Below are 272,052 nucleotides of genomic sequence, written 5' to 3' on the forward strand. Positions count from 1 at the left end.
ACCCCCCCCGTGCATCTCTCACCCCCCCCCGTGCATCTCTCACCCCCCCCCGTGCATCTCTCACCCCCCCATGTGCATCTCTCATCCCCCCCATGTGCATCTCTCATCCCCCCCATGTGCATCTCTCATCCCCCCCATGTGCATCTCTCATCCCCCTCCCATGTGCATCTCTCATCCCCCTCCCATGTGCATCTCTCATCCCCCTCCCATGTGCATCTCTCATCCCCCTCCCATGTGCATCTCTCATCCCCCCCATGTGCATCTCTCATCCCCCCCCATGTGCATCTCTCATCCCCCCCCATGTGCATCTCTCATCCCCCCATGTGCATCTCTCATCCCCCCCCATGTGCATCTCTCATCCCCCCCATGTGCATCTCTCATCCCCCCCCATGTGCATCTCTCATCCCCCCCCATGTGCATCTCTCATCCCCCCCATGTGCATCTCTCATCCCCCCCATGTGCATCTCTCATCCCCCCCATTTGCATCTCTCATCCATCCCATGTGCATCTCTCATCCCCCCATGTGCATCTCTCACCCCCTCATGTGCATCTCTCACCCCCCCATGTGCATCTCTCACCCCCCCATGTGCATCTCTCACCCCCCCCCCATGTGCATCTCTCATCCCCCCCACATGTGCATCTCTCATCCCCCCCACATGTGCATCTCTCATCCCCCCATGTGCATCTCTCACCCCCCCCCCATGTGCATCTCTCACCCCCCCCCCCCATGTGCATCTCTCACCCCCCCCCCCCCATGTGCATCTCTGATTCCCCCCACTCCTGGTTAATTAATTGTATTTAAAAAAATAAAACTTGTTATACTTACCCCCATGCGATCCCTGCAGAATCCTGGCGCTCGTCCACGTCGCTGCCACCACGTTCTCCTGACGTTCGGCCATGTGACGGCGCCACATACATAGCCATCAGCTTTTGTTTTGGCCAAAAGATTTTTAAAGCCGCCACCACGATAAGGTAGACTCTTCTGGCCGGGCCCTACTCTAACCTATTAAAATTTTCTTAAAATATGCAATACTCTTTTTAGATATATGTTTATTTAGTTTTCTTTAAGGGAATGTGTCATATACATTTTTTTTTAAAATGACCAATAATACCACATACAGGGAATACCGCCACACCATGACCAGACCACATATTACCACAACATAGTGACCGAATAATACCACACAGAAGGGAGAAAAACTGCCACACCATGACCAGACCACATATTACCACCACATTACTAATATTACCACCACATTACTAATATTACCATAAGTGTCATTATACACGGGAGCTCTATACATGGTATGTATAATGTAAGTGTCCAGGTAATCTAGTGATCACCAGTGACATTATACACAGGAGCTCTGTATATAGTGTCAGTGTACAGGTAATACAGTGATCACCAGTGACATTATACACAGGAGCTCTGTATATAGTGTACAGGTAATACAGTGATCACCAGTGACATTATACACAGGAGCCCGGTACATAGTATATAGTGTAAGTGTACATGTAATACACTGACTCACTGGTGACGTCTCTAGGTGAAGTCCTTCAGCTACGCTTTTCTCCTTCATCCAGCACAGACCGCCATCACGTCTTCCAGCCAGGACTCATCTCTGCATAAAATAACACAGTTATCTAGAGCACATTCCCCAACTTCTACATTACGCAGCTGAATACAGACGTGCATCCACCATCAATATATGGTTAGTTATTATGCCACCTACCATTCCAAATATAAATTGTAATCCACCACGGTGCCCCCATTAACTGTAAATAGGCACTCAATATATAATTTAATTAGAACCTCTACTCTTTCCGCCAATTTGTTACCAGTTACACTCCTGCATCCGCAACGCCCCCTACTCTATGCTTCCTGCTCCCCGCATTCATTATTTACATGCACCCCCTGCCCCAATTCATTATATCATGTCCGTGCTCTCCCCACCCCATCATCATTTACTCTCCCCCACCCCACATTCATTATGTGCAGCTCATTATCCCCCTACTCCCAATTCCCCCATGTGCAGCTCATTTTCTCCCAATTCCCCCATGTGCAGCTCTCATCCCCCCCATGTGCAGCTCTCACCCCTCCATGTGCAGCTCTCAAACCCCCCCATGTGCACATCTTTCACCACCCCCCATGTGCACATCTCTCACCACCCCCCATGTGCACATCTCTCATCCCCCTCCCCCACATGTGCATCTCTCATCCCCCCACGAGCACCTCTCTCACCCCCACATGTGCACCTCTCTCATTCCCCTCCCCCACATGTGCACCTCTCTCATCCCCCTCCCCCACATGTGCATCTCCCATTCCCCCCCCACACACGTGCATCTCCCATCCCCCCCCCCACACACATGTGCATCTCCCATTTCCCCCCCACACATGTGCATCTCCCATTTCCCCCCCACACACATGTGCATCTCCCATTTCCCCCCCACACACGTGCATCTCCCATTCCCCCCCACACACATGTGCATCTCCCATTCCCCCCCACACACATGTGCATCTCCCATTCCCCCCCACACACATGTGCATCTCCCATTCCCCCCCACACACATGTGCATCTCCCATTCCCCCCCACACACATGTGCATCTCCCAATTCCCCCCCCCACACATGTGCATCTCCCAATTCCCCCCCCCACACATGTGCATCTCCCAATCCCCCCCCCACACATGTGCATCTCCCAATCCCCCCCCCACACATGTGCATCTCCCAATCCCCCCCCCACACATGTGCATCTCCCAATTCCCCCCCCCCACACACACATGTGCATCTCCCAATTCCCCCCACTTCTAGTTAATTGTATTTTTAAAAAAATAAAACTTGTTATACTTACCCCCATGCGATCCCTGCAGAATCCTGGCGCTCGTCCAAATCGCTGACACCAGGTTCTCCTGACTTCCGGCCATGTGACGGCACCGTCACATGACCGGAAGTCAGGGGAATCTTGAAGGCGCTGCCACGGCAGCGCAGCACAGCGCTGAGATGTCCCGGACCCGGCGCTTAGCATGGGGCCAGGGGCCCCATGAGGCGAGAGATGCATAAGAGGGGGGCCCCCAACGGGGCTCCGAGGGGGCCCCTACCGGCCGGGCCCCATACTGGAGTCAGGGCAGTCATGCCCTGATGGCGGCCCTGCTGAGGCTGGAGGGGCCCCCTCTCCCTCGGGGCCCCCGTTCAATGAACCGGCTGCACGGGCGGTAGTTCCGCCCCTGGTGTGTACATAACTTTAAAGGGAACCTGTCATGTAAAAAAAAGCTATTAACCTGCAGATATGGAGTTAATCTGCAGGTTAATAGCGTTCTGAAGCTGACTGGTGCCGCAGTGAGAGCCCCGCTCCCGGGAGGAAATTAACTTTATTCCGCCTTGGGCTTTTAGTTATAGGGGTGCGGCCGGCACGGCTTCAGTCGCCGCTCAATGCAAGAGTGACAGCATTAGAGGGGGGAACGTGTGAAGGGATAGTATGGAGGGAAAGTGCAAGGAGACAAAATGGAAGGAATGTGAGGGGACAGTACAGGGAAAATAGTGTGAAGGGACAGTATCGGGAGAAAGTATATTCACAAGTGTGGGGTAAATAGTATGAGGGGGCAATATGGAAGAAAAAAATTGTTTGAGGCGACAGTATGGTGGGGAAGTGTGAGGGAACAGTATGGGGCAATATAGTATGAGGAGATGGTATGGAGGACAAAAGTGTGAAGAGATAGTAATGGGGAAGTGTGAAGGGACAGTATGGGGGGACAGAGTGAGGGTACAGTATGGGGGAAAATAGTGTGAGGGGACTGTATGGGAGAGAAAAGTGTGAGGAGACAGAAGTGTAAAGGAATAGTATGGGGGGAAAAGTGATGGGTCAGTATGCGGAAAAAGAGTGAGGGTACATTATAAGGGAAAGTGTGAGGATACAATATGTGGGAAAAGTATGGGGGAAAGAGTGATAGGACAGTATAGGGGGAAGTGTGAAGAGACAATATGGGGGGAACAGGACAGTATGAGTAGACGTGTGAGGGGATAATATGGAGGAGAAAAGTGTGTGGAGGTGAGAGTATGAGGGAGAATAGTGTGAGGTAACAGTATGAGGGAGAAGAAAGTCAGGGCACTTTATAGGGTAGAAAAGAGTGAGGGGAGAATATGGGGGAGAAACGTTTGAGGGGACAGTATGGTGAGGGTAAAAAGCATGAGGGGACAGTATGGTGAGGGTGAAAAGCATGAGAGGACAGTATGGGTGAGAAAAGTGTGAGGGGACTGTATGGGTGGAAAGTGAGAGGGGACAATTTGAGGAGACAGTATGGGGGGAAGTGTGAGGGGGCACAGTATAGAGACTGTGTAATGTGGGGAGGCAGTATAGAGATTGGTCAGCGTGAAAGGACAGTGAGGGCACAGGAAGGAGGGGATCATATGCAGAGGGAAGTAATGTGAGAGGGCACAGTATAGAGTGGACAGGCTGAAGAAGGGGCCCATTTTGGATAAGGGGAAGCATTGTGGGGACAGTTAAGATAGGACTGTGTAGTGGTTATAGCTAATACAGGAGAAAAGTGTGGCGGTTATACAGTAGCTAATAAGGGAGGCCAGTGGTGGTAAGAGTTCAAAAGGGCATCCAGGGTGGAAGCAATATTTTATCCCAGAGGATAGTGGTGAGGCCATGTACCATAAAAGGGACAGTTTGGGCATTATATTTTGTGCAGGGAGCACAGTGAGGTGTAATTAGGGACACAGCATAGGACAAATATTTTAAATTGGCAGCATTGGATTATAAGGGCATTATTATTTTTAAGGGCACTAAGTTGGGATATGCTGCTGAAGACCAGAGAAGATGGAAGTCTGCAGAAATGACCTGTGGATATGAAAAGTCATCATGGCGTCTGGACAAGATGGAGAATAAAAGAGAACTACTCCAATCAGATAAGAAATAATTTATAAACACTGACATAACTAGAGCCCGTCGGGCCCCGGTGCAAAATTTGGACCCCCCCCCCTTCCTGCATGTTGGTCAGATGTATGGGCCCTTGTAACGTTCTAAATTCTATAAGAATATACGTGTTGCACCTCTTACGTAGTGATGTCCCTATCCTGTACTAATGTTCCCCATCCTGGGCCCCTTCTGAGTATTTATTTCTCCTAATCCCTTAAAGGTAGATATCCTAGTGTATATGTCCCCCATCTTGGTATATATGCTGTCAATCGCAGGATGTGATTTTCTTATCATGCCAACTCAGCATGAGAAAATAAATGCTAGTCGGAACTGCCCATACTATAACACTGGAGCGAGTGCTATTCGATGAAACATTGGATAGGGTACAAACTTTGGAGATAGAAGTGGATGTAAACCTGCGTTGCCGAGGATCCAATATACGATAAGAGACCAGATGCAGTATGGATGCGGTTTTATTTGTCAATGCGTTTTGAGGTATTCATACCTCTTCATCAGGACAAATCAGAATGATGCATTGTGGTGGGCTTATCTGACTGTATCATAAATTCCTCATGAATAGTGTATAAAAAAATCAGCAAAATTAAGTTTGGATAGAAATTAACTTCAAGGAATAGTAGAAAGTATAGAAAAATGTCCAGTGAGAAGATGGGGTTTGGAATCCAAATTAATTTCCACTGAATTGACCGTAACTGAAAAATTGGTACTGGGAGATACAGAAGTTGGGATATTCAGATTAATGAGAAGTGATTCCCAAGGCAAAAGAGGATCTTCATCAATATTTGAAAGTGGATCAGAACTTAAAGTATGTATAACATTTGAAAGAGCAATGGTATTTACAGGAGTAATAACAATACCAGTATCAGCTGAAAAATTTGTTGGGGGCTTATTTGTTAGGAGGAAATCATTTATTCTCAATTCTAGATGACTGTGTAGGCTAATTAGAAATTGTAATGCTCCTGTTGGCTTTTTTGTGATCATGAAAACTAGTTGTTTTTTTATTGTTAGCATTGGAGTTGGGCAAATCGATTTGTGGCCCGGTCAGTGTTCTGTGACTGTTGGATGGGAGCTCTGCCAAGCTCTTACCTTCCGGGGTCCCAATGTAGCTTTTGATTATCCGAGCTGGCGTGACATCCTTTTGTGGCATGATATAGAAATGACGCAGTGCCACGCAGGCTAATAAAAAGGCATGCTGGGGTTTCCAGAACGTGAGAAATTCACAAGAGCACCTGTTCAGTGGTCAAAGCACTGACCTGGCTGATCAATTGGAGTCCCGCAAATTGATCTGCCCAACTCTAGTTAGTATGATATCTATGAGTGCTGTAATGTATCTATAGCCTCAGGTGTTTTATTTGCAACTTTGTGCTGGAACTGATGCAGTGTGGGCTTATTAGTAACAGTATGCTTCCAACTCATATAAATTCATGTCTGAAAGTGTTGGCACTAGTATTGAGCGATACCTTCCGATATAGGGAAATATTGGATCAGACCGATACCCAAAAAATATCGGATATCGCCGATTCCGATACCGGAAACCAATGCAAGTCAATGGGACACAAATATCAGAATGAAAATAAACCCTTTCTTTCCTTGTAGGTTAATTATACATGAAGGAAAACAACTAAGAATAATGTAGAATGTATTACATGAAAAGCCGGCAATTCAGCAGCGGCATACACCGGAACCCGACAATTTAGAACAGAAAGAATAAAGCATCACACATAGATTAGATAGATAGAAACATGTCAGTCACATATATAAGAAGTACAGTGACAGTGTTGCTTACTGTACTTGTCATTTAGTGTTAAAGGATTTATTTAAAAAAATAATAGTGTTTTCATGCACCGTCTCTTTAAAAAAGCCGGCCGGCAATTCAGCATCGGTACCCGACAATTTATAACAGAAAGAATAGAGCATCTCTCATAGATTAGATAGATAGAAACATGTCAGTCACATATATAAGAAGTACAGTGATAGTGTTGATTACTGTACTTGTCATTTAGTGTAAAGGATTTATTTAAAAAAAAATTGGCGTGGGGTTCCCCGTAATTTTAGTCTCTAGTGGAGGTTAAGCAGATGGCTGGGGCAGATGTTTGAAGCCTGGGAAGGGGGTAATACCCACGGAGCTTCCCAGGCTACTAATATCAGCCCCCATCTGAATACCTAGCCTTTACTAGCTATTAAAATGGGGGACCCAAAAAAATGACGTGGGGTCCCCTTATTTTAATAGCTAGCAAAGGCTAGGCAGACAGCTGGGGGCTCATATTAATAGCCCAGGAAGGGTGCCATGAATTTTGGCCCCCTCCCAGGCTAGAAACAGCAGCCCTCAGCCGCCCCAGATTTGGCACATCCTATTTGTGCGCCAAATCTGGCGCTTAGCCTTGCTCTTCCACACTGCCCTGGTGTGGTGGCAGGGGGTAATAGTGGTGGGGTTCATGTCAGCGCCAGCTGCCATGAAGCCCAGGTTAGTAATGATGGGCGTCTATAAGACACCCCCATTACTAACCTACAAAGTGTTAAAAAGAAAAAACACATACTATTCCCAGAAAAAAATAATTTATTTGAAATAAAACACACAATTTTATTTAATTCTTAGTTTACTAAAAAAAAAATTAGTTACCTGTCCACGTTTCTGCGCTGATCTTCCATGCACAGCTGTCACATCTGGAGATGTGACAGCTGTCATTGCTGCTGTAAGCTCACACTGCCGGGAACACGTCCGCTCCTGGCAGCGTGAGCCCCTGACTGAGGTCACCGGAGTGCATTCAGTCAGCGCAGCTCCGGTGACCTCCTTTACGGCCCTGCTGTACCGTGGGAATTTCTCACGGTCAGCGGGGCCGTAAAGGAGCTGACCGGAGCAGCGCTGCCTGAACTCCGGTGAACCCGCTTATGCAATGATGGGGCTGCTTTACGGCCCCGTCATTGTGGCGGCGGCAGCTGTTTAGAGCGGTCACATTTGATGTGGCTGCTCTAAACTGGAGATCATCGTGGGACACTCAATTTGGACTACTACAGAGGGGTAAGGATAAAATTGTGGTTTATTATTTTATATTTTATTACAGGAGATCGATGGCTTCGGGGAATTAGGTGTCTAGGTGAGTATAGGTGTATTTTTTTATTTTTTACTTTATTTTAGGTGGCGATCGGCGGGGACTTTTAGAATATCGGATACCGGAATTGGAAGTTCCCATAATGCCTGCACTCTGCAGTGTCTCTGAAGGATGATAAGCTGGATGGCAGTGCTCAGCTGCGATCTAGCCTGTCATCAGAATGCCATGTCCCGGTCATGATTGGTGTGTGCGAGGTGTCTGCGGGTGTTTGCGGGTGTCTGCGGGTGTCTGTGGGTGTTTGCGGGTGTCTGTGGGTATTTGCGTGTGTCTGCGGGTGTCTGAGTGCAGGCAGACATAGGCCGATGTGACACTACTACTCCCATCGGCCTATGTCTGTCCCCCGTCCACTCGTGCCAGCAGGATCAGCTCGATGGGAGCAGTAGTTCCCATCAGCCTGATCCTGCTATTTAAATTGCCCTACTGTGTCCTTTAAACTGCCCCATATGTTATTTTGGCCCCCATAGGTTTATATTTTTGCCCCTATACATGTTTTATTTTTTAGGCCCCCATATTTTTTTTGTTTTGTTTTGTTTTTGGTCCCCAATAAATTTTAAATACATTTCATTGGTGGCCAGTGGTTACCTAAAATAAATTAGTTTATACATTACCTGTCCCCGCCGATCGCCACCTAAAATAAAGTAAAAAATAAAAAAATACACCTATACTCACCTAGACACCTAATTCCCCGAAGCCATCAATCTCCTGTAATAAAATATAAAATAATAAACCACAACCTTATCCTTACCCCTCCGTAGTAGTCCACGAGTGTCCCACGAAGATCTCCAGATTAGAGCAGCCACATCAAATGTGACCGCTCAAAACCGCTGCCGCCGCTAGAATGACGGGGCCGTAAAGCAGCCCCGTCATTGCATAAGCGGGTTCGCCGGAGTTCAGGCAGCGCTGCTCCGGTTAGCTCCTTTACGGCCCTGCTGTACCGTGAGAAATTCCCACGGAACAGCAGGGCCGTAAAGGAGGTCACCGGAGCAGCGCTGACTGAATGCACTCCGGTGACCTCAGTCAGGGGCTCGCGCTGCTGGGAGTGGACGTGTTCCCGGCAGTGTGAGCGTACAGCAGCCATGCACAGCTGTCACCATCTCCAGATGTGACAGCTGTGCATGGGAGATCAGTGCAGGAACGTGGACAGGTAACTATTTTTTTTTAGTAAACTAAGAATTAAATAAAATGGTGTGTTTTATTTCAAATAAATTATTTTTTTTCTGGGTGTAGTGTGTGTTTTTTCTTTTTAACACTTTGTAGGTTAGTAATGGGGGTGTCTTATAGATGCCCATCATTACTAACCTGGGCTTCATGGCAGCTGGCGCTGACATGAACCCCACCACTATTACCCCTTGCCACCGCACCAGGGCAGCGTGGAAGAGCAAGGCTAAGTGCCAGAATTGGCGCATCCTATGAATGCGCCAAATCTGGGGCGGCTGAGGTCTGCTGTTTCTAGCCTGGGAGGGGGACAATATTCATGGCACCCTTCCTGGGCTATTAATATCAGCCCCCAGCTGTCTGCCTAGCCTTTGCTGGCTATTAAAATAAGGGGACCGCACGTCATTCTTTTGGGGGATCCCCCATTTTAATAGCTAGTAAAGGCTAGGTATTCAACTGGGGGCTGATATTAGTAGCCTGGGAAGCTCCGTGGGTATTACCCCCTTCCCAGGCTTCAAACATCTGCCCCAGCTGTCTGCTTAACCTCCGCTAGAGGCTAAAATTATGGGGGATCCCACGCCAATTTTTTTTTTAATAAATCCTTTATTTTAACACTAAATGACACTTGAGGGGTTAATAAAGATGCAGTCCCTAAATTATTATTTATTTTTTAATTAATTTTTCCCAAAAATTTTGAGGTGGGCTTCGCCATATTTTTGTATGCCAACCAGTTACAGCATCCAGGAACGGGCTGCCCCCAACTCCCAGCTGCCTAGCTGGGAGGTGTGGCTGACCTGTGCGGCCGTGGGAAAGTTCATGTGAGTTCATGCAGTCAAGCATGAACTCACATGAACCCTCTGAGGGCACCGCGGCTATTTCAAATGAACAGCTGATCAGCATCAGCTGATACCTCAGCTATTCATTTGAAATAACCGGCGGGAGAGCGCAGAACAGAACGGGAAAGCCCGCGGTGAAGCCTTTTCACTGCCGGCTTCCCCGCCCGGGTCCTTCGCTCCCCACCCGGTCCTAACTTACGATCGGGATGGGAGGTGGCGGGGGGAGCGGCGGATCGGGATGGGAGGCTGCGGGGAAGCAGTATGGGGCTGTGTGATTGTTTAAAAGCCGGCGGCTTTTTACCGCCCGCCGGCTTTTTACCGTCCGCCGGCTTTTAAACAATCAAGAGAATTCTCTCAGGCTGGGATTTCATTCCGATATTCGTGTCCCATTGACTTGCATTGGTTTCCGGTATCGGAATCGGCGATATCCGATATTTTTTGGGTATCGGTCCGATCCAATCCGATCCGATATTTCCCGATATCGGAAGGTATCGCTCAACACTAGACACGACTGATATGTTGAGGAGGATTGACGGGATTTTTGGGGAGCCAGATGTTCTACTTGTAACTGCAGATATAGAGTCCCTTTATACCTGCATCGGACACGAGGATGGACTTGAGGCGGTCCGCTTCTTCCTGGGGGGCAGTAGCTGGGACAGCACGACCTGTGATCTGATACTTGAGCTGCTCCATTTCATCCTTACTCATAACTTTTTTGTTTTCAAAAATATATTTTATTTACAGATGCGCAGCACTGCGATGGGAGCAGCATTTGTGCCTTCGTACGCTAAGCTCTTCCTTGGTCTTTGGGAGAAGACTCTTTTTGGCGGCGAGGGCGCACATGCCATGGAACCCATCCAGTGCTGGTACAGATATATAGATTTATTTTTTCTTTGGAATAGGACGGTGGAACAGCTTGAGCATGGGTCGTTTAAATAAAAATTAATTTAATATCAAACTTACATACAGTGCGGATAAGAAGAGGTTGGACTTCCTGGACATTAAGTTGGAAGTAGATGATGATGCATTTATGCAGACAGATGTGTTCCGGAAGTCCACCTCTGTTAACGCCTTGTTACATGCGTCATCCGCACATAGTGCGGCAACTATTCGTGCTGTCCCAGTTGGTCAGTTCCTTAGGATGAGACGGATTTGTTCATCTGAGGCCAAGTTCGATATGCAGGCGAGGGACTTGAGATCTCGCTTTGGGGCCTTGGGCTACAGTCAGAGATGCAACAAGGCGGGCTATAGACGGGCTAAGAATACCTCACGGAATTCACTTCTTTATACTCCTTCTAAATGACAGAGGTGTGATGGAAGAATTCGATTCATCTCTACTTACAATCATGAATAGCATAATATGAGAACTATTTTAGAGACACGCTTGCCTATGCTTAAGACAAAATCGTCTTTGCAATCGAGTCTGCAATCAAGTTTACCAATCACCCCTCTAATGACATCTAGATGTAGAAATTTAAAAGATTTGTTAGTTAAAAGCCACTATACACCACCCGTGGCAAAATTGTTTGGAAATAGGGGTCCTAATTTGGGATTTTTTCCGTGCGGCTGCTGTCTCGCCTGCAGCAATGTCCTTCGCAGCTCTTCCTTCACGTCGGCTGATGGACTCCGCCAATTCACAATTAAACATCATATCACTTGTACTAGTACAAATGTAGTTTACTATGCTACCAGCAGATGTTCAAAGATATACATTGGACTTACAACCCGAGAATTACGGGTACGCGTGCGGAAACATGTGAGGGACATTGCTGCGGTCAGGACAGTGGCTGATATTACCCAATTAAAAACTATCCCCCGGAATTTTAAGATGCATCATGGCTGTAGCCCCAAGTCCATCAAGGTGAGGGGGATTGACCTTATCCATGCTGGCATACGGGGAGGAGATATAGGGAAATGTTTGGCACAGTGTGAGACCAAATGGATTGTCACCCTGGGGACCCTAGTTCCATGTGGTCTTTATGAAGCACTCAGCTTCTTGTCATTTTTATAATTTATGACTTTATTGACACTTGCCACCACTGTCACTAAGCAGTTTGTGTCTTGTTTTTAATTTTCCTTTTATTTTTAATTTTATGCTAATATAATTTTCTTTTGTAAATCCATCTGCAGTTTCTGGTTCTCTTTACCTGAGACTGATTCTGTGCACATTCCTCCGGCAATCTGAGGCAGCGGATAATATCTACAGATGCTTTCCGTGCTTTCTGCATACCTTCATACAGCTCTAGGAATGATCAGCTTGAGTGAAGGATCAACACAAAATAATTTTCTTGTACTTTTGTCCAGTCAACGTGTAATTTTATTAATTATATAATGATGATGATTTTTGTGTGTTTACTGCATTTATGGCATATTTATTGTATTTATTGCATACATAATGTAAGCACACAATGCATTTAGTCTTTTTTCTTTTTCTTTTTTTTCTATTTCCTTCCACTCTTCTGCATCCTTCTTATGATGGTGGCCCTTTGGAGATTAGTCTCATTTTATTTTAATCTCTACCTATACTCCCCACTGGATCGTGGGCGCGTGCCCTCTTCTCTGCTTCATGGGTGTGCCGTGCACCACGTCTTTATGCTGGTCCGGGTATGCTGGGAGTCTTTGTGCCTCCTGGTATGCTGGGATTCAGCTTGACAGCTGGGGCCGGGCATTCTGTGAGTGCAGTGATCTGTGCATGCGCCGCCCACCCGCTCTCGTTGGTGAGATAGGACCATTTGACCAAATCACAAGGTATAAAGGTCCTACAGATGGGATTCCTGTACTTACCCTTGAGAAAGCGTGTGTTTAACATGTGAAATGCGCGTAGGGGCCCTACACTTTTTGCTTACGCATTCCCTGGGGGGAGGCTTCACCTGCCACATGGGTAAGGTTTCTTTTATTGAAATATTCAATGTTTTTTTTTACATACTTGACACATGCGTGACATAGGATTGATTGTATACGTGTTAAGGTTCCACCTATCAGTCATAATATAATACATTCTATACTTGAATGTTGCATGTGTTTTCCCTCCCCCTGGGTTTTGCTTGTTGCTATTTTGCCTGTCCTGGTTATTTGTAAGATTGAATCTTTTTAACTAGCATTTAATAAAAATTTATATTTCATACACACTCCCTTTGCTCCTCCTCTTTTCAACTATTATGCTTATCCAGCCTGCAGTGTGGGCTGTTGACCCGGCAAGGGGCCGCAGGCGTGTGCTGTGTCCATTAATGAAGTAAAGGTCCTTGGACTGTTAGACTAGGTGAGTCTGGTGACATTAATCAGAGCTACCCTTCCTCACCAGTTGCTCCCTTCCAAAACTGTGGGCGTTCAGTGCATCCATGGGGACGCCAAGGACTACCCCGTGGCCACAGTGACAGTGGTGGGAAAAGACTGTGGTGACCAGTCCCACGAGGTCGGGGTGGTTAAGGACCTGATACATCCCATCATACTGGGCTGTGATTTTTCTTCATTTTGGGACTTGTGGAGGAAGGGAACCGGAATAAGTAGCGTGGGCAAAAGCCAGGTCCCTGGAGAAGAACCCCCGACGAAGTCTCAAGTGGATGAGTTTCCACTGTGTGTCCTTGCCGGTGATGATAGCTAGACGATGACCAAGGAGGCCAACCTCCCTGAGTTAGAAGTGTCCGGAGAGAACTTTGGTACTGCTTAAGTTCGGGACCTGACCTTAAAGGGGGCATTTGACCAGGTTACTGTATGTAATGGGGTTGCCAGGGGCCGACACCAGCTTCCCCCACTTTGCAGTTCAGGGGGAGTTGTTATATCGGGTGCCCAAAGTAAAGGGCGGTGAGATAGTGGAACAGCTGCTAGTCCCGGAGCCATACAGACGGAGGGTGCTAGATATGACCCATTCACATATTCCGGGGGTACACCTAGGGGTCGACAAAACTCAGGAGAGAATATTAAGGTTTTATTGGCCAGGGTGGTACCGAGAAATTCTGAACTACACTATGTTCCAAATTATTATGCAAATAATATTTTCTCAGATTTTCCCAAATTACCTATATGAATTGCAGTCATTGTAATTGTCCAGTCAAATAACTATTAGAGTACAATTGAAAGGTTTTTGTACAAACTGCCTATGATAATAGTATATTTTTAAAAAAAATAAAAAACTCAAAATGCATGTTTTAAAATTATTATGCACAGCAGAGTTTTCAAAGTTTTCATTTTAATAAAGAACATAAAAATGGTCATTTTTGAAATTATAAGCATTAGCAGGTTATTACAAACTGATATCAAACAGTTTGACACTCCTTTTGATGATGCTCCAGAGGTTCTCAATGGGGATGAGGTCAGGGGAGCATGGGTGCCACACCATGAGTTTGTCCCCTTTTTATGCCCATAGCAGCCAGAGATGCAGATGTGTTATGTGCAGCATGAGACGGGGCATTATCATGCATGAAATTATCTCGATGGTCCAGATGGATGGAGTGGAGGATGGCTGGTTGATGGACACCCCATGCAAACACGGCTACGGCGCTAACAAGGAGGAGGTGGAGTAATGTTTTGGGCTGGAATCATGGGGAGAGAGATTGTCAGCCCTTTTAGGATCCCTGAAGGGGTAAAGATGAACTCCATAATGTATGTTGAGTTTCTCAAACAGCACTTTCTTCCATGGTTCAAGAAGAAGAACCGTGCATTCCGCATCAAGATCATTTTCATGCATGATAATGCCCCGTCTCATGCTGCACATAACACATCTGCATCTCTGGCTGCTATGGGCATAAAAGGGGACAAACTGATGGTGTGGCACCCATGCTCCCCTGACCTCACCCCCATTGAGAACCTCTGGAGCATCATCAAAAGGAGTGTCTATGATGGCGAGAGGCAGTTCACATCTAAGCAACAGCTCTGGGAGGGTATTCTGTCCTCATGCAAAACAATTAAAGCAGAAACCATCCAAAACCTGACAAATTCAATGGCCGAGAGAGTTCAGAAGCTCCTTTCGAACAAGGGGTCCTATGTGCAAATGTAACATCACCTAGAATAAAGTTTTGAGTTGAAAACTGTTTGATTTCAGTTTGTAATAACCTGCTAATGCTTATAATTTAAAAAATTACCATTTTTTTTGTTCTTTATTAAAATGAAAAGGTTGAAAACTCTGCTGTGCATAATAATTTGGAACATGCATTTTGAGTGCAGTGTGAGTTTTTTATTTTTTAAAAAATATACTGTTATCATAGGCAGTTTGTACAAAAACCTTTCAATTGTACTCTAATAGTTATTTGACTGGAAAATTACAATGACTGCAATTCATATAGGTAATTTGGGAAAATCTGAGAAAATATTATTTGCATAATAATTTGGAACACAGTGTATTGTATGTCCTGCCCCACCTGCCAAATAACGGCTCCCTCTTCCCACTTCCGTAGTCCATTAGTTCCACTACCAGTGATAGAGATCCCCTTTGAGAGGATTGCTATGGACCTAGTAGGGCCCTTAGTCAAATCAGCCCGAGGCCACCAATACATTCTGGTGATCATGAACTATGCGACACGGTATCCAGAAGCGGTACCGCTAAGGAACTCTTCGAGCAAATGCATAGCCAGGGAACTAGTTAATATATTTGCCAGGAACGGTCTGCCGAAGAAAATCCTAACGGATCAAGGGACCCCGTTCATGAGCAAGGTAATGAAGGAACTGTGCAAGGTTCTCCAGATTACACAGATGCGAACCTCCGTTTACCATCCACAGACAGACTGCTTAGTAGAGCGCTTTAACAAAACCCTGAAATAGATGCTCAAGAAAGTCATGGAGAAGGATGGACGTGACTGGGATTACCTGCTGCCCTTACTTCTCTTCTTGGTAAGGGAGGTTCCACAAGCCTCTACCGGGTTTTCTCCGTTTGAGCTCCTGTATGGACGACATCCAAGAGGGCTCCTGGGCATCGCTAAGGAAACCTGGGAAGCGGAGGTTACGCCACACCGGAGCATGATTAAACATGTCGCCCATGTTCAATGCAGAAACATGCAGGAAAGAATAGCAAAAGTAATGCCGATCGTGAAAGCGCATCTCATCCAGGCACAGGAAGCCCAGGCAAGGGTCTATAACCGATCGGTGAGGCTGAGGCAGCTCCAGCCCTGTTTTGGTACTGATCCCTACAGTCAAGAGCAAGTTCCTGGCCAAATGGCAAGGTCCGTACGAGGTGGTGGAGAAAGTCAGCGAGGTTAATTATAAAGTCCAACAGCCTGGCCGAAGAAAGCCGAACCAAATATACCATGTGAACTTGCCCAAGCCGTGGCGGGACCGGGAATTTGTGGAAACTCCTTGCCTGGGAGCCACTCCCAAAAGCTAGGTGGAGGAGGTCACTATAGCAGAGACTCTATCACCAGCCCAGAAGCAACAGTGACGAGAACTACTACAACTCCAAAACATCAGCAATCCACCTCCGTGCTTTACTGTAGGAATGGTGTTCTTTTCATCATAGGCCTTGTTGACCTCTCTCCAAATGTAACGTTTATGGTTGTGGCCAAAAAGTTCAATTTTGGTCTCATCACTCCAAATTACCTTGTTCCAGAAGTTTTGAGGCTTGTCTCTGTGCCGTTTGGCGTATTGTAGGAGAGATACTTTGTGGCATTTGCGCAGTAATGTCTGTCTTCTGGCGACTCGACCATGCAGCCCATTTTTCTTCAAGTGCGTCCTTATTGTGCATCTTGAAACAGCCACACCGCTAGTTTTCAGAGAGTCCTGAATTTCATCTGATGTTATTTGTGGGTTTTTCTTTGCATCCCGAACAATTTTCCTGGCAGTTGTGGCTGAAATTTTTGTTGGTCTACCTGACCGTGGTTTGGTTTTTACAGAGCCCCTGATTTTGCATTTGTTATTCATAGTTTGAACGCTGCTGACTGACATTATCAATTCCTTGAACATTTTTGTGTATCCCTTTCCTGTGTTATACAGTTCAACTACCTTTTCCCGTAGATCCATTGACAATTCTTTTGCTTTTCCCATGACTCACAATCCCGAAACGTCAGTGGCTGGATGAAAGATACAAGAGTCTGTCTGAATCCCAGAACCTCACTCAGCTTTTATGCACACACACTGATTAAAACATCACAGAAAAAAACAGCCTTACCAACACCAGGTCAGATTACCAAAGCAGAAGCAGGACGTGGCAGACCCCATGATAAAGGCAGGAGCCACACAGGTGCGAAATACTGACAGTCACCCCCTCCATGAATTGGCAGATATGTGAGTGGCTGTGTAGTATTAACACTGCACACAAATGCAGCTTATATAGGACGCCAGTCACACAGATAGGTGTGGTGCACTGTGTCTGGCTTACAGCCTATTAATGACTGCCATAATTTAAATCGAGCGGGCTGCCCGGCACTATATATGTGCACCACACAGGACAGACGCCCCAATACACCCACCCAAAAATGAAGGGTCCGGCCGCATCCTGCAAAAAATGGAAAATGTGCAAAAAGATTAAAAATAATGTATAAGATAAATACATTACATTTTTGGGTGAGTGTATTGGGGCGTCTGTCCTGTGTGGTGCATGTATATAGTGCTGGCCAGCCCACTCGATTTAAAATTATGGGTGTTTAATTCTCGGAGTCTGTTTGCCCCATATTAATTTTCTAAACTCCTGACTGACTTTAAAGAAAAATCTCAGATTTATCCATATTGGGGAGTTGTGTAGAACATACAGCAGTTGTGGCATCCAGATCATTTTGACCAGGTTAGCACGGCCCACAACCGACAACGGTAACTTAGACCAAATTACCTCTAAATTTGATTAAGACTGAATCAAGATTCAACTTTTCATAATCATTTATTTTTGCCGATATATTGATGCCTAAATATTTAAACTCTGATACCACTTGTAAACCCAAATTCATGTAGTGGGAAGCATTCTCATCTGTATTATCCAATTGAAGTTTAACTGATTTGCTCCAGTTTACCTTCAGACCAGAGTATTTTCCAAATGTTTCTATCGTTTCCATTGCTGTAGGAAGGGACTCAGAAGCTTTAGCCAGAAATAATAAAGTGTCATCAGTAGTGTTGAGCATTCCGATACTGAAATAACGAGTATCGGCCGATATTCGCCGTATCGGAATTCCGATACTTAATTCCGATACTTTTACAATATCGAATACCGGAATCGGAAGTTCCCATAATGCCTGCACTCTGCAGTGTCTCTGAAGGATGACAAGCTGGATGGCAGTGCTCAGCTGCGATCCAGCCTGTCATCAGAATGCCATCCCAGCTTGAAAGAATTCTCCTGATTGTTTAAAAGCCGGCGGGCGGTAAAAAGCCGCCGGCTTTTAAACAATCACACAGCCCCATACTGCTTCCCCGCAGCCTCCCACCCCGATCCTCCGCTCCCCCCATCCTGATCGTAAGTTAGGACCGGGCGGGGAGCACAGCACCAAGGAGCGGGGAGCAAGCTTTGTGGGCCCCCCTTGCTGCGAACTGCAGTCCGTAGCCACCCCAGAAAATGGCGCGTTCATAGAAGCGCCATCTTCTGGCGCTGTATCCAACTCATCCAGAGCCCTGGTGCGGTGGCTCACTGGGTAATAAAGGGGTTAGGGCCAGCTTTGTATTATCCGCTGGCCCTAAGCCCGAAATTCATGGGGTCACGCCAATATTAGACATGACCGCCATGAATTTCTAGTAAAGTATTTAAAAAAAACACAACACCCAGAATAAAGTCCTTTAATTGAAATAAACACACAATTCTTTAATGTTCTAAATTAAACCATACTTACCGTCACGCCCATTCCAGCTGAAGCCAACGATCTCCTGCAATAAAAGTAAAATAATAAAGCAACATCATCCTTACCTTCCCATGGTTCCCAGGACAGCTTCAGCTCTGCTACATCGAGATGACAGGCTGGACCGTAGCAGAACGCTTCCATCCAGCCTGTCATCCCGCGGACACTGAGAAGCGCAGGCATGCTTGCGCTCCTCAGTGCCTGGCTGTGACGGCATCCACCTCCTCCTTGTTAGCGCCGTAGCCGTGTTTGCATGGGGTGTCCATCAACCAGCCATCCTCCACTCCATCCATCTGGACCATCGAGATCATTTCATGCATGATAATGCCCCGTCTCATGCTGCACATAACACATCTGCATCTCGGGCTGCTATGGGCATAAAAGGGGACAAACTTATGGTGTGGCACCCATGCTCCCCTGACCTCAACCCCATTGAGAACCTCTGGAGCATCATCAAAAGGAGTGTCTATGATGGCGGGAGGCAGTTCACATCTAAGCAACAGCTCTGGGAGGGTATTCTGTCCTCATGCAAAACAATTAAAGCAGAAACCATCCAAAACCTGACAAATTCAATGGACGAGAGAGTTCAGAAGCTCCTTTCGAACAAGGGGTCCTATGTGCAAATGTAACATCACCTAGAATAAAGTTTTGAGTTGAAAACTGTTTGATTTCAGTTTGTAATAACCTGCTAATGCTTATTATTTCAAAAATGACCATTTTTTTGTTCTTTATGAAAATGAATAGGTTGAAAACTCTGCTGTGAATAATAATTTGGAACATGCATTTTGAGTGCAGTTTGAGTTTTTTATTTTTTTAAAAATATACTGTTATCATAGGCAGTTTGTACAAAAAACTTTCAATTGTACTCTAATAGTTATTTGACTGGAAAATTACAATGACTGCAATTCATATAGGTAATTTGGGAAAATCTGAGAAAATATTATTTGCATAATAATTTGGAACACAGTGTAGTGAGTATTTTTTAATTTTTAAATTTATACTATTGGGCAATGACGAAAACATAATTATATTTTTACCACAAAAAAATGTTGTCCCCTCAGATTTTACATTTTCACACGGGGCAATGGGTAAAAATGGTGCCGAAATGTGTCACACAATTTCTTCTAAAAGTGGCAATACCCCATATGTGGCTGTATCGTACCGCTTAGCCATACGGCGAGATCTGGGAGGGACCGAGTGCTATTTGACAATTGGAGAACAAATTATTGTAGAATAGGCATTCGGATTTGGGAGCACAAAATTTTCTGAATTTCTTTTGGGGGGCAGGGCCATTTCGCTTTTCCAGAGCCTTTCTGCTACCAGTAACTTGGAAGTCCCTTATATTTTTAACAGATAACGGACCTGAGTGGGGACTAGCTTTTATTGAGGACTGAGTTGAAGCTTTCATTGGGAACATTTTACATATTGTTTATCCGGCGCTCTATGCTGAACACTTACATCGGGGTTTCCATCTAAATTTCCAAGTAATGTAATTCAGATGAAACCCCTGTGGGATCCATTCACTGTAATGAGGCAGCAGAGTTACTCTGGACTCCGTCTGGCCTCTGTTTAGCGGTGTCCTTTTTTTCAGAAGTGCACAAAACTGTGGCCAACCGCACTTTTATGCTGCACACCTAAAAAAACTGACACCGTGGGATCACAGGCCAGACGGCATCCACAGTGGCCTATATCTGCCTCATTACAGGGAATCTTCCATCATGGTTTCCGTCTGAATCAGGTATTTCAGAGATTTACACGGAAACTCTGGTGTAAGTGCTCAGCGCAGAGCGCAGGATAAATGTGAGCAGAGCCTTGCTGCAATCTTTGGGAGACATAATAAACAAATCAGTAGCAGGTGAAGAATTGGTTTTATTTATTTTTTACGCCGTTCCTCGTGCGGTATAAGTGATGAGATTACTTTATTCTTCGGGTCGGTGCGATTACAGAGATACCAGATTTATATCGGGTTTTTATGACTGACAGCTGTCACACACTAAAAGACGCTTTTTTTGCAAAATCTAGTTTTTGCATCGCCATATTTTGAGAGCTATAATTTTTCCATATTACGGCCGACAGAGTAATGTGATGGCTTGTTTTTTGCGGGACAAGTTGACATTTTTATTAGTACCATTTTTGGGTACGTGATATTTTTTGATCGCTTTCTATTCCATTTTTTGGAAGGTAAAATTAACAAAAACCAACAATTCAGGAATTGTTTTTTGAGTTTTTTTTTTTTTATGCCGTTCTGCCTGTGGTAAAAGTGATAAGGCAGCATTATTCTTCGGGTCAGTACGTTTACAGCGATACTACACTTACTGCATATTTTTTTATGTTTTGGCGCTTTTACACAATAAAACTATTTTATAGAAAAAATATTTTCTTTGCATCGCTTTATTCTCAGAGCTATAACTTTTTTATTTTTCGGCTGATGGCGGCTTTTTTTTTGCGGAACAAGATGATGTTTTCAGCGGTACCATTTTTATTTCCATTTTGCTTTTTGATCGCATTTTTTTCCACTTTTTGTTTGGTGATATGATGAAAAAGTATAGTTTTTTGCTCCATTTTTTATTTATTTTTATTACGGTGTGCACAGAAGGAGTTAATTAGTGTGACAGTTTTATAGATCGGGTTGTTTCAGATGCGGCGATACCAAATATGTGTACTTTTTTTGTTTTTGCATAAATATACGGATTTATTGGTTTAATATTTTATTTATTTATTTTTATTTATTTTGTGATTTTTTTAAACAGTTTGAAAACATTTTTTATACTTTTTTTTACATTTCTACTTAGTCCCTGTATGGGACATTAATTTTTATTTTTCTAATCACTGTTCTCATGCAATGCAATAAACATGTATTGCATAGCATGAGAGCTCAGCTGACAGTGTAAAACTGTCATTATCTCCTGCTAGACTCAGCTGCTAGACACCGTACATGGCAGACCCGGAGGCGGTCATGTGACCTCTGGCTGCCATGACAACGGCAGGTCCTCTCAGAATCAGGGGGCCGTCGGAGAGGTAAGTGGACGACCTCCTCTCCTCTCACTATCTTCTAAATGCCGCAATCGCTATAGATCGCGGCATAAAGAAGATAGCAAAGGGTTAACATCATTGGGACCTGATCCAATCAGGTCCCGATGATGTCCCCTGTCAGAGCTGTCGCTCTGCACCGCACTCGCAGCACTTGCAGGACCCTGGGGGTCCTGAGCGCTGTGGGACCACCGACCGTTTATAAACGTCGGCGCTGCACAGAGCCCACGCAGCGCGGATGTTTATATACAGTGGGTTGTCGGGAAGCGGTTAAGAAACAATCTCCGGATATTAACAGCTGTGGATCTAGCAGGCATGAAGCCTGACTGGTCAGTATGGATAACTGTAGAAATTGCTGTATTCAATCTAGACGCCAGAACCTTCGCAATAATTTTAACATCAGTTGACAATAAAGATATGGGCCTGTATGAGATAGGGATTAAAGGGTCTTTACCTGGCTTAGGTATGACTACTATCAATGCCTCTTGAATTGAATGGGGTAGGGTTCCCTCCCTCACCGCTTCCTCGAATGTAGCCAGTAAGTGGTGAAGTAGAATATTTCCAAATTTCTTATATTTTTCTGTGGGAAGCCAGTCTAGTCCTGGCGATTTGTTATTAGCGAGATAGATACTGTTTTTTTAAGTATTAAATAAATAATTAAATAAATTAAATAATAATATAATAATAATAATAATAATAATAATAATTAAATAAATAAATAAAGTAAAAAAAAACAGCGTGGGGCTCCCCTATTTTTTAAAACCATTGTAGATAAGCAGACAGCTGTGGACTTCTATTATCAGGCTGGCCCATCCCAGCCAAAAAAATACAATCTTGCAGTTGCCCCAGAATAGGCACATTAGATTCGCCAATTCTGACGCTTTACCCGGCTCATCCCGATCACCTGGTGTGGTGACAATTGGGGTAATATATGGGGTTGATGACAGCTGTGATTTGTCAAAATCACATCTGCCATGAAGCCCTGGGGTTAGTAATGGAGAGGTGTCAGTCAGACACCCGCATTACTAACCCGGTAAGTAAAAATCATTAAACACAAACACAGAAAAGTGCTTTATTTTAAAGTAAAAACACAGAAACCCTCTTTCACCTATTTATTTCCCCAAAAAACACCCCCGCAGATCCGTCGTCCACATCGATGTCCCACAACGATCCCCGACTCTGCTACATCCGGAAGCTGTTATCTGCGGATCACACAGAGGTTACAGTGAGAACCACCAGCTGTGACCTGCGGTAAGTTTACTGACGTCACCACTTGTCACTGCAGCTGGTTCTCACGCTACTCTCAGTGTGTTCTGGTGGCCGTGGTGAGTGGTAGCGTTACTAATGTGAACGGTCATCACAGTCTCTGGATGTAGGAGAGTCGGGGATCATCATGGGACATCGACTAACCCCAGGGCTTGATGGCAGCTGTCATCAAACCCATATACTGTATTACCCCGATTGTCATCTGCGTGTAATCAGTGCACATGTGTGCGGCAAGCATTTCCTCCGTGCTGCCAGAAAAAAAGGACAAGTCTGCGGGTTTTTCACATGGACACACGGTCCTTGTGAAAAAACTGACATGTGCACACAACCATAGAAACAATGCGTGTTCGTGTGTCCGTATTTGGGGTACTTAAAAAAACTAACCACACATGAACCAAAAAAAACGAACGTGTCATTAATTGATAGATAGAACGGGCCATTAATTGATAGATAGATGATAGATAGCTAGATGATAGCTAGATGATAGATACAGTAGATCAGGGTTCTCAAACACGCGGCCCTCGTGCCACATGCGGCCCCTCCGGCTGCTTCTTGCGACCTGCAGGCACAGACCCAGTAACGATCGCAGCTCTCTCCAGCAGCCGCCGACATCAGCGCTGTAATGCAGTGTATTGCCGCGCAGAGACCGGCTCTCTGCACAGCAATACCATTGTCAGCCGCCGGCCTATCAGAGGCCAGCAGCTGACATCTGCATCCCAGCGCAGCGGCGTATGACGTCACTGCCATGCGCAGAGGTCAGCTGCTGGCCTCCGATAGGCCGGCGGCTGACACTGGTATTGCTGTGCAGAGAGCCGGTCTCTGCGCGGCAATACACTGCATTACAGCGCTGATGTCGGCGGCTGCTGGAGAGAGCCACGATCGTTACGGGGTCTGTGCCTGCGGGCCACAGGTGCAGAAAGGACGCCGAGGGAACGGAGGACAGGTGAGAATCTTTTTTTTTTCTCTGTCATGTAAAATACACCACAGGGGACCTGTGCTCAGTATGGGGGGGGCACTGTGCGCAGTATGGGGGAGGGGGACTCTGAGTGCTGTATGGGGGGACGGGGAGCCCGTGCGCAGTATGGGGGGGGTGGGGACCCTGTGCGCAGTATGGGGGGGGACGGGGACCCTATGCGCTGTATGGGGGGGGCACTGTGCGCAGTATGGGGGACGGGGACCCTGAGCGCTGTATGGGGGGACGGGGACCCCGTGCGCAGTATGGGGGGGATGGGGACCCTGTGCTCAGTATGGGGGGGGGCACTGTGCGCAGTATGGGGGACGGGGACCCTGAGCGCTGTATGGGGGGACGGGGACCCCGTGCGCAGTATGGGGGGGATGGGGACCCTGTGCGCAGTATGGGGGGGACGGGGACCCTGTGCGCTGTATGGGGGGGATGGGGACCCTGTGCGCAGTATGGGGGGGACGGGGACCCCGTGCGCAGTATTGGGGGGACAGGGACCCCGTGTGCAGTATTGGGGGGACGGGGACCCCGTGTGCAGTATTGGGGGGACGGGGACCCTGTGCACAGTATTGGGGGACGAAGGACCCTGTGCGCAGTATGGGGGGGACCTGGATGGGGGACATGTCTGCAACATGGGGACCTGGAAGGGGGACATGTCTGCAAGATAAGGACCAGGATGGGGGACCATGTCTGCAATATGGGGGACCTGGATGGGAGACCATGTCTGCAATATGGGGGACCATGTCTGCAATATGGGGGACCATGTCTGCAATATGGGGGACCTGGATGGGGGACCATGTCTGCAATATGGGGGACCTGGATGGGAGACCATGTCTGCAATATGGGGGACCTAGATGGGAGACCATGTCTGCAATATGGGGGACCTGGAGGGGAGACCATGTCCGCAAGATGAGGACCAGTTCAAAAGGTGTATATAAAATAAAATGGTATCACTAAAAATGTCACTTTGTCATGCAAATAATGCGGCCCCCCAAATTAAATGTTTTTCCATGTGCGGCCCATATGCCTAGCTGAGTTTGAGACCCCTGCAGTAGATGATGAATATATAAATAGCTTTTAGTGCTTTCTATTAAGCCAAATAAACAAACAATTAAATGAAAAAAAACATGTGAGGTCCCCCCTATTTTTGATAACCAGCAAAGGTAAAGCAGACAGCTGCGGGCTTACATTATCAGGCTGGGAAGGCCTAATAATACCAGCCCACAGAAAAATGGAGGTTGATCCAGCACTTCAAGAAAATGCAAACTTTATTCCATTAATAATCCATCCATAAAAACATGTTTCAAAGGAAATTCCACATCATAGGAATAGATTAATATATAATCCAAGGAGAAAGTCCCAAAAGAGATATATTAGGGTCCTGGTTGATACGTTTCGAAGTGATACTTCTTATTCATAACCTCATACCAGCCCACAGCCGCCCCAGAAGTGGCGCATCATATCAGATGCTCCAAATCTAGCGCAATGCCTGGCTCCTCCTGATTGCCCTGGTGAGTTAGCAATCGAGGTAATGTTTTTTGTGGTTGATGTCAGCTGGCATCAAGCCCTGGTGTAATGGAGAAGTGTCAATCAGACAACCCAACTAGTAACCCAGACCCAGAGTGGTGACGGCCGTAACATTACATTCACCATGCGACCAGTGGGCCTGTGTACTTTCAAATGCCAGGGCTGAATTTTAGTCCCAGTCCAACCCTGGGCATCTTGTACAGTGGTATTATTAGTAGATTAGTCTTGGTATAGTCGGTTCTGTTTAGTTACAGGATGGTGGTTATATTCAGGCACTTGTATAGTGGTATTATTAGTACATTAGTCTTGGTATAGTCGGTTCTGTTTAGTTACAGGATGGTGGTTATATTCAGGCACTTGTACAGTGCTATTATTAGTATATTAGCCTTGGTATAGTCGGTTCTGTTTAGTTACAGGATGGTGGTTATATTCAGACACTTGTACAGTGGTATTATTAGTACATTAGTCTTGGTATAGTCGGTTCTGTTTAGTTACAGGATGGTGGTTATATTCAGGCACTTGTACAGTTTTATTATTAGTATATTAGCCTTGGTATAGTCGGTTCTGTTTAGATACATGATGGCGGTTATGTTCAGACACTTGTACAGTGGTATTATTAGTAGATTAGTCTTGGTATAGTCGGTTCTGTTTAGTTACAGGATGGCGGTTATATTCAGGCACTTGTACAGTGGTATTATTAGTACATTAGTCTTGGTATAGTCAGTTCTGTTTAGTTACAGGATGGCGGTTATATTCAGGCACTTTTACAGTGGTATTATTAGTAGATTAGTCTTGGTATAGTCCAGGGTTCTCAAACACGCGGCCCTCGGGCTGCTTCTTGCGGCCCGCAGGCACAGAGCCAGTAACGATTGCGGCTCTCTCCAGCAGCCGCCGACATCAGCTCTGTAATGCAGTGTATTGCCGCGCAGAGACCGGCTCTCTGCACAGCAATACCAGTGTCAGCTGCCGGCCTATCAGAGGCCAGCAGCTGACATCTGCGTCCCAGTGCAGCGGCGTATGACGTCACTGCCATGCGCAGATGTCAGCTGCTGGCCTCTGATAGGCCGGCGGCTGACACTGGTATTGCTGTGCAGAGAGCCGGTCTCTGCGCTGCAATACACTGCATTATAGCACTGATGTCGGCGGCTGCTGGAGAGAGCCACGATCGTTACGGGGTCTGTGCCTGCGGGCCACAGGTGCAGAAAGGACGCCAAGGGAACGGAGGACAGGTGAGAATCTTTTTTTTTTCCTCTGTCATGTGAAATACACCACAGGGGACCTGTGCTCAGTATGGGGGGGGCACTGTGCGCAGTATGGGGGAGGGGGACTCTGAGTGCTGTATGGGGGGACGGAGACCCCGTGCGCAGTATCAGGGGGATGGGGACCCTGTGTGCAGTATGGGGAGGGACGGGGACCCTGTGCGCAGTATGGGGGGGACGGGGACCCATGCGCAGTATTGGGGGGATGGGGACCCCGTGCGCAGTATTGGGGGGACGAGGACCTCGTGCACAGTATTGGGGGGACGGGGACCCTGTGCGCAGTATTGGGGGGACGGGGACCCTGTGCGCAGTATGGGGGGGACCTGGATGGGGGACATGTCTGAACATGGGGACCTGGATGGGGGACATGTCTGCAAGATAAGGACCAGGATGGGGGACCATGTCTGCAATATGGGGGACCATGTCTGCAATAAGGGGGACCTGGATGGGATACCATGTCTGCAATATGGGGACCATGTCTGCAATATGGGGGACCTGGATGGGAGACCATGTCTGCAATATGGGGGACCTGGATGTGAGACCATGTCTGCAATATGGGGGACCATGTCTGCGATATGGGGGACAATGTCTGCAGTATGGGGGACCTGGATGGGGGACCATGTCTGCAATATGGGGGACCTGGATGGGAGACCATGTCTGCAATATGGGGGACCTGGATGGGAGACCATGTCTGCAATATGGGGGACCATGTCTGTAATATGGGGGACCTGGATGAGGGACCATGTCTGCAATATGGGGGACATGGATGGGAGATCATGTCTGCAATATGGGGGACCTGGATGGGAGACCATGTCTGCAATATGGGGGACCTGGAGGGGAGACCATGTCTGCAAGATGAGGACCAGTTCAAAAGGTGTATAGAAAATAAAATGGTATCACTAAAAATGTTCAGGATGGCGTTTATATTTAGGCACTTGTACAGTGGTATTATTAGTAGATTAGTCTTGGTATAGTCGGTTCTGTTTAGTTACAGGATGGCGGTTATATTTAGGCACTTGTACAGTGGTATTATTAGTACATAAGTCTTGGCATAGTCGGCTCTGTTTAGTTACAGGATGGCGGTTATATTCAGGCACTTGTACAGTTTTAATATTAGTATATTAGTCTTGGTATAGTCGGTTCTGTTTAGCTACAGGATGGCGGTTATATTCAGGCACATGTACAGTGGTATTATTAGTACATTAGTCTTGGTATAGTCGATTCTGTTTAGTTACAGGATGGCGGTTATATTCAGGCACATGTACAGTGGTATTATTAGTACATTAGTCTTGGTATTGTCGATTCTGTTTAGTTACAGCATGGCGGTTATATTCAGGCACATGTACAGTGGTATTATTAGTACATTAGTCTTGGTATAGTCGGTTCTGTTTAGTTACAGGATGGCGGTTATATTCAGGCACTTGTACAGTGGTATTATTAGTACATTAGCCTTGGTATACTCGGTTCGGTTTAGTTTCAGGATGGCGGTTATATTCAGGCAATTGTACAATGTTATTATTAGTAGATTAGTCTTGGTATAGTCGGTTCTGTTTAGTTACAGGATGGCGGTTATATTCAGGCACTTGTACAGTGGTATTATTAGTATATTAGTCTTGGTATAATCGGTTCTGTTTAGTTACAGGATGGCGGTTATATTCAGGCACTTGTATAGTGGTATTATTAGTATATTAGTCTTGGTATAGTCGGTTGTTTAGTTACAGGATGGCGGTTATATTCAGGCACTTGTATAGTGGTATTATTAGTATATTAGTCTTGGTATAGTCGGTTCTGTTTAGTTACAGGATGGCGTTTATATTCAGGCACTTGTATAGTGGTATTATTAGTACATTAGTTTTAGTATAGTTGGTTCTGTTTAGTTACAGGATGGCGGTTATATTCAGGCACTTGTACAGTGGTATTATTAGTAGATTAGTCTTGGTATAGTCGGTTCTGTTTAGTTACAGGATGGCGGTTATATTCAGGCACTTGTACAGTTTTAATATTAGTATATTAGTCTTGGTATAGTCGGTTCTGTTTAGCTACAGGATGGCGGTTATATTCAGGCACATGTACAGTGGTATTATTAGTACATTAGTCTTGGTATTGTCGATTCTGTTTAGTTACAGCATGGCGGTTATATTCAGGCACATGTACAGTGGTATTATTAGTACATTAGTCTTGGTATAGTCGATTCTGTTTAGTTACAGGATGGCGGTTATATTCAGGCACTTGTATAGTGGTATTATTAGTACATTAGTTTTAGTATAGTTGGTTCTGTTTAGTTACAGGATGGCGGTTATATTCAGGCACTTGTACAGTTTTAATATTAGTATATTAGTCTTGGTATAGTCGGTTCTGTTTAGCTACAGGATGGCGGTTATATTCAGGCACATGTACAGTGGTATTATTAGTACATTAGTCTTGGTATTGTCGATTCTGTTTAGTTACAGCATGGCGGTTATATTCAGGCACTTGTACAGTGGTATTATTAGTAGATTAGTCTTGGTATAGTGGGTTCTGTTTAGTTACAGGATGGCGGTTATATTCAGGCACTTGTATAGTGGTATTATTAGTAGATTAGTCTTGGTATAGTCAGTTCTGTTTAGTTACAGGATGGCGGTTATATTCAGGCACTTGTATAGTGGTATTATTAGTAGATTAGTCTTGGTATAGTCAGTTCTGTTTAGTTACAGGATGGCGGTTATATTCAGGCACTTGTATAGTGGTATTATTAGTAGATTAGTCTTGGTATAGTCAGTTCTGTTTAGTTACAGGATGGCGGTTATATTCAGGCACTTGTACAGTGGTATTATTAGTAGATTAGTCTTGGTATAGTCGGATCTGTTTAGTTACAGGATGGCGGATATAATCAGGCACTTGTACAGTGGTATTATTAGTATATTAGTCTTGGTGTAATCGGTTCTGTTTAGTTACAGGATGGCGGTTATATTCAGGCACTTGTATAGTGGTATTATTAGTATATTAGTCTTGGTATAGTCGGTTGTTTAGTTACAGGATGGCGGTTATATTCAGGCACTTGTATAGTGGTATTATTAGTATATTAGTCTTGGTATAGTCGGTTCTGTTTAGTTACAGGATGGCGTTTATATTCAGGCACTTGTATAGTGGTATTATTAGTACATTAGTTTTAGTATAGTTGGTTCTGTTTAGTTACAGGATGGCGGTTATATTCAGCCACTTGTACAGTGGTATTATTAGTAGATTAGTCTTGGTATAGTCGGTTCTGTTTAGTTACAGGATGGCGGTTATATTCAGGCACTTGTATAGTGGTATTATTAGTAGATTAGTCTTGGTATAGTCAGTTCTGTTTAGTTACAGGATGGCGGTTATATTCAGGCACTTGTACAGTGGTATTATTAGTAGATTAGTCTTGGTATAGTCGGTTCTGTTTAGTTACAGGATGGCGGTTATATTCAGGCACTTGTATAGTGGTATTATTAGTAGATTAGTCTTGGTATAGTCGGTTCTGTTTAGTTTCAGGATGGCGGTTATATTCAGGCACTTGTACAGTGGTATTATTAGTACATTAGTTTTAGTATAGTTGGTTCTGTTTAGTTACAGGATGGCGGTTATATTCAGGCACTTGTACAGTGGTATTATTAGTACATTAGTTTTAGTATAGTTGGTTCTGTTTAGTTACAGGATGGCGGTTATATTCAGGCACTTGTACAGTGGTATTATTAGTACATTAGTTTTAGTATAGTTGGTTCTGTTTAGTTACAGGATGGCGGTTATATTCAGGCACTTGTACAGTGGTATTATTAGTACATTAGTCTTGGTATAGTCGATTCTGTTTAGTTACAGGATGGCGGTTATATTCAGGCACTTGTATAGTGGTATTATTAGTACATTAGTTTTAGTATAGTTGGTTCTGTTTAGTTACAGGATGGCGGTTATATTCAGGCACTTGTACAGTTTTAATATTAGTATATTAGTCTTGGTATAGTCGGTTCTGTTTAGCTACAGGATGGCGGTTATATTCAGGCACATGTACAGTGGTATTATTAGTACATTAGTCTTGGTATTGTCGATTCTGTTTAGTTACAGCATGGCGGTTATATTCAGGCACTTGTACAGTGGTATTATTAGTAGATTAGTCTTGGTATAGTGGGTTCTGTTTAGTTACAGGATGGCGGTTATATTCAGGCACTTGTATAGTGGTATTATTAGTAGATTAGTCTTGGTATAGTCAGTTCTGTTTAGTTACAGGATGGCGGTTATATTCAGGCACTTGTATAGTGGTATTATTAGTAGATTAGTCTTGGTATAGTCAGTTCTGTTTAGTTACAGGATGGCGGTTATATTCAGGCACTTGTATAGTGGTATTATTAGTAGATTAGTCTTGGTATAGTCAGTTCTGTTTAGTTACAGGATGGCGGTTATATTCAGGCACTTGTACAGTGGTATTATTAGTAGATTAGTCTTGGTATAGTCGGATCTGTTTAGTTACAGGATGGCGGATATAATCAGGCACTTGTACAGTGGTATTATTAGTATATTAGTCTTGGTGTAATCGGTTCTGTTTAGTTACAGGATGGCGGTTATATTCAGGCACTTGTATAGTGGTATTATTAGTATATTAGTCTTGGTATAGTCGGTTGTTTAGTTACAGGATGGCGGTTATATTCAGGCACTTGTATAGTGGTATTATTAGTATATTAGTCTTGGTATAGTCGGTTCTGTTTAGTTACAGGATGGCGTTTATATTCAGGCACTTGTATAGTGGTATTATTAGTACATTAGTTTTAGTATAGTTGGTTCTGTTTAGTTACAGGATGGCGGTTATATTCAGCCACTTGTACAGTGGTATTATTAGTAGATTAGTCTTGGTATAGTCGGTTCTGTTTAGTTACAGGATGGCGGTTATATTCAGGCACTTGTATAGTGGTATTATTAGTAGATTAGTCTTGGTATAGTCAGTTCTGTTTAGTTACAGGATGGCGGTTATATTCAGGCACTTGTACAGTGGTATTATTAGTAGATTAGTCTTGGTATAGTCGGTTCTGTTTAGTTACAGGATGGCGGTTATATTCAGGCACTTGTATAGTGGTATTATTAGTAGATTAGTCTTGGTATAGTCGGTTCTGTTTAGTTTCAGGATGGCGGTTATATTCAGGCACTTGTACAGTGGTATTATTAGTACATTAGTTTTAGTATAGTTGGTTCTGTTTAGTTACAGGATGGCGGTTATATTCAGGCACTTGTACAGTGGTATTATTAGTACATTAGTTTTAGTATAGTTGGTTCTGTTTAGTTACAGGATGGCGGTTATATTCAGGCACTTGTACAGTGGTATTATTAGTACATTAGTTTTAGTATAGTTGGTTCTGTTTAGTTACAGGATGGCGGTTATATTCAGGCACTTGTACAGTGGTATTATTAGTAGACTAGTCTTGGTATAGTCGGTTCTGTTTAGTTTCAGGATGGCGGTTATATTTAGGCACTTGTACAGTATTATTAGTAGATTAGTCTTGGTATAGAGGACTATGCTCAGTAACATAGTGATGTTAATATTTGGTAACTGTATGACTTATTTAGCCGTATTTCTTAGAAAATGATCTAATTGCAGCATTTTATATGAGATTTCTATTTTATCTTTCTTTTTACTTCCTGACTACTCAGGAATACGTCTTTATAGGGTGGTGTGGCATACACATCATACTGTATATCTGTGTATATGGCAGTAACCAGCTGGAGTAACAGCCAGCTCCTAGCCAATCACTGTGCGTCTACCCCTCAGTCTCCTAATTGTTCTACCCTAGGAAGCAGCTCCCCTCCGTCAGCACGCACACAGCTGGATTTTTAGCCAATCAACTCTCTCCTCTCATGCCGTTTTCGGCGCTCTCCGTAACTGCCTCTCTGATTGGTCGTTGGCGCGCACTTTCCCAACAATCTGCCAGTGCTGTGGTGGGCGGGACAGCGGCAGCAGGGAAGTGATAGCAGCTCGCTCATCTCAGTACTTCCGGTACACCGTTCGCTACATTTACAGTTAGTGGCTGGAGCGAGCGCTGTTCCGGCTCTCGCGGTGAAGACTGGAGGGAGGGATGAATGAGCGCGGGGCGAAGCTGGACGTGTCCGAGACTCAGGAATGACTGGGGTGGAGAGTGACAGTCTGTCACCAGTAAAAGAGGACGCGGGGACGTCGCTAGAGTCGGTGGAGCCAGCTGCCCAGGTTGCCGCATATGAAGCGATTTCTGCTGAAGATGAACCCGCCGGTACCCTGCAGACTGATACCACAGGTGGGGATGGGATGGGGAACCTGCCCCGGGCAGCGTCACCTGGCAGCAGTGCTGCGCCCACCATGTCCTTACTGAGAATGGAGGAGAAGTTTTCCTCTGGTCAGTACCGCGCTATTGGGGATTTTGTGTCAGACTTCAGGACTATGCTGGAGGGATGCTACCAGCTCCATGGCGCCGACCACTGGCTGTCCAAGCAAGCGCAGAAACTGGAGCTGATGCTGGAGCAGAAGCTGTCCGTGCTGTCCAGGTGAGCGCAGGCCTCCAGGTAGTACCCCCCCGGTGTGGGGTCGCGGCGGCTCCTTGGTGTGGGGTGGTTTTCTCTCTTTAGAAATACACCCTAAATTGTGTGTCATGTTCCCCCATCCTGTGGCTGCACTAAACTGTGGCCTGTGTCAACTTAAAGGGACTCTGCACAGAATGACTGTGCAGGCGCTTGGTGCTCCACGGCAGGGCCAATCATTTAAAACGATGGTTACTTATTAGTTTGTCATAAGATTTATTACAAAGTACTATTGATTTATCGGTGAAATCTGCTTCTTTCTCTACCAGAATTGATCAGTCATTATCAAAACTCTCATTTCTGAGCTAAAATGTGTATTCAGTGAAGACAGACTTTTCCCATTACTGAGATGAATTGTATCCATAGAAACTCTAATGGGAAAGTCTGCCAACATTGCATGTAGGCCCCCATACACATTAGACTAAAGTCAGTCAAACCCGCATATATCAACTGCTTCAGCTGCAAGCCTGTATGTGTGTCTCCCTACTCGTCCCCAACAGATGATGTTGGTTGGGGTAGAGAAATATCCAGGCTGTCTTATTTCCATTGGCTCATCCCGTTGTTCTACAGATGAGCCCCATCCAGAGGAGTCTGACAGCGACCCTCTCCTAGATCATACAGGAGTGCTCAGCCTAGCGTTTCTATGTATTGGGGAGAGATCTGTTGTCCGAACAGTCATTTAGTCAACAGCTAATTAAGCTTTAAAACTTAGATTTATGCCATGTTCAATATTTGTAAGCCAAAATCAGGAGTGGAACAATCAGAGGATAAGTATAATAGAAATGTCACCACTTCTGTGTTTTCCACCCACTCACAGTTTTGGCTTACAAATACTGGGGTAAAATGCTGACTAAATACTGAACATGTAAATGTTGCCTTAAAGAGAACCTGTCATGTCCTAGCTACTATGTAAACTGCCCCCATTGCGTTGTTAGTGATGCAATTTGCATCACTAACACGCTTTTTTCATTAAAATGGGTGCAAATATAATAAGTATATAACATTTTTTATACTTATCATACCTTCTCGTTCAGTCATAGGGGTGTTGACCCTCACATTCAGTCATGGGTGGCGCCACATCAATCAGGGCTGGTGCCGCCCATGTTTTTGAATTTTGCTCTCGGCGGGCTCTGAAATTATGGGACGCTTGCGCAGTATGATGTGGCCGGCAGTAAAGCTTGGCAGTTCTGGGAGCCGTGCATGCGCTGTGGGCTCTCCGCGCGTGCGCAGTGAGGCTGCGTAGTTACCAGCTTCACTGCACGTGCACTATGACGAGCTGCTCCCCACACAGTGTAGTTCCTAGCTTCACTGTGTGCGGCCGGAGCCACTCGTCACAGCGCAGTGAAGCTGGAAAGTACCTCATTGCGCGCACACGTGGAGCCCACAGCACATGCACGGCTCCCAGCGCTGCAAAGCTTTACTGTTGGCCGTATCATACTGCGCAAGCGTCCCATAACTTCAGCGTCCGCCAAGAGCAAAATTCAAATACGTGGGTGGCGCCACCCATGACTGAACGAGCAAGTATGATTTTAAGTACACTGCTCAAAAAAATAAAGGGAACACTCAAATAACACATCCTAGATCTGAATGAATGAAATATTCTCATTGAATACTTTGTTCTGTACAAAGTTGAATGTGCTGACAACAAAATCACACACATCATCAATGGAAATGAAATGTATTAACCTATGGAGGCCTGGATTTGGAGTCACACCCAAAATTAAAGTGGAAAAACACACTACAGGCTGATCCAACTTTGATGTAATGTCCTTAAAACAAGTCAAAATGAGGCTCAGTATTGTGTGTGGCCTCCACGTGCCTGTGTGACCTCCCTACAACGCCTGGGTATGCTCCTGATGAGGTTGCGGATGGTCTCCTGTGGGATCTCCTCCCCGACCTGGACTAAAGCATCCGCCAACTCCTGGACAGTCTATGGTGCAACGTGACGTTGGTGGATGGAGCGAGACATTATGTCCCAGATGTGCTCAATCGGATTCAGGTAAGGGGAACGGGTGGGCCAGTCCATAGCTTCAATGCCTTCATCTTGCAGGAACTGCTGACACACTCCAGCCACATGAGGTCTGGCATTCTCCTGCATTAGGAGGAACCCAGGGCCAACCGTACCAGCATATGGTCTCACAAGGGGTCTGAGGATCTCATCTCGGTACCTTAATGGCAGTCAGGCTACCTCTGGCGAGCACATGGAGGGCTGTGCGGCCCTCCAAAGAAATGCCACCACACGCCATTACTGACCCACTGCCAAACCGGTCATGCTGAAGGATGTTGCAGGCAGCAGATCGCTCTCCACGGCGTCTCCAGACTCTGTCACGTCTGTCACATGTGCTCAGTGTGAACCTGCTTTCATCTGTGAAGAGCACAGGGCGCCAGTGGCGACTTTGCCAATCCTGGTGTTCTGTGGCAAATGCCAAGCGTCCTGCACGGTGTTGGGGTGTGAGCACAACTCCCCCCATCTGTGGACGTCGGGCCCTCATACCACCCTCATGGAGTCGGTTTCTAACCGTTTGTGCAGACACATGCACATTTGTGGCCTGCTGGAGGTCATTTTGCAGGGCTCTGGCAGTGCTCCTCCTGTTCCTCCTTGCACAAAGGCGGAGGTAGTGGTCCTGCCGCTGGATTGTTGCCCTCCTACGGCCCCCTCCACGTCTCCTGGTGTAAGCTGACAGACACAGCAAACCTTCTTGCCACAGCTCGCATTGATGTGCCATCCTGGATGAGGTGCACTACCTGAACAACGTCTGTGGGTTGTAGAGTCCATCTCATGCTACCACGAGTGTGAAAGCACAACCAACATTCAAAAGTGACCAAAACATCAGCCAGAAAGCATTGGTACTGAGATGTGGTCTGTGGTCCCCACCTGCAGAGCCACTCCTATATTTTATTGAGGGTGTCTTGATGATTGCCAATAATTTCCATCTATTGTCTATTCCATTTGCAAAACAGAATGTGAAATTGATTGTCAATCAGTGTTGCTTCCTAAGTGGACAGTTTGATTTCACAGAAGTTTGATTTACTTGGAGTTATATTCTGTTTGTGTTCCCTTTATTTTTTTGAGCAGTGTATATAAAATGTTATATACTTGTTATATTTGCACCAATTTTAACGAAAAAATGCACATTGCATCACTAAATCACTAACAACGCAATGGGGGCCGTTTACATAGTAGCTAGGACATGACAGGTTCCCTTTTAACTCCTTTTTGACGTGAGGCGTAATAATACGTCTCTGTGACCTGGGCCTTAATGACCAGGTACATATTATTACGCCTGACTGATCAGAGGCAGAGGCTGTGCGGGCACGATTGCCGCTGGGTGTCAGCTGATTCTGACAGATGACACCCGGTACTCTGTGCCCCGCACATTAACCCTGGAAATTCTGCAATCATTGTCGATCGCAGCATTTTCACAGCAGGCAGAGGTAAGAGAGCCCCTCTTACCCTGGATCAGAGACCCCGCTCCAGATCGCATTCGTTGCCATGGTGACCTGATGACATCCGGGTCACCAGGCATCAGGATGTTAGTTAGATCATGTGCAGTGCACGATCTAACTTGTGCCAGTGCAGAGCTGACAGCCTGCATAGCACAGGGATGCTGCTTCATGCGATCTGCCTGCAAAAAATGAAAGTCCCATAGTGGGCCAAAGTGTAAAGGTGTCAGTAAGTGAAACTTTTTTTTTTTTTTAAAAGATAAAATGGATAAAATAATCCAAAAAAATAACCTACTGTACCCATAAATATTATTATGGAAAAAAATAAATGTACACATTTGGTATCGCTGCGTCTGGAATGACCTGACCTATAAATCTGTCCCACTAGTTAACCCCTTTAGTGAACACGGTAAAAAAAAAAAAACTACCGTATATTCCGGCGTATAAGACGACTTTTGAAGACTGAAAAATCTTCTGTCTAGTCTGGGGTCGTCTTATACGCCGGTAATGCTTTTGAACTTTCAGAAATTGACATGCGGGGATACTCTGGGGGTGTTAATAAGCTGCCGTGGCCGTATCCCTGCCATGTCGGAGTTAATATAAGGTGGAGGGAGTTAAAATACGGCGGCGGTAGGTCCAGACAGTCAGCGCTTCTGTGCTGAAACTGACACATCGCTGCGTATTCCCAGCTCCGGACACAGCGCAGGGCTTCTGTGCCGACAGCTTTCACTTGTCACAGAAGCGCTGCGCTGTGTCCGGAGCAGGGAAGTTCGCATCGCTTCTGTGACAATATATAAAAAGCCGGCAATTCAGCAGCGGCATAAGCCGGCACCCGACAATTTAGAATAGAAAGAATAGAGCTTCACACATAGATTAGATAGATAGAAACATGTCAGTCACATATATAAGAAGTACAGTGACAGTGTTGGTTACTGTACTTGTCATTTAGTGTAAAGGATTTATTAAAACAAATATTAGTGTTTTCGTGCACCGTCTCTTTAAAAAAGCCGGCCGGCAATTCAGCAGCGGTACCCGACAATTTATAACAGACAGAATAGAGCTTCACACATAGATTAGATAGATAGAAACATGTCAGTCACATATATATGAAGTACAGGGACAGTGCTGGTTACTGTACTTGTCATCTAGTGTTAAAATAACGGATTTATTAAAAAAAAAATTGGCGTGGGGTTCCCCTTAATTTTAGTCTCTAGCGGAGGTTAAGCAGACGGCTGGGGCAGATGTTTGAAGCCTGGGAAGGGGGTAATACCCATGGAGCTTCCCAGGCTACTAATATCAGCCCCCAGCTGAATACCTAGCCTTTACTAGCTATTAAAATGGGGGATCCCAAAAAAATGACGTGGGGTCCCCCCTATTTTAATAGCTAGCAAAGGCTAGGCAGACAGCTGGAGGCTGATATTAATAGCCCAGGAAGGGAGCCATGAATATTGGCCCCCTCCCAGGCTAGAAACACCAGCCGTCAGCCGCCCCAGAAATGGCGCATTCATAGGATGCGCCAATTCTGGCACTTAGCCTCGCTCTTCCACGCTGCCCTGGTGCGGTGGCAGGGGGTAATAGGGCTGGGGTTGATGTCAGCTTATAATGCCAGCTGACATCAAGCCCAGGTTAGTAATGGAGAGGCGTCTATAAGACACCCCCATTACTAACCCCATAGTCAAAGTTAAAAAAAAACACAAACACCCAGAATAAAGTCCTTTAATTGAAATAAAGACACAAATCTTTATTGTTCTAAATTAAACCATACTTACCATCACGCCCATTCCAGCTGAAGCCAACGATCTCCTGTAATAACAATAAAATAATAAAGCAACCTCATCCTTACCTTTCCATGGTTCCCAGGACGGGTCCAGCTCTGCTACATCGAGATGACAGGCTGGACCGCAGCAGAACGCTGCCATCCAGCCTGTCATCCCGCAGACACTGAGAAGCGCAGGCATGCTTGTGCTCCTCAGTGTCTCGCTGTGACGGCATCCAGATGAGCCGACAATGAACTCAGCTCATCTCCTGGACGTCCGTCACTGACAGCGTGGGAAACTTCTACTGCGCATGCGGGGAGCAGGAGAATTTTCCCACGCTGTCAGTGACGTGCATGAGGTGAGCCGAGTTCATTGGACATGATCTCGGCTCATCTGGATGCCGTCACAGTCAGACACTGAGGAGCACAAGCATGCCTGCGCTTCTCAGTGTCTGCCGCATGGCAAGCTGAACGGCAGCGTTCTGCTGCGGTGCAGCCTGTCATGTGAATGTAGCAGAGCTGGACCGGTCCTGGGAACCATGGAGAGGTAAGGATGAGGTTGCTTTATTATTTTACTTTTATTGCAGGAGATCGTTGGCTTCAGCTGGAATGGGCGTGATGGCAAGTATGGTTTAATTTAGAACAATAAAGAATTGTGTGTTTATTTCAATTAAAGGACTTTATTCTGGGTGTTGTGTTTTTTTTAATTACTTTACTAGAAATTCATGGTGGTCATGTCTAATATTGGCGTGACCCCATGAATTTCGGGCTTAGGGCCAGCTGATAATGCCAAGCTGGCCCTAACCCCTTTATTACCCAGTGAGCCACCGCACCAGGGCCCTGGATGAGTTGGGTACAGCACCAGAAGATGGCGCTTCTATGAACGCGCCATTTTCCGGGGTGGCTGCGGACTGCAATTTGCAGCGGGGGGGGCCCAGAAAGCTTGGGCCTCCCTGGGCTGCGGATTCCAGCCCCCAGCTGCCTAGTTGTACCTGGCCGGACACAAAAATAGGGCGAAGCCCCACGTATTTTTTTTTTAAATTATTTCATGAAATAATTTAAAAAAAAAAAAGGCCTTCCCTATATTGTTGTGTCCGGCCAGGTACAAATAGGCAGCTGGTGGTTGGGTGCAGCCCGTTCGTACCTGGCTGGACACAAAAATATGGCGAAGCCCCACGTCAACATTTTTGGGAAAAATTAATTACAAAATTAATAATTTAGGGACTGCATCTTTATTAACCCCTCAATTGTCATTTAGTGTTAAAATAAAGGATTTTTTAAAAAGAAAATTGGCGTGGGATCCACCATCATTATAGTCTCTAGCGGAGGTTAAGCAGACGGCTGGGGCAGATGTTTGAAGTCTGGGAAGAGGGTAATACCCACGGAGCTTCCCAGGCTACTAATATCAGCCCCCAGCTGAATACCTAGCCTTTACTAGCTATTAGAATGGGGGACCCCCCCAAAAAATTACGTGGGGTCCCCCCTATTTTAATATGTTTGAGTGACAGTTTTCCTGCTATATACCTGCATGTCATAAGAATTTAAATTAAAAAAAGGACCATGTTAAATTCAAATCTGTTTTTTTTTTAAATTTTTACCGGTGTTTGGTATGCGTTGGAAAAGGGGTAGTCTTATACGGTGAATATATCCTAAACTCGATATTTTAACAGGAAAGTAGGGGGGTCGTCTTATACACCAGGTCGTCTTATACGCCGGAATATACGGTAAATGCTTTATTATCATACCGGCAAACAAAAAATGGAATAAAATTCGATCAATAAGACCAATGTAAATAAAAATAGTACCTTTTTTTCTATTAAATAGTTTGTGTAAAAGCGCCAAAACATAAGATATAAAAGTAGTATCGCTGTAAACGTATTGACCCAAAGAAAAAAACTGCCTTATCAATTTTGCCACACGCGGAACGTCATAAAAAAACAATTCCTGAATTATTGGTTTTAGTTTATTCTGCCTCCCAAGAATTGGAATAGAAAGCGATCAAAAAATGTCACATGCCCGAAAATGGTACCGATATAAAAACGTCAACTTGTCCTGCAAAGAACAAGCCCTTATGACTATCGGTCGAAATATGGAAAAATGATGGCAAAAACTAGTCTTTGCAGCAAAAAAAGAGAGCGTATTTTAGTGTGTGACTGCTGCCAAATATATAAACCCGATATGAATCTGGTATCGCTGTAATAGTACCGACCCGAAGAATTACGTTGTCTAATCACACCACATGAGGAACGGCGTAAAAAATAAATTCTAGGATTAGGGTTTAGGGTTGTGTTGTGGCCGGGATTTTTTTCAAAAGTAAAGCAAAAAAAAAAATGATGACAATATGGTGACGTGTTGAGCGCAAGTGCTCGCTACTTGAGTTTTCATCGGGTGCTCGATGACATGCTCGAGTCTCCGCCCCATATGTTTCGCGGCTGTTGTACAGCCAAAAAAACACACGGGGATTGCCTGCCATGCATGGGCAATCCACTCATGTTTTTTTCGGATGTCTAACAACTGTGAAACGGGCGGGGACTCCAGCATGTCACTCGAGCACCCGCAATACTTGGTGCATACCCGAGTATCTGATGCAGACTCAAGTAGCGAGCACTTGCGCTCAAGACTAATGTCAACATATTCAATATGACAACCTAATGTTATCAAATTCTGTGTCGTATCTCTGGGTTCAAAATGTTCATTTTACCCCTTGATAAAACTCTTGAGGCGTTTTGTTTCAAAAATGGGGTCACTTGTGGGGGGTTTCCGCTGTTTAAGCACATCAGGGGCTCTACAAACGCGACATGGCGTCCGCTCTCGATTCCAGGCAATTTTGCGTTCATAAAGTCAAACAGTGCTCCTTCCCTTCTGAGCCCTGCTTTGCGCCCAAACAGTGTTTTTCCCTCACATATGGGGTATTGGCGTACTCAGGATAAATTGCACAACAAATTTTGTGGTCCATTTTTTTTCCCTGTTACCCCTGCAAAAATAAAAGAATTTGGGTCTGAAGTAACATTTTTGTGCAAAAGTTCAATGTTCATTGTTTTCTTCCACATTCCTGTGAAGCACCTGAAGGGTTAATAAAGTTCTTGAATGTGGTTTTGAGCACCCTGAGGGGTGCATTTTTTAGAATGGTGTCACTTTTGAGTATTTTCTGTCATAAAGGCCCCTCAAAGTCATTTCAGATGTGATGTGGTTCCAAAAGAAAAAATGGTTTTGTAAATTTTGTTGGAAAAATGAGAAATCGCTGGTCAACTTTTAACTCTTATAACTTCCTAACGAAAAAAAATTTGGCTGCAAAATTGTTGATGAAAAGTAGACATGTGGGAAATGTTGTTAACTATTTTGTGTGACATAACTCTCTGTGAAAAAATCGGAACTTTAGCGAAAATTTTGAAGATTTTGCAATTTACAAACTTTTCATTTTCATGCCCTTAAATCAAAGTAACTCAAGTCATATCAAAGAAATCTTACCACTATCATGAAGTACAATATGTCACGAAAAAAACATTCTCAGAATCAGTGGGATCCGTTGGAAGTATTCGAGTTATTACCTCATATAGTGACAGTGGTCAGAATTGTAAAAAATTGACCTGGTCATTAACATGCAAACCACCTTCGGGGGTTATTACAAAGAAAATTTGTCATGATGTATCCCCTGAGCCACTTTGAAAATTGTCTCTTCAGAGAGGAAGAGGAACTAGAACTCTAGTGCCATGTACTGGAAGTAGCAATCCTTAGGCTGCGTGCCCACGATGCGGATTTAATGCGTTTCTGCAGCGCCATTTCCGCTGCGAAAACGCATTAAAATTGCGTAAGTTGTCTGCCTTGTTTCCCAATGATAATCCGCATGTGCTGTGGATTATCATTGCGGAAAAATCCGCAGCATTACCAATTATTTTGCGGAAGTGCGGCGTTTTCGCCGCCATTGACTTGCATTGGATCACATAACGTCCGCATGACTACAAGTACACATGCGGATATTATGCAATTCAATGCGCGGATGGTACCCGGGTCTGGAGAAGTGGAGACTCTCCTCCAGACCCGGGTACCATATTACCTGTAGTTAAAAAAGAATAAATAAATAAAAACATATACTTACCTTCTGATGGCCCCCTGTCAGCTCCCGACGGCGCTGCTGGCTCTTTGGCTGCTCGCGGTGGTGTGAAAGGACCTTCCATGATGTCATTTAGTCATGTGACAGGTCACTCGACTGCTGACGTCGGCGGTCGTGTGACCGGTCACACGACTAAATGACGTTATGGAAGGTCCATTTTAGAGCACCGCGAGCCGCCGAAGACACCGGACGCACCGTACAGGAGATCGGGGGACCATCGGAAGGCGAGTAGAATTTTTTTTTTTTTTTTTAAACTATTGATGCTGCATTTGCAGCGTCTTAACTTTGTCACACAACATGAATCCATGCCGGTTGCGTGGATTTATATAGTGTGACCAAGTTGTCAAGAACTTTTCCAAGTGATGCTAAAATCGCTTGGGAAAGCGCTTGACAACCCGCATGCAAAATCGAATGTTAAAAACGCTTCTACCTGGCAAAAAAAAAAAAAACGCTCAGGAAAAATCCACAGCATTTCTGCATCGTGGGCACTAGGCCTAAAAGTCAATAGTGACCCTTTAACTAGCATTATTATATGACTTGGTATAAAAGCCTGAAACAGTGTCTGCAAATTGAGTTTCTGGTTTGACTTTTATCCCAACTCATGTAATAAGGCTCGTTAAAGGGTCATTATTGACTTTTAGGATTGCTACTTCCTATAGGTGGCACTAAAGTTCTAGTCCTCTACCTCTCTGAAGAGACAATTTGCATATTTCCCAGAGGAGCATTGTGGCTTTAAAAGTCTCCTCACCTGATGTGCTTAACACGTCGTCACTCTCCGCAAGGAGAAATATTACCCCTAGATACTGAGCCACTTTAACACGGCCAATTTTTTCAGTTCTGACCAGTGTCACTTTATTTTGTAATAACTCTGGAACGCTTCAACGGATCCCACTGGTTCTGAGATTGTTTATTCGTGACATATTGTACTTCATGATGGGGGTAAATTTAGGATGATATTTTTTGTTTATTTGTGAAAATATTGGAAACTTGTGGAAAATGTTGAAAATTACGCGATTTTCAATCTTTCTTTTAATTTTTGTGCTCTTAAACCAGAGTTATGTCACACAAAATTATTAATAAATACAATTTCTCATATGTCTACTTTACATCAGCATCATTTTTGAAACATAATTATTTTTTTTTTTTTGGAATAGGGCTGTGGAGTCGGTAAGCCTCAATTACTCCGACTCCACAGCACTGCCTCACTACTGAGCATGTACATAAAGTGCAGCACAGATTCATCTCAACTAAAAGCCGAGATCCTTATATCAGGAACAGAACAGACATTTATAGGACGTTTCATAACTTTCCCAAATTCTTATGAAAAAATTTACAACATATCCTGCATTGTACTGTTGAACCCAATTTATTATATATTTTAGGAGTCGGTCCATTTTATACTGATTCCAACTCCACCAAAATGGACACAGACTCCACTACTCCAACTCCACAGCCCTGGTTAGGAAGTTTAAAAGTTAAAAAGGGTTAAAAGTTGACCAGCGATTTCTCATTTTTCCTACAAAATTTACAAAACCATTTTTTTTAGGGACCATATTTGAAGTTGCTTTGAGGTGCCTATATGACAGAAAATACCCAAAAGTGACACAATTTTAACAACTGCACCCCTCAAGGTGCTCAAAACCACATTCAGGAAGTTTATTAATCCTTCAGGTGCTTCACAAGAATTAAAGCAATGTGGAAGCAAAAAATGAAAATGTAACTTTTTCCCACAAAAATGTTACTTTAGCCCCAGATCTTGCATTTTCACCAAGGTAAGGCTGTGTGCCCACTATGCATTTCTAAGCGTTTCCGTAGCGGCAATTCCGCCGCAGAAACGCTTAAATGCTTGGTAGAAGGTCTGCTATGTTCTCCAATGATAATCCGCATGTGCTGTGCACATGCTGCGGAAATTTCCGCTGCGGATTATCAATGCGGAAAAATCCGCAGCACTATCAATTATTTTGCGTAAGCGCAGCGTTTTTGCCGCCATTGACTTGCATTGAATCGCTTAATATCCGAATGACTACATGTGCACATGCGGATATTAAGCGATGCAATGTGCCTGGGTCTGGAGAAGGAGACTCTCATCCAGACCCAGGTACCATAGTACCTGTAAAATAAAAAAAAAAAAAACATTATACTCACCTTCTGATGGCCCCCGGTCTCCTTAGTGATGCGTCCTGGCTCCCCGGTGGCTCGCGATGGTCTAAAAGGACCTTCCATGACGTCATTTAGTCATGTGACTGGTCACGCGACCGCTGACGTTACGGTCGCGTGACCTGTCACATGACTAAATTAAGTTATGGAAGGTCCTTTCACACCACCGCGGGCCATTGGAAGGTGAGTATAATTTTTTTTATTTTTTTTACTTTCTAACATTGTTGTTCGTCTTTTTTTTTTTTTCTGTTTGTTGGTTTTTTTTTTTTTATAACTAACTTGGTCACACTATATAAAATTCATGCCGGTTGCATGGATTTATATAGTGTGACCAAGTTGTCAAGCACTTTCCAAGTGATGCTAAAATTGCTTGGAAAGATCTTGACAACCCGCATGCGGAAATGCATGTGCAAAACGCGTGACAAACGCTTGTCCTTGGCTGAAAAAAAACGCATGTAAAATCCGCATCCGTTTTTTTTGCCAGGTAGATGCAGGAACGCTCAGGAAAAATCCGGAGCATTTCTGCATCGTGGGCACATAGCCTATCAGGAGAAAATGTGCAATTTCTCCTGAGCACGCCGATACCCCACATGTGGTGCAAAACTACTGTTTGGGCACACCACAGGGCTCGGAAGGGAAGGAGCACGGTTTGACTTTTGGAACACAAAATTTGCTGGAATCGAGAGCAAACGCCATGTCATGTTTGGAGAACCTGAACAGTGGAAACCTCCATGCTTTTCGTATGGCACTGTATGGTTTGAGGGCCTGATCTGAGAGATCTACACCCCCTCATGAATTTATTATAATCCAGCTGGGAGCTATTGCCACGGTGTATTGTGGTCAAGATAAGGACATCCCTCTTGTCCTTATACTTGACCACCAAAATGTTGTTTCTGCATTGGACTCTGTTTCACCCTTTCTCAGCAGTTGCCCAATTAGCGGCTTAGGGAGGCCTCTCTGTTTTCATCACATGGTGCTGCATGCAACTGTACCTCTGACAGAGAGGGTCTTGAAGAGCGGGATGCTGGTGTAAAAGTTATCTACATAGAGGTGATAACTCTTATCCGGCAGTGGGTGCAGCAATACTCAACGTTTTCTCACTAACCCCAGGACAGGGGGGCATTCATGGTAGTCAATCTGGGTGTCCCTCCCTTCGTACACCCTAAATCTGTGTGTGTACCCTGAGAAACAGCTTGGTTCCGTTTAATTCTGTACCTGGCTGTCTTACTGGGCCGGAATTGTTGGAATTTTAGCCTTTTTTTTAAATGAACCAGAGATTAATCTATAGCGATGTCCCTTTGGGAGTTGTACGCTGCAGCAAATTTTCTGCTGATGTTCAACTGCTGGTGTTCAACTACTGGCCGAATTTTATGTAGACGCTCAAAGTTAGGATTGTCTCGGGGAGAATACTGTGCATTATCACTATAATGCAAAAATATTTGGATTGCTTCAAATCGTGTCCTTGTCATGGCCATACGGAATACCAGTGTGCTGTATAGTTTATCGATATACCAGTATTGCCGAAGCTCTGGTTTTCTGACTATGCCCATATGCAGCACAGTGCCCCAAAATGTCATAATTTACAGGGGTCTATCTGGGGTATGATGACGTGGGATTTTGGGTGAAAAATTGTTGGGCATACAAACTTTTCTGGGCCACCATAATATTTATTACATTCTTGCTGGAAAAAACTTGAAAAAGTCAATTTCAGTGAGGCCTATAACATCAAATTGGATTCCTGAGCTGCCCATAAAATCCGTAATTACAGGCTGATTTTCGGGGGGTGCACTCCATATGGGATCGATTGTTGAAGGACTTGTCTGGGTCCTAGGAGGCCTTGCTGGGGCTCCTTTCTCACTAGATGAGGAGGAGGAGAAGAAATAGAAGAATGTGGAATCTTCCTCACTGCCTGAATCCGTGTCGGAGGCAAGGTAAGCGTATGCCTCCTCTGGTGAATAACGTTGTGTTGACGAATGGGCCATTTTTATTTTAGTCTTCTAATCAGTGGGGATATGTGTGTGTGTTACTTTTACACGTGGATTGTGTGGGGCATGTGTAAAGGGTACTATTTATTATAAAAAGTAGAGGCAAAACAAGTAGACTTAGAAGGAAAAAAAACTACAGAGACGTTCACTACACTAATGCCCAACCTATACAGCTGCTCTATACTAAACTTTTTTTTTTTTTTTTTTCTACAAGAAAGTTGGACGTCACTAACACACTGTCTGCTACTCTGCCTATAGCAAAAAAAAAAAAGAAAGTCCCTTGGCACAGACTCTGATCAGCAGCGATTCTGATCAGAGCTCTGTGGCTTCGGGAAGCGCACGTTAGTGTCGCAAAAAAAGTGCGGCACGAATGTTCAGTGCAAAATACAATTGGGGTGTGCACGCAGGAGACGCACAGACAGAACAGCACTGGATCGGAGGAGGATCGCACTGGCTTCCAATGATTTTTCTTTCTCAGGTACACAGAATTTCTACACTACTGCTTTTGAAAGCCAGATCTGAGGAAAATATGGCTTGCAGAGCAGCGATCTTTATTTTACACTAACCCTTTTGGCAATGATTGGCCGAACAATAGTTACTGACCAATCGGTGCCAAAAGGGTTAATCAACAGAGGTGACTTTGATCACCATTCATATTTTGCTGCTGTTTGGTGCTCTCTGACACCACAAATCACAGCGTGTCGTATTGAATTTTTTTTTTTTTTTAACTTTGTCGAATCACTGTGATTGGCTGGTCAGAATTGACAGCGATCGTGGACACTGTGAGTGGGGTTGGGGGGGGGCGTTAGAGCGACAGCAGCCATCTGAACTCGTAAAGCTCTGTATTGCACAGTGACCATGTACGGCGGATGTCATGAAGGGGTTAATGAATGAAGAGGCACATGTCTCCAGCAATGTTAATTTTCATCTGTGAACTTACTTTTACTCCGTCCTTAGCAGTAAGCCAGCAAACTGTCCACATTGCATTTTAATACAGTCCAGACCCTAAGTTCAAAGAAATATTAGGGGCTCCTAAATTCCTCATGACCAGATTACAGTTTGCAGGTTTAAGCTAGGTTCACATCTGTACTCTGCATTTCCCTGGAGGTATACACCTGAAATGCAAAGCTCTGCATACAGACATGGCAGAATACATAGACTAAAATGGGCAGGTTCCAATCATTTTTATCCTATAATAGAAGAGGATACAGCCAGATTAGTGGTGAAATGGTTATATTTAAAATGGCACTCCAGTGTTTGTTTTTTATTTTAGCGCTGGAGTGGTGCCACTAATCTTGGTCTCATACTTACCAGCCGCCGTCTTCTTCTGTTCTCTGTGCCACTCTGGTTGGTTTCCAACAGTTTGTGACCTGCTGGAATGCTCCAGTGTTTGCTGGGTGATCAGGAAGTCACAACACAGTGCAAGGCCCCCTTCACACGTCCTTGTTTCCAATACATGTAGTGACAGTTTTCACATTTTCTGGAAACGCTTACACATGAACACATTATAATCTATGGGGCGGCGCACATGTCCCTGTGTTACACAGACCGTGTGTACATGTGACCCACACGTGGACATGTACTTTTTTTTTTTTTTTTTTCTCCTTGGAGCACGGACATCAATATACACACGGATAACAAAGTGGGACATCCGTGTGACACTTTCAGAATAGAAATTACATGCTTAGGTGTTAGTTGTGCAAAGATGGAGATGGATATTTTTGAGAGATATAATTAGGGTCTTGCATGCGTAGTCTACTGTACTTTAGCTAATAAAAAAAATTAAAAAATGACGTGTGGTCCTCCCTATTTTTGCTAATCATCCAAGGTAAAACAGAAAGATGCGGGCTTATTTTATCAGGCTGGGGAAGGTCCCTTGTTATTGGGCCCTTCCCAGCCTAAAAATACAAGCCTTCAGCCGCCCCAAAATTGGCGCATCACATGAGATGTGCCAATTCTGGAGCTTTGCCTCACTCTTCCCGATTGCCCTGGTGTGTTGGCAATTGGGGTAATGGTAGTTGGGGTTGATGTCAGCTATGCTTTGTCAAAAATCACAGTTGCTCTGGGGTTAGTTAATGGAGGGGTGTTTATCAGACAGCCCCTTTACGAACTCTATCATAAAAATTTAAAAGCACAGAAAAAACATTTTATTTGAATAAAGACTCCGCCCCCACCCACTCCCACTATCACTCGTTCACCACTTTATTGAAAAAACAAACAAAGCAGGCAAGTCTGCAGTAATCCACCCAATCCAAAGTAGCCCAGAAATGGATATCTGAAAGACCTAAACAGGGCTGCGGCTGCTCTCACTTCATGGTACAAGGTGGAGACAGTGACACCAGCACTGATAGGCAACCTAACAGCCCCCGGACTGTGAGTGCCAGCACCACTGGAACAGCGCCAGCATGGGAGGGGAGTCTAAGCTTTTTTTTATATTATCGGGGCCAAACATTTAGATCAAGAAGGGGTTGTCCACTTTTAATCTGTTGAATAGTCAAGCACAAGAGCTTGTCACAGCCAAAACCATTGATGGTGTTTAAATAAAAACTTTGGATGCTTTTTTTTTTAAATTTTATACAAGTAAAGTTCCTTATGAATTTGTGGTTCAGTTGATCAACAATAGGTATCAGGAGAGAAATATTAGCTCTTTTGGGGCAGACTGGATCGTGCGCTGTGCATGTGCCCCTTTCCTCATTCTTTTCCCATCCCTCGATTAAAGTTGATGGACATTGTTATTTTTTCAACTGTATTTACTATGTAACTGAGTCTTATCCTTATTTACTCTCCTTTTTTGCTTAAAACATATTAACCTACAGAATTTCTAAGGCTTACCTCTGATTATACTGCTCTTAAAAGGCAGCAAAAATCAACTGAGAGGTTAACTTTACATGCAGAATTTCAGTGCAGGTAACAACTACAGGGTAGAGCAAAAACAAAGTCTTATGGCTGAAAGTGAAGTGGAGCTAAACTGCCAGTTTCCATTGGCCGCAAGGAAAACATTGTTTTCCAGGACATCCCTCCTGACAACACCATCAGGAGGTCGTCCTTCATATCCTTGATAGGGACAGGAAACACACGAGGTTAAAAGGCCCCTCCCTCCACCCCAACTCCAGTGTTTTTCCTGTCCCTATCAGGGACGGGCACAAAAGAGGAATACGTTACCAGGAGCAGGAGTTCCTGAAGCCGGTCACAGGAGGATCGGACCGGGGTCCTCGCACTCGTCCCCTCCCTCCTGCCAGGGTCCGGAGGCCAACAACCTGCTGAAACCAGGGGTCCCTCAGCCTTTGTCTGGTAGGAGTGGAGACTCCCAAGGAAGAACCGCACCCCCCCCCCCCCCCCCAAAAGGGGCTCTGGGTTCTGGCGGCTGCAGCCCTGCGCACAGCTACAGCGTGCGCCGCAAGATGGCAGAGACAGAACTTCCGGTTACAGAGGGAGCGATATTCAAACCTCTAGTAACCGGCGTGCGTTCCACAGTGGAATGCACTTCTGGGATTTTTGAAAAAAATGGCGCCAAACTGAAAATTAAAAAGGAAATGCCGTTTTTTCTGACGATGCAGATGAAAGACAGGTGAGAATCGCTATTTAAGGAAGGGGATGGGACTAAGGTTATCAGTCAACCTGCTCACCAGTAATGGCAGATCAAACCACTGGTCGTTCTGATACTCCGACTGAACCTCCAGTACAAGTAAGTTTACTGAATAGTTCCCCTCTTCTCACCCGTTCCCATTTGTCTGCGGTAGTAAAGAGTCTTGTGCTCCTTGTCATTTTAGGACAAGGAGACACCTAAAGACACGATGACCTCAGCTCCTAAGAAAAGGAGATGCGCCATCTGTAACAAGAAACTACCGGACACATACGGGAAACAGTTATGCTCTACATGTATTGCAAAAGTTGTCAAAGAAGAACATTCCTCCTTCATGTCAGATTTAAGAGCCATAGTGGGAGAGGAAGTGCAGAGTACTGTCATAGACTTAGTCACTCCGCAAGCTCCTCAGGGTGGGCCCCATCACAAGAGGCCACGTCAGGAGCTGGAGTCCAGTTCTGGGGAAGAAGAGTTGTCTGACTTTTCTGCCCTCCGATCAGGACAGGGAAGATTCTATTACTAGCCCCCCAGAAGAGAAGGAAAAATATCTCTTCTTCTGGGAAGATACTGATACACTGTTGCCTGCAGTGAGAAACACTATGCAGATAGAAGACACTTGCCAACCATCATCAGTGCAGGATGAGATGTTTGGGGGGTTGAGAACCCGCAGGTATAAGGTTTTTCCCGTGAATAATCACATTAAGGCAATGATCCTGGAAGAGTGAGAGGACGCAGAGAAGAAGCTAGTAATTCCCAGAAGCTTCAAAACTCACCTACCATTTGAATCAGAAGATATAAAATTATGGGACGAAACCCCAAAAATTGATATCCCGATTGCCAGGGTAGCAAAAAAAACAACATCCATCCCTTTTGAGGACTCATCATCTTTAAAGGATGCAATGGATAGGAAGGCAGACAGTCTCCTTAAAAAGACCTGGGAAACATCTGCAGCAATAATAAAAGCCAATATCGCATCCACTTCAGTGGTAAGATCCATGAGCATATGGCTGGAACAACTGGCAGACCACCTGAGGAGGAAGACATCCAGAGAGGAGATCCTCGACTCAATTCCGCTACTTAAAATGGCAACAGGATTTGTCGCTGACGCTTTGGCAGAATCAATAAGATTTGCTGCTCAGAATGGAGCCCTTTCTACTGCATCCAGAAGAGCAATATGGCTAAAAACCTGGTCAGGAGACAGTCATTCTAAGGCTGAGTTCACACGATGCGTTTTTCGTGCGTTTCCGCGGCGTTTTTGCAGTTGCGGAAAAGCATGAAAAACGCATGGTAGAAGGGAAGCAATGTTCCCCAATTGAAATCCGCATGTACTGTGCCCATGATGCGGATTTTTCCGCAGCGTAAACGCTGCGGTCAAAAATCCGCACCATGTCAATTAATTTTGCGGAAACGCTGCTCTTTTGCCGCCATTGACTTGCATTAGACCGCATGGAATCCGCATCACTGTATATGTTGATGCGCTTTTCATGCGGTCTAATGTGCGGATGGTACCCGGGTGTGGATGAGAGGACTCTCATCCAGACACGGGTACCATTAAAAAAAAAAAAGAATAAAATAAAAAATACATATATTCTCACCTTCTGACGGCCCGCGCTGCGTCCTGCCGGCTTCCCGGGCACTTCGCGGTTGAATGAAGGACCTTCGCTGACGTCAGAGTCATGTGACGGGTCACGTGACGCTGACGTCGGAAGGTCCTACAGTCTTCACTGCCGGCAGCCGGGACCGATGAAGCAGGACACCGGGGGCCATCAGAGGGTAACGTATAGATTTTTTTTTTATTTTTTGACATCACACACTATATAAATCCATGCCGGTTGCATGGATTTATATAGTGTGAAGTTGACAAGCACTTTCCAAGTGATGCTAAAATCGCTTGGAAAGCGCTTGTCAACCAGCATGCGGAAGTGAAAGTGAAGACCGCTTCATTTCCGCATGTCCCTGGCAGGAAACCGCATGTACAATCCGCATGCGTTTTTTCCTGCCAGAGAGATGCAGAAACGCTCAGGAAAAAATCCTGAGCATTTCTGCATCGTGTGCACATACCCTAAGAGTAAATTGTGTGCCATTCCCTTTTCAGGCCTCCGGGTGTTTGGTCCAGTATTGGTATGTAATAAAACCTGGCACTCGAAGACTTAGATTAATTTTCTTGATTTTAATAAAGTGGATAATAATACAGTGTACAAACGTTTCGGTCGCTTAGGACCTTCATCATTGTACTAAAACAAAATAAATGACAGTCAATATATGGTCACAAAGGTCGAGTGAAATATACGTCATTATATAATGTATAACATTATAGCTATGATGGTTGTGAACTACCTGGAATGGGAAGAGGAAGGGACAGGGAAGGAGGCATGAGGTAGATGTCCCAGAAATAGAGAAATGGAAGAACATACCAGTATATTAAGATGAAGTTGCCTGGAGTGAGCTGAGACCACAAAGGAGGCTGTAGAGAGAGAAAAGGTATTAATTGTTGAAAGTAGCTTGTGGACCCAGAGAGGGGCAAGGGATAGGCACATGCCTTATATTGACAAGATGTATGGGAACGCGGTATCCACCTCTTGTTCCAATGGTGTAAGGTACAGACTGTGGGTGGCAGGCCTTAAATAGGCGGTGGGTGGCTCCAGTGTGGATAGAATAGCATTGGTGGCAGTGAGACGCCGAGAATGCGCACGGTGTTGAAAGGACCTGCCGGACCGGAAGTGATGTAGCGGCCGCGTCACTAGGTCCTAAAGCTAAGCGGTGGTCATGTGGGCGGAAGTGACGTGCCGCTTGCGTTCCACAGCGAGGGTTGTGCATTCCACTGTGCGGCTTGTGGGCATGGATGGCTAGAACAAGGGGTTTTGTGAAGATAGGAGACAGGGGATCCAAGGAGGGGACATCAGGAGGGACCAGGGAAGGAGCAGGGATCTAGGGATGATTCTAGAAGACAAGAAAAAGAACGTTAGATTGCACAATAATTGACAAAAGTACATACAATAATTTAGCAAAAATAAATACTGTCTGTAGATGACACTGTACAGACCAAATGTTTGGACACACCTCATTTAAAGATTTTTCTGTATTTTCATGACTTTGAAAATTGTACATTCACACTGAAGGCATCAAAACTATGAATTAACACATGTGGAATTATATACTTAACAAAAAAGTGTGAAACAACTGAAAATATGTCTTATATTCTAGGTTCTTCAAAGTAGCCACCTTTTTGCTTTGATGACTGCTTTGTACACTCTTGGCATTCTCTTGATGAGCTTCAAGAGGTAGTCACCGGAAATGGTTTTTACTTCACAGGTGTGCCCTGTCAGGTTTAATAAGTGGGATTTCTTGCCTTATAAATGGGGTTGGGACCATCTGTTGTGTTTTGCAGAGCTGATAGTCCTACTGAATAGACTGTTAGCTGCTTTTTTCTTGCCATAATACAAATTCTAAGTAAAGAAATATGAGTGGCCATCATTACTTTAAGAAATGCAGGTCAGTCAGTCTGAAAAATTGGGCAAACTTTGAAAGTGTCCCCAAGTGCAGTTGCAAAAACCATCAAACGCTACAAAGAAACTGGCTCACATGAGGACCGCCCCAGGAAAGGAAGACCAAGAGTCACCTCTGCTTCTGAGGATAAGTTTATCCGAGTCACCAGCCTCAGAAATCGCAGGTTAACAGCAGCTCAGATTAGAGACCAGGTGAATGCCGCACAGAGTTCTAGCAGCAGACACATCTCTTCAACAACTGTTAAGAGGAGACTTTGTGCAGCAGGCCTTCATGGTAAAATAGCTGCTAGGAAACCACTGCTAATGACAGGCAACAAGCAGAAGAGACTTGTTTGGGCTAAAGAACACAAGGAATGGACATTAGACCAGTGGAAATCTGTGCTTTGGTCTGATGAGTCTAAATTTGAGATCTTTGGTTCCAACCACCATGTCTTTGTGCGACGCAGAAAAGGTGAACGGATGGACTCTACATGCCTGGTTCCCACCGTGAAGCATGGAGGAGGAGGTGTGATGGTGTGGGGGCGCTTTGCTGGTGACACTGTTGGGGATTTCAAAATTGAAGGCATACTGAACCAGCATGGCTACCACAGCATCTTGCAGCGGCATGCTATTCCTTCCGGTTTGTGTTTAGTTGGACCATCATTTATTTTTTCAACAGGACAATGACCCCAAACACACCTCCAGGCTGTGTAAGGGCCATTTGACCAAGAAGGAGAGTGATGGGGTGCTACGCCAGATGACCTGGCCTCCAGTCACCAGACCTGAACCCAATCGAGATGGTTTGGGGTGAGCTGGACCGCAGAGTGTAGGCAAAAGGGCCAACAAGTGCTAAGCATATCTGGGAACTCCTTCAAGATTGTTGAATGACCATTTTTTTTTTAATGACAAATCTTTAAATGAGGTGTGTCCAAACTTTTGGTCTGTACTGTATTTATATGTGATAGTATTTATGCATAGTAATACTCAGTAATGTGGCACGTATTATACGTAGAACAACAATAAAATTGAACCAGTAGATCCCATCTCTTATTAGGATATGTCACTGGCTGGAGAGCCTTCTGTGTAAAAGACCGAATTAGCATGGGTTCAACGCGAGGGTTGTAGAGAAATAAAAATTGTCTAAATGGCTATTTAGGTGAAGGAGAGAAGATCATATTCTCGATTGAGTCCCCTAGGTGTAAGAGATTGTAAATCATGAATCCAGTAAGCCTCCCGGTGCTTAAGCATGCGTATACGGTCACCCCCTCAGCGTGGTAGTGGTACATGATCAATAACCTGGAATTTAAGTTGTGAAGTTGTATGGCCTGCTGTCGCGAAATGGTATGGTAATGGTAATAGTAAGTTCTTGCAGCATATGGTAGATTTGTGTTTAGATATGCGGTCCTTGACGGATTGTGTTGTCTCTTCAACATAAATAAGCCCTCATGGACATTTGATCAAGTAGATTACCAAAGATGAATTGCAAGTATAATAGTCCTTGATTTGGTATTGTTTACCTGTGTGTGGGTGGTAGAATGTATTACCTCTGGTGACGTTATTACACTGGTAGCATTGTAAACACGGGGATGTGCCGGTTTTCGGGTTTGAAAGAAATATTTGTCGGGGTAAGGTTTTAGTGCTACCAAAGTCAGCTTGGATAAGTCGGTCTCTGATGTTGGGGTCTCTTTTAGATTCCTTCAGTAAATCGGGGGGGGGGGGGGATATCCTCTCTCTTCAAATTTACTTTGCATTTCTTTAAGTCTTAAGGTCACAAATAGCCGGATCACTCCCTATCCGTTTTACACAATGGAATTGTGACTTGGGAATCAAAGAAGCGGTGGATTTGGGGTGTAAGCTGTCAAAACGAAGTAGCCCGTTACGGTCCGTGGGTTTAATATAGAGGTCAGTAGAAAGTGTCCCCTCTTGGTTCTTGATGACCCTGATGTCTAGAAAGTTAATAGTCAGGGTGTGAGGAAATCATGAGTTTAAGTCCCTCCCATGCTGAATTGATGGTATTAAAGTCTGTGAGTGACTCAACCGAACCCGAACCCCCCCCCCTCCCATATGCAGAATATATCGTCTATGTATCTTTTCCATAGAATGGCATAAGTTTTATATAGTATGTTTGGGTAAACTATATTATCTTCACATGTAGCAATTGCCATAAGGAGGGGTTACATTAGAGCCCATAGCGGTCCCCTGTCTTTGGATGTAATAGGCATCTTGGAACAGAAAAAAACTTTTTGGTCAAGACTAAGGTGAGGAGATCTATGCAAAGATCTCGTATCTCTGGAGATATATCAGATTTGTCCAATAGGTTCCCAACACATTGGATGCCTTTTTCATGTGGAATAGAGGTATAGAGATTATTGACATCTAGAGTCACTAAGAGGGCGTCTGGTTGGATTTGGTAAATTGTTCGAATCATACTGAGGAAGGCTGTGTCAAGTATGAACAATGGACTTTCTTTTATCAATGGGGTAAGTATTTTTTCTAAAAAGATTGACTACGGGGACAGTATGGAGTCAGTTGAGGCGACTATTGGGCGTCCTGGTGGTTTTTCTAATTTATGAATTTTAGGAAGTGTGTAGAACACTGGGGTTATAGGAAGTTTTTTTTATGAGAAAATCTCGTGTTTTGAGATCAATTGTGCCCTTCCTCAAGTGTTGATCAATGATCCCTGTGACTAGTGTACTAATGTTGTATGAGGGATCGTGATCATTTCAAGTACACTGTGGTATCAAGTTGACGCTGAATCTCCGTTAAATATGTAGTCTTGTCCATTACGACTATAGCCCCGCCTTTGTCGGCAGGTTTAATTATGATCGATTGATCAGCCTGCAGGGATTTAAGGGCTTGTTTGTCCAAGCTGGACATATTGTGGTGATAGTGTATACATCCCCTATCCATGTCAGATCGTAGTTTTTGAAAAGAGTGATCTATAAATTCAATAAGTCTCCACTGCATGTTGGTTGCGTGGCGGTCGACAGGTGCTTTTTAAGTTTTTTAAACCTAGACTGGCTGCAGTAATATGGGGTGAACCCATGGGGGTAGTGGATAGTGAAGTGGTTGTGTTCAGGGTGGACTCCTGTGAAAATTGTGCTTTGAGTCTGATAGAGCGAAAGAATCTTTGCAATTCCATATCCAATGTAAAAGTATTACAGCTGTTGGAAGGACAAAAATTGAGACCTTTCTGAAGTACAGCAAATTCAGCAATGCTCAAGGAACGTGAGGAAATGTTCACTACAAGCGGGGTTATACCTGAGAGCGGGTCACCTGAACGAAGTCCATGTTACCTCTTGTGGGTCCCTCCTCTCATGGTCCTCTTCTTCTGAAGTTCTTCTTGTGGTTGCCTAAAAAAATGAGTAGATGTAGTGAGGTCACATCTGTCTGTCTCTGATCCAGAAGTAGATTGATCTGTAGAGGAGTGTCCGAAGCGTGTGTAGTTTCTTCTGGGAGCTTGTTTGTCTCGCCATCTGTAGACACGGTTCAGTTGGTAATCTTCTGAATCTCTGAACTTGGTACGTTTCCTATTTTCAATGTCTCGTCTATGTTTGGTGGCCTGGATTTTATTCTTCAGGGTTTCAGGGTTATATTGACTGTCATTTATTTTGTTTTAGTACACTGATGAAGGTCCTAAGCGACCGAAACATTTGTACACTGTATTATTATCCACTTTATTAAAATCAAGAAAATTAATCTAAGTCTTCGAGTGCCGGGTTTTAACCTATACCAGGAGTGCGATAGTTTTTCCATAATCTATTGGTCCAGTATTGGATGAAATACTGGAAAAAGCCTCAGATGGGGGGGGGTGTTTCTGGAGGAGAAACCGAAGGTGTCCTCCTTTCGGAAGCCTCGTTACCAGCAGAAGTCAGAATATTCCCGTAAAGGGAAGTCTGGTAGATGGAGCTACCCGAAGGGAGGTAAATCGAGGAATCCCCTTCCCACTACAAGTGTTAACACACGTATAAGATGACGATGCCAGGAAAGCCGCAGGAAGACTCCAACATTTCCACGGAGCATGGATGAAGGTTACCAACAGCCCATGGATTCTCCAATCTATTGCATGAGGCTACAAGATAGAATTCAAACCGATCCCACAGGGAAAGTTACACCTGACAACAGCCCAAGCCTCCCAGGTCTCCAAAAGACTAACAGACGTGGGAAAATTTATAAACTCCGGAGCAATGATACCAGAAGCAGAACAGTTTCTGAGCTTCTACTCAGGTCTTTTTTCAATAAAGAAACCCGGGGGTGATTATCGCACCATAATAAATCTAAAGTCTCTAAATAAATCAAAATTCAAAATGGAATCAATCAGGTCGACAATTCCCCTAATCAGACACAACATGGTGATGTGTACAATAGATCTCAGAGGCCTATTATCATATACCAATTCACCGTCCGTCAAAAGTTTCTACGGTTTGCACTAAAAGGAGACACCATTCTACATTACCAGTTCACTTGTCTTCCTATTTGCCCTTTCTTCAGCCCCACGTATCTTTACCAAACTGATGGCCGAAGTTATGGCGTTCCTCAGGGAACAAGGAATATTAATCATTCAATATTTAGACTACTTCCTGGTATTGGCAGACTCTCCACAGGAGCTGAAAACCAACCTAACATCAACCATCCTGACCCTAAGAAATTTAGGATGGATTATAAACTGGGGAAAAAATCACATCTTGTTCCAGAAATAAGAAAGACCTTTTTGGGAATCCTTCTAGACTCCGAACAAAAAATGTCGTTTCTGCCAGAAAAGAAACGGACAGAGCTCAGGGCCAAGATCAAGAAATTCAGGAGGAGGACGAAAGTTTCCATCCGGGAATGTATGAAAATCCTGGGTCTTATGACAGCTTGCATACCGGGAGTCAGGGGGAGCCAATTCCATTCGAGACAACTGCAGCAACAAATTCTATCAACCTGGAATCGAAAAATTGGTCGATCTGGATAAAAGGGTTTCCTTATTGAAGGGAACCAAAAGATCATTAACTTGGTGGACCTCCAAGGCCAACCTACGGGAAGGAGTCATGTGGAAATTAGCCCCATTTGTGACTCACTACTGATGCGAGCAGCAGAGGCTGGGGGGCTCGTGTAAATTGTCAATACCTACAAGGTACCTAGCGGACGCAGGATCATCCCAAATAATCAAATCTGAGAGAGCTTCAGGCCATCTGGGAGGCATTGAAAAGGTGTCGAAAACCTCTAAAAAGTCAACATGTCAGAGTATTAATGGACAACATGACATCAGTGGCTTTCCTCAAACATCAGAGGTCCATGTCACCACCTTCTACAATCCTTGGCGGGAAAAATCTTCCAGTGGGCAGAAAGATCAGTCTTTTCAATATCTGCAGTGCATCTAAAAGGTTCCCACAATACAGTAGCAGACTTCTTCAGTCGAGAAACTGTTCTACAGTCAGAATGGGAGTTGAAACACCTCCCAGTTCGTCACATAACACATCGCTGGGGCATTCTCCAATGGGATCTCTTCGCCACACGAAGAAACGCAAAGGCAGAAAAATTCTTCTCCCTCAATCCAGAAAACAGACCGGCAGGGATAGATGCTTTATCTCAAAGATGGAACGTGAATTTAGCATATGCATTCCCTCCTTTACCCATGATACCGTGACTACTAAAGAAGATTCAGGAAGACCGAGCTAGGGTGATAATAATCCTACCTTTCTGGCCCAAGAGAAGTTGGTTCCCCTTACTGAAGAAAATGTCCCTGGAGGATCCAATAATCCTTCCGGAGAGGCAGGACTTGCTGTTTCAGGGTCCGATATTGCATCCCGATGTGAAAGGTCTCCAGCTTTCCGCCTGGACCCTGAAAGGCAGATCCTGAGATCTAGGGGCCTGTCAGACGCTGTAATCTCAACCATGCAAAATAGTAGGAAACCTGTAACGTCGGCCATCTATACAAAAATCTGGAAGAGATTCTGTTTGCAGTATCAACCAGCATCTGAGAGTTCCGTTCCAGACTTTCCTAAAATACTAGAATTCTTGCAGACCGGGTTTGAAAAAGGCCTAAGACCCAGCACATTAAAAGTACAGATTGCTGCATTCAGCGCTTTCATGGATTATCCCCTAGCTCACCATCCATGGGTAGAGAGATTCATTAAGGCTACAACAAGGTTAAGACCAACAATTAAATCCCACATCCCACCATGGGACTTAAACATGGTCCTAAAGTGCCTATGCAACAAGCCCTTCGAGCCTCTCATAGAATCAAACATAAAATTCCTCAGTGTTCCTAGTCACAATAACCACAGCGAGAAGGATAGGGGGAGATTCAAGCATTCTCAATCAGAGACCCATACCTGAAATGCCTAGATGATTGCATTATTCTCAGGTTAGACCCAGCCTTTTTACCAAAAGTAGTTACCCCTTTCCATATAAATCAGGAGGTGGTCCTACCCTCTTTTTGTCAGGACTATAAAAATGATCAAGAATTAACCTTCCTCTCGATGTCAGGAGAGTAGTTCTACAATACTTAGGTCAAGAAGGACTGGTGTATAGATTCCAACCTATTCATACAGTTTGGGGGGAAAAAAACAAGGGTAAGAAATCAACAAAATCTACATTAGCAAGATGGGTCAGATCAGTAATTAGTCTAGCCTATTTAGCTGAGGGGAAGTCCCCTCCAGAAAATATTACAGCCCATTCTACCAGGGCTATGTCCGCATCATGGGCAGAAAGAGCAGGGGCATCTGTAGACCAAATCTGCAAAGCGGCAACTTGGACAAATCTGAACACCCTCTGCAAACATTATAAATTGGACATTCTATCAGGCCAAAAGATGGCCTTCAGAAGGAAGGTCCTCCAGGCAGTGGACTCACCCTAAAATGTATTCTCCTGATGGTGCTGTCACGAGGGACATCCTGGAAAGTAGGCATTAGACCTACCGGTAATGGGGTTTCCAGGAGTCCCTCATGACTGCACCCATTATATTATATTCCCTCCCTAAATATTCCTGAAACAGCTATGTGAAATAACATAGATTGTTGAAAGGCAAATAAATGCATCCATCCTGGTGTGGTACTTGAAAAATCATTGGAGTTGAGGTGGAGGGAGGGGCCTTTTAACCTCGTGTGTTTCCTGTCCCTATCAAGGATATGAAGGACGACCTCCTGATGGTGCTGTCATGAGGGACTCTTGGAAACAGTATTACCGGTAGGTCTAATGCCTACTTTTTTTCTTTTTACGAAAGGGGATCGTGGGGAGCACTGAATATTCATGCTCCTTTAATAGCGGCACACAGTGTAGCCGCAGTGCGGCTCCTGCTTTTGCCAGCTATGAAGGAGTATGAAGTCACTGCTCCCCGCGCACACAGTCCCGGCGTGGGGAGCAGTGACTTCCGGCAGCTGACCTCTGTCCTTGTGAGTGACTCACATGGAGAGATCAGTGCGGACAGGATGCAGCGCTGGAGGAGAGAGAAGAAAGGTGAGTAGGAGTTTTTTATTTATTTTTTATGTGCAGCATGATGGGGATGAGGGAGGGGGGGGGCATGCATACCAGGGTAAGGATGGGGGGGTACCATGCATACCAGGGTAAGGATGGGGGGGGGGGGGGTTACCATGCATACCAGGGTAAGGATGGGGGGGGGGGGGGTTACCATGCATACCAGGGTAAGGATGGGGGGGGGGTACCATGCATACCAGGGTAAGGATGGGGGGGGGGGTACCATGCATACCAGGGTAAGGATGGGGGGGGGGGGTACCATGCATACCAGGGTAAGGATGGGGACCACGTATAAAAGGAGGGGGGGCATATATACCAGGATGGGGGATATTGTCAGAATTGGGGGACATTACCCCTATACCAGTGTCAACAGAAGACCCCCTCCCCCTTAAAAGTGCATCATGAACACATTTTTTTTGCTTAAATTTTTTTTTTATTATTATTTTCCTTCTCTAAAACCTAGGTGCGTCTTATAGTCCAAAAAATACGGTATATTCTCTTTTAACGTGAATCTATCATCCGATTTAAGAGGAACATTGATTGGGGATAAGTCTGCTCCTCCTTCTATAAGCCAAAATGTCAGAAAAATATTGTGGCAGTAAGCTAAATAGAATACACCTGATTCATTTAAGTCCGATATATTCATGAGGGGAGCCCTCTCCCTGCCACCTACACTGTGACTGACTTGCAGCTATGTATGCAGATACACAGCAGCCAGCCTTTAGTACATTTTGGTTTAATGGAAACCTCTGGGTTTAGGACAAGGGTGTCAAACTCATTTTCACTGAGGGCAACATCAGCATTATGGTTGACTTTAAAGGGCCAATTGTATTTGTAAGGGCTCATGCAGATATCTGTGCAACATGGTTCGAGCACAGACTGGCCAGGGGCTATAGAAGAACTGTCCCTGGGTAGTGGGGCTATAGGAGAGAACAAGTGGTGGCTGACTGCGTTCTTTGTGCTCACCTCTTTTTTTTGCAGGCTGGTGGCGCCTTCACTGTTCCCTCACAAAGATGTGTACTGGCATCGCCCCCTCTCTTGGCTAAATCTACTCAGATTCGAAGATTGCATCAACTCCTTGTGCTGCCTCCGCCCCCCTCTGCTAAGCACTGACTGTGTGTAGAACGCAGCCACTACTTAGTAGAGGGGATGGCGCCAACAAAGGGGGGCGGCTGTCATCTTAGATTTTGAGCTCTGGCTCACACTTCAACACTGGAAGAGCTGGTTGAGCATAGAATATCATGGTGGGCTGAATTCGGCCTGCGGGCCTTGACACCTATGCTTTAGGATGTCTCAATATTTCTTACTGGGGTCTAAGGGTCTGTTTACACTGACTGACTTGCAGCACTAAATGACTGCCAATCAGTAACCCTTTACTGATTGGTCGTTTTATAGCCTGTTTCCCCAGGCAAACTGCATTAAACAATGTTCACTGAATGATTTGTATTAAATCGCTCAGTGTGCGTAGGCCGCCATAGTTCTCTGCAATGCAAGTCCTATTTACACAGGTTAGTGCACCAATGCAATCAAGAATGATTATCTTTTACGCTGTGCTGACTGGCAACCTGTTTACAGTGAAACATTGTTGTGTAACACGCGTTCTTAAGAAGTAGTTTACGGTTGCATTTACAATGAAAGATCATCGTGAATGAGCTTTCTTAGGAACGCTCGTTTTATGAACAGGTTGCTGATATACGAGCAAAATCTTGTTCATCGGGGGAATGCACTTTTGCACAGCATAAAATATCAAAGTTCTCGGCAGTGCACCATCTTGTGTAAATCAGACTCGCACTGCTATGAACCATGGCAGCCTATATGCACTTCAGATCGCCTAGTGCACATTGTTTACATCAGCCTTTCCTGAGTAAACTGGCTATTAAACGAACGTCAATCGGCAAAAGGTTTAGTGCCGCCGGTGAATTTTAGTAACCTCTAGCAGATCAGGTTGCACAAAGCAATTTATGGCAATAATTGTATGGCTGTAGTTTGTTTCAAACTTTCATTTTAAATAAGCATGACATTATCTTCCAATATATCATTTTTATAGTGGTTTTATTTATTTATATAGCACCATTGATTCCATGGTACTGTACATGAGAAGGGGTTACATATCTGTATTTGGAATCACTTACAGTAAACAAACTAACAATAATAGACTGGTACAGGGGGAAGAGGACCCTGCCCATGCGGGCTTACAGTCTACTGGAATGGGGAAGAAGACAGTAGGTTGGGGGGGGGGGGTGATTATGATGTTTGTGTTTCAGGAAATATTGTACAAATATAATGCATGCAGTTGGGTGAGTTTCATATCATCTAATGTCATTTTAGTGTTGTTGCAGACCATATCCCACAGCCCAGAAAACAGGGCATCTATAGATTTGAATTCCATTCATTCAATACTGAGATAATTCAGCGGTCCTAGAAATAATACATATTAAATAACATTAATTTTGGAAATTTGATGTTTAAGCAGCTACCTAATATTTTATATACATTACAATTCTTTTAATATAAAAATGTTTTTGTCTATTTGAGGAATTTGAGAGAGAAAACCTCTGCAGCGGTAACCCCCATAAGTTGTGGAAGACCAGAGGAAGATATAGGATGCACTTCAACAAGACGGAGATCATCAGCAAGACAATTGGCTAGTGTAAACAGTGGGGCAATGGAATCTGTGATGGTGCAAATCCTAAAACAAGCTGAGTTTTTAAGAGCAAAGGAAGAAAAAAGGTAAAGAGGTTGCATTAGCTTGTTTCTGACATTCCTGTAAATCAACATAGAGTTTTATGGGAGGTGATGGTAGTAGGACCCACACCAATCAGATACTTGAGGCCCATGTTAAAAATACTACAGTCCCAGAATTTCCTTTTCAAAGCACATTTCCATTAAAAAAAAAAAAATGAAAAGTAGCATAATTATCTGTAATAAAAGGTTATGGTTTGGTTGTGTTTTTTTTTACATAAAATATGCTATTAAATTGTTCAATAATAATTCAAACTCTTATTTATACCAGTAATCATCTATTTGTTTTGCTTATAAAATGTTTGATTATGACTAGTAGAAAAATGTTATAGCAATAATTCATCAGACTTGCTATAAAAATTTGTTTTTAACTATTATTGATACTATAGCATATTGCAGCTTAAAAGGAACCGGTCAGCTTCCCCAGGCCCACCAAACTGAGAGCATGTAACTCCACAATAACAAAAGGAACTAGCTGCCACCGTCAATAGGACATCCATTAATTTGTACAACCCCTGGCAAAAATTATGGAATCACCGGGCTCGGAGGATGTTCATTCAGTTATTTAATGTTGTTGAAAAAAAGCCGATCACAGACATGGCACAAAACTAAAGTCATTTCAAATGGCAACTTTATGACTTTAAGAAACACTAAAAGAAATCAAGAAAAAAAAAATGTCACTTATGTCACTCAGGATGTGATAAAGTAGTGGGACTATATTAGTCTGTGGAAAGCAATGCCCCAATGACTAGAATAAAGGGATCAGTACATGGGGGTAGTTTGGGGGACTGGGGAAGCTGACATGTTCCCTATAAAGCATACCTTTCGTTTTAAGTGACTTGAGTTTGGCATTTTTCACTCTTTTTCCACTTGCAGGTCTATTTACTATTTAATTTTACTTGACTAATAATAGTACTTTAGGTTTGCATATTTACTTGGCTGAAAGGTAGTGTCACTTCACTTCTGGGTACAATCAAAACTTTAATTGGAGTCCGAATTTTCTAATAACCCCCCCCCCCCCCCCCCCCACGACAGCACACAGGAGGAGGGACAGGAAATACTAAAGGTTTAAATAGCCCCTCCCACATCCTCCCTCCAGTGTTATTTCCTGTCCCTATTAGGGATGAAGAGGTCATCCCCGATGTGCTGGGCTGGCGACAGGCACTGGGGGAAGCTACTAAGCTGGGCAGCGGAGGATCGAGCGGTCTTTACCTCTCTTCCTCAGGGCGCTGCTCCTGTCTCCTCCGGATTTGGGACCCCCTCCTGCAGTCCCAGCTTTCGGGCAAGGTCTGCAGGATCTTCTGACCGGAGGCCTCTCTGAGCTCTCCGGTCCATCTCCTCCTCCTCTCCCCTGCTGGATGCGCGGGCGATGTCAGTTCCAGGATGTGGAGCGCACGCCACGGCGCCGGAAGTGACGCCGGGCGGTGGATGATGACGTCACTTCTGGCAGTTTGCGTTCCACTGTGGACGGCATCAAAAAGCTATGGGGGAAGAAGAGCGGAATGCCGCAGGTGATTAGAAATCTTCACCTGGACACCGAGGGAGGAGCTGGTCCGGTCGCCCATAAAAGGAGCCCTGGACAGGAAGACATCTACAGGTAGGACAAAACCATGTCTGTTGAAGCTTCTCGCTCTGCATCTGTAGAGCCTAGCGCCGGTCTGGTCCCAGTAAGTATGGCACTGGTAGTCCATCTCCCAGATGCAGGAAATAGTGATTATAGCTCTCCTCCCCTTCTCCCCTCTCTTGTAGGGGGACAAGGAACCTGCATCTGGAGAAAAAAAAACTCGTCCTCCCATAGAAAGCCCCTATGCAAGGACTGTATGGAGAAGATTATCAGGCAGGAACAACCTTCCTTAATGAATGAGATAAAGGGGATTGTATGTCAGGGAAGACTCTCAAGAGGAGATGTATATCTCGGAAGATCTTCCAGAGGAAGGTGAACTAAGTCCAACCCCTGATAACTCCCATCGAGAGAGAGATTACTTTCCATCAGATAGCTTGGAGGAACTCCTCATGGCAGTAAGGAGAACTATGGAGGTCGAGGAAGAAAAAGTGCCCCAAACAGTACAGGATCAGATGTTTTGGTGGCTACGTTCCAGGAAAAAATTGGTGTTCCCTATACACCAGAGTATTAGGGACTTAGTCTTAGAGGAGTGGGAATCTCCAGAAAAGAGATTAAATACCCCTACAGAGTTAAGGGATAGATTTCCTGCAGACAATGAGACGGCAGAATGCTGGTCTGAAGTCCCAAGAGTGGATATCCAAATTGCACGAGTAGCAAAGAAAACCACACTGCCCTTTGAAGATTCCTCTCAATTAAAAGACCCCTTGGAACGCAAAATGGAGGGACTACTCAGAAAATCCTGGGAGACCTCGGCAACACTATTAAGCACCAACGCAGTCTCTACGGGCATTATTCCAGACTCTTCCTAATAAAAAAGCCAAATGGCTCTCACAGAGTTATAATCAATCTAAGGCCACTGAATCAGTATATCCACTACCAACGATTCAAGATGGAATCAATCAGGTCGACGGTCCCCCCTGATAGGACAGGACCATGTCATGGTCACAATCAACCTCCAGGATCCATATTACCACATCCCCATACATCCACTTCACAGGAGGTTCCTAAGATTCACAGTGGCTCAGGGGGGTCAAATAGTCCACTATCAATTCAGTGTTCTCCCATTTGGAATGAATTTCATCAGCCCTGTGAATATTTACAGAAGTCATGGCTTATATCAGGGGTCAGAACATTTCAGTAGTACCATACCTCGACGACCTGTTATTAATCGGGCCCTCAGTACCAGTACTCTGAGAACATCTACAGTTGACCACTCAGATCCTATCGTCACTGGGCTGGTTAGTGAACCAGAAAAAATCAGATATGCTTCCCTCCATGACAAAAACATTTCTAGGAGTACTATTGGATTTCCACAGCCAGATGTCATTCCTGCCCAAACAAACGGGTCATGATTAAAAGCAAAAATCAATGTCCTAAGGAGCAGAAGATCAGTATCATTAAGAGATGCCATGTCGGTCCTTGGGTCTATGACATCCTGTATTCAGATGGTGGCATGGGCTCAGGCGCATACCCGAACATTACAGACCCACATCCTTATGAATTGGGACGGATCCCCACGTTCTCTGAACAGGAGAATCCCTATACCACCATGAGTAAGGACATCTCTATTCTGGTGGCTGAACGGAAAAAATCTGAAGAGAGGAGTACCATGGATCCAGAATCCGCTGGTAACCATAAAGGTGGATGCCAGCGAAAAGGGATGGGGAGCCATGGTCTCTCAATAGCTATTCCAGGGTATATGGACCAAAGAGGTGAGCCAACGCTCATCAAATTTCAGAGAACTAAAAGCCGTAGAGGAAGTCCTCAGAGCAGCAGAGCCTCTAGTCCAGAAATCTCATTCAGATATTTTCAGACAATATCACCACGGTAGCCCACCTTCGTCATCAAGGGGGCACAAGATACGAAAGCTTAAAAGCAATCTCGGCAAGAATATTCTCCTGGGCCGAAGAACATCTTCTATCCTTGTTGGCTCTTCATATCAAAGGTTGTCAATATCCAGGCCAACTTCTTAAGCAGAACAAAGATTCATCCAGGAGAGTGGAGCCTAAAGCCAGACGTCTTCCAGATGTTAGTCGAGAGATGGGGCTATCCAGAGGTAGATCTCTTCGCCGGACACCAGAACGTGAAAGTACCTCAATATTTCTCCCTGGATCCAAATGGCCCTTGCCTGGGTGTGGACGCATTCGCTTACAAATGGAAATTCAAACTAGCGTATGCCTTTCCCCCACTAGCTATCCTTTCAAAAACCTTACAGAAGATAAGGACCGAAGGGACCAGAGTAATCCTAGTGGCCCCTCGCTGGCCAAAAATAAGTTGGTTCGGAACGTTAACCAGTCTGAGTGTGGAGAGCCCTCTAATCCTTCCTCCCATCAAGGATCTCCTTCTCCAGGGACCAATTCACCATCCGGATCCTGAGAGACTACACCTAACTGCCTGGCTTCTGAATTCCTGATATTAAAAACAAGAGGCCTCTTAGAGAAAGTCATCAAAACTCTCCAGAAGAACAGGAAACCTGTAACGAACACCATTTACGATAAGATTGGAAAACCTTCTTAAGGTGGTGTGCACCCACTCGCCCAGACCCTCATAGGGCTGATGTGGCTCAGATTCTAGACTTTTTACAAGAAGGTCTGGACAAAGGTCTCAGACCTAGTACTCTTAAGGTCCAGGTAGCGGCGTTAAGTTCATACTTCGATGAAAGACTAGCGGAACATCAGTGGGTGAGAAGATTTATGATAGCAGCCACCCGCATCCACCCTAGAGTAACAGACCTGGTTCCCCCCTGGGACCTTAACATTGTTCTGAAAGGGTTAACCCTTCCACCCTTTGAGCCCTTATCAACCATAAGACAGGACAGTCTGACCTGGAAAACGGCAGTAACTACAGCCAGAAGAGTGTGTGAACTACAGGCCCTTTTGGTCAATGAACCCTACCTAAGAATCCTGGAAGATCGTCTAATTTTCCAACTTGAACCTTCATTTCTACCTAAGGTGGTCTCAAATTTCCACAGATCTCAGGAGATAATCCTTCCATCTTTTTGTGACAAACCAAAAGACAAAAAAGAGATGAAATTCCACACTCTGGACATTCGGAGAATAGTACTGCACGATCTTCAGGAAACTGAAGAAGGAAGGAAAGACAAGAACCTCTTTGTCCATACACAAGGTCCAAACAGAAGAAAGAGAGCCGCAAAATCCACAATAGCCAGCTGGATTAAGAGGGCGATTACAGAGGCTTACCAGATCCAGGATCTACCTCCCCCGGAAAGGCTCAAGGCCCATTCTACAAAGGCGATATCTGTCTCCTGGGCTGAGGAAAGCCAGCTCATCCATCGAACAGATTTGCAGAGCTGCCACATGGTCCTCAATTCATACTTTCTCCAAACACTACAGACTAAACCTAATGTCTGTTGGAGATTTAGCCTTCGGAAGGAAGGTCCTTCAGGCTATTGTTCCTCCCTAGTACAGTACAGACCAAAAGTTTGGACACCTTCTCATTTAAAGATTTTTTTCTGTATTTTCATGACTATGAAAATTGTACATTCACACTGAAGGCATCAAAACTATGAATTAACACATGTGGAATTATATAGTTAAAGTGTGAAACAACTGAAAATATGTCTTATATTCTAGGTTCTTCAAAGTAGCCACCTTTTTGCTTTGATGACTGCTTTGCACACTCTTAGCATTCTCTTGATGAGCTTCAAGATGTAGTCACTGGAAATGGTTTTCACTTCACAGGTGTGCCCTGTCAGGTTTAATAAGTGGGATTTCTTGCCTTATAAATGGGGTTGGGACCATCATTTGTGTTGTGCAGAAGTCTGGTGGATACACAGCGGATAGTCCTACTGAATACTGTTAGCTGCTTTTTTTCTTGCCATAATACAAATTCTAAGTAAAGAAAAATGAGTGGCCATCATTTAAGAAATGAAAGTCAGTCAGTGCGAAAAATTGGGCAAACGTTGAATCCATAAGATGCCCTGAATCTGGCTCTTAGCCTCCGCTTTTTCCACTTGCCCTGGTGTATTGGCAGCTGCAATACGCCCCCATTACTAACCACGTAGTAATGTTTTTGAAATAAAAACACAGCCAGAATAAAGTATTTTATTTTTAAATAAAAGTCCACATGGTTTTAATTATTTATTTAAAAATAAAAAAACACTTAGGTGAGTGTAACGCCCATTCCGCTGAAGCCATTGTCACCTGTAAGAAACAAAAAATAAAAAAACAACCATATCCCTCACCTGTCTGCTGTGATGACATAATCCAGTGTCCCACAACGATCTGGGTCACTTTTAGAGCAGTCACATCAGCAATCACTGGTGTGACAGTTCTAGAGGACAGCATTCTATACACTGACAGGAGCGTAATCACTCCTGTCAGTGTATAGCGCTGAGCTGACGGGAGTGAGGTCACTGGAGTTCAATCAGCTGATAAGCTTTGGGGACATCACTTACGGCACCGAAGCGGTGTTAGAATTTTCTCACGCAGCACGGGTGCAGTAAGTGAGGTTACCAGAGCTCTCAGCTGATTGATTGAACTCCAATGACCACAATGCCGGGAACTATCGCGTTCCTGTCAGTGTATAGCATGCTGCCGGGTGAGCGGGTCGCCGTGGGACATTGGGATTACAGCGGTAGGTGAGTATAAAGTTTTTTATTTTAATAGCAATTGATTTCACCTTTTTTTTTTTTTTTTTTGCTCAAGCGCCAGCTTAGGAGACTATTTCTCCCCTCAGCGGCGCCTGCTCCCGCTGTTACCTCCCGCGGGCAATTCTTTGTGCGTTTTTGACTCATTGACTTGAATTAAGTCAGTCAAATACGCAGCAAGAATCCACACCAAATCCACAAATATTTTTATACCTGCGTTTTTGCTGCAGATTTGACTGACTCAATTGAAGTCAATGGGTCAAAAACGCTGCAAAAAACACCCAAAGAATTGACCTGCTGCTGATATTAAATGCAATGACAATCCTTCAGGAAAATTCCTGATCACGTGCACAGCACTTCAGGATTGATAATGTATGGAAAAAGACACTAAATAGCGATGAGCACACCTCCAATTGAGGAAATAGAAAAAAAGTTTATTGAACAACACATAAAATCATTTAAAAGAGGCCATAGAATTTTATCATTGATGCCGATAGATGCTACTGCGCATGTTCCGTGGCCATTTTGCTGTCGCCATTTTTTAATTTTTTTTTGCTCCAAAAAATTAGCGGCGGCGCTTAGATGCTACTGTGTATCAGCAAGCGATAGATGCTACTGCACATGCGATGCTGCCGGCGCCATTTTGCTGTAGTTTTAAAAAAAATAAAAATAATTAAAAAGACCGCAAAATGAACTGCGCAAGCGCAGTATTTAAAATGGGAGACAGATCACTGGAGGATTGGTGACCAGTCATTTAAGCCCATAAGCTTGAATATAAGAACAGAGCACCAACTAAAGCCCTGCCCCGGAGCATGAAAATCTATTTAACTAAAATCTACAAACACAGATTAAACAGCCACAGGACGGATTTCTTCACCTCATGTATCATTTTAATCAGTGTAATGGCACCAATCTGACACTGCCTGTAGTTTACTTGGCAAAATCCTGATGACAGGTTCGCTTTAATGCTGAGCAGCCCAGCCAGCCGATATCATGTCCACAGAGGCATGGTTATAGTCTCAGTAGTGGTCTACATTCTCCTTGCTTCCTAAATCGCACAAATGCCCAGTGGCTGCCATGACCCTAGACATGCATAATGACCTGCCTACGTACCACTGCCCTAGTATCATACTGCTGATCCAAAGTCTGGCCAGCCAAGCTTTTCCTCCTACGATCTGACTGTAGATGTTCTGCGCTGCTGTGCTGATTCGGGGAGTATTGTCATGTACAATGAACCTCTGCCTATGTGTTCCTGCATGATGGCTCGGCACTATACAAAGCAGTGCAGCTCGTCTGTTAGGTCGCAGTGGCAAGCCCTTTGCCAGTCAGACTTCAGGTCTACACAGTGTGACGCGAGGGCAGTGGCACATGGGCAGATCACTATGCATGCCCAAAGTCATGACAGCTGCCTGGCATTTGTGTGATTTAGGAAGCAGAAAGAAGGCAGAGGGGCACTAAAGAGACACTATAACCACGCCTGTGTGGGCATGGTATCTGCTGGCTGGGCTGTTCAGTAGTGTTGAGCACTAAAATGCTCGGGCCGAGCTCGCCGTGATACTCGGGTGCTCGACCCGAGCAACGAGCCCAATGTTAGTCTATGGGAGACCCGAGCATTTTTGCGGTGGCACACCTGGCAGTCTTTTATAAACCTAACAAGTGCCCAAAATGACATGGGGACAGCATGGGGATCGCCCCAGGAAGCATTTCTGACCCCCAGGTCACTGCTGTCAACAACGTGGTCAGAGGTATTAAGCCACTTTTACGGGCTCACAATAAAACGTTCAAAAACGAAACTGAAACGGTTTTCCTGTGAAATATGTTAAGGAACTTCCTTTCCAGGGTAAAGACTTGTGTATAAGGTGAAATAAATAACCAAAAACAAAAATACTCCTCCACACCTTGGGCTATGTTCACAAGTAGCATTTTTTTATGCGTTTTATCACTTTTGTATTGCTTTCAACTGTGACAAATGCATTCACCGGGAAATATCATTTTAACATTTTACAACCTTATCTGGCCATGTGCTGTGTGACACATGCATACAGTGCTGAAAAGACATGGGAACAGCATGGGGAAGACCCCTGGAAGCATCTGACTCCCAGGTCACTGCCTAAAAGTGTGCCCATCATAAGTGATCCTTGCCGCATCAGAAGATGCAGACTTGCAACTATCCCCGTGCAAGTTCTAGTCCCAGGGCAGTGTTCAATTGTACCTCCCCCATTCCTTGCAATACAAGCGCAAGTATGCAGCCTGCCACCCACACACCCCCAGGCTGCAATACTATACTGCTTGCTTGCACTTGAAATTGGGCCTTTTAGGCATGTGGAGGCGGAATCTGGCCTCCACGTCATGGCTGCGTTGGCGGCCTGGAATCCATACTCAGTCCCCAGGCGGCCGGGTGTCCATGCTCTGTCCCCAGCCGCCCCGCGGCCGGGTGTCCACACACGGTTCCCAGCCGCCTGGGGGCAGCCGGGTGTCCATAAACTGTCCCCAGCCGCCCCTATTTCTCCTTGGAACATCCCCCCCCACACACACACACACACACACACACACACACACACACACACACACACACACACACACACACACACACTTTTCTTAGCCCGGCCTGCTTTAGGGCAGCATTGGACGAGCCCACCAGAGAACCAGACTCCTCCGGTGGGCCCTGGCTTCTCCATCAGGGGAGTTGAGAGTGCCAAGGTGAGGAGCATGATGATGATGATGATAGAAGTTAGCATCTGCTTTGTTTTCTTTTAGTGTAAGTGTGCAGCCTACCACCCACCCACCCCCAGACTGCAATGCCATACTGCTAGCTTGCACTTGAAATGGGGCCTTTTAGTTTGGAGGAGGCCGAAGCTGGCCACTACCTCATGGCTGCTTCGGCAGCGAGGTATCCATACTCAGTCCCCAGCCGCCCCTATTTGTCCTGGTGTGCCTTATACATAAGATTAAGCGCGTATACCAAAACATTACCTGTGCCCTCCCCAGTGCATTTAGTGGGAAGGAGAGCCTATTCCGCTGTAGTGTGTGCATGCCAAACCCCTGTTCATGGTACATGCGAAGATGCCTCCCACCCTGCAACTGTCATTGCAGACTTGCAACTATCCCCTGTGCAAGTCCTTGTCCCAGGGCAGTGTTCAATTGTACCTCTCCCATTCCTTGCAATGCAAGCGCAAGTATGCAGCCTGCCACCCACCCACCCCCAGGCTGCAATACCATACTGCTTGCTTGCACTTTAAATTGGGCATTTTAGGCATGTGGAGGCGGAATCTGGCCACCACGCCATGGCTGCGTCGGTGGCCTGGTATCCATACTCAGTCCCCAGCCCCCAGGGGGCGGCCTGGTGTCCATACTCGGTCCCCAGCCACCCCTATTTGTCCCGGTAACCTTTCCCACACTTTTCTTAGCCTGGCCTGCTTTAGGGCAGCATTGGCCGAGCCCACCAGACAACCAGACTCCTCCGGTGGGCCCTGGCTTCTCCATCAGGGGAGTTGAGAGTGCAAAGGTGAGGAGCATGATGAGAATGATAGAAGTTAGCATCTGCTTTGTTTTGTTGGAATGCAAGCGCATGTATGTAGTAGCGGCTAGGCCTGAGGTGGTCAGCGTTTTGGCGCATATCCTACCTCCTCCGAGGATTGCTGGATGTTTTCCTGCTACTATCCAAGTTCTATGACTCCCGTTAAAACAAAGCTTCAGGTGATAAATGATGGATGAGGTGGTGGCAAAGGAGAAAGAGCAGGAGGAACAGGGACCATTCACATCAATATCAGGCCAGTCAACCAGATATGTCTTGTAGGATATGTTTCTGTAACAAAAGGAGCGGTTCGGCTACACAGTTATAGGGCATACAGTGAGTGCAATGCCTACCAAAAATTTCGAGCCACTCCAATGCCCCTTGGAAATGACATGGAGGTCAGAGGGCCTTAACTAAACCTTTTTTTCCATTTATAGCAACTGGGTCTCCTGTGCACTGTTGGCCTAAGCACTGAATGGAAGGCTTTCCAAAAATTGAGGAACTGCAATGCCCCTTACAAGAGCCATGCAGTACAGCATATTACAAACATAAGTCCCATTATTGGGGAGTGGGTCGCCCATAGGATTTGCTTATGCCTTCCAAGCAAAAGTTGCCAAAAATAAGGACGGAGAAACTTGCAATGCTGGCACCCTGGTGGTATAGTGGTGGTGGAGGCTGAGGATAAGGAGAAGAACATAAAACAGCCGAAATGAGGAAGCGTATACCCATGTGTGGGTGTGAAGCGGTGCATGGGAATACACCTCCCGAAATAACGCAGTGGATTTGACTTTGTTACTCTGCTGTCATTTGGTGGTGATGAGAAGTCTGGCCCAATCCAGCTCGTTCATTTTGATAAGGGTCAGCTTGTCAGCATTGTCAGTTGACAGGCGAGTGCGCTTATCAGTTAGAATTCCCCCAGCGGCACTAAAAACACGCTCCGATAACACGCTAGCGGCAGGGCAGGCCAGGACCTCCAAGGCGTACAGAGCGAGTTTTTCAAGTGTCCAGCTTGGATACCCAATAATTAAAAGGCACAGAGGAATCACGGAGGATGCTGGTACGGTCGGCAAGGTACTCCCTCACCAACCTAAAGGTTAACAAGATGGGTATTTGTACAGTGTGAAGGAGGGAAAAAAAAAGAGGATTTTTCCTGAGACCTGGAGCTAAGTCCAGCAATTTAAGCAACAGGAGCAGCACACAGGACTGTAATGCAGCGTTTGCTGGTATAACCACTGCGTCTCCTTTACAGCCTGCCTGTCTGATGTCTGGGATGGATATTAGTCCTGAGAAGAACTGTTTGTTTGATCTGGCAGCCTTTACAGACCCTTCACTAACTATTAGGGAGAGATATAAACTGCGAAAATCAGCAGCGCTGTCCCTACATGGTCTGATCCGGAGCGACTGTGTCCAAGATGGCGGCGCCCGGTTTTAAATACTCGAGGTGACGCTGTGTGGCCAGCCAATCTCTAATGCCCATAACCAACATGGCTGCAGCATTACAGTGACTGGCTGGCAATCCCTGCATGTTCATTGGCTCTGTAAAGAGCGCCAAACATGCAGGGCGGAGACCCGAGCTCCCGCCCGAGTAACCCGGAAATGCTCGGTGCTCGCCGAACATCCCGAGTAGCGTGATGCTCGGGCGAGTACCGAGCAGTGTCGAGCATGTTCGCTCAACACTACTGTTCAGCACTAAATGCACACCTGTCTGACTAAATTGAATATACTGTAAGACACCATTAAAGGGGTTGTCCGATACCTATAATGCCCTCTATAAATATCTACGTTTAAGCCCTAACCACTTTTGTAATGTCATTATAAAATTCCCTACCATTCTCACTATCCCGCTATTCCCCATATGTACTTTTTTTTTTTTTTTCTGTGATTGTTTTGTTTGGGGGTGGGGGGTTCAAAAGAGACATCACAGGAGGATGGCCTTGCAGTCCGCAGCTTATATCATCGGTGGCCATCAGCGGGGGTCACTGAAGATGTTGGCAGCAGCGACTGAAGTTGCTGTCCCTTCTCCATCACCCCCCTGAAACAGTGTCATCTGGGGATGATGGTGACAGAAGCTGTGATACGTTTCAGGGGGTCTGATAAAAGCTGCAGAGAAGTGAAGAGAATAAGCACGTATAGGGAGACTGGTAAGGAGTAGTGTTGAGCGAGTATGTTCTGTCCGAGTACGGTCGGGCCGAGCTCCGAGTAGTTACAGCTGCTCGATGATATGGTTGAATCGCTCCCGTGTGCATGATTTGCAACGGTTTGACAGCTTTATTACATCTGAGGAATGTGTTAGAAATAGACATTCCTCACATGTAATAAAGCTGTCAAACAGTCGCAAATCATGCACACGGGAGCGATTCAACCATATCACCGAGCAGCTATAAATACTCGGAGCTCGGCCCGAGCATACTCGGCGAAAGGTTTAATAGCACATACTCGCTCAACACTAGTAAGGAGTTTTATAATAAAGCTAATTACAAAAGTGGTTTTGGCTTAAAGATCACTACCTATGATGCCCTTATAAAAACATTGATAATGCAATTATGCTGGCAACTTCTCCTTAGCATTGGGATTGCTAGAAATCAGGCGTGACATGACTAATGCAGTGCTGTAATAAAGATAAATCCTGCAGTCAGGTTCCCTTTTAACCCCTTCATGCCATGGCCATTTTCTTTTGTTTTTTTCCTCACCCTTCTTCCAAGAGCCATAATTTTTTTTTTTTTTTTTTTTTTTTTTTTTTATATTTCATCCATCTAGCCATATGAGGGCTTGTTTTTTGCGGGACAAGTTGTACTTTTGAATGACACCATTGATTTTTACCATATAGTGTACTGAAAAACAGGAAAAAAATTCCAAGTGCTGTGAAATTGCAAAAAAAGTGCAATTCCACAATTGTTTTTTTATTTACCATGTGCGCTATATGGTAAAACTGACCTGACAATATGATTCCCCAGGTCGGTACAAGTACGCAGATACCAAACATGTATACAACCCCTGGCAAAAATTATGGAATCACCGGGCTCGGAGGATGTTCATTCAGTTATTTAATGTTGTTGAAAAAAAAGCCGATCACAGATATGGCACAAAACTAAAGTCATTTCAAATGGCAACTTTAGGGCTTTAAGAAATACAAAGAAATCAAGATAAAAAATGTGGTACTCTGTAAGGGTAATTTTTTTTCAGACCAAGCAGAGGGAAAAAAATTATGGAATCGCTCAATTCTGAGGAATAAATTATGGAATCATAAACACACAAAAGGGATTGTAGGTTTTTTTTTTTTTTTTTTTATATTTGTTTTTAAGTAGCGAAAAAAAAAAAATTCTGAATCTGTATGAAAAAGTGTTTGCGTTTGTCGCCATTTTCCGGGAACTGGGGCTTATGAGATTGTATGTATGTATGTATGTATGTATGTATGTATGTATGTATATATATATTATGTGTGTGTATATATATATATATATATATATATATATAATGTGTATGTGTGTGTGTGTGTGTGTATGTATGTATGTGTGTATATATGTATATATATATATATATATATATATATATATATATATATATATATATAATATTGTGTGTGTGTGTGTATATATATATACACACACACACACACTATATATATATATATATAATATTGTGTGTGTGTGTATATATATATATACACACACACACACACTATATATATATATATATATATATATATATATATATATATATATATATATATATATATGTATGTGTATATATATATATATATAATATATATATATATTATTTTGGCGTAGGAATGATTTTGATTACTTCTTATTGCAATGTTGCGGCGGCCAAGAAAACGTATTTCTGGTGGCTGTTTTTTTTTTTTGTTTGTTTTTCTCTTATTACGCTGTTCACCTTTCTGATTTGTATTTTGAGTAGATGTTTCTGCAGCGATACAAAATACTTGTGGTTTTTTTTTCTTCATTTATTTATTTTTAATTGTTTGTTTTATTTTAAATAGAAAAAAAGGGGATAATGTTAAACTTTTTTTTTTTTTTTTTTTTTTTCAATTTTTACTGACTTTAAGGTTGTGTGCCCACGATCCGGAACCGCTGCGGGTTTGGCGCTGCAGACTTATGCAGCGTCAAACCCGCAGCGGCCAGATGTTACAGCATAGTGGATTTGTAGAAATCCCATGTCCACTATGCGTCTGCGGCGCTTCTTTCCAGACCACAGCATGTCAATTTCTATGGCGGGTCCTCATGCGAGCTTTCCCCATAGACCTAACCTCTATGAGGAAAGTCTGTATGTGGAAAAAAAAAAAAAAAAAAAAATGGCGCCGCTCATTTGCATAGATGAGCGGAAGCCGCCGGTTGCTCATCCGCAGCGTCTGGGCCACAGGCCTGGACGCATCGTGGACACATACCCCAATAGTCCTCTTAGGCTGCATGCCCAAACGCTTGGTAATCCGTCCCCCATGGTCCCCAATGACAATCTGCAATTTCAATGCCCATGCTGCGGAATTTTTGATGTGCGAAAAAATCCGCAGCATGTCCATTATTTGTGCGTTTACGCATGAGGAATTGCCTTCTCAATGCATTAAAAAACGCAAAGCAAATTTTCTGCTTCATTTCTGCATTATGGGCACATAGCTTAAGGAGACAAACGTTGCGATCAGGTGATCCGCCTGTGCTACACACGTGGTCACGATTGTTGGTATCCCTCGTTTAATGAAAGAAAAAACCCACAATGGTCACAGAAATAACTTGAATCTGACAAAAGTAATAATAAATTAAAAATCTTTGAAAATGAACAAATGAAAGTCAGTCATTGCTTTTCAACCCTGCTTCCACAGAATTTAAAAAAAAATTAAACTCATAAAATAGGCCTGGACAGAAATGATGGTACTCTTAACTTAATATTTTGTTGAACAACCTTTTGAGGCAATCACTGCAATCAAACAATTCCTGTAACTGTCAATGAGACTTCTGCACCTCTCGACAGGTATTTTGGCCCGCACCTCATGAACCAACTTCTTCAGTTGTCTCGTGTTTGAAGGTTGCCTTTTCCAGACGACATGTTACTGCTCTTTCCAAAGATGCTCAATAGGATTTAGGTCAGGGACCATAGAAGGCCACTTCAGAATAGTCCAATGTTTTCCTCTTAGCCATTCTTGGGTGTTTTTAGCTGTATGTTTTGGGTCATTATCCTGTTGCAAGACCCATGACCTGCGACTGAAACCAAGCTTTCTGACACTGGGCAGCACATTTCTTTCTAGAATACCTTGATAGTCTTGAGATTTAATTGTACCCTGCACAGATTCAAGACACCCTGTGCCAGATGCAGCAAATCAGCCCCAGATGCAGCAAATCAGCCCCAGAACATAACAGAGCCTCCTCCATGTTTCACAGTAGGGACAGTGTTCTTTTCTTGATATGCTTCATTTTTCCATCTGTGAACATAGAGCTGATGTGCCTTGCCAAAAACTTCCATTTTTGTCTCATCTGTCCATAGGACATTCTCCCAGAAGCTTTGTGGCTTGTCAACATGTAGTTTGGCAAATTCCAGTCTGGCTTTTTTATGATTTTTTTTTCAACAATGGTGTTCTCCTTGGTCGTTTCCCATGAAGTCCACTTTGGATCAAACAACGACAGATGGTGCAATCTGACACTGATGTTCCTTGAGTTGAAGTTCACCTTTAATCTCTTTAGAAGTTCTCCTGTGCTCTTTTGTTACCATTCGTATTATCCGTCTTTGATTTGTCATAAATTTTCCTGCTGCAGCCACGTCCAGGGAAGTTGGCTACAGTCCCATGGATCTTAAATTTCTGAATAATATGTGCACCTGTAGTCACAGGAGCATCAAGCTGCTTAGAGATGGTTTTATAACCTTTAACATGCTTGTCTATAAGTTTCTTTTTAATCTCCTGAGAACTCTTTCCTTTGCTTCCTCTAGTCCATGTTGAGTGTGGTACACACCATGTCACCAAACAGCACAGTGAGTATCTGTAGCCCTATATACAGGCCCACTGACTGATTACAAGATTGTAGACACCTGTGATGCTAATTAGTGGACACAACTTGATTAAACATGTCCCTTTTGTCACATTTTCAGGGGTACCATCATTTCTGTCCAGGCCTATTTCATGAGTTTAATTTTTTTTTAATTTCTGTGGAAGCAGGGTTGAAAAGCAATGACTGACTTTAATTTGTTCATTTTCATATATTTTTAATATATTACTTTTGTCAGATTCAAGTTATTTCTGTGACCATTGTGGGTTTTTCTTTCATTAAATGAGGGGTACCAACAATTTTGTGTGTATTTATAGCAGTAATCCCCGATCTTCTATGAACGCTGGCCACAAATCGGCGTTCACAGGAGTATTGTAATAATAGATACAGAGGTCTTCTACAGAGGTCTTCTGCAGACCCCCGGCTGTCATGACAATCCATCGGCACCCCGCAATCACGTGACTGAGGCACTGATGGGCGGGATGTATGATGCGATTCCTGCAGTGTTAAATTCTGCTTTCAGAGATTGACAGCGGGATTTAACTGGTTAATCGGGGACATATGACGTAAATATACATCATGTCGTGAAAGGGTATAAAATATAACTTTAAAAACCCCTTCACGATGAGTTAAATCCCGCTGTCAATCTGACAGTGGGATTTAACGCACTTGCGCACACTTTCATATCATTATCACACATTTGGGCACCAAGGCCAATTTTTTATTTTTTTTTCCCAGTTTTGATTAATGATGCCTATCGCCTTTTTAAATAGGATTGGTAAAAGTGCAAAAGATGACCTATATTATGTAGCAACTAAGTTGCTTCGTTTAGAAGTGAGAAAATTAAAACTGATCATGCTTTCCGTATAGTCAAAGTGTAGGACCTATGCATGTTGTGTTTTTTTTGTAATTTTTGTTCTTTATCATTTTAGAATTAAGGAACAAGAGAAGAAAGAAGCAGAGGAAGCCAACCTGAAGGAAATGGATGAGTGGGATAGAGGTCTCCTAGCTCTTACAGCACCTTCATCAATGGAGACAATGTGGGAAATACCAGCCATAGGTCATTTTCTTTGCTTAGCACAGCAAATCTTAAACCTGCCTGAAATAGTGTTTTATGAACTGGAGCGGTGCTTATTGATGCCTCAGTGTAATGTATTTTTGGCAAAGATAATGACTTCACTATTAAGCCCTCCACATAGCAGACTAACTTTACATCGACGCCCCAACCTCCCATACAGAGCCTGGGAAACTGCACTTAGGCAAAAGGTTCAGCAGTGGTATACTGTTATAGGTCAAGCTGAGAAGCCTGACCGTTGCGCTGAGAAGCTTGGGCTTTGCCCTCAGTTTTTTAAAGCTCTAGGTGAAGTTAATCCACTTGAACATAAAACATTTCACGAGTTAACTTTTTACCAGAAAGTATGGTTACTAAAAGGTCTTTGTGATTTTGTCTATGAAACACAAAGCGAAGTACAAGATGCTGTGCTTGGGCAACCAATTCATGAATGCAGAGAGGTAATTCTAGGTTATGATACCCAGGAAAATGCTTACATTCACTTTCCCCAGTTTTGTGGTGCAGATGTGCGAGTCTACAAACAGAGACCCTTTAAAGCACCTGAATTTCCTGTCCCATCGGTTAAAATTAAAAGAACTCCCCGTATAAAATTGAGCAGGTCAAAATGCAAATACTCTAAAAAAAGGAATGGAATTTTAAAAAATGTTAAGAAGGTGGTATCTTCAACCTGTTCAACTAATTCAGAGAAGTACAGTGACTTTAAGGAAGAAAGTTCTGCAAACTGTCACGGGAGCAACTGCAATAACCTCTCTGACAGTGACATGAAGCCAGACTGTGGGCATGAAGACAACCACTGCCACTCCTGCAGTATGACAGTTTCTTGCAAAGAAAATGTAGAAAAGCCTGTTGGTCCTGGGGAGCTTCTGGGATATGGAGAACCTCTCAGTCCAGGAGAGGTTAGAATCCTTGAAAATGTAGATAAATATTCTGAAACTACCTTACTGAAGGCTGACACTAGCCCATTGAAAGAAAATGCACTTAAAACGTATCAAGTCCATATGAATGGCTACCACACTGACAATACTGAGGTTATTTGCCACAGGGTAGCAATGGACATTATCTTAGACCATCCTCTAGTAAACCATAAAAAACTAAGTCTGAATAAGATGCGAGCAAAGAAGAAGAAAAATAAAAAAATAAAGGATCTACTAAATAAAAGCATACAGGGTAAATGTGAAAATTTCCAAACACATTCAATCAAATCTCTTAAGTCTGAAATGTTTAGTAAATTGTATCTAAACAAAAAACAAGCCAAGCAGAAGAAGCACAAGTCTGGTGAGTACCATATGAATTATATACTTCACTTACAATAGATTTCCATCAGTCCAGAGATCTTTGGTCTAGGAATCCTAAGGAATACAACAAAGAGGCGCCTATGCAGAAATGGTAGCAATTTGCTTCACTCAGTGTCCACGGCATCTGCAGCTGTTCATGTATGCCAGGGGGATGCAGCATCGGCACATGGGTGTCTAAGCTTTTGTGACAGCATGTCTGCTTTAACGCCAATATGCTTGCCACCTAATGCTGGGAGCAAGAGAATATATTGTGTGAACATCCAGGAGTTTAGCATTGCTGATAATATTCTACCTTGGCGTCTCCTAATATTCTACCTTGGCGTCTCCCAGACAGTCCATGCTGTATCATTAAAGGGGATATCCAGGACTTTAAAAAAAATTAAAAAAAAGAGCATGGAGTTGCTAACAGAGGCAACTACCTGTCTGTTGTACCCGGCGCCGGTCATTGATCGCTCCTGCCGGAGATTCAGCTGCTTCCTGTCAGGGCAGTGATTTCTCTTCCTGCTGACAGGGCAGGACTACTGGTGTCCTGCTGATTGACAGCTGGCTCTCCCCTGCCTAATTGGAGGCAGCCAGCTGTCAATCAGCATTATGCCAGTAGTCCCGCCCTGTCAACAGGAAGAGAAACTGCTGTTCTGTTGACAGGGATCAGCTGAATCTTTCATAAGTGGTCAATGGCTGGCATCTGTTACAACAGGCAGGTAGTTGCCTCTGTCAGCAACTACTTAATTTTTTTTTTTTTTTTAAATCTTGGATATCCCCTATAATATAAAAGTCATTCAAGATGTATAAATATTCATTAGTATATAATTCAAGTATTAGTATAGTAACATGGTGCAGATGCTCCCAGACAGAACCTGCACTAAGACAAGCTAATAATGTAAATTAGCCATTGGCAATTGCACTTTACTCATTTATTAACACAATTAAAAGGTTTACTGGTTAATTTGAATTATTTTTAACACCTGCTCAAAAAGGATCTCTTTACTGTACAATAAGCAATGTAAGGAGTTTGTATCCGTTACAAACCTGAGTTCCAGATTTTCTATTGATCTGGACCTGTCATTCATCAAATCTGTCTACGGTTTCTTACAAAGATATTCTTGATTTTTTGGAAGGAAAGAAAATGGTGATTATGAAGAGGAAAGTGTCTGCAGCTTCACCCTCTTCTCCTGAATTCCAGGTAACTGATTTTCTTCAGTTTACAAAGGACTGAACCCTTTTCAACTACAATCGGGTCATAATGTAATGGCAAGTAGCCAGAGCCTTTATTCATTGCACTATTATCTTCAATAGATATTTTAGTTTTCTGGGTATATCAAAATAAATAAATAAAAAAAATAAAAAAATACTTCATATGGGTACGTCTTTGTAGGCACTGTAAGGATCCACTTACCTGGTGTGAATCACAATAAAGAGGACCTGTCTGGGGTCGAATATCCTGCTAACTAAAGATATGACTGTAAAGCCCCTGTAATACTTTTATACCTTTCTAGTAGAATTTTATTGGAGTATTATATGAGAAATCTATTTTTGAAGTTTTATTCTCGGGTGCATTGGTGCAGACGCTTCATTCCTCAGCTCTGCGGCACTTTGCCACCCACCACCAATCTCCAGTTGTTGATTGGCAGGTCACTCTTTCCTCTTTTATCGGTCTCCCTGCACAGTCATCACCCGAGTTCCTTTCATCAGAAGGGGCAGTGCTTGTGCAGTGAGCTCCTGATGATCATGCAAGATCAATATAGTGGCTCCCGCAAAATCATAACTATCTCACTGCGCAGGCACCACCCCTTCTGATAAATGACAGTGCCTGCACAGCAGAGACAGGTCACTGAGGGGCGAGTGACCTCTCAATCAATGACCGTAGGCTGGTGGTGGAAGGTGGAGTATAGCACAGCTGGTGAGTGAAGGGCCTGACCTGATGCACTTAAGAATAAAAACTTCAAAAACAAAAGTGCAAGTGCATCAAACGTGACAACGGTGTTTTATTGTTTCAAAGGGGTCACAAGACCCTCTTTGTAACAATCGGACCCCCACGATGAGAATCGCGGGTGCCGATGGTTACCAAGGTACCCCCAAGGTCATGTGGTGATCCTAGAGAATACGGTGGCCTGTGAGACACAGCTATACGCTGGGTCTCACAGGCTGTGTCAGCGATTCACTGATTGCTGTCATGCACTGTAGTACACGTTTACAGTTCACGTTTCAATCTGCGTTCTAAAAGCCAAGTAGCGCTCCTTCCCATCTTATTCCTGCCGTGTGCTCAAACAGTAGTGTAAAACCACATATGCCACATTCAGGAGAAATTGCATAACAAATTGTAGGCCAAAAAGCAAGGAAAGTCAGCTTCACTCGCCATAAGAAGTAGAAAATGCACGAATCCAGTAGTTCACCAGCAAAAAGATAAAGGACAAAAAAAATCCAGCGTGATGAACTTCTAAAAACAAATATTTCATGAAAATCTTAAAAATGGACTCATGTCCAGAGACCCAGAGAATGTGGTTCAATAACAGACGCGTTTTGGAAAACCTTCCTTAATCCTTGTCCATTTGTAGGGTCCAATTTCTCCCATTACCCCTCGTGTAAATTATAAATTTGGTGCTAAAAACAGTATTATAGTGGGAGTGGGGGGGGGGGGATAAATTAAAAAAATTTTTGTTCTCACACCTAACTGTAGGTTAAATTCTCAGTACTCGTTTCCAAAATGTAGTCGCTTGTGGGGGATTTCTGCTGTTTTTCGCATGTCAGGGGCTCTGCAAATGCGACATGGCATTTACAATCTATTCCAAATAGATTACAAATTAGATTTACAAATGGCGCTCTTTAGTTTCCTAATCCTGCCTTGTGCCCAAACAGGAGTTTTTGATCACATATGGGCTATCATCGCGTTTGGGAGAAATTGCGTAACAAATTACGGGGTCCGTTTTCTCCCATTATCCATTGTGAAAATTTACAAATTTGGGGCTAAAACTAAATCTTTGTGAAAAAAAAAAAAGAAAATTTTTAATATGACAACCTAATGTTATCAAATTCTGCGTAGTACCTGTGGGTTCAAAATGCTCACTATGCCCCTGGATAAAATCCTTGAGTGGTGTAGTGTCCAAAATGGGGTCACTTGTGGGGGTTTCCACTGTTTAGGCACATCAGGGGCTCTATAAACACGACATGGCGTCCGCTGTTAATTCCAGCCATTTTTTGCGTTCAAAACTTCAAATTGTGCTACTTCCATTCCGAGCCCTGGCATGCGCCAAAACAGTAGTTTTGACCACATATGCGGTATCTGCGTACTCGGGATAAAATGGACCCCAAAATTTGTTGTGTGAATTTCTCCTGTTAGGCTATGTGCCCACGATGCAGAAATGCTCAGGATTTTTTCCTGAGCGTTTCTGCATCTCCCTGGCAGAAAAAAACACATGAGGATTGTACATGAGGATTGTACATGCGTTTTCCTGCCAAGGACATGCGGATGTGAGGCGTTCTTCACATGCATTTCCACATGCAGGTTGACAAGCGCTTTCCAAGCGATTTTAGCATCACTTGGAAAGTGCTTGACAACTTGGTCACACTATATAAATCCATGCAAACAGCATGGATTTATATAGTGTGACCTGAGAGAATGTCAAAAAATAAATATATACTTACTCTCCGATGGCCCCTGCAGTCTTGCTTCGCTCGGTCCCGGCTGCCGGCAGCGGTACACTGAAGGACCTGCCGACGTCAGCGTCGCGTGACCCGTCACATGACTCTGACGTCAGCGCAGGTCCTTCATTCCATTGCGAAGTGCCTGGAAGCAAGGAGGAGCGCACCGCGGGCCGCCGGAAGGTAAGTATACATTTATTTTTTATTTTATTCTCTTTTTTAATGGTACCTGGGTGTGGATGAGACTCTCCTCTCCTTTACACCCGGGTACCATCCGCACATTAGAACGTGCCAATTACGCAAGTACAGATGCAGTCTTGCGGAATTGGAGCGTTCTAATGCAAGTCAATGGCGGCGAAAATGCAGCACTTCCGCAAAATAATTGGTAGTGCTGCGTTTTTTTTTCCGCAATGATAATCCGCAGCGGAAATTTCCGCAGCATGTGCACAGCACATGCGGATTATCATTGGGGAACATGGCAGGCCTTCTACCATGTGTTTTTTAAGCGTTTCTGCAGCGGTTTTGCCGCTGCGGAAACGCTTAAAAAACGCATCGTGGGCACACAGCCTTACCCTTGTAAAAATAAAAAATTTGGGGCTAAAGTAAAATTTTACTGGGAAAAAAAAGTAAAGTGTTCATTTTTTTTTCCTTCCACATTGCTTTAGTTCCTGTGAAGCACCTGAAGGGTTAATAAAGTTCTTGAATGTGGTTTTGAGGACCTTGAGGGGTGCAGTTTTTAGAATGTTGTCACTTTTGGGTATTTTCTGTCATAAAGGCACCTCAAAGTCACTTCAAATGTGATGTGGTCCCTAAAAAAAATGGCATTGTAAATTTTGTTGGAAAAATTAGAAATTGCTGATCAACTTTTAACCTTACTTATGTTTAAAAAATGATGCAGATAAAAAGACATGTAAATGTTATTTATTAACTATTTTGTGTGACGTAATTTTGGTTTAAGGACATAAGAATTTAAAAGTTTGAAAACTGAGATTTTCTAAATTTTTGCCAAAGTTCCGATATTTTTTACAAATAAACGCAAGTGATATTGAACAACTTTTACCACTATCATGAAGTACAATATGTCACGAATAAACAGTCTCAGAATCACTGGGATCCGTTGAAGCGTTCCAGAGTAATTACTTCATAAAGTGTCACTGGTCAGGTTTCAAAAATTTGGCCTGGTCATTAAGGTCGAAATTGGCTCGGTCACTAAGGGGTTAATGTTGGCAATAATATATCAGATCACAAGTCTGCATAGCTTCTAAAGCTAAAGTTTAGAAATGGTGAAAAAAAAATACATTGTGATATTAGAAACGATACAGTAAAGTTTAAACTTGGTAATTGTGTGCCTGTAGCATATAGCTAGCTGATAGAGATAATTATACGTCCAGCCAAACAGAAGTGTGGCAGCTCCAACATTGCCATAGTTGTATGATAGAAGATGGGGGCTGAAGTGGAGGTAGCAGCAAAACAAAGGTCCGATTCCAAATCAAATGAAACTAGTTCAAATGCCTTACAAAGCAGGCTCCTCTACAAATATATATCTGACGTCATTCGAGCATGCTGGGTGCTACAGAAACCTGAGGCGGCTAGGAATTGGGAAGTTGTGGCCGCCAGCAGTTGATCACCGTTGGATCATGGAGAGGTAAGTAACACTCAATATGTTTGAAAGTAATTTTTCACTCGTAATGCCTATATGAAATGAGATTTCGTAGTTTTGGTACTTGTCACTAATGTCAGCACAACACATAATCTCTTGACCGGTAAGGCATGCTTGCTATTAATGTATTTTATGCTCCCTGGTTATATGGGGTTGACGCTGCCTGCAGCATCGTAGTGAGGATGTATTCATGCAGGTTACTGGAGGAACTCTGGGAAAGTGTAATGGAAAGCAAAGCTAATTACGATAAGAGTTTTTGTACAGTTAGTATGCAAATTGCCTCTTCAGAAAAAAAGAGGACTTGTACTCTATAGCGCCACCTATTGGAAGTAGCAATCCTACAAGTCACAATCAACCCTTTAACGAGTCATGCAATATGACTTAGGATAAAAGCCAAATCAGAATCTCAATTTGCAGACACGGTGTTTCGGGCTGTTGGCCCTCGTCAGTGCAAAGTGTGAGAACGGATTTGGCTCCGTGAGAGGCTCTGGACTGAGGTCTAAGGGGTAACTCTTCTCCTTATGGAGAGTGACACACCAGCTCTGGCACGTCAAGGTGTAGTTAGTGAAATGTCTGTACGCCAAGTAAATGTGTGCAAGCAGGAAAATCATAATTAGCAGTTTATTGGCAATGCTTGATTATGTTTTCGTTTTTATTTTCAGCTTGTCTGCACAAATCTTAATGAACTCAGGGAACTGATTAAGAAAATAGAGGGAGAGCTGAAGTGTATGGAAAACAACAAAAAGAAGTCGGTAAGATTATCCATTACTATTTCAACTTGGGAGCTTTCAGTTCTAACCTATCCACAATAGTCATGGCAGAAATTGTTTGTACCCTTGAAATTGTTTCAGAAAATGAAGAAGTACTTCTCCCAGAAAATGATTGCAATTACACGTTTTTGTTATACACCTGTTTATTTCCTTTGTGTGTATTGGAACAACACAAACAAACAGAGAAAAAAAGGCAAATTGGACATAATTTCACACACAACCCCAAAAATGTGCTGGAAATATTTGTTGGCACCCTCCATTTCATATTTGGTTGCACACCCTTTGGAATAAATAACTGCAATCAATCGCTTCCTATAACCATAAACAAGCTTCATACATCTTTCAACTGGAATTTTTGACCACTCTTCTTTTGCAAACTGCTCCAGGTCTCTCATATTTGAAGGGTGCCTTCTCCCAACAGCAATTTTAAGATCTCTCCACAGGTGTTCAATGGGATTTAGACGCGGACTCATTGCTGGCCACTTCAGAACTCTCCAGTGCTTTGTTTCCATCCATTTCTGGCTGCTTCTTGAAGTATGTTTATTGAAAACGAAAAAAAGGTATCTGCGCTGGTGTAGGTGAATAAAGATGAGCTGTGACCAAAATAATTTAAAATATAAATATTTATTGGTTAATAGTTAAAAAGGTATGAAACATTAAAACTGATATTTTTTCAGGTATGATCAATGGGGGTAGCTGGCCTCCTAAGAGCAATATAAGAGCACAGTAGAGGATAAAAATTGATTGGTGATAATCTTGCTTGGAGTAGGCTCCAGGGAATGACAGAGATAATGGCTTGAATTAAATGATGGGAACCTAGGAGGGAAGGAGAGGGAAAGGGTTAAAGTAGGCCTGTAATTCTGGGAGTAAAGTAGCCTAATTAAAATGAGGAGAGAAAAAAAATATATATATATATATATATATATATATATATATATATATATATATATATATATATATATATATATATATATATATATATATATATATATCCTAGTTGGGGTATAGATGTGGACGTGGCGTTTAGTAAAACTCCGAAGAGGCGGTCTGGATTACAGATCTGTCGGGACACAATGGTGTTTAGGGAAAAGGACCCAAAAAGTAGCAGACAGACTCCCAGTGTTGGGAAAGATACCTTAGTTGAAAGGTGTAGGAGGTAGCTGGAAAGTATGGGTTCTGCGTAGGTAACGTAGCTGTTTGATGTCCTACCTAGTAGGACCAGATATAAATAATAATGATTAGGTATAGGTATAAATATATCTCAGGAGATATAGATAAATGAGTGCCTGAGGATAATCAGGTTATATGAGACCAACCTGTGTTAAGGCTGGTAAGATATGAAGTGATTCCAATTTATGTTTTAAGAACAAAGTCCATCATAACAGGCATCGATGAATAAAAGAAAAGCTTTACTGTGGCGGGCACAGTTTGTGCTGGTGTACCTGGTGTAGCGGAGGAGGCTGCTGTTGTTGCAGGCACGTTGATTCTTGAGTCTCCCCTTGTTGGAGGTGCTGATAGGTCGTTCGGTACTGACCTGATGATGAAAACTGTGAAGCTGGATTCTGTAGCACTGCACTCGGAGTCCCGGCCGGAGGCTCCGGTAGCAGCGAAAGTACAGAGGTGCCTACTTCCTGCTTGCGGAGGGTGGCGGGGTGTCCGGTCACGTGGTAGGTGACGTCAGATCCCGCGATCTCTCGCGATAGAGCGGGTATGGATAGCACTGAGGACCTTTCCTACGCGTTTCGGATTTGCACGGAATCCTTCGTCAGGGATGGTCCTCCAGTGCTGAGAGGTTCCTTAAATAGGTGGGTACTCGGTCCTCATGTGTTATTCAATTACAGGTGAAGGCAATCATTCGGTTCCTGTGATCACCATGGTTCGTATCTCAGACACCTTTGTAACTCCACGTTGCTGTAGATTTTGTTGTAGTTTTAATAATTGATGTTTGAGAATAGGTTAACGGCGTGATACATATTAAAGTTCTGGTATTCATTAAAAAGCAAAAAGTTCAATCTCACTGTTGAGACCTTTTGGTCTTAGTGAATTAAGTTTAAAGATCCAGCCACTTTCAATGCGGGACATCTGGTTAATGTAGTGGCCCTGTCGCCAATGTTTTTGTACGATCTGAATGCCAGTAATTTGGATACCTTTAATCGAGCCTCCGTGTTTATCAGCAAAATGTTTGGAGAGGGGGTGTTTAGCAAATTTGGTGCGTATATTACGTATGTGTTCCCCCACTCTCCTGGTTAGGGGACGTATTGTGCGGCCCACATATATCTTGTCACAGGGGCACTTAAGTCCGTAAATGACTCCCTTAGTGGTACACGTGATGAAGTCCTTGATTGGAAACTCTATATCTCCATGGGATATTTTGTTTTGTTTTTTAGTGTGTAGATGTTTGCATACTGTGCACTTCCCACATGGAAAGAAGCCGACTGGGTTTGTAGATGGGCTATTAGGCAAGGGAGTAAATGAAGGATTTTTGATAGATGGGGCTACTAGATTGCCCAAATTTCTGGCTCTCCTAAATATGAATCTAGGTTTAGGGGGGGATCATTTCCCCTACTATCTTGTCATCCTTGAGGATATTCCAATGTCGCTGGACAATTTTTCTAATGAGGTGGGTATTGGAATTGTAAGTGGTGATTATAGGGATATCAATGTTGAAGTCATTAAGTTGTTTATTGTTGGCACTTCTGGTAGCCATTAGTTCTGTTCGGGGAGTTTTATATATCTCTTTTCTGGCCTTGGTCAAGAGTAATGGGTCATATCCTTTATCAAGGAATTTGGCCGTTAAAAGATTGGCTTCATTTTCAAAGTCATTTGGTTTTGAGCAATTTCTATAGAGTCTTTTAAACTGGCTGTTCGGTACATTTAGGAGCCAGCTGGGGAGATGACAACTGCTAGTATGGATAAAATTATTGGTGTCGGTAGGTTTGAAGAAAGTGCGAGTGCATATTTGATTATCTTTGATGTATATGTCTAAGTCTAAAAAGTTCACCTGTTTGGTGCTTATTGATGAGGTGAATTGGAGAAAAAATTCATTATTATTAAGCTCTGTGAGGAATTGTTGGAGAGAATCCTGGTTCCCTGACCAAATAAACAAGATGTCGTCGATGAAACGGCGCCACAGGATTAGATCCGGATGTAGTTTACCATTGGTGAAGATGTGGTGATGCTCCCACATCCCTACATATAAATTTGCGTAACTTGGCGCAAATCGTGTGCCCATTGCGGTGCCCCATCTCTGCCTGTAGTGTTTATCCTCATATTTAAATGAGTTATGGTTTAAAATAAAAAGCATGCACTTCTCGATAAAATTGATTTGTTTTTCTAGCATGGTAGTATGTGTCTTTAGAAAGAATTTTGCAGCTTGGCATCCTTTTTGATGTTGGATAACCGTGTAGAGGGATGTAACATCCAAGGTTCCTAATATGTAGTGGTTTTGCCATTAAATTTTATCCAACAGTTGTAGAGTATGGTTTGTGTCTTTGAGGTGAGCTGGCAGAAGGGGAGCTAGATTTTGTAAATGATTATCAATGTACCTGGATAAGTTGGAAGTCAAGCTTTGGATGCCAGATATAATAGGTCTGCCAGGTGGATTTGTCATAGACTTGTGGATCTTTGGAAGATAGTAAAATATAGCAATTCTTGGATAGGGTGGGAGTATGAATTCATATTCGTTTTTGCTTAGAAGGCTTTCATTAAGGCCTTCATCCAGTAGTTTTTTTAATTCCACCGTATATAGAGGAGTAGGGTCAGAGGGCATACGTTCGTAGGTGTGTTTGTCCCCGAGGAGTCGGAGGCATTCTTTGTGGTATTGTATGTGGTCCAAGATAACAATCCCTCCGCCTTTATCCGCTGGACGTATGACTAAATCCTGGTTCTGTGCTAATGTTTTAATCGCTATGCGTTCACCTCGTGTGAGGTTATATTTAACTTTAGAGCAGTTTTTGTCCCTAATACGGTATATGTCATCAATGACATTTTTTTGAAATGCTTCCATTGATTCCGAATACTCGTTCAGGGGATGGAAATTAGATTTTTTTCTAAGAGTGGTATAATGGATACTCTGATTGGAGGTCTGGGGGGAGTGGTTGATGTTGGTGGTGTTTTTTAGAAAATGTTTTTTTATGGATAGCTGTCGCATAAATTTCTTGTCAAAGCGGCATGCTGGTGCGAACTTTAGGCCCTTATTTAATAGTTGACATTCATCCGGTTTCAAAGTATAATGACTCAGGTTGAAGATGGAAGAAAGGTCTTTATTTATTTCCTGAGGGTATAACTTCTTCTTTTTGGTGAGTCCCCCCCCCCCCCCCCCCCTGCGGCCCCTCTGACATTTTTTTGTGGGACCCTGTGAAAAAAATTTGAGTTGGCCGGACGTTTACGAACTTGCGGATGTTGGGAGTTGGTATCCTGTGATGTGTGGGTGTAAGGATTATTAACATGAAGACTATTGGTGTTTGATTCCGGAGCCAGGGGTTCTGGTACTGGTCTCGTTGGAGATATTGGTGTGCTGGGAGAGCTGGGTAAAATACTGAACCTATTGTGTAGGTCTAGTGGTTCATCAGTGGTGGGGTTTAGAGCAGGTTGGATAATGGGGGTGGAGGGTCTAGAGTTAGATGGTATAGGGGGGGGGGCTAGGGATGGAATCTAGGTGGGAAGTGGGGTGAACGGAAAAAACGTCTTCTGATTGGTCCAGGCTGCCTTCTATTTCGTCTATGACTTCGAAAATTTCCGGGTTTGAAGTTTGGTCAGTGTGGTGGTCTGGTATTGCATCTCGACCAAATTTCTTCCGTTTTTTAAGGAGAATCTCTTTTTCTTTTGTATGGATTCTATTCCTAATATTATTGGATAGGTTGATAATATCTGGATGATTCTGGTGAGGTTTTATCTCTTTAAATAATGTGGATATAACGTGCTTATTTGCAGTAAGATTACGTTTTCTTTTTTCTATTATAAAGGTAACTGCTTGTTTTGAAAAATTTTTGAACATAGTTTCCCATTCAGCTAGTGTGGTGGGATCTGCACACCCTTTGGAATAAATAACTGCAATCAATCGCTTCCTATAACCATAAACAAGCTTCATACATCTTTCAACTGGAATTTTTGACCACTCTTCTTTTGCAAACTGCTCCAGGTCTCTCATATTTGAAGGGTGCCTTCTCCCAACAGCAATTTTAAGATCTCTCCACAGGTGTTCAATGGGATTTAGACGCGGACTCATTGCTGGCCACTTCAGAGCTCTCCAGTGCTTTGTTTCCATCCATTTCTGGCTGCTTCTTGAAGTATGTTTAGGGTCATTGTCCTGCTGGAAGACCCATAACTTAGGACGCAAACCCAGCTTTCTGACACTGGGCACTACATTGCAACCCAAAATCCTTTGGTTATCTTCAGATTTCATGATGCCTTGCACACAGTAAAGGCACCCAGTGCCAGCGGCGGCAAAACGACCCTAAAACATATTTGACTGTAGGTACTATGTTCTTTTTCTTTTGTACGCCTCATTCTGTTTTCTGTAAACAGAATGATGTGCTTTACCAAAAAGCTCTATCTAGGTCTCATCTGTCTACAAGACACCTTCCCAGAAGGATTTTGGCTTACTCGCGTACATTTTGGCAAACTGCAGTCTAGCTTTTTTATGTCTCTGTCAGCAGTGGGATCCTCCTGGGTGTACTGCCATAGCATTTCATTTCATTCAAGTGTTGATGGCTAGTTGACACTACTGCACCCTGAGCCTGCAGGACTGCTTGAATTTCTTTGGAACTTGATTGTGGCTCCTTATCCACCATCCAGACTGTCCTGTGTTGCAACCTTTCATTAATTTTTCTGACATCCATGTCGAGGGAGATTAGCTACAGTGCCATGGGTTGTAAACTTCTTAATTATGTTGCGCACCGTGGACAAAGGAACATCAAGGTCTCTGGAGACTTTTGATATTCATTCAACAATTTTGGTTCTCAATTACTCAGAGTTCTCTTCTCCTCTTTCTGTTCTCCATGCTTAGTGTAGCACACACAGACACACAATGCAAACAATGAGTCAACTTCTCCCCTTTTTATCTGGTTTCAGGTGTGATTCATGTTGCCCACACCTGTTACTTGCCACAGGTGAGTTTGAAAAAGCATCACAGGCTTGAAATAAAGTTGTGTGCCAACAATTTTGTCCAGCCCATTTTTGGAGTTCAGCGTCAAATGATGTCCCATTTGCCGTTTTTTTTTTTTATTATTTTGTGTTGTTCCAATACACACAGGAAATAGACATGTGTATAACAAAACATGTGTAATTGCAACAATTTTCTGGGAGAAATACTTCATTTTCTGGAACAATTTCAAGGGTGCCAACACTTTCGGCCATGACTGTATGTGTTCAGCTATAGATGGATAGATATCCACTGTGATACGTGAGATGGGTAGCTATATGTAGATTTATGAGAGCTTGAAAATTAGACAAACCCACTGTTAGAACAAATGTCTCATATTAATGTTTTAGGGAAAGTGGCACTTCAGGAGACAAGGTGTGAAAGAGCTACATAGCACCTTGACGCGTCTGTTAAAAGAGCTGTTGCCATGGGAACCAAAGCTGCAAAAAGCTTTTCAGAAAAACCGGTAATAATGTGTTTCTCTCATTGCGTTTCATGTCTAGAGACCTATTCTTTTTCTTTTTTTATCATAAAAAATTAAATAAATTCTTGTTTCCTAAAAATAATTTATAGCATTCACTTCGTCCGTCAAGCAGAGTAACCATGTCTAATATAGACTACTTACTAATTTCTAAATGCTCATATAGTTATTTAGCACTACAGGCCTCAAGAACTGCACCATATACTTTCCCAGAAGTACTTAATACATAAAGTTTAGGAGGAGCACCAGTACATGCTCCATATGGCACCAAAGAGTTATTGCGCTTCTGTACATCACATTGGGTCTCTATAAAGATATATGCTTTTATATGATCCCTTGTAAATGAAAACCGAATATTTTGTTTGTTTGTTTTTTTCACAAAAAGATCCAATATGTGCATGTTAATCCTAAAAAGGGGTTGTCCAGGCTGAAAAGAAAAGCCTGCAGTCATTCTATAGACTGCCAATTTCACGGTCACGATTTCAGCGTAAGTGGGTGACATGCTGACTAGATTCTCAGCCACCTTTCCCAGCTCAGAAAACCTTGTTTTTAAGTTCTTTATTGATTATAATTATTGTATTGTGTATGTGTTTGGACTGTGTGATTGAAGAACTCATTGTACTGAAATATAATTAAGGGTTAATTATACTTCTTCATTGTCCTATCTGTTTTTCTGCAGGGCACGACTCAGAAGAGATTACGATGATTTCCTAAAACTGACAAATTCAGAAAATCTTACCAGGGAAGCCTGTAATGAAGAATGTGACACTAACAAATCTCCAAAGTCTCTCTCAAAAACAATGGTTTCCTGTCAAAAGGAAATGCCGGAAAAAGGCTCTCCTGGTATGAATTCAGAGTTTTCTTTATATGAAGAGTTAGTAAAAGGTGTACAATTTTTTTATTTTTTTTTCTTTTCTTTTAAATCCTGAAACAAATCCTAGCAATAAAGTAAATCCTGTTCAAAAGTTAACATGCCCCTTACACCCTTCACGACATTTGATGTACCTATACATTGGATGAGGGTCCCCGACCGATGACCTATAGGTACGTCATGGCGATTGTGCGTGACACAGGAACTGCACCACGGCAATTGCAACCGGAAGCTTGGCTTACTTGATGGCTGATCCCCCAACTGTCACACCTGACTGTTTATGCCCCTAAATGTCTATTATTTATTTGTGTGTGTGTGTCTGGTAAACTAGCCAAACATAAAAAAAACAAAATAAATCTGGTATCGCTGTAATCACACCGGCCCGAAGACTAAAGTAGTCTAATCAATTATACTACACGAGGAACTGCGTAAAAAAAAATATTTCTTCATTCTGCCTCACAAAGGTCACAGTAATTCTTGGCATAGATTTATCTTGCGTTTGAGTTCTTGCATCAGGGTTTCCATGTAAATCTCTAAAATACATGATTCAGACGGAACCCTCACCGGGAAGATTCCCTATAATGAAGCAGATGGAGACACTCTGGACACAGTCTGGCCTATGATCTGGCAGTGTCCATCTTTCTAAGTGTGCATAAAAACGCGGTCCGCCACAGTTTTGTGGACATCTGAAAAGGAGACCGCGAAGGCCAGACTGAGTTCAGAGTAACTCTGCTGCCTCATTATAGTGATTGGATCCCTCAGAGTTTAATTTGAATCCACATTATTCAAAGATTTAGATGGAAAACTCTATGTAAGGGCTCAGCGTAGAGCACAAGATATATGTGATCCAAAATGTTTTATGTCAAATGTTCCCAATAAAAGCTTTTACTCAATCCACAAAAAATCAAGTCCACTCTCTCAGGTTTGTCATCTGTCAATGGAAATTAAAGGGGGCTTCAACATTACTGGTTACACACAGGTTCTGGAAAAGTGCCATCGATCCTCACCTCCCAAAAGTTTCAGTGAATTTTGTGCTCCCAAATGCCCACCTCCCCTTCCCCTTTCTGAGCCCCACAGTGTGCGTAAACCACATTTAGCATTCACATGTTTGGCATTTCTGTAGTGATGAGATCCCGCTTAATTTGCAGGTGCGTGTCTCCAGAAGCACAAGCTGGGCATAATGTGCTGGGCACTGCAATGGATGGTCACCTCAATAGCAGATTTGTAATTTTCACTTCACAGCAACCATTTCTGCTTGTTGCAGGAAAAAAACACATGGAGTCAGAATCATCACCACAACTGTAGATAAATTCCCAGAGGGGTGTAATTTCCAAAATGGAGTCACTTGAGGGGGGATTCTGTTCTTCTAGCACTTAGGGGCTCTGTATTTGGAGTCCGCCAACTATTCTAGGAAAATCTATGCTCCAGGAGGCAAATAGCGCTCCGTCCCTTCCGAGTCTCCCTGTGTGGCTAAGCAGTACTGTACAGCCACATATGGGATATGGCAACGTTTAGCAGAAATTGTGTGACAAATTTTGGTACCCTTTTTCCCTTGTGAAAAATGTAAAATCTGGGGCTAAAACAAATTTTTTGTGATAAAAATGTAATTATTTTTTCTTCACTGCCCGATGGTATAAAATTCTGTATCAATATGATCACTGCATTTTTAGATTAATTCATTGAGAGGTGTAGTTTGGGGTCACTTATAGGGGGGGGGGGGGGTTCTGCTGTTCTGGCACCTCAGGGGCTCTTCCAGTGGGTCATGGCTCCCACAAACCATAACCGCAAAATGTGCGCTATAATATGGCACTCCTTCTTTCCGGAGCTTTCCACTGTTCCTGAAAAGTTGCGTCAATACCCTAAATGTAATTGGGAACTCTCAGAAGAAATTGCATAACAAACTGAGAGGTCCATTTTTTTCCTACTAGCCATTTATAAAAATTAAAAATTTGGGGGCTAAAACAACATTTTAGTGGTAAAAATGTAATTATTCATTCTTCACTGTCCAGTGGTATAAAATTCTGAGGCACATGTTTCAACATGCTCACTGCACCCCTAAATGAATTCAATAGGGGTGTAGTTTGTAAAATGGGATAATTTATGGGGGGGTTCCGCTGTTTTGGCACCTCAGGGGCTTTATCAATGTGACATGGCACCCTCAAACCATTCTATCAGAATCTGAACTCCAGAATTCAATTGGTGATCCTTTACTGTCGTGCGCCCAGAAAGTAGTTTTCTGCCATATATGGGGTATCTGCGAACTCAGGAAAAATTGAACAGCAAATTGTATCGTCCATTTTCTCCTATTATCCTTGTGAAAATGCAAACTTTGGGGCTAAAGCAACATTTTTGCAGGAAACATGTTTTTGTTTTCATTTTCATGGCTCAATGTTATAAAAAAATTCTCTGAACTACCTGTGGGTTCAAAGTGCACACCACACCTCTAGATAAGTTCCTTGAGGGGTGTAGTTTCCAAAATAAGGTCACTTGTAGGGGGATTTCCACTGTTTAGGTACATCAGGGGCTCTGCAAACTTGACATAACGTCCTCTATCGATTCCCACCAATTTTTGCGTTCTAAAAGTCAAATGGTCCTTCCCTTCTGAGCCCTGCTGTGTGCTGAAACAGTAGTTTTCCCCCACATATAGAGTATTGGCATACTTGGGAGAAACTGCACAACAAATTGTACCCTCCATTTTCTCCTATTACATTTTTACAAAGGTAACATTTGAGGTTAAAGTATTTTGGAAAAAGTACAATTTTTCATTTTTTTTCTTCCACATTGCTTTAATTCCTGTGAAGCATCTGAAGGGTTAAATAACTTTATTGAATGTAGTTTTGAGCACTTTGAGAGGTGCAGTTTTTAAAATGATATCACTTTTTGGTATTTTCTGACATATAGGCCCCCCAAACTCACTTCACATGTGATGTGGTCCCTAAATCAATTGGTTTTGTAAATTTTGTTGGAAAAATTAGAAATTGCTGAAACTTTTAACCCTTCTAACTTCGTAATAGAATAAAAAATGTTCAAAAATGATGCTGATGTAAAGTAGATGTGGTAAATATTACTTATTAATTTTTCTTTGTGATATACAGGTGCATCTCACTAAATTAGAATATCATCAAAAAGTTAATTTCAGTTCTTCAATACAAAAAGTGAAACTCGTATAGAGTCATTACAAACGGTGATCTATTTCAAGTGTTTATTTCTGTTAATGATTATGGCTTACAGTCAATGAAAACACAAAAGTCATTATTTCAGTAAATGAAAATAATTAACAGAAAACCTGCAAAGGCTTCCTAAGCGTTTAAAAAGGTCGATTTAGTCTGTTTCAGTAGGCTCCACAATCATGGGGAAGACTGCTGACTTGACAGATGTCCAGAAGGCAGTCATTGACACACTCCACAAGGTCCCAGAGTCTGGAGGAAGAGTGGAGAGGCCACAATCCAAGCTGCTCGAGGTCTAGTGTGAAGTTTCCACAATCAGTGATGGTTTGGGGAGCCATGTCATGTGCTGGTGTAGGTCCACTGTGTTTTATCAAGACCAAAGTCAGCAAAGCCGTCTACCAGGAAATGTTAGAGCACTTCATGCTTCCCTCTGCCGACAAGCTTTTTGGAGATGGAAATTTCATTCTCCAGCAGGACTTGGCACCTGTCCACACTGCCAAAAGTACCAATACCTGGTTTAAAAACAACAGTATCACTGTGCTTGATTGGCCAGCAAACTCGCCTGACCTTAACCCCATTGAGAATCTATGGAGTATTGTCAAGAGGAAGATGAGACACCAGACCCAACAATTCAGATGAGCTGAAGGCTGCTATCAAAGCAACCTGGGCTTCCATAACACCTCAGCAGTGCCACAGGCTGATCGACTACATGCCACCCTGCATTGATGCAGTAATTGATGCAAAAGGAGCCCTGACCAAGTATTGAGTGCATTTACTGAACAAACATTTCAGTAGGCCAACATTTTGGATTTTAAAATCATTTTTCAAGCTGTTATAAAGTATTCTAATTTACTGAGATAATGACTTTTGTGTTTTCATTGGCTGTAATCCATAATCAACATTAACAGAAATAAACACTCTGTAATGACTATATAATATGTGTTTCACTTTTTGTATTGAAGAACTGAAATAAATTAACTTTTTGATGATATTCTAAATTAGTGAGATGCATCTGTAACTATCTGGTTTAAGAACATAAAAATGAAAAGTTTAGAAATTGCGAAACGTTCAAATTTTTTGCCAAAATTCCGATATTTTCACAAATAAATGCAAAAAAATATGAACCTAAATTTACCACTAATATAAACTACAATATGTCACAGAAAAATAATCTCCATCACTGGGATACATTGAAGCGTTCCAGAGTTATTACCTCATAAAGTGACACTGGTGAGAATTGTGAAAATTGGCCTGGTCAGGTAGGTGAAAATAGGCTCGGGGGTGAAGGGGTTAATATAATTTCTTGCTTCCTGTTGCCCCAAGTACAGTGTTAAGACTTTTGTGACAGTTGTAACTGTAGCCCTTCTTTACTTATGCGGTAAAGGTGCCCAATACTCCTTTCGAAAAAATTTTTTTAAAGGGGTTCGCTCGTTATAGGTCATCAGGAGTGCACTGCCTCCCAGCTTACTGCTTGCTCGGGGGCGTTGTTCTCCTAATTGATTGCACCTCTAACCTGAACTGTGGACTCTGATCCTGCAAGCACATTCCTTAGTTGATGCAGAATGACATAAATCCATGCAACACATTCATTCCTGCACTGAAAGTGTTTAAAGGTCATCATCAGTTTATATTCTGAGATTCTTCTTTCTCTTTGAAATTTGAATTTACCTTTTTAATACCAGTAATTTCATGTCTTTTATGCTGTGATCAGGGGAACAAAAATGCTTGGCTACAGGTAGATCTATTCTTTTTTCTTTAATTGTGTGGCGATGATGATTCATCCTTGTCCTAAGTTTTTGCCCTGTCTCCCCTACATAAAGACCCCCAGCTGGACATTTGGTACATATAATTAAGTACACTACATTAGATGTGATACAGCTGAAAGTACCTGGGATCTTATAGTCCTGATGTGAATTGGGGATCTTTATCTTGTCTGTGGTCATTATAAACAGACAGGTGTTACATTTTTTCTGGTTGCCAGCAAAGGTACCTGTAGCTGGTGGAGATGACAGGGAGCTTCTGACAATGATGCTTCTTTGATTTGGGGGCTGCCTGAAACACAGAAGTGGGGGGTCTGGAAATATGGATTGTAATCGGGCATCTTCTTGTAGTAAGGGTTGTAGTTTCCGTGCAGCTCTCCTTAGCGCCTCCAGATTTGGATTGTAGGTGACTACTAGAGGCACCCATTTGGTTTTGTAATGTAGGAGATGATTCCTTGATATTCTGGTGGCTCTTGACATGAAATTACTCGTATTAAAAGGTAACTTCAAATTTCAAAGAGAAAGCAGAATCTCAGAACTGATGATGACCTTTAACACTTCCAGAACAGGAATGAATGTGTCGCATGGATTTATGTCATTCTTCATCAACTAAGGAATGTGCCCCTCAGACTTATGAGGCCATCATAACACTGGACCTAGTCACAGGACAATAAAACCTTTACACTCCTTAACTGCTAAAATATTTATAGGCAGAACTGTTTATCTCTTTGATAATTACTCTGCTTTCCATCACCTGTCTTATCTATGGCATCATTTTTGTGTCTTATTGTGTATAAATATGTGACTCTTCAGATTTTCTGGTATACTATGCCTGATGAAGAGACCTGAGTAGTCTCGAAAGCTTGCAATTTACCATCTTTTCAGTTGGCCATTAAAAGGTAACAACCACTGAGGACTCTCAAATCTAAATATTATACAAACTTCACTAATGGTCTAGGTTACACCTTTCTTGGGTGTTCTTGGTAGAGAGGTTATATTTTTGTGCAGTATTTTCAAATCTAAAATGAAAGGGGTTTTCCAACAACTTTAGTTTGTAACTATATGATCACTGGGCACCCTCAATTACTAGAACAGTCTAAAGATTGCATGGAGCCAAGGTCATGCATAACCGCTCAATTCGCTGTCTGTGGGAGTGATGATAATGGCAAAATACAAGGAACAGAGGCTCAAAATCCCTTGTTCTGATCATTAAATGGAATCTGTCAGTATGATCAACCCTCCTCGGCCAACTATATGCGCATGTAGGTCCTATAAAGTTGAATAAAAGTATATCTTGATATATATGATCTGATTTATGCTAGAGAAATCCCCATTTTCCTAATGTGTAAATGAGCTGTTAAGATCTATAGGCCAGACATAGATTTCCCAGAGTCTGCCTCTAGAGCAGGGGTCTCAAACACGCGGGCCGCATGCGGCCCCTCTGGCTGCTTCTTGCGGCCCGCAGGCACAGACCCCGTAACGATCGCGGCAGTGTATTGCCGCGCAGAGACCGGCTCTCTGCACAGCAATACCATTGTCAGCCGCCGGCTTATCAGAGGCCAGCAGCTGACATCTGCATCCCAGCGCAGCAGCGTATGACGTCACTGACACGCGCAGATGTCAGCTGCTGGCCTCTGATAGGCTGGTGGGTGACACTGGTATTGCTGTACAGAGAGCCGGTCTCTGCATTACAGCGCTGATGGCGGCTGCTGGAGAGAGCTGCGACCGTTACGGGGTCTGTGCCTGCGGGCCACAGGTGCAGAAAAGACGCCGAGGGAACGGAGGACAGGTGAATCCTTTTTTTTTTTTTTTGTCATGTGAAATACACCACAGGGGACCTGAGCGCTGTATTGGGGGGGATGGGGACCCTGTGCGCTGTATTGGGGGGGGGGGGGGGGGACCTGGATGGGGGACCATGTCTGCAATATGGGGGACCTGGATGGGAGACCATGTCTGCAAGATGAGGACCAGTTCAAAAGGTGTATAGAAAATAAAATGGTATCACTAAAAATGTCACTTTGTCATGCAAATAATGCGGCCCCCCAAATTAAATGTTTTTCCGTGTTCGGCCCATATGCCCAGCTGAGTTTGAGACCCCTGCTCTAGAGCTTATTTTAAATGAAAAGCGGCTGTTACCAGTGTGAGACTTGTAGATCAGGAGAGCAGGCTGTCAGTCATTACATGTCTCTCACACGGCTGAAGCCAGCTTTCATTTAAATACACTCTGGCGGCAGATTCTCATGCAGATCAGTGACCTGCCCTTAGTCCCAACACCAAACCAAACACCTGGATTTCTCTGGAATCAGATCACAGATATCAAGGTATCAATTCATCCAACTTTCTATGACCTACATGCCCATAGAGACTGCTTAGGAGGGTTGATCCTACTGATAGATTCCCTTTAATATGAGACGGATATAATCTTTCTGTAGAAAACTACCAAAATCTAGTTAAATTTAAGCTTACATTTTCACACAGGCCACTGAGCAGTCAAGATAGACTGACAGTTTCAGGTTTGTACAGATCATTCTTCAGTTTTTGCTCTGTACGTTTGGGTCAGGGAATGCAGTCTTCTTAAAATTATAATATATCCAGAGGCTGAATTGATAATCATGTAAAGAGCATGGAACACAAAATATTTAATCAGAAAATAAACAGATTTAAAAAAAAAAAAAAAAAAAAAACAGCCTATACTTTTATTTTACATAAATTTGCTTATAACTAACTTTTGCCTATGAGATATTGTACCCTTTTCTTGTTACTTGCCACATGTTAAAACATTGTAATACCTACATGATTTACTGCAAACAGGTATTCCCCTGAGCTTTGAAGAGTTGTCTTAAAGTAAGAGCGTAAACTGTAAGTGTATGTGTGATGTTTTACGTAATGTAACTGGTTGCTCCTTTCTTGATGAGTGTATTGTGAGGTGTAGCAATTGGAGGACGGTTAGAACCTTACATTATTACAAATTCCTCCAATCAGCCGGTACATTTACACCTAAGGGTATGTGCCCACGATGCAGAAAATTTCTGCAGCATTTCTGCATCTCCCTGGCAGAAAAAACGCATGCAGATTGTGCATGCGTTTTTCCTGCAGAATACATGCGGATTCACATGCGTTTCCGCATGCAGATTGACAAGCGCTTTCCAGGCGATGTCAAGCACTTTCCAAGTGATGCTAACTACGTCACACTGTATAAATCCATGCAACTGGCATGGATTTATACAGTGTGAACCGTAAAAATTAAAACAAAGTTATACTCACCCCCGAGGCCCCGGCGAGTGCTGCAGCGCTCGTTCCTGTCTGGTTGCCGGCATATCGTGAGACAGAGCGGTGAAGGGCCTGCGGTCACATGACTGTGACGTCACCGCAGGTCCTCAAGCGATGCCGGCATTCAGAGAGAAGAAGCCGGACAGGTGAATATAACTTTATTTGTTATTTTATTCTTTTTTTACAGGTACAATGGTACCCAGGTCTGGATGAGCGTCTCCTCTCCTCCAGAACTGGGTACCATCCGCACATAGAGACGCATAGAAGCCGCTTGTACAAATGTACAGTCGCGGTTTCTATGCGTTTCAATGCAAGTCAATGGCGGGAGTTCCGCTGCGCTTCCGCAAAATTAAATGACATGCTGCGGATTTTTGAACGCAGCATAAACGCTGCGGAAAAATCCACAGCATGTGCATAGAACATGCGGAATCCCCTTGGGGACCATGGGGTGCGGATTACCTAGCGTTTAACAAGCGTTTCCGCTGTGGAAATTCCGCAGCATAAACGCTTGAAAAACGCTACGTGGGCACCCAGCCTAACAGTTGAAGGGGTTGTCCACTACTAGAAAACCCCTTCTTGATCTAAATGTTTGCCCCCGATAAAATAACAAAGCCTATACTCACCTTTCCTGTCGGAGCCGTTCCAGCAGTGTCGACACTCGCACTCCCGGGGGCTCTTGTGCGGTGTTGTGACACGTGAGCCAGGCGCCCAATCAGCGCTTGTCACTGTCTCCGCCTTCTGTTGACTTGAACATGAAGAGGAAGTCCGGGCTGCAGCTGATTTGACTTCATGTTCAATTTGTCCTAAGGCGGGGACAGTGACGCCAGCACTGATTGGGCGCCTGGCTCACGTGTCACAACACCGCACGCGTGCCATGGGACCGTGGGTGCAGACACCACTGGGGCAGCAACGGCATGGGAGGGGAGAAGAAGCTTTTTATTTTATTGGGGCCAATCATGGGTTATGACAAGGAGTTGTCTAAGTGGACAACTTCTTTAAGGTCCAGTTTGCAATTGCATTTTGATTTAAATTCATGTGAAATTACTTTTCATAAAACATGCCCTAATACAGATATTTTTCTTTGGCTTGTAAAGGGTTATTCATGTCAAATTCATATCTTTGAATATCTGTAACATAGTAAATGTGCCTTAAATGCAATTCAGAAGTATTCAAAGATTCAGTGATTTGTATATATCTTGACTCCAGCAACGTTTTTTACAATATTTTATAACTTTTGAGACCCTGTCTGTGGAAAATGGGGCTCCATTGTTTTGCTATACACGTCATTTTGGTGTCTAAGGTGATGAAATGCTGTGAGGCCAAGCAAGTCCTTTCTGAGAGTCACTGAAATAGTGAAGAAACTTTACTTGCCTGTTTCTATGTCTCCAATAATGCATATTGAATAGAGCTGTGAAAACATGAAGCAAGCTCCTCCTCATCTTAGTGATGGTTGCTGACAAACTTGTGTTGCAAAATGATGAATGGTTATGTGCCTACAATCAGGATATAGCCGCGTTTTGGAAGCTGTGTATTTTCGCTGCATTCTAATCACGCAGGTAAATCCCATCCCCTGTGCTTCTAATGTAGAACGCAGCGCAGGTGAGCTGCTTCCAAAACGCTGCTATTCCGGATCGTGGGCACGTTGGAGATGACAGAGGTGGAGCCATAGAACTAAAATGTTTTTTTTACATCAATACCTCTTTAAGATTTGGCAGTTACTTTTACATATACACTATGTATTCCGGATAATCATATAAAATAGAGTAATATTTATTGATTTTGTTTTTTTATATTTGTTTTACAGAGAAGCTAGTGGATTCAGAGATTGGAACATGTGGAAAAACCAAGATGGTTAGGCAAGATTCTTCTTTAAAAGAATTGCCAGAAAGAAGCTGTAAACGTCTGAACAGACAGTATATTTACCCATATAATGAAGAGAAAGTCACTTGCCAACAAAAAAGAATAAAATTAAGCACTCCTGAAATCTCCGGTTCCTCCTTGGATGGCAGGGACAGAATAACATGCTTAGAAAGCCAGTGGAAAAATCAACTGGATGCTGCAGAAATAAGAGCGGATATCATGTGTGCTTCACCCCTAGATGCGGTCAGAGGAAGCAAGCCAATACAGGCTTTGCTAGCCAAAAATCTTGGGAACAAAGTGACCTTAACAAGCCAACTTGCACAGTCTGTTAAACCCATTTCTCAAAATGCTCAAAATTTATTCCCATTGCAGTCTGCATTGCCTTGTCCGAATTCTTTAAAACCTCCATTGCAGATGATATATAAGCTCCCAGATGGACACTGTGTCCCTGTTCTACAGAACTCCCCTGTAAAGATTCAGGTGCAACCTGTAGTAGATACTAAAACGGGAGAGAAACTAATGCAACAGGTTCTACTTCTGCCTAAAAACCTGATTATCCAGCAAAAAGATGAAAAGCTATCCAGACATGATAACCACCATGCTCAGCCAGATGTATCTGGCAAAATTATGAAGTCTGCTGTTTCATCATCAATTTCTTCTTCTGTAGGTTATATAAATGCAGAGAAAACTGCACAACTTGTCACAGCGTTAAACAAAAGTACAGTACATTCCACAACGTGTTCAACTGCTGTTGTTTCCCAACCAACCATACCATTTGCTTGTAGTTCCACAGCATCACCCTGTGAAACAAGTAAAAGCAATACTTCCATTTTGACAGCTAATTTGCCTATATCCATGCCACCATCAGTAAGGTCAGCACCAGTGCATTCTGACCCTGGAGGTGTCCCACCAAATACAGGCAGAGCGGTTATAGCTAACCACATAGTAAATGTATCCAGTGCACCACAGACAGATACATCGGAAGCAAAACAAGAATTAAAAACTGAATGCATAAGAGATTCACAGTCAATTCTTGTAAGGACAAGGGGTGGCAATACTGGGCTTGTGAAAGTGCAGCCAAGCCAAGAACAAGTTACTCCAGTATCAAACTCCTTATTTACTTTAACCCCACAGCTTCAGTCATTCTTAGTCTCAAGATCTAAAACCTCTGCTTCTTCCAATGTTATGCCAGTACCCCAATCTTCTATCCTGCAGTCTTCATCAGCTTTTGGTGACAGAAGTCATCTGACAGAAATAAACACTAAGTCAACACCAGTCACGTATCCTATTTCAAGGATATGTAAAACTACAGAAAAGTCTGTGCGTTCTTCTAATCTAGTCAACAGTGTTCATCCAGTTCATTGGCCTACAGTTTCCCAAGCTACGACAAATATTGCTGTAAATATTCCTACTTGTATCAGTGGTGAACAGTGTGGTAGTGCTATAAACAAGAACACAGACCTAAAACAAGCAGAAAGTAGTCTTTCTGTGGTCCAGCCTGACACTACTACTTCAAAGGGTGATTTACGTAGCGGATCCTCCCTCCATAAAGTTCTGCTGATTACTCCCCCTCCTATTCTCGCATCTCCCAGTGCTCCAACAATAAGCATGCTGACAACATCTGCAGTAACACCGCAAAAATTTGTTTTTATTAACACTCAAGTTCCAACTAGTTCATCAAGCACAAATGTTGCACTACAAAGCTCAAAACTGGCTAATCCCACTATTATTTGCAAAACCTATGTCAAGCCGGCTGAGTCTCCACAAATTATTTTAATACCTTCCACCATGACGTCACCAATAAAGACAAGTTCTGCACCAATTGTGTCTCAAGTGAAGGATGTAAAGATTGGATTAACCATAGGACAGACTATTGTCAATTCCACTAGTGGTATGAAAGATGTTCTACCTATTAATATTTTACAAAAAACATTGGGCAAGGTAGTTGACAATTCTAATAAAGACTTTGCCATTTCCTCTGTAGATAATTTTAATTTAAAAGGGCAAAATGGCCAAGTTGCAAGTTCAAACCTTGTCCATACTGTGCCTGTAACAAAGACTTCTGCAACAAGTACTGTGATGGCCACAGCAAAGCAGGGCACAACTCTCTCTAGTGGAATAGACCTTTCAAAGTCATTACCACCTTTTTTCAAGAGTTTGTGCCCCTCAAATGGAGGGAGTACTGTAGCATTATCAACTGTGAAAACTGGGCATCTTTCATCATCAGTCTTACTGTCAACACAAATGACTGGACAGGTAAAAAATGCATTATCTTCTTTACAAATACCTGTAACATCCCCTAGTCTAGGGGAGAGTTCACACCTAAAAACTCCAATGACTGCCGCTTTTCTGCCAGTAACTAAGGAACGAATGGAGAAAACTCAATATATCTCAGAAATGTGTCCTAAAATTCTCTCAACAAATGCCACCAAGCCACAGGTGATATTGAATTCTCCTTTAACACCTACTTTATGTAAATCTAGCTCTGTTGACTCTCCTTATCAAGCTCTACCGCCATTTTCATCCACTACAGTCACCCAGTTAAAGTCACAGTTGAATGACTGTACTCATCAGAAACTGGTTATTAATACGAGCACGCCATTGGTACCTGGAACTCGGATTACTATTAATGGTACACGCTTAATCGTTCCTCCTCAAGGTCTTGGGGCAGGAAGTCATGTTCTACTTTTATCCACAAATGCTAAACAAGGACTTCCTTTAGTTGGCAGTAGTGTGCAAACATGTTCTAATTCTCTCCTGAATAACACCACAGTGAGACAGTCTCTAAAGCAAAATGTGGCACCAGTGCCGACTTCAGAACAACCCTTAAATATGTATTCTGTGGCCGCTCCGAAATTGCTACCTTCTGTACAGAATACTACTCAGTATGGAAATATGACATCTAGAGTTGTCTCTCCATGTCCTGTATCTTCAGTCGACAGGATTTCCACATGTCCTGCATTAACCACTGTACCTCAACCTCGCATCGTTCCATGCATACCACAGGGCAGCTATCCACAACCAAGTAATGTAATGCAATTGCCTAAAAGTATATCTGTCAAGGAGCAAATTATTTTAAGTGTAGGCGAATCTTCTGCCAATCTAGTACCTGCTTCAGAGAACATGACAAGTTCTGCCTCTTTTGTCAATCCGTCTTCTTCACCAGAAAAGCAGCACACTGTAGCATCTTAAATGAGATTATATGATGAAAAGGTAGATTTTGTGGCACTTATTGAAATGATAAACTGACAAAGCTTTGTTAGATGTTTCACATGCACTTCATTAAGTACGGTTTAAGCAGTTATCTTACTGGTTGTAGTTTATTTTTTTTGGTTTTTTATTCCTTTTTTTTTTTTCTAGGTTCATAAGTAGAGCAGAGAGTGGCATCTGCTTTAAGTGAATGATGATTCACTTTGATCAGCCAGTATAGTTTGCCATTGATAGTCTAGCTATTTGCACTTCTATTTGAATATTTTTGTAGTTTATCTAGAGCAGTATTTGTCTTTCTACATTTGTAAAAAAACAATAAAATCATTTTTGTTTGAGGGGGGTAAATATTTGTGTTCAAAGGGTTTTAGCAAAATTGTAAACTTGTACATATTCTTTACCCTTAACATTCTTTACTAAATATTCTGTATAAAGAACATTGTCTTATTTATGTTTTGTTTACATAATGTATAGTTTTTTAAGTATTTTAGTATTTTTCAGAAGTGTACTGTTTAGCATTAATGCAGACTAGTCTGCATGTAGAAAATAAAAGTCTTGCAATGATTCTTACTGTATTATTTCTTAAAAGTAAGAATTTTCAATGAGATTATAATGCAGAACTACCGGAAGCCAGATTACATACTGTACGTTGAAAACTTGTGTGCTGAGAAGTGAAGGAAGTTACAGTCTGGAAGACCAAGCCTTGGGGCTACACTATTTTTCATTCAACAGCAATTTTTAGAATGGTCGCTCCACAAACTGTGCAACTTTTCTGCGACTTTTAGAGTTCTTATCAGGCTATATATTTATTTCGCTCAGCAGCAACATGACTTGTTTCTTGTAACCTGCATTGAAGTCTAAGACTATGTTCACACTTTGCGTTTTTTTTTTTTTTTTAATGAAAATTTTAAGCTGCTTTTTACAGTACCAGCAAAAGCTGAGATTTCAGAAATCTCATGCACACACTTGTTTTTGTTTTATTTTTCCTGACTGATTTAGAAAACTGCTGTGTCTTTGCAAACTGCATCATGTCCCATATTTCAGAGTAACAAAAAAACGCAGGTGTCAGGTTTTGCTGCGTTTTTGTTCCCTTGTGCATGCTGATAAAGTTTAGTGCCCCCCCCCCCCCCAAAAAAAAAAAAAATGCAACTTTTTTTGTAAGCAGCTTCTTTACTTCCAAGAGAGCAGGTTTTGCCTGCAGAAAAAAACGCCGCAAAAACGCAGCGTGTGAACGTAGACTCAGACAAATGAGCCACTTATGGCTTGCAACATAAAATCCAACTCATTTGGAAACATTTGTGACTGTCGCATTTGCATTAAGTCGCAAGCCGCAATGCAACACCATAGGAAATGATCTGATATTGCAATGCAATACTGTAATAAATGTCATTGTACAGCACCAGCCTTAATTTTTATTTAATAAATCAATAGTACACATGAAAATAAGCAGCTTTGTAATATATCTTATCAGAGATAAGATTATCTCTGCCAAAATTGATCAGTCATTATCAAAATTCTCATATTCAGGGAAGACAAACTTTCCCATTACTGATATAGGAGATGGCAGTTGCTACAGATACAATTCTATGTGGACGGTAGGAGAAACCAGAGGCCGAGCTCCTCCCTCCGATCTACAAAGGAGATGGCAGTTGCTACTGATAACTCTATCTCAGTAATTGGAAAGTATTCTGACACTGATGTACGTAGGTAAGATGTGTCTGAGGGAAGTGAGCATGAATCTCTGTACAAGCAATGGCAGGTTGTGTTACTCGCTAACCTCCCCTCTTATGCCTGACCGACTGCGCGTAGTAGATCCGGGAAGGACGATGCAGTGATGAATTTTAAGATGTTTTATTCACAGTACCTTGATGAGATGAGGTAAGATGTCGGAGGATGATGGAGAGATGAAGATGAGGTAGAATGTGGAGGGCGGAGGATAGAAGTAACAGGAGAATCCTCTCTTCAGTCTTGATGAATGTGCTGCAAGATGGCACTGACCAGCAGAAAGGATGTGAGGAAACAAGATGGGAGGAGTTGCAGAGAGAGGCATTATGGGAAATCGGTCATAATACATGAACAATATATAACAACGGTCAGTAGATGGCAGCAAAGTACAACAATGTAACAATAATATATACTGTGTGTGTGTGTGTGTGTGTATATATATGTGTATATATATATATATATATATATGTATATATATATATATGTATATATATATATATGTATATATATATGTATGTGTGTAATGAAGTAAGCCATACAACATTAGGTAAATGTCCCTGAAATGGCTGAAATCCTTTTTGTAGATTAGCTGAACAGTACAGAAATACAGATTTTACCTCAGAATTGAGAATTTAAGGAATGACTAATCAATTTTGGCAGAGAAAGAAGCTAATTTTTCTGATGAGATATGAAAATAAGCAACTTTTTAATGTGTACTATAGATTTATAAAATAAAAATTAAAACGACTGTTAGGCTTACTGCTGACAGTTTGCACAACAGCACCTTACCTAAGAGATCAAAAGGGAACATGTTACAAGACGCTCAATGAAAGTTTCAGACTTTAGGAAAATGGAATTAGATTTACCGGTAATTCCTTTTTCTAAGAACCCTCCACAACTGCATAACAGGGAGGTACCTTCTCACCCTAATATTGACAGAAAACAGAGGTTAAATAGCCCTTCCTCACCTCTTATCCTCAGTGTTTTTCTAAAGGGCCACAGTATGAATGCTCAAAATATTTAACAGCAAGTAATAAAGGAATACATAATTAACAGAGGGTGGGAATTGCCTGTGCTGTCGTGGAGGGTTAGTAGAAAAGGAATTACCGGTAAGTCTAATTCAATTTTCTCCCCTCACCCTCCACGACGGCACAACAGGAAGAATGGCAAAGAAACATTTTCAGGGAGGGACCATTCCCTGGCCATTTCCTCCCGAATTCTAAATCCTTATACATTAAATCTAATCTATAATGCTTAGAGAAGGTATGGACTGAGGACCAGGTGACTGCTATGCAAATCTGCTCGATAGAGTCGCAGGCCCAGGAGCCTGACATGGCTCTTGTGGAGTGAGCGCTCAACTTCTCCTGAGGTAATAGACTCTGACTTCTATATGCTTCACAAATAGCTTTCTTAATCCAGTTGGCTATGGTATTCCTCAAAATCCTTTTTTTTTCCCCTTGTTTTATCCAGCATACTGGATAAAAAGATTCTGGTCTTTCTTCCAGGACAGTGTAGGTTGGAGATAATGAAGAATGGTTCTCCATATGCCTAACAAATGATTTTTTTTTTGGTCATTTGTAGGATCCTGACAGGCTGGAGAATTATCTCCTGAGACATGTGAAATTCTGATGTCACTTTTGGTTAAAAAAAAAAAAAAAAAAGATGCATCTAGACAGAACACAATTCTATCTTCTAGAATCCTCATAGATGGTTCTCTTATAGAGCCTTTAGTTCACGAACTCTTCTTGCCGTTATGGCCACAAATCTGCCTTCCAGGACCGTTTATTTAAAGCCACTGAGCCTATTTGCTGAAAAGAAGGTAGAGTTAGACCCTTTAGGACAATACTTAGGTTCCAAAGTGGGATTATGTTGGTCTTTCTTGGGAGTACATGGGATGCTGTGGTCATGGACCTTCTTATCCACCCATAATTTGCTAAATCCTGGTCAAAAAAAACAACTTAAGGCTGACACCTGGACTTTGAGTGTACTAGGTTTTAAGCCTCTTCCCAGATTGTCTTGTAGGAAATCCAAAATTCTGTCTCTATGAAACCGACCTGGATCCATACCACTAGATAAAGGTTTTTCATATTTTCTGGATCTAATTCACATTTGCTTGTCTCTTTGTAGATGGATGCCTATTTTTGAGAATCTAGACATAACCCCAGGAAAACTGGAAAACTTTTCTGATTCATGAATTTAAGTCCGACTTCTGCAGATTCACCAACATCCCAAAGATGTTAGGATTTGAAGCGTTGTTTGTACATGTTCACTGAGAAGTGGTACAGAAAGAGCCATGATTAAAAAGTCATTGAGATAAGGAATGATAATTACATAGTTTCCTAACGAATGGTACTACTTATTATTTGGGCCGAGGAAATCTGCCACTGGGGGAAAAAAACGTGCGATTCCGCCCCCTACATGCCTGGCGTCATTGTCGATCTTGGCGCTGGTCGTGAAAATTTTTCCTACCTCTTCTTCCTTTGGGGTTGCTCCAGCGTCCCGTCTGCCCCTTCCCTCTGTACTGTGGAGGTTGAGTCTATGGTGGACGAAACCACTTTCGGCTCAAGGTGTGTGTGTGTGTGTGTGTGTGTGTGTGTGTGTGTGTGTGTGTGTGTGTGTGTGTTTTCCCCGGATGCCTTTTCTAATAGTTCGTCTAGAGCGGGCCCGAACACCAATTTCCCCTGAAAAGGAATGTGGCAAAGCTTGCCTTTTAGAAAGAACATCCCCGTTCCACATTTTCAGCCAATGTGCCGGTCTTCTGTTTGATATACAGTGCTGCTCACCATTATTGGCACCCCTTCATTTTTTTCAGACTGTACAATATCTTCAGAAATAAATGGAAATATACCAAAGTTATATCCTCAGGATTTATTAATTAGTGGTCCAAAGTAATACAACAATAAAACATTGTTTTTCAACTTCCATGTTGCAATTTCAAAGAAAAAAAAAAGATTAAATAGCATGAGCAGGAGTAAAGGAACCCATGATTAATAATTGGTTGCACATCCTTTGGCATTGCTGACAGCCTCCAAATGTTTCTTGTAGCCATCTATAAGCTTCTTGCACTTCTCAGCTGGAATTCTCTTCCTTTGCAGTTTGTTCAAGTTCTTGAATGTTTGCAGGGTTCTTTTTCCCAATGGCAGATTTCAGCTCACCCCAAAGATTTTCAATGGGATGTAGGTCAGAACTCATTGCTGGCCATTTTAAAACAGTGGAAATTGTAGAAAGCCTGCACCTCCTAATCGGCAGAAAGGAGAAACACCCTGTTTTTAAAGCACATGTTCCAACGGTTGCGGTATTTTTGGTGCCAAGCCACAAACAACAAAGTTCTATAAAATAAAGAGAAGTAAACGGAAGGCAGCACTCGCCATACCAGTAAAATCACATATTCTTTATTCCATAATTCGGACATACAGAAGCGCTCGTGTCAGCGGAAAATGGCTGTCGTCAGTCGCTCCTCCCCGCACTCCCTGCTTGGCACCGTTTTTATCCACGTTATGGAATGATGATGATGATGATTGATTGATGAAGAAGAATGTTATTTTACTGGTACGGTGAGTGCTGCCTTCCGTTTACTTCTCTGTATTACATTTTAAAATAGTCCCATTTTTATTTTTCAACTATTCCTGTGTACTTTTGGTTATGTGCTTTTGGTCATTGGCTGGAGGAACCATTATCTTCGACTCAAACCATGTTTTCTTACACTGGGTAAGACATTTCACTCTAAATTCAATAATTCTCTGATTTCATTATTCCTGTGGTACGGTCAAGGCCTCCAGTACCAAACACAGCAAAGCAACCCCACAGCATTATGGATCCTCCACCATGCTTAACTGTTGTTAAGGTGTTCTTTTCCTTATAAGCTTTATTGCGCCATCTGTAAACAAACTTGCTTAGCATTGCCAAAAAGCTCTATTTTTGTTTAATCTCTCCACAGAATATTTTCCCAGGAGGATTGTGATTTGTCAAGGTACTCTTTGGCAAATATGTCATTCCTTCTTATGTCTTTTCTTCAGCAATGGTTTCTTACTTGGCCTTCGTCCATAAAGCTCTGCTTGTTTTAGTGTGTGGTGTATGGTACTTGTTGAAACCTTGACCCCAGATTGTTCCAGGTTGGCCTTCAGGTCTTTGAATGTTTTGAAGTGGTGTTTTTTTCACCATTTGCACCAACCTTCGAAGAAATCTGTCAATTTTCCTCTTTCCCCCACGTCCAGGGAGGTTCTTGACTGTTCCATGCTTGGCAAACTTCTTAATAACATTGCGTACTGTTGAAACTGGGATACCAAGCTCTTTAGAGATGGCCTTATAACCTTTGGAAGGCTTGTATTTGCTAATCGCAGTTTTGATGTCCTCAGACAGCTCCTTTTTGTTTTCACCATTGTCACAAAAGAACAGGGCCTACTATGTGGCTTTTTAAAACACTGAAGTCCTCATTCATTGGTTAATTCATGTCGCAAGGGCACCGACAATTAATCACAGGTGAATCTCTTTTGTGATTTACCACAGTCGAGTCAAAATGTGTTTCCATACTAAATTAATGTAAAGGGTGCCAATACCAGTGACACAGCAAACTTTAGGTTTAGGATATCAATCTTGGGACTCTCGTTTTTGGTGTAGGATCCTTGCCCCCCTGAAAGAAAAGGAAGACGGCGGTGCTAACCATATCCTACTCCCAAAATGAGGCACCCATCCCAAAATTACTTACTGCACCTGTGTTCGGACTGGGCTCAGCAGATGCAGAGCGAAGAGAAAATGCACCCTCCATGGAAATAAGAGATCAGTCATACCTTTAGGGTGTCTTCTTGTTGGGGTCACATAAGGCAAAGTTACCCTGACCCAGTGCAGTAGGCATCCCTCAGATGCAACTCCTCCCCTTTCTGAAGAATCCTCCTGTGATTCCAATCTGGAGGAGGACTCCCTGAAGGCCATTGGCGTTCTCCAATCGATTCATTGTCTCGGCCTCCCCAGCCCCAGAGGGCCGAAAAACGACAGCGGAAGTGATGTCGACTGAAGGGGACCGGCGTCCCACGTCACTTCTGGCTCACTGCATGCTGGCATGGAAGGGAGGGTGAAGAGAGACTTGGGAGCTAAAGGATGACCTCAGCCCACCTCTGATCACCATTGCCCAGAGGCGCAGGAGAACAGAGGGGTCCTGATCCTCGGGACACAGGAGAGGAGGAAGACGGCGTGCTCTACCTCACTCATCGGCAGGTGTTCTTTCAGTCCCAGCATCTGCTGACCGCAGAACACCTGGATGACCTTCATGCCCCCAGGGACAGGAAAAACACTGAGGATAGGCGGTGGGGAGGGACTATTTCACCTCTTTGTGTTTCCTGTCCCTATTAGGGCAGGGAGACAACCTCCTGTTGTGCTGTCTTGGAGGGTGAAATAGAACTTTATAGTAATGATTCAGGCACAGGTACTGAAAGTCTTATAATTGTAAACTTCCTGTAATTGCCTGGATTGGAGACCACTCTGATCTCTGCTTATAACAGGTTAGACAGCGGAAGGATTCACATTGTCATTCTATCTCGTCCTTTCAAACAGTTAAAGGGAGTCGGTCAGCCCAAACTGACAGTATAAAATAAACACACAGCCTTGTATGGGATATAGTTACTATAAAAATTGCACCTTTTAGGGTATATTCACACCTCTTTTTTTTTAGGCAGATTCTGCCTGAAAGCTCTCAGAAAATGCTTAAAAAGCAAATATATATAATGGTGTGAACATACACATTTCTATGTAAAAATGGATTATTATGCACATGCTCAGACTTTTGAGCATCTTTTAACAGCTTCAGTTTTTCAAAAACGCCAAGTAGTGAAAGGAAGTGACCTGACTATATTTCGTGCAGAAACTGAAATTTAATCAAATGTGCGAAGTATAGCACTCCGTGTACACTTGTGGCCAACACACTCCGTGAACTGTTCTGCCAACTGGTGCCCTCGCTCCCCTCACTGGCAATTAACAGCGCTGGCTTTATCTGGGGTGAGCATGATCTACAAAACCACCAATACTTCACCAAGAAGCTTATATAACAGGAAGTTTGGATACGTCAAGGCACTATACATGGAAGCAAATGGTTTGTAATGTTTTTTTTGTGTTTTTGTACTGCAATGAATGCTGCTTGGAGCTAAATAAAGATATTTGAAAAAAGAAACTTGGGATATCGCTTTAACCCTTGTATTACCTTCAGATCTGGGGTGAGTATATTAGGTTAATTTAAATGATTGATTAAAGAATGTCTATTTGAAATAAAAGTGTTTTATTCTCAGTGTGTGTTTTAAAGGTTATTGATTTAGTGATGAGGGTGGCTGGCTGACACCTCTTCATTACTAAACGTAGGGCTTGGTGTCAGCGACAGCTGCTGATACAAACCCCTAATCCCATTACCCCTAATCCCATTCAAATATGAAGTGAGTGACATTTCTGGAGCAACTGAGGGCTTGTATTTTCATCTTAAGAAGGGGCCATTAGGCCAACATGTTCCTTGGCTATTAATAACAGCTCACAACTGTTTGCTTAACCTTTACTGGCTAGATTACATGGGTATCCCAGAAAAAAAATTGATGTAGGGTCTCCCTATAAAATCTAACCAGCAAAAGCTAGGCAGACACCTGCAGGCTGGTATTAATAGCCAGGGAAGGGACCATGGATACTGGCCCCCTCAAAGGCAAATAACATCACCCCTCAGCTGCCCTAGAAATGGCGCATCAATGAGATGCACCAAATCTGGTGCTTCGCCTCGGTTCTTCCCACTTGCCCTGGTGCGGTGGCAAGTGGGGTAATAGGGCTGAGGTTCATGTCTACCTTGTATTGGCAGCTGACATGAACCCCAGAGGTTTATCTGCTCATGTGACTGTTATACAAGTGAGATTGTCGTGGGACATTATGGGTTACGTGGATTATGGCAGATAGGTGAGTATATGGTGGTTTTATTTTTCTCTTTTACGGGTGACAATGGCTTCAGGGATTAGGTGTAGCTGAATATAATGTTTTTTTTTTTTATTTCAATATTTATTATTTAACTGGTGACAGAGTTGCTATTATCAGCGACAGCAGGAGTAGGCTGTTGGAAATAGTAATCTCTCTTCAGCCGACACCTGTGACACGCGGTCAATCCTTTTGTGCGTTTTTACCGCGTTTTTGACCCATTGACTTGAATTGAGTCAATCAAATATGCAACAAAATTCCACGGCAAATCCGCAATCCTTTTTATACCTGCGTTTTTGCTGTGTATTTGACTGACTCAATGGAAGACAAAGGGTCAAAAACGCACAAGGAATTGACATGCTGCAGATTTAAACACACAGAAAATCCTGAAGGGAAAATTACTGATCATGTGCACAGCACTGCAGTATTCTCATTGATGGGCATAAAAATTCGCTAGCGTTTTTAGGCCAATTTTGTGTGGAAAAAAGGCACAGTAGTAGAAAAAATAGTTCAAGCACCAGGATAAAATAAAAATGCAAAGTTTTATGGTGGAAAAATATTTAAAACACTACCATAGGTCACAACCAAACCAGTATGTAGTTTGGCATTTTATATCATACATGGTCTGTCCACATGATCACATTGATCTAATCCTATGCGATTAATACATAAAACACTTAAAATATAAATGACACGGCAAAAACACAAAAAAAAGTTACAAAATATAACAAAGTAGCCTAATACTCTAAGAGGGTCTCAAAACTATTCATAACGATAAATTGTATCATGTCTGATGTTCACGCCGGAAGGTGTCCTCTAGTGTTGAGTGAGCATGCTCGACACTGCTCGGTACTCGCCCGAGCATCTCACTTCTCGGGATGTTCGGCGAGCACCGAGCATTTCCGGGTTACTCGGGCGGGAGCTTGGGTCTCCGCCCTGCATTTTAAGAGCTCTTTACAGAGCCAATGAACATGCAGGGATTGCTAGCCAGTCACTGTAATGCCACAGCCATGTTGGTTGTGGGCATTACAGTGATTGGTTGGCCGCACAGCGTCACCTCAAGTATTTAAAACCGGGTGCCGCCATCTTGGACACAGTCGCTCCGGATCAGACGGTGTAGGGAGAGTGCTGCTGAGTTAGGGAGAGATTATACTGCGAAATAGGTAGTGTAGGGTCTCTAAAGCCTGCAAAATCAAACAGTCCTTCTCAGGACTAATATCCATCCCAGATATCAGGCAGGCAGGCTGTATAGGAGACTCAGTGGCTATACCAGCAAACGCTGTATTACAGTCCTGGGTGCTGCTTTTCAAATTGCTAAACTTATCCCCAGATCTCAGGGGCCAGGAAGAATCCTTTTTTTTTTTTTTTTTTTTTCTTCCCCTCAGTCAGACTGTACAAATACCTGTCTTATTAACCTTTTGGTATTCCCCCCCCCTTTCCCCCCCAAAAAAAAATTGAGTGTGTCTGTGAGTGTTCTGACACAAATATATCTGTTTAAAAGAGTCTGGTGTAGGCCAGATAACTAGAACTGTTTTCCTCTTCCACGGTTCATATCTCCTTTTTATTACCCTTTTGCCATTGATAGTGCGAGTGTAAGCAATTTTAATTAATTTACAATGGGCAAGGCGCGTGGCAAGGGACGTGGAACTGGACTTTCTGGTGATGGTGCGTGCAGAGGACGGGGCCATGGCCAACCAACAGCCACATCTTCTCGCTCCCAGTTCTTGACCGAATTACTAGGGAAGCACACAACAGCACCACTATTGTGAACTGATCAGTGTGAATAGGTTATTAATTGGATAGCAGATAATACTTCCAGTCACCTGGGCACAACCACCTCCAGTCTGTCTTCCACACGGTCAAGTGGTAGTAGCCGTGAGTCTCGACTGCATACTCCTCCTCACCCTGATGCTCCTTCCTCCCACCATGCCGAGTGTCGTCAGACAGCAACTGATCCCACAGTTGGACAATCTGAAGAGCTGTTCGCTGGTCCATTTCCATATTTGGGCCCCTCGCCTGCTCCGCTTGAAGTGGTGGAAGAGGAGATTCCATGTAGCGATGGCCAAATATTTGAACAGCCACGGCCACAGGAAGGCGCCGCTGGCAATTTGTCACAAGAGGTGGACGATGACGAGACACAATTGCCACGAAGTGAGGAGGAGGACCGTGGTGCGGAAGAGGAGGTGGTGGATAATCTAGTAACTGACCCAACGTGGCAGGAGGACACGCAGAGCGAGGCCAGCAGCACACAGGGGGAGGGAGGCAGAGTACCCCAACAGGCAGGAAGAAGGCGGGCAACCATTCCCCGTAACACCAACACGAGGGACGTTGCCAGTACAACCGGTAGGTCTTCCAGAGTCTGGAAATTTTTTAAAGACTCTGCTTATAACCCCAAAAAGGCCATTTGTACCACCTGCCAGGCCAGCATCAGCAGGGGTGATAAAACTACCAGCTTTACCATCGCCAGCATGATCAGGCACATGTCAGCAAAGCACCCGACTTTGTAGGGGGAACCCCAGGGTCCACGACTGGTGTCAGCGGGTGTCACCACTGCTTCTTCCGCTGTTGTGCATGTAAGAGAACCCCCTGTTGTGCGTGCAAGGCAATTCCCTGTCCATACTGCATACAAAGATGCCCCCTCCTCTCAGTCTTCACTTGTTATGGCAGTCTCTCAAGAAACGGCATCCACGTCCCACCGCAGCGTTCAATTGTCCATATCCCAGAGCTTTGAAGGAAAGCGCAAATTCGCAGCCAACGCCCCACAGGCCACAGTCCTAAATTCGCACATTTCACGACTGCTTGCGTTGGAAATGCTTCCTTTTAGGCTGGTGGAGACGGAATCCTTCCGCAACCTTATGGCGGTGGCCGTCCCTCAGTACTCGGTCCCCAGCCGACACTATTTTGCCCGTTGTGCCATCCCTGCACTACACAAGCATGTGTCCCAAAACATCTGCCATGCCCTCAACAACGCAGTTACTGGGAGAGTCCACCTGACAACGGACACGTGAACAAGTGCTTGTGGCCAGGGACGGTACATCTCCCTGACGGCACACTGGGTAAACATAGTGGAAGCCGGGACCCAGTCGGACCTTGGGACGGAACACCTCATCCCCACACCGGGGATTGCGGGCCCTATGTCAGTCAGAGTTGCCCCCACAGTGTACAGCTCCTGCGCATCATCCTCTTCCTCCTCATGTTCAGCCTCCATCTCAGATATCACCACATCAGTTGCAAGCTGGAAGCACTGCAGTACTGCCTCAGCCAAGCGGCAACAGGCTGTGCTGAAACTCATAAGCTTAGGTGATAAACCTCACACTGCTTGTGAGTTGTGGACAGCTGTGAAAGAGCAGGCAGATCTGTGGCTGACACCGCTGAACCTACATCCAGGCATGGTCGTGTGTGACATTGGCCGTAACCTGGTGGTGGCTCTGAGGCGAGGTGAGATCACACACATACCATGCCTGGCCAATGTGCTTAACCTCGTGGTTCAGCGGTTTCTTAAATCGTACCCCGAGTTTCCAGATCTGCTCGTCAAAGTACGCCGCCTGTCAGCTCATTTTCGGAAGTCGGCTACAGCTTCTGCCACCCTTGCTGTGTTGCAGCAGCGTTTGCAGCTTCCGGCACACCGACTGGTGTGTGATGTCCCCACACGTTGGAACTCTACCCTCCACATGTTGTAAAGGATTTGTGAGCAAAAGAGAGCAGTTGTGGAGTACCAGCTGCAACAAGGCCGTCGAGTGGACCTGGATGTCTGACATATGTACCATCCTGACAAACCTTGAGGAGTCCACCAAGATGGTGAGTGGCCATGACACCATCATTAGCGTCAACATCCCACTTGTCTGTCTTTTGCAACGCTCTCTGCAGAGAATTAAAGAGGAGGCATTGCAGCCAGAGTATGATGAGATGGATCAAGAAGCTGTAATGGGCGATTACACACAGCCCAGCCTCATCTCCTCCCAACGTGCATTGGGGGACAATGAGGGAGAGGAGGAGGAGCAGGAGGAAGAAGAACAGGAGCTGGTATCATGCACTGTAGACGGTAGTACCTGTACAACCGTCATACAGTCGGTTCAGCGTGGGGAGCCTGAGGACAGGGGGGAGGAGGAGGAGGAGAGCATGGTCAGTCGTTATCTTGGTGAGGACACGGAAGTCTTGCCCGTTACCAGTCTGGCACGCATGGTTGACTTTATGTTACGCTGCCTTAACCGTGACCCTTGCGTTGTCAAAATGTTGGGTGACAGTCATTACTGGTTGGTGACACTTTTAGACCCCCGCTACAAGGAGAACTTTCACTCTCTTATTCCTGAGGTGGAGAGGTCTACAAAAATGGGGCAGTACCAGAAGGCCCTTGCTGCAGAACTGTTAAAAAAAAAATCCCATCTGAACACGCTAGCGGCAGAGGTCACAGTTCGTTGACCAACCAAGGCGTACAGGCGAGAGAAACGCAACTCCAATCCAGCAGAGGCAGGGGAACACTGTCAACATTCTGGGACAGTTTTCTGAGACCCGCCCAGCTTACAGGCCCTGAGGCGCAGGGTACTCTCACAAGGAGTGGAAAGTGTCAAAAGATGGTGAGGGAGGACCTTGCTGACCGTACCAGCATCCTCCGTGATTCCTCTGTGCCTTTTAATTATTGGGTATCCAAGCTGGACACTTGGAATGAACTCGCTCTGTACGCCTTGGAGGTCCTGGCCTGCCCTGCCGCTAGCGTGTTATCGGAGCGTGTTTTTAGTGCCGCTGGGGGAATTCTAACTGATAAGCGCACTCGCCTGTCAACTGACAATGCTGACAAGCTGACCCTTATCAAAATGAACAAGGGCTGGATTGGGCCAGACTTCTCATCACCACCAAATGACAGCAGAGTAACATAAAGTCAAATCCACTGTGTTATTTCGGGAGGTGTATTCCCATGCACCGCTTCACACCCACACATGGGTACGCTTCCTCATTTCGGCTGTTTTTTGCTCTTCTCCTTATCCTCAGCCTCCACCACCACTATACCACCAGGGTGACCGTGGTCCGTGTTGCCAGCATTGCAAGTTCCTCCATCCTAATTTTTGGCAGCTTTTGCTTGGAAGGCATAGGTAAAGACTATGGGAGACCACTCCCCAATAATGGGAATAATGTTTTTAATATGCTGTACTGCAAGGCTTTTGTAAGGGGCATTAAAACCGTCTTGTTAAGCTACTGTGACCTCCACGTCTCTTCCAAGCGGCATTAAACCGTCTTGTTAATCCACTCTGACCTCCACGTGTTAGAACTCTCCTGTTAGTTTTTTTTCTATTTTGGTCACGTGACCTGCTGCCTATTTATTCCAGCTCCGCCCTTCTGGCTTTGCTGGACTTCAGTGTTATTTGACTCTCTATCTAGCCAGGTGCTTTTGTACCTATCGCTCTAGTTCTTTTGGTCCTTTGGACCTCTAAGTACCTTTTGTCTGTTTGTCTTTTTGCTCTGCTACAACATCTGCTAGGAGGTGTCCAATTTTGTCCCAGTCCTTAGTTCTTTTAGGGACTCCTCCCTTTATTCTATTTGTCTGCATTCAGAGTAGCTGAGGACGAAGGCGGGTCTGTTCACAAGGAACAGGTCGCCCGCTGCAACGTAGGGAATCGGCTCAGTCTTATTATAGGGACAGATTCCCTTTCTTTCCTTAGTTCTTGTAGCAGATCATAACACCACGTCTCTTCCAAGGGGCATTAAAACCGTCTTGTTAAGCTACTGTGACTTCCACGTCTCTTCCAAGGGGCATTGATATTGTCTTTTTATTCCACTGGGACCTCCACCACTCTTCCAAGGGGCATTAAAACCGTCTTGTTAAACCACTCTGACCTCCACGTCTCTTCCAAGCGGCATTAAAACCGTCTTGTTAAGCTACTGTGACCTCCACGTCTCTTCCAAGGGGCATTAAAACCGTCTTGTTAAGCTACTGTGACCTCCACGTCTCTTCCAAGGGGCATTAAAACCGTCTTGTTAAGCTACTGTGACCTCCACGTCTCTTCCAAGGGGCACTGATATTGTCTTTTTATTCCACTGGGACCTCCACCACTCTTCCAAGGGCCATTGATATTGTCTTTTTATTCCACTGGGACCTCCATGTCTCTTCCACGGGGCACTGATATTGTCTTTTTATTCCACTGTAACCTCCACCACTCTTCCAAGGGGCATTAAAACCGTCTTGTTAAACCACTCTGAACTCCACAGCTCTTCCAAGGGGCATTGAAATGTTGTTTTTAATTACCTCTAACCTCCACGACTCTTCCAACGGGCATTGCATTTCCTCCTATTTTTAGTCCGCTTTTGCTTTTCAATGCATAGGCGAACACTAAGGGAGTACTCACTCCACAATAATGGGTAGAAGGTTTTTAGTATGCTGTAATCCACTTCTGTTTCAAGGGACATTGCAGTGCCTCATAATTTTTGGAAAGCCTTCCATTCACTGCCGACAGTGTACAGGAGACCCAGTTGCTATAAATGGAAAAAAACGGTTTAGTGAAGGCCCTCTGACCTCCATGTCACTTCCAAGGGGCATTGGAGTGCCTCGATATTTTTGGTAGGCATTGCACTCACTGTATGCCCTATAACTGTGTAGCCGAACCGCACCTTTTGGTACAGAAACATATCCTACAAGACATGTGTGGTTGACTTGGCTGATATTGATGTGAATGGTCCCTGTTCCTCCTGCTCTTTCTCCTTTGCCACCACCTCATATATCATTCATCACCTGAAGCTTTGTTTTAACGGGAGTCATAGACCTGGGATAGTAGCAGGAAAACATCCAGCAATCCTCTGAGGAGGTAGGATATGCGCCAAAACGCTGACCACCACATGCCTAGCCGCTACTACATACATGCTCTTGCATTCCAAGGAACAGAAAGCTAAGGCGATGGATGGCCTCATGATCATGGATAATTTACTCGTTGTGTAGGAGGCCGACCACTGCTGATGTCTACCTTCTGAACTTTGTGTTGAAGCCTGATTGACCCAGGACCCGCAATCCTCCATGTCTGGAAGATGTGTTGCATCCCAGTGTCCAACTGTGTCCCGGCTTCCACAATATTAACCCAGTGTGAAGGTGTCAGTCAGATGGACCATCCCTGGCCACATTCACTTGTTCACGTGTTTGTGGTTAGGCTGTTCTTCCCACTAAATGCACTGGGGAGGGCACAGGTAATGTTTTGGTATGCGCGCTTGTGTATAAGGCACATCGGGACAAATAGGGGCAGCTGGGGACCGTTTATGGACACCCGGCCGCCCCAAGGCGGCTGGGGACAGTGTGTGGGCACCCGGCCGCGGGGCGGCTCGGGACCGAGTATGGATACCAGGCTGCCGACGCAGCCATGATGTGGTGGCTAGATTCCGCCTCCACATGCCTAAAAAGCCCAATTTCAAGTGCAAGCAAGCAGTATGGTATTGCAGCCTGGGGGTGGGTGAGTGGCAGGCTGCATACTTGCGCTTGTATTGCAAGGAATGGGGGAGGTACAATTGAACACTGCCCTGGGATATGGACTTGCATGGGGTTAGTTGCAAGTCTTCTAATGGGCACACTTTTAGGCAGTGACCTGGCTGTCAGAGATGCTTCCAGGGGTCTTCCCCATGTTGTTCCCATGTCTTTTCAGCACTGTATGCATGTGTCACACAGCACATGGCCAGATAAGGTTGTAAAATGTTAAAATGACATTTCCCGGTGAATGCATTTGTCACGGTTGAAAGCAATACAAAAGTGCAAAAACACATAAAAAATGCTACTTGTGAACATAGCCCAAGGTGTGGCGGAGTATTTTTGTTTTTGATTATTTATTTTACCTTATACACAAGTTTTTACCCTGGAAAGGATGTTCCTTAACATATTTCACAGGAAAGCAGTTTCAGTTTCGTTTTTGAACGTTTTATTGTGAGCCCGTAAAAGTGGCTTAATACCTCTGACCACGTTGTTGACAGCAGTGACCTGGGGGTCAGAAATGCTTCCTGGGGCGGGCCCCATGCTGTCCCCATGTCATTTTAGCACTGTCACTATCGTTTTGGGCACTTTTTAGGCTTTCTACAGACTGCCGGGGGTGCCGCCGCAAAAATGCTCGGGTCTCCCATAGACTAACATTGGGCTCATTGCTTGGGTCGAGCACCCGAGTATCACGGTGAGCTCGGCCCGAGCTTCGAGCACCCAAGCGTTTTAGTGCTCGCTTAACACTAGTGTCCTCGTATTGAGAACATAATCCACCAAGATTCTCTGTTTAGGAATTTCCTGCAGAGATCACCGCCTCTAAAGGGTTTATTAACCTTCTCGATACCAATAACTGAGAAGGACATGGTATCTCCTCCATGTCTCTCTGTAAACTGTCTAGAGGCTGCTGAACTATAAAGAACTTTATTGGCTGCATCTGATAAATGACGTCTCACTCGTACTTTGAGCGGTCCAGATGTACATTCCACATACTGAATCTGGCAAGTATTATAAGTAATTAAATATACCACGTAAGATTAATTGCAATTGATGAAATTGCATATATAATAAGTTTTATTCGTGGCCAAGGATATAAAGTGTTACGCTCGCGCCCGGACTGACTGGCGTGAGCATGATTAGTGATCCCACTGTACCATGAACCGAGGAGTGCCTGGAGGGGCGTAACTAAGTATCAACCCGATCCGACCAAGGTCGCACGGCGGCTCAGTCGACTTCGTGAACCAAGGAGGAACTGAGCAGAGGGACCAGGTGCTACTCCAGGTCAAACCCGGGTCACAGCTGTTGACCCACACCGGGGAATGCAGGAACAGGCAAGTTAGACTGGCCTACAGACAGGTGGGTATTGGCAAGCACGGCTGGTATGCAGACAGGTGGGTACTGGCAAGCACGGCTGGTATGCAGACAGGTGGGCACTGGCAAGCACGGCTGGTATGCAGACAGGTGGGCACTGACAAGCACGGCTGGTATGCAGACAGGTGGGCACTGGCAAGCACGGCTGGAGTGCAGACAGGGAGGTACTAGCAGGTTGGAGCGCAGGATGGATAGGGTCCAGTACAGACTGGGAGACAAGAACAGAGCCGCAGATGCGGTAGACAAGCAGAGTAAAGCGTAACCGCCAGAGCGGAGGACAAGGCAGAGCAGAGAGGAACCGCCGGTGCGGTGAGCAAGCAGGGCGGAGCGAAAACCACAGGTGCGGTGGGCAAGGCAGAGCAGAGCGGAACTGCCGGAGCGGTGGACAAGGCAGAGCAGAGAGGAACCGCCGGAGCGGTGGACAAGGCAGAGCAGAGAGGAACCGCCGGAGCGGTGCACAAGGCAGAGCAGAGAGGAACCGCCGGAGCGGTGGACAAGGCAGAGCAGAGCGAAACCGCAGGTGCGGTGGACAAGGCAGAGCAGAGCGAAGCCGCAGGAGCGGTGGGCAAGGCAGAGCAGAGCGAAGCCGCAGGAGCGGTGGGCAAGGCAGAGCAGAGCGTAACCGCAGGAGCGGTGGTCAAGGCAGAGCAGAGAGAAACCACTGGAGCAGTGGTCAAGGCAGAGCAGAGAGGAACTGCCGGAGCGGTGGACAAGGCAGACCAGAGGGAAACCGCTGGCGCGGTGAGCACGCAGAGCCGAACAGGGCTGAAGGTGCAGGCAGAGAGGACAGGGCTCTGTTCACATGGAACAGACTGGAAAATACAGGAAGATGGCTAGAACACAAGAGGTAGATACGGAGGAAGGGAAAAGGGACAAGCAGAACCAGATACACACAAGGTACTTACAAAGAAGTAGCGAGTGGACACAAAACTCACAAACAGTAGTACAGAGACAATGAGTTGGAGTTAGGTGCAGTTTCAGATACTGCAGGAAAAGGGAAGGTACGGACATAGAGACAAACAGGTAACAGGCTAGGCTACAGTTCAGACAGGAACTGCTACTGCAACGAGACACAAAAACGAGCCTGGATATACAGCCCCCAGAGTGGCGGAAACAGACTAGAAGTCAGAGATAACAGGCCTGGGTATACAGCCCCCAGGGTGGCAGAAACAGACAAGATACAGGACAGGACCTGGCAATTCAGATGCAAAGACAAACTGAGAGAAGGTGTTGCTCAGGCCCCTCCTTCTGGGTGGAGGGGGTTTAAATATCCAGTGACTCACAGCAATAGGCTGGGGACGCATTAGGAGCGCGCCCACAGCAGCTATAAGAATCAGGAAGTAACCGGGCCACCGCCCAAAGCAATCAGACAAGAGACATGCACACAGCATGAACTGGAGCAAGGTTTGCAGGCTGGACTGATGGGTAAGATTGCGGTCTTGCATAGTGGGAGGTGGTGCACTATGCAAGCTCGCCGCCAGGGATGTTACATAAAGTTGGAAGTATTAGATACATGTCTACAACATGTACAGACAGAATGGCCACATTTATAAAAGCCTGTTGTAGTGTTGGAATCCTCTTAGAGTATTAAGCCACTTAGTTATAATGTATATAATTTTGTAACTTTTTTTGTGCTTTTTCCATGTCATTTATATTTTAAGTGTTTGATCCAATCCTATGCAATAATACATAAATGTGATCATATGGACAGACCGGATATGATAAAAAAAAAAGAAAAAAAAAATGCCTCCCTAGTCGTTGATAAAGATATGCAATGATTAAAGATGCAAGTCTGAAACACGTTTGCTACTAACTGCATATTGGTTTGATTGTGATCTATGGTAATGTTTTAAATATTTTTCACCAATAAACTTCAAGTCTTTATTTTAGCTTGATAATGGAACAATTTTTTTGTACTATTGGACCTCTGCAGCACTGCTGGTTCCAAGCATCGGATTTCCATGAGGTTGATCTGACTTTGTTTCTATTATCGCTTCATTCCATTCAGTGCTGTCATGCTTCCCACATGAATTAAGTAGTGACCATTGCATTCACAGGCATTTGTTTATATACCTATCTATATAAATAATATAAATGTTCGCTTGTTCAAAATCTTAAATCTCTGAAAGTTCTTCACTGATTGCTTTGAAATTTTGACACAACGTTGCATTCGAATACACACGTTTTTATATACTGTATGGTGAAGTAATAAGGGATATGTGTCTGTGTTGATTTTACTACTGGGTGGCAGACTTTTGTTTGGGTGGGATTTTGAAATTGGAGCCCTTTCGGGTACATAGCTGGATAACCAATGTGGAGGATATGTCCATAAATTGATTGACTGCTCTTGCTGCTATTTGATTGATTTGGCTATGGCAAGATAAACATTGTACTACTTAATTCTAGAGCACTGATATATACCCTACTATATGAATTTGGCCATCTATAACTATTGATTAATAATTATCGGCTTCTTTAATTATACGTTCACTTTTTTTTCTACCCTTTCTCACCATTGTGGTTTTGTTAAAATTAAGATAAGGGTCTTTGTAGGGACATTAGGGACACCGACGTGGAGCGGGGGCGCCACGAAGTACAAATTAGGGTGTCAACCTCCGCTGTCTGGAAGGGAGAGGTTTTAGGGACAGGATTAATCTGTATTCCCTCCCGGTCGGTGTATTACCTAATTCTTGATGTCCTATCATTAGGAGTATTATTGTTGTTTGTCTATGGAATTTTTGAGTCCTTTTTAGAGTAAATTAAGGTATTTTTTAGGGGGGGGGGTTTTGTCTGCTGGTTGTCTCTGTCTATTAGGCCCCTCATGTGATATTCGGTTTGGGTGTTTAAGTGTGTCAGCAGTTCCTGCAAGATGAAGGCATTGATGCTATGGACTGGCCCGCCCGTTACCCAGACCTGAATCCGATTGAGCACATCTGGGACATCATGTCTCTCTCTGTCCACCAACGTCATGTTGCACCACAGACTGTCCAGGAGTTGCTTTAGTCCAGGTCTGGGAGGAGATCCCACAGGAGACCATCCACAACCTCATCAGGAGCATGCCCAGGCGTTGTAGGGAGGTCATACAGGCACGTGGAGGCCACACACAATACTGAGCCTCATTTTGACTTGTTTTAAGGACATTACATCAAAGTTAGATCAGCCTGTAGTGTGTTTTTCCACTTTAATTTTGGGGGTGACTTCAAATCCAGGCCTCCATTGGTTAATAAATTTGATTTCCATTGATGATTTTTGTGTGATTTTGTTGTCAGCACATTCAACTTTGTACAGAACAAAGTATTCAATGAGAATATTTCATTCATTCAGATCTAGGATGTGTTATTTGAGTGCTCCCTTTATTTTTTTGAGCAGTGTATATATCCAGCAGCTTTTGTTTTGGCCAAAAGATTTTTTAAGCCGCCACCATAACAAGGAGACTCTTATGGCCGGGCCCTACTCTACTCTAACCTATTTAACATTCCTTATAATACCCAATATTCTTTTTTGGTATATTTTTATTTAACCCTGCTGTTCTGTTCTGGTCTACTATACACTTATAATGTTCCGGTCATTTTTGACCAGACCTATTAAAGTCTTGATTTGTAGCTAATTTAAGTGTTTTATTTGAATACCGGTTGCATTATTATACTGTATGTGAACATGGTTGTTCATAAACAAATGAAATGAAAAACTTAATTTTTAATTATTTTTTTTGTATCAAAAAATGTTACATGGCCTTATTGCAATATTCATGCATATTGCACATTTGCACATAAAAAAAATATTCTTTATATAACTGTAAACTATAACTAATAACATCAAACTGTTAAATAAGGTTCACGGTGTGAAATTTACTGTTTGCATTCATCACAATTATAATTTACATGTCTTTTGCATAAGTACTTTGCACAACTGCAGCATATCCCATTTGTTTTGTGATTGCTTGATGTTGGACAGAATGCGCATCGTTTCCGTTTTAGGCTGGTTGCGTTGCTGGCGGAGGCCGTGGGTATCGTAGCAGTGCCGGTAGAAGCAATTGATTCACTTTCTTTAGCATGCTGTTGGATCCTGTGGACAATGGCTGCCGCTCCATCATCTCTGGGTGTTACTTTTCTTTCTTTGATATATGAGCTAACCAGTGATTTTCCCAACTCCTCTATAAAAATTCTTCTTTTATATAGTTTATTTTTGTTCCAATTTGGGTGTATTTCACGCCATAACACGAATGCATTGTATGCCGACACATCCAGAATGTTGTAAAAAACAACCATTGGCCATCGATTTGTTTTGCATTTACAGGTGTAAGTGCCTATGAGTTGATCTAGAGTATCAACTGCCCCTTTTGTGGCATTGTAATGTAAAATCATCTCCGGCTTTCTGTCGTCTCGATTACTGATTGCACTATCATGGTGCATTGTGCTCATCAGAATGACATGTTTGTGCTTTTTGGGAACATAAGAAACTACTGTTGTATCCTTAGTAAAATAAAACAGAAGTATAAACGTCTCTCTTAATGAGGATACCTTGTGGCAGTCCTACCTTATTTTTTCTAACAGTACCCAGCATGGTCATTTTACTTTTCAGCAACATCTGCCCCAGTTGGTATGATGTGAAAAATTGTTGCATGTAACATTTTGTCCTTTGAGTCCGTGTGTCGAATCCAGAACTACTCGCATACATTGATTTTTTTCAGCTCTTTCTCCAGTGTTTTTCCCTATGTATACCTGAGCGTTTACAGCATATGAATTTTTGCTGTCGCACAGAGTCCATATTTTGATGTTGTACTTTGCAGGCTTACTTGGAATATACTGTCTGAACGGGCACCTACCTCTGAATGACACCAGTTGTTCATCTATAAATATACTGGAAGCGAATCCATCTGCTGTATCGTAATTTGAAAATGTATGTATGTCTAAATCAGCACGGACCAAAAGGACCTAGATAAATTGATAAATAGTAGATGCAATATATAGTCCAAAATGAGATTATAACTCCTTTATTTTACTAAAAAAATGGCTGGAGATTAGTATAAAAGGCTATCGGTCATTTTTGACCGAACAGTACAAGTGTAAAAAAAAAACATGGAGCAAAAAGTAAGCCAAACAACAAAAAAAAAATACCCATAGTAAGAATACCTCAAATGAGGAAAAGTCAATTAAACACAAGTTTCAGAACCGCATAATGAATATTTAAAAAAATCTTCATCCTGCCCCCATTGCCTCCATCCTGCCCCCATTGTCTCCATCCTGCCCCCATTGTCTCCATCTTCCTCTCATTCTGCCTCCATTCTTCCTCCAATGTCTCCATCCTGCCCCCAAGTCTCTATTTGTCTCCATTCTGTCCCCATTGTTTCCATTCTGACACTAATGTCTCTATCCTGTCTCCAATATCTCCATCCTGCCCCCAATGTCTCCATTCTGCCTCCATGTTTCCATTCTGCCCCCAATGTCTCCCATTCTGCCTCCATGTTTCCATTCTGTGTCACGCAAGGTGTGGGAAAGACTAAGTGCAAGGGAAAAAAGGAAGGGAGCCCAGACACTAAGGAAAGTGGGAGTGGAGACCTCCTAGGCTGATCTGATATCACCCTGCCTCCCCTATCATCCCTATATTGGTTCCTCACCAATCACCGCACAGGAACCTAAACCCTGTATTTCCCTAGTGCTTGGCCCTGGATAAGGAAGTGGGGGATGAGCACTAGTCAGTCCTCACTAACAACTAAAGACAACAAAGGAGACAAACACAGGGAAAAGTAACTTAGCTTGAGCTGACTTCAGAGAGTTTACTCCTAAAGTCCTCCAAGCACCAAAGAGGAAGTAAGCAGATTGCAACAGCTCCAAGCCTTCACAGGAGACCAAATGAATATCACCGACGCCTCCCTGTAGCAAACCGCAACTATTTAAACACCCAGGTTTGGGTGTCAATTAGCTGGAGGGAGGTAGCTGCTGGGTCCTAGAGTAAGACAGCTAATAAGGTGTCTGTCATGCCAAACAAAGATCTTCTGCAACCAACTGCAGGGCGACTGTCACTTCTGACACACTCGTGACATTCTGCCCCCCGTGTCTCCATTCTGCCCCCATGTCTCTCCATCCTGCCCCCTGTCTCCATTCTGCTCCCTGTGTCTCTCTATTCTGCCCCCATGTTTCTATTCTGCCCCCCGTGTCCCTCCATCCTGCCCCATGTCTATATTCTGCCCCCCGTGTCTCTCCATCCTGCCCCCATGTCTCTCTATCCTGCCCCAAATGTCTCCCATTCTGCCCCCCATGTCTCCATTCTGCCCCCCATGTCTCCAACCTGCCCCCATGTTTCTATTCTGCCACAATGTCTCCCATTCTGTCCCCATGTTTCTATTCTTCCCCCAATATCTCCCATTCTGCCCCAATGTCTTCCATTCTGCCCCATGTTTCCATTCTGCCCCCAATGTCTGACATTCTGCCCCCAGTGTCTCACATTCTGTCCCCATGTTTCCATTTTGCCCCCATGTCTTCACATCCTGCCCCTACGGTGCGGCTTTAAAAAAAAAAAAAAAAAAAAAAATGTCTCCTTATCTTGCAGTGTTCCAGTGGCGCCCAGCTCTCCCATCACCGGAAGCACGATCGCTGGCACATGACAGTGACGTCATACGCCAGTGACATCAGCGCTGACGTCAGCTGTCTGTGATTGGCCGGCGGCTGTTAACTATTGCTGTGCGGGAAGCTTCCCGCACGGCAATAGATTTCAAGTGAATCTGCATCCGAGGACGCACGTTCACAGTAAGTGAACTGGCAGAATCCTGCAGCTGGAACCTGGTAAGCAGAAGAACGGGGGCCCGACAGGGCCTCTGCTCACCAGGCTCCATACGCCAGTAAGGGCAGTAATGCCCTGATGGCGGCCCTGGCAGTGGCCTACTTAAACCACCAAGGGGGATCAGGTCAGATCCATTAATGACAGAGGTAGTAAAAAATTTCCGTATAACAGAGAAAAAGCTTTTATCCCTGTCAGGACGACATTTAAGGGGATCAGAAAACGTCTTTGCCAACTACCTAAGTCATCATTCACTCAGTCAAGGGGAGTGGACTTTAAATCTGAGAATTTTCATTCAAATTTGTATGTCATGGGGTGTTCTAGAGATAGACCTATTCGTTACCAAAGAAAAATCATCAGGTAGAATTTTTTCTTCCCCTGAGCCCAAGGGAGTTCCCGAGTGGGGTGGACGCACTTCTACAAAAATGGGATTTTCATATAGCCTACACTTTCCCACCTTTCCCTCTGATACCAATAGTATTGAAGAAAATAAACTGCTCAAAAAAATAAAGGGAACACTCAAATAACACATCCTAGATCTGAATGAATGAAATATTCTCATTGAATACTTTGTACAAAGTTGAATGTGCTGAAAACAAAATCACACAAAAATCATCAATGGAAATCAAATTTATTAACCAATGGAGGCCTGGATTTGGACTCACCCCCAAAATTAAAGTGGAAAAACACACTACAGGCTGATCCATCTCTTTGATGTAATGTCCTTAAAACAAGTCAAAATGAGGCTCAGTATTGTGTGTGGCCTCCACGAGCCTGTATGACCTCCCTCCAATGCCTGGGCATGCTCATGATGAGGTTGCGGATGGTCTCCTGTGGGATCTCCTCCCAGATCTGGACTAAAACATCCGCCAACTCCTGGACATTTTGTGGTGCAATGAGACGTTGGTGGATGGAGCGAGACATGATGTCCCAGATGTGCTCAATCGGATTCAGGTCTGGGGAACGGGCGGGCCAGTCCATAGCTTCAATGCATTCATCTTACAGGAATTGCTGACACACTCCAGCCACATGAGGTCTGGCATTGTCCTGCATTAGGAGGAACTCAGGGCCAACCGCACCAGCATATGGTCTCACAAGGGGTCTGAGGATCTCATCTCGGTACCTAATGGCAGTCAGGCTACCTCTGGCGAGCACATGGAGGGATATGCGGCCCTCCAAAGAAATGCCACCCCACACCATTACTGACCCACTGCCAAACCGGTCATGCTGAAGGATGTTGCAGGCAGCAGATCACTCTCCACGGCGTCTCCAGACTCTGTCACGTCTGTCACATGTGCTCAGTGTGAACCTGCTTTCATCTGTGAAGAGCACAGGGCGCCAGTGGTGACTTTGCCAATCCTGGTGTTCTGTGGCAAATGCCAAGCGTCCTGCACGGTATTGGGCTGTGAGCACAACCCCCATCTGTGGACGTAGCACAGACTGTTGCCGCTTGTCTGAGGCAGTGCTGCAGTGCTTCCAGCTTCTGACTAATGTGGTCATTTCGGAGATGGAGGCTGAAGAGGAGGAGGAAGAGGTGCAGGAGCTGTAGAATGTAGGGGCAACCCTGATTGACCCAAGGCCCGCAATCCTTGGCGTCGGGAGGACGTGTTCCGTCCCAAGGTCCGACTGGGTCCCGGCTTCCACTATATTAACCCAGTGTGCCGTCAGTGAGATGTACCGTCCTTGCCCACAAGCACTTGTCCACGTGTCCCTGGTTAGGTGGACTTTCCCAGTAACTGCGTTGTTGAGGGCATGGCTAATGTTGTGGGACACGTGCTCGTGTAATGCGGGGATGGCACACCAGGAGAAACAGTAGCGGCTGGGGACCAAGTACCGAGGGACGGCTGCCGTCATCACATTGTGGAAAGCTTCCTGCTCCACAAGCCTAAAAGGCAACATTTTGAGCTCAAGCATTCGCAAATTGTGTGAATTTAGTAATGTGGCTTGTGGAGCGTTGGCTGCATATTTGCGCTTGCGTTCCAAGTACTGGGGTATGGACAACTGAAAGCTGCGCTGGGACATGGACGTGGACATGCTTGCTGATAGTACTAGTTGAGTGTGCAACAACACGTGTAGGGCGGGAGGCATCTTCACATGCGCCATGGACAGGGGATTGGCATGTACACACAACAGCGGAAGAAGCAGTGGTGTCACCCGCAGACACCGTTTCTGCACCATGGGGTTCGGCCCACTTAGTGGGGTGCTTTGCTGCCATGTGCCTGATCATGCTGGTGGTGGTCAGGCTGGTAGTTTTGCTACCCCTGCTGATGCTGGCCTGGCAGGTGGTGCAAATGGCCTTTTTGGGGTAATCGGCAGAGTCTTTAACCCCTTCGCAACCTTGGGATTTGTCATTTTTGCTTTTTCGATTTTTGCTCCCCTTGTTCCCAGAGCCATAGCGTTTTTATTTTTTGGTCAATATGGCCATGTGAGGGCTTATTTTTTGCAGGACGAGTTGTACTTTTCAACGCCATTACTAGTTTTACCATATCGTGTACGGGAAAACTGGAAAAAAATTCCAAGTGCGGTGAAATTGCAAAAAAAGAGCAATAACACAGTTTATTTTTTTTTTTTACCACGTTCACTGAATGCTAAAACTGACCTGCCATTCTTATTCTCCAGGTCATTACGAGTTCGTAGATACCAAACATGTATAGGTTCTTTTTTTATTTAAGTGGTGAAAAAAAAATCCAAAATTTGGTCTCCATTTTTCGAGATCTTGGGCTAGGTGAGGGCTTATTTTTTGCATGCCGGGATGATGTTTTTATTGATAACATTTTGGGGTAGATCCGATGTTTTGATCGCCTGTTATTGCATTTTATTGCAATTCTGCGGCGACCAAAACACGTAATTCTGGCATTTAGAATTTTTTTCTCGTTATGCCGTTTACCGATCGGATTAATTCTTTTTTTATATTGATAGATCGGGCGATTCTGAACGCGGCGATACCAAATATGTCTATGTAGGGTTTTTTTTTTTATTTTATTTTGAATGGGGCGAAAGGGGGGTGATTTAGACTTTTACATTTTTTTAATTTTTTTTATATTTTTAAAAACTTTTTTTTTCACTTTTTGCTTGCTTCTATAGTCTCCATAGGAGACTAGAAGCAGCAGATCCCCTGTATGCAGCAGAAATGGTCCTGTGCTATGAGCGCCGACCACTAGGTGGCGCTCATAGCGACCAGCTCATGACAACCGCAGGCATCTGCTGCAGACCCCGAGATGTCATGCCCGCCCATCGGTGACCCGCGATCACGTGACGGGGGTCGCCGATGGGTGGGGCTTAGGACGGGCTTCCCGGAAGCGCGCGTTAAATGCCGCTGTCGGAGATTCTGTTAACAGCCGCCGGTGGATCGCGATTCCACCTGCGGCTGTTGCGGGCACATGTCAGCTGTAATAATCAGCTGACATGTGCTCGGTTCAGTGTGGGCTCACCGCCGGAGCCCTCACTGAATCGGGGGATTACAGTCTGTGTGTACTAATACGGCACAGGCTGTAAAGGGGTTAAAATACAACCAGACTCTGTAAGACCTAACAATTGTACTGGCAACTTCCGTCGTGTTGGCGTTACGGGTAACGCTTTGCCGTCTTGTGTCTGCGGCCACCACACGGCTTCTTCCTGCCTGTTGTGGTGCTACGCCTCCCTCTCCCTGTGTGCTGCTGTCCTCGCTCTGCATGTCCCCCTGCCAGGTTCGGTCAGTTACTATATTATCCACCACCTCGTCTTTCACTTCCACACCCTGGTCCTCCTCCTGACTTTCTGGCAATTGTGTCTAATCATCATCATCCACCTCTTGCGACAGTAATTGCACTTTCCCACCATTGCCTTCGTGTGACCGTGGCTGCTCCAATATTTGGGCATCGCTTCACGCTTGAAGCTGGCCGGGTGAGAGGCCCAAATCTACAAATGGAAAAGTGAACAGCTCTTCTGAGTGTCCAAATGTGGGATCAGTTGTCTCCGTGCACTCAGCATGGTGGGAGGAAGGAGGATCAGGGTGAGGAATATGCCGTCCAGACTCAAGGTTACTGAGACTTGACTGTGTCAAAGAATTGGTGGTGGTGGCGGCAAAGTGACTGGAAGCATTATCTGCTATCCAACCAACAACCTTTTGATACTGCTCTGGGTTCAATAGTGCTGTGCTGCGGTCCCCTAGTAATTGAACAGGAAAGTCGAGCAACAAGATGTGGGTGTTTGTTGTGACACAATTTCAGCTGCCCCTGGCCTCGGCCTCTGCATGCACCAGCACCATCATGCAGTGGAATACCTATACTAACTGTAAACAAATAAATCTCTCCCTGACTCAGCAGCAGCTCTCCCTACTCTGCCTGGTTCCAGGGTAGACTGTGACAAGCATAGCGGTGCCAGGTCTTATATAGAACTGATGACGCTGTGCAGCCAGCCAATCACTGTAATGCCCACAACCAACATGGCTACAGCATTACATTTCATGGCAAGCAATCCCTGCATGTTCATTGGCTCTCTAAAGAGCGCCAAACATGCAGGGCGGGGACCCGAGTTCCCGCCCGAGCAACCAAGAAATACTCGCCGAGCGCTGTGCTTGTCGATCACCGTGATGCTCGGGCGAGTACCTAGCAGTGGCGAGCACGTTCGCTCATCACTAGTAATACAGAAGTTTGGTGAAGTGTTGTAGTATGAACATGAAAAATGGCTATTTTATATTTCAAATCCATATTGAAAAAAAAAAAAAAAAGATTCTGACATGTCTGGTTTTGTAGGTATCTTACCTCAGTAGGCTAGGGGTCATTAGTCCAGACATAGCAAACTCAACCTGAAGCCATGTTTTTTTTAGTAACAGTCTGAGGTTTAATCTTTATTACTAAAGGGAATTAGCCTTTGTATTTGCTGTGTTTGCCATTAGAGATCCGCGGTAGGCCCAGACACAGACTATTGCACAAAATTGTAAATAAGATTACAGGCATATGGCTTAAGATGGAGAAGCTTATTGTAGTGCAAAAAATATAAGTGGCTATCTGAAACCCATTATGATATATCTAACCTTTAATTAATATTCTGATTATATATTCTGTGTTAAGGTATACTTTATCTGTGAATGTATCTCACTGATACATAGCTTCTTAACACAACATACTGTCTGGAAGAAAACCTTGTTCTGATTTATAACCCAGTGTAGGATTTACTCTTATTATATGTAAACATTATGACAGAAGTAGAATGGTCCGTGAACAGGTCTTGTCCGGTATGGCTTATCTGTGATAGCTGGCCACTGTCACGGGATTGGAATGTTGGACAACAACCTATGTACTTTCAGGCTTACGTAATATTAGGTTGGGTAAGCCTTTTTCTAAAATATAAAAGCTGTTGAAGAATTCAGTTATCGCAGAAGCACTGTGGACCTGTGACGAGGACGCTCTTCACCGTGTAGAACCTGGGACGCATTCTCTGCCCATCGCTGAACTCCAGCTGAAGTTTCCGGACGGATGATGTACATGCTACTAGGGAAATCTTTTTCTTTCGTCTATCCAATAGTAAGTATGTAACCTTTATAAGTATTAAACTTTTGTAACCTTTAACCTAAAAAAGTGTACGCAATATCATACTATTCCTTTGATTCTGTATTTTATCTTTCAAATTAATTCTAAATAAAATTGTGTGTTGCCTTCTTTAAAGCCATATCCAAACCTTATTCCTAAAAACTTGGCAATACAAGAGTGTCAAATATTCCACTGAATTTAAAGCCAACCAGCTCTGTTTTGTTGAACCAATTGACACTTGGTCGCTGACAAATAACATACTATTAGGCGACTGCCTGAAACCATGGCCATCAGATGTTGTTATCCCATATGACTGCCATAATATTCCAGCAATTTTTGTGACAGTGTCAAATATTACATTCCACTTAAAGTATTGCAGTTGTGGGTTCAAACCTATTCACAGTTGGTCGCTGACAAATAGCATATCTGAACAATGTTGTCAGAGTATCACTCTACTTTTACGAACTGACAAAAATTTATATATGTATATACAAAAAACGCAAAAATGGAAAAAAATGTTAAGTCATTACCCTAGAAAAAAACGTTTATGTAAAGCCAAAGAAGAAATAAAAAAAAGAAAAAGTTATGAACTGTCGAAGACATTTATGCAACCAGAATGAACACTCCTCTGGAGCTGATACCACCTCACACCTGTCCCTACTGTAAGTGCATCTAACAGTTATTGATAGGGAATAGAATATTTTAATTTTTTTTTGGGCAGCATCAGCAGCACGCAGTATAAGGCAATAATACCTGGCTGGATCGGTGTAATACGCTATCCATACTGCGATAGCGCACCCGTAAATGAATTTCAGATCAGACCGTTAGATTCTATATTCTAGAATATTATTTGAATTGTCCTTCCCATTATTAAGGAGTGGGTCTCCTATACTGTTATTGCATATGCAGCAATTTCAAGGGCTGGCAAAAATTAGGATGCACCCCAATACATATTTGAAGAGATGTAAAAAAAAAATAAATAAATAAATAAAATAAAAACACAGTAGGATCTTTGGTTTTTGTACTAGACTTGCCAACGTAACCTCAATTTAATCACATTGTTCAGCTCCTGCATCTCCACCTGTTTTGCATCCATCTCCGAAATGACCACATCAGTCACAAGCTGGAAGCACTGCCTTGGCCAAGCGGCAACAGGCTGTGCTGAAGATAATATGCTTATGCTAGGTGACCGCACACCGCTGCAGAGTTGGTGAAAGCTGTAACAGCAGGAAGATCTGTGGCTCCCACCCCTGAACATACAGCTAGGCATGGTCGTGTGTGACAATGTCTGGAACCCGGTGGTGAAGAAATGACAGTCGGAGTAGATACAGTTTCCCTCTATGCCAGTCCTTTCACCGAGCTAAAGAATATAGGTGTGGTAAAATACAACTGCCACCGAGAAGCAGTGTCAGACTGAAGACCATCGGGCCCACCAGAGGATTTGATTCTGAGGGCCCACTTTTCTCCCCCACTCAAGATCCCCATAGCAGCTGCAAAGTTTGCATTTTGAACTCTCCTGATGGAGAAGACAGGGCCCATCAGAGAATCCTCCGGTGCTCTGGTGGGCCCATCCAACCCTGCCAAGAAGCACCCCTGGCTAAGAAAAGTCTGTGTGAAGGTTCCCAGACACTATGGCAGCTTTACTAAGTGGGAAACGAATGCAAACATGGGGAGAACATACAAAATCCTTGCAGATGTTGACCTGGGTGGGATTTAAACCCAGGACCCCAGCTCCAGTACTAACCAATGAGCCACTGTGCTGCCCTGTCTGTTCTCCCTCTGATGTCTAACATGCTGGAGAAACGTGCACCTACTGCCACTCAGTATCTTCAGCTCCTTTGTGAGAAACGAACGTATTTTGCCAGCCACTCAGTCTACCAAATAAAATACATGAGAAGGAAATTGTGGATGGCTTCGCTACTGGTTCTGGGGCACTTCTAATACCATGGTGTCGGGCTATAGTTCACTGGAAAAATTCCAGGCTGGTTGGAGCCAAGCTAATTCCCACAGAATAGTACCAGCAGCAAGCAAAGGAGATGGTGGCCTCTATCATGAATAATTTGCTCGTTGAGTAGGAGACAGACTACTGCTGCTGTCTACCTTGTGATTATTGTATTGAAGCTTGATTGACCCAGGGCCCACAATCCTATGCATCGGGAAAACGTGTTCCGTCCCAGCTTCCACAATATTAACCCAGTGATGCGTCAGTGAGATGTACCATCCCTGGCCACATTCACTTGTCCATGTGCCTGTGATTAGGCTGTCCTTCCCACTAACTGCACTGGTGAGGGTACAGGTAATGTTCTGGGACTCATGCTTGTATAAGGCAGGGACAACACTGAGAGACAGAGTGGGGGCTGGGGACCGAGTACCAAGCCCCAGCCGCCTTGAGGTTGCGGAAAGCTTCTGCCTCCACAAACTTAAAGTGCTAAATTTCTAGTGCAAGCAGTCAAGAAATGTGGCAGTTTAGTAGTGTGGCCTGTGGGTGGTTAGCTGCACATTTGTGCTTGCTTTCCAATTACTGGGGTAAGGACAACTGAACACTGCACTGGGACAAGGACGTGGGCGGTGATGGTTGCAAGAGTGCATCGACAGGTGCAGGGTGGGAGGCATTTTTTCACCTCCATCATGAACGGAGGCTTGGTGTGCATAGTCTACCACCTTGTCTTACACTTCCACAGCCTGGTCCTCCTCCTGACACTGTCCATTGTGTCATCATCCACATCTAGCAACAGTAATTGCACTTTCCCACCGTCACCTTCAGGTGACCACGGTTGCTGAAATATTTGGGCATCGCTACATGTGATCTTCTGTTGCCCTGTTTGAAGCTGGCTGAGCAAGAGGCCCAAATCTATAGATGGAAAAGTGAATAGCTCTTGGGGGTAACCCTGGACTCTAATCTCTCCTTCAAACCACATCCAAGCTCTTTCCACTTCTGAACAAGAGGCAAGAAACTAAATGGAAAGAAACAAAACCGCTCTTTGGAGTGACCAAGTGTGGGATCAGTTGTCTCTGGGCACTCGAAACAGTGGGAGGAAGGAGTATCAGGGTGAGGAAGATGCCGCACATTCCTCAACCACGAATCTGCAAAAACCATAGTGCATGTCCTAATCTCCCTTTGACAACTGCAACCTCCTGCTCTGTGGGCTCCCTTCTAAAACCCATCCAACCTATCCTAAACTGTTGCCCTACCACTTCACCTGTCCCCTTGCTATTCCCTGGCCTCTCCTCTGTCAATCCCTTCTCTGGCCCCCCATTGCCCAGAAACTCCAGTTCAAAACCCTAACCTTGGCATGCAAAGCCATGCATAACCTGTCTCCTCCATACATCTGTGAGCCAGTCTCCCCATACTTACCTGTACACAACCTCCAATTCTCACGATATCTCCTTCTCTACCCTTATTCCCACAATCGCATACAAGATTTCCCTACCCCAACCTTTGACTCTCACCTACTGTTGAAACCTTCAAAAGGCACCTGAAAACCCACCTCTGACAAGCATACAACCTGCAGTAACCCTTGCTGCATGACCAGCTCTAGTCTCACCTACTGTATCATTCATCACCCATCCCTTGTAGACTGAGCCCTCACAGGCAGGGTCTGCTCCTCTACCAGACGCTGTCACATTGTTCAAGATTATTGTAATTGTTTTCACGATGTATAACCTTCACATGTAAAGCGCCATGGAATAAATGGTGCTAATAATGAGGTCCAGACTCACGGCTACCGAGACTGAACCGTGTGGAAGACAGGGTGGTGGCAAACTGACTGGAAGCATTATCTGCTATCTAGCCAACAACCTTTTCACACTGGAAATTATGACAGGAAGGTAGTTTGACATGTGGGTGTTTGTTGTGCTCCCTCAGCAGATCTTGCCCACAGCTTCGGTGTGCACTATGAAACTATTACCATCACTTCCCCGTCCCTTGCCACACACCTTGCCCATTTTAAATAGAGTTTAATATTTGTCATGTTGCCCAAAATGTCTGCATTACCACAGTAATAAGATAATGTCTGATGACCAGTTTTAGGCAGTGACCTGGGAGGCAGATGCTTCCAGGTGGTCTTCCCCATGCTGTTCCCAGGTCTTCTCAGCACTGCATGGATGTGTCAGATCATGTCACACACACACACACACACCACATGGCCAGAACATAGTAAAATGTTAAAATTACTTTTACCAGTGAAAGCAATGCAAGAGTGCAAAATTTCTATGTATGACCAAAGGCAAAAATGCTCCTCCACACCTTGGGCTATTTTATATACAAGTCATTGCCCTGGAAGGCTGTTCCTTAACATTCTCAGGAAAATCCATTTTGGTTTAGTTTTTGTATATTTTATTGAGAGTCTGTAAAAGTGGCATAATACTCTAACATTGTTGACAGCAGTGAACTGGGAGTCAGATGCTTCCAGGGGTCTTCCCCATGCCATTTCACCACTGTTCCCCACCAATTTTAGCAATTTCTGGGCCCCCCTGCAGACCTCTGGGGGAGGGGCACTAGGAAAATGCTAGAGTTTCCCATAGACTTACAGTGCTATGGAAAAATGCAGGAGCGCAATAGGGTCTTATCCAATTAATAAATGTTACATAAAAGTATTAAAAACTTCTCACCTAGTAGGCTTGTGTGGGACACAACACCTATAAAGCATGGACTCCAAATTCTGACATATCCATAGGAAGCTGCAGTGAGCGCAGAAACCACTTCCTTTCCCAGCATCTCTGGCGTAACAAACCACTAGTATGGATAAAAATGTAGGTTAGTCTACGTGTTTGAGTCCAACAACTCCTTCCTCAGGACAACCATACATAATGTATGTTGTCCTGAGGAAGGAGTCGGTGGTCTCTGAAACACGTAGACAAACCTACATTTTTATCCATACTAGTGGTTTGTTGTGACGCCAGAGAGCGCAGAAACAACTTCCTTTCCCAGAATAGACTTACATTGGGCTTGCTGCTCAGATCAAGTACTCAAGCATTTTAGTGATCGCTCATCACTAGTAGTTTTATTTTCCCTGGCTACTATGTAAACTACTGTAGTCATAGGCAACAGGGAAATATGGTTCAAGATAGCCTGGTTATTTAGGGGTTGGGGAGGCTTTTTGCCCCACACACATCATTATACAGGAAAGAATGCTCCATGACTTTTTCCCCCTGTAAACCCCCCTGGCACCTGTTCAGGTCTTCAAGAAAAATGCTTGAGTTTACCCATTGATTTCCATTAAACTCGTTACTCAAGTCCAGCCCATCCAAGCATCAGACCTTCTCTATTCAAGTACCAAGCACTTGAGCATTTTAATGCTCAACCACCACTAGTCATTATGATACCTTTGATCTCCCGCCTGCCATCAACAATTACTTGTGGACCTACAGCATAGAGGTTATACAATGATTGACAGCAAGAAACACTTTACATATAGTGAAGAAACATGGTGGTTATTTGGCAAAAATTACTTTACTAGCATTTAAAGACCCTTACACCAATACACCCAAAGCTAGAATTATGGTAGGTTTTCTAGTCTTACATTTTAACAATATTTTAGTTTATACAAATTTCAGATACATATATATATGACTTATGGTGGCCATGAACCAGATGAGTATTTTTGCCTGTGCTCATTTCATGGAGTATAAGGTGGTGGCTGAGTCTCTCCAACAATTTTCTCATATGCAGGTGGTGCACCAGGTACCTATCGTGAAGTGGAAGAAAAAAAAAAAAAAAAAAAAGCAATTTAGTTACATCACTCGAGTCAGTGGTTGAACAGAACAGACCACTCAAGGTAAAATATTTTGAGCCCGATTCAAAGCATTTATGCCAATAGTCTGATGTAAAGCCTTGAAAAGATATTACAGCCTCCAGTTACACAAAAACTGACAGTGTTCATAGCATTTTTGCCCAGCTCTGATCAGGTGGGTGGAGCTGGGTTGTGGCAACCGCCATTGGTTGAATTCATGATGAGAATCGGTGTCAACTACACCAGATTTTACTCCAGCAGGGACTTGAATATGACTTGTGGCAAGGCGCACAGGTGTATGCCACTCGTTCGGTGCTCGGGATTCATGAACAGACCTATGCCTGTTCATGAATCAAGAATGAACGACTTCAGTTTTGATTCATCAGGCCTTTTATCTTGACCTTGCAATTTCCCTTCCCTTATTTAAAGCCATTAATTTTATTCTTTCATCCCCATAGCTGTATGATGGTGCTTGTGGGACAACTTGTACTTTTGAATGACACCATTTTATCATATGATGCACTGGAAAGTGGGAAACAAGTTTTAGGCATGTTGAAATTGCAAAAAAATAATTCCACATTTTATATACCATGCTTACTATATGATAGAAGTGACCATCCAATATGATTCACCAGGTCAGTACAAGTATGCAGATACCAAGTATATAGGTTTGTTATACAAGTGGTGGCAGGGAAGAACAAACTGCTTATGTTGCCATTTTGAGACCAGTAGTGTTCTCATCTTCCGGGGCTGATGTTTGGATCACCTCTTACTGCACTGTTGGCCAAAAATGTAGTTCTGGCTTTTTTGCTCATTAAATAATGAAAACACACATACAAAATAGAAGGCTACTCTCCCAATCTCATCGCAGAACTGTTACTATAAGGCTACGGCCCCACTATCAGTATTTCTCAGGAGTGGGAGCCAAAACCAGATGAGGAACAATCAGAAGAGGTATAATAGAAACAAGTCACCAATTCTGCATTTCTCACCCACTCCTGATTTTGGCTTATGAAAGTAGGGTTGTGGCCTAAGACTGAAGTCTGCAGGTGTCTTCAGTGCTTTGGCTTCCATCTCACAGGCAGACAGGGTTGCAATACAGCAGAGCTATGAGCTGCAGAAGGGAAAAAAAAATAAATAAAGAGGGGGTAGTTATAGAAACTAAAAAGTTACCACATTGTTCAGAGTGTTGTAATCCTGTAAAGGCACTTTACATTCTCCAGTTTCTCGGGATGCACCCATCATAGATCTGATTGCAGCTGGACTAAAGTGGTGGGTCTAAACAGAACAAAAATAAAAACACTGACACCAAGTTGGCTATACAAGATTTTCTCAAAAGTGTACATCTGGGAGAGAAGAGATTATCCATCCAGCCATAAGATAAGGGTTAATTTGCTGACTATTGGAGGTCCAACCTCTGGGACCCTACACACCTCTGTCCAGAATTAAGTGGAGGTGCACATGCTCAGCCCTTTTCCTGAGGCTTGGAGAAGTTTAAACAGCACTCAACAGGATGCCTTCTGGATAGGTGATAAATATCAAGGTCTGTATGTAGCATTTAAGAAAAAAAAAAAAAAGTTTTGAATTTTTTTATATTTTGATTAGATTGGACTTATGAACACTGAAACCACATTGGGGGGGGCGTGTGACTAGTTAAGCTTTTTTTCACTTTACTGTATTAATCCCCTTTGTTGACTTGAACCTACACGATCATCTGATTTTTTGCCACACTATTGCTGCATATAGTAAAAAAAAAAAAAAAAAAGATTTTTATTGAAGCCCAGCTACAGGCTGTGTTTCAAAGGAGTTCCATGATTAAAGGCAGAGGTCTTCAATAAACTCCCTGCTGTCATAGCAACCCATTGGTGCCTTGCAAGAGAGTCATGAGGGAACATAGAATGATGTGCCCCCATGCTGGCTCAGTGTTCATGCCACCATCAGTTTGACAGGTCAGTCACAGGCAGAGCTCTGCTACACCTGTGGGTGTTAGAGACAGGTATAGGCTGTGTGTCCCAGCCATTATATGCCGAATATGGGGCAGGTTCACCCCCCATGAGCCCGCTCTATACACCCACTACTGAACTGCACAAGAGGCGCAGATGTCGTTGAGGGGCAATACTATGGAACTCTACAACCATTTAAGGACTCTTAACAGAGTCCACATGTCATCTTCTGGTGACCAAGCATATAGCATCTGATGCAAGAACATTGGATCCGATATGCTGATGACCCTCAGCTCCTGTTCTGCTGCAAGCGTGAGCCAAGTGTCAGTGCCATGATCCTGGGGGGGGGAATCTGAGCACAGCTGTGGAGGAGACAGAAAGTAAATTTCTCCATTGTCTGTCTCGGGTGACATGCAAGTGCAGTCCGATGTTCCACACACCCATAGACTTGTATGGGTGCATATGAGTGGAGTCTCACTACCAATCACACCATGCTGCAATTTTTCTCATTCCGATTTGACATTAGAGAACAATTGCAGATCCGCACTGCCCCCATAGTATAACAGCGGGCAGAGGGCTATGCAATGTTTTATCGCATAGCAGTTGGCTGTGTTATAAGCTTTGTGCGACTCCAGCCTTAGTTTCAGGCAAGGCTCAGATGGCCATACTAAACTTTGCTCAGTTAAACCTGCAATCTGATTCTCTGTGCTGCTAGAGGCTCTTGCTATGCCATCTTTAAATCATTTTCTGTGAAAAGCTCTAATTCAGGTGGCCTACAGTTTGAGCAACTGTTCATTTTAAGAAAAGTTTAATGTGTGGCTGTCTAAACAGAGCAACTGCAGGGATGTGATGGGTACACTTTAAAAGACAGACATCCAGTCCACTTAAAGTTATGCCCCCCCCCCCTATTAAATTCTTCATAGGAGTCTCTACCTTCCTTCCAGTAAGCCATAAAGGAGCATCAGTTCCAAGTCTTAATTTTGTCTTGCACGAAGTATAGCTGAAAGACTATGGATCTGGGCTATTAGGATTACTGACGTGCAAAGAGGTCCGTAACAAAGGTGAAAGACTGCACCAAGAGTGAAATTCTGTACTTTTTTTTTTTTTTTTTTTATAACAAATGGAGTTAGTGATTCTTTGTTAGGCAGTCCCTAGCCTAGTTTTTTTCCCCCCGAAGTTGTGCATGTCTATTACACACATTTTAGCCAAAATGTTAGAAAAAAAAAATAAAAATCATAAATTATGCAATTCTTACCTTAAGCATTTTGTAGCCATTTCTTCTCTTGAAATACCAGCAGCCAATGATCAAAACAAGGGCAGCTATAATAGCAAGAATTGCAATTCCAGTAGTCCTAGAAAATATAATGGCAAGAACATTTCAAAAGTTTTATAAAAGATACTATGGACCAATTGATTTCACGGTGCTTTGGAAAGCACTCAGTCCCACAGAAATGCAAATACAGTGTGGTGGCTGACAGCTGGATATTCATATCAGAACCTAGAGGTACACTAGATGTGCAGGTTTTGTAAAAAAATATAAGCTATAACTTACACATCCAGAATTTCTAAAACTAGTCCACGAGACTCATGTGGTGGTATTGTCCTTACATTTTACAACATATTAAACCCAGTCTGCAGCTCATCAAAAGACTTGATCCATTTTGGTTCCCTGTTTGCTTAATCCATAAACATTACAAAATGGTTATATATTTGTAGCTGGTGTAAAATTGGATTTTCTAGACATGAAATTATAGAATCACACTGACCATATCTACATTTTACAAGCAGATCCAGATTTTAGACATTAGTGCAAGGAAACCTAATTTATGCAATGTTCTGAAGTTTTTTTTCTATAATCCAAACGAAAAGAAAAATGCACAAAATTATGACAATTTAGAGAGATATTACACATTTATATGACTGAGTAACAGGTGCAAACTCAGAACTCTGACCCCCAGAGGAAGGAATCGCCAAAACAAGCTTTGGGAGTAAAGTCATTGCAGGGACCCAGGAATGTTCTGCGGTATGAAATTTTGATTTGTTTCATGCAATGCACATGCACTTTACTTTTGCCACTTCGCTACCTAAACCCAGCCAAGATATCTTATGCATTTACAATTTATATATTTAAAATTTACAGTTAAACTTTTGTAAATGCTATCCTTGTGCACCACAATAAAAATGTATATTTTAGAGAGCCAATTTTGACCTCAAGTAACCTGTCACATGAAAAAAAAAAAAATTCCAAGGCCGGTTTCACACATCCACATATCTCCAGTATCCGTGTGTCCGAGTGTCACACATGTGGCAACCATGTGCTGCATCAGGATCACATGGACAGGTGCCTGGGAATCAGTGCTACAGGTAGCGCTGTTCCCAAGCACCAGGTGCTGAACACTGCTGTCATAATGGTTCACAGCCAGCACTGTGATCAGCAGGGACTATGATGAGGGTAGTACAGTCTGATCCTGCAGTGTCCACCTGTGTAAAAATAAAATCCTTACTCACCTCTAGGTATCCCTCGCTGTATCTATGCGACCACTGCTGCCGAGGAGAGTGAGTGGCTCCGGGGCTGTGCTCAGTGAGTAACAGGACACTGCCCCAGAGCGGCTCATTCTCCACAGCTCCTTGGCAGCAGCCGTCACAGATTACAGCAGGGGACACCTAGGAGAGATGAGTATAAGGGTATGTGCACACGATGTTTCACTGCCTGTGGCCCCCCCCCCCCCCCAACACTGCTGGCAGCTTCTGCTCAGTATGCTAATGAACAGAGGCTTTCCCCCCCCCCTACATGCAGACTTTCCCCATAGAGTTTAGGACTATGGGAAAAGTCTGCATGCAGGACCGCTGGAGAATTTGACATGCTGCATGTCAGTTTCCACAGGGGTACGAAGACGCATGGGATTTGTAGAAATCCCATCCACTATGCTACTGTACATCAGGCCACTGTGGATTGGGCACAATGCAAGTGCACCATGTTCAATCCGCAGCAAATACTGATCATGTACACAAAATAAAATATCCTTTGGGCGTTTTTTCATACACACCATGAGAACACTACCCTCATCATTGTCCTTGCTGGTGCTGATCAGCACCAGCAGAGAACCACGATGAGTGCAGTGTTTAGCACCTGGCACTTGAGAACAGTGCCAACTGTAGCACTGATTCCCAAGTGCCAGTATGTGTCACACAGATGTCAGTGTGGTACATTTTGCGGACCACGTATCCGCAAAAAAAAAACAACTTGTCTGTAGAGCACATGGACACGGTCTGTTAAAGCACACCAAAGTGTGCACAGACCCATTCATTTGAATGGGTCTGCGTGTGTCAGTGTCTCTGGTATGTGTGGAAACTGTCACCACTAGTACCAAAGATATGGACATGTGAAAGAGCCCTTAATCTGAAGGTTAACATTCTGTGTAGTGAGGCAGATTGAGTGATGGGCAGCACAGTGGCTCAGTGGTTAGCATTGTTTTGCAGCACTGGGGTTCTGAGTTCAAATCCCACCAAGGACAACATCTGCAAGGAGTCCCTGTGCTTTTGCATGGGTTTCCACCCACACTGATGGCGCTATATAGGCCAACCACACTTGTGCACTAAACACTGCCAGGACAGATTGAAGCCAAAATGGCTTCATCTGCTTCATTCTAGCTTGAGTGACTATTGTAACAGTTTCTAGGCAGATCAGCACTCTGATTTCTGGGACCTTATTGTGACTACTGGCAAAAAAAGGTGATGCGCTTGCATGGAGAGGAGGTCACAGGAGTGGGTATAACACTTTGGTGCTCTAGTAGTCTGCTGTGGGTTTTCAGCCTGGAAAACCTGAGAATAGTTATAACAAATGTTAGCCATAAAGCATTTAGTAATGCTGCAGAATCTGCTTGGAAAATGAGCTGCAGTAGTTTAAGGAGTGGTCCACTACTTTTTTTTTTGAATTGCCTTAATGTATTTAGCATATAGCCATAAGTTTTTGTAAATACCCTTCGTTATATATTGTCTGTGAGCGGTGCTATCACGTGACACCCCGGCTCTGACATCCGCTGATGTCAAGTGAAGCCAGAACTTGACATCAACGGAAGAAACCCTGGGGGGGGGGGGGGGGAATCACGTGATGCTTGTGAGCGGCCAGTGATAGCACAACGCACCGACACCCTCAATAAAAAGGAGTGGTTCTGCAGGTGGGGACCACATCTGTGCTTTCTGGCTGATGTTTTGGTCACTTTTGAATGTTGGTTGTGCTTTCACACTCGTGGTAGCACGAGACAGACTCTACAACCCACAGAAGTTGCTCAGGTAGTGCAGCTCATCCAGAATGGCACATCAATGCAAGCTGTGGCAAGAAGGTTTGCTGTGTCTGTCAGCGTAGTGTCCAGAGGCTGGAGGCGCTGCCAGGAGACAGGCCAGTACACCAGGAGATGTGGAGAGGGCAACAACCCAGCAGCAGGACCGCTACCTCTGCCTTTGTGCAAGGAGGAACAGGAGGAGCACTGCCAGAGCCCAGCAAGATGACCTCCAGCAGGCCACAAGTGTGCATGTGTCTGCACAAACTGTTAGAAACTGACTCCATGAGGGTGGTATGAGGGCCAGACGTCCACAGATGGGGGTTGTGCTCACAGCCCAACACCGTGCAGGACGCTTGGCATTTGCTACAGAACACCAGGATTGGCAAAGTCTCCACTGGCGCCCTGTGCTCATCACAGATGAAAGCAGGTTCACACTGAGCACACGTGACAGAGTCTGGAGACGCCGTGGAGAGCGATCTGCAACATCCTTCAGCATGACTGGTTTGGCAGTGGGTCAGTAATGGTGTGGGGTGCCATTTCTGTGGAGGGCCGCACAGCCCTCCATGTGCTTGCCAGAGGTAGCCTGACTGCCATTAGGTACCGAGATGAGATCCTCAGACCCCTTGTGAGACCATATGCTGGTGCGGTTGGCCCTGGGTTCCTCCTAATGCAGGACAATGCCAGATCTCATGTGGCTGGAGTGTATGAGCAATGCCTTCATCTTGCAGGAACTGAAACTATGGACTGGCCCACCCATTCCCCAGACCTGAATCCGATTGAGCACATCTGGGACATAATGTCTTGCTCCATCCACCAACGTCACACCACAGACTGTCCAGGAGTTGGCGGATGCTTTAGTCCAAGTCTGGGAGGAGATCCCACAGGAGACCATCTGCAAGCTCATCAGGAGCATGCCCAGTTGTTGTAGGGAGGTCATACAGGCACATGGAGGACACACACAGCCTCATTTTGACTCGTTTTAAGGACATTACATCAACGTTGGATCAGCCTGTAGTGTGTTTCTACACTTTAATTTTGGGGGAGACTCCAAATCCAGGCCTCCATTGGTTAATAAATTTCCATGCGATTTTGTTGTCAGCACATTCAACTTTGTACAGAACAAAGTATTCAAAGAGAATATTTAATTCAGATCTAGGATGTGTTCCCTTTATTTTTTTGAGTAGTGTACATTGGGGCAATTCAGAAAAGTAGTGGATAACTTCAAGAGCCTACCACTGTACTTTGTTTAAATACAACTTTCCACATTATCCACCCCCCCACCCCCTGTTATTTGATTGACAGCTCTGACTTCATAGAGAAGGGTGGAGATAAAAACCAAGCAGGTGAAAAGGTGTATATAAGCGATTGGCCCCACCATGAAGCACTGAGTGCCTGTACTTGGTTTGAACAGTTTTGTGCTGGCAGGGTCCCTTTAATCAATTTAGTTGAGTTCAATGGCATATCAACCCCCACTAGAACTCCTTATCCTTAATGCATGTTCCCACACTGAATATTTGGAGAGTCTGATCCCACAAATTCTCTGCACCCCTTAACTAAAAAAATTCAGTCACTTGTGTTTTTATAGTGCTCTTGATTTTTAGTATGGCGTTTCGAATGAAGCAGCTTTCTTGGGGGGGGGGGGGGGTGGCCATGAGTTTTCTTTAACTACCATCCACTTTGCTGGATCTGTAAGACGCTGCATTTTTGTACTGAAAGTCAAAAATGCATCATGGGGACTTATCCTAAATAGATTAATGTATTAAACTTCTAGAATGCCTTCTGTGTATAAGAAAATAATGCTTGACATGTTTATGCTAGTGTTAGGGTACATTCACAAGGGACAAATTGGAGAGAGAAAAAATTATATACCGTAGCTAATCAGCACCATGTGATCATACCTTCCAGCTACACCAACAAAACTGATCAGTTCTTAGACATTTAGTCTGTACTGATTCATTAGTCTGCACCACTGAATAGCGCATGCATTTGTTTTTTGCAACATACCATAGATTTGTGCTAAAACAGTTTCCCCATGTGCATTAGCACATTGCTTTTTAATGGTCATTGTCCATCCCACTGTGCACACGGACAACAGACTGAAAATGAGAGTTAACGTAGCCCTAGAGTGAATGATAAGTCTTGTGAAATATTCAATGGACTACACTAAAGGTGCGTATAGGACAACACAGAGTACATGTATAAAGTCTAATATCAGCATACGAGCTCTTATCAAATACGAAGGGGGGAACTGATCACACTTGCATTCCATATCAAAGCATCTTAACGAGAATATGAACACGTTATGGCTTCCATCCTTAAGACAATAAAAATGCTGCCATCACCAGCTATATGTAGTATTGCATCTCTTATTACTAACTACTAGTGCAAAAAGTGTATAAAAGAAACAAGGCAATGGATAAAGTAGCTTTAAATGGAGTCTCAGCAGCATGATGTAGCGACAGAACATGATGCCAGCTAGGCATCACTTACTCAGCTGCCTGCATTAGTTTTGATAAAGTCACTTTCCAGCTACAGAGCACCACTAGAAGATTAATAAATCTGACATGCAATCCTCAAATATTCAGGAGTTCTGTATAACCCCTTTTGGTGGGGGAGGGGGGTTACACAGAGCTCAGCATTCTGAACAGAGATCTGCAGAGAAAAAAAAAAAAACAAAAAAAAAAAAAACAAACACCCTTGTTGTGAATGCACGGTCAGGATTCACCGCACTCGTGAAAAATCCCAGTTTGTTAGTAATAAGTGGGAAATTATGGAACACTTACATAACTTTTGCGGTTGGGACTTTATAGGAAGTTAAGTCTTACGGTCAGAGAAATTCACTATAAATTACACCAGAAATTGAAGCACAAGTTCACTTTCTGGTAGAGCCATTTTTATTTTAGACTTTCCATCAGTATAGTTTTCTAGTTAAATACCAGAAATGCAATATGAAACAGTCTCCATAAAGTGTCCCCTTATAAAACACGTTTCATGTACTAATACGCATGCAGCTATAGATCTTCCAGACCATTTCCATCTAAACCAAGTAGACTTACTCCTCTGCACTGAGCCCCACGTGTGGCCGGCCTCTGCTGGCATTGTATGCCCCCGCTGTACGAGATGAACCAGGACGGGGCATTCTCCAGGGTTCACAGAACCAGCTTCTACTGATCTGCAAAACAGAATTGTTTAAAATCATCACTTAGCTCTTGACTCTCTTCTGTGATTCCTCCAGGAGAACACACTTAAATAGCCCTAGATAGCAGCTCAGGCATCCAATTAGTACAATTAGAGCATTGGCCCTATGTTAACCCTTTCAGCAAAGCACAGTATTTCTATTATCCTTTTCCTCTGATTCTTCCTCACCTGGTTTTGGCCATAGCCTTAGGAAAAAATCACGCATTTGTTTTAAGATGTGTTAATTTTGCACTTGACACACACTACATAGGGTTCTCGCACATACATTATATATATTTTTTTAGAAAATCTACACTTTTTTTCAAGTTTTTTTTTTTCACTTTTTTAAGCTTTTCTTTACAAATTGACAAAAATTAATGTGACCAGTTGTAAGCTCTAAATCAATAGTGAAATATAGAACTCACTACAACCAGTGCATTTGTCTGGCATTTTTTTAATACTTTTACATTATTTTTTTTTAATTCTAATTAATTCACACGCAGCATTTTTGCTGTGTTTTTTTTCTGCAGCCAAAACCTTCTCTCTTGGCCCATTTTTCAGCATTTTTGGTTGTGTTTTTTTGCATGTGGATTACATGTGTCGTTTGTCTACTGTACATGTTTAATAAAGTTAGTTATATTCACCATGGTGTTTTTGGCAGCGTTTTTTCTCATTGCTTTCTATGCGTGAAAACATGGTGCTAAAAAGCTGAAAGAATTGGCATGCTGCTGATATCAAAAATTCTCTAGTTCTCAAATTCAGTCAGGAAAAAAAAAGCAAATGTGTGCTTGAGATTTCTGAAATGTGTTTTTTTCAGCTTTTTTGAGCAAAGTAAAAAGTTTTTTTTGTGTTTTTGCTGCATTTTTGGTGAATAACGGTATGTGCCCACAATCTGAAAATGCTGTGGGTTTGACGCTGCGTATTTATGCAGCGTCAAACCCGCAGCGTCCAGATGTTACAGTATAGTGGATGGGATTTCTAGAAATCCCATGTCCACTATGTGTTCATCTGAGGCTGCGGATCACCCGCGAACACTGACATGCGGTGCTGCTTTCAGGACCATAGCATGTCAATTTCTCTTATGGAGTCGCAACAGAAATTTGACCACTAGAATGTATTGAATGTGGTAAATCCGCATGGTTCAGTGAACACATGTGGATTTACCTGCGTTCAATAGAACGCAGCGTTTTGGACGCAGCAAAAATATGTTGCGTCCAAAACACTGATACGTCCGGATCGTGGGTACAAAACGCTGCTACGTTCCCACGATGAGCTTTTGTTGAGCTTTTGATGTTGCAGAATTTCAGCACCATTTCTGCACCTATTATTTAAATTAGGTTACTTGTGTTTTTTATTGCGTTTTTGTGCGTGGTTTTTAACATGCGGTTTTATTGCATTTTTGTTGCTGCGATTTTTGTCTCTTTTTGGTGTGTCATGCTTTAAATAAAGCTACTTTGTTTTTGAAACTACCTGGTATTTCGTTTTGACAAAACTTTATTGATTTACTTAGGTGCGTTTACATGCGTTTTTGATGCATTTTGCCGCTTAAGTGCACTTAAAACATATGTGAGTTTTTTTACCTGCGGATTTTCCACACCTAATGCAAGTCTATGGGGAAAATTCAGCACAGAAAACTCAGCGTACACACAAGAGAAATTGACTTGCTGCGGGTCAGAAACACGCACCACAGGTCAGTTTATGCTGCATTAAAAACAAGCACAGTGGGCAGGAGATTTCTATAAATTCCATCCACTTTGCTGGAACTGTAAGCAAATATCCGCACTGTCACAAATGCAACAAAAGCTCATTGTGGGAACCTAGCCTAAATCTAACTTTATTAAACATGTACTATAGACAAATGACACATATAATCCGCATCAAAAAATGCACCAAAAAACAGTAAAAATGCAGCAAAATCAGTTTTTTAGAAGCAACTTCTTTTCTGCCAATGGACAGGTTTTGCCTGCAGAAAAAAAAAGCAGCAAAAAAAAAAACACTGGAAAAATGCTGCATGTGAACATAGCATGCACTAGTTATAGTGCTTTTTTTTTCTCAAGCTCTTTTCACCAGAACAGAAAAAAAAGAAGAAAAAATGCAAATCAGAATATAACAAAAAGGATAACAAAAATTCTTTACAAGCCCCCCAAAAATTGTGCTATATAGCTCTGTGTGAAGGAAATAGAAATGTATATTCAGATGTTTCGGTTTAGATGCAGTTAAAAGCTCATCAGAAAAAGGTTTCACAGATGACATATGTAAAATAAATGAGCAGCAAAAACTCTTGCAGTTTGTCAAATGCATTTTTATCATTAAGATGTAACAGCACTTTAACCACAACGTCTAACTATACCCTCAAACTGAAATATTCTATCCTTCCTTCCACCATATTCTTTCAGTCCTTAGGCATAGCTTCTAGATGTACATAAAGGAGTATGTGAAATGTCGTGTACAATGTGTTGTACACAAGATTAAAAATGTTCTTCACAATTCATAATGTGCACTTTAGAAATACAATCCTAATTCTGAAAACCTGCCGCAGAAGTTTAGTGTAACTGATTGATTACTGAATGGATCGGTGGCACAGGCTTCAAAGGCTGCAGATTTTATGGCAAATCAAAATAATAAGTTTTCAAAATCAATTTAGCCGCACATTTTTAGGGACATGCAATGCAAATTGTTATTGTCTAAGATAGACAGGGATTGCTTTGGTTCAAATGACTTCAGACTAAATAAAAAGAAACTGACGCTAATTCAATTTTTCTGTAAAATAACCAAATAAATGAAAATGTTATTTTCAAGAGAATGGATTGCTCTTACCTCTTAGTGAAGTTCTTTGTTTCTGGGCATAGATACTACTTTGCTCTCTTAGTCTTGTTGGAATCTTGTGATGGTCACGTGTTGCACTCAAAGAAAACCCTTTGATATGTTTTAATGAGCGTGAAAGCTAAAGTCATCCATCCCTTCTGAATGCCTTCCAGAACACATTCCCTACTAATACTTATATTAATTAAAAAACTACTACAAGTTTAGGCGAGATTTGCACCATATCTGTGGGGTTCACTTGGCATGTAAGCAGGAAAATCTCCAGGTTTAGGGTCTTTTTCAGGCCTGGATCTCTCCTGAAAAAGCACTAAAAAATACCAACAAGAATGAACTAAAGATTATAAGTGATATATGTCGATACATCAGAATACTGATGAATACAGCAATGACTATGAACTTAAAATGATGATAATTAGAATAAGATTATGTAAAAGCTCCTTCAGCTTAAAAAAAAAATCACAGATGCTTGGACTGTGTTGGAATTTGAGGTCAGTTTGGCAACCCTGGTGCACATAAGCTTTAACCCCTGTTTTTTCATTTTCATTTTTTCCTCCCTTTCTTTCAAGAGCCATAACTTTTTCATTCTTCCATTCACATATATGTATGGGGCTTGTTTTGTGTAAGACAAGTTGTACACTATTCATTCTACCACGTAAGCAAGAAAAAAATTCCAAGTGAAGTGAAATAGCAAAAATAGTGAAATTCCACAATTGTTTGTTTTTTTCATTTACCATGTTCACTACATGGTAAAAATGACCTGGTAATATGATTCTCCAGGTCAGTACGAGATACCAAACATACCATACCCCCAGAAGAAGGCAGAGTGCCGAAACGTGCATCAGGGCAGGCTACACCACCCACAGGAGGTAAGAACTTGTACCAGATGTGCTTTCTATCTATGTTTGTAGATATCTATGTCTGTAGATATTTTATTACCCTGCTCTCCATGAGATTCAAGATGCTAGTATTAAGATATAGCTAAGTGATTGATTGCCTAGTTTAAGAGCACAATGTGACTATCTCCCTAAATAGCTGCTTGGTGGGTGTGTGGCGCCACTTTTTACCACTTTTTCATGTTATTTTTGTGATTTTTGTATTCTTTAATAAAGATTTATGTATATTGTTCACTATATGCGTGTACATTTTTATATATGAGATACCAAACATGTATATATATTTTTTTATTTAAATGGTTGTCCAGGCTTGGGACAAAAAGTTGCAGTAACTTTATGTGTCTGCAGACTGCCAAATCATTACAGCATGCGGTGTACTATAACAATTACCATACATATGCAATTTCCATACTTGCAATCATGTGCCGAATAGATGCATACAGCTTCTCAAAAGAGAGAAACCAGATGAGTCTAGTTGGCAAATGACCGCCATTACGCAAATAACGTAATATATGTGATGACCGCCCGTAGCATGGGGAAAACTGGAAATCATGACACAATTTGGCAGTTTGCAGTGCCACAGTTTGACTGCAGGCTTTTGTCCCAAGCCTGGACAGCCCATTTAAGAGGCATGCATATTACAATATGGTACACATTTGACTGGGAAGCAGAAGACCTACATAACAGTCAGGTGCACTTTTTAATAAAGATGAATGTCACTTCTGACACACCCGTGACAGTACTGCCCCCCTCTACGAGTGGCCCCCGGACACTAAGGACCGGGTTTCTCAGGATAAGAGGTGTGGAATAAATGAACCAACCTGGGAGTGTTCACCTCTGATGCTGAAACCCACATCCTCTCCTCTGGACCATAACTCTTCTAGTGCACCAAGTATTGCAGAGAACAATGTTGAAGACAAGAATCTACAATCCTCGAAATCTGGAACTCTAGATTACCATCAACCATTACTGGGGGCGGTGGTAGAAGTGAGGGCTAAAGAGGTTCCACATACGTCTTGAATAAGGACCTATGGAACACGTTGTGGACCTTAAGGGCCTGAGGAAGTTCAAGATGAAACGCTGCTGGGTGTTATGATCTGCAACTAAGTACTAAGGAAAGAAAGGGGTAAGCTATCCCTACGGTAAGACTAAGCTGAATCCCTACGATGTAGCGGGTTGCCTGTTCCTTGCGAACAGACCCACCTTAGTCCTCGGCTAGTCTGAACGAAGACCTATAGCATAAAGGAAGGGGTCCCTAAAAGAACTAAGGACTGGAACAAAAATGGGACACCTCCTGAACAGAGAAGGTTGTTGCAGAACACAAAAAGATAAACTGACAAAAAGGTACTAGAGGTCCCAGAATGACCAAGCAAACTGACAGAGATAGGCACAGAAGCACCTTGCTAGCAAAACAGTCAAACAACACTGTAGTCCAGCACAGCCAAACGATCGGAGCTGGAATATATAGGCAGATGGTCACGTGACCGCAAAACACAAGATGGAAAAAACAAACAGGAGGGTTCTAACAGTACCCCCTCTTTTATGAGGATCCTCCGTATCCTCCAGGCCCAGGCCTATCCGGAAACCTCTTGTGGAAATCTCTAACAAGCCTAGGAGCAGAGACATCATCCCCCCTTACCCAGGAGTTATATTCGGGACCGAAACCCTTCCAGGAGACAAGATACTGTACTCTCACTCTATGCCATCTAGAATTCAAGATACGAGAAATTTCATATTCGCCGTCTTCCCCCACAGGAGGAACTGTGACAGTGGCATCCCTATCTGATACATCAGCCTTTTTCAACAAGGAAACATGAAACACAGGATTAATCTTCCAGAAAGTAGGGACATCCAACCTAACCGCAGACGGGTTAACAACCTGAAGCACTTTAAATGGACCCACAAACTTAGGACCCAGTTTTTTAGAGGGAATCCTCAACCGCAAGTTCCTTGAGGACAACCAAACCATGTCACCCACAGTAAACAAAACCTCCTTACGTTTCCTGTCAAAATACTTCTTGGACTTCTTGTTAGCCTCTTGAAGGTTGCAACGTACATTAGTCCAAACTCTCTCCAAATCACCGGAAAAATTCTCCTCCTCCGGCACCGCCGACCCCAATTTGGAGAACGAACCAAAAGACGGATGTCTCCCAGTACAACAACAAAAAAAAGGAGAATACCCAGCTGAGGAGGATGTATGATTATTAAGAGCAAATCCTGAGAGAGGCAGAAACTCAGACCACACCTCTTGATTGTCCGCCACAAAACAACACAAAAACTGTTCTACATCCTGGTTCTTTCTTTCAGTCTGTCCATTAGACTCAGGATGATACCCAGACGAAAATGACAAATGGACTCCCAACCTGTCACAAAAAGCACGCCAAAAGCGAGCCACAAGCTGAGGTCCTCTATCAGAAACAATATCCGTGGGAACGCCATGAAGCTTGACAATCTCCTTAACAAACGCCTTAGCGAGTGTCTTGGCGCAGGGCAACTTAATGAATGGAACCAAATGACACATCTTACTAAAACGGTCCACGACCACCCAGATGACAGTAAAACCCTCGGACACAGGCAGATCAGTAATAAAATCCATTGTGAGATGCGTCCAAGGCGCACTAGGAACGTCCAGAGGGCAAAGCAACCCCGCAGCAGGAATATGTGAAGCCTTTGACCTAGCACACACAGTACATTGACGCACCCACTTGATGACTTTTTTCTGCCTTCTAGGCCACCAAAAACTGCGACTGATAAGTCTCTCAGTCTCAGAAATTCCTGGATGACCTGCCAACCGAGACTCATGACACTCCACAAACAAATCTCTCCTAAAGGTTCTAGGCACGAACAACCTCCCATGGGGAGTGTTAGATGGAGCATCATCTTGAGCTTTCAGAATCCCATTCTCCAAAACAGAGTCCAATGCCGCCACCACAACTTCTTTCTGTAAAATGCTCTTCTCCTCCTCGGAACCGACCGTAGGAGAGAAGCTGCGAGATAAAGAATCGGCTTTAACATTCTTAGTACCAGGGATATAGGTAACAGAAAAATGAAACCGAGAAAAAAAAGTGCCCACGGGCATTCAAATTCTTATGATCTGTGAAAACCTGAATAGGAAATCTAGCGCCTTCCAAAAAATGACGGCAATGTTCAAACGCGAGTTTAATAGCCAGCAACTTCCGATTTCCAACATCATAATTCAGTTCGGTTTCCGAAAATTTTTTCAAAAAGAAGGCACAAGGATGTACTCCATCCCTGTTCTCCTGAGACAAAACTGCTCCGACCCCCGCCGATGAAGCATCGACCTCGACCAAAAAAGGCTTGGTCTCATCAGGCTGCATAAGGATAGGGGCAGAACTGAACCTCTCTTTGAGATACTCAAACGCTTCAATGGCCTCAGTAGTCCACTGGACCGTATTCGCACCTTTCCTCGTGAGATCGGTTAGAGGCTTAACAATTACAGAAAAATTCTTAATGAATTTCCTTTAATAATTGGCAAAACCCAAAAATCTCTGTATAGATTTCAAACCAATAGGCCTAGGCCATTCCTGCACAGCTTGAACCTTCACCGGGTCCATCTCAAAGCCCTCGCTGGAGACAATGTAGCCCAAAAAACGAATTTTCTGCACAGCGAACTCACAGTTCTCCAGTTTAGCAAAGAGTGAATTATCACGCAATAACTGCAAAACTTCACGTACACTCTGCCAATGGGACTCTAGATCTGGCGAATAAATCAAAATGTCATCTAAATACACAACCACATTCTTACCAATCAAAGGTCTCAGAATGTTATTAACAAGGTTCTGAAAAAATGCAGGTGCATTGGTAAGACCAAAAGGCATCACCAGATTCTCAAAATGAGCTACCGGAGTGTTAAAAGCAGTTTTTCATTCATCACCCTCCTTCACTCGTAACAAATTGTATGCCCCCCGCAGATCAATCTTAGATAACCACTTGGCCCCCACTAACTGGTTAAACAAGTCAGGAATTAACGGCAATGGGTAGGAATTGTGTACGGTAATCTTATTAATTTCACGAAAATCCAGACATGGACGTAAACCCCCGTCGTTTTTTTTAACAAAGAAAAATCCAACTGCCACAGGCGACTTAGAAGGTCTAATGTGACCAGCAGCCAGACTAGTCTGTATGTACTCCTCCAAGGCCTTTCTTTCAGGGATAGTCAGATTAAACAAGTGACTATTGGGAAGAGTAGCTCCCGGAACAAACTCAATGGCGCAATCATAATCCCTATGAGGAGGTAAAACTTGCGACTCCTCCTCTGAAAAAACCCTCCAAAAATCTTGAATAGGTACAGGTAATTCCCCTTTTTCCACAGCTGCAATGCGACCATTACAACATTTATCATAGCACTTCGGACCCCAACCTCCATCGGTTCTCCACCGTCTGAGGAGATTTTCTGGGGACTAGGACCTGGCATTACAGGAGTCTTTACCTCATTCTGCCTAGATCTCAGCCTCCTATCCACACGAACAGCTAATTGCATGGCATCCTGCAGAGTCTCAGGTGCGGGGAATGCAATTAGCAAATCCTTAACCCTTTCACTCAGACCAGCAAGAAATAGACATTTCAGAGCAGGATCATTCCATCTGACTTCTGAAGCCCACCTTCTAAAGTGTGTGCAATAAATCTCAACATCATCTGACCCCTGATTCAAACGCGTGAGTTCTGCCTCAGCAGATGAGATTCGATCAGGATAGTCATATAATAGACCCATAGCAGAAAAAATTCTTCCATCGACCTTAAGCATGGATCATTAGGTTGGAGAGAAAAGGCCCACCCTTGTGGTTCATTGCGCAAAAGTGACATAATAAAACCAATGGGCTGTGATTCATTCTCAGAGGGCCTTGGTCTCAAACGAAAATATAACAAACAAGCATTTTTAAAGAAAAAAAAATCTTGCTGTTTACCATAAAAAAACATCAGGCAGTCCTACCTTGGGTTCCACAAAATGCGCACCAGAACAGCTACTCACGTGTTGCTGGAGCTCGGCCACCTCCAGATACAATTCCTGCAAGCGTTGAGCCAAATCCTGGACGGAAGCCATACTGATCCCCGAATTTCTTTCCTTTTAGTTTTTTTGAGCTGGACTTACTGTTATGATCTGCTATCCCTACAGTAAGACTAAGCTGAATCCCTACGATGTAGCGGGCTGCCTGTTCCTTGTGAACAGACCCGCCTTAGTCCTCGGCTAGTCTGAACGAAGACCTATAGCATAAAGGAAGGGGTCCCTAAAAGAACTAAGGACTGGAACAAAAATGGGACACCTCCTGAACAGAGAAGGTTGTTGCAGAACACAAAAAGATAAACTGACAAAAAGGTTCTAGAGGTCCCAGAAGGACCAAACAAACTGACAGAGATAGGCACAGAAGCACCTGGCTAGCAAAACAGTCAAACAACACTGTATTCCAGCACAGCGAAAAGGGCGGAGCTGGAATATATAGGCAGATGGTCACGTGACCGCAAAACACAAGATGGAAAAAACGAACAGGAGGGTTCTAACACTAGGTTAATGACGGCAGTTATTTTATAGGGACCAATAAACCTAGGTCCCAGCTTCCAATAAAGAACTTTCAATCTTATATTCCTGGTAGACAACCACACAAAGTCATTCACATTCAGGTCCGGACCTGGCAAGCGTTTTCTGTCAGCCATACATTTATACCTGTCTCCCCTGATCTTTAAATTACTCAGAACATCCCGCTATACCGAGGAGAGCGACGAAGCAAACTGTTCCTCCTCAGGAATTCCAGAAGCTCCTCCCCCGCTAAAGGTACCAAATTGAGGGTGGTAACCGTATGCACCGAAGAACGGTGACCTGCCAGTGGATTCTTGTCAATGATTATTAATGGCAAATTCTGCCAGCGGTAAGTAAGATGCCCAATCCTCCTGATTTTCAGAGACGAAACACCTGAGCTAGGTCTCCAAATTCTGATTGACACGCTCGGTCTGTCCATTCGACTGAGGGTGGAAGGCAGAGTAAAAGGACAGCTGCACCCCCAGTCGAGAACAGAATGCCTTCCAGAACTTGGAATCAAACTGGATCCCCCGATCTGACACCACATGGAACCCCGTGAAGCTTCACAATCTCATTTATGAACACCTGAGCAAGTGTCTTGGCATTTGGAAGTGCAGGTAAAGCGACAAAGTGAGCCATTTTACTGAACCTATCTGCAACCACCAAAACCACTGTTTTTCCTGCAGAAACAGGTAGGTCAGTAATAAAATCCATGGACAAGTGTGTCCATGTCCTACTAGGGATAGGTAGCGGAAGAAGAGTACCAGACGGACGGATATGCGAAACCTTAGAACGTGCGCAAATATTACAAGCAGATACGTGTTCAATCACATCCCGATGCAACCCCGGCCACCAAAAATGATGAGAGAGGAGTACCGCGGTTGCCTTACCAACCTTACGGCGCAGATTGGATGGTACAAATAACCTTCCTGGAGGGCAGGAGGCAGGGGCGTCCCCCTGAGCCTCCAACACCTCACCCTCCACTTCAGGATATAATGCCGAAATGACTACCCCCTTCTGTAATATAGGGGCAGGGTTCTCATGGTCACCACCACCAGGGAAGCTCCGGGACAAAGCATCAGCCTTGACATTTTTAACCCCTTGGTGAAAAGTGACAACAAAATTGAACCTAGTGAAAAACAGGGACCATCTGGCTTTCCTAGGGTTGAGACGTTTAGCTGACTGGAGATATGACAGGTTTTAATGGTCAGTAATAACAGTAATAGGATGGACTGCCCCCTCCAATCAATGTCGCCATTCTTTGAATGCCAATTTGATCGCCAAAAGTTCCCTATTACCCATGTCACAATTTCTCTCAACTGAAGACAATTTTTTAGAAAAGAAGGTGCACCATTTACCAGGGGATGGATCCTGAGACAATACAGCCCCAACCCCCACATCTGACGCATCAACCTCCACAATAAAGGGCTGGAAAACATCGGGTTGACTGAGTATAGGTGCAGTGGCAAAATAATTCTTTAAAGAAGAAAAAGCCTGGAGGGAGGCCTCCGACCATTTGGAAAAATCAGACCCCTTCTTAGTCATGTCAGTAAAGGGTTTCACAGTAATTTTGGATGAATTTCCGTTAAAAATTAATAAAGCCCAGAAAACGTTGTAAAGTCTTCAGGTTCTCAGGACATTCCCAGACAAGGACTGCACGGATCTTCTCTGGATCAAACCGAAAACCCGAAGATGACAACAAGTACCCCAAAAACTGCACCTCCTGAATGGCGAAAACAAATTTTTTCCAGTTTGCCATAGAATTTGTTATCCCTTAATATCTGGAGCACCTGTTTAACATGCCCCCGATGTGTCTCCAAATTAGGTGAATAAACCAAAATATCGTCCAGGTAGACCACCACAAACCTCCTCACCAAATGATGGAAAATATTGTTTATGAAATGCTGGAATAAGTGCATTGGTCAAACCGAAAGGCATAACAAGACTCTCGAAATGCCCTTCAGGGGTATGGAACGCTGTTTTCCATTCGTCCCCTTCTCTGATTCTAACCAGATTGTAGGCTCCCATTAAATCAAACTTGGAAAATACCTTAGCGCCTACAACCTGGCTGAACAAATCAGGAATCAGAGGAAGAGGGTATGGGTCTCGGATGGTAATTTGATTTAATTCCCGGAAATCGAAACAGGGACGTAGACCGCCATCTTTGTTCTTCAAAAAGAAGAGCCCAGCCGCCACAGGCGAAGATGAGGGCCTAATGTGTCCCTTGGCCAGACTTTCCGCAATGAAATCCTTCATGGTTTGTCTCTCAGGGCCAGAAAGATTATACAGTCTGGACTTCGGTAGTTTAGCCCCAGAGGTCAGGTTAATAGGACAGTCATATGCAAGATGAGGTGGCAATTCCTGACACCCCCTCTCAGAAAAAACGTCCTCAAAACCAGATAGGAAAGCAGGTAATATTTCCGTAGTGACAGTAGCAAGGGAAATATCTAAACAGTTCTCATGGCAGTAATCTCCCCATTCAATGATCTCCATGGCTTGCCAATCCACTAACGGATTATGTTTCAACAGTCACGGACGACCCAGTACAATTGGTGTGGGAAGACTGTCCAGGACATTGCATGGGATTATTTCACAATGAACCGACCCCACCCTCAGTTTAACATTATGTACAATCTGAGTAAATGCTTTCTGTTCAAGTGGTGCTGAGTCGATGGCGAAGATGGAAATAGGCTTAGCTAAAGAATAGCAAGCAAGGCCATGAGCTTTCGCAAACTCAGCATCTATCATGCTGACTCCAGCAGTGGTGCTGGAGTCAGCATGATAGATGCTGAGTTTGCAACAAACACAGAAATTTTCTCGGTTTTGCTCTCTAGCACCACCTCTGCTGTCAGGACAAACCGGGAACTGCAGGTTGTCAACAAATGCACCCCTTGCTTATCCAACTCCAGACTACCGAGAGTTAATCGAGTCTCCTTTTGTTTAGGAATTGAAGGATAGGTCCCAATAAAATGTCCCTCTTTCCCACAAAAAAACATACACCTTTTTTCTTGCGAATCTCTGGGGGAACGTATGATGTAAAGGCGCCCCCTAACTGCATGGGTTCCTCCACCTCCCCCAGTACTGGTTCACAGCAAGACCGCTCCCCCGGCAAAGGTAAATAACCCCGACAAGAATATCCAGGAGAAGTTGGTTTCACCCGTCTTTCCCAAATGCGTCTATCAAGACGTATTGTAGCGTCGGCGTCCCTGCCTCCTGCTAGGCAGGGACGCCGTTCCCCTCACCTCTCCGCTCCGTGCCCGGCGTCCTCCTCCCGCTCTGCTGGCAGCGCGCGCTGCTTCCCGGTCACTGTGCTTAGGGCGCGCGCTCCCTCTCTCTTAAAAGGGCCGCGCGCGCCGTCCTAAGGAGTCCCCGGCCAATGGCCGGAGGATCTCACCATATATAAGGCACCTCCTCCAAAATGGAGGTGCCCGAGCAATGTTGTTGCAAAGCCTTTCAACTCTGCTTCAGCCCTCAGGTCCCGTTGCCAGCTTGTTTTCCAGTGCTGTCTACCTGCTTGCAATCCTGCGGTCCGACAGTCTGCCTACCAGCATCTGCCAGTCTGTCTATGAATCAGTCCGCCTGCGGACCAGGAAGTACCTGCCAGATACCTGTATGATACCTGCCTGATACCTGCCTGCCTGCCAGCCTGTCCAGAGACTCTTACCCGCTCACCTGGGAGCGCTCACCTGCTATCCGCCTGCTAGCCTACCTGGAGGCTTAGCCGTCACTTGCTGTGACCACCTGCCTGTCCAGAGACTCTTACCCTGCTGTCACTTGCTGTGACCACCTGCCTGTCCAGAGACTCTTACCCTGCTGTCACTTGCCGTGACAACCCGCCTGTCTAGAGACTCTTATCCTGCTGTCACTTGCCGTGACCCCTCGCCTGTCAAGAGACTGTCCCCGTCACTTGCCGTGACCTCCTGCCCTTCTACCCAGAGATTGTCCCTGTCACTTGACGTGACTGCCTGCCTGCTTTCCCTGGGAGCCACCCGCTTCCTTACAAGGACTGCCCCTTTGTATAGTAGCTCAGAGGTTCCACCTCCCAGACCCGTTACAGTTTGCTCGGGCCATGGAACCCGGTGGCACCCAAACTCCCTCGCTCTCGGACCTATGCCATGAACTGTCCCGTCAGAGGTCCCAACAGGAGTCCATCCGGAGCCACCTGCGTAGTGTTAACTCCCACCTGGACACACTGACTACCTCTTTGGGACCTGCTTCCAGTCGCACGACTCCTACCCCGGCAGCGTCGCTGCCCATCAATACCATGGCATCCCTTCCCGATCCCCGCCTTTCCGCCCCGCCTCGTTTTAGTGGAGATCCCGGTCAGGCACGGGGCTTCATTAACCAGTGCACCCTGCACTTCGAACTTTTGGCATACCAGTTCACCACTGACCGAGCCAAGGTGGCCTTCATCATGTCCCATCTCACTGGGGAGGCACTGGCTTGGCTAAATCCTCTATGGGAGAGAGGAGACCCCCTGGTATCTAACCTGCCAGCCTTTCTCACGGCCTTCCGGAAAGTCTTCAACGAACCAGGACGAAAGACCTCATCCGCCTCATCTCTGCTACGCCTCCGTCAAGGGAGTCTCACCGTGGGCCAATATGCCATACGGTTCCGTACCCTTGCTTCCGAGCTTGCCTGGGATAATGAAGCACTGGTTTCCGTCTTCTGGGAGGGCCTGTCCGGCCGGATTAAAGATGAACTTGCCGGTCGGGACATTCCTACCACTCTCGATGACTTAGTAACACTTGCCACCCGGATTGACATCCGGTTCCAGGAGCGCACCAAAGAGGTCACCCGTGAGAGGAGGTTTCCACGCCTTGCTCCTACTTTTCTGAATCCCGTCTCTTCCTCTGTAACTCCCCGGGTGCACTCGCCAGAGCCCATGCAGGTCGACCAAACCAAGATGGTCAAAACCCGTCAAGAGTCTCGCTGTGCCGAGGGGAGCTGTTTCTACTGCGGTAGTAAGGAGCACCGGATCCATTCCTGCCCGGAGAGGTCGGGAAACGCCTGTGTCTAGGATCGCTCAGAGAGGTCGTCCTAGACAAAAATAAATCCTCTCCTTCTCTGATGCTGTCGGTCTCTATCATCTGCGGGGAGAACCGTTACTTTGAACTTGCTCAACTTGATTCTGGAGCTGCCGGAAATGTCATTTCTCAGTCCCTGGTAGAGAAATACCGCATTCCCACCAAACCTCTGGCTGTACCCTTATCTGTCGCCTCCGTGGATGGGGGTCTCTTACCGCATCCCATCCAACTCATCACCGAATCCATAACTCTGCAGGTGGGAATGCTGCACTCTGAGAGCATCTTCTTCCATGTTCTGCCTGGACTCTCTCACGCCCTCTTGCTAGGCCTACCTTGGCTCCAGAGATATGCACCCGTGCTTGATTGGCAGACCGGAGAGGTCCTTCGCTGGGGGCAGGACTGCCATAAGACTTGTTTAGTTCCCGTTCGTCCTGCCCGTCCTTCTCCTACCCCAGCCAATCTACCCGGCCTACCGGTTCCCTATTGGTCTTATGTGGACGTCTTTAACAAAAGAGAAGCAGAGACATTACCCCCTCATAGACCATACGATTGCCCAATCGACCTGATACCCGGCGCTACTCCTCCCCGTGGGCGTATTTACCCTTTGTCCGCTGCTGAAACCCGGTCCATGTCTGAATATATCGAGGAGAATCAGGCCCGGGGATTTATCAGGAAATCTACCTCCCCGGCGGGAGCAGGCTTCTTCTTCATCAAAAAGAAAGACGGCTCACTCCATCCCTGTATAGACTATAGAGGCCTTAACCAGATCACGGTGAAAAATAAATACCCCCTTCCGCTCATTCCTGAATTATTTGACCGTCTGAGGGGTGCTAGAATCTTCACCAAGCTGGATCTCTGTGGGGCGTATAACCTGGTCCGTATCCGTCAGGGGGATGAATGGAAGACGGAATTCAACACCCGGGACGGCCACTATGAATACCTCGTAATGCCCTTCTGTCTCTGTAATGCTCCTGCCGTCTTTCAAGAGTTGGTCAATGACATCTTCTGTGACCTTCTCTACTCCTGCGTGGTGGTGTACCTGGACGACATCTTGGTCTTCTCTCCGGATCTTCCCACACACCGGAGGGACGTTCGTCAGGTCCTGCTCAGGCTCAGGCAGAACCACCTCTACGCAAAATATGAGAAGTGCCTCTTTGAGCAGACCTCACTTCCGTTTCTGGGCTACATAATCTCTCAGACCGGCCTACGAATGGATCCTGTCTACCATCCAGAAGTGGCCCCGACCGGAGGGGTTGAAGGCTATTCAGCGGTTCCTGGGCTTCGCCAACTACTACCGCCTCTTCATTCCGCACTTCTCTTTCCGGACTGCCCCTATCTCTGCGCTCACCCGTAAGGGCGCTAATCCCAAAGAATGGCCGCCCGAAGCAGAGGAGGCCTTCCTTTCCTTGAAACAAGCTTTCTCCTCCGCCCCTGTGCTGCATCGTCCGGATGGCAACAAACAATTCTTCCTAGAAGCAGACGCTTCCTCCTCCGGAGCCGGAGCGGTACTCACCCAAAAGTCGTCTTCCGGAAGAATGGTAACCTGCGGCTTCTTTTCCAAACTCTTCTCCTCTTCTGAGCGCAATTATTCTATAGGAGACCGAGAATTATTAGCCATTAAGCTGGCACTGGAGGAGTGGCGTTACCTGCTCGAGGGGGCTCTTCACCCGGTAATAATTTACACGGACCACAAGAACTTGGCTTACCTCCAGAGTGCCCAGAGACTTAACCCGCGCCAAGCCCGGTGGTCCTTGTTCTTCGCCCGCTTTGATTTCATTCTTCATTTTCGCCCGGCAGACAAAAACATCAAAGCTGATGCCTTGTCCCGATCCTTTTTGGTCTCTGATCTAGAGGAGGAGCCTAAGCACATCATCGACCCCGCCAAAGTAATGCAGGTGGCTCCCGTGAATCTAAATAGTCTTCCACCCGGTAAGACGTTCGTAACAGTACCTGATCGTGAGAAAGTCCTACACTGGGGACATTCGTCTAAGCTAGCTGGCCATGCTGGTCAGAAAAAGACCCTCCAGCTTATTACCCGGCATTACTGGTGGCCTACCCTGCACAAGGACGTAATAGACTTTGTTTCAGCCTGTGCGTCCTGCGCCCGCAACAAGGTTCCTAGACACCTGCTAGCCGGCCGCCTCCTGCCTCTTCCTGTACCTGCTGCCCCGTGGCAGCATATAGCCATGGACTTTATAACGGACCTCCCTGTCTCTGCCGGTTGTACGGTCATTTGGGTGGTCGCTGACCGCTTTTCTAAGATGGCTCACTTCATTCCCCTGCTGGGCCTCCCGTCTGCATCTGAGTTGGCTAAAGACTTTATCCATCATATTTTCCGTCTTCATGGTCTTCCTCTCCACATCGTATCCGATCGAGGAGTTCAGTTCACCTCTCGCTTCTGGCGAGCCATGTGTAAATTTCTGGGGTCACCTTGGACTTCTCTTCTGCTTATCACCCACAGTCCAATGGTCAAGTAGATCGGATCAACCAAATTTTAACCAGTTACCTCTGGCACTTTGTTAATGCTCACCATTCCGACTGGGTGGATCTTTTACCGGGGGCCGAATTTTCCTACAATAATCACGAGAGCGAATCTTCCTCCAAATCCCCGTTTTTTATAGTCTACGGTCAGCATCCTCGGATCCCGTTTCCCGTCTCCACCTCGGTGGACAATCCGGATGCGGAATCTCTTGTTAGCGAATTTTCCTCCATTTGGGAAAGTACCAGATCCGCACTTTTTCAGTCATCCGAGCGGATGAAAAAACAGGCTGACAAAAGACGTCTGGATCCTCCACAATTCCGTCCTGGAGATAAAGTCTGGCTCTCGTCCAAATATGTCCGGCTCAAGATTCCTTCCTACAAGTTAGGGCCTCGGTTCATCGGCCCACTGGAGGTTATCAAACAAATCAACCCGGTGGCCTATAAATTGAAACTCCCGGCCAACTTGCGGATCCCTAACTCCTTCCATGTATCTCTACTCAAACCCGTTGTACTTAACTCTTTTTCCAAGTCTACAGGTACGCCTCCTGCTCCGGTTTCCGCTGAAAACGAGTTTGAGGTAGAGAACATTCTGGCCACCAAAAGGGTAAGAGGAAAGACCTTTTTTCTAGTGGATTGGAAGGGGTTTGGTCCTGAGGAGAGAACGTGGGAGCCCCGGGAGAACATCCATGCCCCGCTCATCCTTGATAAATTTCTCTCTGGCCTAAAAAAGGGGGGACCTAAAGGGGGGGTACTGCAGCATCGGCGTCCCTGCCTCCTGCTAGGCAGGGACGCCGTTCTCCTCACCTCTCCGCTCCGTGCCCTGCGTCCTCCTCCCGCTCTGCTGGCAGCGCGCGCTGCTTCCCGGCCACTGTGCTTAGGGCGCGCGCTCCCTCTCTCTTAAAGGGGCCGCGCGCGCCGTCCTAAGGAGTCCCCGGCCAATGGCCGGAGGATCTCACCATATATAAGGCACCTCCTCCAAAATGGAGGTGCCCGAGCAATGTTGTTGCAAAGCCTTTCAACTCTGCTTCAGCCCTCAGGTCCCGTTGCCAGCTTGTTTTCCAGTGCTGTCTACCTGCTTGCAATCCTGCGGTCCGACAGTCTGCCTACCAGCATCTGCCAGTCTGTCTATGGATCAGTCCGCCAGCGGACCAGGAAGCACCTGCCAGATACCTGCCTGATACCTGCCTGCCTGCCAGCCTGTCCAGAGACTCTTACCCGCTCACCTGGGAGCGCTCACCTGCTATCCGCCTGCTAGCCTACCTGGAGGCTTAGCCGTCACTTGCTGTGACCACCTGCCTGTCCAGAGACTCTTACCCTGCTGTCACTTGCTGTGACCACCTGCCTGTCCAGAGACTCTTATCCTGCTGTCACTTGCCGTGACCACCTGCCTGTCGAGAGACTCTTACCCTGCTGTCACTTGCCGTGACAACCCGCCTGTCTAGAGACTCTTATCCTGCTGTCACTTGCCGTGACCCCTCGCCTGTCAAGAGACTGTCCCCGTCACTTGCCGTGACCTCCTGCCCTTCTACCCAGAGATTGTCCCTGTCACTTGACGTGACTGCCTGCCTGCTTTCCCTGGGAGCCACCCGCTTCCTTACAAAGACTGCCCCTTTGTATAGTAGCTCAGAGGTTCCACCTCCCAGACCCGTTACACGTATGGCCAACGACATGGAAGCCTCCAAGGACTGAGGGGTTTCATATACTGCCAAGGGGTCTTTCAACCTTTCAGAAAGACCCTCACAAAATTGGCTTCTAAGGGCTGAGTCATTTCATTTAGAATCCATTGCTCATCTATGGAATTCAGAACTGTACGTCTCCACTGACCAATTCCCCTGCTGAAGGCAACGTAGCCTAGACTCAGCCAAGGCGACTCGGTCAGGGTCATCATAGATGAGGGCAAGAGCCCCAAAAAAAAGCTCAACAGATTGGAGACAAACCAAATCCTGCGGTAAAGAAAACGCCCACGATTGAGGATCTCCCTGCAGTAGAGAGATCACAATTCCAACCTGTTGTTCCTCATTTCCGGAGGAGTAGGGATGAAGTTTAAAATACAGTTTGCAGGCCTCCTTGAATACAAAAAACTTGTCCCTACTTCCTGAAAATCTGTCCGGGATGGCAACATTGGGTTCAGGCTGGACAGGCCTACCTGCAGAGACCCCCAACATTAGCGACCTGTAGCCGCTGCTGCTGTTGCTGAACCTCACAGTGGAGATCATTCACCTCCAGAGACAGACTGTGGAACCAATCTGTGAGCTCTGCAACTGAAACCATACTAAGTGAGAAAAGAAAAAAAAAGTCCATGTGCAAAAAACACACACCAAAAAACAACAACAAAGTGTCAGTTTTTCTTTTCTTTTCAATATGTGCACGGCTGGCGATAATGTCATGCAAGGTGTGGGAAAGACTTTGTGCAAAACAAAGGGAAAAGGAAAAGGGAGCCCAGATTCTAGGGAAAGGGGGAGTGGAGACCTCCTAGGCTGATCTAATATCACTCTGTCTCCACTAACGTCCCTATATTGGTTCTTCACCAATCACCGCACGCGAACCTGGCCCTGTCTTTCCCGGGCATTTGGCCCTGGCTAGGGAAGTGAGGGGGTGAGCGCTAGTCGATCCCCACTGATAACTAAAGACAACAAGGGGGAACAAACAAGGGAAGATAGCTTAGCTTTTAGTCGACTTCAGAGAGGAAGGAGTAATGCACTTGCTCAGAGTCTTCACAAGGGGTAATGTGAGTATCGCTGGCACCTCCCTCTAGCAAACAGCAGGTATTTATACACCCAGGCCAGGGTGTTAATTAACAAGAGGAAGGTAGCCGCCGGGTCCTAGAAAGACAGCTTCTAAGAAGGTGTCTGTAATGCCAAATGAAGAGATCTCCTGCAACCACATGCCACTTGTGACACACCCATGACAACAGCTGAATACAGACGTGCACCCACAATTAATATATAATTAGTTATTATGCAACCCATCATTCCAAATATAAATTGTAAATCACCACTGCGCCCCCACTAACTATAAATAGCCATTTTCCCCTAATATATAAATTAATTAGCACCTGTACTCTTTCCCCAATTCATTACCAGTCACACTCCGTCATCCTCAATGCCCCCCCAATCTGTACCTCCCGCTCCCCCGATTCATTAGATTTACATGCCCCCCTCTGCCCCAATTCATTGTCATGTCATGTCCCCTCTCCCACCCCCACCCTCGATTCATTATCAACTGCTCTCCCCCACATTCAATACATCATTTACTCTCCTCCACCCTCAATTTATCATTATCATTAGATGGCTGGGCTGACTTTGGTGTTGATAAAACACAGTGGACCTACAACAGCAGATGACACTGGAAACTTCACTCTAGACCTCAAGCAGCTTAGATTGTGTGCCTCTCCACTCTTCCTCCAGACTCTGAGACCTTGATTTTTAAATGAAATGCTAAATTTACTTTAATCTGAAAACAACACCTTGGACCACTGAGCAACAGTCCAGGTCTTTTTCTCCTTGGCCCAGGTAAGACGCTTCTGGCGTTGTCTATTGGTCATGAGTGGCTTGACAAAAGGAATGCGACACTTGTAGCCCATGTCCTGGATACGTCTGTGTGTGGTGGCTCTTGAAGCAGTGACCCCAGCAGCAGTCCACTCCTTGTGAATCTCCCCCAAATTTTTGAATGGCCTTTTCTTAACAATCCTTTTAAGGCTGTGGTTATCCCGGTTGCTTGTGCACCTTTTTCTACCACACTTTTTCCTCCCACTCAACTTTCCATTAACATGCTTGGATACAGCACTTTGTTAACAGCCAGCTTCTTTAGCAATGACCTTTTGTGGCTTACCCTCCTTGTGGAGTTTGTCAATGACAGCCTTCTGGACATCTGTCAAGTCAGCAGTCTTCCCCATGATTGTGGAGCCTACTGAAACAGACTAAGGGAAATTTTTAAAGACATAGGAAGCATTTGCAGGTGTTTTTGTTAATTATTTTAATTTACTGAGATAATGACTTTTGTGTTTTCATTGGCTGTAAGCCATAATCATCAAGATTAACAGAAATAAACACTTGAAATAGATCACTCTGTAATGACTCTATATAACGAGTTTCACTTTTTGTATTGAAGATCTGAAATAAATAAACTTTTTGATGATATTCTAATTTAGTGAGAATTACTTGTATATCCTGTTGTGAATTGCAGCTTATTTTCTACCGATCATGGTTTTTATGTCCTTATACATAAGGTTGATAGATATAAGTGCTCACATTGTACAATAGATCTTCTGTAACAAATGGGTCTCTGAATGAAAATTATGTTTTGTATTTAAATATACATTGTCCATATAGCTACACCGCTTCAGTTGTCGCGCCCAGGGGATGGGGACGACTCGGTACCCGGGCCTTTGCCTGGTTTGGGGATGTCGCGGTGGTCGGCTCCCGGGCCCGTACCCTGGGGTCACTCCTGAAAAAGGGGATTGGAACTTGAATAGAAATAAAAATAAAGTAAATAGTTTGTGACGCCACCTGTGGTACCTGGTAAGGTTTACCAGCGCAGCTGCAGACCTCCGGGGGGTGATGGGATGGCAGCTGAGGTGTTTCTGCTCCCCACAGGTGGAGCAGGCCCCTGAGGCAGTGTGGAGTTTGGTGGGTGGTGATGCTGGGACTTGTAGTGCAGACGGGATGGCGCAGCAGGAGTAACTGACAGAGACAGGGGATTCGCTTCAATACCTTTACTGGTGCTGATGTCAGGTATGGTCCAGGGAACTCAGTAGGATGGGTGCACTTCAGGACTTCTCTCCAGTGAGCGGGCCTCCTGGTCCGTGTCTGCCTCTCTGTATGCTCCTGGCCAGCCTGCAACTGGGCCTAGCTTATGTGTCGTGCTGTTCCTTCGCCTGTCGCTCGGTAGTAGGACCTTCTGCTGGCATTAACTATCCCTGGTAACACTGGGGCCTTCGTGGTTCCTAGTCCTGTGATGGGTTTAGCTTCAGGTCTGCCAGGGACTTGTAGTCCTCCTGGAATGCCGATGATCCCTACTGGGTATAAAGGACTCTGTAGGGCCGGACCCGGTGTCCGGTTTGTATATCGGGGTGAGCCTATGATGCTCCTCTGCCCCCTCAACTCCTCTCTCCTTTCCTCCTTGCCATCACCCACACTCGGGGCCCTCAGAACTGAGCAGCAGATGTGCTGCGCCTTCGCTGCTCTCAGCGTCAGCACGCTCTCAGACTCTCTGACTCTGTCTGACTGCTAACTGAACTGCCTGGCTCCACCCTCCATATATATCCCTAACGGGCTCCCTCTGGTGGTATGAGGTGGAAGGGTGGAGGTGTTTGTATGTAATGAGAGCTTCTTGTGGAGAAGTGCATCCATGCACCCTGGGTCCTGTGGTACCTGTGAACAGCAGGGTGCCACACAGTTGATTCTTGTAATCTTCATAGCCCTTCAAGTGTATATAGCTCGTGCAATTTTTCCACTTGGAATCCTTGCTATACGTTTTCTTAAGCCACAATCACACGTTCATTATTTGGTCGGTATTTCACATCAGTATGTGTAAGCCAAAACCAGGAGTGGAACAATCAGAGGAAACATATAATAGAAAACCGTCACCACTCCTGCATTTTTCACCCACTCCTGGTTTGGGCTTACAAATACTGATGTGAAATACCATATTTTTCGGACTATTAGGCAACGGCCCCACTATCAGTATTTGATCAGTATTTGGTCAGTATTTTTTCTCAAGAGTGGGAACCAAAACCAGGAGTGGGTGATAAATGCAGAATTGGTGCACTTGTTTTTATTATACAGTACCTTTTCTCTGATTGTTCCTCAACTGGTTTTGGCTCCCACTCCTGAGAAAAAATACTGACCAAATACTGATAGTGGGACCGTAGCCTTATACTGCTGCTGTGGATGGTGTGGGGAGTGGCTGCGGCAGAGGAGCAGCGCATAGGAGGCAGGAGCCACCTGCTGCAGCCCACACTGTGCCAGTTAAAGAAAATGAATATTCACTGCTCCCCACGCCGATAGGCGTATGGAGCACTGAACATTCATTCTGTTTAATAGCGAGCGCACACTGTAGCCGCAGCCACAGCTCCTACAGCTGCTCGGCGGTCACGTGTGCCCACTATTAAAGAGCATGAATATTCACTACTTCCTACTCCCATGGGCATGGGGAGTAGTGAATATTCATGCCCTTTAATAGTGCTGTAGGAGCCGCGGCTGCGGCTATAGTGTGCGCCCGCTATTAAGGAGAATGAAGTCACTACTCCCCACACCCATAGTCCCGGTGTGGGGAGCAGTGACTCTTCCGGCAGCTCATCTCAGCGTGTGAGGGCGCATGGCAGTGACGTCATGCGCTGCTCACATGGTGAGATCAGCTGCTGGCAGTAAAACAGGACACAGTGCTGTAGCAGAGGGGAGGTGAGTAGAATTTTTTATTTTTTTGTGTGCAGCATGATGGGGATGGGAGTGCCATGCATACCAGGATGAGGGGTGCCATGCATACCAGAATGAGGGATGAGGGGGGCCATGCATACCAGGATGAGGGGTGCCATGTATACCAGGATGAGAGGTGCCATGCATACTGGGATAAGGGGTGCCATGCATACCAGGATGAGGGGTGCCATGCATACCAGGATGAGAGGTGCAATGCATACCAGCATGGGGATGAGGGGTGGCATGCATACCAGGATGGGGGGGTGCCATGCATACCAGGATGGGGATGAGGGGTGCCATGCATTCCAAGATGGGGATTGGGGTGCCATGCATACCAGGATGGGGATGAGGGGTGCCATGAATACCAGGATGGGAATGAGGGGTGCCATGCATACCAGGATGGAGATGGGGGCCACGTATAACAGGAAGGGGGGGGGCCATATATACCGGGATGGGGGATATTAGTACAGAATTGGGGGACATTACCCCTATAACAGTGTCAGCAGCAGACCCTCTCCCCCATAACAGTGCATCATGACCACATTTTTTGCTTACATTTTTTCTATTTTCCTCCTCTAAAACTTAAGTGTGTCTTATGGTCCGGTGCGTCTTATAGTCAGAAAAATGTGGTACTGACCAAAATACTGCTGTGTGAATGTGGCCTTATAATTGTGCACATTTTGGCATTTTTTTGTTAGATATATCAATATCACTGTATATAAATCTTCCTGATTTGTGCCTCCAATGTATATTGCAAACGCAGTGTGAATGAACTCTTGGTAGCTTTACATTTACCGAGATTTGCCGATGACCTGATCTGTTCACAGTAGCTACACAACTTATTTCTCATTGCTGTGGGCTAGCATTTTCTCCAATGAGTGAAATCCTACTTTTTATCTAATGTTATTTAAATAGGTATTGCAACCTGCGTATATTATCATCCATCCACTGGATAAGTGATAACTGATTAGATCAGAGTAAGGGCATGTTCAGACCAGTCTGTCATATGGATGTGTGCTGTCAGTGTAAATATCGGACAGATAACTGACTAATGTAATTCAATAGGACTGCTGAGATGACATTTTTTTCACACAGACCAAGTGTCAATGTGAATAAAATCGCAGCATGCACTATTCTCTTTTGTATTTTGGAAGAGACTCGCCTAGTCAAGTCTATGGTTGCACAAAAAAATTGGATCCCATATGGATCATGCATATTGCATCTGATTTATGGATACATTTCCCTAATTAACAAAGGAAACAATATTTGATTGTGTACATTTTAAACTGTTAATGTATAAATATGGATGACAGACAGATATAAAAAATGGCACACAGACGGCACATGGATGGCATACAGGTAACGATATAGATAAAAGGTGTCTGATTTTCCTGGATGAAAATCGGACAATATTTCATACTCTCGTTCAGTGTCCGACTGGGGTGCCAAGGGCCCACCAGTAACCAACTCCAGGGCCCCACTTTTCAGCTACATGCAAATGTGACATTATCCTTAATCACAAATTTATATAACAATGATCTGGGTAGATTGTTAGATGAATAAGATGCTGCCTTTGTCTGTGCATAGTGATTCAAGTATATTGTGTCAAGTACTGCTCATATAAGAGGGTGGTGGCCCACTCTTGCACAGGGGCCCACCGGAGGATTCTCCTGTTCTTCTGTGGGCCAGTCCAAGCCTGCTGTCATCTGAACCCGGCCTCAGACTGCATTCACACATCCATGTGAAGGTTACCATCCAAGAGAAACAGACATTTTTTTTTCAAGCTGCATCCCAATTGCTTGCTAGTTGCATTGATTTTTTTCTCATCCCTTTTTTTTCACTGATATGGGTAGACTGAGCTTTTTTTGACTTCTAGCATTGTAACTGTTAAAAATGGATGAATCGCGGATGGAAAACTGAAGAACAAGGTATGTCTTCTGTATTTCATCATTTTTATATGGATCCACACATATACTTTAATGACCGAGTCTGATCTGCAAAACAGATGAGAATAGGAGTTAGGCCACGTTCACATGTTCAGTATTTGGTCAGTATTTTACATCACTATCTGTAAGCCAAAACCAGGAGTGGGACAATCAGAGGAAAAGTATAAGGCTGAGTTCACACGATGCGTTTTTAATGCGTTTCCGCGGCGTTTTTGCAGTTGCGTAAACGCCGTGGAAACGCATGAAAAACGCATGGTAGAAGGGCAGCAATGTTCCCCAATTGAAATCCGCATGTGCTGTGCCCATGATGCAGATTTTTCCACAGCGTAAACGCTGCGCTCAAAAATCCGCAGCATGTCAATTAATTTTGCGGAAACGCTGTTTTTTTGGCGCCATTGACTTGCATTAGACCGCATGGAATCCGCATCACTGTATATGTTCATGCGCATTCCATGCGGTCTAATGTGCGGATGGTACCCGGGTGTGGATGAGAGGACTCTCATCCAGACCCAGGTACCATTAAAAAAAAAAAAGAATAAAATAAAAAATATATATATATACTCACCTTCTGACGGCCCGCTCAGCGCTCCTGCTTGGTTCCCGGCACTTCGCGGTTGAATGAAGAAGGACCTTCGCTGACGTCAGAGTCATGTGACGGGTCACGTGACGCTGACGTCGGCAGGTCCTTCAGTCTTCACTGCCGGTAGCCGGGACCGGGCGAAGCAGGACACCGGGGGCCATCAGAGGGTAAAGTATATATTTATTTTTTATTTTTTGACATTCACACACTATATAAATCCATGTCGGTTGCATGGATTTATATAGTGTGAAGTTGACAAGCACTTTCCAAGTGATGCTAAAATCGTTTGGAAAGCGCTTGTCAACCCGCATGCGGAAATGAAAGTGAAGACCGCTTCATTTCCGCATGTCCCAGGCAGGAAACCGCATGTACAATCCGCATGTACAATCCGCATGCGTTTTTTCCTGCCAGGGAGATGCAGAAACACTCAGGAAAAAATCCTGAGCATTTCTGCATCGTGTGCACATACCCTAATAGAAACACGTCACCACTTCTGTATTTATCACCCACTCCTGGTTTTGGTTTACAAATACTGATGGAAAATACTGACCAAATACTCAATGAGTGCACATTCCCACGATGAGCTTTCGGTGAGTTTTTGTTTTGTTGAGATTTTCTGCACCATTTCTGAACCATTATGTAAAATAGATTACTTGCATTTTTTTTAAAAAACTCATTGTGGGAACGTAGCCTAACACACCTATGAAGATAAGGGATTGGAGCACTGCGCACAGCTATGTTCATTTCTTTAGTGCCACAGACTTGAGAACACATGCATAATCAGTGGATGATAGATGATAATTTATAAAGACTGGAATAAACCTGAGAAATCCACCGAACACCGGATTACAGACACCAGTGGGTGATATAGTAAAACTGTCTAACTTTTATACGCTGCAAACTTAGGCCTCATTCAGATGTCTGTTTTTTTTTTCCGTCTACAGGTAAAAACAATTGTCATCAGTGTTTTGGATTTTCATCAGTGATTTTCACATGATGAAAACATGAAAAAAAGGAAAGCTCCCACTACCCATTAGTCTAAGGCTATGTGCCCACGTAGCATTTTTCAAGCGGATATGCGGAATTACCGCAGCGTAAACGCTTGTGAAACGCTATGTTATCCGCCCCCCATGGTCCCCAATGTGATTACGCAAGTTCAATGCCCATGCTGCGGATTTTTCCGCAGCGTTTTTGCTGCGGGGAAAAATCCGCAGCATGTTCATTAATTTTGCATTTCCACAAGCGGAATTGCCTTTGCAGTGCAATAAAAAACGCAAGGCAATTCCGCATGTGGAAATCGCGCGATAAACGCACGATAAACGCGTGCGGAATTCCGCATGCGTTTATCCGGGAGAGGACATGCAGAAATGAAGCAGAAAATTTCTGCTTCATTTCCACAGCGTGGGCACATAGCTTCACCGCAAAGAAAAAGTGACAGATTTTCAAACAGAAAAAAATGGACAATTTTTCATCTATACTGTCATCCATATGCCATCCATGTGGCAGATGCATGGCATTCATGGTTATACATTAGTTATTAAACTTAACAAGCCCAAATATCGTTTCCTATGTTAAGAATTGCAATGTATCCATAAATATCCAATTTTTTTTTGTACACCTATATACTGGAATAGTCAATTTTTACATCTCCTTCATGCTGGATCCACCTCTGAATTTTGTTCTTGCAAACTGTAGTGGCATTTTACAAAAAATATCTACCCTACATTTGGTGGCATGTATCTCCTCTGCAGATATGTTTACGATTACACCACATATTGCTGTATTTATTTTATTTTTTACATTCTTTATTTCCATTTTTGTCAAATGAGCAGCATAGCAATCATTGCAAGATATAAGCAGTCCCAACAAAAAGGGAAAAGTGAAAAGAGCCACTCAGGAGGAGAAAGAGGTTAGAGAAGTGGCAAACCTTACTTTTTGGGGGGGAAAGGTAATTGGGAGCCATACTTTGACAAAGTGAAACTGGGTATGATATTGAACTCTGCCCGCACAGCATATCACATAAGTGGGGATTCACCCACTGGGACCCACACCGATCCCAAGGATATATGTGGCACCCCAGGGGTCTGGTTTTCCACAGTAATGTAATGTTATGTCTGAGAGCAGGTGGGAGGTCCTTTGGTCAGGGATCCTGTGCATGCCACACCTCCTGCCCAGTTTTGGGAGGGGAAGGACTTCCCCTGTATAAACCCTGGGCTGAGGCAGGGTTAGTCAGTCAAGGAGAGTAGAGACAGAGAAGCAGCATAGGAAGAAACAGCAGAAGCTCAGTGGGAGCAATATTACTACGAGTCAGGGGCTGGCAGCTGCAGAGCTCGCCCTGACTGAGAAGCTTTCTTACCGGACCCGGCGTCCGAGGCTGTGGGGACTAACTCTTACCCAGCAGCAGAAGCCGACCGGCAGGGGATTTCAGGTCCTCAGGCCCAGAAACCCGAAGGCACGGTCACACGCGTGGGACCAGCACCGCCATCGTGGAGCGGAAGCCATTAGAAGGCCCCGAGTCACCGGCCATACGGGTGAGCACCACACGGTACACTCAGGGACGTGGGCTACTTATATCCGCTTCTAGCAAGGTAGCCAGAAGAGTACAGTCAGTTTGGGAGGCCTACAACTCCGCCTGGCCAGGGGAGATCCCATCTGCTCAAGGACTGACCAGGCCCCGTTCACTAGCAAGTACTCCGGGAGGGTCTATCGTTGTTACCAGTAAAGACCCTGAATTACACCGCACCGTCTCTGAGTGGTTCCTGCTACCCCCATCATCCACATCTGCTGCCCTGAGGCCATACCCCTCCCGTTGGGGGTTATACCATCTACGCTGCACCATCCATCCACCGGCCTCAGCGGACTGTCCTGCAGCGGCAGCTCCATAGCTGCATTCAACGGGTGGCGTAGTCGTCCTGCATCTACCGCTGTTACATCGCCGCTCAGTTTGACTCCCTGGGCACGGACCGGGTCACCGTCACGAGACTACAACCCTCAAGAGATCCGGCTCCGGGTAAGCTCCCGCGTGCGCAACGCAGCGCGACACAGGCCCAGGGGCGCGTCAACTTTGGCGTAGTCGGCAGGATTTCGTGCCCGCAACCACCGGGTACTGCGTGCCTGAAAAAGAGACTTTTAAAACTTACCATCCGTGAAGTTTTCCCGCCATCGGTGAAGATTCCCGCCATCCGGCGCCATTTTCAGCCTTCTTCCCGCCATCTGTGAAGATTCCCGCCATCCGGCGCCATCTTCAGCCTTCTTCCCGCCATCCGTGGAGTTTTCCCGCCGTTGGACGCCATCTTGAGGACGCCGCGCGGGAAGAAGAGGGGCGTGGACTCCGAAAGCGCGCGAGAACTGAAGCCCCGCCTCACGTCCGGACGTTGCGTAAGGTCCTGGAAGGAGCCCAGCAGACGCCGACGTCACCGGAGCGCGACGGAAGGTCCTCAACCCTGACGATCCACTGCGGAGCCGCGGCCTACGGAACAGGATCATCGCAAGGTAGGCCACGGTCCACTAGGGGGGAGGAAGATGTCGGATACGGAGGAGAGCTTCACTGCCTCAACCCCCGCCAGCGCTACCGCTGCTGCAGTTATGCCCTTCACCATGCCCTATATCCCGGGAGCAGCTTGGCTACCCCAGTACTCAGGGGAGTCACATACCCTGCATGACTTTAGAGAAAAGCTGGATAGCCTCTTCCAGGTGTACCCCCTCACAGAAGAGCAAAAAGTGAGCATCCTGGTGGCCCAACTAACCGGGGCAGCCAAAAGGGAAGTAAAATCCTGGCCACCTGGGAGGAAGACTGTCGCAGGGATACTAACCCGGCTGAAGGACACCTTTGATACCCGCACCTCAGCCGAGATTAAGCTTAGATTCTACGGGTGCAAGCAGCGAGCGCATGAGAGTATAAGGGACTATGCACTAAACCTACAAGAGGCCCTGAGGGCCATTAAGCAGACCGACCCTGATGGAGTGGGAAACGAGGACAGGCTGTTGACCGAACAATTTATAGAGGGACTATATTGTAATGCCCACCGAACCCAGTTGCGGGCGATGGCCTTACAGGATCCCCATCTGGGCTTTGCACAGTTCAAGGACAGAGCCATCCGGGTGCTCCGAGAACCGGCACCGGGTGGCGTTGTGACCCACAGGCGCCCAGCTATCACTTACCACCAGGAGGCGGCGCCCTTGTCGGCAGGGCCTGTGGGAGCTGATGCGCAGGCTTTGGACAATGACCCGGCTCCAGACCTACACCATCAGGTCCAAGAGCTAGCTAAGAGCGTTGCTGCGCTAACCCGAACTGTGCAGTCTTTACAGGTTTCCACCCCAGGGAAGATCCAGCTGGCATCCGGACCGGAGGACATCCCGTGGCGTCGACCAAGGAGGACCCCACCGGCCAGAGGAAGACCCAGTGACCGATACAGCGAAGACGGACGACCCATCTGCCGCCGCTGCAATCAACCCGGACATATGGCAAGGTACTGTTCTTTAAACGGGCACAACCTGGGGTAGAGGGCCAACCCCCAGGAAAAAGATCACCAGGCCCATCGAACTGGCGCGACAGATATGTGGGAGGACGTCCAGTCTTGCCTGTGGTACTGGATGGCATTCCCATGAGTGCCCTACTGGACACCGGGTCACAGGTCACCACCATCCCGTACGTGCTCTTTAAGCAGTACTGGAATGACTCGGATATTACCCGCTACCCTGACGACGACTTGAGTATCATCGCCAGCAATGGCCAGCCCGTGCCACAGATCGGATTTAAAGAGGTGACCATCAAAATCGGTAGAGTCGAACTGGCAGCACAGGGACTGATCATTGTAGATATTGACAAACATGAGAGTCACCCAAAAATAACTCTAGGAACTAATGTAATTGAAAATTGTCTTGCAGAGGTGATTTTCCTTTTACAGCAGGTTGCCAAGAACGCCAGCTCCGGCGAGCAGCGGGTGCTCCAGAAAGAGATCCGGGCACTGATGCGACGGCAACAGGTGGAACTCTCCGGCGGTGAGATTGGTAGCGTAAGAATGTGTGACCCTTTTCCTATTGCCATGCCCCCAAAAAGTGAAATGATGATTTGGTGCCGGGCAGCTATTGGTCTGAGAGGTAGAGATTACCAGGCAATGGTAGAACCAGTTTACTCAGACAGTAGGCCCACCATCTTGACAGCACGGGGGGTGGTTAATGTACGCCATGGGAGGGTGCCCGTTCGCATAATCAATATCGGGAAGAGGGAAGTGTACCTGCCCCGGTATGCCACGCTAGCCAAATTATATACCATTAACCAAAATGCTATACAATCTGTGGAACCCTTGCCTCCATCTCACCCGGAGGAAGGTAACGGCTCTAAGAAAACAAAGGAGGACTGGTGTCAGCAACTACATTTGGGTACTGACTCCACTCCCTCACATCAGAAACAGGGAGTCTATCGGGTGGTTCAAGAGTACGAGAGAGTGTTTAGTAAACACCCGTTAGACTTCGGGCGAGTCAAGGGGGTAGAACACCACATCCCCACGGGAGACCATCCTCCCATAAAAGAGAGGTATCGACCCGTACCCCCTGCACACTACCAACACGCCAAGGGGATGCTTAGAGACATGAAGGAGGCTGGGGTGATCAGGGATAGCTGTAGCCCCTGGGCAGCTCCACTAGTCTTAGTCAGAAAAAAAGACAACACCATGAGGATGTGTGTAGATTACCGGAAAATCAACCGTATCACACACAAGGACGCGTACCCCTTACCAAGGATAGAGGAGTCATTGGCTGCTTTAAGATCTGCTAACTTCTTCTCTACCTTGGATCTCACTAGCGGGTACTGGCAGGTTCCTGTAGCAGAGGCGGACCGGGAGAAGACCGCATTCACCACCCCGATGGGACTTAGCGAGTTCACCTGCATGCCGTTCGGACTCTGCAACGCACCAGGAACCTTCCAACGACTAATGGAGTGTTGTCTGGGCCACAGAAACTTCGAGACGGTCCTGTTGTACCTGGACGATGTCATCGTATATTCCAAGACGTATGAGGACCACCTGAAACACCTGGCGGAAGTGTTCGAAGCTCTGGCGAGTTACGGCCTAAAGGTGAAACCCTCCAAGTGTCACCTCCTGAAACCAAAGGTGCAGTACCTGGGACACGTGGTGAGCGCTGACGGAGTGGCTCCCGACCCTGATAAGATCACCGCAATTAAGGAATGGCCAAGCCCCTCCAGCGTAAAAGAAGTGCGGCAGTTCCTCGGGTTGGTAGGCTACTACCGAAGGTTTATTCCCGGTTTCACCAAAAAGGCAGCACCTATGCAGGACCTCCTGATAGGCCAGTCCAGGAAGGCCAAGAACCAGAAGCCGCCCTTCAAATGGGAGGAGCTGGAAGAAGAGTCCTTCCGCCAGCTGAAGATGGCCCTCACGGGGGACGAAATCCTGGCGTACCCGGATTATAGCCAGCCCTTTATCCTCTACACCGACGCCAGTAACATCGGGCTAGGAGCTGTACTGTCCCAGATCCAGCAGGGGAAGGAACGAGTAATCGCCTACGCCAGCCAAAAGTTGCGACCCACCGAAAGGAATCCCGAGAATTACAGCTCATTTAAGCTAGAGTTCCTGGCCGTAGTATGGGCAGTCACCGAGCGCTTTAAGCATTACCTCGCTTCTTCCCGGTTCACCGTGTACACGGATAACAACCCGTTGACACACCTGGACACGGCAAGACTCGGTGCCCTGGAGCAGAGGTGGATGGCCCGTCTGTCCAACTACGAGTTCACAATCAAATACCGGGCCGGACGCTCCAATACCAACGCGGACGCCCTGTCCAGGATGCCCAACCTGCCGGACGAAGGAGAAGATCCGGAGGGACTGGAAGAAGTTGAACTCCCTGCGTTCCACCGTCATGGGACTATCCAGTACTCCCACCGGGTAAGGAGTAAGCAGGCTGCTACGTTGAACCCCTTACCTCACTACAACTGGGCGGAAACGCAAGACAGCGACCCTGCCGTCCGACTGGTGAAGGAGATGCTGACTCGCCCGGAGGCTTGCCTTGAACCAGACGCTCCGGAGGAAGCCAAACAACTATGGGCAGAGAGGAGTCGACTGTTCCTTTACAAGGGGAAGTTGTGCCGCAGAATGGTTAACTCCCGGACGCATGAAGTACTCTGGCAAGTAGTGGTGCCACGAAGAGACGCAGCCATGGTGATGGAGGCATACCACGACGGAGCTGGACACTTCGGGTGGAAGAAGCTGGAGTTCCTGCTGCGCGAGCGATTCCACTGGGTAGGCATGAGGGGAACCATTGAGAAGTGGTGCAGAGACTGTGGCCCGTGCAACCTAAGAAGGAAGGATCGTGCCAGCCAGAAGACTCCCCTGCAGTCCATCGTCACCCGGCAGCCGTTGGAACTGGTAGCCTTGGATCATGTAAAACTGACCCCAAGCAGAAGTGGCTACGTCTACGCACTAACCATCGTGGATCACTACTCCCGGTTCTTGGTTGTCGTCCCCGTCAAGGACTTAACAGCTCGAACAGCAGCGAGATCCTTCCAGCAGCATTTCTGCCGTCCACACGGGTACCCGGACCAAGTGTTGACAGACCAGGGACCTGCCTTTGAAGCGGAGGTCTTCCAAGAATTCTGCACTCTGTATGGCTGCCGGAAGATAAGGACGACACCCTATCATCCGCAAACTAATGGACTTTGTGAGAAAATGAACCAGGTGGTAATGGATCTTCTGAAAACGTTGCCCCTGGAAGAACGCAGTCTGTGGCCTGAGAAGCTGCCCGATCTGGTGGACCTATACAACCACATCCCGGTAGGTTCCACCAACTGTACCCCGGCTTACCTAATGAGGGCAAGACCCGGTAAGTTACCTGTTGACCTGGAAATGGGAGTCCTGACACCCGAGGACACTTCACCAGAAGCAGACTGGGACACAGAGAGGCAGCAGCAGTACCGGAGAGTACAGGAGAGCGTGGAGCGAAGTCTCTGTCAGGCTAGGGAAAGACAAGAGAAAACTTACAACCAGTATGCTCCCGCTGTTCCCCTGGTACCCGGAGAGCAGGTCTTGAAGAGGAAGAGACGGCTCCACAAGTTGGACGACCAGTGGGAGAAGGACCCGTACACCGTACTGCCCTCAAGCCACGAGAACCCGAAGGTTTGTACCATCAGTAAAGACGGAGGGGAAACCACAGCCATTGTATCCCGGGACCACCTGAAAAAGTGTCCCGAACAACTGAGAAACCCTGAAGAGGAACAAGAAGACCATCGACCCGTAGAGGAAAGGGAAGATATGGTTAGTACTGTGCTCGGGGACTTCCCTCGGTCTTGGACTCAAGTTAATGGTGCAGTTGTGGTACCCGTACTCACCTTCCTCCAACCAGCATCCCAAGCACCTACGGAGCAACAGGTAGAGCTGGAAGAACAGCCGGTCCAGGAGGCAGAAGACCCCACACCAGCAGACCAGGAGGATCAACCCTCTGCTTGCAGTGAGCCTGTCATATCCCTAGTGAGCCAAAGAGCCGGTAGACAGCTGCCCAGTTTACCCTTGACAGCTCCTACACCCTGTAGTTCAGGGCTAGACAGTCAGCTCCGTAGGTCCACTAGGGCCACTAGAGGCCAGTTACCCGCACGTTGGAGGATTTGAAGTGTATAAATTGTTTTATTTATGTTTACCTGTGTATTGTTGCTTGTGTATAATTTTGTGTTTCTAGTTATTTGTAGGAGTCCTTGGTGGATTTACCGGGAAACCCTTGTACATAGTTGGAGCGTAACCCAGGATGGACTAAAGACTGTTAAGGACTCGGGGCAGGACAAACCCCTACCTGGTTACGTCTCCCTGTTTTGGTGAAATGGACACCTTGCTTTTCTTCAAAGACTGCACCCGGTTACGGACATGCCGTGACCACCTTTATGTGTTTCTTCTTATTGTACTGTTATTGTTGTTATATCTTGTTATGTTTTTCTAAAATATGTTTAGTCCCGGAGTACTAAATTTCACTAGGGGGGAATGTGGCACCCCAGGGGTCTGGTTTTCCACAGTAATGTAATGTTATGTCTGAGAGCAGGTGGGAGGTCCTTTGGTCAGGGATCCTGTGCATGCCACACCTCCTGCCCAGTTTTGGGAGGGGAAGGACTTCCCCTGTATAAACCCTGGGCTGAGGCAGGGTTAGTCAGTCAAGGAGAGTAGAGACAGAGAAGCAGCATAGGAAGAAACAGCAGAAGCTCAGTGGGAGCAATATTACTACGAGTCAGGGGCTGGCAGCTGCAGAGCTCGCCCTGACTGAGAAGCTTTCTTACCGGACCCGGCGTCCGAGGCTGTGGGGACTAACTCTTACCCAGCAGCAGAAGCCGACCGGCAGGGGATTTCAGGTCCTCAGGCCCAGAAACCCGAAGGCACGGTCACACGCGTGGGACCAGCACCGCCATCGTGGAGCGGAAGCCATTAGAAGGCCCCGAGTCACCGGCCATACGGGTGAGCACCACACGGTACACTCAGGGACGTGGGCTACTTATATCCGCTTCTAGCAAGGTAGCCAGAAGAGTACAGTCAGTTTGGGAGGCCTACAACTCCGCCTGGCCAGGGGAGATCCCATCTGCTCAAGGACTGACCAGGCCCCGTTCACTAGCAAGTACTCCGGGAGGGTCTATCGTTGTTACCAGTAAAGACCCTGAATTACACCGCACCGTCTCTGAGTGGTTCCTGCTACCCCCATCATCCACATCTGCTGCCCTGAGGCCATACCCCTCCCGTTGGGGGTTATACCATCTACGCTGCACCATCCATCCACCGGCCTCAGCGGACTGTCCTGCAGCGGCAGCTCCATAGCTGCATTCAACGGGTGGCGTAGTCGTCCTGCATCTACCGCTGTTACATCGCCGCTCAGTTTGACTCCCTGGGCACGGACCGGGTCACCGTCACGAGACTACAACCCTCAAGAGATCCGGCTCCGGGTAAGCTCCCGCGTGCGCAACGCAGCGCGACACAGGCCCAGGGGCGCGTCATATACATGTGTGACCACAGCTCTCATGGATGATAAATGGAACAGTAGTCGACATCCATACTGCCACACCATTCAAGTGGGAGATTTGAGACTCTTGTTCTCAAGCTTGGTGGGGATCCCATTAGTTGAACTTCCACTCACTGATCATACATCTACCTTGGAAATAAATGTTACTAGTGGGGTAACCCCTTTTTAGGAAACCAGTAACCAGCTTAAATGCTGCTTAAATCACCGATAAATTCTTTCATACACTGGTGGCTCTCTTCTAGCTTCTTCCTACCCAGCTTCATTGACAAGTCTTTACCTTAGCCCTCTTTCACACGTCCAGATATTTGCGGGACTGGAAAAACCAGTACAGAGATATCCATGTCCTTGTGCATCTGTGTGGCACACGTGTTGGACACAGCAGGAGCAGAATACTACTCTCAACATTGTCCCTTGCTCGTGCTTATCAGCGGACAATGATGAGGGCAGCGTTCAGCATCCGGCGCTTGGGAACAGCATTAATTGTACTACTGATTCCCAGGCACTGGTACGTGTCACACTGATGACACACGGATGCAAGTTATGCTTTATTCTGGTCTATAAAAAGAACCAGAATAGTGCATGCTGACATTTTTTTCTTCATGGAAAATTACATAAATCACAGTGGGGAAAATAAGTATTTGATACACTGCCAATTTTGTAGGTTTTCCCAAATAAAAAAAAATGGAGATGTCTGTAATTTTTATCATAGGTACACTTCGACTGTGACAAACTGAATCTAAAAATAAAAAAAAAAAACAGAAAATCTCATTGTATGATTTTTAAATAATTAAATTTCATTTTATTGAATGAAATAAGTATTTGATCAGCTACAAAACAGCAAGAATTCTGTCTCTCACAGACCTGTTAGTTATTCTTAAAGAAGCCCTCCTACTCTGCACTCATTACCTGTATTAATTGCACCTGTTTGAACTCGTTACCTGTGTAAAAGACACCAGTACCTACGATAAAAATTACAGACCTCTCCATCCTTTGTAGGTGGGGAAACTTGGAAAATCAGCAGTGTATCAAATTCTTATTTTCCCAACTGTATGTGCACTTGCAGATAAGCTAATATTGCGCAGTGTGCACAATTACCGTACATGTAGCCGCCTGAACTAGGCCTTATGTAGACACTGCTTCCTGTGATCCAGGCTCATTTTTAAAACGATGTTGTCTTTGAAATGCTGCAGTGTTTTAGAGTAAAACAGCTCTCTGTAATGAGGGACATTGATGGGGTTTTGTATTGCTCGTGGTTTCATTCTAATCAGGGTAAGGAGTTAATAGTATAAATTCTGGTTTTGAACTCTACACGGCATTCCACATTCTCAGCTGATTTTTTGCATTCTCATGATGGTCATGGGTTTTAGCCTTATTCATTCCTTACAATAATTACAGACAGTGATAAAGTGATTGTATAACTTAAAAAATAAAACGAAGGCAAATGTAACTAAAACAATGAGGGAGATTTACAAAATGCAATTCAAACTGGAGTACATCTAGGGCCAATTCATCATTTGCGTTTTTTTTTAAGTGACTTTAATTTTTTTCATCTTGTGGTACTTGTTGACTTTTGTGCCACAATTTATTTATTTAAAAGGCACGTAGTTCATAAGTTTTGTGCAAAATAAAAAATTCAGTTTTTTTTTCTCTTTAAATTCTTTTCCAACTTCATAGAGCAAAGTTGCATATGACGCGCCCCCTGGGCCGTGGGGTACTCGTGCCAGGCCGGTCGTTGCTAGGGGTGATGTCACAGTGGCGGTGACCCGGTCCGTGACCCAGGGCGGTCAATCATAAAGGGCTATTTTACAGGGGATTTTATAGTTTTTATATTCAGTTTGTGACGCCACCTGTGGTATGCGGCTATATGGAGCCTCCGCTGCGGTGCAGAACCTCTGCAGCTGGTGTGAATGCAGTAGAGTTGGTTTAGCTCTCCACAGGTAGAGCTTAGCTCCAGGGCAGTGTAGATGTTAAAGATGTTGCGGTGTAGTGCAGGGGGTGATGGCGCAGCAATAACTTCACAGAGACAGTGGGGTGCAGTCTTCAGAGTTTACTCACAGTTGTTAAGTTCCTCAGGTTGCACTGTCCAGCTTACAGCCTCCCACGTCGCGCTGCGTTCACCAGGCAGGGGTACAGCAAACTCCCAGGTGTTTCAAGAGTGCCTGACAGGACCCCATTCTATGTGACCTTCTCAGCCGTCTTTCTGCGCTGGCCCTCATCCTTCTTGCCCTGCGCCTCGCCAAACAATGTCCCAAGCCAGTATCCTCGGATCTTTCTGGGCAACCTGGAGTTCCCTGGATCCTACGTGGTTACCTTTTTGGCGACTTAAGTGCGGATGTGGCAGCTGCACCCTGAAAGTACAGAAGCCTCCAGTTTCCAGTTGAACCTTTTAATTCTCACTGGTCAGGGGCCGGTCCCCTCTGCGGCTCGATCCCTCCACCGCCTGGCAGATTCGGGCGTACGGGTGGCCTCCAGCACTTCCCGTACCCCTGGGATCCCTTTCACGTTCCTGGAGCCTCTCTCCTACTCCTCTCTCTCTCTCTCTTTTCAGTCTCTCCAGGGCCTCTCCTCAGGCTCTCCTCCTGAGCAGAGCTCCTGCTCCCTCTACTTCTCCTCTCAGACTGCTCTGCACTCCCAAGATGGCTTCTCTATTTATACTATCCCTAACAAGTGCTCCCCTGATTTACTTCCTCCACCCACACCCACTACATGGTTCCCCCTACTTGGTTCCCCCCACTCCAGCCAGGTACAGGGCTCAGCAGGAAACACGACACATCTTGCCCTTCCAGCTGGTCTGGAGTAGTGTAGTGTTGGATGCAGGTGTTAGGGTCCCGGGCTGTACTCCTTTCTTACCTGAGAGTGAGATACCACACCTCTGGGTGAGATGCAGTACCTCTGTGGCGACTGAACCCGCAGGGGCGCCACATATAGTCTGCCAAAAAAATGCAAAATTGCTTAAAAATTCAGACGTCCACAAAATCACTTCAGGGGGAAAATGGAGTATATTTGTGAAAAGATTTTGTGGCTTTTTAATAGTCGCCATTATAGATGAGCGGATTGCTTTGCACAACCCTGGTCCACGGTCCAGGCCAATGCTCTCTGGCCACAGACGGCAGCTGCACTAATTTCTTGAGCTTCTGGATTCCTTGCTGCAAAGTTTGATTCATCTGCCTGGCATGACGTCATCTGCACGCTGTGCTGCTCACACATGATGACACGCCTGCACAGCAAATCATAAGACAAGCTCAGAAGGTCAGGAAATTTGCGCATTGATCATGATCGTGGAGAGGGATGCGTAAAAAGATCAGTTCATCTCTAGTCGCAATTGATGAATTTAAAAGCAAACAAACAGGCAAACAAACATAAAATTAACTTAAAAAAAGGATGTCAATGTCATGTGTCTAGTGCGTTGTTGTCAGCTTTTTTGTCAGCCAAGCCACAGGAAATACACATTTTCTCCAGGTCTTTAGTTTCTGTTCTCTTTGCTGCAGTCTTTTTAGGGTAACAGGGGTTTTCATTTACTCATTTATCTATCCTATCATCTTTCGGGTGCGGCTTTATATATTTTCCCCCTGCTGGTGTTTCCTGCTGCTGATATTCTCATTTGGATGTCCAGCCATACTGTAGTTTAAAGCTGCCAGTGAAAGACCAGCTAGGGTTTCTCTCTTTTCTGTTTATGTTCTTTGTCCTGCACGTATCTTCTGTTTCCTCTTAAGAACTAGGCGGTTTATTTTTTAACAGTAAGTATTTAATCCTTTTTGTATTTCGTGGTTTGTTTTACTTTCTCTGGGATATTTTCTATTTCAGCACACTTTCCTTTCTGTATGTAATTTGCACTCTGCTCTGCCCTCTGGTTCTTTAGGAGGAATTTGAAGCGCTCGGCGGCCTTTCAGGCAGCATTGGTCCAAGTTGCCATATAGTCTGTGGTTAGGGTTATCTCGGCTCACGCAGTTACCACTAGGGACTGTGGGGTCAGGATCTCTAGTCTGTAAAGGAACCGGCAGGGTCAGTTGCAATCTTTAGGGTGTTAAGTTTGTCCTTGAGTGAGTTACTACACTATCATAACAAAGGTACAAATTAAAAAATGAATAAAATAAAATGAAAAACATGCAAAACCACAAAAAATAAAGGGGGAAAAAAAGGTGCAAATGCATGGCGGCTCAACATTTACATCAATGACAACACGAGAGATTTTTAATATTATTCAGTTTTTTTAATTGTAGAACATTCTTTGTGATTTATCTGTTTGAATGTGTTTGCAATCTACAGTATGTGGGAAAGACTACACAACCTCTTCGTTGTAGAATAAACAAACATAAATATAATATCAAAAATGCGGGTTTGAACCATAGTTTATCTAGACATTTTTTATTAGAACACAAGAAAAACAGCACAAGTCTAATAAATTGAGAGTCCTACTGAAGTTATCCACACTGGCACTGGAAGGTTTAACCCCTTACTTACCGGGGAAGTATTAGTACGCATATTTGCGTACTGCCCGTTCAGTGAGGGCTGCTGCGCTGAGCCCTCACTGAACGGAGCACATGTCAGCTGATTCTTACAGCTGACATGTGCCCGCAACAGCCGCGGGTGGAATCGCGATCCACCCGCGGCTGTTAACATGTTAAATGCCGCTGTCAATCTCCGACAGCAGCATTTAACGCGCGCTTCCGGGTAGCGCGTCATAAGCCCCGCCCACCGGCGACCCCGTCACGTGATCGCGGGTCGCTGATGGGCGTGCATGACAACCCAGGGTGTGCAGCAGACGCCTGTGGTTGTCATGATCTTGTCGCTATGAGCGCCACCTAGTGGTTGGCGCTCATAGCACAGGACCATTTCTGCTGCATGCAGGGGACCTGCTCGTCCCCTGTATGTAGCAGAGGCGATCGGACAGTTGCTGCTTCTAGTCTCCTATGGAGACTATAGAAGCATGAAAAAAGTAAAAAAAAAAAGTTTTTAAAAATATGAAAAAAAATAAAAAAATATAAAAGTTTAAATCACCCCCCTTTCGCCCCATTCAAAATAAAATATATATATAAAAAAAAAACCACATACACATATTTGGTATCGCCGCGTTCAGAATCGCCCGATCTATCAATATAAAAAAAGAATTAATCTGATCGGTAAACGGCGTAATGAGAAAAAAATTCTAAACGCCAGAATTACGTTTTTTGGTCGCCGCAAAATTGCAATAAAATGCAATAACGGGCGATCAAAACATCGGATCTACCCCAAATGTTATCAATAAAAACGTTTGCCCGGTGCACAAAAAATAAGCCATCAACCAGCCCCAGATCACGAAAAATGGAGACGCTACGGGTCTTAGAAAATGGCGCTATTTTTTTATTATTTTTTTTACCAAATTTTGGAATTTTTTTATACCACTTAAATATAAAAGAACCTATACATATTTGGTGTCTATGAACTTGTAATGACCTGTAGAATAAGAAGGGCAGGTCAGTTTTAGCATTCAGTGAACGTGGTAAAAAAAATAAATAAAAAACAACTGTGGTATTGCACTTTTTTTGCAATTTTACCGCACTTGGAATTTTTTTCCCGTTTTCCCGTACAGGATATGGTAAAACTAGTAATGGCGTTGAAAAGTACAACTCGTCCCGCAAAAAATAAGCCCTCATATGGCCATATTGACCAAAAAATAAAAACGCTATGGCTCTGGGAACAAGGGAAGCAAAAACGAAAATGCAAAAACGGAAAATGCTCCGGGGCTTAAGGGGTTAAATTAAACCATTGAAAACCCAAGATATGGTCTCAAGTTCCAGCAGATCCACAATCAGGAGTCCCCTTATTATTTTTATATACAATTTTAAGACATCATACATATACTCAACATAATTCCCTTTTATATACTACAAATGATTTTTTGCTGCAAATTTTACATATGTGACGCGTATCAATTGTTGGTTTTAATTATTTATTGTTTTAAGCTATGTAGAAGTATAAGAGAGGTGGCTCTGTATAAAATTCAATACCGGATGAAGGAGTCAACCTGACTTTGAAATGCGCCCAGGAATTACCGTTCTTTTTCCTGTTTGGTTTGAATACATTTCTTCCCATTGGTGTGTGGGTCAGAGCAGGAGCCTGTTATGCTAGTGTAGGAACTCACTCAGAATGACAGGTAAAAGTTAAAAACTGCAACTGACCCTTTGGTTGCTGTACAGACTAGAGTTCCTAATGGTTCATGCGTGAGCAGAGATGGCCTTAACCACAGACTAGAAGATGGCTAATTGGACAGATGCTACCTGAAAGGCCGTCAAGCGCTTCACGTTCCTCCTAAAGAACTGGAGAGCAGAGCATAGTGCAAATTACCTACAAAAGGGAAAGTGTGCAGAAAAAGAAAAGATACCAGACTGAGTAGAATAAACCACAAAACAAAGAATAAAGTATGTACTGTTAGATAATCTGCCAACTACTTCCTGAAAGAAGAAAGGTGCAGATAAAAGAACACATATAGCCTAGAGATAAACACTAACTGGAATTTCACTGACTGGCAGTGAACTAACAACAGAATGTTTGAACATCAAAATGAGAATATCATTAGCAGTAAATGCCAGCAGAGGGGACAGACTATAAAGCCCCACTCGTGTTCTGCTAAACAAACTACAGCCAGAAAAAGAACTAAAACGCTCAGAGAAACGGTGTGTCTGCAGTGGCTCAGTGGACAGAGAAGCCGACACCAAAACACAGGCTCAAGGGTTAGAACCCAGGAGCATAACACAGCCCTTCATTCTTACAAGTACGGAGTTGTGGAGGTCAGAACCCAGACAGTTGAGCATAAGTAAGTTGAGTACCGAGGAGTGCTATTCAGGACACAGTGGAGTCACGAGCGAGAAAACCAACTCTTACACGGTTCACTGGCGTAACTATTTTACTTATTTATGTGTGTAATTTAACCAGACAGTAGAAAACATTTAAAACATTATACAGACATTTAGCCAGACGTCTGAAACCTTTGTGCTATACAGCGAGGCACCCAAACGATCTGTACCTACTATTTTCTTTATAAACGTACCTACTGGCGTGCCTGTCTAAACTGGTCAGCTATTACCGGTTTACAACCTGGGACACGGTGTCAATTGTATGAGGGTAATGTAGGGGCTAGCCTGCGGTACAGCACAGTACAGCACAGGAGCTTACAATCTTACAAACATGTACTTCTATTCCCCCAATCAATTATCCCTCTCCCTCCCCATTGTGTCTTCAGTGAACTCAGAGGAATAGTCCTCAACTGTATTGCACATGTGACACCCCAGGGGTCTGGTTGCCACAGTGATAGAGATATTACGTCTGAGAGCAGGTGGGAGGTCTCTTGGTCAGGAATCCTGTGCATGCCACACCTCCTGCCCAGTCCTGGGAGGGGAAGAACTTCCCCTATATAAAACTGGGGCTGAGGCAGGGTTAGTTAGTTAAGAAGAGGAGAAGCAGCTATAGGAAAGAGAGATCAGGAGCTCTGGGGAAGTCGTGCTAAAAGGAATCAGGGGCTGGCAGCTGAAGAGCTCGCCCTGATTGAGGAGTTACCACCGGACCCGGAGTCCGAGGCTGTGGGGACTAATCCTTACCCAGCAGCAGAAACCAACCGGCAGGGGATTTCAGGTCCTCTGGCCAAGAAACCCGAAGGCACGGTCACACGCGTGGGACCAGCACCGCCGTCGTGGAGCGGAAGCCACTAGAAGGCCCCGAGTCACCGGCCATACGGGTGAGCACCACACGGTACACTCAGGGACGTGGGCTACTTTTACCCGCCTCTAGCAAGGTAGCCAGAAGAGTACAATTAGTTGGGGAGGCCTACAACTCCGCCTGGCCAGGGGAAATCCCATCTGCTCAAAGACTGACCAGGCCCCGATCGCTAGCCAGTACTCCGGGAGGGTCTATCTTTATCACCAGTAAAGACCCTGAACTACACCGCATCGTCTCTGAGTGGTTCCTGCTACCCCCATCATCCACGTCGGCTGCCCTGAGGCCATACCCCTCCCGTTGGGGGTTATACCATCCACGCTGCACAATCCTTCCACCGGCCTCAGCGGTCTGCCCTGCAGCAGCAGCTCCATAGCTGCATTCAACGGGTGGCGTAGTCGTCCAACATCTACTGCTAACACTCAGCCACACAGTTTGACTCCCTGGGCACGGACCGGGTCACCGCCACGAGACTACTACCCCCAACAGGCCCGGCTCCGGGTAGTCCCCGCGTGCGCAACGCTACACCAAGTAGGCCCAGGGGCGCGTCAACTTTTGGCGTAGTCGGCAGGATTTCGTGCCCGCAACCACCGGGTACTGCGTGCCTGAAAAAGACTGTTCAAACTTACCAGTGGTGAAGACTCCCGCCATCCGGCGCCATCTTCTACCTTCTTCCCGCCATCCGCGAAGTTTTCCCGCCATCCGGCGCCATCTTCTGCCTTCTTCCCGCCATCCGTGGAGTTTTCCCGCCGTTGGACGCCATCTTTAAGACGCCGCGCGGGAAGAAGAGGGGCGTGGACTCTGAAAGCGCGCGAGAACTGAAGCCCTGCCTCACGTCAGGACGTTGCGTAAGGTCCTGGAAGGAGCCCAGCAGACGCCGACGTCACAGGAGCGCGACGGAAGGTCCTCAACCCTGACGATCCACTGCGGAGCCGCGGCCTACGGAAGAGGATCATCGCAAGGTAGGCCACGGTCCACTAGGGGGGAGGAGGATGTCGGATACGGAGGAGAGCTTCACTGCCTCAACCCCCGCCAGCGCCACCGCTGCTGCAGTCATGCCTTTCACCATGCCCTATATCCCGGGAGCAGCCTGGCTACCCCAGTACTCAGGGGAGTCACATACCCTGAATGACTTTAAAGAAAAGCTGGATAGCCTCTTCCAGGTGTACCCCCTCACAGAAGAGCAAAAAGTGAGCATCCTGGTGGCCCAACTAACCGGGGCAGCCCAAAGGGAGGTAAAGTCCTGGCCACCTGGGAGGAGGACTGTCGCAGGGATACTAACCCGGCTGAGGGACACCTTTGATACCCGCACCTCAGCCGAGATTAAGCTTAGATTCTATGGGTGCAAGCAGCGAGCGCATGAGAGTATAAGGGACTATGCACTAAACCTACAAGAGGCCCTGAGAGCCATTAAGCAGACCGACCCTGACGGCGTGGGAAACGAGGACAGGCTGTTGACCGAACAATTTATAGAGGGATTATATTGCAATGCCCACCGAACCCAGTTGCGGGCAATGGCCTTACAGGATCCTCATCTAGACTTTGCACAGTTCAAGGACAGAGCCATCCGGGTGCTCCGAGAACCGGCACCGGGTGGCGTTGTGACCCACAGGCGCCCTACTACCACTTACCACCAGGAGGCGGCGCCCTTGTCGGCAGGGCCTGTGGGAGCTGATGCGCAGGCTTTGAGCAATGACCCGGCTCCAGACCTGCACCATCAGGTCCAAGAGCTAGCTAAAAGCGTTGCTGCGCTAACCCGAACTGTGCAGTCTTTACAGGTTTCCACTCCAGGGAAGATCCAGCTGGCATCCGGACCGGAGGACATCCCGTGGCGTCGACCAAGGAGGACCCCACCGGCCAGAGGAAGACCCAGCGACCGATACAACGAGGACGGACAACCCATCTGCCGCCGCTGCAATCAACCCGGACATATGGCAAGGTACTGTCCTTTAAACTGGCACAACCTGGGGTAGAGGGCCAACCCCCAGGAAAAAGATCACCAGGCCCATCGAACTGGCGCGACAAATATGTGGGAGGACGTCCAGTCTTGCCTGTGGTACTGGATGGCATCCCTATGAGTGCCCTACTGGACACTGGGTCGCAGGTCACCACCATCCCGTACGTGCTCTTCAAGCAGTACTGGAATGACTCGGATATAACCCGCTATCCAGACGACGATTTGAGTATCATCGCCAGTAATGGTCAGCCCGTGCCGCAGATCGGATTTAAAGAAATGACCATTAAAATCGGTAGAGTCGAACTGGCAGCACAGGGACTGATCATTGACAAGCGCGAGAGTCACCCAAAGATAACTCTAGGAACTAATGTGATTGAAAATTGTCTTGCAGAGGTGATTTTCATTTTACAGCAGGTTGCCAAGAACGCCAGCTCCAGCCAGCAGCGAGTGCTCCAGAAAGAGATCCGGGCACTGATGCGATGGCAACAGGTGGAACTCTCCGGTGGTGAGATTGGTAGCGTAAGAATGTGTGACCCTTTCCCTATTGCCATGCCCCCGAAAAGTGAAATGATGATTTGGTGCCGGGCAGCTATTGGTCTGAGAGGTAGAGATTACCAGGCTATGGTAGAACCAGTCTACTCAGACAGTAGGCCCACCATTTTGACAGCACGGGGGGTAGTTGATGTACGCCATGGGAGGGTGCCCGTTCGTATAATAAATATCGGGAAAAGGGAAGTATACCTGCCCCGGTATGCTACGCTAGCCAAATTATATACTATCAACCAAAATTCTATACAGTCTGTGGAACCCTTGCCTCCATCTCACCCGGAGGAAGGTAACGGCTCTATGAAAATAATGGAGGATTGGTGTCAGCAACTACATTTGGGTACTGACTCCACTCCCTCCCACCAGAAACAGGGAGTCTACCGGGTGGTTCGAGAGTACGAGAGAGTGTTTAGTAAACACCCGTTAGACTTCGGGCGAGTCAAGGGGGTAGAACATCACATCCCCACGGGAGACCATCCTCCCATAAAAGAGAGGTATCGACCCGTACCCCCTGCACACTACCAACACGCCAAGGGGATGCTTAGAGACATGAAGGAGGCTGGGGTAATCAGGGATAGCTGTAGCCCCTGGGCAGCTCCACTAGTCTTGGTCAAAAAGAAAGACAACACCATGAGAATGTGTGTAGATTACCGGAAAATTAACCGTATCACACACAAAGATGCGTACCCCTTACCAAGAATAGAGGAGTCTTTGGCTGCTTTGAAATCTGCTAACTTCTTCTCCACCTTGGATCTCACTAGCGGGTACTGGCAGGTTCCTGTAGCAGAGGCGGACCGGGAGAAGACCGCATTCACCACCCCGATGGGACTTAGCGAGTTTACCTGCATGCCGTTCGGACTCTGCAACGCACCAGGAACCTTCCAGCGATTGATGGAATGCTGTCTGGGACACCGAAACTTTGAGACGGTCCTGTTATACCTGGACGATGTCATCGTCTATTCCAAGACCTACGAGGACCACCTGAAACACCTGGCGGAAGTGTTCGAAGCTCTGGCAAGTTACGGCCTAAAGGTGAAACCCTCCAAGTGTCACCTCCTGAAGCCAAAGGTGCAGTACCTGGGACACGTGGTGAGTGCTGACGGAGTGGCTCCCGACCCTGATAAGATCACCGCAATTAAGGAATGGCCAAGCCCCTCCAGCGTAAAGGAAGTGAGGCAGTTCCTCGGGTTGGTAGGCTACTACCGAAGGTTCATTCCCGGTTTCACCAAAAAGGCAGCTCCTATGCAGGACCTCCTGATAGGCCAGTCCAGGAAGGCCAAGAACCAGAAGCCACCCTTCAGATGGGAGAAGCTGGAAGAAGAGTCCTTCCGCCAGCTGAAGATGGCCCTCACGGGGGATGAAATCCTGGCGTACCCTGATTATAGCCAGCCCTTTATCCTCTACACCGACGCCAGTAACATCGGGCTAGGAGCCATACTGTCCCAGATCCAGCAGGGGAAGGAACGGGTAATTGCTTACGCCAGCCGGAAACTGCGACCCACCGAAAGAAACCCTGAGAATTACAGCTCATTTAAGCTAGAGTTCCTGGCAGTGGTGTGGGCAGTCACCGAACGCTTTAAGCACTACCTCGCTGCTTCCCGGTTCACCGTGTACACGGATAACAACCCGTTGACACACCTGGACACTGCAAGACTCGGTGCCCTAGAGCAGAGATGGATGGCCCGCTTGTCCAACTATGAGTTTACAATCAAATACCGGGCAGGACGCTCCAATACCAACGCGGACGCCCTGTCCAGGATGCCGAACCTACCGGACGTAGGGAAAGATTCAGGAGGAACTGGAAGAAGTTGAACTCCCCGCGTTCCACCGTCATGGGACTATCCAGTATTCCCACCGTGTAAGGAGTAAGCAATCCGCTACGTTCAACCCATTACCTCATTACAACTGGGCGGAGACGCAAGACAGTGACCCTGCCGTCCGACTGGTAAAGGAGATGCTGACTCGGCCAGATGCACGCCTTGACCCAGACGCTCCGGAGGAAGCCAAGCAACTGTGGGCTGAGAAGAGTCGACTGTTCCTTTACAAGGGGAAGTTGTGCCGCAGAATGGTTAACTCCCGGACGCATGAACTAATCTGGCAAGTAGTGGTGCCAAGAAGAGACGCAGCTATGGTGATGGAGGCATACCACGACGGAGCTGGGCACTTCGGATGGAAGAAGCTGGAGTTCCTGCTGCGCGGGCGGTTCCATTGGGTAGGCATGAGAGGAACCATCGAGAGGTGGTGCAGAGACTGTGGCCCATGCAACCTAAGAAGGAGGGACCGTGCCAGCCAGAAGACTCCCCTGCAGTCCATCATCACCAGACAGCCGTTGGAACTGGTAGCCTTGGATCATGTAAAACTGACCCCAAGCAGAAGTGGCTAAGTCTACGCGTTAACCATCGTGGATCACTACTCCCGGTTCTTGGTTGTTGTCCCCGTCAAGGACTTAACGGCTCAAACAGCAGCTAGAGCCTTCCAGCAGCACTTCTGCCGTCCGCACGGATACCCGGAGCAGGTGCTGACGGACCAGGGGCCTGCCTTTGAAGCGGAAGTCTTCCAGGAGTTCTGCACCCTGTATGGCTGCCGGAAGATTAGAACAACACCCTATCACCCGCAAACTAATGGACTTTGTGAGAAAATGAACCAGGTGGTGATAGATCTTCTGAAAACATTGCCCCTGGAAGAACGTAGTCTGTGGCCTGAAAAGCTGCCCGACCTGGTGGACCTATACAACCACATCCCTGTAGGTTCCACCAACTGTACCCCGGCTTACCTAATGAGGGCAAGACCTGGTAAGCTTCCTGTTGATCTGGAGATGGGAGTCCTGACACCCGAGGACACTTCACCAGAAGCAGACTGGGACACAGAGAGGCGGCAGCAGTACCGGAAAGTACAGGAGAGCGTGGAGCGAAGTCTCTGTCAAGCTAGGGAAAGACAAGAGAAAACCTACAACCAGTATGCTCCCGCTGTTCCCCTGGTGCCCGGAGAGCAGGTCTTGAAGAGGAAAAGACGGCTCCACAAGTTGGACGACCAGTGGGAGAAGGACCCGTACACCGTACTGCCCTCAAGCCACGACAACCCGAAGATCTGTACAATCAGTAAAGACGGAGGGGAAACCACAGCCATTGTATCCCGGGATCACCTGAAGAAGTGTCCCGAACAGCTACGGAACCCGGAAGAGGAACAAGAAGACCCTCGACCCGTAGAGGAAAGGGAAGATATGATTAGTACTGTGCTCGGAGACTTCCCTCGGTCTTGGACTCAAGTCAATGGTGCTGTTGTGGTACCCGTCCTCACGTTCCTCCAACCAGCATCCCAAGTGCCTACGGAGACACAGGTAGAGCTGGAAGAACAGCCGGTCCAGGAGGCAGAAGACCCCACACAAGCAGACCCGGAGAATCAACCCTCTGCTTATAGTGAGCCTGCCATACCCCTAGTGAGCCAAAGAGTCCGTAGACGGCTGCCCAGTTTACCCTTGACAGCTCCTATACCCTGTAGCACAGGACCAGTCAGCCAGCTCCGTAGGTCCACTAGGGTCACTAGAGGCCAGTTGCCCATACGGTGGAGGATCTAAATGTACAAGCTATTTTATTAATGTTTACCTGTTTATTGTTGCTTGTGTATAATTATGTGTTTCTAGTTATTTGTAGGAGTCTTTGGTGGATTTACCGGGAATCCTTTGTGCATATAGTTGGAGCGTAACCCAGGACGGACTAAAGACTGTTAAGGACTCGGGGCAGGACAGACCCCTACCTGGTTACGTCTCCCTGTTTTGGTGAAATGGACACCTTTGTTTTCTTCAAAGACTGCACCCGGTTGCGGACATGCCGTGACCATCCTAATGTGTTTTTCTTTATTGTACTGTTTCTGTTTTTACTTGTCATGTTACAAAAATATGTTTAGTCCCGGAGTACTAAATTTCACTAGGGGGGAATGTGACACCCCAGGGGTCTGGTTGCCACAGTGATAGAGATATTACGTCTGAGAGCAGGTGGGAGGTCTCTTGGTCAGGAATCCTGTGCATGCCACACCTCCTGCCCAGTCCTGGGAGGGGAAGAACTTCCCCTATATAAAACTGGGGCTGAGGCAGGGTTAGTTAGTTAAGAAGAGGAGAAGCAGCTATAGGAAAGAGAGATCAGGAGCTCTGGGGAAGTCGTGCTAAAGGAATCAGGGGCTGGCAGCTGAAGAGCTCGCCCTGATTGAGGAGTTACCACCGGACCCGGAGTCCGAGGCTGTGGGGACTAATCCTTACCCAGCAGCAGAAACCGACCGGCAGGGGATTTCAGGTCCTCTGGCCAAGAAACCCGAAGGCACGGTCACACGCGTGGGACCAGCACCGCCGTCATGGAGCGGAAGCCACTAGAAGGCCCCGAGTCACCGGCCATACGGGTGAGCACCACACGGTACACTCAGGGACGTGGGCTACTTTTACCCGCCTCTAGCAAGGTAGCCAGAAGAGTACAATTAGTTGGGGAGGCCTACAACTCCGCCTGGCCAGGGGAAATCCCATCTGCTCAAAGACTGACCAGGCCCCGATCGCTAGCCAGTACTCCGGGAGGGTCTATCTTTATCACCAGTAAAGACCCTGAACTACACCGCATCGTCTCTGAGTGGTTCCTGCTACCCCCATCATCCACGTCGGCTGCCCTGAGGCCATACCCCTCCCGTTGGGGGTTATACCATCCACGCTGCACAATCCTTCCACCGGCCTCAGCGGTCTGCCCTGCAGCGGCAGCTCCATAGCTGCATTCAACGGGTGGCGTAGTCGTCCAACATCTACTGCTAACACTCAGCCACACAGTTTGACTCCCTGGGCACGGACCGGGTCACCGCCACGAGACTACTACCCCCAACAGGCCCGGCTCCGGGTAGTCCCCGCGTGCGCAACGCTACACCAAGTAGGCCCAGGGGCGCGTCACACATACCCTAAAAGCTACTGCGATGGCTATTTAGCCGTGAATGAACTTTACCAAAGTTGAATAACTGTCCCGTGCTTTAATGCTCAACAGAAACTTTCTCCTGAAACAAAATGAAGTTCAAGTTTGGTCTGGAGTCCGTTGCATGCCGTGTCGACACATCGGTGGGGATTAAGATTTTCAATTGTTGAACAAATGGGAAACATGGCAGCACATCCGGATTTTCTGGACGCTTAATTTTTTTGCAATAAACGTGGTCTGAAACAGTCAATATGCCTAACAATCTAACTACAGGCTCTAACTTAGCCTTAAAGGGGTTTTCCCACGAACAAAAGTTCATTTTAATCATTGGCTGTGTCTGACGGTGTACGGAACATACCACAGCTCCTGGGCAGAGGAGGAAGCAAAAGAGTATACAGACATTACAGCAGGGGATCGCATAGGATTCATTTTGTGAGGTAAAACATTTCCCTGCCTGTTTTTAAACAATATTTTACCCGACAAAATGAATCCTCTGTGATCCCGTGCTGTAATGTCTGTATTGTCTTTTGCTTCCTCCTCTGCCCAGGAGCTGTGGTATGATCAGACCGTGTTCCGTACACGGTCAGACACAGCCATTGATTAAAATGAACTTTTGTTCATGGGAAAACTCCTTTAAGTATTTTGAAGCTGGAATGTAGTGAGGTGCGTACACGGCTACTCATTGCAGGGCCTCTGCGGTAACGTTGATGATTCTGGCTTAATTCCTCAGTGGCATCTGTGGCGCTCCTGAGGGTTCAGTCGCCACAGAGGTACTGCATCTCACCCAGAGGTGTGGTATCTCACTCTCAGGTAAGGATAGAGTGCTGCCCGGGACCCTAACACCTGCATCCAACACTACACTACTCCAGACCAGCAGGAGAGGCAAGATGTGTCGAGCTTCCTGCTGAGCCCTGACCCTGGCTGGAGTGGGGGGAACCAAAGTAGGGGGAACCATGTAGTGGGTGTGGGTGGAGGCCGTAGATCAGGGGAGCACTTGTTAGAAGTGATATAAAAGAGGGAACCATCTTGAAAAGACAAGGCAGTCTGAGAGGAGAAGTAGTGGGAGCAGGAGCTCTGCAGGAGCTCTGCTCGGGAGGAGGGCCTAGTAGAGAGGCCCAAGACTGAGAAAGGAGAGAGGAGCAGGAGAAAGGCTCCAGGAACGGGAAAGGGATTCCAGGGGTACGGGCAGTGCTGGAGGCCACCCGTACGCCCGAATCTGCCAGGCGGTGGAGGGATCAAGCCACAGAGGGGACCGACCCCTAACCAGTGAGAATAACAAAGTTCAACTGGAAACCGGAGGCGTCTGTACTTTCAGGGTGCAGTTGCCACAACCGCACTTAAGTCGCCAAAAAGGTAACCACATAGGATCCAGGGAACTCCAGGTTGCCCAGAAAGATCCGAGGATATCGGCTTGGGACATTGTTTGGCGAGGGGCAGGGCAAGAAGGGTGAGGGCCAGCGCAGAAAGACGGCTGAGAAGGTCATATAGAACGGGGTCCTGTCAGGCACTCTTGAAACACCTGGGAGTTTGCTGTACCCCTGCCTGGTGAACGCAGCGTGACGTGGGAAGCTGTAATCCGGATAGTGCAACCTGAGGAACTTAACAACTGTGAGTAAACCCTGAGGACTGCACCCCACTGTCTCTGTGAAGTTATTGCTGCGCCATCACCCCCTGCACTACACAGCCACATCTTTAACATCTACACTGCCTTGGAGCTAAGCTCTGCCTGTGGAGAGCTGAACCAACTCTGCTGCACTAACATCGGCTCCAGAGGTTCTGCACTGCAGTGGCGGCTCCATATAGCCGCATACCACAGGTGGCGTCACGAACTGTACATAAAAACTATAAATCCCTTGTAAATATACCCCTTTTGATTGACCGCTCTAGGTCACGGACCGGGTCACCGCCACCGTGACATCTCCCCTAGCAATGACCGGCCCGGCACCGAGTACCCCACGGCCCAGGGGGCGCGTCATCTTTGGCGTTACGAACAGGATATGAACCCACCTGTTATCACCGGGTATTGTGCGCCTAGAGACTGTGTTCTATACTAAATGTGGCTCCCGCCCCAGAAGAACGGGCGCCATTATGTGCGTTATAAATGACAACAGAGAACCTCCCATCGTGGGCCGGGTCCCAGAATAGCACCAAAAGCGGAGCACGCCCCAAGCAGCAGTAACCATGTACGTAGATGTGTCCATCAAGGTGGGGGAGCTGCCCTCAGGTGTGGCCGACAGCAAGCAGCCATGGGACCGCCCCAGAAAAGGGAGAGGAAAAAAGAAGAAAACTGGGAGACTGGGTGTGGTCTCAAGCAGTCTAGACAGACCGCCCCCGACAGGCAAGATGGAGGGAGGTGAGACAGGAATTCCCGCCAGCGGCCTGCAGCAGCCTGAGACACCCCTGACTTTGGAGGAGATCATCTCCAAGCTGTCCCGGGAGGATTCAGAGTTTCTCTACGCCGGGATGGAAGACCTAAGCCGGCGGATGGAGAGGGCCCAGCAGGCTGCCATCGCCAGCTGGAAAAAAGACATGATGGAGAGAATGGCGACCAGGCAGCAGCCAGCGCTGCAATCAACAGGCAGCGCCCCAGCCATGGCGGAGCCGGACCAGCGCCAGGAGGCAGAGTGCAGCACAGGAGCGGCTGCGGGAGCAGGTAAGAGGAGTCTCCCTGTCCCGGGCACTAAAATCGCTGACCTGCTCCTGGGCCCCCTGCCGGAACCGTCAACCCCGGGCGCTAAAAACGCAGGTCCGCTCCTAGCCCCCCTTCAGTATCCTCCGTTTCCGGGCGCACATGCCCTAGACCTACTCCTGGGCCCAGAACCGTTAACCCCGGGCACCAGTGATGCCGGCGCGCTCCTGGGCCCCTTGCAGGAACCACCTCCCCCGACACCTGAGTGGGTGTACGGGCGCCTGCACTGGGACTGGTCCGCAGAGGTGGAGGACCGTAGCCTCCCACTGTTACCCGCTCCAGAGCCCTCAGTTATCTCCAGGAGTGAAGAGGACCAGTTCCTGTGGGAGAACCCAGGGGGGGACGTCATGGGATTTCCCCGGGAGACTAGAGCAGAAGCTGCATGCCGGGTGGAGCACTGTAAAAGGGAGCTCGAGCAGTTGGAGAAAGAGCGGCGCATCCGGCGGGAGCGCTGGGAGAGGATGGAGGCTTGAAATATGGAGAAGGCCCAGGCCCGCAAAAACAAGGAGGCTGTACACGGTCCCCGTGCCGAGGGGACCATGGTGAAATTCAACCTGGATGGAGGATGGGGTTTCATCCGGGATCCACAGGCCGAGACGGATCTCTTTGTTAACAGGAGAGATGTGGAGTCCCACCTAAAGGAAGGACATCCGGATCGGAATCTATACCCTGGTGATCACATCACCTACACCAGGCATAGAGCTGAGAGGGGCTGGTATGCCCTGAACGTCCACAGGGTGGTGGAGGAGAGTGTACCTTCGCCATCTAGAGCTGATGACCCGGCTGGGCCAGCCTATTGTGGACAGGTGCTTCCCCGGAGGGAGCACCACTATTAAACTGCTTCTTTGAAAAGTACTGTATATAGTTACCCAGGAGGGTACAGCAGAGACACTGCCCAAGTTCAAGTTTTAAAAGTTTGCTGTTGTGCGTGTTTACCTAATTACCCGGTAAGGGTACCAGAACTTGTAGGCTGAGGACTGTGAGCAGCCAAAAACTTTCCCTGTAAAATAGTTGCACTTCTTAAGGTGCCCCTTATTGGTTTTATGTAACAAAAATGACCTCAGAACAAAAACCCGTTTGGTGTTGCCGAAGACGTGGTCCAACACCTGGATCACCTATGCCCTGCAGCCACGCCCAGGGCCTACGTTGAGGGTTTTCGGACGGGTCCCTCATGTTCACCAAAATTGCACCTTCTTCAGTGAGATGGACACCCGGTTAAAATATCTCACTGTATCTGCTGAAAAGTGTTTTATGTGAAAAAAGTTTTATATGTGAAGAAGAATGTTATTGAAAATGCTTTTAGAATGTTTGATATGCTAACAGAAACCAGCAACATTCAAGTGATGTGCCTCCCATAAAGGGAAGAAAAGTTGTTTGAAAATTCTTCTATGTGATGCATCTAAAAATTGTATGTTTAAAATGTGGTTTTTACTCTGTTCCAGCCCGCGGACATGCTGTGGCGCCCCTGAGTGTTCAGTCGCCACCGAGGTACTGCATCTCACCCAGAGGTGTGGTATCTCACTCTCAGGTAAGGATAGAGTGCTGCCCGGGACCCTAACACCTGCATCCAACACTACACTACTCCAGACCAGCAAGAGGGGCAAGATGTGTTGCGCTTCCCGCTGAGCCCTGACCCTGGCTGGAGTGGGGGAACCAAAGTAGGGGGAACCATGTAGTGGGTGGGGGTGGAGAACGTAGATCAGGGGAGCACTTGTTAGAAGTGATATAACAGATGGAAGCATCTTGAAAAGACAAGGCAGTCTGAGAGGAGAAGTAGTGGGAGCAGGAGCTCTGCTCGGAAGGAGGGCCTAGTAGAGAGTCCCAAGACTGAGGAAGGAGAGAGGAGCAGGAGAAAGGTTCCAGGAACGGGAAAGGGATCTCAGGGGTACGGGCAGGGCTGGAGGCCACCCGTACGCCCGAATCTGCCAGGCGGTGGAGGGATCAAGCCGCAGAGGGGACCGGCCCCTGACCAGTGGGAATTACAAAGTTCAACTGGAAACCGGAGGCTTCTGTACTTTCAGGGTGCAGTTGCCACATCTGCACTAAAGTCACCAAAAAGGTAACCACATAGGATCCAGGGAACTCCAGGTTGCCCAGAAAGATCCGAGGATACCGGTTTGGGACATTGTTTGGCGAGGCGCAGGGCAAGAAGGGTGAGGGCCAGCGCAGAAAGACGGCTGAGAAGGTCATATAGAATGGGGTCCTGTCAGGCACTCTTGAAACACCTGGGAGTTTGCTGAACCCCTGCCTGGTGAACGCAGTGTGACGTGGGAGGCTGTAATCCGGATAGTGCAACCTGAGGAACTTAACAACTGTGAGTAAACCCTGAGGACTGCACCCCACTGTCTCTGTGAAGTTATTGCTGCGCCATCACCCCCTGCACTACACAGCCACATCTTTAACATCTACACTGCCCTGGAGCTAAGCTCTGCCTGTGGAGAGCTGAACCAACTCTGCTGCACTAACATCGGCTCCAGAGGTTCTGCACTGCAGCGGCGGCTCCATATAGCCGCATACCACAGGTATAAATATAAAGCTATAAATCCCCTGTAAATATACCCCTTTTGATTGACCGACCTGGGTCACGGACCAGGTCACCGCCACTGTGACTTCTCCCCTAGCAACGACCGGCCCGGCACCGAGTACCCCATGGCCCAGGGGGCGCGTCACATCCATCACCTCTCACTGTAGGTCCCAGCCTCTACCGTCCCAGCATTCCTCTCAGAAATCTCCTCATATCTGGACAGGTTCTGGTCACGAGCAAGATCAGCTCAAATCTGTCGCTTCCCTGGCCTCGGTGGGATGTTTCCACGGGCAGATGCCGCTGGATTCCCCTTCAGCACGTCCTTTCCCTGTTCAGGACATCTCCAGACTGCTCTTAAGATGGCCACACTTCCTCTTCCTGTCTCTTACAACAGTCAGATTGTAGTCCCTCCTCTGACAATTTTATATGCATCACACAGTCTTTCAACAACACTTAGGCAACAGCGACATCTTGTGACTGAATAACAACATTAATGCAGAGAAGCAAATCAATTTAGGTATACACAATTACATCTGTCTGGTGAGCCGACACACATCTCACATATACAATCCTTAAACGCTGTGTCTTATATTGAGGGTTACACACTTGGAGCGCCTTTTCTCTTTTTCTTTGCAGAAATGACTAATATGATTAAAAACAATAGTCTCTATTCAAATCAATCTCCATAGGAGGAGATCTAAACAAGAATAGTTGTCTCAGGTGATTAGTCTCAACATATTTCGTCATCCCTATTATTTAGACAACTCATCAGGAGACACTATATATGTAATAAAGTAAGAGACTAATATATAGTAAAAAATATATAAAATCAATATATATAGTGTGTTATGCATGCAGGTGGTGCATGTGATTCATGGGCCCACTGTGCCACGGGGCCAGGCTTGCCTAGGAGAAGTGTAGCTAAGCGGCTACCTGGTGTTCACTTTAACTTCTGATGGTGGAATCAGGCTTGAGCTGCAGGTACCCTCCAAGTACCACTCCTAGTCAGTCCTCGGTATTGGAGCTGCTGACCGCAGTGGTCAGGTATGCAGACACGATTAGAACTTGGGCTCCATTCAGACTACTAGTTTCTGGATCCACGGGTAGAATGGTTATTGACACAGCGTCTCAGACAGGGCTGATTTGGAGACTAATAGGACAATCCAGATACACAAAATACTTAGATAGGCACACATTCAGACACACAGGTCTTGGATACGGATTCAAGTACTGGCCACACACAGACCAGGGGATGAGGTTCAAGCACTGGCCGCACTAGGACCAGGGACTATGAGTTCAGGACTGGTCACGCAAGGATCAGGGACTTCAAGTTCAGGACGCTGGCAACACCAGGACCAGGGAGCTATCTTGCAGGTGTGCATGCTGGCCCTTCAAGAACAGGACAGCACGTGCACTGACGGGAGGTTCGCATGCTGCCAGGAAGTGCGGCAAACAAGGAAGCTGGGAGCACGCCGGGGACAACACCGACATCCCTGCATGGAGGGGAAAGGGGAACCATGCAGGGGCACCAGCAATATAATTACCTAGTAGATAATATCATGCACTGAACTTTTTAAAGTCTCAGTGACAGCAATCAATGAGACCACTATTATGATTATATGGGTCAGGAATACTTAGGCCATCTAAAACCTATATTCAAATATGGGGCAGATATATATTAGGATGCACTATATAAAACAACACATAGACTCAAACTGCAGTGGTAAACAGTCATGGCCAAAAGTGTTGGCACCCTTGAAATTGTTCCAGAAAATTAAGTATTTCTCCCAGAAAATTATTGCAATTACACATGTTTTGTTATACACATGTTTATTTCCTTTGTGTGTATTGGAACAACAGAAAAACAGAGAAAAAAAGGCAAATTGGACATAATTTCACACAAAAAAGAGTGGGGTCATTCCAGGAGGTCTCTATTGCCCAGTGTCTAAACTCTGAGTCGTAGTCCTCGGCTTTACGGTGTCCTTAAACCAACTTACGGTTTTTGAATTCAGTCACAGCAGTCGTCATAAATGAGGCCAAGAGCCGAGAAAAATGCCTCAACAAAGGAAAATGTAGATAAGACTTGGCATTCAAAAGGGTTGCAGTGAATAAAAAGTTTGATTATTTAGGTAATCTTTATAATTTTAACGTTTCTGTCCTACACTTGGACCCACATCAGAACTGATTACCACTGGTTATAGGAAACAATTCCTCTGTAGCGCTGGTGTATGCGATGCACATCACTCGAGAGAGTTGACCCTGCTAGTTGATTCGTTTTGTCTGACCTCTCCACTCCTGAACCTGGCTTCATATTTGACCCTGTGCGTGCCATTCCCCAGCGACGTGCGTTGCATTCACCAGCGCTACAGAGGCGTTGTTTCCTATAACCAGTGGTAATCAGTTCTCATGAAGATTCCAAGTGTAGGACCGAAATATTAAAACTATGAAGATTACCTAAATAAACAAACTTTTCATTCACTGCAACCCTTTTGAGTGCCAAGTCTTATCTACATTATCTACGGTTTGGAACCCTACTTGCGCAACTCTGCACATATTAGGAGTGCCGTATATGTCTCCATACTTCAACATAGGTAAACACCAAGGAATCCTCAAGCAAAGAAAATGCCCAGGCCTGTGGATCTACACGGAGTAAAGACAAAACAATGCCTACTTGTTGACTCTCTGACCCAGTCGAGACAGGACGTAGGCAAAAGTATGATTTACACGAGGCAGAAAAAAAAGCAAACTTACTTCTGTCCCAGCTAAGCAATCTGCCAATTTTACCGGGTGCTCACCCGCAATGCTCTGTAGGAATGAGTCATTTGGGGCAGCCGAAAATGCGAGCAGCTGTTGACGTTTGATATCCGCAACCTACAAGGATAAAGACTGCAATTGTGTGGCCAAGGCGTCAACTGGATCCATGCTGACGCCTCAGAAAGCATTAATGATAATGTTATGAACGTGTATACAATCGCACACGGGAAATTCCGCACCTACACCCAACTGGTCCCTAAACAGACTAGAAAGTACCTAGCTCCCCAACTAAAAACACCACCTCAGAACTAATTCCCTAAAAGACCATCAAGGGTTTTTTCTTACCTCCTGAGTTACCAGAGGGGAGGCCGCAACACACTTCCAACAGGGGGAAAGGACAGTGTGAAGTAAGATACAAAAACCCAGGGAGAGAAACTAAAGCACATTCATATAGGGTAGAAAGTAATAGCTAAGGAGAACCAAAAATAAAAGGAACAAGTATAACCTCCCAGAAACCTAACAGAGGTAAAGGGAAAAGGTACTGGGAGGGAAAGCAAACAGACTCAATGCAAAAATACAACTGGAGTTTACCAGGCAAGGTAAACCCCTTAGCTGAAGGACTGAAACTCCTGAACACATATCCACCAAGAGGTATCACCAGCAAGGAAGTGCAGTGAAGGGTGAACATAGAAAACCCCTTACAGAATGTGATAGGACAAACCAAAACGGGAAAATGAGAAACACCTGGAGAGGAGCAAACCAAGAAAGGAAAACAAAGACAATAGAAACCATCAGCATTTGGATAGGGAAGAAAAGGCAATAGCTCAGCAGACAGAGGAAGTGACCACGCATCAACAGGTCATCGGATTGAATCCCCAAACCGAGTTATGACACAGGCTTCAGCTACCGGTGAATCTACGGATTCCGAATTCTTTCCATGTCTCGCTCCTGACACTGATGTTCTCGGATTCTGTATTTCTGTTCCTGAGGGTCCACCAGATGTGTTTGAGGTAAAGAACATTCTGGATACTAAGAGGGTTAGGGGGTTGGACCTTTTATTTTATTTGGAAGGGCTTTGGTCCTGAGGAGAGATCTTGGGAGCCTGCTGAAAACATCTGCACCCCTTCCATTTTTGAGAGGTTTCTCCATTGGTCTGCCCCTAAAAGAAGGGGGCATAAAGGGAAGAGGGGTATTGTCAAGTCAGTAACTCGTTTGTTTTGACTCTCCTCTTACCGACCTGGCTAGTTGACTCGTTTTGTCTGACCTCTCCACTCCTGACCCCAGCTTCATATTTTAACCCTGTGCTGCCCGCCCCGACCTCGGACTGTCTGACCACATCTCAGTCTTTGCCCTTAGCGCTTCGTGTTGTGCCTCTAACCCTTCGGTCAGCTGCTGCAGGACCGGGGACTGCCTTGGAGTGGCTCCTGGTGACTACAGAAATAGCCCAAGCCTATCCTCTCCATCAGAGGCTCTAGTGAAGACCAGATAGTCACTTACGCCACTTCAGGGTAAGCCCGGCCAGTGGCGCAGTGGGTCCACACCCACTATCATCACAATGATGTCATAGTACCTGATACACTTTAGCCTAAAAAAAGAGTCATGTATGACAGTATCAATAGCCATTTTGTATGTATTCTATAATAGGTAAAAAGGAGATCCCTTGTGAATGCTCAGCCACCTGACCTGACTTGGAGATTAGCCAATCCATACTTTCAATCATATCTGTTGGGGAAATAGGGATGTTTACGTCCTGCCCACCAACCCTGACCAGCATTGCCCATGACTCTCTGATAACTTAGGGGTTTAAAAGCACTTTTGTATTGCAGTGTATCACACCTGAAAGTTTTACACTTCTGCTGTTAGGGCCTAATAGGCATCCATAGCTGGCAATTCTGGAGACCATGGTTAGGCCTCTGTTTGCCAAAATAAATATTGGCACTCTACAATCGCACCGCACCGGGATTTTATAAAGTTAGACAAGGAGAGCCTCCTTATGTCAACCATTTAAATGTAAGTGGATATAAATATCCCAGACTGAAGCTAACTTTGGTCCCAGCCATTGCAGCAGGAGCCTGTTTGTATCTTATTATCAGTTCCCACTGCCAATGGTGGGGGGGATCTCAGGTTATGCCATGTTTATAAGGTACAGCATGAAGCACAAACTGCTTCCAACTATGTGAATTTGGTGGGACTCTCTCGGCATGTCAGGGGCTTTGTCTCGACTTCCACCGCTCTCTCTCTTCTCTCTGCATCTCTCTCCACACACTTACCATTAATTAAATAAACAATTCTCTTCTTCTCTGGTTTCCTGGGGACTTAAACCCACAATGTGTACTATTGCAGGGAGGAACTAAGGCAATGAGCCACAGCCTACACTGACAAGAATAGGAGGATTTTGTATACTTGGAGCTGCATTGCAAGCTCTGAGCCCACAGGCAGATTATACTGATACATAAAGATATATCGGTACATAGCATTGTATTTCTATGTCCCTGTAATCTAGAGGTGAAGAAAAATTCTAATTTTTTTGTTCCCATAAAACTATTAAAAAATAATGGAAAACAATTACAAAAATGCCATTTCCTCTTTTTGAGTGATATCTCATCTCCCTAGGAATCAAACCCACAACCTACATCATTGTAGACAGATGCTGGAGAAATGAGCCACAGTCTCCACCAATTAGTAGGGGACGATTTTCTGTACTTGAATGTGCATTTCAGGCTCTGAACCCACAAATAGGTGATACTGATACATAGGCCATGACCCCACTATCAGTATTTGGTCAGTATTTTTTCTCAGGAGTGGGAGCCAAAACCAGGTGAGGAACAATCAGATAAAAGGTAAAATAGAAACAAGTGCATCAATTCTGCATTTATCACCCACTCCTGGTTTTGGCTCCCACTCCTGAGAAAAAATACTGACTGAATACTATCCAAATACAGACAGTGGTGCCTGGCCATAGAGGAACATCTGTACATAGCAGTATATTTCTATGCACTTGTATTCTAGAGGGAGAATCAAAGATTTTTTTCTTCCTATAATATTACTAAAAAAATAATGAAAAACAATTACAAAAATGTAATTTTTAATGTGCTTTTAAAAAAAAAAAAAGTAATAAAGATTTCAAATGAGCAAATAACATGGACTTATTTGTTGTCCCTGTAATCATAACGACCCACATAACACAGCAATCAGATTATTTATTATTTATTTCTCTATTAAACCCATAAAAATGTAATAAAATTGTAATGCTGATGCCATATTCATATGTAGCGTAAATACTGCTTTCGTTCTGCTGCTTTTTTTCTGCAGGTGTCCGCACCACACAGGGGTGGATTAAGAGTAGCAAGGGCCCCGGGCAGTTTAGAAGGCGCCCCCCCCCCACACCTGATTTATCACGTGACATGTCACATGATCCCCTGTGATAGATCATGTGATAGTTCACGGGAAATTAATTTGGCACAATATTAATTGTGCTGCCCCATCTGAGAGCAGCACAATATAGGGGCAGATACCCTGATTCCAGCGATGTGTCACTTTTTCAGCTGCTTGTTGTCATTTTGAGAAAATCACCGTTTTATCTGCTGCAGATCTAGCAGCTCTCTGAATGCTGGGCTCTGTATAGCCCCACCCACACCACTGATTGGCAGCTTTCTGCCCATGCTCAGTGTACACAGAAATCTACTGATCAGTGATGGGGGTGGGGTCCTACAGAACTTACTAGTCATCTAGTGATAATTACCTTCTGACAAATCAATGATTTTATCAAAACAACACTAAGCAGCCCAGTAAGTGACACATTACTGGAATCAGTGCCTCTAACCCTACATTATGCTGCTCTCAGATTAGGTGGCAGAAACCTGATGACAGATTCCCTTTAAAGGAGCTGTAAAGACAAAAAAGTTTGTATTAAAAAAAATACAAGCCATTTGTGAAATTAACTTTTTTTCATTGTTAATTCACATTAGACTGTATCTTCAACACTTTTGTCAGCAGGTCTTATTACAGACTCTGAATAGGGCAGCTCTCTCCCTCTCCCTCAGCAGAAAGTCACAGCATGGTTAAAAAACGGGATCTTTTATGATTTTCTCATAATGAATAAAAAAGGACATGCAAGTCCTCCAAACTATTTTCCGTTTCTGTATAGGGGAGGTCCTAAATCTTTCTTGTTCTTTTAGTTGATCACATGTCAAAAAGGCAAAGCATTTACTATGAACTCGCCTAAAAAAATATACACTTGGAGAGTAATATCATCATCTGCATGTAAATATTCCTTGACTCTAAGGGCTCGCTCACACTGTCGTATAACACGGCCGAATGCTATGTGATGTTTTATCGGATAGGACTCGGCCCTATGTTATACTATGGGACAGTGCAGATCTGCGATTATTGGCATGAGAAAATAATCTCATTCGATATTCGGACCATGTGCACCCATACAAGTCTACGGGTGCACGTAAAACATTGGACTGCACTTGGATGTCATCCAAGTGCAGTCCGATGAACACTCACAGAGACTATGGAGAAGATGGAGAAATTAAGTTCTCCATCTTCTCCATATCTGTGCTGCGAGAGAATCGGATCACACTCAGTTGAAGCTCTGACAGAGTTTGAGCCGAGTGTCATTAGCATAATTGGCCCTATTCTCTTGCATGAGAGAATATATGGCTTAGTGAGTGGACCCTAAAACTGAATAGTAGTGACGGACAGGCACCTCACAAGCGGGATCCATGTAGCTCTCAGATGTCATGTAGGTAGGGCTTCATTCCATGGGGTAGGGCTTAATTTCAAGGTATATAAAAAAAATGGACTTCAAATAAAAATTAAATGAACACAAAAAGCACTAATTGAATTATTTTTTTCGTATTTATGTTTGCAGCCCCTTTAAAAACCCTTTGAGGACCAAGGCACATATATGTCCCATAGTTTTAAACTGGAAAAAAATTTGATTGAATAAAATTTAAGGTCCTCCAAGGTTTAAGTAGGTCATAAATTCATATGAATACTTGCTCATACAATTGCACATGCCAAAAGATGAAGAAGAACAGAATCAAAAATATGACATTAAGTGGAGCACTTACAGGTATTCAAGGTGAAAGAGACCAGCAAAGGCATCGTCTCGAATGACAGTAAATGAGTTAGAATTCAGCAAGCTGAAAATGAAGACAGCAGGTTAGAAGCGAACCAGACTTTATGGTGCTCAGAATTAGTCAAGCAGAATTTATTGACTGCTGTTGCAAAGCACTGAGACTCCCGCAGTGTATAGATGGCGCCGTGCGGCCTCCCGCTGTGTATAGATGGCGCCGTGCGGCCTCCCGCTGTGTATAGATGGCACCGTATAGATGTCTACGTGCGGCCTCCTGCTGAGTATACGTGTATAGATGGCTACGTGCGGCCTCCTGCTGAGTATAGATGCCGCACGGCGCTCCCCCCAGAGACAGCAGGAGGCCACACAGCGCCATCTATACTCAGCGGGAGACCGCACGTAGCCATCTATACACAGCAGGAGGCCACACGGCGACATCTATACTCAGCGGGGGGCCGCACGTAGCCATCTATACACAGCGGGGGGCGCACGTAGCCATCTATACACAGCGGGGGGCCGCACGGCGCCGTCTATACACAGCGGGGGGCCGCACGTAGCCATCTATACACAGCGGGGGGCCGCACGTAGCCATCTATACACAGCGGGAGGCCTCACGGCGCCCCCCCCAGAGACATCAGGAGGCCGCACGGCGCCAACTATACTCAGCAGGAGGCCGCATGCAGTCATACACACACACAAACATATACAGACACGCATAAACACATTTGAAACACAAAAATACATACAAACAGACATCACACAATGACATCTGCCCACACACACACACACAAACAGACAGACATCACACACACACACACCTGCCCACACACACACCTGCCCACACACACATCTGTGTGTGTGTGTATGTATAGTGTGTGTGTGTGTGTATAATGTGTGTGTATGTATAGTGTGTGTGTATGTATAGTGTGTGTGTATGTATAGTGTGTGTGTGTGTATAATTTGTGTGTGTGTATTTTTTTTTTAAGTTAAAAACAAGTAAAATGCATGTGGCATCAATATCAAGACTCCAGATATAAGGGCCTATTCACACTGAATTTTGCAATGCATTCATCTCCTCTTTCCAGGCTTCTATCTAAATCCCTGAAAAATGGCATTCAGATGGGCCTTGACATAGCCATTGATTTGAACAAAGGCAAACCGAGGCTAAAGTCTGAATCTTTAGGCTCCATTTGCTCTGCTTTCAGATGTCTCATTTCAGACAGCACAATCCTGAATTTCAGGGATTCAGTTGTAAGCCTTGTGTAAAGACCTGAATGCAGCGCTGAATGTAGTGTGAATAGGTCCTTACATCCTACACCACCTCAGGGGATTGTTGTTATGGAGTATTCCCCCTGGGTGGCCGCAGTTATGACCACCACCAGGGCTCGCGGTCACCCACCCTAGCTTTGGTATTCTGGGGAGCTGGTATAATGAATATCTGAGAAGAGCCCTAGAGAAGCAAGAACATTGGACAACCAAGAGGTGGTGGCCTCAAGTCAGGTGTAGTGTTCAACAGGGCAAGACTTTCTAACCTGCCCACACACACACACACACACACACACCTGCCCACACACACACCAGCCCACACACACACCTGCCCACACACACCTGCCCACACACACACACACACCTGGCCACACACACACACACACCTGCCCCCACACACACACACCTGCCCACACACACACACCTGCCCACACACACACACCTGCCCACACACACACACACACCTGCCCACACACACACACCTGCCCACACACACACACACACCTGCCCACACACATATACACACACCTGCCCACACACACACACACCTGCCCACACACATATACACACCTGCCCACACACATATACACACACCTGCCCACACACACACCTGCCCACACACACACACCTGCCCACACAGACACACACACACCTGCCCCCACACACACACCTGCCCACACACACACACATACACACACACCTGCCCACACACACACACATATACACACACACACACCTGCCCACAAACACACACCTGCCCACACACACACCTGCCCACAAACACACACCTGCCCACACACACACACCTGCCCACACACACATATACACACACAGACACCTGCCCACAAACACACACACACCTGCCCCCCCACACACACACCTGCCCACACACACACACACCTGCCCACACACACACACCTGCCCACACACACATATACACACACACACATATACACACACAGACACCTGCCCACAAACACACACACCTGCCCACACACACACCTGCCCACACATACACACATATACACACACACACACCTGCCCACACAGACACCTGCCCACAAACACACACACACCTGCCCACACACACACACACATACACACACACTCACCATCCCCCGGCTCCATTCCTCCTGTCTGCTCTGTCTCTTTTCCGGTGCAGCACTGCAGGCCGGGGCGCACTGCGTGACGTCACAGCTAGGAGACACAGCTGTGCACAGGGCCGTGTCTCCTAGCAGTAACTGCTGCAGTGCTGGCCCGGCCGATGAAGAAGTAGCGGCGGCCGCTGCTGGGGGAGCGCTCCACCCCCCCCTCCCGCCACTGCTACCGCTATGTGCCGCGGCGGCCCGCACATATAATGAGGGCAATCCGGCATTAGACACCCCGCCTGGAGCCGCGGGCCCCCTGCCGGCTCGGGGCCCCGGGCGGTCGCCCGGATTGCCCTCATTATAATCCGCCTATGGCACCACACAATGCAATAACAATCTTCTCTGATTTGCTACGTTTCCTTTATGCGTTTTCCTCATTATTTGATACGTTTTTGGTGTAGATGTGAAGCAGCGCTTGTAATGTTTTCTTTTAAAGTACAGAAAAGATTTGATTTTGTGCTTATATACATACAATAATGTTTTTTTTACATGAGTATTTTTTTCAGACTCCACATAGAAGCCTATAGAGAAAAAAATGCACCAAAACTGCACAGTGCAGCAGTATCTTTAGACACACACCAAGGGGAGAGTTTTCATGAAATCACATTCACTTTGCTTGGACTTTTAGACTGCGTTCACATGTAGCGTAAATTCTGCGTTTCTTCTGCTGCTTTTTTTGCACAGAAATTCTGCTGTGTTTAACTTTCCAAGTAAAGTGGATGTGATTTCATAAGAACTGCAAGAGAAAAAAAGGAGAGGTCCAGCTTCATGAACATGCAAATATTTATTTGTGGAAGAGTACAAAAGCCGCATGTGAAGCTGGACCTATCCTTTTTTTTTCCTTGGATTTTCAATGTCTAGGCACAGACGTTGCTCCAAACTGCTAGAGATCATATGCACGTGAGTTGAACATTTTCTTTTTCTCATGAAAACTGCGCTCACTGTGCATCTGATAGATCAATGACCTGTCATTCAAGCATGAGGCAGACGGAGAGGCAGAACAACAAGAAGAAACTGCCCATAGTCCTGCCCCATAACCTGCCCCGATGCACAAAGACATGATTACAGCAAAACTTTAAACACTAGTTACACAAGAACCACAAAATGGATTTCTTCACTGCAGTATCATTTTAATCAGTGTTACAGCACTAATATGGCACTCTCCATAGTTTACATAGCAAAATCCTACTGACAGATTCTCTTTAATTTATTATTACTATTATATTAAAATTTTAGTAAGGCTGCAAAGTTTATTAAAGGGGTTTTACAGGACTTTTATATTGATGGCATATCCTTAGGATATGTCATCAATATCTAATCGGTGGGGGTGCACACCCACCAATCAGATGTTCAAGGTGCACAGCGACTGGATGTGCTCAGTTGTAAAGCTACACAGCACAGCTCTGTCAACTTTCTAGTATTCGAATCAGTAGGGGTTGGATGTACAGTACCAGGCCGTGACCGCTATGCAACTGACAGGCTGTGTAGTTCAGCTACGCAACTAATCACATCTGGTTCACGCCAGTGTCCCATCCCCTGGTGACGCCGCTAAAGCGGTGAAACATGTTGAGGGGACGTGTGCTATTATAACTCTGTCCTATTCTGCCACAAATGATGACACTCTATGATGTCATCAGAACAAATATATAAGTGATCATATAATAAATCGGTTAGGCACAGTAGGGACAATCTTTTAATACCCTTCTGTATTTTAATGGAATAATGAATAAAAGTTACATTTTATAGCCTTATAGTGAGGGATATCATATGGGGTTTTACCCATTTGGATAATAATCATCAATATAAAAGTCCCAGACAACCCCTTTAAGATTAACCAATTTCCATCCATGCATTGTGCCTATATATCTTCATTATTATTCACTTTTAGTGTTATGATTTGAGCTTGTGATAATATCTAAATATATATACTACAGTGCCTACAAGTAGTATTCAACCCCCTGCAGATTTAGCTGGTTTGATAAGATGCAAATAAGTTAGAGCCTTCAAACTGCAAAAGAGAGTAGGTTTTATGAACAGAAGCATAAATCTTACAAACCAAAAAGTTATGTTGCTCAGTTGAATTTTATTAAATTTTAAACATAAAAGTGTGGGTCAATTATTATACAACCCCTATGTTTAATATTTTGTGGAATAACCCTTGTTTGCAATTACAGCTAATAATCGTCTTTTATAAGACCTGATCAGGCCGGCACAGGTCTGTGGAGTTATCTTGGCCCACTCCTCCATGCAGATCTTCTCCAAGTTATCTAGGTTCTTTGGGTGTCTCATGTGGACTTTATTCTTGAGCTCCTTCCACAAGTTTTAAATTGGGTTAAGGTCAGGAGACTGACTAGGCCACTCCAACACCTTGACTTTTTCCCTCTTGAACCAGGCCTTGGTTTTCTTGGCTGTGTGCTTTGGGTCGTTGTCTTGTTGGAAGATGAAATTACGACCCATCTTAAGATCCTTGACGGAGGAGCGGAGGTTCTTGGCCAAAATCTCCAGGTAGGCCGTGCTATCCATCTTCCCATGGATGCGGACCAGATGGCCAGGCCCCTTGGCAGAGAAACAGCCCCACAGCATGATGCTGCCACCACCATGCTTGACTGTAGGGATGGTATTCTTGGGGTCGTATGCAGTGCCATCCAGTCTCCAAACGTCACGTGTGTGGTTGGCACCAAAGATCTCGATCTTGGTCTCATCAGACCATAGAACCTTGAACCAGTCTGTCTCAGAGTCCTCCAAGTGATCATGAGCAAACCGTAGACGAGCCTTGACATGACGCTTTGAAAGTAAAGGTACCTTACGGGCTCGTCTGGAACGGAGACCATTGCGGTGGAGTACGTTACTTATGGTATTGACTGAAACCAATGTCCCCACTGCCATGAGATCTTCCCGGAGCTCCTTCCTTGTTGTCCTTGGGTTAGCCTTGACTCTTCGGACAAGCCTGGCCTCGGCACGGCAGGACACTTTCAAAGGCTGTCCTGGCCGTGGAAGGCTAACAGTAGTTCCATAAGCCTTCCACTTACGGATGATTCTCCCAACAGTGGAGACAGGTAGGCCCAACTCCTTGGAAAGGGTTTTGTACCCCTTGCCAGCCTTGTGACCCTCCACGATCTTGTCTCTGATGGCCTTGGAATGCTCCTTTGTCTTTCCCATGTTGACCATGTCTGAGTGCTGTTCACAAGTTTGGGGAGGGTCTTAAATAGTCAGAAAAGGCTGGCAAAAGAGATCTTTAATCCACACATGTGAAGCTCATTATTCTTGGTGCCTGAACTACTTCTTAATACTTTTGGGGGACCAAACAGAATTCTTGTGGTTTGAGGGGTTGAATAATAAATGACACTCTGAATTAACTTTTTACGTTTTTAAAAAAAAACAAAAACAAAATTTGCTGCAGTGCATTTCCCACTTCCAGGCTGATCTACAGTACAAATGTCACAATGCCAAGTTAATTCCGCATGTGTCAACCAGCTAAATCTGCAGGGGGTTGAATACTACTTGTTGGCACTGTATATACGAATACTTAATTATATATGTAATATAAACATAATTTAGGATAAAAAGGGGGGATTCACCAAGGTAAGGTTAAATTCATGAGCATATAAAAAAAATATTCATCTGAACAGCAAAATTGAATTACATTGGTCCGGGCACTGACTATTTTTTCACGGCCATCACTTGGATCGAAAATACGTTTGTGTGAACTTGGACTTATATTGACAGAAAACTGGCTTGTAAAATCACATGTTTTTTGCACAGTGTGTAGTTGCAAAAAGAAACAAAACATTTTGTGACTTTCTACCCCTTTTTTTCTAAAAAGTGAATGTGGCTTAACAGAGGAACATGGCCAAGAACAAGCCATAGATACACTATAATTCATGCCAGACCAAGGAGTAAATTCATAGCTGTAATAGATTTCTTATCCTGACTCAAGGACAGTCTAAAGCCCCCGTCTCACATAGCGATATCGCTAGCGATATCGCTGCTGAGTCACGGTTTTGGTGACTCACCAGCGACCTCACCAGCGATGTCGCTGTGTGTGACACTTTGCAACGATCAGGCCCCTGCTGTGAGGTCGCTGATCGTTGCAAAGTGTCCTGGACCATTTTTTGGTCGTTAGCCTCCCGCTGGCCAGCACACATCGCTGTGTGTGACCAGCGGGACCAACGATCTGGCTGGTAACTATGGTAAACATCGGGTTACTAGGGGCACGCGCGCACTTAGTAACCCGCTGTTTACCATGGATACCACTCTGCTACGGTGCACGGAGGCTCCCGCGCACCGTAGCAGAGTGGTATCCATGGTAAACATCGGGTTACTAGGGGCACACGCGCGCTTAGTAACCCGATGTTTACCATAGTTACCAGCCTGCTCCTGCTTGCAGCAGGCTGGTAACGGGAGCAGGACATCGTGGAACGATTCTTTCCACGATATCGCTGCTCCCCTGATCGCTGGTGAGCCTGCCTGTTTGACAGCTCACCAGCGATGTATTAGCGATGCAGCAACGATCCCTGACAGGTCGTATCGTTGTCGGGATCGCTGCTGCATCGCTTAGTGTGACGGGGCCCTTAGTATGCACCAAATTCATTAACTCTTAAAGTATTGATGCAGCTTACTCCAGTGGACTTGTAGTTAAGACTGTCATAGGAAACACCAGTGTTGATGAATTATCGGAATAACAAGTCAGTACTAGATTTACTCCCCATTAATATGCACTCTCAACACACATGTTTAATTCTATGGGGAGAACGCTGCCAGAGGCACATTGGAATTCACCATCCTTCTTTCCCAGGATGTTTGCAGTCACAGGATTGTTGTAAAAATTACACCCTTGGTCTGTCATGTGAAATTGGTGAGTTGGGCAGACTCATCTCAGTTTTTTTTTTTGTACAAAACTTTTGTTTTATCATTTCCATAATTTCCATCAACAGCCTCATGCCGATGTCCAATTTTCACCTTCGTGTTCTATTCTTGTTTTTCACAGATAGAACATGTAACCATTATAATCTATGGAGCTGTTCACATGTTCGTGTATTTTTGCAGACTGTGTGTCTACAAAGAAATCAAATTTTGTTTTTGATACGACTCTCAGATCAAAATTACCCATATAAGTCTATGGTGTGCAGTCCGTGTGCTGTCCATTTTTAACATTGTAATGGGTAAGAGAAGCGTTGTAATTTTTTTTTCCATGCAAGAAATTCACTGACCAAACACTGATGAATAACGGTCCGTGTTTTTACATAAGAGAAAAATCATGAACGTCTGAATGAGGCCTTAGAGTTAGATATACCAAAAATCTAGTTATCTGCTGCTATGCTCAGCTTGCTATGGAATAATTTATTGTTGCATTAAAAATATAAAATCACCAGACAAAAAGAAAAAAATGCATTATACACTTTTTAATCACATAGAAAAATTTTTTTGTTATGCAGGATATACTTTAGAGAGGACTAGATACATTCCCCCTGGCTTTTCTGTTCAACAGTCATTACTTAAAGGGGATATTTATTTTACTCACTTATATAGCACCATTAATTCCACAGCCCTTTACAAACATCATCATCACTGTCCCCATTAGGGCTCACAATTCACATTCCCTACCAGTATGTCTTTAGAGTGTGGGAGGAAACCTATACATTTTGTCCTTGGTGGGATTTGTTCGATTGCGCCTTTGGCATTTTGTGGGATAAATGGAGGGTATTGATGAGTGCATGAATATGCATAAGCTTGAATAATTTTACATGCATCCATGACTCTCCAGATTCTGCGGATGTTGATAGTCTGACATACCAGAATTGCTTCAAGTATCTAACCTTTCTGGAAGACGACGTGAACCTTCAGGAATCAGAGTTTGCAAGATGTATGCAAACTATTTTCTGTTGCCAGAGGGACCGGCCACATGTGGTGAAAATGTAAATATTTAATTTTTTGTACAAAGGTTTTTGTATGCACAAAATAAGTTTAGTATTATGGGTTGTGCCTTTCCTTTTTTTTAAAAAGTAAAAAAAAAATGTGTGCTATCAAACACAAAAAGAGACTTATTTTCCAAAACATAGTTTTATTTCACACTATGCCAAGCAAAAACTTAAAGGGGTTGTCTACTTCTTTTTCATTGATGACCTATCCATAGGATAGGTCATCAATGTCTGAATGGTCGGGGTCCAACACTCGGCGGAGCTGGCCGTCTTCTGATAGTAGCCGCCGCAGGGTACTGCACGAGCGCCTCCTGTTGATTTGAATAAGAGAGAGATGTGCAGTACCAATCCTCAGCCACTACCAGAAGATGGCCATCTCCGCAAGTTAATACTTCCAGCCGTTGGCCGCAGGTAACACCGATAACATCTAATCAGCGGAGGTGCCGTACCCCAGCCGATCAGACATTGGATAGGTCATTGATAGGTCATCAATGAAAAAGTAGTGGACAACCTCTTTAAAAAAAAACAAAGAAAACACCACACTTTGCTGTTAAAAAATTCATGTTTGTTAACTTCACAAACAACATAAAATTTAAAATTATAAATTATATTAGGAGGTGGGGGATCTGGCCGTGATGATGGGACTGCTAGAAGGATGATTGTGGGTAGATAGGTGTGAATATGTCACATCCAAAGATGCAGCAAGTTGAGGAGTGTAAGAGGGATGGTATGAGGAGGGCTGTGGAGGGGCATGGGCCCCCTGGACACTTGGTCCACATACTGGTTCATGGGGGTACTCTCAGTGGCGCTGTCCTTGGGCCACCTCTGTAATGATGGTACTGTGGTCCTGGGTGCCAACCTTCTACTGCTTGGCGGAAAGGCATTTGCGTTGAGGATCCCGCAGCATGACCGTATGGGTATGGCATTGGTGGTTGAGGTGGCGGGGTTGGTGGGGATGTCTGGGAGGCCACGGAAGTGACGGAGGGTGGATTTCTGCGTCCCTCAAAAAAGTAAAAAACAACCTGGGGGTCGTTTGGAGGCATTACAGCTTCCAACATCAGGAGCATGGCCGATAGCGTTCAGATTTTCAGTTTGGCCAGGACCTGGTGAAGATGGTGAGCGAGGCATTGGCAAAAGGCCCCATCACCATCATCATTCACGGTACGAGATAGAACTCAACTATCTACCTCACAATGTGTGATGTTGGTGAGGGCCTCCCTTCTTCAGCGTGCTGCGCGGGGTATGGGTGTAGCAGGGGGAGATATGTCCAAGGCCACAGTAGGACTATTGCTGGCCACCTGCTCTACTTCGCCAGCCCCTGATGGTGGTTCTGCAGATGGTCCTGCCTCCTCCTTCTGCCCTTCGCCCACTTCCAACTCAGATGGTGTGTCCTGCTCCTGAATGTTGGAAGTGGTCCTGAAAAAATGATGTGTCTTAAAATTTGCTAGTCTTAGTTTATGTAAAAAAAATTAATAAAATATCTTGCGACTAAATGACCACTTATGGCTGAAGCTCCATGATGAGCACCAGAAATTTCAGCTGCTCCATATACAAATATGGTCTCTTTTTTGGGGCAACATCCTCATTCTTCCCCCACTGCTGGTGCTCCCTCTGAAATTGGTCCCGACAGATGCACCAACTTCGGGTAACATCACTTACTGTTTGTGGGAGAAAGTGTATACTTTTTTGAGAATAAAATTGACGTGTGAATGTAACCAAACATTGGAACAGATATGTGAAGATCATAGACAATTAATATTTCAGAAAATGAATGATGTTTTTTAAGAGAAAGAGTTAAAGTAACTTCTGTCATCAAGTTCACACTATCTAAGCAGTGTGCCACTACCATATAATTGAGAGAGACGCCTTAAATATTCAGATATTTCCTCATATTACAATTATTGCAGCCATACGTTGTTTGTTTTTGTGATGAACATTTTGAGCTTTTTTGACAAATATGTTAAAGAGAAAAATCTCTTACAGCCTAAACTAAGCAAGGAATCATATACTAAAGAAGTCTGGTGTAAATTGATAAGTCTGCAGTGACTCTGTGTGACTGCAGACTTATGAATCCCCCCAGCGCAGGCCCTGTGCGCTACTGGGATTCGCCAGTTTCTGAGCTGGGACCGGCAGGTACACATGCGTTATGCATACTCCCGGCCAGAACCCAACTAGTAGGCTAGGCCTCGCTCCATACACTTCTATAAGTGTACACAGTGCAAGTGTATGGAGCGAGGCCACGTCTACTAGTCAGGTTCTGACCGGGACTATGCATAAAGTATACTTCACTCAAAATACGGCGAATCCTTTCAGCGCACAGTGCATGTCCTGGGGTGATTCTTAACCCTGCAGACTACCTCTTGAAGCTCATCAAGAGAATACCAAGAGTGTGCAAAGCAGTCATATTTTCAGTTGTTTCACATTTTTTTGTTAAGTATATAATTCCACATGTGTTAATTCATAGTTTTGATGCCTTCAGTGTGAATGTACAATTTTCATAGTCATGAAAATGCAGAAAAATCTATAAATGAGAACTTTTGGTCTGTACTGTAAATATTTTTAGTATTTTTTTCATTTTTTTTTATATTTTTACACTTTTTTTTCACTTTCTGACATTTTTATTACTTTTACACTATGTCCCACTATGGGACTTTCACTTTTTGCAGCCTGATCGGCTGTATAGCACAGGAATGCAAAACTATCCCTATGCTATGCAGCCTGTCAGACCTGCACAGGGAGAAGTTACTTTGGTCGCGCACTACGCATGACCAAAGCAACTTCCTGCCTCCTGGTGACCCGGATGTTGTCATGATGACATCAGGTCACCATGGCAACATCCGGGACCGGACTCAGACGCCGCGGGACGTCGGCAGAGAAGGTAAGTATAGAGCTTGCCTCCTCTTGCCATCGGAATGCTGCGATCGATTTTGATTGCAGCATTTCGGGGGTTAATGTGCAGGGACCGCTCCCTGCACATAGCACCAGGTGTCAGCTGTGAGAATCAGCTGACACCCAGCGGCGATCTCGCCTGCACAGCTTGTGTGCGGGCGAAATCGCCAAGGCACACAAGCCATGGCCCATGGCACAGATAAGTATTAGTACGCCCTGGGCCAGAGAGGGGTTAATAGAAGCTATAAGATACAGCTGCAAAGGGGGGACCAACTCCATATTACTGCATATGAACTTAGAACGGGATGTCATAAAAGCTCCTGAAGGCATAATCTGTGTCACAGGAAGTCACAGCTGTAACTGACTGCTCACTTCCCCTTGATTACTTATACAGTACAGACCAAAAGTTTGGACACACCTCATTTAAAGATTTTTCTGTATTTTCATGACTATGAAAATTGTACATTCACATTGAAGGCATCAAAACTATGAATTAACACATGTGGAATTATACAGTACAGACCAAAAGTTTGGACACACCTTCTCATTTAAAGATTTTTCTGTATTTTCATGACTATGAAAATTGTACATTCACACTGAAGGCATCAAAACTATGAATTAACACATGTGGAATTATATACTTAACAAAAAAGTGTGAAACAACTGAAAATATGTCTTATATTCTAGGTTCTTCAAAGTAGCCACCTTTTGCTTTGATGACTGCTTTGCACACTCTTGGCATTCTCTTGATGAGCTTCAAGAGGTAGTCGCCGGAAATGGTTTTCACTTCACAGGTGTGCCCTGTCAGGTTTAATAAGTGGGATTTCTTGCCTTATAAATGGGGTTGGGACCATCAGTTGTGTTGTGCAGAAGTCAGGTAGATACACAGCTGATAGTCCTACTGAATAGACTGTAAGAATTAGTATTATGGCAAGAAAAAAGCAGCTAAGTAAAGAAAAACGAGTGGCCATCATTGCTTTAAGAAATGAAGGTCAGTCAGTCCGAAAAATTGGGCAAACTTTGAAAGTGTCCCCAAGTGCAGTTGCAAAAACCATCAAGTGCTACAAAGAAACTGGCTCACATGAGGGCCGCCCCAGGAAAGGAAGACCAAGAGTCACCTCTGCTTCTGAGGATAAGTTTATCTGAGTCACCAGCCTCAGAAATCGCAGGTTAACAGCAGCTACGATTAGAGACCAGGTCAATGCCACACACAGTTCTAACAGCAGACACATCTCTACAACAACTGTTAAGAGGAGACTTTGTGCAGCAGGCCTTCATGGTAAAATAGCTGCTAGGAAACCACTGCTAAGGACAGGCAACAAGCAGAAGAGACTTGTTTGGGCTAAAGAACACAAGGAATGGACACTAGACCAGTGGAAATCTGTGCTTTGGTCTGATGAGTCCAAATTTGAGATCTTTGGTTCCAACCACTGTGTGGCTACTTTGAAGAACCTAGAATATAAGACATATTTTCAGTTGTTTCACACTTTTTTGTTAAGTATATAATTCCACATGTGTTAATTCATAGTTTTGATGCCTTCAGTGTGAATCTACAATTTTCAAAGTCATGAACATACAGGAAAATCTTTAAATGAGAAGGTGTGTCCAAACTTTTGGTCTGTACTGTATGTCTGAAGGCGGGAACAGTGACATCAGCACTGATTGGGCGCCACATGTCACAACAACCGCATAAGAGCCCTGGGAACGCGGGTGCTGATCCTGCTGGAACTGCGCCAGCCTGGAAGGTGAGTATAGGTGTTTTTATTTTGACAGATTGAGAAGGGCTTGTCCTAGTAATGGACAACCCCTTTAAATTATATGTCAGGCGTAATGTCAATGTCAGGAGCACTTGTATGCCTTGATATGAAATACAGCTATGTGCAAGAGATCTATGAAGGAGTGGAGCTCGCACTCTGGCTGTACACACATCTGTGGAGCTCAGTACACAGTCAGTGCTGCAGGCAGATGTCACTGGGCGCTCCAATATGTGCTCCGCCGCAGCGATGAGACTATAAGCGCTGAGAGCTGGTGAATGAGCAGTTTGACCCTCTCCGCCCCCTGTTACTTGCCGGCAAGAACAACCGGGAATTCTCTGCTTGTCGGCTGCTTCCTGCAGCAATGTGATTGGTCGGATCAGTGACAGCGCGGGCTCTGGTTGGCTGGGAGTTCCCATGGCAGCGGCAGGCGGAGCTACAGTGTGTCCGGAGCTTCAGTGTGTCAGGCATGGAGAGGTCGGGAGGTACTGTCCGCCGGTCCCGGCACAATGTGCCCAGTTCTGGGGCTGGGGCCGGTCATGGGAACCGGCGGGAGGATAACGGTGGTAATGATCGGAAGACTCGGAGCCGTGCCTTGGTGTTTGGTGCTGGAGTGCCGGCAGTGCTGCTGCTCTATGTGCTCGGCATCAGAGGACTGGTGCACTTATCATTGCGGCAACTAGTGACACCGGGGACCCGCAGCACCAGCTTTAATGCCACCAGTGCCAGGTACGTGCAGGCTGTATGTGGTGGGTATGGGATCCGCAGCAGCAGCAGCCATTCAGCCTTCCCGCTATAACATGGGCTGTGTGTACAGCAGGGTATAGCTCGGTAGGTGGTAGTGGCAGTGATGTACAGGGCTGCCAGGTTCGGTGATCTGCCCGGCGTGGCCCTGGTATAACAGGCTGCTCCATGTACAGTCATGTGCTGCAGGAGCTGTCTCGTGTACACTGGCATACAGTGTGTGCCCACAATGTAGGAAGTGCTGTCTGTATGTATTAGAAAGTGATAGGACAAAGGTCCCACTTAGACTTGATAAAAGTAACAATTTAGGGACAACCCTATTAAAATGAAACTTTCTTCCTGTTGGCCTTGATTTAGTTTCTAGCTGCCACTTCTACTTGCTGGGTGTAGTGGGTGGCAACTAGTAGATGCCATGTCCTATATGCTAGGTATTTGGTACACCTGCGCCCTTCTTGAAAACCTGATCAGATAGGACTGGCTAATCTTCATTACGCCAGGTCTCTCAGACAATCGGTATGTGGGCTACAATACCTGAACTGACCGTGGGTTTCCTGCGCCGATCTTATAGGCAAATAATGGCTTTACGTTTGGGTTAGGACACCCACAGTCAGTCCAGGCATTGCAGTCCATATACAGACCATGAAATACACCCACCTGACACCAGTCTTGTAATGGATCAATGACAACATCCATCTGGAATGGGAGGTTATGTCGCTCTTCAATGGGTGTACAGTCGAGGCCAAAAGTTTTGACATTGTTACAAATTGTGGTTTTCACAAAGTCTGCTGCTTCACTTTTTGTTGTGGGAATTTACATGAACTCTATTATGAAGAGTGACAGTCACTCATACATAATTACTGTACTTTGCATCAAAAAGGCTTTACAGGTAAGGATGTTGCTTGTAAGATTGCCTCTAAATCAAGCATTTATTGGATCACTTCAAAGAAAGTGGTTCTGTTGCTATGAAGAGGGCTTCAGGTTGCATAAAAAAAGTCCAGCAATGGCAGAAATATCTCCAAAAGAGGATTCAGCTACAGGATCAACTCAACGCTAAGGCCACGTTTACACGTTCAGCATTTGGTCAGTATTTTACATCAGTATTTGTAAGCCAAAATCAAGAGTGGGACAATCAGAGGAAAAGTATAATAGAAACATGTCACCACTTCTGTATTTATCAACTCCTGGTTTTGGCTTACAAATACTGATGTAAAATACTGAATGTGTGAACGTGGCCTAATACAGAGCTTGCTCAGGAATGGCAGAAGTCAGTGAATTTGCAGGCACAGTGAGTTGGTGAGGTGAAGGCTTTCTGGGCTGGCACTGTGTCAAGAAGGGCATCAAAGCAAAGCCCTTCTCTAAATGAAAAATATTAAGGACAGAGTGACATTCTTCAGGAAGTACAGTGATGGATTGCAGAGGACTAGGGTAAAGTTATTTTCTCCGAGGAAGCTCCCTTCAGAGTTTTTGGGACATCTGGAAGAATGATTGTACGGAGAAAAAAGGGTGAGTGCCACCATGAGTCCGGTGTCATGCCTACAGTAATCTTCCTGTGACCACTTGTTTTGTGTTGCCTTTCTTCATCCAAGGCAAGTGGACTCATCCTAATTTCACCTAAGAACTGTCATGAATGAAGAATGTTATCTAAACATCCTCCAAGAGCTACTTCTCCCATCCACTCGAGCAATTTGATGATGAACAGTGCTTTTTCTGGCATGATGGAGCACCATGCCAAGGCAAAAAAGTCATCACTAAAGGTGCTCGGTGAACAAAATATTGACATTTTGGCTCTATGGCTAGGAAATTTCCCATGCCTCAGTCCTATTGCAAACCTCTGACCAATCTTGGAAACGTGTATAAACATTTTGATCAAAAGGTCTAAAAACACTGAAGCAGTAAACTGTGAAAGAACCATAATGTTAGTCTCCAAAAAATTTGACCACAACTGTACTTGGGGGTGAAATAAGAGTAGCCAGTGCCCGGGCAGTTTAAAAGATGTGGGGCCCCCAGCACCTGATGTATCACTTGATGTGGCACATGATTCCCTTGAGGGCTCATGAGATGGGACATATGATTAACACACAGGTGCTCTAATGCAAATCTGCAGATGCAAAATAACAGAGACAGCGGCGCACCATGCAATTTCTTTTCTCTTGTGTACTTCACTATACATAACATAGCAGTACACATAAGATACTGTGTAATAAGAAATGGCGCTATATTATACCCGACAGCACTATTTGTAACAAAAGGGAATTCTATGTAATAAGGGACAGCGCTATATTTAACAGTAGGGAATGCTATATAATATGGGATGTATCACTCAGTGCGCATAGTTTCATAGCCTGTGTAAACAGAAAGACTACAGTAAACCACTGCAGATCGATACTGATTTACCGATTGGTGGTCGATTAGTGCCTCCGGTCGGTCCGTATAAGCATACGGTAACATCCAGTAACTCACTGCTGATGTCTCATTTAATTACAGCATTTTTCTTCATCTTGTCAAACCTTCATGTCGATAGTCTAACGCCGGGTAGAGTTTGTTGTACTGATCACCGCAGCCCTGAAAATAAAAAAGCTCACATATATGTACACACTTGTCTCCTGAATAAGAAATCCCCCACCCTGCTCCACTGAATACAGACATGCACCCACCATTAATATATAATTAGCTATCATGCAACCCACCATTACAAATATAAGTTGATAATTCACCACTGTGCCCCCGTTAACTATAATTAGCCACTTTTAACCCTCCCAATAAATATATAAACTAGCGCCTGTTCTTTCCCTCAATTCATTCAGTCACTCTCCTGCGTCATCAATGCCCCACCTGTGCACCTCCTACTCCCCCAATTCATTCTAATTACATACCCCCTCCCCTCAATTCATTATGTCCCCTCTCCCAACCCGACTTCAATTCATTATAATTTCCTCTCTCCGACCCCCATTTCATTTGAACAGAAAAAAATGTAATACTTTCCTTTCCATACGATCTTCTTGGTGCGATAACGTCATCGCATTGACTAAGGTACATCACAGAAAACGTGACGGGAGCTGCGCTGCCTCTCTATTGCCAGCCAGCAATGGAGTTTCAGGAAGGCGCCCTGCTCACAAGAGCTGCCGATGGTGGTGTACAAAATATTATAATAATGGCAGTCTGGCCGTGGGCCCCCCAGAACCTTGGGCCCTGGTGGTAGCCTAGATTGGCCTCATTATAATCCTCCTAGACTGTACTAGAACAGATTGGGTTGTTTTAATTATGGCATCTAGTAGATAAAGGGATCTAATGATATCAGTCTCCTTGAGACAGCTCTTTATTGTTCCAATTCAAATAAGTCTGTTTCCATCGCATTTATGACTTCCATTTAAATTATTTGCTTTTGTGTATATATTAAAATATGCCTCAGACAGATGCTATACAACCGGCATGTATGAATGTGTATGTCAATATGCTGTATATCGCAGTATGCATTTGGATCTCCCTGGAAAGCAAAAAATATTTGGCATATGAATGCTAACTGTATACATTTTGGTAGATAAATCTGAAGCCCCAATCACAATAAATATACACTGTACTTATAATTTCCATTTTTTTTTTTCTAAAGAAAAAAAAAATACTTATGAGATAGGTTCACACAACATTTGTGTGATATGAACCCTGAACCAGGCAGCAGATAAATGTCATGTAACTGCAGGAAACTGAGTCAGGGTTCAGCTGTGCTTTAGTTGTCATTTTTCCTGATGTTCTCATAAAAGCAATAAATTTACCACACTCTGACAATGTCTCCCTGTACTTTTTAATTTTTTTAAATTTTATAAAAAATTTTAAAACTATATACAAGAAGACAGGGGATATCAGGCATTGTACCCCAATACAACATAACAATAACCATGTATTAATTTGTAGAGGATATGAACACATCACGCGAGGTCACCTTGTCCTCACACATGGATTGCTGTCATGAAATGTTTAGATGACCGATAACCACCCCCTTCCCCCATTTCCAGTGAATATTCATTTTCAGTCCCTGTGCAGGACTTGTCATATGCATCATGTTATACTGCTCTATATTTCCTCTGTGGATATTTGATCTGGGGTGTATAATGGAGCTTCCTCACGTCCTGTCACATATGGGCTCCGCTCTGTATAATGAAGCTTCCTCACGTCCTGTCACATATGGGCTCCGCTCTGTATAATGAAGCTTCCTCACATCCTGTCACATATGGGCTCCGCTCTGTATAATGAAGCTTCCTCACGTCCTGTCACATGTGGGCTCCGCTGTGTATAATGAAGCTTCCTCACGTCCTGTCACATATGGGCTCCGCTGTGTATAATGAAGCTTCCTCACGTCCTGTCACATATGGGCTCCGCTGTGTATAATGAAGCTTCCTCACGTCCTGTCACATATGGGCTCCGCTGTGTATAATGAAGCTTCCTCACGTCCTGTCACATATGGGCTCCGCTGTGTATAATGAAGCTTCCTCACGTCCTGTCACATATGGGCTCCGCTGTGTATAATGAAGCTTCCTCACGTCCTGTCACATATGGGCTCCGCTGTGTATAATGGAGCTTCCTCACGTCCTGTCACATATGGGCTCCGCTGTGTATAATGGAGCTTCCTCACGTCCTGTCACATATGGGCTCCGCTGTGTATAATGGAGCTTCCTCACGTCCTGTCACATATGGGCTCCGCTGTGTATAATGGAGCTTCCTCACGTCCTGTCACATATGGGCTCCGCTGTGTATAATGGAGCTTCCTCACGTCCTGTCACATATGGGCTCCGCTGTGTATAATGAAGCTTCCACACATCCTGTCACATATGGGCTCCGCTGTGTATAATGGAGCTTCCTCACGTCCTGTCACATATGGGCTCCGCTGTGTATAATGAAGCTTCCTCACGTCCTGTCACATATGGGCTCCGCTGTGTATAATGGAGCTTCCTCACGTCCTGTCACATATGGGCTCCGCTGTGTATAATGGAGCTTCCACACATCCTGTCACATATGGGCTCCTCTCTGTATAATGGAGCTTCCACACATCCTGTCACATATGGGCTCCACTGTATACAGTGCTGGCCAAAAGTATTGGCACCCCTGCAATTCTGTCAGATAATACTCAGTTTCTTCCTGAAAATGATTGCAATCACAAATTCTTTGGTATTATTATCTTCATTTAATTTGTCTTCAATGAAAAAAACACAAAAAGAATTGTCCTAAAGCCAAATTGGATATAATTCCACACCAAACCTAAAAAGGGGGTGGACAAAAGTATTGGCACCCTTTGAAAAATCATGTGATGCTTCTCTAATTCGTGTAATTAACAGCACCTGTAACTTACCTGTAGCACCTAACAGGTGTTGGCAATGACTAAATCACACTTGCAGCCAGTTAACATGGATTAAAGTTGACTCAACCTCTGTCCTGTGTCCTTATGTGTCACCCTACCTGGATGCCACAAGTGTAATAAAGCTGTGTCTGAGAGCAAGGGGGAGGTTCTCTGGTCAGGGGAACATTAGCATGCAATACCTCCTGTCTCAGGCCAGTAGGGGGAGCAGGCTGCCCCTATAAAAGCTGGTACTGGGGACAGGGTTAGGGAGAACTGGATTGCCTGTCTCAGCTTTGAGACGTGTCCCAGAGTGGAGCAGGGACAGAAAGTTGATTGCACCTAAGAGGAAGTGTGGCAGTAGGAGAGAGCCACAAGCCAGAGACAAGAGGCGAAGTGAGCCTGTCTTGGCAGAGAAAAGACTTAACTTTACCAGACTTTGGTGTCTGAGGCTGGAAGGATTCCACATCCCCCAGCAGAGAACCAGCCCGCAAGGGACTGTACATTCCTTGGCCTAAGAAGCCTGGAGGCCCTGCCACAACCGAAGGGACCAGTGAAGCCGTACAAGGCTGGGAGCAGAAAGGAACCCACGTCACAGGCCATACAGGCGAGAAAGCACGAAAGCTCGGAAACGTGGGCTGTTACCCTATAAGGAGGAGATAGCCAGAAGGAGCACAGAAAGCACGGTAGGCCTACACCCTCACCCTGACCAGGGCCAATTTCCCCGTTGCTCTCCGACATCCAGGTCCCCTCCTAGCTGGGACTGTTTGTGGGTCAGTTTACCTGTTTAGTAAAGACCCTGGACTGCAACCTGTTGTCTGTGTGCTCCTTGCTCCTCCAGCACTATCAGCACTGGGACTCTTCACTACCATCACTCCCACCATCCATTATACTGCCCTTGGGCCGCACTCTTCCCGTGGGGAGTCACACTACCCTAGCTGCACACCTCATCAGCCCCAGCGGTCTGCATGCAGCGGCGGTTCCTAATAACCGCAATCCACGGGTGGCGTAGTCGGACATAATCAATATAACGGACTACCACTGGCCTGACCACCCTGAGCCACGGAACCGGGTTGCCACTACTACTCCCATCGCTCCCTATTGCCCGGATCCGAGTGCCCCACGGCCCAGGGGGCGAGTCAGCTTTGGCGTAGTCGGCAGGATTTCGTACCCGCAACCACCGGGTACTGCGTGCCTGAAAAAGACTTTTGTAACTTACCTGTGGAGTCGTTTCCCGCCATCCGGAGCCGATTCCCGCCATCAGACGCCATCTTGGACCGTTTCCCGCCGTCTTCCCGCCATCCGCAGCTGTTTCCCGCCATCGGACGCCATCTTCAGGACGCCGCGCGGGAAGAAGAGGGGCGTGGACGTCAAAACCGCGCGAGATCCGAAGCTCCGCCCCACGCACCGACGCTGCGCAAGGTCCTGGAAGGGAGAGAGAGCGACGCTGACGTCATCAGGACGCGACGCCAGGTCCTCGTCCATAGCAGCAGCAGCGGAGCCGCGGCCTACAGAAGAGGATCGTCGGAAGGTAGGCCACGGTCCACTAGGGGGGTAGAAAGATGTCGGACACAGAGGCGCCCACTACCACCAACGCAGCTGCAGCAGCGGTTATGCCCTTTTCCTTACCCTACATCCCGGGAGCGGCCTGGCTGCCCAAGTACTCAGGGGAGCCCCATGCCCTAACTGACTTCAAGGAAAGACTATACAGTTTGTTCCACGTTTATTCCCTGACAGAGGAACAGAAGGTCAGCATATTAACAGGGCAGTTAACTGGCGCAGCCCAGAGGGAGGTAAAATCATGGCCCACTGAGGAGAAAAGGACTGTGAAGGGTATTCTGGCCCGGCTGCGGGGTACCTTTTGATACACGTACCTCCGCTGAGATTAAGATGAGGTTCTATGGATGTAAGCAGCGGGCACAGGACAGCATCAGAGACTATGCCCTAAATCTGCAGGAAGCCTTGAGGGCTATTCAACAAACTGACCCTGGCAGTGTGCAGGAAACGGATAAACTGCTAACAGAACAATTCATAGAGGGTCTGCTGTCCAGCGCCCACAGGGCCCAACTGCGCCTCATGTTCTTCCAGAACCCCGACCTGACCTTTGCCCAATTTAAGGACAGGGCCATAAGGGTGCTCCGTGAATCTGCAACCAGTGGCGCTATAGACCCCCGGCGCCCTGCTATCACCTACCACCAGGAGGCGGCGCCCTCCTCTATGGACTCCGTGGAGGCTGATGCACAGGCCCTGAACCAAGCCCCGTCGAAAGGCCTGCACCACCAAGTCCAGGAGCTGACCAGGAGCGTCGCGGCGTTGACCAGGACCGTCCAGGCGTTGCAAGTGGACCCGTCGAGACCCATCAAGCTGGCTTCAAGTCCGGAGGATGTCCCGTGGCGTCGACAGAGGAGGATCCCGTCGTTCCGAGGGAGGCCCACAGACAGCTACGCAGAGGATGGACAGCCCATTTGCCGTCGATGCAACCAGCCCGGACACATTTCCAGGTACTGTAATTTAAACGGGTCCAACCTGGGGCAGAGGGCCGACCCCCAGGCATAAGATCACCAGGCCCTTATAATTGGCGTGATAAGTACGTTGGGGGGCGCCCGGTTTTACCCGTGGTGCTGGACGGTATCCCCATGAGCGCCTTGCTGGATACTGGGTCGCAAGTAACCACAATCCCTTATGTACTTTTTAAGCAGTATTGGACTGATGCTGATATCACACGGTATCCAGACAGTAACTTGAGCATCATCGCCAGTAATGGCTTACCCGTGCCGCAGATGGGGTTCAAGGAGATGACCATTAAAATTGGTAAAGTTGAACTGCCGGCACAGGGAGTGATTATTGTGGACATTGACCGTCATGAAAGTCACCCTAAAATAACTGTGGGTACTAACATCATTGAAAATTGTCTTTCAGAAGTAATTGTAATTCTACAACAGGTGGCGGTGAATGCTAGTTCCAGCCAAAAGAGAGTCCTCAACAAGGAGATAAAAGCCCTGATGAGACGGCAGCAGGTAGAACTGTCTGGTGGTGAGATCGGTAGCGTAAGACTCAGTGATCCATTCCCCATTTCCATGCCTCCCAAAAGTGAAATGATGATCTGGTGTCGGACTGCAATCGGGTTGAGAGGTAGAGACTACCAAGCCATGGTAGAACCCGTGTACTCAGACAGCAGGCCCACCATTTTGACAGCCCGGGGGGTGGTTGATGTCCGACATGGGGTGGTTGATGTCCGACATGGGGTGGTTGATGTCCGACATGGGAGGGTGCCCGTCCGCATCCTCAACATTGGGGAGAGGGAAGTACACTTACCCAGGTACGCTACACTCGCCAAACTGTTTGTTGTCGAACACCAAGCTATCAGGGCCGTGGAACCCTTGCCTCCATCTCCTCAGGCGGAGGGTAATGGCTCCCAGAAACAAAAGGAGGACTGGTGCCAGAAACTCCACGTGGGTGCTGATTCCACTCCCCTGCACCAAAAACAAGGAGTCTATCGGGTGGTACAGGAGTACGAGAGAGTCTTTAGTAAGCACCCGCTAGACTTCGGCAGAGTAAAGGGGATAGAACACCACATCCCCACAGGGAGCCACCCACCAATAAAAGAGAGGCACAGACCTGTACCCCCTGCACATTATCAGAACGCAAAGGGCATGCTAAGAGAGATGAAAGAAGCTGGGGTTATTAGAGACAGCTGCAGCCCCCTTGGTTCTGGTCAAAAAGAAAGACGGCACCATGAGAATGTGCGTGGACTATAGACAAATCAACCGTATCACCCACAAAGACGCATATCCGCTGCCTAGAATAGAAGAGTCTTTAGCCGCACTAAAATCTGCTAACTTCTTTTCTACTTTGGACCTTACTAGCGGGTACTGGCAGGTTCCTGTGGCAGAGGCTGACAAGGAGAAGACCGCCTTCACCACCCCGATGGGACTGAGCGAATTCAACTGTATGCCTTTCGGGCTCTGCAACGCACCAGGGACCTTCCAGCGGCTGATGGAATGCTGTCTAGGGCACCGAAACTTCGAGACGGTCCTCCTTTACCTGGACGACGTGATCATCTATTCGAAGACCTACGAGGACCATCTCAAGCACCTGGCTGAGGTGTTCGAAGCCCTGGCAGGCTATGGCCTGAAGGTGAAAACATCGAAGTGTCACCTGCTGAAACCAAAGGTCCAGTACCTAGGGCACGTGGTAAGCGCGGAAGGAGTGGCCCCCGACCCTGACAAGGTCACGGCAATTAAGAGCTGGCCAAGCCCCTCGAACATCAAAGAGGTGAGACAGTTTCTCGGGTTGGTAGGCTACTACCGAAGGTTCATCCCCGGGTTCACTAAGATGGCAGCTCCTATGCAGGACCTCCTGATCGGACAGTCCAAGTCCAGAAGTCAAAAGCCACCCTTCAAGTGGGATAAACCGGAAGAGGAGTCCTTCCGCCAGCTAAAGTTGGCCCTCACTGGGGATGAGATCCTGGCCTACCCTGATTATGGCCAGCCTTTCATTCTCCACACTGACGCCAGTAATGTGGGACTGGGAGCCGTACTGTCCCAAAACCAACAGGGCAGAGAACGGGTGATCGCATACGCCAGCCGGAAGCTGAGGCCCACCGAAAGGAACCCGGAGAATTATAGCTCCTTCAAGCTAGAATTCTTGGCGGTGGTGTGGGCCGTGACGGAACGCTTCAAGCATTACCTGGCCTCCGCAAAGTTCACCGTGTACACGGACAACAACCCGTTGACACACCTGGACAATGCAAGACTGGGTGCCCTGGAACAGCGGTGGATGGCCCGTCTCTCCAACTATGACTTCATGATCAAGTACCGGGCAGGCAAAACCAACGCCAACGCGGACGCCCTATCAAGAATGCCTCACTTACCTGAAGGTGACGAAGACCCAGAAGAGCTGGAAGAGGTAGAACTCCCCGCGTTTCACCGGTATGGAGCCGCTCAACACTCTCACCGCGTGAAGGAGGAGGATCTAACAACTGTGATGATGAATCCCCTACCTCACCACAGCTTGGCCGAGACCCAAGATAGTGACCCTGCCATCCGCCTGGTGAAAGATCTGTTGACCCAGGAAGACGCCCGCCTAGATCCAGATGCCCCAGAAGAAGCCAAGCAGCTATGGAAGGAGAAGAGCAAGCTGTTCCTCTACGAAGGCAAGTTGTGCAGAAGGATTGTCAACCACCGGACGCACGAGCTGACCTGGCAAGTCGTGGTCCCAAGGCGGGATGCAGCTATGGTCCTGGGGGCTTACCATGACAGAGCGGGACACTTTGGTTGGAAGAAACTGGAGTTCCTGCTAAGAGGAAGATTCTTTTGGGTCGGCATGAGAGGAGCTGTAGAAAAGTGGTGCAGAGACTGTGGCCCTTGTCACCTGAGGAGGAAGGACCGCACCAGCCAGAAGACGCCCTTGAGGCCCATCGTCACCACGCAGCCTCTTGAGCTGGTAGCTCTGGACCATGTCAAATTGGCTCCCAGCCGGTCAAGATACATCTATGCCCTGACAATCGTGGACCACTATTCCCGTTTTCTAGTGGTGGTCCCGGTAAAGGACTTGACAGCCCAAACAGCGGCCAGAGCCTTCCAGCAATACTTCTGCCGTCCACACGGGTATCCGGAACAGGTCCTTACAGACCAGGGTCCAGCGTTCGAGGCTGAAATCTTCCAGGAGTTCTGCAACCTCTATGGCTGTAAGAAAATACGGACAACGCCTTACCACCCCCAAACCAACGGGATGTGTGAGAAGATGAACAATATAGTCATTGATCTCCTGAAGACGTTGCCCCTGGAGGAACGCAGCCTGTGGCCAGAAAAATTGCCGGACCTGGTAGACATGTACAACAACATCCCGGTGAACGCTACAAACTGCACCCCGGCTTACCTGATGCGAGCTAGACCAGGTAAGCTGCCCGTAGACCTGGAGATGGGAGTCCTAGTACCTGAGGACACCTCCCCGGATGCGGACTGGGATACGGAAAGGCAACTGCAGTACAAGAAGGTACAGGAGAGTGTGGAGAAGAGCCTGGCCCAGGTGAGAGAGAAGCAAGAAAGACTCTTCAATCAACACGCCCCTGCTAGTCCCCTAGAACCTGGTGAGCAAGTCCTAAAGCGAAAAAGAAGGCTACATAAGTTGGACGACCAGTGGGAAAGGGAACCCTACACCGTACTGCAGTCTGACTACGACAACCCAAAGGTGTGCTTAATCACCAAGGACGGAGGAGAAACCACTAGTGTCGTCTCCAGAGACCACCTCAAAAGGTGCCCCGAGCAACTCCGTAGTGCAGAAGAGGATCAGAGTGACCTTGAACCCGCAGAGGACAAGGAAGAAATGATCAACACCTTTCTCGGAGAGTTCCCTCAGTCCTGGACTCGCATAAATGATGCCATAGTGGTACCCGTCCTGCATTTCCTGCAACCGGCCCAGCAACAACCAACACCAGAGCCGGAAGGTGAAGAGGAGCAAGCGGTTCCAGAGGCAGAAGAGCCTGTACCAGCAGCCCAGGAGAGTCAACCCTCTGCTGACAGTGAGCCTGCCATGCCTGCGGTAAGCCAAAGGACCCGCAGACAGCTGCCTGCCCTACCTGTACACCCAGCTGGTAGCTGTACCCCTAACGCTAGTGGGGAAAGCCAGGTTGGTCCACCACCAGACAGTGGGCTACGTAGGTCAACCAGGAGCACAAAGGGGCAGATACCCGCTCGCTGGAGAATATAGAGTGTACTAAGATTGTAAATAACCCTGTTGCAAAATGTTGAAATGTTTGCCAAGTTACCTGCGTGATTATTAATAGCGTGTTTCAGTTTCTTGCAGCTACCGTAAGGACTCAAAGGTTATGGACTTTTTATAACCGGGACCTTGTGTGGACTGCATTCTGAGCCTAACCCAGGAATGAACTAAGACTGTAAAGGACTTGGGGTAGGACAGACCCCCACCTGGTTAAGGCTCCCCGTTGTTTTGGTGATATGGACACCTGGTCACAGACCACACTGTGACCTAAAGAACTCAATTTGTGCGTCGTCTGTCTCTTAATGTTTTATTGTTGTGCATATTGTCTTTGTTTATTGTTTAGTCCCGGAGTACTAAATTTCACTAGGGGGGAATGTGTCACCCTACCTGGATGCCACAAGTGTAATAAAGCTGTGTCTGAGAGCAAGGGGGAGGTTCTCTGGTCAGGGGAACATTAGCATGCAATGCCTCCTGTCTCAGGCCAGTAGGGGGAGCAGGCTGCCCCTATAAAAGCTGGTACTGGGGACAGGGTTAGGGAGAACTGGATTGCATGTCTCAGCTTTGAGACGTGTCCCAGAGTGGAGCAGGGACAGAAAGTTGATTGCACCTAAGAGGAAGTGTGGCAGTAGGAGAGAGCCACAAGCCAGAGACAAGAGGCGAAGTGAGCCTGTCTTGGCAGAGAAAAGACTTAACTTTACCAGAGTTTGGTGTCTGAGGCTGGAAGGATTCCACATCCCCCAGCAGAGAACCAGCCCGCAAGGGACTGTACATTCCTTGGCCTAAGAAGCCTGGAGGCCCTGCCACAACCGAAGGGACCAGTGAAGCCGTACAAGGCTGGGAGCAGAAAGGAACCCACGTCACAGGCCATACAGGCGAGAAAGCACGAATGCTCGGAAACGTGGGCTGTTACCCTATAAGGAGGAGATAGCCAGAAGGAGCACAGAAAGCACGGTAGACCTACACCCTCACCCTGACCAGGGCCAATTTCCCCGTTGCTCTCCGACATCCAGGTCCCCTCCTAGCTGGGACTGTTTGTGGGTCAGTTTACCTGTTTAGTAAAGACCCTGGACTGCAACCTGTTGTCTGTGTGCTCCTTGCTCCTCCAGCACTATCAGCACTGGGACTCTCACTACCATCACTCCCACCATCCATTATACTGCCCTGGGGCCGCACTCTTCCCGTGGGGAGTCACACTATCCTAGCTGCACACCTCATCAGCCCCAGCGGTCTGCATGCAGCGGCGGTTCCTAATAACCGCAATCCACGGGTGGCGTAGTCGGACATAATCAATATAACGGACTACCACTGGCCTGACCACCCTGAGCCACGGAACCGGGTTGCCACTACTACTCCCATCGCTCCCTATTGCCCGGATCCGAGTGCCCCACGGCCCAGGGGACGAGTCACTTATGTGTACCACATTGAGCATGGAGTAAAGAAAGAAGACCAAAGAACTGTCTGAGGACTTGAGAAACCAAATTGTGAGGAAGCATGAATCCATCTCCAAAGACCTGAATGTTCCTGTGTCTTCCGTGCGCGGTGTCATCAAGAAGTTTAAAGCCCATGGCACTGTGGCTAACCTCCCTAGATGTGGACTGAAAAGAAAAATTGACGAGAGATTTCAATGCAAGATTGTGCAGATGGTGGATAAAGAACCTCGACTAACATCCAAACAAGTTCAAGCAGCCCTGCAGTCCGAGGGTACAACAGTGTCAACCCGTACTATCCGTCGGCGTCTGAATGAAAAGGGACTGTATGGTAGGTTACCCAGGAAGACCCCACTTCTTACCCCGAGACATAAAAAACCCAGGCTGGAGTTTACCAAAACTTACCTGAGAAAGCCTAAAATGTTTTGGAAGAATGTTCTCTGGTCAGATGAGACAAAAGTAGATGTTTTTGGGAAAAAGCATCAACATAGAGTGCACAGGAAAAAAAGAGGCATTCCAGGAAAAGAACACTGTCCCTACAGTCAAACATGGCGGAGGTTCCCTGATGTTTTGGGGTTGCTTTGCTGCCTCTGGCACTGGACTGCTTGACCGTGAGCATGGCATTATGAAGTCTGAAGACTAGCAACAAATTTTGCAGCATAATGTAGGGCCTAATGTGAGAAAGCTGGGTCTCCCTCAGAGGTCATGAGTCTTCCAGCAGGACAATGACCCAAAACACACTTCCAAAAGCACTATAAAATGGTTTGAGAGAAAGCACTGGAGACTTCTAAGGTGGCCAGCAATGAGTCCAGACCTGAATCCCATAGAACACCTGTGGAGAGATCTCAAGATGGCAGTTTGGAGAAGGCACCCTTCAAATATCAGGGACCTGGAGCAGTTTGCCAAAGAAGAATGGTCTACAATTCCAGCAGAGCATTGTAAGAAACTCATTGATGGTTACTGGAAGCGGTTGTTCGCAGTTATTTTGGCTAAAGGTTGTGCAACCAAGTATTAGGCTGAGGGTGCCAATACTTTTGTCCGGCCCTTTTTTTGGAGTTTTGTGTGAAATGATCAATGATTTGATTTTTGCTTCATTCTCTTTTGTGTTTTTTCCTTGCAAGCAAATTAAATGAAGAGAATAATACCAAAGAATTTGTGATTGCAATCATTTTCAGGAAGAAACTGAGTATTATCTGACAGAATTGCAGGGGTGCCAATACTTTTGGCCAGCACTGTATAATGGAGCTTGCTCACATCCTGTCATCTATGGGCTCTGCTGTGTATAATGGAGCTTTGTGGTCACAAAACAGACTTATCGCTTACAAAGTTATGCAGATAACATTTCTTCCTTTCTCAAGGATGATTACATCCATATCTATTAAGAAAAAAGATTTCTGACCGAGCAACTTTTGTAAAGCAACAATGCTAAAATTGATAACTGCATCAAATGTTTCATAAGAAGATAGCAGTTGTAACAATGGCACAATGTTTCAGTGTCCTTGTTTTGAATCCAGCAAGGAAAACATAATCATGAGGTCTGTGTGTTCTCTCCATTGTAAGGCAGCGCTAGACATCATAATGGGGGATACTCGCTTCGCTGCGACAATCAATGCACACGTGCAATGTCTTTCCGGTATTTTCTCAATACAGCAGTTTATTACTTCATAAACCGCATATGACCGGGTCCAACTCAGTGGCCCCCTGACACACATATATACAATATTCATGAGCCAAGTGACACACCGGCCCACTTTCTCCAGGTACAGCCTTCCGCAAGGTAATCATATAGCAATGTCCATATAACGTAGTGTATTACCTTTGCTGGGTTTAGCTGTCTCAGTCCATTACTCTGCCACCACTGTGGCTTTGCGGCTTCCCAGGTGGGGGTCTCTAGCCGTCGTTCCCTCAAAGGCCACTGACATCCACACAGGATCCAGGCTTTGCCTTTCAGGACTCTTCATCAAGCCTCTGCCTTCCAAGGCCACTAGCATCCACTCACAGGATCCAGTCTCGGCCTTTCAGGCTGCCAGGCCTCACTAGGCCTCACACGGTCGGTGTCCCACACACACAGGAACAGGCCTTACGCCTCTCTCACAGAACACACCTGTCTCCCATCAAGCAGGGTTTATATATCCATCCCGTGCACACACACACACACACACACACACACACACACACACACACACAGACAGACAGGACCTTTCTGATGTCAGTCATGTGATCAGACAGACATTCTGTGCGCGCAGGACCTGTGCTATGTCACAGTCATGTGACCAGTCACCTGAGGGGGAAGGTACATGGTCAGGTAAAACACATCCTGGACCATTACCGTAATGCCAGCAAGTCGCTGCATTACACCATATTTGTGTGGGTTTCCTCCTACATTATAAAAAAAGAGAAAACAAAAAAACCCACCCCACTAATAGGAACTCCACTTGTATTTCATTAACGTACTGGTTGTCAGGTCGTGTGTACTTAATGATTTGCATTATAGTTGATATTTTTCTGATTTGAGTGACATTTTTGCTTTCTCTTCCCCTCTGCTTGCCGATCTTTCTGTATCCGTCTCATTGGCAACAATAGCAAGGAGGACAATACTGAGCAGTGTAGCTGTTAAAGGGGTTGTCCGGCCTTAGGATACAAGTCTCCAGTCACTTCATGTGACTGCAGACTTGTGAATCTTCACAGCGTGCGCTGTCAGTGTTCTTCAGTGCTGGAGGCTTTCATGTGACCGCAAGCATACGACTTAGATACTTCCGGCCACATTCCAACTAGACATGTCTGGTCTCGCACAATACACTTGTATAGAGTGAGGCCGCGCACGTCTAGTCAGAATGTAACTGCATGTATGCAAATTATATACCTGAGGTCACGCACCCACTGCTCCTGGCACCAGAGAATCCTTGTAGTGCACGCATGTGCTGTGAGGATTCACAAGTCTGCAGTTGGAGTGACTGCAGACTTCTACTCTAAGGCCGGACAGCCATTTAATTCAATATTGGGGTAAGAGGAAACAGTTATTAGAAAACAACTGCACCTTATCTGTGCGTGTCTCTGCCTCTATATGTCGCATTTAACCTGATCACTCAATGAGCTGATAATCTTTCTCGTCTTTCAAGACTGATAGTAGTTTTTGAGGGTAAATGATAAGTGTAAGCGTGGGTGGGGATGAAAGAAATGACTGATAAGTGATCAAAGGGCCTTTTTCTCTAATAAGATAGAAGAACATTTCTTATCTTCTCCTTTTACCATTGATTTTATGGAAATAAAAATTAAAACTGTTTACTATTTAAAGTTTTTCCATGTACAGCGCCTGGCATGCACAACGTTTTTTAGAATGCAAATTTTGTTCTCATGATCTTTCTTTTTCCGTGAAAAGTCAATAAATGGATCTTTTATGCTATGGGCTTCACTGACACTACGGTTTTACAATTTTTACACTTGGGGATTATATTGTATTTCCTGAATACTTCTTCCACCTACAATGAAATAAGTAGTACTACTACAGAGTTACACCTGTTGTTCTGCAACAGCTGGCTTTTCAGGTTTCAGGAGATTATCAGATTTTATGAGAGACACACCTAAGTTGCATGATGAGCATAACTTTCTGCTATTATTTATTCCATTATATCAAGGCTGTTGTTTCTAGGATTGCTTTGGAAAGATTTCATGAAGATCCCTCCCTATTACTGCATGGCTTTATACTTAGAAGACCTGACTCCAGGTTAAAAGTGGCTACAGTTGCTGTTATTTTATGCTCTTTTTTTTGAGTTTTTTTATTTTTTATTTTATTCTTCTAAATCTGCCATTCTTTTCAACCACCAAGATTTTTAAGAATGAAAAACAAAATAAGGAAATAATGTTCAGTAAATAAATAGCAATAGTGCATGAAAATAGTAAAGTACTTAGTTAACATAATTTTTTGATTAAAAAAAACATGAAAACCACCCCACCACATCAAGGTGACCCTATTTGGGACAGGCCTAACCTCTAGCCATATGTCAAGTGAAGTAATGTGAATAAGGGCTGAGACCCGGCTAATGGACACCCAGCCATGGGAGACTACATGAATGTAATGTCCAGCTTAAAGAAGGGGGAGGCCACCCATTTATTTGCACAAGGTGCAAGAACCTAAAGAGATGAACTAGAATATGAGTTGGTGTGCATGCAGCGTGTAGACGCATGTTCACACTGGCCCCTAAATGGACAAAATCTAAGATAAAAAATAAGCAAATACCCTTCAGTAAATAAATAGCAATAGTGTATGAGGATAATATAGGGTACTTACCTTAATTTTGATTAAAAAAAAAAAAACATAAGTCATCCCACCACGTCACAGTGACCCTATTCGGAATGGTACTAACCTCTAGTATTACTAGCTGGAAAAATGCATACTGCTCCATTGGTCAATGCAAAAAAAAAGCATGGACCGCACCTCCAAAAATCATACATTTGATCTAATGCCTCGGCAAAAATATATATAACTGAACATGAGGTTCTTAGTTTAACATTCTGATCAGACTGTATGAAGCCCACTGCCACGTCACGGCAAACCTCGTAGTGGGTCCTAACATTTCCTACCTGAACGGGAGCGGAGCCGTGCGCCAACCACCGCCACAGCAACAATGCAACAGCAGGGCGGGCGGCCTGGTGCCTCACAGCACCCATGCTGCAAGACTGAGTCCCCATGACTCCAGGCCACGCCGCGCCGCCCCACAAGCACAAAACCACAGCAACAATGGCCGACACACTGCACCAACCCACATGAAAGGAGCATTGTGGCTCACCTTCCTCAAGCTCTCAAGTGAGAGCAAAAATAGGGTAGACCCTCTTTGCAGACTTCTGCTAATTAAAATCGCCTGTGCCAAATGGGAGGAGTGCTGGTCCAAGAAAGGGGAAAGAATATGCAATGCATAAAAAAAAGGAGCATGGACCGCACCTCCAAAAATCATACATTTGATCTAATGCCTCTCGGCAAAAATATATATAACTGAACATGAGGTTCTTAGTTTAACATTCTGATCAGACTGTATGAAGCCCACTGCCACCTCGTAGTGGATTTGGAGGTGCGGTCCTTGCTCCTTTTTTTGCATTGCTCCATTGGTCACACGATCTTTACTAGCTGTCCTGTAGTAATTTCATACTGACTACTCTCGGGTATCTTTTGCAACCAAAATTGCTAGCCTCAGGGGTCACTTTTTGGCTGCAGTGGTTACCTGAGAAAAGTAGAGACGTTGGTTAGTGATGGTTTTCCATGTTGTGGATTTCACTTGATGTCTGGAAAATCTTGTCTTTATTCATACTATTCTGCCACCGATACACGTGGTTGAGATGTGTCTGAGGGATGTGAGCATGAATCTCTGTACAAGCAATGGCAGGTTGTGTTACTCGCTAACCTCTGCTCCTATTCTTGATCAGCTGCACGTGGTTAATCCGAAAGGATGATGCAGTGATGGATTTAACAGGTTTTATTCACAGTACCTAGATGAGGGTAAGATGTCCAGGAAGATGAAGGGATGAAGATGAGGTAGAACATAGAGGGTTAAGGGTAGAGCTTGAGGTTAGAGGTAACATTGGAATCCTCTCTTCAGTCCTTATGCACGTGTTGTCCAAGATGGCACTGACCACAAGAAAGGATGTGATCAAACAAGATAGGAGGAGTTGCAGAAAGAGAGGTATTATGTGAAATCACAGTCATAATACATGAACAACATATTATAACAATGGCCAGTAGATGGCAGCAAAGTACAACAAATACTGTAACCATAATATCTCTATATAATATAGGAGACGTAATGGTTATACCAGCAAACGCTGCATTACAGTCCTGTGTGCTCCTGTTGGTCAAATTGCTAGACTTATCACCCCGGTCTCAGGGGCCAGGAAAAATCCTTTTTTTTTCATCTAAATCCTGCATTTTTTTTTTCCGCAGTCAGACAGTCCAAATACGCGTCTTATTAACTTTTTGGTATCCCCCCTCCAAAAAAAAAAATTGAGTGTGTCTGTGACTGTTCAGACACCAATATATCTGTTTAACCCCTTTCCGACCCAAGGCGTACTAATAATTATCTGTGCCCTGGGACTTATGGACCTGATACGCATTAGTACGCCCTATCTTTAAAGCGGCACCGCGACCGAAGTCGTGGTGATAAAATTAAAATTCCGGTGCCATCTTACCTCAGGGTAGATGGCGCCGGCATCTCGGGGGGTGGCTCCGCCCCCCCCACCCACGATCGCTGTGATTGGCTGTTCAATTCTGAACAGCCAATCACAGCATTTCTCACTGTTTCTAGCAATCAGATTGCCGGAAACAGTGCTGTGCAGCCTAGGATCGGTGCTCCTAAGAGCACCGATCCTAGGCTGTTGCCTAGTAACCCCAGCCCTCTCCCCAAACTGCTAGGATCGGTGCGATCGCTGATCAAATCGATCGCACGGATCACAGCGGGACCGCGCGGTAACAGGGCGGTCACGGGGCGGTGACCGGCTTGTGACCTGCTTGTCACCTCCCCATGACCCCCTGTGAAGTCATACAAGCCTCCTGCCAGTCCCCAGCCAGCTCTGATTGGAGCGGTCGATGATGACATCGATCGCTTCAGTCAGAGTACATGAACACAGGTGACACGGCGGTCACAGGGCGGTGACTGGCTTGTGACCTGCCTGTCACCTCCCTGTAACCCCTGTGGTGCGTGCCCAGGCCCCAGCCATCTCTGACTGGTGCGATCAATGTCATCATCAATCACACCAATTAGAGTACCTGACTGGGTGGTGACCGTCCTGTGACCTGCCTGTGACCGACCTGCAGATCCTCACACTTGGTGAGAATTTCTACAGAGCGGTCACGTCTGATCACTCTGCTGGGCCTTGTAGTTCCACAATCTTCTGTGACACTACAAGACCTTTCTCCTACCTGCTCCAGTCACTGATGCCGCTCTCCAGGGTCCTGGATCTCTTGCTCCGGCATCCTGCTGAGCTCTTCAGGCTGCTGGATCTTCAGCTTCGGCGTCTGGCTGCTGTCCAGGGTCCTGGATCTCCTGCTCCTGTCTCCTGGGTCATCGGTCTCCAGCTCCTTTTCCTGCGGATCCTGCTCCTGAGCCTCTTCCAGAACCTGCTGCTGATCCTGCTGAAAGAAGAACAGAGAAGACTTTGGTAAGTGCATCTCTGTTCTCCCCTCATCCACCCCTCTCCCCAACTCCTCCTCTCCACCCCACCCCTCCTTTTACCAATTTTTTTTTTTTCGTGCGTCCTGCAGCGGCCGAGCGCTGAGCAGTGTCTACGTCACTGATCAACGTCCGTGCTCGCTGCTTTTCACGACTTTTCTTTTTTTCTTTTCTGTGTTCGCTGTTTTCACAACTTTTCTTTTCTTTTTTTTTCTTTCTTTCTCTTCTTTCTCTTCTTTTTCTTGTCCCTGTCATTTCTCCCCCCCCCCCCACCTTTGCACCACTTCCGCGCACACACCCAGCAGCTGCCGAGAGTTGATTGGTGACATAGTTCACCGATCTGCACTCGTGCTCGCTGTTTGAACCAACTACAGTAGTTCTTTTTTTTTTCAGGAAAAAAGAATTCACACCAAGCACACTGACACACACACACACTCTAAATAAAGAACTGGCACACACGCACCACATACACGGGAAAAAAAAAATGGCCGGCTCATCCCAAACTCGCTATTCAGCGGAGGAGGCATACTCTTTTGTTGCCTCCGACACTGAGACCGAGGGCGAGGATCCCACATTTCTTTGCTTTTACAATTTGAGCCGATTTTCCATTCAATTTGTTAGCGGGCACCATGTCGCGTTTGGAGAGACCCTGTGAGCCTAAACATTGGAGCTCCCCCACAAGTGACCCCATTTTGGAAACTAGACCCCCCAAGGCACCTATCTAGATGCATAGTGAGCACTTGGAACCCCCTGGTGCTTCACAAATTGATTCTTAAAAATTAAAGTGTTTATTTTTTCCACTTTTTCATTTTTACGGATTAATTTGTGAAGCACCTGGGGGTTCAAAATGCTCACTATGCATCTAGATAGGTGCCTTGGGGGGTCTAGTTTCCAAAATGGGGTCACTTGTGGAGGAGCTCCAATGTTTAGGCTCACAGGGGCTCTCCAAACGCAACATGGTGTCCGCTAATTATTCAAGCAAATTTTACAAACAAAAAGTCAAATGGCGCTCCTTCCCTTCCGAGCCCTGCCGTGCGCCCAAACAGTGGGTTTTCCCCACATATGGGGTATCTGCGTGCCCAGGGGAAATTGCACAACAAATTTTGGGGTCCATTTTTTTCTTGTTACCCCTGCGAAAATAAAAAAAATTGGGTCTAAAGTAACATTTTTGTGAAAAAAGTTAAATGTTCATTTTTTTCTTCCACATTCCAAAAATTCCTGTGAAGCACCTGAAGGGTTAATAAAGTTCTTGAATGTGGTTTTGAGCACCTTGAGGGGTGCAGTTTTTAGAATGGTGTCACTTTTGGGTATTTTCTGTCATAAAGACCTCTCAAAGTGACTTCAAATGTGATGTGGTCCCTAAAAAAATGGTTTTGTAAATTTTGTTGGAAAAGTGAGAAATCGCTGGTCAACTTTAACCCTTATAGCTCCCTAATAAAAAAAAAATTTTGGTTCCAAAATTGTGCTGATGTAAAGTAAACATGTGGGAAATGTTATTTATTAAGTATTTTGTGTGACATATCTCTCTGATTTAAGGGCATACAAATTAAAATTTTGAAAATTGCAAAATTTTCTAAATTTTCGCCAAATTTCAGTTTTTTTCACAAATAAACGCAAGTGATATCGAAGAAATTTTACCACAATCATGAAGTACAATATGTCACGAAAAAACAGTCTCCGAATCAGGGGGATCCGTTGAAGCGTTCCAGAGTAATTACCTCATAAAGTGACAGTGGTCAGAATTGTAAAAATTGGCCTGGTCATTAACGTGCAAACCACCCTCGGGGGTAAAGGGGTTAAAAGAGTCTGGTGTAGGCCAGAAAAATAGAACTGTGGTTTTGCAGTTCCACGAGTTAAATCTCTGTATTATCCTGCTTTTGGCATTTTTTGCCATAAAAAATAACAGTAATAGTGTCTCCCTGTCTGTTCAGTCACAAATATATATGTTTAAAAGATTCTGGTGTAGGCCAGATAAATAGAACTGTGGTTTTCCTCTTCCACGGTTCTAATCTCCTTTTTATCACCCTTTTTCCATTGATAGTGCGAGTGTAAGCTATTTAACTTCATTTACAATGGGCAAGGGACGTGCAACTGGATGTTCTGGTGAAGGTGCGTGTAGAGGACGGGGCCGTGGCCAAGGTGAAAATGTGCCACAACCTACAGCCACATCTTCTCGCTCCCACTTCTTGACCAAATTACTAGGGAAGCACACTACAACACCAATATTGCGAACTGATCTGTGTGAACAGGTTATTAATTGGATAGCAGATAATACTTCCAGGTACCTGGGCACCACCGCCTCCGGTCAGTCTTCCACACGGTCAAGTTTTAGTAGCCGTGAATCTCGACCGCATACTCCTCCTCACCCTGATGCTCCTTCCTCCCACCATGCCGGGTGTCGTCAGACAGCAACTGATCCCACACTTGGACACTCTGAAGAGCTGTTCACTGGCCCATTTCCATATTTGGGCCCCTCGCCTGCTCCGCTTGAAGTGGTGGAAGAGGAGATTCCATGTAGCTATGGCCAAATATTTGAACACCCATGGCCAGAGGAAGTCGACGCTGGCATTTGTCACAAGAGGTGGACGATGACGAGACACAATTGCCACGAAGTGAGGAGGAGGACCGTGGTGCGCAAGTGGAAGAGGAGGAGGCGGTGGATGATCTAGTAACTGACCCAACGTGGCAGGAGGACACGCAGAGCGAGGCCAGGAGCACTCAGGGGGGGAGGCAGAGTACCCAAACAGGCAGGAAGAAGCAGTGTGGTGGCCGCAGACATAAGGCGGGCTACCGTTCCCCGTAACACCAACACGAGAGACGTTGCCAGTACAACCGGTAGGTCTTCCAGAGTCTGGAATTTTTTTAAAGACTCTGCTGATAACCCCAAAAAGGCCATTTGTACCACCTGCCATGCCAGCATCCGCAGGGGTGACCAAACTACCAGCCTGACCACCACCAGCATGATCAGGCACATGGCAGCGAAGCACCCGACCAGAGTCCGCTTGTGTCACCACTGCTTCTTCCGCTGTTTTGCGTGTTATAGAACCTCCTGTTGTGCGCGCAAGGCAATCCCCTGTTCATACTGCATGCAAAGATGCCCCCTCCTCTCAGTCTTCACTTGTTATGGCAGTTTCTCAAGAAACAGCATCAATGTCCACGTCCCACCGCAGCGTTCAATTGTCCATATCCCAGAGCTTTGAATGAAAGCGCAAATTTGCAGCCAACGCCCCACAGTCCTAAATTCGCACATGTTGCAAAGGATTTGTGAGCAGAAGAGAGCAGTTGTGGAGTACCAGCTGCAACAAGGCCGTCGATATTCAGGTCCGACTCCACACATAAGACCTCAGGAGTGGACCTAGATGTCTGACATATGTACCATTCTGACAAACTTTGAGGAGTTCACCAAGATGGTGAGTTGCGATGACGCCATCATTAGCTTCAGCATCCCACTTGTCTGTCTTTTGCAACGCTCTCTGCAGAGAATTAAAGAGGAGGCATTGCAGCCCGAGTATGATGAGATGGATCAAGAAGCCGTAGCGAGCGATTACACACAGCCCAGCCTCATCTCATCCTAACGTGCATTGGGGGACAATGAGGGAGAGGAGGAGGAAGAACAGGAGCTGGTATCATGAGCTGTAGACGGTAGTACCTGTACAACTGTCATACCGTCGGTTCAGCGTGGGTGACCTGAGGACAGGGGGGAGGAGGAGGAGAGCATGGTCAGTCGTCCTCTTGGTGAGGACAAGGAAGTCTTGCCCGTTACCAGTCTGGCACGCATGGCTGACTTTGTTACGCTGCCTTAACCGTGACCTTCGCGTTGTCAAAATGTTGGGTGCCAGTCATTACTGGTTGGTGACACTTTTAGACCCCCGCTACAAGGAAAACTTTCACTCTCTTATTCCTGAGGTGGAGAGGTCTACAAAAATGGAGCAGTACCAGAAGGCCCTTGCTGCAGAACTGTTAACAAAAATTCCCATCTGAACACGCTAGCGGCAGAGGTCACAGTTCGTTGCCCAACCAAGGCGTACATGCGAGAGAGACGCAACTCCAATCCAGCAGGGGAACACTGTCAACGTTCTGGGACAGTTTTCTGAGACCTGCCCAGCTTACAGGCCCTGAGGCGCGGGGTACTCTCACAAGGAGTGGAAAGTTTCAAAAGATGGTGAGGGAGTACCTTGCCTACTGTACCAGCGTCCTCAGTGATTCCTCTGTGCCTTTTAATTTTTGGGTATCCAAGCTGGACACTTGTAATGAACTCGCTCTGTACGCCTTGGAGGTCCTGGCCTTCCCTGCCGCTAGCGTGTTATCGTAGCGTGTTTTTAGTGCCGCTGGGGGAATTATAACTGATAAGCGCACTCGCCTGTCAACTGACAATGCTGACAAGCTGACCTTTATCATAATGAACAAGGGCTGGATTGGGCCAGACTTCTCATCACCAAATGACAGCAGTGTAACATAGTAACATAAAGTCAAATCCACTGTGTTATTTCGGGAGGTGTATTCCCATGCACCGCTTCATACCCACACATGGGTATATGCTTCCTCATTTCGGCTGTATTTTGCTCTTCTCCTTATCCTCAGCCTCCACCACCACTATACCACCAGGGTGACCTTGGTCCGTGTTGCCTGCATTGCAAGTTCCTCTGTCCTAATTTTTGGCAGCTTTTGCTTGGAAGGCAAAGACTGTGGGAGACCCACTCCCCAATAATGGGAATAATGTTTTGAAGATGCTGTACTGCATGGCTCTTCCAAGGAGCATTTAAACAGTCTTGTTAAGCTACTGCAACCTCCACATCTCTTCCAAGGGGCATTAAAACGGTCTTGTTAAGCTACTGCGACCTCCACCACTTTTCCCAGGGGCATTGATATTGTCTTTTTATTCCACTGCGACCTCCACCATTCTTCCAACGGGCATTGCATTTCCTCCTAATTTTAGTCAGCTTTTGCTTTTAAATGCGTAGGCGAACACTAAGGGAGACCCACTCCCCAATAATGGGTAGAAGGTTTTTAGTATGCTGTAATCCACGTCTGTTTCAAGGGGCATTGCAGTTCCTCATAATTTTTGGAAAGCCTTCCATTCACTGCTTAGGCCAACAGTGCACAGGACACCCAATTGCTGTAAATGGAAAAAACGGTTTAGTTAAGGCCCTCTGACCTCCATGTCACTTCCAAGGGGCATTGGATTGCCTCAAAATTTTTGTTAGGCATTGCACTCACTGCATGCCCTATAACTGTGTAGCCGAACCACTTCTTTTGGTACAGAAACATATCCTACAAGACATGTGTGGTTGACTGGCCTGATATTGATGTGAATGGTCCCTGTTCCTCCTGCTCTTTCTCCTTTGCCACCACCTCATCCATCATTCATCACCTGAAGCTTTGTTTTAATGGGAGTCATAGAACTGGGGTAGTAGCAGGAAAACATCCCGCAATCCTCGGAGGAGGTAGGATATGCGCCAAAACGCTGACAACCTCTGGCCTAGCCGCTGCTACATACTTGCGCTTGCATTCCAAGAAAACAAAGCAGATGCTAACTTCTGTCATCATCATCATGCTCCTCACCTTGGCACTCTCAACTCCCCTGATGGAGAAGCTAGGGCCCACCGGAGGAGTCTTGTTCTCTGGTGGGCTTGTCCAATGCTGCCCTAAAGCAGGACAGGCTAAGAAAAGTGTGGGGGGAAGTTTCAAGGAGAAATAGGGGCAGCTGACGACCGTTTATGGACACCCGGCCGCCCCCAGGCGGCTGGGGACCGTGTGTGGACACCCGGCCGCCCCCAGGCGCCTGGGGACCGTGCGTGGACACCCGGCCGCCCCCAGGCGCCTGGGGACCGTGCGTGGACACCCGGCCGCCCCCAGGCGCCTGGGGACCGTGCGTGGACACCCGGCCGCCCCCAGGCGCCTGGGGACCGTGCGTGGACACCCGGCCGCCCCCAGGCGCCTGGGGACCGTGCGTGGACACCCGGCCGCCCCCAGGCGGCTGGGGACCGTGCGTGGACACCCGGCCGCCCCCAGGCGGCTGGGGACCGTGCGTGGACACCCGGCCGCCCCCAGGCGGCTGGGGACCGTGCGTGGAAACCCGGCCGCCCCCAGGCGCCTGGGGACCGTGCGTGGACACCCGGCCGCCCCCAGGCGCCTGGGGACCGTGCGTGGACACCCGGCCGCCCCCAGGCGCCTGGGGACCGTGCGTGGACACCCGGCCGCCCCCAGGCGCCTGGGGACCGTGCGTGGACACCCGGCCGCCCCCAGCCGGCTGGGGACCGAGCGTGGACACCCGGCCGCCCCCAGCCGGCTGGGGACCGAGCGTGGACACCCGGCCGCCCCCAGCCGGCTGGGGACCGAGCGTGGACACCCGGCCGCCCCCAGCCGGCTGGGGACCGAGCGTGGACACCCGGCCGCCCCCAGCCGGCTGGGGACCGAGCATGGATACCTCGCTGCCGAAGCAGTCATGAGGTAGTGGCCTGCTTCGGCCTCCTCCAAACTAAAAGGCCCCATTTCAAGTGAAAGCTAGCAGTATGGTATTTCAGCCTGCGGGTGGGTGGTTGGTTGGCTGCATACTTGCGCTTGCAGTGCAAGGAATGGGGGAGGTACAATTGAACACTGTCCTGGGACAAGGAATTGCACGGGGATAGTTGCAAATCTGCATCTTCTGATGCGGAAAGGATTACTTCTGATGGGCACACTTTTAGGCAGTGACCTGGGTGTCAGAGATGCTTTCAGGGGTCTTCCCCATGCTGTTCCCATGTCTTTTCAGCACTGTATGCATGTGTCACACAGCACATGGGCAGATAAGGTTGTAAAATGTTAAAATGACATTTCCCTGTGAATGCATTTGTCACGGTTGAAAGCAATACAAAAGTGCAAATACGCATAAAAAATGCTACTTGTGAACATAGCCCAAGGTGTGGAGGAGTATTTTTGTTTTTGGTTATTTATTTTACCTTATACACAAGTCTTTACCCTTAACATATTTCACAGGAAAACCGTTTCAGTTTTGTTTTTGAATGTTTTATTGTGATCTCGTAAAAGTGGCTTAATACCTCTGACCATGTTGTTGACAGCAGTGACCTGGGGGTCACAAATGCTTCCTGGGGCGATGCCCATGCTGTCCCCATGTCTTTTGAGCACTGTCACTGTCGTTTTGTGCACTTTTTAGGCTTTCTACAGACTGCCGGGGGTGCCGCCGCAAAAATGCTCGGGTCTCCCATAGACTAACATTGGGCTCATTGCTCGGGTCGAGCACCCGAGTATCACTGTGAGTTCGGCCCGAGCTTCGAGCACCCAAGCATTTTAGTGCTTGCTCAACACTATTAAACACCTGATTTATTTTGTATTGTCAGGACATATACCGCTACCAGAGGCAACTGACAGCAGCCGTTTCCCCTCTCCCTATATACCCCTTTTGCAAGTAGAATTTGTGTATGGGTACATACTGATGTACATATGAGCGGTTCTCCTGACAGACCTAAGGTCTGTATGGAAAAAAAAATCTTAACTCATAGTTTAGTCTATTTTGCGGGCAAGAAAGTACTAGTTTTAATGGCGGGCAGGTGCTACACTTACGGAAGAGCAACCTGATCCACTTTCGGAGTAACCCCATATTCTCAAGTGGTGGCATAAATCATCCGCTTGTGGATTAAACATCTGCTCATTACTGTTACTGCACCATGTGGCTTTACCCCTAATATAAAGTTAGCACCTACTATAGTAATAGCCTACAGAATGAGTTGCGACATCATCACACATTGTTATAAATGTTTCTGGTGTTTCTCCGAACTTCTGATATGCTGGACAAAGTAGTGATCATGGGAAAATATATTTATCTGCCACTTATTTCATTGATCAATTCCATTTTCAATCTTTTCCCACTTTTAACAGTCAATAGATGTTTAAAGACCATGTGTCACCTGATTCATTCCTCGGTCCATAGTCAGATGTGAGACTAGTCTGGCTTCTCACCCGGCAGACTTTTCCCTGAACTACTCCAGGTGATTGACAGCTCTCTCTGACTAGTCTCATCTCTGGCTATGGTCACCAACCAGCTCTTCTAACTATATCTTTCTTTGAAATGTCCAGGTGTTTCTGAAAAACATATACCTGGCTGTAGTCATGAAGTCAGGCCATGATTCATGCTACCCATGGTTTGGGCAGCATAAATCAAGTGACAGGTTCTCTTTTAAATAATTAATTTTTTTTTTAAGATTGTAGCCAGGCAATGTTGTAGAGTGTTCACCACCCATGTCTGATTGCATAGAAAAAGTATAGCGTTGACTTTAATCTGTCACTAGTAATAGGGCATATATACAGTACAGACCAAAAGTTTGGACACACCTTCTCATTTAAAGATTTTTCTGTCTTTTCATGACTATGAAAATTGTACATTCACACTGAAGGCATCAAAACTATGAATTAACACATGTGGAATTATATACTTAACAAAAAAGTGTGAAACAACTGAAAATATGTCTTATATTCTAGGTTCTTCAAAGTAGCCACCTTCTGCTTTGATGACTGCTTTGCACACTCTTGGCATTCTCTTGATGAGCTTCAATAGGTAGTCACCGGAAATGGTTTTCACTCACAGGTGTGCCTTGTCAGGTTTAAGAAGTGGGATTTCTTGCCTTATAAATGGGGTTGGGACCATCAGTTGTGTTGTGCAGAAGTCAGGTGGATACACAGCTGATAGTCCTACTGAATAGACTGTTAGCTGCTTTTTTCTTGCCATAATACAAATTCTAAGTAAAGAAAAACGAGTGGCCATCATTACCTTAAGAAGTGAAGGTCAGTCAGTCCGAAAAATTGGGCAAACTTTGAAAGTGTCCCCAAGTGCAGTTGCAAAAACCATCAAGCGCTACAAAGAAACTGGCTCACATGAGGACCGCCCCAGGAAAGGAGGACCAAGAGTCACCTCTGCTTCTGAGGATAAGTTTATCCGAGTCACCAGCCTCAGAAATCGCAGTTTAACAGCATCTCAGATTAGAGACCAGGTCAATGCCACACAGATTTCTAGCAGCAGACACATCTCTTCAACACCTGTTAAGAGGAGACTTTGTGCAGCAGGCCTTCATGGTAAAATAGCTGCTAGGAAACCACTGCTAAGGACAGGCAACAAGCAGAAGAGACTTGTTTGAGCTAAAGAACCCAAGGAATGGACATCAGACCAGTGGAAATCTGTGCTTTGGTCTGATGAGTCCAAATTTGAGATCTTTGTTTCCAACCACCATGTCTTTGTGCGACGCAGAAAAGGTGAACGGTTGGACTCTACATGCCTGGTTCCCATCGTGAAGCATGGAGGAGGACTTGTGATGGTGTGGGGGTGCTTTGCTGGTGACACTGCTGGGGATTTATTCAAAATTGAAGGCATACTGAACCAGCATGGCTACCACAGCATCTTGCAGAGGCATGCTATTCCATCCGGTTTGGGTTTAGTTGGACCATCATTTATTTTTCAACAGGACAATGACTCCAAATACACCTCCAGGCTGTGTAAGGGCTATTTGACCAAGTAGGAGAGTGATGGGGTGCTACGCCAGATGACCTGGCTCCACAGTCACCAGACCTGAACCCAATCGAGATGGTTTGGGGTGAGGTGGACTGCAGAGTGAAGGCAAACGGGCCAACAAGTGCTAAGCATCTCTGGGAACTCCTTTTAAGATTGTTGGAAGACCTTTTCCGGTGACTACCTCTTGAAGCTCATCAAGAGAATGCCAAGAGTGTGCAAAGCAGTCATCAAAGCAAAAGGTGGCTACTTTGAAGAACCTAGAATATAAGACATATTTTCAGTTGTTTCACACTTTTTTGTTAAGTATATAATTCCACATGTGTTAATTCATAGTTTTGATGCCTTCAGTGTGAATGTACAATTTTCATAGTCATGAAAATACAGAAAAATCTTTAAATGAGAAGGTATGTCCAAACTTTTGGTTGTACTGTATAAGAAGAAAAAGTACTGACCTGAAGAGTAGAAAATATTCTCATCTACTAGGAATCCCTAGGATTGATGGAGTCCTTCAATTATGTCAAATTCTGGCATTTGAAACATTTCAGTATTGTTGAGCCTTTCTCAAGTATGTGGTAGTGGGTAAATTTGGATACATTTACTGTGCGTGAGTTTAATAATTATCTATCGTGTACAGGAAATCTCTATTTTGTATTTCATAAGTATGCTAGTAAATTTTTAAGGACCTTTTACGTTTTGTACAGGTTAATCCCATTATATTCAGTAAATATAGAGATCCATTGAAATGTGATCTTTTTGGCTGAAGTTTCTGTTCTTCTTGGTTTTTACAGGGTTTACTTGGAACATATTACCGCTATAGACTCCAGGATGGTAGGGAGTCCTGCAAATGAAATCCTCGCAGTTAACTACATATTGGACAAGATCAACGAGATAGAAAAGAAGAGCAGCAAGAGCCACAAAATTGCAGTTGATATCCAAAGACCAACTGGCTCATTCAGCATAGACTTCCTTGGAGGTTTTACCAGCTACTATGATAATATAACTAACATTGCTGTAAAATTGGAGCCGGCTCGGGGGTCCCAGCATGCTGTGCTAGCAAATTGCCACTTTGACTCTGTAGCCAACACCCCAGGTAAGAATGACATAATTTGTTTGAATATATGGAAGGGTCACTTTTTGAAGAAAAGCCAGTACTTTAATGGTCTTCTCTGAAAGTCTCTATCTGCTGAATTTTCGGATATATTTGACTAGATATAAATGCAAAACTGCAATAGGATCTTATTCAGGTAACCGGGTGATAAAGAAAAGGTAGAACCAGGACTGTGGAGTCGGAGTCGTAGCCCATTTTGGTGGAGTCGGTATAAATTGGACCAACTCCGACTCCTGAAATATATATTAAAATGGGTACAGTAGTTCAATGCAGTTTGTGTTGAATATTTTTTCATAAGAATTTGAGAAAGTTATGAAATGTCCTATAAATGTCTGTCCTATTCCTGATCTAAGGATCTAGACTTTTAGCTGAGATGAATCTGTGCTACAGTAAATTTATCACTTACACATGAGCCATGTATGAGGGAGTCAGAGTTGGAGTCTGTGTCATGGAAATTGAGGAGTCAAAGTCTGAGGTTCGACTTTCCAACTCCACAGCCCTGGGTAGAACAGCTCACCTTATAGGGTTTTGTGAGACACCACACCTTAAAATCCTATAATCCAGATGCTGCAGCTTCCACTAAGTTTTCAGAATTAAATATCGGGAAAATGGAAGTAATTCTGCTCTTTCTGGCGTCACGACAATCCAATAATAAAGGTGAAATGTAGGTTTATTGTCAATACATTTTAGAGTCACACCGACTCCTCCTTCAGGACTACCATGCATAACAATTTTCTTATGTATGGTTGTCCTGAAGGAGGAGTCGGTGTGACGCTCTTAATTTCATTCATACTTCAATACGTGTAAGACTCTGTCCATATTTTTTACTAGGGAATACTGTGAGTGAATATCAAACCCAAAAAGTATAAAGATAAGTCTGTTAAAGCAGAACTTCATGCAAACCTAAAAATTAATGTGTAACTTTGTATTATCTCAAACCATTACACAATTGTTAAGGTGAGCTAGTTGGTGTGGTTGGTGCTATCAAGGTATAGACTGTGACAACGTAGTCAGGTTTTGTTTTGTTTTTTGTCACTTTTTTTTTCAAAAATATACATTGCCCAAAAAAAAAAGGGGGCCACTTTAGCATCACAGTATAACCTCAAGTGAATTACATTAGTTATATTTTAGGGATATAAATCTGTCCAGTTGGGGATCATAATTATTGTCAATCATTGTCACCTGCTTTGGTGCAAATGAAAGTGACAGCTAGAGCACTGACGAGGAAATGACAAGACAACGCCCTAAGAAGGAAATGGTTTTGCTGGTGGTGGTCACAGACAATTACTCTCTCCTCATCTTTCCTGACTGATTTTTCTCTAGTTTCACTTTTTACTAATGTTGTTCTTATTATGGGTAGCATGAGGCAATGCCTGCAGCCCATTCAGGTTGCACCAGTAGTCAAGGTTGTCACGTCCATACATGCCATCACAATATTTGCCATGTCCCCCAGCACAGTTTCAAGAGCAGGGAGCAGATACCAGTACATGGTCCTTTACATGAGGTGAATCAGACAGGGCCATAAGAAGGCATCAGCCCAGAAAAAAAGACCGGTACTTGCTCCTTTGTATAAGGAGAAACATCCCCACAGCCCTATAAAATGACTTATAATGGGGTACTGTTCTGTATGTTTCTAAGCAAACTGTCAGAAATAGATTCCTTCAGGGTGACATGAGGGCCCATGGTCCTCCAGTGAGACGTATGCTCGCAGCCATGCATTGTATAGCTCAATTGACAATCGCCAAAGAAGACCAGAATTGTGAGGTCTGCTTTCGGCACTCAGTAATCTTCACAGTTGAGCGCAAGTTCACACTTAACACATGTAAAAGAGTCTGGATGTTATATATCCGGGGGGTAGAACCTCTGTGCTGTGATACAAGGAGGGACCAGAGGGGCGTAACTAAGTGCATACACGGACTGACCCTGGCCACACAGCGACTTAGTTGACTCCGTGAACCAAGGAGGGACCGGGAAGGTGAACCAGGGACCGACCTTTGTGTGAGAGCAGGCGACTCCCACGGGACTGATGGCCGAAGCCGACAGGCACAGCAGATGAGCACGGTTGGTAGACAGGCAGGTGATGCGGGTAGACAAGCAGGCGGGCACGGCTGATAGACAGGCACGCGGGCACTGGAACCTGAGGGCTGGAGAGTGTGTTAGCACACAAATAAGACCAAGACCTCTCCTTAGGACCAAACCCCTTCCAATCCACTAGAAAGAAAGTCTTTCCTCTTACCCTCTTGATGGCCAAAATGTTCTCTACCTCAAAGATGTCCTCGGCGGAGACAGGAGCTGGAGTGGTACCTGGATCGTCAGAGAAAGGATTAAGGACAACAGGCTTGAGGAGAGACACATGAAAGGAATTGGGAAGCCGTAAGGAGGCAGGGAGTTTCAGCTTGTACGTCGCTGGATTTATTTGGTTCAGAATCTCGAAAGGACCAATAAACCGTAGCCCAACTTGTATAATAGTATCTTGAGACGGACATATTTGGAGGAAAGCCAGACCTTGTCTCCCGGAAGAAATAGAGGCGGATCCAGACGTCTCTTATCAGCATGATTCTTCATCCGCTCGGAGGACTTAAGAAGAGCAGGTCTAGTGTCTTTCCAAATCACCGAAAAGTCACTGACGAGAGACTCCGCGGCAGGATTGTCCACTAAAGAAGAGACGGGAAACGGAATTCGGGGGTGTTGACCTTAAACCACAAAAAAACGGAGACTTAGCAGAGGACTCACTCACATGGTTGTTATAAGAAAACTCGGCCCAAGGCAGAAGTTCTACCCAATCGCTATGGTGAGCGTTGACAAAGTGCCGAAGAAAACTGGTAAGGATCTGATTAATACGTTCCACCTGACCATTGGACTGAGGATGATAGGCCGAAGAAAAGTCCAAAGTGACATCCAGCAGCTTGCACGTGGCTCTCCAGAAGCGAGAAGTGAACTGAACTCCTCTGTCCGAGACCATGTGGAGGGGTAAACCGTGGAGACGAAAGATGTAACGGATGAAGTCCTTAGCCAGCACAGGTGCGGACGGAAGACCAGGCAAAGGAATGAAGTGAGCCATCTTGGAGAAGCGGTCAGCGACCACCCATATGACGGTAGAACCAGCAGATACCGGAAGATCAGTGAGGAAGTCCATAGTAATGTGTTGCCAAGGAGCAGAAGGCATGGGGAGAGGAAGAAGGCGACCAGCTGGGAGGAGCCTAGGTATCTTGTTACGGGCACAGGAAGAACAAGCCGCGACAAAATCTGCAACATCCTTGCGCAGGGTGGGCTACCAATAATGTCGGGCAATGAGCAGAAGCGTCTTCCTCTGGCCGGCATGACCAGACAGTTTGGACGAATGACCCCAGAGTAAGACCCTCTTCCGATCCTGAGCCGCTACAAAGGTCTTACCAGGAGGTAGATGAGATGGGTAAAGCGGAGCAACAGTCATTATTCTGGAGGGGTCAATGATGTGTAGAGGCTCTTCCTCTTGGTCGGTAGACAGGAAAGAGCGGGATAGAGCATCAGCTTTAATATTCTTGCCTGCCGGGCGGTAATGGAGAGTGAAGCTGAAACGAGCAAAGAACAAAGACTATCTGGCCTGATGCGGAATTAGTCTTTGGGCGGTCTGCAAGAAAGCAAGGTTTTTATGGTCAGTGTAGATGACCACCGAGTGGAAAGCTCCCTCAAGCTAGTAGCGCCACTCCTCCAGCGCTAATTTGATGGCCAGCAGTTCTCGATCTCCTATGGAGTAATTGCGCTCGGGCAGAGAAAAGTTTGGAGAAGAAGCTGCAGGTCACCATTCGCCTGGACGAGGATTTCTGGGTGAGCACTGCTCCGGCCCCGGAGGAAGAGGCATCAACCGCCAGGAAGAACTGTTTATTGCAATCTGAACGATGTAGCACTGGAGCAGAGGAGAAGGCTTGCTTAAGAGACAAAGGCACTTTCTTCCTTGGAAGTCCATTGCCTGGGATTTGCCCCTTTACGGGTGAGAGCAGAGATGGGAGCAGTCTGGGAGGAGAAATGAGGAATGAAGAGACTGTAATAGTTAGCGAATCCCAGAAACCGCTGAATAGCCTTCAACCCCTCAGGTCGGGGCCACTTTAAGATGGCAGACACCTTCTCGGAATCCATCCGCAGTCCAGTCTCAGAGATGATCTACCCCAAAAATGGTAGGGAGGTCTGCTCAAAGAGACATTTCTTGTACTTTGCATACAGGCTCGGATGACGGCTGGAGCATTACAGAGACCGAAGAGCATCACACGGTACTCGTAGTGACCATCTCTAGTGTTGAATGCCATCTTCCACTCGTCTCCCTGGTGAATCCGGACCAGATTGTACGCTCCACGAAGATCGAGCTTAGTGAAGATCTTCGCGCCTTTTAGGCGGTCAAACAGCTCTGAGATGAGAGGCAGGGGGTACTTATTTTTGATGGTAATCTGCTTTAGGCCCCTATAGTCGATACATGAATGAAGAGAGCCGTCTTTCTTTTTGATGAAGAAGAATCCTGCTCCAGCCGGAGAGGTGGATTTCTGGATAAATCCCCTAGCAAGATTCTCTTCTATGTACTCAGACATAGCACGGGTCTCGGCCAGCGACAAGGGGTAGATTCGCCCGCGAGGAGGTGAAGCACCAGGTATTCAGTCGATGGGGCAATCATACGGCTTATGAAGTGGTAGTGTCTCTGCCTCCTTTTTATCAAAGACGTCTGCATATGACCAGTAGGGTGCCGGCAGGCCAGGTAGGTTAGCTGGAGTAGACGGAAGTCGAGCTGGGCGAACCGGAACCAGACAGGACTTATGACACTCCTGACCCTGACCCCAGCGGAGCACCTCACCCGAGCTCCAATTCAGGATGGGCTCATGCCTCTGTAACCAAGGCAGTCCAAGCAAGAGGGGGGGTGAGAGAGACCGGACTGCACGTAGGAGATCCTCTCCGAATGTAGCATTCCCACCTGAAGAGTTACAGGCTCATTGACAAACAAGATAGTCTCAGAGAGAAGCTTTCCATCCACAGAGGAAGCCGCTAAAGGATCAGCCAGACATATGGTAGGAATCTGATATCGCTCCACAACGGCCTGTTGAATGAGGTTCCCAGTGGCTCCGGAATCCAGATAGACAGTCTCGAAGAAGCCGGTCTTATCACTGGTAACCGAAACGGACAGAGTCAAGGGCGGAGATGAAGAACTTTTGCCTAGGATGACCTCTGAGCGGTCCTAGACACTGGAGTTTCCCAGTCTCACCGGACAGGAGCGGATTAGGAGGGGATGCTGGTTGCGAGACTGGCCTTTGGAAGGTTGGTGCGAGGCTCAGGGATCTTCTCTCACGGGTCGCCTCCTTAGAAATCTCCTGAAAACGGATGTCAATCCATGTAGCTAATGACACCAGGTCATCCAGAGAGGGAGGTATGTCACGACCGGTTAGCTCATCCTTGATCCGTCCGGAAAGGCCCTCCCAAAAGGTGGACACCAGAGCCTCTTTGTTCCAGGCCAGTTCAGATGCGAAGATGCGGAAACGCACGGCATACTGTCCCACAGAGAGACTCCCTTGGCAGAGTCGGAGAAGAGAGGAGGCAGTCGAAGATTTTCGTCCCGGCTCATCGAACGCCTTCCGGAAAGCCACGAGCAAAGCCTGGAGGTCGGACACCAGAGGATCCCCTCTCTTCCACAGAGGGTTAAGCCACGCCCATGCCTCTCCGGTGAGATGAGACATGATGAATGCCACCTTGGCCCGGTCGGAGGCGAACTGGTGTGCCAGGAGCTCAAAGTGCAGCATGCACTGACTAATGAAGCCCCGACATAGGGCAGGGTCACCACCAAAACGTGGAGGAGCCGATAGCCGGGGTCCTAAGCCGGATGCCACAGCGCCACTGGGTTGAGGTGCCGCTGGAGCGGGTGCCACTTTGTTAGAGGCGGACACAGTCGGGGTGGACAGCGCGTCCAAGCGGGAGTTGACTGTCCGCAGATAGGACAGGATAGTATCCTGTTGGGATCTCTGGCGAGAGACCTCTTGGTACAGGTCTGAGAGCAAAGGAGCCTGGGAGCCACCGGATTCCATGGCCTGTCTAAACTGTTATGGATTTTGGTGGTGGAACCTCTGTGCTGTGATACAAGGAGGGACCAGAGGGGCGTAACTAAGTGCCTACCCGGACTCACCCTGGCCACACGGCAGCTTAGTCGACTCCATGAACCAGGTGGCACTCTGGAACGTACCTTGTGTAAGAGCAGGCAACTCCCACGGGACTGATGGCTGAAGCCGACAGGCACAGCAAATGAGCACAGCTGGTAGACCGGCAGGTGATGCGGGTAGACAGGTAGGTGGACACGGCTGCTAGACAGGCTGGCGGGCACTGGAACCTGAGGGCTGGAGAGAGTGTTAGCACACAAACAACAACCTTGCACGGGCACCTCCATTTTGGAGGAGGTGCCTTACATAAGGGCAGTTCTCTTGCCATTGGCCGGGGACACTTTAGGACGGCGCACGCGGCCCCTTTAAGAGGGAGGGAGCGCACGCTCGCCTTAATTACAGTACCAGCAGGGGAGCCGGAGGATGCCGGACTGGGACGGCGGCGGTGAGGGGGATCGGCGTCTCTGCCCGGCAGGAGGCAGAAACGCCGACGCTACACTGGAGACTGCAATTATTGTTATGCTCCTTGTAACCTCTTCCAGTCTGACCGATTTAGCGGGAGGGGGGGGGGGCTAGTGATTTGTCTGGGAGGCATATAGCTGGGTCGCATAAACATCCATATGATGGATAACTGTACCTTGACTGTTGGGTTGGAGAAATCCTTAGAGACCTAGTCAGATCTTACAATGGTGCAATGGTTCCTGTGTCCTGTGTCCCTAATGAAGGACAATTCTAGACCCCATGTGGCCAAAATGAGTGGGCAGTTCCTGGATGACGAAGGCAGTGATTCCATTAACTTGCCCTCATGTTGCCCAGACCTGAATACAATTGAAAACCACTGGGATATTGACTGCCACAGACTCCAGGAGCTCACTGATGCAATGATGCAGGTCTGGGAGAAGATCTCCCAGGACACCATTCATAGTCCTCATCAGGAACATGCCCAGACGTAGTTGGGAATACATACACACAGTCACATTATGAGTTGCCTTGATGAAATTCATGCACATTGGATAATCCTGTCATTTTTAAATTTTTTACTTTTTTTTTTTTTAATTAATTTTTTTATTTGGAATCCAGCCCTTAATTAGTTGATAATTTTAGTTTACATTTACCGTTGATCTGTCTTTTTTATTCTTTACGAATTACACAATTTATATCGGTGAATATTTTCAACTTAAATATTGTTTCCGAACCTATCCGTAATATAAGTATTCCCTTCATTTTTTTTTGAGCATTGTATAATGGACTACTATGAGTGTTGCATTATGGGCCATGGAATATTGAGTTAATATGAACATCTAAATTAAGTATGTTTGTTTGTTTATTTGAGCTAAGTTTTGTGTAATTTATAACGAGACCGAAATTAATGTATTCTAAAGATTATTCACTGTGCACTGATGATTTCTCTTGTAAACTAATGATAAAATATCTTTTTTCACTTTGTACTTTGTCCACTTTATCAGTAGATACTACATATCTACATATATGTGTACAGCCTCTGTTTTATGATCTAAATAGTAAAGTAGTTTAATGTGGAAAATATTCCAAAATAATCAATATTCCCATGAATCCGCTATAAGATAAATGACCAAAATCCCACATGCGTTTTTTTCTGCCAGGCATATGCAGAAACACTCAGGAAAAATCCGGAGCATTTCTGCATCGTGGGCACATAGCTTCATTCATAAGGATTGATAAGAGGATGTAAGTTGACGTTTGACTGTGTGCAATCAGGTGACTCTGTTTTAAGCCGTAGAAGAACAAGAAGCTTTGAGACTATGGGTCTGATTCCTCATAGTCTTAGAACCATTTTCACTTGAAGAAAAAAGGCGCAAATAGTGACTTTTTGTGCTTTTATTCATTAATTAATTTTCTCCTTTTTAGGTTAACTTGGCATTGTCTGTTTTTGTTTTGTTTCCTCCTCCAGATATTTTAGCCTAATTCATAATTTGAAACTCTTCGAAATGTCAGTAAATTTTTGTACAATTGTACACCAGTACTCTATTGAAGTACAATATCTGTCTAATTCATTTGATTGTTGTGCAGTTGACGAATAACGTGTAACATTTTAAAGAATCAGGTGGCTTTTTTACTCTAAAAATAAACCCCCGAACAACGCGAAAAAAAAAAGAGCAACTTTGACTTTGTAGAAAATTCATCAATCAACAGGCGCCATTTAGAAGAATTTGGTGTAAATAAATTACCATAACACAAAAAAGAAAAGCCACATAAAAAGAAACCCAATGATGAGCCAGGGCTTATAGCTGTATTCCATACTCCACTTGAGTCATTTGATAGTTCTTCCTTATAAAAATTCCATAACTTCCATAACTCTTGCTTATTGATGTATTACACTAATTTCATCTCTATCATAGTATGATGTTCCTCCTGCATAAACGATGTAATATTACTGTAGGTGCCAGTGATGATGCCGTGAGCTGTGCTGTTTTGCTAGAAATCCTGGGCTCCTTGTCGAGCACATCTGTTCCTCTGAAACATGCCATCATCTTCCTTTTCAATGGTGCAGAAGAGAATATTTTGCAGGTAAATAGAATCTTCCCTTTTTAACACACTTCCAGGTATAAAAGGGATGTTCTTATCTTATAAAGTGATGGCACACTACTGAGACTCCACAGTCCTAACCATTAAAGAGAAGCAGCCATAAAAAAGGGCATTTCCCTGAACATTGTGCTAATCTTCAGGTAAATACCATTCTAAACTTGTGCGGTTTCTATTGGGATGTTTGGCTGACGTCCTGCTTTAGAGCATGTGTGCTGAGCGGGATGTCAGTCAAGGGGCAGGGGGTATGATTACAGCATCCTGACTACTAACTGCCCCCGATGTTGCCCAAATGGCTGGAAGCAAGCAGCTGCAGGGAGAATATAACCATTTTCTCCCAGCAGCTGAACATCCTATTAGACAGCTGCATAGGTTTAGATTATAATCAATATTGTCTGAACTGTTTAAAGTAGCACCAACAAAAGGGAAAGAGGCCATAAACCCCAGTAATGTCTATCTCAATAGGAGGAAAAAGCTAAAAAAATACACATATACTGAGTCGTCACTTCTAATTTTTTATATTTTTGTATGTACTTTGTCGTTTGTCGTTTTTAATTAAATTTTATTGATTATTTTAGATGGCGGATTCATGATTTCAAGCTATTTTTGTAGGATTTGTAGGTTTAGAGTAGTATTTACCCA

At 45.5% G+C, this 272,052-nt stretch overlaps 3 protein-coding genes across 5 annotated transcripts in view; 2 read left to right on the plus strand and 1 right to left on the minus strand.

The window, feature by feature from the left end:
- The first annotated feature begins 32,738 nt into the window (after positions 1–32,738).
- On the plus strand, positions 32,739–109,577 carry BRD10 (bromodomain containing 10). Of its 2 annotated transcripts, none has more exons than XM_073668951.1 (8): positions 32,739–33,328; positions 63,876–64,070; positions 80,752–82,166; positions 83,305–83,369; positions 88,148–88,237; positions 94,748–94,863; positions 95,558–95,721; positions 105,751–109,573. In XM_073668951.1, the coding sequence occupies exons 1-8, from the start codon at positions 32,931–32,933 to the stop codon at positions 108,996–108,998; spliced, it is 5,691 nt and encodes a 1,896-aa protein (XP_073525052.1). In that variant the 5' UTR covers positions 32,739–32,930; the 3' UTR covers positions 108,999–109,573. The 2 variants fall into 2 exon arrangements, with proteins under 2 accessions (XP_073525052.1, XP_073525059.1); XM_073668958.1 differs by having other exon boundaries at positions 32,961–33,081; positions 105,751–109,577.
- Positions 109,578–144,145: 34,568 nt separating this feature from the next.
- MLANA (melan-A) lies at positions 144,146–156,844 on the minus strand. Of its 2 annotated transcripts, XM_073652422.1 has the most exons (5): positions 156,720–156,844; positions 153,782–153,897; positions 147,698–147,794; positions 145,673–145,777; positions 144,146–144,454 (listed from the first exon to the last, which is right to left on the minus strand). In XM_073652422.1, the coding sequence occupies exons 2-5, from the start codon at positions 153,862–153,864 to the stop codon at positions 144,386–144,388; spliced, it is 354 nt and encodes a 117-aa protein (XP_073508523.1). In that variant the 5' UTR covers positions 153,865–153,897; positions 156,720–156,844; the 3' UTR covers positions 144,146–144,385. The 2 variants fall into 2 exon arrangements, with proteins under 2 accessions (XP_073508523.1, XP_073508512.1); XM_073652411.1 differs by lacking the exon at positions 156,720–156,844 and having other exon boundaries at positions 153,782–153,924.
- Positions 156,845–231,149: 74,305 nt separating this feature from the next.
- Positions 231,150–272,052, plus strand: part of ERMP1 (endoplasmic reticulum metallopeptidase 1) — an 89,540-nt gene continuing 48,637 nt past the window's right edge. Inside the window, exons 1-3 of the mRNA XM_073669024.1 lie at positions 231,150–231,486; positions 262,422–262,723; positions 271,268–271,395. Of these exons, the coding sequence (XP_073525125.1) occupies positions 231,227–231,486; positions 262,422–262,723; positions 271,268–271,395 (690 nt within the window). The 5' untranslated portion in view covers positions 231,150–231,226. The remainder of the gene's footprint in view (positions 231,487–262,421; positions 262,724–271,267; positions 271,396–272,052) is intronic.

The sequence above is a fragment of the Phyllobates terribilis genome, unplaced genomic scaffold (assembly GCF_046119375.1).
Source record: "Phyllobates terribilis strain yellow unplaced genomic scaffold, ASM4611937v1 Scaffold_1__5_contigs__length_1240528914, whole genome shotgun sequence".
Taxonomy (NCBI): Eukaryota; Metazoa; Chordata; class Amphibia; order Anura; family Dendrobatidae; genus Phyllobates; species Phyllobates terribilis.

Excerpts from the sequence above, each read along its gene's own strand:
- BRD10 (XM_073668951.1), top strand. The coding sequence starts at position 32,931 with ATGACTGGGGTGGAGAGTGACAGTCTGTCACCAGTAAAAGAGGACGCG. Across the intron at positions 83,370-88,147 it reads CCTCTTCTCCTGAATTCCAG|CTTGTCTGCACAAATCTTAA; the intron begins GTAACTGATTTT and ends TTTTATTTTCAG. Across the intron at positions 94,864-95,557 it reads AAAGCTTTTCAGAAAAACCG|GGCACGACTCAGAAGAGATT; the intron begins GTAATAATGTGT and ends GTTTTTCTGCAG.
- MLANA (XM_073652411.1), bottom strand. The coding sequence starts at position 153,924 with ATGATTTTAAACAATTCTGTTTTGCAGATCAGTAGAAGCTGGTTCTGT. Across the intron at positions 147,795-153,781 it reads GTGGGGCTCAGTGCAGAGGA|GACTACTGGAATTGCAATTC; the intron begins GTAAGTCTACTT and ends TATATTTTCTAG. Across the intron at positions 144,455-145,672 it reads ACAACACTCTGAACAATGTG|GTACCTGGTGCACCACCTGC; the intron begins GTAACTTTTTAG and ends ACTTCACGATAG.